Source organism: Bradysia coprophila, unplaced genomic scaffold (genome assembly GCF_014529535.1).
Source record: "Bradysia coprophila strain Holo2 unplaced genomic scaffold, BU_Bcop_v1 contig_732, whole genome shotgun sequence".
NCBI classification, from domain to species: Eukaryota; Metazoa; Arthropoda; class Insecta; order Diptera; family Sciaridae; genus Bradysia; species Bradysia coprophila.
In genome coordinates this window covers 3,864,772-4,122,939 of record NW_023503972.1, presented here as the reverse complement: position 1 = coordinate 4,122,939, position 258,168 = coordinate 3,864,772, and the positions used below count along the sequence as shown (strand labels likewise).

At 36.6% G+C, this 258,168-nt stretch overlaps 25 protein-coding genes and 3 long non-coding RNA genes across 40 annotated transcripts; 13 read left to right on the top strand and 15 right to left on the bottom strand.

Annotated features, from left to right (window-relative positions):
- Positions 1-984: 984 nt before the first annotated feature.
- On the bottom strand, positions 985-2,215 carry LOC119084234 (kielin/chordin-like protein). Of its 2 annotated transcripts, XM_037194131.1 has the most exons (3): positions 2,140-2,211; positions 1,676-2,078; positions 985-1,495 (listed from the first exon to the last, which is right to left on the bottom strand). In XM_037194131.1, the coding sequence occupies exons 1-3, from the start codon at positions 2,186-2,188 to the stop codon at positions 1,066-1,068; spliced, it is 882 nt and encodes a 293-aa protein (XP_037050026.1). In that variant the 5' UTR covers positions 2,189-2,211; the 3' UTR covers positions 985-1,065. The 2 variants fall into 2 exon arrangements, with proteins under 2 accessions (XP_037050026.1, XP_037050025.1); XM_037194130.1 differs by having other exon boundaries at positions 985-2,078; positions 2,140-2,215.
- Positions 2,216-2,316: 101 nt separating this feature from the next.
- On the top strand, positions 2,317-4,573 carry LOC119084232. The gene is made up of 3 exons (XM_037194128.1): positions 2,317-2,613; positions 2,674-3,248; positions 3,308-4,573. Exons 1-3 carry the CDS (start codon positions 2,552-2,554, stop codon positions 4,516-4,518), a joined length of 1,848 nt encoding a protein of 615 aa, XP_037050023.1. The 5' UTR covers positions 2,317-2,551; the 3' UTR covers positions 4,519-4,573.
- A 111-nt stretch (positions 4,574-4,684) lies between these two features.
- Positions 4,685-6,176, bottom strand: LOC119084233. Its single transcript, XM_037194129.1, has 3 exons — positions 6,082-6,176; positions 5,789-6,016; positions 4,685-5,716 (listed from the first exon to the last, which is right to left on the bottom strand). The coding sequence occupies exons 1-3, from the start codon at positions 6,122-6,124 to the stop codon at positions 4,776-4,778; spliced, it is 1,212 nt and encodes a 403-aa protein (XP_037050024.1). The 5' UTR covers positions 6,125-6,176; the 3' UTR covers positions 4,685-4,775.
- Positions 6,177-16,353: 10,177 nt separating this feature from the next.
- On the bottom strand, positions 16,354-47,308 carry LOC119084201 (rho GTPase-activating protein 26). Of its 2 annotated transcripts, XM_037194079.1 has the most exons (14): positions 47,189-47,308; positions 46,547-46,907; positions 26,786-26,943; positions 26,532-26,705; positions 21,283-21,498; positions 21,031-21,102; positions 20,362-20,422; positions 19,663-19,937; positions 19,251-19,593; positions 19,073-19,178; positions 17,987-19,009; positions 16,959-17,038; positions 16,870-16,890; positions 16,354-16,790 (listed from the first exon to the last, which is right to left on the bottom strand). In XM_037194079.1, the coding sequence occupies exons 2-14, from the start codon at positions 46,704-46,706 to the stop codon at positions 16,720-16,722; spliced, it is 2,760 nt and encodes a 919-aa protein (XP_037049974.1). In that variant the 5' UTR covers positions 46,707-46,907; positions 47,189-47,308; the 3' UTR covers positions 16,354-16,719. The 2 variants fall into 2 exon arrangements, with proteins under 2 accessions (XP_037049974.1, XP_037049975.1); XM_037194080.1 differs by lacking the exon at positions 47,189-47,308 and having other exon boundaries at positions 46,543-46,674.
- A 4,825-nt stretch (positions 47,309-52,133) lies between these two features.
- Positions 52,134-53,479, top strand: LOC119084220 (spermidine synthase). Its single transcript, XM_037194119.1, has 4 exons — positions 52,134-52,353; positions 52,460-52,623; positions 52,698-52,924; positions 52,991-53,479. The coding sequence occupies exons 1-4, from the start codon at positions 52,220-52,222 to the stop codon at positions 53,336-53,338; spliced, it is 873 nt and encodes a 290-aa protein (XP_037050014.1). The 5' UTR covers positions 52,134-52,219; the 3' UTR covers positions 53,339-53,479.
- A 2,269-nt stretch (positions 53,480-55,748) lies between these two features.
- On the top strand, positions 55,749-57,380 carry LOC119084221 (protein-S-isoprenylcysteine O-methyltransferase). Its single transcript, XM_037194120.1, has 4 exons — positions 55,749-56,106; positions 56,184-56,555; positions 56,932-57,039; positions 57,103-57,380. The coding sequence occupies exons 1-4, from the start codon at positions 55,909-55,911 to the stop codon at positions 57,295-57,297; spliced, it is 873 nt and encodes a 290-aa protein (XP_037050015.1). The 5' UTR covers positions 55,749-55,908; the 3' UTR covers positions 57,298-57,380.
- On the bottom strand, positions 57,353-61,655 carry LOC119084218 (coiled-coil domain-containing protein 63). Of its 2 annotated transcripts, XM_037194115.1 has the most exons (9): positions 61,219-61,655; positions 61,052-61,156; positions 60,802-60,992; positions 60,659-60,746; positions 60,508-60,594; positions 60,265-60,447; positions 60,021-60,171; positions 57,730-57,821; positions 57,353-57,665 (listed from the first exon to the last, which is right to left on the bottom strand). In XM_037194115.1, the coding sequence occupies exons 1-9, from the start codon at positions 61,369-61,371 to the stop codon at positions 57,384-57,386; spliced, it is 1,332 nt and encodes a 443-aa protein (XP_037050010.1). In that variant the 5' UTR covers positions 61,372-61,655; the 3' UTR covers positions 57,353-57,383. The 2 variants fall into 2 exon arrangements, with proteins under 2 accessions (XP_037050010.1, XP_037050009.1); XM_037194114.1 differs by having other exon boundaries at positions 57,373-57,821.
- An 8,125-nt stretch (positions 61,656-69,780) lies between these two features.
- Positions 69,781-73,910, top strand: LOC119084210 (BTB/POZ domain-containing protein 9-like). 5 transcript variants are annotated; one of them, XM_037194103.1, is made up of 7 exons: positions 69,783-69,953; positions 71,352-71,974; positions 72,342-72,492; positions 72,550-72,642; positions 72,706-72,973; positions 73,248-73,489; positions 73,554-73,910. In XM_037194103.1, the coding sequence occupies exons 1-7, from the start codon at positions 69,917-69,919 to the stop codon at positions 73,637-73,639; spliced, it is 1,500 nt and encodes a 499-aa protein (XP_037049998.1). In that variant the 5' UTR covers positions 69,783-69,916; the 3' UTR covers positions 73,640-73,910. The 5 variants fall into 5 exon arrangements, 3 of the variants coding, with proteins under 3 accessions (XP_037049998.1, XP_037049999.1, XP_037049997.1); XM_037194104.1 differs by having other exon boundaries at positions 73,248-73,497; positions 73,561-73,910; XM_037194102.1 differs by having other exon boundaries at positions 69,786-69,953; positions 73,561-73,910.
- Positions 73,911-77,745: 3,835 nt separating this feature from the next.
- On the bottom strand, positions 77,746-81,220 carry LOC119084202 (squamous cell carcinoma antigen recognized by T-cells 3). Its single transcript, XM_037194081.1, has 11 exons — positions 80,864-81,220; positions 80,617-80,792; positions 80,303-80,556; positions 79,989-80,238; positions 79,304-79,883; positions 79,169-79,246; positions 78,733-79,086; positions 78,542-78,659; positions 78,249-78,481; positions 77,979-78,185; positions 77,746-77,908 (listed from the first exon to the last, which is right to left on the bottom strand). Exons 1-11 carry the CDS (start codon positions 81,070-81,072, stop codon positions 77,776-77,778), a joined length of 2,592 nt encoding a protein of 863 aa, XP_037049976.1. The 5' UTR covers positions 81,073-81,220; the 3' UTR covers positions 77,746-77,775.
- Positions 81,221-81,529: 309 nt separating this feature from the next.
- LOC119084209 (zinc finger protein-like) lies at positions 81,530-88,256 on the top strand. 2 transcript variants are annotated; one of them, XM_037194100.1, is made up of 6 exons: positions 81,530-81,744; positions 86,254-86,548; positions 86,615-87,374; positions 87,515-87,694; positions 87,760-87,943; positions 88,007-88,256. In XM_037194100.1, exons 1-6 carry the CDS (start codon positions 81,619-81,621, stop codon positions 88,196-88,198), a joined length of 1,737 nt encoding a protein of 578 aa, XP_037049995.1. In that variant the 5' UTR covers positions 81,530-81,618; the 3' UTR covers positions 88,199-88,256. The 2 variants fall into 2 exon arrangements, with proteins under 2 accessions (XP_037049995.1, XP_037049994.1); XM_037194099.1 differs by lacking the exon at positions 81,530-81,744 and adding an exon at positions 85,823-86,189.
- A 2,940-nt stretch (positions 88,257-91,196) lies between these two features.
- On the bottom strand, positions 91,197-111,468 carry LOC119084213 (bicaudal D-related protein homolog). Its single transcript, XM_037194108.1, has 9 exons — positions 110,800-111,468; positions 93,170-93,292; positions 92,938-93,078; positions 92,846-92,878; positions 92,522-92,776; positions 92,066-92,461; positions 91,909-92,004; positions 91,501-91,662; positions 91,197-91,425 (listed from the first exon to the last, which is right to left on the bottom strand). Exons 1-9 carry the CDS (start codon positions 111,040-111,042, stop codon positions 91,282-91,284), a joined length of 1,593 nt encoding a protein of 530 aa, XP_037050003.1. The 5' UTR covers positions 111,043-111,468; the 3' UTR covers positions 91,197-91,281.
- Positions 111,360-111,726, top strand: LOC119084229. Its single transcript, XR_005089024.1, has 2 exons — positions 111,360-111,474; positions 111,520-111,726. It is a non-coding gene; the product is annotated as an uncharacterized LOC119084229 (long non-coding RNA).
- A 19,008-nt stretch (positions 111,727-130,734) lies between these two features.
- Positions 130,735-135,893, bottom strand: LOC119084205. 3 transcript variants are annotated; one of them, XM_037194085.1, is made up of 6 exons: positions 134,760-135,893; positions 134,642-134,698; positions 134,253-134,579; positions 134,079-134,186; positions 131,949-132,597; positions 130,735-131,559 (listed from the first exon to the last, which is right to left on the bottom strand). In XM_037194085.1, exons 1-6 carry the CDS (start codon positions 135,030-135,032, stop codon positions 130,766-130,768), a joined length of 2,208 nt encoding a protein of 735 aa, XP_037049980.1. In that variant the 5' UTR covers positions 135,033-135,893; the 3' UTR covers positions 130,735-130,765. The 3 variants fall into 3 exon arrangements, with proteins under 3 accessions (XP_037049980.1, XP_037049981.1, XP_037049979.1); XM_037194086.1 differs by having other exon boundaries at positions 134,079-134,369; positions 134,436-134,579; XM_037194084.1 differs by having other exon boundaries at positions 134,079-134,579.
- A 150-nt stretch (positions 135,894-136,043) lies between these two features.
- Positions 136,044-143,381, bottom strand: LOC119084455 (odorant receptor 94b-like). Its single transcript, XM_037194437.1, has 4 exons — positions 142,624-143,381; positions 142,462-142,561; positions 142,138-142,398; positions 136,044-136,100 (listed from the first exon to the last, which is right to left on the bottom strand). The coding sequence occupies exons 1-4, from the start codon at positions 143,358-143,360 to the stop codon at positions 136,044-136,046; spliced, it is 1,155 nt and encodes a 384-aa protein (XP_037050332.1). The 5' UTR covers positions 143,361-143,381.
- A 6,204-nt stretch (positions 143,382-149,585) lies between these two features.
- On the bottom strand, positions 149,586-155,301 carry LOC119084203 (armadillo repeat-containing protein 2). 2 transcript variants are annotated; one of them, XM_037194082.1, is made up of 14 exons: positions 155,150-155,301; positions 154,815-155,030; positions 153,002-153,107; positions 152,719-152,930; positions 152,233-152,498; positions 152,038-152,172; positions 151,875-151,977; positions 151,600-151,820; positions 151,084-151,536; positions 150,790-151,029; positions 150,660-150,725; positions 150,306-150,594; positions 150,137-150,228; positions 149,586-150,080 (listed from the first exon to the last, which is right to left on the bottom strand). In XM_037194082.1, the coding sequence occupies exons 2-14, from the start codon at positions 154,918-154,920 to the stop codon at positions 149,781-149,783; spliced, it is 2,589 nt and encodes an 862-aa protein (XP_037049977.1). In that variant the 5' UTR covers positions 154,921-155,030; positions 155,150-155,301; the 3' UTR covers positions 149,586-149,780. The 2 variants fall into 2 exon arrangements, with proteins under 2 accessions (XP_037049977.1, XP_037049978.1); XM_037194083.1 differs by having other exon boundaries at positions 154,815-155,207.
- Positions 155,302-155,581: 280 nt separating this feature from the next.
- On the top strand, positions 155,582-173,574 carry LOC119084230. Its single transcript, XR_005089025.1, has 3 exons — positions 155,582-155,591; positions 155,677-155,683; positions 173,439-173,574. It is a non-coding gene; the product is annotated as an uncharacterized LOC119084230 (long non-coding RNA).
- Positions 157,125-163,426, top strand: LOC119084216 (zinc finger protein 236). Of its 2 annotated transcripts, none has more exons than XM_037194111.1 (9): positions 157,125-157,522; positions 158,007-158,240; positions 158,300-158,681; positions 158,746-158,934; positions 159,003-159,130; positions 159,188-159,277; positions 159,433-159,525; positions 161,817-161,957; positions 162,702-163,426. In XM_037194111.1, exons 1-9 carry the CDS (start codon positions 157,385-157,387, stop codon positions 162,759-162,761), a joined length of 1,455 nt encoding a protein of 484 aa, XP_037050006.1. In that variant the 5' UTR covers positions 157,125-157,384; the 3' UTR covers positions 162,762-163,426. The 2 variants fall into 2 exon arrangements, with proteins under 2 accessions (XP_037050006.1, XP_037050005.1); XM_037194110.1 differs by having other exon boundaries at positions 157,141-157,522; positions 158,007-158,242; positions 158,305-158,681.
- On the bottom strand, positions 167,233-170,993 carry LOC119084227 (ubiquitin-conjugating enzyme E2 L3-like). The gene is made up of 4 exons (XM_037194126.1): positions 170,874-170,993; positions 170,524-170,619; positions 167,818-168,004; positions 167,233-167,761 (listed from the first exon to the last, which is right to left on the bottom strand). Exons 1-4 carry the CDS (start codon positions 170,898-170,900, stop codon positions 167,607-167,609), a joined length of 465 nt encoding a protein of 154 aa, XP_037050021.1. The 5' UTR covers positions 170,901-170,993; the 3' UTR covers positions 167,233-167,606.
- Positions 173,575-174,052: 478 nt separating the features above from the next.
- Positions 174,053-176,455, top strand: LOC119084214 (catalase-like). The gene is made up of 3 exons (XM_037194109.1): positions 174,053-174,131; positions 174,200-174,236; positions 174,955-176,455. The coding sequence occupies exons 1-3, from the start codon at positions 174,084-174,086 to the stop codon at positions 176,403-176,405; spliced, it is 1,536 nt and encodes a 511-aa protein (XP_037050004.1). The 5' UTR covers positions 174,053-174,083; the 3' UTR covers positions 176,406-176,455.
- Positions 176,456-182,815: 6,360 nt separating this feature from the next.
- Positions 182,816-195,268, bottom strand: LOC119084217 (histone-lysine N-methyltransferase PR-Set7). Its single transcript, XM_037194112.1, has 5 exons — positions 195,133-195,268; positions 194,757-194,964; positions 186,491-187,184; positions 185,901-186,374; positions 182,816-184,184 (listed from the first exon to the last, which is right to left on the bottom strand). The coding sequence occupies exons 2-5, from the start codon at positions 194,764-194,766 to the stop codon at positions 183,974-183,976; spliced, it is 1,389 nt and encodes a 462-aa protein (XP_037050007.1). The 5' UTR covers positions 194,767-194,964; positions 195,133-195,268; the 3' UTR covers positions 182,816-183,973.
- Positions 195,269-197,159: 1,891 nt separating this feature from the next.
- On the bottom strand, positions 197,160-199,745 carry LOC119084208 (probable arginine--tRNA ligase, cytoplasmic). The gene is made up of 7 exons (XM_037194098.1): positions 199,592-199,745; positions 199,390-199,527; positions 198,484-199,321; positions 198,179-198,420; positions 197,765-198,094; positions 197,535-197,699; positions 197,160-197,472 (listed from the first exon to the last, which is right to left on the bottom strand). The coding sequence occupies exons 1-7, from the start codon at positions 199,634-199,636 to the stop codon at positions 197,221-197,223; spliced, it is 2,010 nt and encodes a 669-aa protein (XP_037049993.1). The 5' UTR covers positions 199,637-199,745; the 3' UTR covers positions 197,160-197,220.
- A 2,821-nt stretch (positions 199,746-202,566) lies between these two features.
- LOC119084454 lies at positions 202,567-204,807 on the bottom strand. Its single transcript, XM_037194435.1, has 2 exons — positions 204,095-204,807; positions 202,567-203,800 (listed from the first exon to the last, which is right to left on the bottom strand). Exons 1-2 carry the CDS (start codon positions 204,805-204,807, stop codon positions 202,663-202,665), a joined length of 1,851 nt encoding a protein of 616 aa, XP_037050330.1. The 3' UTR covers positions 202,567-202,662.
- Positions 204,808-207,667: 2,860 nt separating this feature from the next.
- Positions 207,668-208,090, top strand: LOC119084228 (cytochrome b-c1 complex subunit 9). Its single transcript, XM_037194127.1, has 2 exons — positions 207,668-207,894; positions 207,964-208,090. The coding sequence occupies exons 1-2, from the start codon at positions 207,763-207,765 to the stop codon at positions 207,997-207,999; spliced, it is 168 nt and encodes a 55-aa protein (XP_037050022.1). The 5' UTR covers positions 207,668-207,762; the 3' UTR covers positions 208,000-208,090.
- LOC119084226 (39S ribosomal protein L18, mitochondrial) lies at positions 208,051-208,870 on the bottom strand. Its single transcript, XM_037194124.1, has 3 exons — positions 208,591-208,870; positions 208,377-208,527; positions 208,051-208,311 (listed from the first exon to the last, which is right to left on the bottom strand). The coding sequence occupies exons 1-3, from the start codon at positions 208,770-208,772 to the stop codon at positions 208,114-208,116; spliced, it is 531 nt and encodes a 176-aa protein (XP_037050019.1). The 5' UTR covers positions 208,773-208,870; the 3' UTR covers positions 208,051-208,113.
- A 2,502-nt stretch (positions 208,871-211,372) lies between these two features.
- On the top strand, positions 211,373-214,728 carry LOC119084224 (ribonuclease P protein subunit p29). Its single transcript, XM_037194122.1, has 3 exons — positions 211,373-211,646; positions 211,714-212,202; positions 214,565-214,728. Exons 1-3 carry the CDS (start codon positions 211,628-211,630, stop codon positions 214,699-214,701), a joined length of 645 nt encoding a protein of 214 aa, XP_037050017.1. The 5' UTR covers positions 211,373-211,627; the 3' UTR covers positions 214,702-214,728.
- Positions 214,729-235,159: 20,431 nt separating this feature from the next.
- LOC119084231 lies at positions 235,160-257,166 on the top strand. The gene is made up of 3 exons (XR_005089026.1): positions 235,160-235,172; positions 252,360-252,362; positions 257,069-257,166. It is a non-coding gene; the product is annotated as an uncharacterized LOC119084231 (long non-coding RNA).
- Positions 244,160-245,379, bottom strand: LOC119084222. The gene is made up of 6 exons (XM_037194121.1): positions 245,215-245,379; positions 244,922-245,128; positions 244,728-244,850; positions 244,531-244,665; positions 244,316-244,465; positions 244,160-244,254 (listed from the first exon to the last, which is right to left on the bottom strand). Exons 1-6 carry the CDS (start codon positions 245,266-245,268, stop codon positions 244,195-244,197), a joined length of 729 nt encoding a protein of 242 aa, XP_037050016.1. The 5' UTR covers positions 245,269-245,379; the 3' UTR covers positions 244,160-244,194.
- LOC119084225 (serine hydrolase RBBP9-like) lies at positions 247,306-248,128 on the top strand. The gene is made up of 2 exons (XM_037194123.1): positions 247,306-247,797; positions 247,868-248,128. Exons 1-2 carry the CDS (start codon positions 247,418-247,420, stop codon positions 248,067-248,069), a joined length of 582 nt encoding a protein of 193 aa, XP_037050018.1. The 5' UTR covers positions 247,306-247,417; the 3' UTR covers positions 248,070-248,128.
- Positions 257,167-258,168: the final 1,002 nt, after the last annotated feature.

Below are 258,168 nucleotides of genomic sequence, written 5' to 3'. Positions count from 1 at the left end.
TTTGGTATACGAATTTTAACGCTAAGACTAGTGCTATGGATTGACCAATGTGAAATATTGCTTGACCTTGTTAGAACAGCTCTTTCGCTGGATAATTGTTGATTTCCAATTCTCTCATAAAGTATGTAATTCCGATGTTTTGATGATCCCTGACATTAGATTTAAATATTAGGAAATTATTTTAAGCCGACCTAAAGCACTGTGTTTTGTACCACCATTGTCTACGTATGTCTCACACAAAAACTGTAGTTTTACTAACGAATATTGCTAGAAAATCAGAATTCTATATTGACCGCCTTCATAGATTACTAGCTACGACTCTGGTTCAATCATTCATGACGCTTCTAATCATGACAATTCTGCGTACTAAAAGAATATAATGATTTGGAAAGAGTCACTGACTGGACTGGAATCAAAATATGTAAATTGGTGTCAGCAGCCATCAAATTTTGGAAACTCATCTCTCCCACTGACCGTAGACCAGGACTGGACGAAAAAATTGAGCAGTTGAATTGAAATTCAAACAATAAATTTGTGTCACATAATTTTCAAAGGAATGCTTCTAATCCTACAGAGCGTCTTGGCTTTTACAGACATTTCCAAATTCGGTCCTGCCGATCAACGCGGCTAATTATCTCTTGTCCGGAGAAACAAGCGATAGCCTACAATCAATAGTCTGTCATACAAGAACTATCTTCGGGAAAATGTGAGAAAATCTACAAAAATGTGGTGAACGTCAAGAGAATATGAGAAAATGATTTCCCAAAAGTAGTCACTGCTTATATGTCAGTAAAATTCATTGTTAAACAAATGAAGTAAAAGATTTTTGTTTGTTTTGTTCAGGTGATGCTTTAAACAAAAGATGTAACAGATGAATATTGGCATCTTGATACGCTTGCCGTTCCTAAAAGAAGTAAGATAATGCTATTGCGTCATTATTGCAGTAATTTTCTACCGCTTTTCGAAAACTTCACAAATAAAATGTTCAAATAAATTTTGCTTTTTAATGTTCCAAATGCGTCTGTGCACACAAAATAATAATAAAATTATTTACTTAGGTGACACTCATTCAACGTCCGGTGCTATGATAATTTCGTCACATATCGTTTTACAGCATTCCTCCAGTGTGGATTCATATCGGCATCCCAGTTGAGGTCGTGGACAACTTGCGACCGCTAGTTCGACTTCACCATTCAAACACGTGGCATATTGACAAGGGGCTACAGTAAGTGTTTGACCTTCTGGAATGAATTCTCCAAAGTACATACATCCATCGTCACAAATCATATTACAGCATTCCTCGATAGTGGGTTCATATCGGCATCCCTCTCGTGGTCGTGCACAATCTTGGATCGCTATTCCGATTTCACCATTCATACAAGTGGCAAATTTGCAAGGAGCTATCTTAAGAGTTTCACCTTCAGGAATGATCGTTCCATTGTACTTACATCCAACGTCGCAAATCTTTTTACAGCAGTACTCCATTGTGGATTCATATCGGCATCCCCCTTCATGTGGTGGACAATCTGCGACCATTATTGCGAGTTCTCCATTGAGGCATGAGGCGAATTCGCAAGGTGCTACCGTTTTAGTTTCACCTTCTGGAATTAGTATTCCATTGTGCGTGCATCCAACGTCGCATATCTTCTTACAGCAGTGCTCCATTGTAGATTCCATTCGGCATCCCTCTTCAGGCGCTGCGCAGTCTGCGACCATTATTCCCAGTTCACCATTGATACAAGTGGCAAATTCGCAAGGTGCTATCGTTTTAGTTTCACCTTCAGCAATCAATATTCCATTGTACGTACATCCAACGTCGCAAATCAATTTACAACACTCCGTCATTGAGGATTCATATCGGCAACCCGATTGTAGTGGTGGACAGTCTGCAATAGCTATGTTGACTCTACCTCTGGTACACATACCATACTGGCACGGTGCTACAGTTTTCGTTTGACCTTCAGGAATATATATTCCATTGTGGCAGCATCCTCTTTGTCTGATAGGTCTTCGAAAACAAGCATTGCTGGACAAAGTGACTGCCGCACTTTTATCATCTCCCCAGGCCAGGGAAAACCCTTATTGAAGATTTTTTGATAAAATAAGAAAATTAAAAACTAAATCCGCAGACAAATTTACCAGCCAATAAACAGCAAAAGATTGCGAATGTTACGTTTTTAAAATTCATTGTGTTGCTAAACGACTGCCAGTCAAAATGTTTTTAACTCAATTCGTGCAAACGTTTCGTTTTTATGGCTTGGGTAGTAATAGGTGCATCCCAATTAACCAAATTCCTCCATAGTATGATTTCGGATTTCCTGAAGCTCAATAATCTGCCCTGCTCATTCGGATTATCGTTTTCCTAAACGGAATTGTAAAAAGCCATGAATCGGTTCCCAAAAGGAAAAGCTTTCGATTTTCAAAAGGATTTCCTTGGATTTCCTAAAATGGTTTTCAGGAAAGTCATTTTATTTCGCATTGTTCTTTCGTAACACAGGTTGTATTTCGATTACGAATACTGTAGATAAACTAAAAATACAATTTGATTATAATGGATTCCAATAATGATTCACAAAGACGAGGAAAACGTGTCGGCGACACCGATATCGAAAGGTAATAAAATAAAACTAAGGCAGACTTCTTTTATAAAACTTCCAAAATTGGCTTGGATAGGCATGAAAATCCGAAGAAACCAAAATGGCAATTACCTAGTGATCTGGCTTCATGGTCTTGCACGTATAAAGTAAAGGCAGATTGTGTTACAGCTCTATTGAAAACTTTGCGTCAATATGACTTTCCCGACTTAATGAGTGATTCTCGGTCGTTACTGAAGACACCTCGTGACACACGTAAAATGATTCGAAATGTTGAACCTGGAGAATATATTCACATCGGCATTGCAGAAGGTATTAAGTACACACTGAGACAAAATGAGGTGGATATAAATAAAGTAGAGTTCATCGCCATTGACTATAACACGGATGGAGTCCAAATGACCGACAGTACCGATAATGTATTTTGGCCTATTTGGTGCAGATTAGGAAGTCCTCGCATTGGAAAACCTTTTTTAACGGGAAATTACTACAGTTCCACTGGTCAGCCGAAAAGCTTCGACGCGTTCATGCTTGATTTCGTTAATGAGTTTAAGGCACTGATAGATGAAGGCTTGAAAATTGGATTCAACAAGGTCGTGGAAATTCGTATGGGAATATTTCTAGGAGATGCTCCAGCTCGATGTGACGTTCTAGGTCTGCTGTTTTCCGTTAGTTGTAACTATGACAAAACTGAGCCCTTTACTTTTCGCCAGGTCTAAAATACCCGACCGGTTATTATGGATGTGGGAGGTGCACAGTCATAGGGACTTACGCTAATAATCGAGTATGTTTCACCGATTTGGATGCTCCGCTAAGAACTGACAAAAACTTTCAAGAGAGATTGCAACCGGAACATCATCATATTAGCTCCTTGGTTGAGAAACGCTTAGAGCTGCGTTGCATAACACAATCGCCTCTCGATGGAATGCATTTGGTCTATGGTTGCGCGGTAAGACGTCTTTTGTTCTGGTACAACACTGACACAGTGAATTATAAACTTCGACTGTCCGCTACACAAATCGATTTAGTGAACGATATGTTGAACACTGCAATGTTATCGAAACCCAGGGAATTTGCAAGACCGGTGAGAGACATTAAAAAGTATAAAAAGTTTAAATGCACACAATTACGGCAATTTTTGCTGTATCTCAGTGTTGTTGCAATGAAAAAGGTGCTGCCTAAGTTTCAGTACGAACATTTGTTGCTATTCGTCATTGGAATTAGAATTTTGAGTGATGAGAAACAGTTCAAACGCAAAAATGAAATTGCAGAGAAGATGCTTTATGAGTATGTTAAAACATTAAGAGATACTTTTGGAAGATTTCGTTTAATTTATAGCACTCATAACTTATTACACTTGGCAAATGAATGTTTGAAACAAAATGCGCCATTAGACGCATTTTCGATGTGGGAATTCGAAACTGCCAATTCAGGCCTAAAAGAGTTCACAAAACGCCAAGGAGCATATTTAGAGCAATCGTACAATCGAACGATGGAAAAGTACCACAAACGCTTTGATTTTAATACACAGACGAAAACATTTCCGAGTCTGTCGATGGAAATAGACAAGGAATATGATGAAGACTACAATGTGACTGAAACTTTCTTTTATCGGGTAGAATATAAGACATTTATGTTGGACTCTTCTGATGGTAATCGATGGTTTTTAACTAAATTTGGTCACGTTGGTCGGTACGATAAAGCTATCCTAAAATCTGATAAAATAAAAATCCGCTGTCAAGTTTACAAACAAAAATTTAATTTTTTCACAAACCCACTAAACTCTACATTGGTAAACATATTTCATTGTTATGACAAAGATCTATCAACCAACTATTATGAGATCGACGCTGATTCCGTCGAAGCAAAAATGTTTATGATTAAATATGAGAGCATTTCATCCGTTTTAATCTCGTTATTGTAAATTATAGTTGAAGTTTTTCGTTTATTCATTTTTATATCACAATTCATTTAATCACTTGTACGTTTCTACCGTACTTTTTCTTTCCTTTTTTTAATTTTAGTCTTTAGTTCATAGTCTTTTAGATTAATCTTTTTATCACACATGAGTTGTTTGTAATTTGAATGAAAATAAATTGAAATGGTTTTACCTTACGTCTGTCTTTGCGCGTCAAAACGAAGGTCCCATTCTGTCGTATAGTTTCAGGCTACACCAGCAACCTAATTTATTGTTCTATCAGCAACCATACTGTCTTTCACGTGAGACGGACCGCTTGCGTTAATGCCACTATTCGGTTCTGCCGATACCAGACTGTCGTTCACGTGAGACGGACCGCTCGCATTTATGCCACTGTTCGGCTCTGCCGATACCGATGCACTCCGAAACAACACAATCGTGTTGATCTTATCAACAGAAGGCACTGCTTCAGCAGAAGTTGCTGCTTCAGCAGCCACTAGACCTAGATACGCTTCCTTGGCACTTTTTGTTCTCTGCTTCACTACTTTCATGATCACGTCAATCGCAACGCAGTTCGGATACTTTTCGCCCAGCACCTTCGATATCATTGCGATGATGAGATGAAGATCTTGGAAACTTTTCATTTTTTTTGTGCCAAGCCACGTGAAATCCTTCAGACAGCGAACGTCGACAAGTTCTTTAAGGATTTTCCGAACTGTTTTGGTTTCATCATCTCCTTTGATTTGTAGAAGTTTTTTGAACAGGTTTTCGGCGAATTTTTTATCGTCCTTTAACGATGCGTTAAAGTCCACAATGAATTCGCTGCTTTTGATCGGAAAAGTCTTTTTGTACAACGCATTAAACTCGGACAATTCAGCCATATCGAGTATGGGTTCAGCATCCACAGCACAACCCGATTCGTCAATCTGCCCGTTCACTGTTTTGTCAGTCTGTCCTTCAGTTGGACGTAGTAAGCTTATCACCTGTAACAAAAGTTGTCGGTTCGAACTGCTTTCCTGGCGCAACACACTCATTTCCTTGCACCACTTTTTTTGAAGATAATCAATTTTGTTCAACACCTTTTGATGGGACTTGCAGCAACTGCCTGACGAAGAGCAACGAGCTTGTTGCTGATCAATTGTGTCGATTTGTTGATCATTGTAGCGGTCATCATCGAGAGCATCCTCAGACTCATTGATAGCAGCTGTCGGCAATTCAATTGGCGCAAATTTCTCGTTCGAAAGATTTAACAGATTTCCTCCAGCAAAAACCGTACTTCCAATGATTTGAAGATCATCAGACACACGTGGCGCATTTCCCTCGCCGAACACCGTACCCTGGCTTATTTGAGCCGCTTGTACAGGACTCCGTAATTCCAATGAGCCGTCATCCATCACTTGACTGAATTCACCCAATATATCACTATCACCGTCCAATGTGATAAACTGATTCAAAAACTGATCGTCCGCTTGGAAGCAAATATTGTAATTTGAAATCGGTTGTGCTAAAATAAGATGAATCACAACATTGAGATTGAGGAAACTGAGAGCCTAAGACAAAGCGACAAACCATTTTGTTCATGTTCTCCTTCGTCGCTTTCTGAATCGTCCATCGGCTTGTCTTTTTCCACCTTTTTCTTTTTAGAAAATGTTTTTTTGGCTGACGGTGCATTTGACGGTGCAGCTGATGGTTCTTGGATTTCATCCTCAGCGGTACTGAAATAGTCGCTGTAAAACTTCTCAGCGTCAAGTGCTTCTTCGAGACTATCTGTAATACAGACAGAAAATATTTTGAGTAACATAACCTCAATTTATGCCATTCACCAACATACTAACCTATACCCATTTTGAGAATCCGTCCATCTCTTAATTCCCATTTTTCGTTACGCTCCGTTGGTGTGCAGTTAAACTTCGCCTGCTTCACGTATCGTGTGTAAGCATCCTTGCTTTGGTTCGGCAATCGGCGAGGAAACAAAAATTTCACAACACTGCGCTCCTCGTGCGCAAGTTTTTTGTTTCGGGGAGGAATTACCCATATTTGCGGCATAAATTCAACAAATGTACCGCTTACGAATTTGGTTTCCATCACAACATATTTCAAATGATGATGATCAGCCTGCTTTCGCTTCATTTTTGTAGGTAAACAATAACCGGGTTCCTCTATCATCTACCATCTATCGCCAACACACTGACTGTTTTGATTATTGTTATTTTGATTGACTGATTGACAGCTTAATCGGAAATCGTTATCGTTAAAAAGTTCGTCCTGACGAAATCCGATCGCTTTACCTTTTCGTCAAATAATATTTCCTAAATTTGAATTTAAAAACCGACTTATACGGACGACATCCTATTGCATTTCCGAACAGAGAATTATTTTTCCTTTTATTATAGGAAATTCCGATTTTGAAATGGAAGAATTTGGTTAATTGGGATGCAGGTACGTGGTGGCATACGAAGTAAAACATGAACAATTGTGTCAATATTATAAGAGCTGGACATGCAGAAAATAGTAAACTGAACTCTGGTCGTATGGAGATTTGAAAATATATCATTTGCTGACTGATGAAGGTGCTACTGTTTTTTTTTGTGAACTTACCTATTTACTTGTATTTACTTCACATAATTGAGGAAAACTGGGTTTTCGTTCCTTTTTGAACTATTGCAAATGACATCGGAAATCGAGAATAAAAGACAAGTATTCGACAATCGATGTCTCAGACGCATACTGAGAATATGTTGGCCAGAAACTATTTCAAACACGAGTTGTGGAAGCAGACCGAATGCGAGGAAATGAAACCAATGATCAAACAAAGGAAGTGGAACTGGATCGGTCACACCATTCGGCGACCTGCTGGAAGCATTGTGAAAACCGCATTGGACTGGAACCCGCAGGGCACGCGAAAGAGGGGTAGACCAAAGCAAGAGAAGCCGAGAAAGAATGGACGGAAGTCAAGGCACTCGCAATGAACCTAATACGATGGCGAAGTTTTGTGGACAACCTATGCTCCCTCGCTGAGTAAGGAGTAAGGCAGATGATGATGATGGGAAATAGTACATTATGCATCAGCTTGGAGAGGGAATTCGGGTTTATTTTTGCATCGACACATAATATATAATATGTACCTCGGTCCAAATGTTCATTCTGACGAGTGGGAACCTCCGCGCTTTCGGCTTACGATCACAATCTTCCATATTTGGACTGCATATAACTATTACGATCACCATGTACTTGTGTAATCACTTAACAATTCAGTTAGCATGTGATATCGTATATGAAACTATCAATGCGGTCGAATGCAATTCGTGCTTGTGTTTGTGTTTTAAACTGTACGGAACAATAAATACAACCTTGGTCAAATATATGTGTCTCATTCACTTGTTTGGATGCGTGCGCTAGTCTATGACCATGTGTAAAAATTATTTTACTCGTTCCGACGTCACCTCCATCCTTTACACAAACATTCACACTCGGATCTACTCAAGTTGTGCAATGATAACTCACTTACTGGACCGAGCGTGCCGATAACAATGTGGAATACGAAATATGGCTTCCGATAGGCGGGACCAAGGTAAATATATGGGTGGAGGGAATGCCATTCAGACGCGCGGCTTAGCACAATAGCTCGATGCTAATGACACCTTTTTACAGATGGCCCAGGTTTCTAAGCAATTTTGTGATTTTAAAGTAAGACGGAGATGGCGTTTATAGCAAACTTTGGTGCCACTACACATCTGATTCGGTTATATATGGCATTACCTCCGCCCCACATATTTACCTTGGGCGGGACTGAGTATGTAAAACTAATTTCATGATGCTAGCCTGACTAACAAACTGCGTACTTGCCTCAAATAAAATTTTGCTGAAGAAATCAGCGGAAAACCAGTTTTCTTTGGTTCGGAGGTAATTTTTCCATGGTACCGAATAAAGCACACAATTTACTCACCAGGACTCCAGCAATATATTTCCAACAAAAATTTTCTCGTAGTAAATTTTTCAATTTCCGTAATAATTTTTTGAATGGATTTTTGATAAACAGACCCTGCTCTGTATATGTGACTGCTGTACGCAATCAAAAACACGTACACGTCTAAGTAAATATTGCAACCATGATGCTAAGCTAACATTAAAACGTTTAACTTATTCATCGCGGTCTGGATGAAAGCAGTTTCCGTTGCTTAAGTTCAAAAATATTTGTTTTTCGGTCGGTAGGTTTTTTGTTCAAAAATAGAAGCGAATTTCTGTTATTATCACCTGCAATAATATTAGCTGTGATGAAAATTTAGATCTCTTGACGATAAACTTTTCTTCAATTCAATATAATTAGCATTTTACCAATGGCAGAAAAGGAACGTCGTACGGGGCTTCGTAATTGCGCAATAATTTCTAAGATGTACACATTTCATAATAATTTTACTTTAACTACATTAATGGGCGCAATAGGCTTACAAAGTAGGGTGACAGACGCACTAGGGTCACGTACGCAATAGATATACGGGTTCGTACGTGGTCAGTCGCAGCAAATGCTCCGACTGTTCTGATGGCTCCGTTTGACATATATACTATTTATCATTCAGGCTTACCAAAAAGTCACATTCCGAACCAAATACAACAACTTGAATATTTTTATTGCTCGTGGTGTCCGTATACACTGCCCATATTTACGTGAGTATAATACGTTTTTCCCAAAAAAGCCACCAAAGTCACTGAGTTGAGAGAACTACAGCCTTTAACATCTAAAATGCTTTACTGTCATTTTTTGACAGTGAGATATTTTAGTTTTTGAAAAACTGTAGAACAAGAATATTGGACGAAGGATCATTCTTAATCTAATCTTAAATGATTATAGCTCGAGAAATACTAACTCTGTGCCACTTAGGGAGTAAAACATAGTCCTAACTTCTCAAAGCGTGTATTTGTCGAAAGTTTATTTTAATGACAACACTGAAAAAACGTCATGTAATTTATGAATGGTCACCCCGTGGGGAAAAGATCATGAACGTCAAAAACTTAGATGCTTGCTTAGAGAAATCACATTTAGGGTACACTCACGAAATTTTGAAAACCGACACATTTTCTGTTTTGTGGTTTACTGGTTTTTTTGCGAATTTTGCATGTATTTTTATATGGAGAAATCAGAAACTCAAGTAAAACACAGAAACATAAAATGTGTCGGTTTTCAAAACTCCGTGAGTGTAGGTGCTGACAATTTTGATCATTCTCAGAGGCACTTCAAATTTTTCTTCTTCCTATAAATCACTTAAAAAATGGTGTTTTTCATGAAATGGTGGATACTTTGTTAGGCATGTTTAGAAGGCTCAGAATCATATTTTTCATACCTAGGATCCGTCCAATATGAAAAATACTATTCGTACCACGGACTATAAAAGTCTTTTTTAGCGAATTCGATTCCAGACCTCGCCTTCGGTTCTGTCTGGAAACTTCTCACACGCTAAAAAAGACTTTTAGTCCTAGGTACGTAAAAGTACTATTATGTTGGGACCAAAAATTTTACTTAATTCTGTTCGTAATTTCCTTTTTCTGTCTAGATATGGATGCTAAGGATGCTTGCATACTGTACGTACGCCTGTTGCGGCACAATTCATCGTGTAGGTCCAGAGTGTAAAACAGATAAAAACTCATGTCAGGTCATAATACATTTTTGTTATAAATAATTTATTTGAACCATATTAATTAACGAATAATAATAATAATAATTAATAACAACAAAAAAGACAAAACATTAAAAATTATAATAACGATATGTGTTGCCTGTGTGCGGTCTGCATGCAGTTATACTCTATCTATTTTTATATATTCTGCTGTTCATTTTTTCATAAAATAATTAAAAATTAAAATTAAAAAAGAAAAAAAAAAATCTTTCGAAATCTGATTTCGTAATTTTTTTTGTTTTTGTTTTATTGGTTACAATGTTGCTATCGTTGTTTTTACTTAAACTTTTTTTTTATATATTTTTCACTTTTGTTTTTAAATTGGCTAAATTTTTATAATAATCGCATTATAGTGTGTAGGACTTTTATAAGTTTCACTCCAATCGTGAAGCATTTTCTTTTAAAAGATTTCTTTAAATTTTCTTCTTTTTTTAAATACTCAGTGCTGATTAACATGTTTTATTCATACAAGTTATTATGGTCCCTGGACTTTGAAGGAAATGTTTGCAAATGGTTGAATATTTATCTAGATAAAATTCATCGAGTCAAACGCTAAATTTTGTTTTCATTTTAAGAGGGCAGACTAGGTGTGAAGTAGGCTGTAATTGAAAAATTGGTTTTAAAATTAATGTAGACCATTTAATGAAAATCTGTTCCAGCAATTAGATGAGCAATATGTTTATCTATCTCTAAAAAACGAAAAACGATTTACAATAAGCAACAGTTGGAAGAAAACCGATTTCCAAAATATGAACGTCGCTTAAAGTTAGGCTATGCAATATTTTTTTGGAAATCGGTTTTCTTCCAACTGTTGCTTATTGTAAATCGTTTTTCATTTTTTAGAGATAGATAAACATATTGCTCATCTAATTGCTGGAACAGATTTTCATTAAATGGTCTACATTAATTTTAAAACCAATTTTTCAATATATAGCCTACTTCACACCTAGTCTGCCCTCTTAATTGAAGAACAAAAGAAATGTAAAAAAAAATCTTTTACGATGGACGGACACCATAAATTCGAACCGAATAAAGACAAAAATAAAATGCATGAAGCCAGTGTGGTGCACAATGTTTGATTGCTTTTGGTGGAGTGAATTTTTAATTTTACTTCATTTATCGGACAAACATTTTCTTTATTAAACAAAAACTAACAAAAATCAACAAAATTTACCGACAAATCGTGTTAACAATAAGATTTTTTATGGAAAACAAATAAATATTTTTCTTTCACTTAGAAATCCACTAGAATTTATGAAACGAGACGAATTCGAAAGCAAATTCGGATAAGTCACTGTGAATCTTATGAAGGTCTTTTTGTGTGTGTGTTGAATGCACCCCCGATACAATTGAGTTTGTTAAGGAGCGTCGTTCCTCATCTGTTATCGAAATCGACGAGAAGAAAAGCCGATTGGGTCTGGATAATAATGTTCTCTTTTATAGAAAAATGAGTGTTCAAACTAATGAAGTAACAGATTTTCTATTAAATCCGAGACGATTAGTCAGAGCCTGCGATACAGGCTGACCGACAAATCCAGTGATCACAAACTAGAGCATAGTGTACATCTCGGTCTCCTTACATTAAGTATGAGAAATTAAAAGAGCGTCAAAATGACCGCATTCAAGTTAATGAGCCAAATGAATAAATTAAATTTTAATTCAAATACTTGTCGTCAAGACCTACGAGTTTTCAACGTAGGTATTATCAGGCACAATAGACCATTTGAATGAACATTTTCTTTCAAATTTAATTTTTCATGTGTGATAATACCGTCATTTTGACGTCAATTTTGTCATACGTAAGTTTTCGTCTTAGGTGTTGGCAACAATGAGCACTGGTTTCGAACCGAGACCTTCCTGGAGACTGACATGCAACGATGCAACTGTCTATTTTCTGATATTTTTTCTCTCTCCATGAATTAGACAATTGAATTCCAGTGTTTTTCTCATCCGAATTTGCATTTGAATCCTTCACACGACATTTAGTTTTTCATTTTATCTACTTCAAAGTAACATCATTCATATGGAGAAACAAAATTTATTTCGTTTTTTTTAAGGAAACAAAAATGTATTTTAGTTCTCTCATGGTTAATGCCCCCGAAAAATTATTTTATATTTACAAGCAAAACAAATCTTAGTTTTTAAAATTACAATTTTCTCTCACAACAAAAATTAATTTATGGCAAAGAATTTTGGGTAAAATGTTTCCTTTTTGTTTCAATTCTTTTCTTATATCTTTTGTAAAAAACAAGCAAATTCTCTCTCTCTCTCTCTCTCTCTCTCTCTCATTACAATAATTTAGGGTTTTTAAATTTAGTTTTACATAAATTTACACAAATTACAATCTTAACTTAGATTTTTTAGCATTTTTTTTTCTTCCTTTAAATCACTTAAAAAATGGTGTTTTTCATGAATAAGTGGTGGATACTTTGTTAGGCATGTTTAGAAGGCTCAGAATTGGTTTGAATTCAGGTCAAGAATGCTGTAAGTCTCTCTGTATAAATCGGACTATTAAAAAAAAACATTTCCCAATGTTTTCCTGAGTTTTCCCACATTTTAATAGATTTTCCATTATTTTCCAAAAAAAGCAATTTTGAGGAAAACTTGTAAAAATGTAAGAAAATTCGGGAAAATGTGGAAATTTCTTGAAAAACATAGGAAAACGTTTTCCCAAAAATAGTCTCTGTCATAAATTTATTAACAATTGCCTTTTAAAACCAAATTCCAGTTACTGGCGGAGCCAGGCCAGAGACTGGTGCTATGGGCATTCGGGCAATTGCCGAAGGACTTTTTATTTTTTGCATGAATGAAGTGCAATATGTTACAAATTTTGCTTATACAACGTCTAAATGGCTTTTCTGAGTCAGTCCGGCTAAGGGCGGAGCGTCCACTCAACTATCCTAGACTTGAACCAATCTAATCAGAGTTGTTTGCTTCAAAAATCTGAAAATTGGTTCTAGTCTGTCTGCGGATGAATTTTGAACACTCGGCACACTGACAACTATGGGTGTGCGATGGTTCGGAGATCAGGACGAAAGAGATCTACAAATTTTTTTTGGCAAAATGGGGCAAAATCGGAAAATGAAAATTTTCCAGTTTTGGTGCGCTCACATATTCCGACCGAACTACATTTATCAACAGCATTAGGTTTTTCTGTTATCTACAATAACAAGAATTTTCAACTTTTTCTTTGTAATTAGGCCTCAATTTTAGGTCAAACACCCACTCACACCGCAGAGACGATGTTCAAAAACATTTCTTTTTTGGATTGTCTGCAAAATCCCAAAGAATTTAAGCCAACTCGTGGTAAAACGAATAATTTTCTTAATGGATTTAAGAACTTTTTAGTCTAAAATTCACTCAATTTTTCATGTGCGAACTTTGACGACTCACCAGAAGCACATTTTCAGAAAACTTTTTGCAGATCTAATCTTTTCTGATTTATTTGAGTCCCATTAATAGGAAAGCAATAAAGTGGGTGACAAATATTTCAAAACTGTTTTTCGGTACTTTCCCGATTTTGCGCCAGTTTAAATTTTAAAATTGATTTTTTACATATAAGGAAGGCAAGAATGTTTTGTTCTGATCCATCGCATACTGACAACACAATCGAGTACTGCATGGAAAGCACACAATTTATACACAACATTCTTGAGTTGAGTCTCTGTAAGCTGAACGTAAAATTTCCAGATAAATGGTGCAGTCTTTACGGGGCTCAGTAGCTGTAGCTTCAATATTTTAAATGCTGTAAATCCTCTAACCGAGTCTGTGACATGATAAGAGTTTCGCTCATGACTACCACTTATGGCGATATAAATTTTGAAATGATGAGTAGCTACTGAGCCCAGTGAAAAATGTACGACGCTACTGTATGAACCATCAGTAATCAAAGAAACCCGAAACCTTTGGTTCTTGACCTGAAAAGAACCTGATGCCAAGCTAAAATTGAGAGCAAAACCGCAAACAAAACATGGTTTTTGTTCACAAAATTTCACTTTTTTCGTCCATTTTCCATTTTGGCATTAAAATGCATGATAAAGTTTATTAAAGTTCTGTCTGGTGTTTTTGTTTCTCCGTTTACGTTTTCTTCGCAATTAGGTCTATCTCACCGTAATATTTTTTACTTTTTTTAAGCTTTTTCATTCAAAATTATAAAAAAATATTTTTTTTTTCATTTTTCTCCTTTACAGTGTTGTTGCTCTAGATTTTTCTTTTAAAATTTCTTAGTTCAACTTGTTGTTTTCTTCTTCCTCTCTTTTCTACTAATAATTTTTTTATATGTACACATTGTGCCAAGAAAATTGGTAACAGCCTTTGTATAATAATAATAACAATTTTCCTCTCCTTTTTATATATTTCCATAAGAAGTTTCCTCTTCCTCCAACTTATCCCCTACAGTTCATAATTTTTGTTTCTAATTTTATTTTTAGTCGCTCATTTATCTGAATATTGCATAAATACGAAAACGAAATGCTGATTCATCTAAAATCAATGAAAAAGAAAACGAAACCTTGGTATGTATGAGAGGAATAATTTACGAATCCGAGACAACTAAATGGTCAGTTGTTCGGATGTTATCGGAAACAATTTTCGAATCAAAATGTCAAGCTCCTTATCTCATCGACTTAATTGCGTGGTATGATCAGTATTCAAATCTAGAACCGTTCCGATCATGGTGAATACACTAAATAGCCTCAATACGAACAACACACACTCTACGGATAATAGCGGCAGAGTCGAAATTTTGCTTGATTTTTGCAAGTGGTTCCAGGTGGTTCCGGGTGGTACCTGTGGTCCAATCGAAAAGTGATGTATGGCAGGTGCCCCTTATTTTTGATAATGTACAAGTCGTCCATACATCATTTTGTCCAAAAACTTCAAATTTAGCCGATATAATTTTGGGTCATTTTGACTCTGCCGCTATTGTCTGTATTGAGGCTATTTAGAATACACAACACACGGAGTACCATCTACGCGAGAGGTAACTCCACATTCGTTGTGCTCGTGCTGCGAGACAGTTAATGAATTTGCTTCGTTGCACTAATTGCAAATTATTTTTGCGGAACGACGAGGCAATCATTTCTGGGATTCGTAAGCTCAGGCATTCATCTATTCAGCCTATGGTTTCTGCCTCATTTATGATTTCATCTGGAAGTTGAAGTTAGGTCAAGGCTCGGACCAGATAAAACGCAAACCTGTTTCGAACTAAACACGCTGCAAAAAGGCGAATCTTGCTCGTAGAACGGATACGCACTACAAAGAAGCGCCAATGCAGTTATTTGTAGAAAAATTCGAAAGGCACAATTAGCCTCGCCCAGTGTGGCCAGCTTAGGCCTGGACCAAAAGCTAATGTAATCTCTTCCGATCTGATTGACATGGAATCCCAATTTAGTGATCAGGTCCAACTTGACCTAGAACCCGACAGACTACCCGATAAATTGGAATAAACGTCTCAGGGTAACTGAAACATATCTGAATAAATATCATTGACGATCAAACTTAGGTCAGAATTTTTACCCAAAAATTACCTGACCGGACCGCAACTTCCATGCAATTTCTTTTTACCCAGGGTCGAACGACATGTTCCAAACTTTATCCAATTCTCATTTTGACGTTCGACAAGATTCTAGCCCAAGCCCAGTGCAATCTTACGAATTGGAAATTATATTCCGGAAGCACTTACAAACCAAATGGTGTATGCTTACCGGAAAGTCTCCGGAACCGGAAAGCCGAAGGCGATTGCGATTCCGAATTGGAATTGGAAATTATATTCCGGAAGCACTTTCGAGCCAAATCGTGCATGCTTACCGGAAAGTCACGATATTCACATTGCGGTAGGTAAAGTACATGTTAATCAAGCGTAAGAACTTCTACCGTGCATACATAACGGCTTTTCTCGAAAGCTGCGAAAGTTTAAGCAATTCCGCCTCATTAACACCTGGTAAAAATTTGTCTAACTCCAGGCAAGGCCTTATTACAATCTGGCCATGCATATTATGAAGAGCATGAGTTTAACGAATCGGGCAGTTCTTCTTTTTATCGACCACCGGAGAGCACAGAGCAACATTTTCCTTCGACATTTCAATTGAACGAAAATTAACCGATAAATCCGAACACTTTTAGCATGGTGCAGGTGCACTTCAAATGCTCCAGATTATAAACAAAAATGTTGAAAATTGAATGGCTAAATTTATACAATAACGTAGACAACTAAAATTAATATCACTTTAGTGGTACTCTTACGAAAAAAAAACAAAGCAATTTAAAAGTCCCCCTTCGTTGAAGTGAATCATTTATCGTTCACACAAAACCATCACTGAATTTTAGGTCTTTTCACGGTTTTCCTTTTAAAAGAACGATTTCAATCGAATCTCTCTTTATATACACTTAACACTTTGATCACTTCTTCCGGTTCTGGTAACCCATCCGATTCGACAAAATTATCGGAGATCATAAATTTCCAATTGAAATTATTCTCAATTTCGATGCACTACTTGGGGTTGCGTTATTATTGAACGAGGCGGTGTGGTCTTAGCTATGGTAAAACTTCGACATAGTTTTCCGGAATTAGCCCTGATTTCCCATTGAGCGTTCCATCTAACCAACCTGAAGAGAGTTAAAAAAAAAGAGAGAGGGACAAAGTTAGTCATTTATTCGGGACCGATGTATTCACAGAAAGACTTACCTGGTTCACTGGATGGCCGAACTGTTAAGTGGAAACAAAAAAGAATCGTGAGAATTGAACGAATTTGAAATTTTGTGCACTTCGCTTACCATTTGTTATAATTTGGTTGGGCTCGAACGATAATTCTCCATCATTTTCGGCTAGGCAGGCATACAGTGTTCTTACTCGTCTGCAATTTCAAATGGATACAAGTGAGTCAATTGAGAGTAGGAAGTGTTTGTAAATAAAAGCTCAATGTTTCAGAAGCTTATTTACAACGTCGGATCAGCAAAATAAAAGTCGCTAGATCTTTGAAGGTCATGCTGTGCGAGATAGGTAGCAATTGATTCAAACAGTGGGGTGTCTTTGTTTGTCTACGCTTGGCAACCGTTTCTATGATAATAAGATCTAAAAAATTTCGCGTGTTACCACCGCTAGAGAGTCCCGACATGAAAAAATCACTCAGAACTATGAATCCGTGGCAGGTTTCTAGTTCTTCGCAGCAACAAAAAAAAAGAGAAACAAATGATCAAGGGAGACAAACGGTGAAGAGAGAAACAAATGAGAGACAAATGCTCGGGAAAAAGACAAATTCTCGAGAGAGTAGCAAATGCTCGAGAGAGTAGCAAATGCTCGAGAGAGAAGCAAATGCTCGAGAGAGAAGCAAATGCTCGAGAGAGAAACAAATGCTCGAGAGAGAACAAATTGACGAGACAGAAACAAATGCTCGGTAGAGAAACAAATGCTCGAGAGAGAAGCAAATGTTCGAGAGAAACAAATTCACGAGAGCGAAACAAATGATCGATGTCGACAAATGTACGAGAGAGAAACAAATGATCGATAGAGAGGCACAAATGCTCGGTAGAAATACAAATGCTCGAGATAGAAACAAAAGCTGGAGAGAGAAACAAAAGCTCGAGAGAGAAGCAAATGCTCGAGACAGAAGCAAATGCTCGGGAGAAAGACAAATCTTCGCCACAGAAACAAATGCTCAATAGATACATATGCAACTTTCCTCGATTTTTGAGCTATTTCTATGCATGGCATCTAGCTAGATGAAATACTGGAACTTGTGAACTGAACATTTCTTGAGACAGTGACAATCGCATCAACCGTAAACTACACATTTCACACTTACACATTGTCCCGTGGCGAATTGAACCTGTGCACACTGATGTCTTTCGATCGTTGCGTTTTCTTCGGCATATACGATTGATTCGGTTCATCTCTCATCGCAAAACTATTGCCACCACCACCACTGCCATAGTCTCCAAATTTAATAGCCGTCGGAGGTGGTACATGCCTCGAATACGAATGGTTCAACGACGATGACGAGCACACCGATTCGTTCGAACTGCTGGTCGAATTGATACGGTCAATCACCGAACTGGGATGAACCAGATTACTTTCGCTGTAATTCATCGGATTGATGCGCTGCGTTTGTACGTAGATTCCGTCACCGCTGCTTCTCGTCATTGTGGTCATGTTGGCGTCTCGACCCAAATTCGTGTCGGCCACCCGGCTATGCAACAGTTTATCGCGACTGTTGCCATGATTCGCATGGGTCTTATTCAGTTCAGCCACTCGATGGTTCGGCGATATGTTGTGACCTTTCGTTGGCGATGTTGCATACGTTGTGTCTCGCGTCAGTGTTACATCGCGCGGCGACAAATTGATATCTCGATTGAGGGACGGTGTTGACTGGTTCATCGTATTTTGTTTGATGTCGTAGATGGGATGATAGCTCTTCGAACTTTTCCCGCTACTATTTTGGTAGATTGGATTGTGCATACCGTTCGGAATGTTCTGTAAGCTGGACGACATCACCGTGTCGCCATCTAATCTAATTGATCTGGTTACAACGCGTACGACTGGCTGCGTTGTTAACGAATTTCGATTTGTTCGATAGCCACTGCTGCCGTACGTTCTTGGCACTGGGTCTGGCGGATTGGAATGTAGCATATTGTTGTCGGATGGTTTACCGGGTGGATTTTTGAAAATTAGATCGAAATTTTCGATCAAAATCTCGATCACGACATTGTTGAATTTGATGTCCAGAATGGCAGCAAGGGTTTCCTCAACGGCACGAAGTAGTGTTGGACCAAATACCACGCCCAAATTGAAGATCGACATTTTATTTCTATGACTTTTCATTGAAACTCTGCAAAGCGAAAAGGGAAAAAAAATAATTTTCTGTCGGTTCTCCTACACCTCGTTGACTTACGCTTTCAAATGGCGAATCACGATTTCCAGCATCTCGAAATTTACTTTTGGCAATCTATAAATTAAGGTATGTACATCGCTGATGCGTTGAATGCGTGTTTCTTGCTCTACAAAAAACGGACAGAAAATTTCGTTATTGCAAGACCATCCGCATCAAACCCGATCGTCGATTCACTTACTTGCAGCTGCAATGAATCCATGATGCAGACGATATGTCATAATTGGTTCGCTTAGATTCCGTAAATAATGTTTTAATGCACTAGCTATGGTTTTGGTTTCTAGCAGGTCCGACGAATGCTCGTCATGAAAAAATTGCAATCGTTCCTTTTCAGTCTTCTGCCGGTCCATGCCCAAATTGATTAGTTTAGTGATTTTCGTATTTACACCGCCTATCCGATACAGGCCCTCCTCCTCCAATCCACGATGTTCGACGATTTCGATACATTTTCGCGCGAACGCAAAGCCCACATCATCCAGTAAATATTCTTCATTACTTTTTGACACACCAGGCGCCAGATATGTCTGCAATTCAACGAAAAACAAAAACTTTAGATTAACAAAACTCGTCTTCCCACAAGAAGATGCAATTACAGGTTCTTTGCCATCCATCGCATTCAGCCAAGCCTTACGATCCTCTTCGCTCAGCGCTTGAAATGTCAAGGTTATTCCCGGCTTTTGTTCGAACGTTAGATCGAAACAGTATCGCTTCTCGAAATCGGATGCCCGTCGCGTACACTGTACCAATGTCAAATACTCTGGCGGTGATTCGGAACGGCCAGCCATTTGATTGTAAAGCAACATTGTGAATTGCTTTTCCTGCTTCTTGTAGGTGCAATAGTATTTTGACCATGTGGCGGTGAAGGCTTCTGTTAGCAAAAAAAAAACGGAAGAGAATCAGTGAGTGATTTTTGTGGAAACGTTTTCTTGTCGGCCGAAGAGAACCCCACAGATACACTTAGTTTGTAGGCTTAAATGCCTGAGAAACTCAAGGAGTCATTTTTCTCGAGGGATCACAAGCAAATTCTTGCTACATGAAAAGCTTGCATAGAAATTCCATAGAATTGGTCAGTTGCAGGAATTTCAATCGACTGACAGTAAAAACAACTGTTTCCACGGAGGCTTATATTCTTATATATAAAGTCCTTCTTCCAGCAAGCAAAAATTTTCTGAAAATTTCCTGCTTTGCAAAAAAAAATATTTTCGACCAGCGCCGAGAGGCATTCTTTGTAAAGGAAATGTCAAGGGAAATGTAATAATAAAGAAATGGTTTATGCCCGTACAGATACTTACTTAACTTACTCTTCTCCATCAAGAATAGGTAGCCTTGCTTGGTGAACTTGGTATCTGGTTTCTGTAAATTTATCGGTTAATGGTCTTGCTTCAAAAATTCTTTCTTTTCACTCGGCTTTCTTATGCTTCGATCTGAATCATTTCGATCAGTTAGTACTTACGGTAAAATTCTAACATTCAGAAAGGATTGTTTGACATTAAACCTGTCTCGGAACAGGTAAATGTTTAGTTCTAAAACAATAAATCAAATCCAATTGTCGTGTGAAAGGGTTCAACAATGAAGGTAAATGACATGGTTGTTCTCATTATCAGTGACTTGTCGTTACATGTGTCTCTGCTACAGTGAAATGCTATCGGTAAAGCTAAAACTGTAAACCAGTCAAATTTAGGTTGACAATCAGGTTGAACCTGGTGACAGCCTGTACGGTAGCAGAGTCATATGTAACAGTGGGTAACTGTACCAATTTAATGTCACTTGCTCTGTTGTGTCCTTTGAAACGACAATTTAGAATTTATTAGCCAAGATCTGAAAATTGACCAGTGAGCTTTTTGTAAAGACAATTAGCATTGATCGAATTGGTGCACGTGACCTTGATGACCGAAGCATAAAACAAAGGCCGAAGGCTTCAAACAAAAAACGAAAGAGAAACAGAAACAAAGCTAAATTACCATTTTCGAATCCATGTATTTGGCCTTAAGTTCTTCTGCTTTCGTTCTAGTTTCGTCGAAATTCTCTCTTGTCTAAAATGGTTGGGTTAATTAGCAAAACAAAACACTAAAACCCAAAACGCTTTCAACTCTTTGTTTAAAATGGAACTCATCGGAAAAATCAAACTTTTAAAATCAATCAAAAAATCGTAACTCAAAAATCATGAAAACAAAAATTCTATGGACTGAAAGCAACCGATCAGAATGTCTCACCTTTTGAACTTTATGTTGTAAATCAGTCATGTATTCTTTGGAATCTTCACCAGCTTCATGTCCGAGATGATAAAATAGCAGCCATCCGGACATAAAACCCAATAATGTTTCAACAAATTCAAATTTTATCCGTTCCTGTACATCTTGAATTCCTAACACATAACTGAGTGATTCTCGCAGATATTCACGTTCTAACATTCCAAGACTAGCATCGGCCTGAAAACGAAAGCAAAAAGACAAAAGTTTAGACATTCAGTTTATTTGGAATGCACTGCAGGCTGTGTTCCAACCACATGAATATGAATTACATGATTTATGGATAGGACAACAAATTTTCATTCATAATAATTGTTGCTACACCCCTTCTTGTACACACACCAAGATAAAATCAATAGCAAAACACTTTATGGCAAGAAATTCATTCAGAATTTTGTCGATGCCACTGAATTGAAACAACGAATTGTATACCTTCGATTTGTATTAGATTTCATGCAGCCTGTACCAATGCATGTGTCCAAGGTCGAAGCTGGTACGCTGGGTAATTTGATTTTTGGATAGGAAATTTTGTTTTTTTTTTGTTGGAGAGAAAATGAAGTGAATGTCATTAGATCACACTCAAAAAAAATGGCACACGTAATGGAGGGGAATGTGTGGAACTCGTCGATTTAGTTTTGGGACGAACAGGAAATAAAAATGGAAATTACACCACCGTTAGACCTGTTTGGTAGAATGGAAAGGGATTTGACTTTGCAATCTTTTCCGGAAATAGTGTCGGACCGAGGACAGGGGCCGTTCATAAATTACGTAACGCAAAAATCAACATTTTTCAGACCCCCCCCCCGGGTCTGTAACGCTAAAAGGGTCAAGTTTGACCCAATTTTGTTAGAACCGTAACGCTTGCCTCATACCCCCCCCTCCCCCCTCTAGCGTTACGTAATTTATGAACGGCCCCACAGGTGCGTCTTGTTGACATCGACTTAGCTGTATTTAGTTTATTTATTTATTTACGAATATCCAATCCATCGTTCTTCATGAGAGTTAGCCTTGATTTCCACTTACTCCGTTTACGCTCCGTTCGCTCTCCGTTTACTATTTAAACAATTAAAAAGAGGCGTCGTTTAGCTAAACGGAGGATAAGCGGCGTAAGTGGAAATCAAGCATTACTCAATGATATTGTTGTCACTAAAGTACTCGTAAGATGGCCGGGCTGTTGAATCTTAGTTCTAGTTTCCCAAATGTGACTTACATGACCAAATGTGTCCTTAATATCTTACAGTGAAATTGCTTAGACGTTAGAATTAATTGAATTTGTTAGTGATGGAAGAGAAGAAATGGCAGGCCAGGCCATTTTTGAGCTGTATGTGTCCCCTAAATGGCTTTTTCGAACCGGTGCCAGTGAGAAATTTTGGCAAATTTAATAGAGCCAGTGACTTTCGTAGCATAAAGGTCCACCGAATAGCAATGAAACCACCCAAATTACTCACATTACCAACGGGTCCATTCTATAATTGTAGCGGCTCTAACTTACACAGACCAAATCAAACGCACCAGATTCGACCTGTCTCACCAATATCATTCGACGAAATCATGTTATCCCCTCATGTCTAAATTATTCCACAATCCACAAGTCAAAAACACCTACGCAAAAAGTTTTCCCAGTGGAAGTTGGGGTAAAACGGAACGAAGTCATGCGCACATCCGGAAAAAGTGTGACATAACGCGCGCGAGGGTTCATAGGCACAAATATAACCACAACAACAACAACAACGAAAAAATCGATGAACAGTTGACAGTGAATTTCGAGAAGGTGTTTTACTATTTCTGTCATTGGGTATTATATGGTTATGGTTAATGGCTTACATCGTATGCATCCCACTCAATTTTTGTTTGTAGATTACAACAAATGAACGAAGGAAAAAAAATGCAAAAAATATGTGTCACACACATAACGTATTGGTCGTATTGGCATTAATGATTAATTTTTTGTTTCAATTAAAATATGGAATGTGTGTGCCAAGGTACCCAAACAGAAAAATAATTTATTTTTTTTCGTTTCATTTAACTGTCTTCTCTTGATGTACATAGCATAATCTATATCAATTTTGACTTATATTCTGTACTAACTGTTAAACAAATATTTGAATTGTAATTTAAGTATCAGTTCCATTCATAGCGACTCATTTCCGTGAGAATGAATATAAACGAAAAACAAGATAAGAAAATATTGAGGTAGGAATCGGTTCATTTTATCTACAACCCACGAAATATCGATAATAATTGTTTATGTGGAATAAAAAGGCTGATCTGACTTTCGTACATTAAAATCTTTCAAACAATAATCAATTTTGAAGTTTGTTTTGACAGTTTAACCTTAACAGTAGATTATTGCATCCATGAAGTTTATCAGAGATATATACGAACACGAGTAGTTGACTTAGTACAAAACAAATTTGGTCACAATTTGGTCCTTGAAACCGAGGGAAAACGAGCCGTCAGAACAGTCGGAGCGTTTGCTGCGACTGAGCCCCGTACAAACCCGTACATCTATTGCGCACGTGACCCTACTTCGTCCGTCGCCCTACTCTTACCGTAAGCCTATTGCACCCGTAAACGTCGTAAAATTCTTATGCAATGTGTACGTCTTAAAAATTGCGCATAGCGCAATTACGAAGCCCCGTACGACGTTCCTTTCAAAAGTAACACAAACTACACTTCCCACTGATCAGTGATTTTGGAATTATCATTTTCACCTATTTATATTGATTTTACAAAAATCCAAAATAGCGGCCAAAATCCAAAATAGCGACCAAAATCTTATTTTGAAAAAGTAAAACCATTAAAGCATGCAAAAATGTGTTACTTTTAAGGGGAAAATTGGTTTGTGTTCGATAACTTAAACCACCTTTACAAAACACATAAATTTACACATTTCCAAGTGGAATAAGTTATCATCCACAAACCAATTTATCTCTTAAAAGTAACACATTTTTGCATGCTTTAATGGTTTTACTTTTTCAAAATAAGATTTTGGTTCAGAGAAATCATCAAAAACGAATATTTTTGCGCACAAATGTAGGCTAGAAAATTGCATAGGGGTGAGCGCTCTTAAACTTAAATCTCTTTGAAAAAAAGCGCGGCTTCGAAAGATTCGTTTGGTTTACGTACAACGCACAGAAGGACGAAAACCTATGAGCATTTTTTCGTTGCTGAGATCTACAATTATGTTGGGTTGGGTCGTCAAATATTCAACGTTTGTTGCCAATCGGATTACAAAGAACAACGCAGCATAATTGTCGATCCAAGCGATGCGAATTGCTCTATTGTTTCTCACCAAATTGGTGATCAATTTTGCGATAATTTTTTATAGACTTTTAGCGAATTTTTCTAAGTTTTTGTGAACAAATTGCAAATATCTAGACACTGTTGCCGTATGATGAGCTGTGTATGATGGAAGTAATTACAAGATCCAATAATTTCGATCCAAATAAAATGGTTGCTAGCTTTGATATCACATGTGGAATTAGAAGCATGAATAGGATTGAAATTGTTGACTATTACAATACCATGGGTATAGACAGATTGACGACTGGGGCTGGGCTATACGAAGAAACATTAAATGTATTATAACCAAAGTTTCATTTTTGTAATTCTTTTTATTTCCAATTTCCATTACATAAATCTGGCATCATTAAACGGACCTAAAGTACTTCGAAATTAAGTGGAACGAAAGAACTACGAGAGTAAGAGAAATTAGCATTAAGAAGCATGATTCAATGGATGATGGATTGACTATTTATGAAAAATAATAATCCTAACACTGTGATCATAAGAAATTGATTGATTTCTATTAAATGACTGATGAAGGTTAATCGATTGAAAATATTCAAATTGGTGCAATGTAAGCGTAGTAATTCAAAAGAGTCCGCATAGCGTAATACCTCCTAGAATTTGTTTTGTTTAAGGAACAAAAGAAATTCTAAATAGTATTTGGCATTCGGTGCTTCTCTGCATATGAAAGAAATACAAACCCAAAAAATGTAAAGAAAGATACTAGAACGTAATTGTTGATGTAATTTCTAAAAGATTTATTCCGATGGAAACCTTTTAGAATAGGCAAACGTATCCTCAACATCTGCTACTTCATTTGTTTAAAGTATTTCCTAGTGTTCGATTAAAAAATATTTTACTTCATTTATTTTCGGTATATAGCCAGAGCTAATCGTCTAATCATGTCATCGTTGTTGATAGCAGATTTTTTTTTCTAAAGGCAGATTACTAGCCGTTTCTTCAAGGTTAACCTTTCAATAATTGCAGATTATTTTACGATTTAATGAGTCAAGCGAGGGCACAAAATTTGTTTTCGTCCGACAAAGCAGCAAACTTTTTTTATTGGCATGGATTGGGCGCAAGTTATTTTTGAGTTTATCGCGATGTTGTTATCACTGTGTACACCTAAGTTATGCCTATAGATAAGCGTGCACATCGTTTATATTTACAATCGAAACAACACCTAAATTGAAGTTGAAAGTCATTTTAGCAAACAGACCCCAATCTAGGTTAGACAGAACGAACCATTTGTCCGAGTTCGTTAGAACAAATCATTTTTTTTCTTGTCGTATTGATTGACGAAAATATACTTAAAATGTCCAGGTCCAGGTCCACCTATGTTGCTGAAATAAATGTTCAGTTCACCTTTATGTGAACATGCTACACCTTCACATAAAGCTTTGATAAAGCCTTTAACAAAACCCGAGAAATGAATCTCAAATTGACAAAGTCAATTAGATGGAACAGCAGCAGAAGATTCCATAGCTCTACTGACACCGAGGGATGATGTAACTGTTTATTTGGTTAATTTTGGTCTTTTAATCTTTAAAGTGAAAGGTTGACAGACTCTGCTGAGCCGAGTATGTTCGTTCGATGTTCTTTTTCAATAAAAATTGCTACCTTTGTCACAGAAAGTTTGACGATGTGTATTTATACTTAGACACCATAATGACTAATCGTCGATGTGTAGATGTTAATTAACAAAACTTGTGTTCGATATAATTAAAACGTCGAAAGAGAATAACTTAAAAATTGAAAGTTTGGAAGTCAATTTGTCATGCAATTTAGTCAGTCGACTATCATAAATGTTCTACAGTTTGATGATGTACAGAGTTGTGAGAAAATTACACGAAAAAATAAATAAAAATCGACAGCGATGACGAAACGAAATGAACAAAATAAAATGGCAAACAATTACTCACCTCCAAAACTGTGTTATCCGGTTTCTTCGACGACATATTTAGAAATCGCTCTTGTGCCTGACAAAACTTTGCCGTCTTCTTATCGAATTTTTTCTTATTTTCCTTAACTCCACCGATTCGTTCCTTGCGAAAGTTTTCCAGTGCAACAACAATTTGGTCATGAGTGTTTGCCAGCTGGTTGTATAATTCAAAAACTTTAGCATTTTTTCCGTCTTGAAAGGAAGGGAAAAAAGTTTTCATTTCAGAAACGTTACCATATTATCACGTTCATCTTCGATGCTCGCTATTAATCGGCTGAATTGTTTCAAGCTGTTGACAATAACTTGTTCGTCATCTGTTTGTGTTGTACCGATACACTCGAAATTGAATTCATCCAGACTTTTCGATAGGGTTCGTTGAGCTCGGGATAAATCTGGAAATTTAATTGGAAAATTTTTGTTATTAAAAATGACACGGAAAGTCGATTATGAATTTAGTCTAATCAACGGTGATGACAATAGATGATTTTTTTGTCCAGGCCCGGACTGACTGGGCTATATCTGTTGTTAGCAGATCGGATTGGTGGCAACAAGGGGCAGATATCCAAAGAACATCCTTTGAATGGAAGATCCTCAAAAGGCAATGGAAAATGATTGAAAACCAATGGTAACCCCTTACAGTTCCTTTGAGTGATAAAGTAAGAAAAATCAGAAATTTTGTAAGAGACATTCAAATAACGTGTTTCACATAAGTCCACCGCAGTCTAGGACAATTCTGTAAAAAGTTACTTATCCATTTGGAAACGGCAGACACAGAGCTTCATAATCTTTTACTTCTTTTGTTTAGACATCACTATAAAAAGTTCACTTTTCGTAACTTTGAGTCTTTACTGTCTTTGCTACATTTTACTATAATTTTCGTAAGCACTAGAAGGGAGAGGTTCAACTCAAAGTTACCACTTCTCATTTAAAGTTATCGATAGGCACAACCCGTCGAAAGTTACAAATCTTCAAGAATACTTCCAGACTTATAAACAACCAATCAACAAATTTGGACCTCGCCAGCCGTAGCAGCAGCAGTGGACACTTTCACAAATCTGAAAATCCAAGCGGAGAGAATGGGTTTGATTACAAACGAATCAAAAACTAAGTACATGAAGGCCGAGCCCGATTCGGTAGCCAATCAACAGGGAGACGTGATAAGCATTGATGAGTTGAACCTCGAGGTAGTCGACGAATTTGTCTATCTTGGAGCGCTGATTCGATCGGATGGCGACAACACGCCGGAAATACAAAGGCGAATCATGACGGCAAGCAGATGCTATTACGGTCTAATTAAACATTTACGATCAAAGTTGGTATCTAAGAAAACGAAGTGCCAAGTTTACAAAAGGCTCATTCACCCGGTTCTAGTCTACGGATGCGAATCTTGGACGGTGAAGAAGAGTGATGAACAGTTGCTGCTAACGTTCGAGCGAAAAGTCCTCCGTACCATTTTCGGAGCAATGCGCGAAGGCAAAAGTTGGCGGCGGCGGTACAACTTTGAACTGAAACGTGATTTTGGCGAACCGGATATTGTGGCAGTGGTGAAAGTCCAACGGTTGAGGTGGGCAGGGCATCTAGCACGCATGGATATTAACAGAGCCCCCTCGACGTTATTCCGAAACGATCCAGAAGGGCGACGAGGAAAAGGTCGTCCAAAAATGAGATGGATAGATGGCGTCGAATCAGATCTTCGGACGCTGGGAATAAGGAGTTGGCGAAGTGTAGCAGGAGACAGGGTTCGCTGGAACCGGATTCTCGATCAGGCCAAGGCCCATAAGTGGCTGTAGCGCCGGAGAAGTAAGAAGTAAGTAATCAACAAATTTACGGTGATGCTACCTGATCGTCAGTGACTTGTAAAACTGACGTAAATGTTCAGGACTACCTATAATAATGATCAGCACTATTTTGATTCACTTGGACGGTACTGTACACACAATATCTTCAATATTCAATTGGTAGTTTTGATGGTCATAGACTGTGATAATGTCGACTATTTTTACAGTCAGAGGCACTAAAATTTCAGCATGAATTTGCTTCAACTGTTCCACACACCCAATCAAAACTATTTACGGTTGTTTATACGGTTGAAGCTGCTACAGGCACGGTGGTAGTGGTAAAATCGTATAAACATGTTAACAGTTTTGATTGTTAGTGTGCATCAGCTGAAAAACAGCTGAAGTAGATTCATGTTGAAGTTCAACTGCCTCTGACTGTACGATAACATTTTCCCCGTTTTCTCAAAATTTTCCCAGTTTTTCCTAATTTTCCCAAAAATGGTTTTTGAAGAAGTTTAGGAAAATGTGGGAAAACGTATTTCTAAAAACAAGTCCCTGAATAATCTGACAAGGAAAAATCGTTTTTGTGTTGCCGTTTCCGTTCCACCAATCTGACGTTTCCTAATCATTTCTTAACTTGACCGTTTGTCATTTAGAAAGTTTATTCGCAAAAGTTTCGTTTTCGCTCGACAAAATCACGAAGATCATACCACAAGTGTGCACCAGCCAAAATAGAAACCGTCACCACAATATCTACTATGCCATGTGCGTTCAAATCAATGTTTGGCAAATATGAATTTGGTCATTTCCTATCTATATCACACAGACCGGACTTGAGTTCATCGAAACAATTTCAAAAAAAAAAAAACGTTTGTATCGCTTTGATTGGCTGAAATAGGGATAAAGCACTCAAAAAAACAGCAAATAAATTTAAAATCATCAAATGACCCAATTACATCCAATTATAATTCAAATTTAACTCCTCGTTGTCATTTGGAAAAATAAATTTTAAAAATTTAACGACAAAAAAAAGCAGTTCAGTAAACTGCTATTATAATCTAGGAAGCTGCGGGAATTTGCTCATAGATAGGCCTCACAGATAAATGGAATTTTTGGCTAATACTTAAAACATATAATTCCAGTCATTGAAAGTGTATTTAAAATTCCACGAATCAATGCTAACTTTTTGCATTATTGTTCTTTGAAGAACGAATTAAGTACAATGACGCTCTTAACGATAACTCGAAAAATTAGAACGAAGTTCTTTGAGATATGAAATCTCAATATTCCCATCTGCGTAACAAGCGCCTTTTGCAATTAAACCAAAAAATTCATTTTATTATACGAGCCTATCACGCAATTTTTTTCGTTTTAATAATTTAAAATTAAACCTACCAGCTACCAGTCTAAATAAAAAAGACAAAATTTCGATTCTGTGAACAATAATCATTCAAAATCAAAATTATACACAAAAATGTGCGCCAACAATGCGAATTGAATGATTAAAGTGTGCGCACTCCAAACGTTTCAGATGTATGCATTGCACAGTGCTTTCTACGGCAATAAGATAGCCGTGCCTTTTTGCCCACAAATGTTCTGAGTGATATTTTGACCAAAATGTCCGATCAATCTTCACCAAACTTTAGAGAATGAAAGTTCCCCACGACTTTTAACGATATTCCCAAAAAACAAATCAAAAAGTTAATATTTACTATGAAAACGAACTCTCTCAAAAGGGCATTTGGGGTGCTATATAGCACCCCAAATGCCCTTTTGAGAGAGTCCGTACGGGAACAAAAACAAAACTTTTTGAACTTTTTTTGGGGAGTACCGCTAAAAGTCGTGTGGAACTTTCATTCTCTAAAGTTTGGTGAAGGTTAATCGGATATTTTGGTCAAAATATCACTGAGAACATTTGTGGGCAAAAAGGCACGGCTATATTATTGCCGTAGAAAGCACTGTGCAATGCATACATCTGAAACGTTTGGAGTGCGCACACTTTAATCATTCAATTCGCATTGTTGGCGCACATTTTTGTGTATAATTTTGATTTTGAATGATTATTGTTCACAGAATCGAAATTTTGTCTTTTTTATTTAGACTGGTAGCTGGTAGGTTTAATTTTAAATTATTAAAACGAAAAAAATTGCGTGATAGGCTCGTATAATAAAATGAATTTTTTGGTTTAATTGCAAAAGGCGCTTGTTACGCAGATGGGAATATTGAGATTTCATATCTCACAGAACTTCGTTCTAATTTTTCGAGTTATCGTTAAGAGCGTCATTGTACTTAATTCGTTCTTCAAAGAACAATAATGCAAAAAGTTAGCATTGATTCGTTTAATTTTAAATACACTTTCAATGACTGGAATTATATGTTTTAAGTATTAGCCAAAAATTCCATTTATCTGTGAGGCCTATCTATGAGCAAATTCCCGCAGCTTCTAGCGTTACCAGTGGAAAAATATTCACAAAATCACGAGAGAAAAAAATCCGCAAACGCATTACACACAACTCATATCCATCTATTTCCAATTCATTCACCACGTTCACACAAACAATTTTTTATGGTCGCAGCGCTTTTTATTATTATTATTTTATTGTGTTACATCTATATATCATATCATTACGAACTCTATAAAGTGTTCATAATATTCAATGGCATCAAATAAACAGTCGGAGGCATATCACTACAGTGTAGTATAGTAGTATAGTCAAGAAGAAAAAAAAAACTATTTACATCAAATTAATGGAGAAAGTGAAAGAAATTATTATGACAAAATGCTGCCGCTGCTGCTGCTGAATCCAGTTGGTATAAATAAATTTTCATTATTACATTTTGATTGCATTTCTTCATACAATTATTTATCTTCTATTTGGAATAAAAAAGAGTATTCGTACAATGGCAAAAAATTGTTGTGAAACCGCCAGCAAACAAAAGTTGCATTTTACTGCAAAATGTCGTCATTATGTGCGGAGACGTTTATTAACTTTTTTTTTTCTTCTTCATTATTTATCATTTCAATTTTATTTTCTTTATCATCTTTGAACGGAGATAGTGGCGATGATGAAGATATTATAAATGAGAAAACTGTCTACTCATGTGTGTTACTGATCCATCGTTAATATTCCAGATATTTCATGGTAAAATGACAGGCGTATGATTGAGAAGTTTATTGAATTGTAAAATATAATTTCAAATTGTGCAAAAAAGTGAATTGCAATTAACATCAATTTATGAGTTTTCTCTCTATGCTGTGGTTATATACATCTGTATCTCGGGTGTAAATTGAATATTGCAATAAAACTTTTAATTTCATTGCACAGCATTGCTGACAGCAACGATGCATTTAATTATTTTCGGAAGGCTCAAGTGGTTATTTTGCATGAATTTGGATTAGGAAACACAATTTAAGATCGCGTAATTTTAGCAACAACAAATTTTCATTTTGTTATTAGATTTCGTACGCGAAATTCGACATTAAAAATGAGTCGAGTAAAAATTACATAACCAGGCAGCTACGTATCAATAGAATAGAGAGAACTTCATTTGTTTAAACCATATAGAGAAAAGAATCTGACTCCTTAGTCTGTTAAAACTTCAAGGACTGCACAAGTTGTACGTTTGAATTTTGCAAACTTGCACGACTAAAACGCCGAGAATATTCAAAAGTTGGAGCCTATTTGTTTCCACCTTCGTTTTGGAAATGTTTATTTTGCCGACAGAGAGGTTTAACCCAAACCCTTCGTGGCAAAATAACAATCTCCAAACAATAACGTGTGGTATTTTACCTACGAAAATGAACTTGAAATTTTATTTTCGCAGGCTGTTGCAAGTAAAATGATTTTGGAAAGATGAAACACATGAACCACTGTTCAGAAACGGTTAACCAGCCTACTTATCATCTGTTACCGACAGTAATGACAGAAAAAAGCAATGGCATACGGTTAACATGTCATATAAAGCACAATAATTGTTTAAACCAATGAAGTAAAAGATTTTGTCTTAAACAACACCACTTTAAACAAGATTAGATTAGATTAGATTAGATGGGAGGGTGTAAGCCCAGCACCTAAGCCTCAGATGGGCCTGTTGTGCTATTGTACAAGTCTCTTGATCATATGGACTGTGATTTTACATCATATCTCTCCCGACTTAGATTGTTCACAAATCGACCGTGTGTTAACGTCCCATACGTTGTGAATTCTCCAAGCCGTGGGTGGTATGCGAATACCACAACCATCACTAATTGACCTGTACATTTTCCCAAAGATGGCGCTATCAACATTGTCATGTTGTAGCTCTTTCTACTATTGACATTATGTCGATATGGTTTCTTTTATGGAGAAAGCGAATGTTGGGTTTTTTGATATTTCCGACTTTGTTACGGTTACGGCTATTAGTTTTAGGTAATAGCAAGTGTCTAATCACCATAGGCCATGAGTTGCCTCTTCGTATAAATCGCCATGCCACCATGTGACTGAACTCGTTCTGGCGTTGCAGGTTGTAGCGTTTGAATGATTCGTATTTCGTCATATCCCTTGACATCCATACAACGTATCAATCAATAGATCTGTTAAACCTCGCGGTCATTTTGGAGTACAAGATAGTTTCTGTATCTTGGGATTGTACCACAGCAAATTTGTAAAAATTTGCTATGTGGTTTTGGGGTGTCAAATGAGAACCCGAAGCGTTTGTACCTTACCTGCACTAAAATTGACTGCCAGATGCCATACGGCAATGTGTCATTTTCGTACATTAATCGAGCACGTAATTTAGCATTAGCTTCTGGTAGAGTCGATTGTTAATCCGTAAACCGACGCCACGAAGCACATGTTAAATAACAAAGGAAATAACACAATTGTTGATATCGCACAATGAGGCGAGAACGACTTTATTGATCAAAGAGAAAATGACCTACGAGAACAACACTTTGACTTCGTTAATAAAACCTTTAAAATAATTTCACCATTTAAACATTACAGCAAAATAAAAACACCAAAGCCGTAAAAGTTGGCACAGAAATTAGACAAAATCGAAAATGAATTCACACACAGCCACACAAAAGAAACACTTTTAGAGAGCAACGCATAAACACGTCCGTTCTCTGTGACTGCCGTTGTCCAACATCTCTTTAAACAAACGAAGTAATAGATTCAATTTATACATATATGTCGTGACGACAAGAATTATCATTTCCAATAGATCAAAATTTTGACCACTGGCAGTGCGATCACATACCACAATTTTTTGTGATAATTAAATGCAGCAAACTTCGCGAAACGGGGTAATTTTTGAATTCTTTGTTAAGAAAACGAATAAACTGAAAATTCGGACTAAAAAGTTTATTGAACAATTTGAAGTAACCAGGAAACGTATTTGAAGTTAAACAAAGTAAAATCACTAAATTGTTCCAAAAGATGCTAAAATTTGATGTTGATTTCTCAGGAATTTAAAAAAATATTCCGCCTCTGTGAGGTTAGCTGCAATTAGTTAGCACACAAAACAGTCAAAGAGAACTGGGTACTGTCATTAGTTTCGCCAACTGAAGAGATCTATGGTAAGTGATGCATCATTATTACCATTCGTAAGGCCCTCCAACTTTCCTTCGGAATCGCAATATGTCACTGGCAAAAATTGACGGCTGAACATCATTTTTTAATGTCGAGGAAGTACAATCTGGTAAAGATTATACAAACGGGCTTTTTTTTTGTAGATGTAAAGGTTAATGGGCAGGTTAAAAACTTTTTTCTTTCCAAATACCTGGATGTTTTTTCCCCGACATCATCCCTTATTCTCATCGACGAGCTAAAAAATGTTATTTGAAATGGGATTTTAGGACGCCTTTTTTGAAAAGCCCCAGTCTCACTTGGTTTGCCAAGATTGCAACTCGTGTTCCATTAACACAATGCAACCGATGAGCGGTGATAGTTCGTTTGTGTGTGTGATAAATACTCTTACAATGTAGGGGTACATAACGCTGAAGCTATCAAACAGAATCAATCGAAATCTAGTAAAATTGTTCAAAATCCACTATACTCTAGGACCTAGGGCGCCGTTCACACTCTCTTCAACCGTCGAACTCAAAAATTTACAGAGACATTTTTGAAAATGTATGAAGACAACATGCGTACTTTGTGAATGAACCAATAGTATACTGGCCTGACCATACTGTGAATTTGGGCGATTCCCGAATCGCTTTTTGGACTTTATGGTTTTTTTCTAATTACCCATTGGGGATTTTCTGAGCCAGTTCAGCCTTGAGTTCAGCACTGATAGAATAAAAACTCAATTCTTTGCTTAGGGACTTTAATAACTTGTTCCCATTATTCAGTAAATACTGGGACTAGTTATGGTGCATTATCCTACTATTAGTTTCGTATTTTCTATCGAAGAAAAACCGTGGATGGAGCATGCTCAATAGCAATTTTATATTGCACCAGATCGTAATAATTTCTGATGTCTCACCTTTAAAAAAAATCAAATCGATTTTTGTGTCGATATTTTTTTCTGTTATTTGCCTTGTGTGTGTGTGTACCCAGGTACAAATGCGATTTATCTATTTTCACATTGATTTGACAAAATGGTGGTTATTATGGTTTTACATTCATTAAAAATATTACACGGAATGTATTATAACTATGGTTTACATAACCTTCAAACGCGATATATATAAATAGTTAGCCATAGCCTATACATACTATATCTATCCATATTTCATGCCCAATCTACATTGTAGGAATGTGTATATTCAATAAAGAGATGTGGAACATATGGACATATATATACAACACCGAGAGTACATACATGCCTATTATTATTGAAATATACATCTATTTATGATAAACAAACATAGAGTCGACAAACAGGTAGATTAATGTATGGATATAAGCTTTAAAAGTGTGCGGATGGAAAAGACGTAATATTTTAGGTAATCATTTTAGTAAACAGCGAGGAGACGACTTCGACGAAAAAAACACACTCAGCTTATCGGGGTTTTTGTTGTTGTTGTTTTTTTCTGTGGCTTTTCTGTTCGAAGCACACAACAATAAAAATGTCTTTTGTGTCTGCTATAGTCTGTTATCAATAATTGAAGAATTAACATTTTTCTTCAATCCACCAAAGTCACATGAAAATTATTATTAATTACCAACGGTGTCGATAATTGAGATGGCCTGTGTTGTTTTTGTATAATTACAACATTGCATTGTGTATCGTATTCGAAAACACTAATGGCAACAATGGCAAAAATAAAAATGATTGCAAAATTATACGAGAAAAATTCAGCTGCATGGGCTAATATAACAATTCCCGCCCGAATACATTTAACCATACCAGACGATATCGACGATATATCGTAGAGTTATATGAATTTATTAAATTAATTGAAACAACTATGTCACCGAGTATGATTACAGTATAGGTTGGAAATTGAACGGAAGCTACATATAGTAATGAATACAACTAAATTCCGACATTCAAATGTTCAATTGTTTAGGACTTGAATGATTATTTGTTTCCACTTCACCTTGATCGTTTTCAATTTCAATGTTTAAATGCGACTGCAGGTAATTCGTACAATATTGGAAAATTATGTTTCGTGTAGATGTAGCACAGGTTGTACGTGACTGTTTATAATACGACATCAATGACAACTAGGTTACACAATTATTCCACAAAATGGATGGAATTTTAGAATTGTTCCTTTTCGGCTAGGAACTATTGGGTCAACTATTAAAAATGGATAAATACTGGGGAAATCCGCAGATGAATTCGGTGACCAGAGTCATCATGATTTCATTATTCGCAGGTGTCAGAGATAATTGCTGGTTTTCTATTTACTGAATTCGAATTAAGTTTCGCCTTAACATAAATTTGTAAAATATTCTCTAAAAGGTTTGCATGACAGAATAGCGTGTTCCGTGCATGTATCTGATATATCTTCAACTTAGGGTGGTCACTGCTTTGTCTCACAAGATTTAACATAAAAAATGTGTTTGACATACAGTGGACGTCAGTATAATGAAGACATCAATTTGCGTCAGCTGGTCCACGCATATAAACAAAAGTTCTTGCTTATACTGATATAATTATGCACCTGCGTGTGGTAGTGGTAAAACTGTATAAAGAAGTATAAACAGTCTTTCTCGCATGAATGGACCAGCTATATAAGACGTACTAGCTTAAAAGTACCAACTTACTATATGACCATTCACCGTACATGGTTCAGGTACATTGTAAGCAGCCAATGTAAATTATACTATGCTAAAATAGTCAATGTACTGTGCACATGTTACAGGGCATTGCTTACATGTCTTTGTAGGACTGAAAACAGCTGAAGCAAATTTATGTCTAAATTTCGCTGACATTCCCTAGTAAAATGTTACAGTTAGTTATTTAGTTGAAAGTATCGCCATTTGTCACAAAATCTTTAACTTCACTGCCTTTAACTCATTTAATTGAAATTAAGGTACGTTTGACCAATGATTCGACATGTTGCATTAATATGAAGTTCAAAAAAACCATTTCTCATCAGGCCATGGCGACAGTGGTACTTGAATTGAAAACTCTTTTGTAGCTGATAAGCAACGCACCATCGCCCAATACATTGTTCTATATACAGTTTTAACGTAGGCTCGAAGGCAACGTCAAATATTTAACAAACGAAAATGCGTCCTCAAACCCGAATAAAAGAAATGTTTTTCAAACTTCTCTCTGTTAACACTGTATATGATCACGTTAACCGAAGTTCATCGTTTGTTTTTGTCGATGCTGTTATGTCGACAACAGATGATCAGCAGTTTCTGAAAGGCTAAGAACATTATAGAATATTCCGCAGTCCTCAAATTTTATCTTATCTTATCGCAAAGTTTCAAATGTTGTCTCCAACCTTCAAGTCACCACAACAACTGTAGATCTTGATTAAACGATTCGATAGCCGTAATTATGCGGTCTGTAAACTTTGAACCTTGAACTCAAACGTAACGAAAAAGACGACTCCATTCACACCTAAAATTTGGTTAAATAAAACCATTTTGTTGAAGTTGTTTTTTTCTTCTACCATACAATAAAAGTCAAGAGTTATAAAATGTCTCATCTGTAGTAGAACTGCATAGCCAGCTTCAGCATTTAACAATTTTCTTGTTTATTTCAGATTTATACATTCATTCGTTTTATGGTTTATAAATATTTCGATTTCGTCATTCTTTTGAATATATTTATTTTGGTTGTGTTTGCCTTCTGAAAGCATCAAGTGGTTTATATTGATGTAACGATAAAGAGCCTGGTGCTTTGTTTTTTTTTTTCGGTAATTTATGGGAACCACAATTCGCAATATTTTATTTAGAAAGATTATTTCTGGTCATTACATACAGAACAAGACAGATATTGGAACGGATTGATTTGCGTTCCAACAAAGACCAGCCGTGAGTTTGATAGATTTCAACACAAAAATTTTCCTAGTCCATAGATGACCGAGATCAATGGAGTTTATATTTGAATTCAGGAGGTCCAAATACCTTATCACACCAGCCGCCGACTGGATCGGTGTACTAGTACTTTCATATTATTTAATTTGAGTGAGGTGCCTCGACTTACAGACGTGACTACGACGAACGGAGGTGTGTTCTATACTCAGGGCACCGAAACCTATCCAACGCGCCTAGTCACCATCCGTGTACATTCCGTGTGTTGCAAAGTGAATTAGCGCAATCTTACGACGAACTGAGTGCTTGGTCATTTATGCATACCTTAATACCTTATATGTTCGAAATCTTCTAAGCAAAGACGTTTCTATAAAGTCTAGCCTCAGTCGCAATTTTTAAAAGTCTTTGCTATGATAACGAACTTAAAATGTTTCTTTCGGTTCCATTCCACAAAAACTATGACAAGTGGAATTAGTCAAATGCTGTGGAAGTTGTGGTAAGAATTTACCGCGAAAATAAGACTTTTCTATGAGCAGAACACGGCCGTGTTAAGCCCCGTTTGTATACTTTGTAGAAAGCTTAAAATAATGTTCCACACGTGTCAAACACTCGGAATGATAATAAAGTTATTATTTTAAAAAAAGAGCTTTCGAAAGCTTTAACTTCTTTTGGATCTCATTGGAAAAGTCGATTATTTGGATGGAATACAAAAAGAGCTATCGAAAGCTGTTTGAAAGCAAAGACACAAATGCGATTTGGTGCTTTAGGTCAACACGGCAGAACAGACGGTTTAAACTTTGTATTAAGGCCAAAGGTCTGTAATCCAGTCCCTTATCTGTCTTTGAAGAAAGTAGATTCCACAATGTAAGTTGCGTCAATACATTTTGAATATTTGAGGATGGGATGCCTTCGATAAATAAGGATGTAAACAGTGTCCACTCTACTTTATCCATGATTTTGGTGATATTTTAACCAATTTGTCATTTTCTGTAGGCATTTTAAGTTCCGGGAATCACTCTACTTGGTCCAATCTACGAATTAACACCACAAAATCGTCTGTAACGTAAATATTGTGATAATAAATTGGGGAGATGAGGCCAGGCTACACTAATGATTTTTACGCTAATGACAATAATTTGCTGTAATGATGTGAATACCTACTCACAACGTGTAGTTATAGAAGGAGTGTGCGCCCTATATTAATTTTTTCGTAATTATCTGGATATTAGTAAATAATTCAATAATTTGAAAATAAATACAAAAACGATAAGGAGTACGCGAACAGAACAACGAAAAACAGATTAGAATGCATTTTCGTTTGACGATTTTTCGTTATCGCCCAGCGAAAAATAACAAAAACACTCTAATCAATAGTGATGTGTATAGCATTGAAATTTAATACTGTGCCTGGTACTTAACCGTTCACTTACGTAATTGTTTCGAGACCGCATGAAACAATTAAGCCGTGAAAACATTACACTTGTGTGGCTTCCACAAACCGTAGATGCTACTCGGTTTTCGGTTACAGAAAATTCACACCTCAACTGACTCTTGTCAACAAATTTTCTCGTCACTTTATTGTATACTTTTGCTATCGATCGTAGGTAAACTCAACCGAATGTGGAATGTATAGAGCTGCAACTGTAATGGTTCATTCTACGTGAACCTAAAGTTTATTTTGCAAAGGACGTGTACACGCCTGAATTGAATTTCCCATTTTTTATCGCTAAGGGACAAACAGACAACTCAGGAAGATAGAAACATTTTTTTTTCCATTTTCCAAAACACGACTTCGAAAGTACCAGAAAAAGTTTCTAAAGATTTACGATCAAAATGAAAATTAAAACGAAAATTTACTATTCCAATTGACTGTCCAATTTAAAGTTCTAAAGTTCGTAAAGAACCATAAAGACGTTACTTTTCGTAATGTGAATTCATGAGTGGTGACCCCCATGTGAACATCAACACTGGTACACATTATAATGCACGTAGCCATTAATTAAACATTTTTCTGAGTCAAAGTTTAATTTATTTATCACCAAAGCCACCATTCTGCTGCAGTCTGCATTGAATATTTCAAAATCATGATAAAATTGCAATGTTTGTGTGCTAGTGGAGTACATAGATAATTGAGAAATCAATATTTGTTGTCTAGACGCTGTGTTGGAGATGTTACATTAACGAATCGAAAAACTTTGTTTTATAACTTCTGTGCACTGGTAGGAAGTAGGGAAGTCTTATTGTTTTGTCGAGGTAACGTAAAATGTAACCGAAGGTCCTTATTGAGGATTGTAGCAGAAAATTTTACTAAAAATGTGGTATGGACGTTGACAGAGAGTGAAAACTAGGAAGTTAGAATCCTAAGTGTGAAATTAAGGACACAGCACTCAACACAGTGTTAGATTTCGTAAAAAATTAGACATTTCGTATTACGTATTACTAATTTCGTATTACGTATTACTAATTTCGTATTACGTATTACGCATTTCGTATTACGTGTTTCTCGTGGACGGTAAAATCAATAAAAACGAAAAATGTTAATTTTTGAATGGAAGTCCACAAATCTGGTTACTTGTACCCAAAGTACCGTCCAACACGTGTATAACAAAATTACGTAAATACGAAATGTCCATTTTCTTACGAAGGCTTACACTGCGGCAAGTCGGTCATAAACGTGCTCGAGCGAATTTTTATTGTTGACTTCCGACTAGATCCTTGTAGATCAATGCATTACACTAGGTCACACGAAATAATGTTATCGTGCGGGTCTCGCCTGCCGTCCCCCAAAACATTTGGCTTTCATGTGTCCATCTCTATTCGAATCGAATATGAACAGTCAGACATTCAGAACAGAATTAGAAATGAATTTTTCAATTGAATAGATCAGCGGAGATCTTTGAATGTTGTATGTTTTCACACTCGGTCCTACATCGAATTTAAAGCCAACCGTTTTTTTTTGTGTCAGTGCTATCAAACAACAGCATTAATATGTATGTATGACAATCTCACATAAAGTACGTGCATCAAACAAACAAACGCAACCTTAATAACAAAAAAAAAATATAAATTGTATTTGAGCAACAAGAAAGTCGTTTTAAAAGTCATATATGCCACACTACTTGATTAACAATTTATTTGTGAAGAATATTTATATTTTGTAAGTTCAATTTACGTGACGGATAATACATTAATTTGCTTTTTATATTAGTGTTTGATGCATATACTTACAGTACACAGTACGATTTAATCAATTAACATGTTATCGACTGTGTATGTAACATTTGAGTTCATTCAACCATTCATAATGTGCGAGAGTGATTAAGTAATTTACATTTTATCGAGATGACTGTGAAAGGTGAGACGAAAGGGGGATCTGAGTTCCAATGAGGACGAATATTCTGTGTACTCCTTACAGAAACTGGATTTTAGTATCAGAGCGATGGATCTTAAAGAACTGACTTTCAAACTCGTGGTGATATTTAAGAGGATTTGCGATTTAAGATTGTTGGGGATTAACCACGTCAGATCTCTTCATTTGTTAAACAAAAACAACGGCTTAGGCGCGAATTAATATGCTAAATGATAACAGGGGATACTGTGCACCGAAAATACAATTTATTCAAATAATAGAGGCTTAGTGATAAAGACCGGGATTATTACTCGAAACTCGAAATTTTTCACTCGGAAAAGGATTGTCCACTATGCTTGCCATTTTCGGATGCCTTTTTCACATGTTATCAGTAGCGACGATGAAAATGAACCATTAGAGTAGAGTAGAGTGGTTTGCTGGTCTTATTGCAAAAAACTAGACGAAACTAATGAAGTAAAAGATTTTGTACCAACTATTAGTCGATATTTTCAACAAAAGAATTAGTAGATTTGATAGATACACTGGAGAAATGCCTGCGATCAATACTCTCCTCTATATCTGTTAAAAATGATCGGTATGTTTTCATCTGCTTCAAATTTGTTCATCTAAGTTAACGTCTATTGCGAACGTTGTATCGAATTAATCTAGAAAACGTTGACTTTTCAGTTTAACGTCTTAGTGTAAAAAATTGATAGATAGAGGACAGACGTGTCTTAAAACGTTTCCTATCATCAATGAAGTCGTTGTAAACGAGCTAATTCAAACTAGATATTTTTAAGCTCTGATTACTCTCCTAAAGTGTAAATAAACGACTTTGTAATAAAATATGGTTGGATTTTTCGCTTGGAAAGAAATTGCTAAAGGAACTAGTTGGTAGTTCTCAGTTCGTTTTCAACAATATCTGATGAGCAGTCGATTATACCCTAGCACACGCGACACGAAATAGGAGCTGAGTAGAATGCTTTTCAAAATCACAACATCTAATCAGCCAGTTGTGACTGACGTATGTCAAAAATATTCGTTATTTGAACAGACAACCATTTGACATGCCAAGGGCTTTTAGTTTAGTAGCGAAATCACGTCGGAAATTTATTACTTTTCGATATTAACTCTATTGTACATAGCGTGTGTGTTCATTTGCATTGTCTGTTTAAATTAGATGAAACGGTAATTCGACGTTTCAATAACAAGAGATGGACATGTACAGGTGTTGCTTTTATGTTACTGATCTCGACACTTAACGTCTCATCGTAATTTGCAAAAAACTACAAAAACTTGTACGTTGTTGTTACACTAAATTTATCTTTAGTCGGGTCAGTGATTCTGAGTTAGTATGGTCTCATCATTTCTCTAGGCCAAGGAAGTGTGAATGGTCAGTCTAAAGAAAAAGTCTCCGCTTGAAACAGGCTTCAGCTCTGTTCGGGGCTCTTCTTAACAAAGTATTTTTGGTAACCAAAGCGTCCGAGGAGTAAAGCTGGATTCACAGTCGTATGTCTTGCATGTTTGAGTGGAGTGACTAGAACAGAGACATGATAACCTTTAGAATGCCTACGTCATGACAGTGTGAGAGAGACAGTCCTATCAAAAATCCGTGTAAACTGAGCTGGGATCCTGAAATCATTCTACCTCCTCACAGAGTCGTCAGCTCTCGTTATCACAGCCCGCTAGGTAAAACCTAGCTCATGTAACTAGACAGGCATGTGTGCCCTATCCGGATGACATGAATACATTCATTTCTTTAAATTTATTTTTATTAATATGTCCGTACGTTGTAACACATCCTACACGCTCATCACACTTCCCCGTATACACAAATTGAATCATTTTTATTTACTTCTACTAAAAAAAAACATTAACAAACAACAAGTTGAATACATTTACCTACTTTAATATTTCGCAAATTGAATTAAACATTAAAAAAAAATCACGAAACGAAACGGGCCAGTAGCACGGAGGCAACCGTTTAATGTGTAAGTCAACCAAATTTATAATTTATGAAGAAGAATGAAGAAAGAAAAACGTTAGATCTGTTAAAGGTATTGTCACAGAGATCCGTAATTTTGTTTTGAAAAATTGTTATTTCGAAATGGGCAGAGAGGTACAATGGGTATAATGTAATGTGTTTAGAGTATATATCTAACAACTTTGTTTTTTTATTCTACGTCAACCAATGTACTTCGGGTTGACATAGATATAATGATTGCTGACAACCTCTCTACGCGATGGTAGTGGTTTGTAAATAAAACATGATGAACCTGAGAAATTATAATTGAAGAAGGAACGGGACATATAACTTTGAAAACTTCCTTCCGTATAGAACTGTCTGAAAATGAATTGAGTAAAAAGAAAGAGCGAAATTTGACCTAAATGATGTTATACCTGCAGCCTACACACTCTTACAGAATGGAAATTAGCTGAAAAGTAACACACTTCCTAATCGTCTTCTAATTTCACAAACAAACTCAAAGACAACAATCTGCAATCGATAAATGAATATCTTTTATCTTGTGCAGAATTAGCAACAACCGTCTATCCGCCGACTGGTACCGCGACCACGTTGGTACTTTGGTTACGTATAAAACAGGGCCTATTTTTGGTAATTTTTTTTGGTAAAATTTACCAAAATTTCCAAAATTTACCAAAAATTTATTTGGTAAATTTTGGCAAATTTGGTAAATTTAGAAAAGCTTTGGTAAACTTTTCCAAAAAATTGGTAAATTTTGGTAAAGTTTTCCAAAAAAATTTACCAAAAATAGGCCCTGGTATAAAAATAAAAAATAAAATTTAAGTACCACAAGAAGCTAGTGGATGAACAGTTGTTGCTAATTCTGATCAAGAAATTCATTTACTAATTGCATTTGAATCCTACTAAAAAGATCATTAGATGGATGGATTGATGGGTGCGGAATCACTTTAAATTACATTTCACGGTCAGTGATAAGCACAGTTGATTTGACTTCCTTTTCATGTGAATAAGCAACTAACTGCGAGCAACAAATGTATTGAACTACGTTGTATATTGATCAGTTGATGACATTACACGACCTGTACGATGTTAAGGGTTTGCATTAAATTTTCTAGTATTTACGAAGGTACTTTGGGTCTCATTTCCAACAGTTCATGAAAAAAGCTTGACACATGTATATAGATTGTCAGTTTCCTTCCAGCTTTCGGATCCAATACATCCATCCTTCCAGCTTAAATCATTCCACAAGCTGGATAATTATTGATAAAAATATGAAGAAATTTTATAAATGCGCTCCACTACCTTGCCTGTAGTTCAAATTTCAGAATTTTTCAAAAACTCCCTTTCCGATCGGATTGAGTAGAATACATGTTCAATACATACAATTCAGATGACTAACCTAATCGTTATCGGAAGTTTTATTTTTATTTTTATCAAATTGGTACCTGCCGATTTTCCTATCTATTCCAACCAATGAAAGTCTAGAACAGGTATGGTCGATCGGCGAATTCGTCTTAAACGCACTCACATTTTATGTCAAAATAATATGAAAATGAGTGCGTTTAAGTACGCCCTCCGGGCGGACAATAGACCATACCTGTTTTATACTTTCATTGAATCCAGCCAGATCATATTTAGTTAACTGCAGGACTTGAATTTGGAGAATTTATGTAATTTCTATTCCATCATAGACGCTTCCAAACCCCCATAAGACCCTATTTGCCTCGGAAAAACATGAAATTCGTAATGACCCTGAACGTCTCGTGTACATGATTTTACAGAAACCAAAAATCGAGAATTTTCGTGAATTTCAATCAAATTCGGGAATTTAATTCCCAAAAATAGGCACTCATTCCAACAGTAAGGGTTGATTATTTCACATATCCATCTCACTCCATCAAGTCGAAACATATTTGTAATTACTGCTGTTCGTTCTACCTTTCGTATAAAATAGCATACGAACTCCGATTAGATTAGGAGTTTCTAATCTGAAAAATTTTACTGGTCGACCGAACTTTAGGCATAAATATTCTGTGCACATATACTCTACGGCATTCCAATTTGTTATACCGGATTATTTATGAATGGTTTTTATGGTTTTATAGCGGCGATTATTTAGGTGGAACTATCTCGTCCGATTTTTTTTCGTTTTATAGTTTTTGATACGAACGAGGGTATCTGTCATTATGGTCTGCATTATGATTTTCTTTATCTAAACTGCAGTCGAACTACTTCTATTCCTTGTACATTGGGTGGATTGTGAATTATTGACGGGCAAATACACTGGACAGCTTTTCTGATAAAATTAATGGAATGTGAATTTACGACAGCTCGAACATTGGAAATCGATGATGGAATTCTATGGAAATCCGGAATGGTAAATTGCATTAATGTGGGTGCTTCACCCAAATTCAATCCAAAGTAGTCATCACAATTACGACAACCTATCAATCCCGAGCTACCGTACTCATTTTGAATCACCTGCTCAACGAAAATAATTTGTCGATGAGTCTACATAATCTGCCGGACTAATTACATTTGTGGATTTATGTTTACTATCCAATAAAGTGTCTGGGCTTATCCAAATTGTGGATCTAAATTCTTTGTGTCTATAATTAGACACCCTTCAAAAATCCATTTTATTTTTTGAGACAGCCGACGATTGCGTATATATTTTGTGCTGAAACGTTAACCAGAGATTCGATCAGTTAAATATTTTCTTGCAAATTTCAAGACCACATTTCGCTGTCCGATTACTGTTTATCGCTCGGGTACACATTTTATCGATCCGAGCAAAAGAAAGAAAGAAAATACAAATCCGAAAATGCGCTCTCATTTATCGCATTATAGGTGCTTAAGTGATAACAACCGACTTGTATACGGTAGAAGAACGAAAAAAATAAAATAAAAAACCAAAAATGTTCGCTCACAGAATGAAAAAAAAAAATATGAAAAATTGCGAACACACGCAAAATTGTATTGTATTCGTTTAGTAATGACGTCATGTTCTACAAATCATAAGTAAAAATGGTTATGAACGGATTTGTGAGGTGTCACGTTCCAGTTCCAGCATTTAAATGTATAATGTTTTCGAGATGAAAAGAATTTTATAGGAGAACGACGCGCGAGATATTTTTTTTTTCATTCAGATGATGAATATACATATGTGTAGTCCAGGTTGTGTATAACCAAGGTACCTATACACACTGTGTTTTTATCATTTTAATGAAATAACAAAATATCATTCAACAAAATAATACAGGAAATTGTGGTGGTCGGTTTCAAATCACAATAAAAACGTTTGCTACACATTCGACTCATCCATTCAGTTTTTCTGTTTGGTCGGTTGGAATGTTTATTCAAGAGAATTGATGATAATAATATGGCAAATTGGAGCCAAGCGTCCAATCGAAAACAAAAACAAAACAAAAAATGTTCCGACAAGGAAAAACTTACTTTTTGCAGCTGTCAACAGATCCTTCACCTCTTTGATAATCCGTTTGATCTGTTGGCTAGTTTTCTCCAATTCCTTTTCGTGTTTATTGAGATTTTCACGGAATTCCGGACTATCCAACAGACAGTCGGTAAATTCCAAGGGCTGCAAACCGGTCACCATAATTTTAATGGTTTCACTTGGCGCACCCAAAAAAATTCGTTCAAAATATTAACCACCGTCTTATCCACTGAATTTGATGGGGAACAATTAACTTTTCATATGGTTACATACGAAATTGCACTGGTGCGCTCTGTACGAATTTATTTTGTTTTCCTACGTTTTACATTATAGGTTTAATCTCGAACGGATTTATCTTACGAACTGAAAAGAATCCAATCATCATATTCACTGCACGTTGTCATAATAGAAATACGATAAACTTGGTGTTGCTTCGATACGAGAAAAATGCACCGCGTAAAAAAAATCTTCTCCCCACAAAATTCCTTCACATCAATTTTTTTTTTACTTCTCTTCTCTTGCACAATGATTGGATTTTAAAAAGTGAATCTAAATGCAGTTCCCTCTGTTCAACACGATTAAACACTGAATTCTTTCCTTTACATTTTGCACTTTTACAATATTTTGTTACAATTGAATCGCACCTGGAATAGGATTCAATTTAATCGGATAACATTTACTTAACTTTCGATAATATTTTTATGCACAGACAGACAGCTTTTGCTGTATAAACACGTAAACGAATCTCGAGAATATGAAAATGAATGGCTTTCGGATACTTGACAGATGTTGAAATGACATTTTGTTAGTTCGATCGAATGAAATGCAGATGGCATCCTAGTAATTTTTGTGGAATATTTTCAGTGATTTTTCCCGCCCGTAAATATTAACTTTTTCAGAATTAATATAATGAATTGTATACGACACCATGGAATGGTGACTCATGTTAATTATGCGAATCGCGTAGCGAATTTGTTTCTGTTTTAAGTTTTCATTTTCTATTTTAGAGCTTATCCTGACTTCATAATTTCAAACATATTCGACTTGTTTGATCGACAGATGTCGCATGAAACGTATAAGTTATTTATGCGACGTAAATGCGTTTAAAATAAAATAGAAATGTTTGTGACACACACTTGGTGTTCAATTTGAAGGCATATTAACCTGTTATAGATCACCTCCCAGTAAATATACAGGGATGACACATAAAAAACAGCTTCACAGTAGGTGATTTTTTTGTAAATAACGATAGGTTGACGATCTACGCAAAGTCTCCCAAAGTTCATAGCCTTGACAAGAAAAGTTACGTTTGAAACGCTGTTTTAGAACTTTGGCACGACCCGATTTATTTTCAAAAATTCATACCGACATTGATCTACTAATTACCTGAAAGGCAATTCTGAATGCAAATCAACGAACTTGAAAGAGATTCGTTGAAATCTTTGATATACCAGCCGCGTTCGAAGTGTACTAATCTGTTCTTTTTCAGAACCTCTGTAGAACTGTAGAACCGCGGTCTGCATAACCTGCTGATGGCTTAAAGACTTTAGGGTGGGTCGATTTTAACAACTTGAAAATCCACACCTAGTGGCATGTGTAGCTTGCCAAAACTAGTCAAACTGCATCATTACTTTTTTTCGGAATACTTTTGAGCACCGCACAATAGATTGAATGGGTCTGTCAGGCTTCTTTAAAATTTTCATAGAAATTTTTTTGGAAAAAGCTTTGCAGAGCCTTGTAGAGGCTGAAATAGACTGAAACAAACAAAATCAACTTAATTTGAAAAAATCGGTGCAGTCGAGGTGAAAAATGTACATTTTCTATATAATATTGGGGGTCTGTCAACTTTGAACCACCATAATGTACAATAAACTTCCTCAAATTTGATTAAGTCCTTCTGTTAGAGATAGAATTGGTAAAAACGACAATGGTGTATGTATATTGTCGGAATGTCCCATATTGATTATTACCGAAGTAATAGTTCCAGAGGTCTATTTGAAAAAAAAAATCATGTTAAAAACGTCATTTTTCGAAGTAGTAGATTCTGATGTTCTACTATACTGTGGATATATATTATACATTTCACTATGGCATTTACTCATCAACTTTTTATAATTTGTGTAATTTTGTTACCGAATGTTCAATCCTTAAGTTTTGAGGATGTGAATTTTCTTGATCGGGAAGAGTATTATAAGAATTTTGTTCGCGATCTTTTCACAAACCGGCTGAATGGTAAGACAAAATCGAAAGTGTTGTGCTGTTCAAATCCTATTTTACATTCTTATGGGTTGAGTTTCTCTTTATTACTCTTTCAATGAATTTGTCCATAGCACGGTGCGTTGCTTTGTCCTTTATTTCCTACTCATCATAAATATCTTGAGGTCTCAAGTACACTTAACTTTAGTCTACAATAGTAATTGGTGTTCGCCACTATTTCAATCTGATAGAGAAATGCAGTGCCAACTCACCAGGTCATGGTGGCCAATGGTAACATGTAATCGTACTTTTTGCGTGTACGCATTTAGCGAATCAATAACGTAAATGCAACTCTTTTTATTCATTCATCACCAAACGTGCTAATATCGAATGTGTGGTGAAGTTACCCCAAAGATCATAAAGCTGGTAAACCGAACATTATAAGTGTTTTGCAAGAACAAGTAAACTAAGGTGACGTGTTTGATTATCGATCATCGAAATGTGTCTACGTGGTTTTTCGGTTAAACAAGATGTTTTAAACTCATTTTGGCTTTACTTTAAGACTTTGAAGAAAAAAGAGAGTTGCAAATCGAGCGGTTTGCCCCTCGCTATTGATGCCGTTAGTGCACCTGAGAATTTGAATTTTAGATTAACGATTTACCGCACTTGCGCCGTGAATGGAGCATTCAACTTCAGTTATACTAACAAACAAATGAATTTATAGATTGTGGAATTGTAGAATGTTTTTCAGATTTAACATCAGTCAAAAACACTCAAAGAGTAAAAGTGACGCAAGTCCCTGGGCATACTTCCAAAACAACTGATATCGCTGTAGGTGACGCATTCTGCGCTTGTACGCAAAAATTGTCGAAGCAAAAATTAGGCCAAAAAAATTCTAGAAGAAAAATTTTACCAAAGAAATTTTGCGTCACAAGTAGCAGATGTTGAGGAAAGTCGAAGAAAGTACTGTTAAGAAAATTGTTAATAGAGGGAGAAATACGTCCTGAAAGAATGTACAACTGAAAAATAGCCGAATTTTTTTTTAAATTTTTTTCTAGTAATACTTTATGCAAGCAAGGGGTTCAAATTTCGATGATGGCAATAACACAAATCTGAACCATTTCGACGAAGATAATATAGACCAAATAATTTGCAAGCACAAGCCATCGCGGGAAACCGGTTACATAATTTTGAAGATAAAATTTTATTGATAATTGCTTCAGTCCTTTCACAAAAAATATAACGTGTCTTCTTCACCAGTAACTATCGCCTCTAGAGACCTCAAACGTTCTTTTAATCAAGAAAAAACTGATGGAAGTACTGGTCATTCTAGAGTCCTAGCTTTGGGAAGAAGATAGATCTTCCGCAGTGATGGAATTCTAGGAACTGACCTCCAGACATCTCAGACGTCCCTCAAGTCCAGAAGAAAGTTCGAAAAATCCGATGGAAGTACTTACCATTCCAGAGTTCTAGCACTGGGAAGAAGGGTGACCATTCGGAGTGACGGAAGTCTAGGAACTGACATCCAAACACATTAAAATCAGAGGAGAAAACAAAAAAAAACTGCTGGGTATGCTGAGTCATCTAGTTGCATCAGAGTTGGATCGGTTATCCGAAAAACCGAAAATTTCGGTTCGGATAGAACCGAACCGAGAATTTCGGTTCGGATTGAACCGAACCGAAATTTTCGGTTCGGTTTGAACCGAACCGAATACTTTGGTTTTGTCGTAAAACAATATGAGGCAGACTCGTCAAAATTGATTGATTTCATTATGAACTAAACAAAAAGAAGTAAATGGAGCAATTGCATGCGATTTTTGTGAGAAAACGAATTTGACAAGAACTTATGAGATTTTCAATTCTCAATAAAAGTATCATGCAATTGCTCCATTTACTTCTTTTTGGTTAGTTCATAATGAAATCAATCAATTTTGACGAGTCTGCCTTCATTTCATATTGTTTTTCGACAAAACCAAAGTTTTCGGTTCGGTTCAATCCGAACCGAAATTCTCGGTTCGGTTTAATCCGAACCGAAATTTTCGGTTTTTCGGATAACCGATCCAACTCTGAGTTGCATATCATTCATAGGTATCAAAGTCTTGTAATTCCTTGAGTGAAAATCGTTGAAATCGTTCAAAACGCTTATCAATTCCCACAATTTTCTGTGATTTTTTTTTTTTGATAAAAGTGTACTGGTGCACCTGGTGCCGGTTCTTTGATATACAGAGATATCATTGGTTACGTATGCAATTAATTTTCCAAAAAGCCCGAACATGTCAAAATTGAATGGGACATGGCCAGTGAAATGAGTCTAGCGGCCCATTTTCCGGGAATCATCCATAGACCGGGCAGTTCTGGTCCCTTGTCAAAAAAGTTGTTCTATGAGTAAGGTATTTAAGGTATTTCGATTTGACTGAGATATTTGAGTTTTATACCGTTTTAACCGGTTATTACCAAGAAGACCAAGAGAAAATATTCAGTTCAGAAACTTTGATCTAACAATCACATACTGCAGTCAAAATACTTTAAAACTCGCCAGGGAGCAAGATGACATAGCAGCCCGGACTATCACCAGATAGAGTCTCCGGATATGAGCCAGTAGTCGGACACATTTGTATATGTACTTTCGACTTTTTATTAATAAAGACCAATCGGTGTTCGACTCCTACGGTACATGTTGGGAGACTGGTGTTCCCACCCTACCAGGGCTTACTTTAGAGAATTTTAATTCTGAAAATTCCGAAAATTCTGAAAAAATTCCGAAAAATTCTGAAATAATTTTTCGGAATTTTTAAGAACTTTTTCGGATTTTTTTCAGAATTTTCTGAATTTTCAGAATTAAAATTCTCTAAAGTAAGCCCTGCACCCTACTGCATCACGTATTATATTTTAATTCATGCTGCAAATTCAGAAATTCAGAATTTTTACAAAATATTGTTTGCCACATTAAAACCGAATAACTAAATATTTGAATAATTTGCTTTCAATCAGTCAAAAATTATCGCTCATTTTGGATGTCGATAACAGATGGCTAGAAATTTCATTTACCTGGACTAAAAAAACATGAAATACGATTACCTGCTTAGGTATTAAAGTTGTTGAATGAAACGTATTCAGTGGTCTCTGTCTCACTAACTAAACAAATCCCATTCAAAATTTGCTTATGTGTTTACTTCTCCAATTTCGACATTCTTTATTGCCATGTGTCTGTGTATGTGGGACTGCTATCAATTGCTTGTTTAGCATTCAACGAATGAAACGTAAACGTTGTACGCACATTTGTATCCCAGTGTGCAGTGATGGTAGTATGTAGAACTCTACGAAAACATTGCAATGTTCTAACGATATGTTGCTGGTATCAAATGATTGGCACAGTAACCCAACTTGCATTGCGTTATCAACCATTAGTTTTGACAGTAACAACACACGTGTAAATTTCTTGAAGTGCCTCCACAACAAACCCGAAATCCATTTCTAAAATGGACAAAATACGGAACGGTTGGTTCAGCGAAATTTCCGATGATTTGTGGCCGGGCCAGTGTTTTTCGTTGAAAGTGAAGAAAGTCTTGCATGAAGAAGTGTCGGCATTTCAAGATATCAGCATATTAGAAACGTAACTATGCCAACGAGTTGAAAACTGTTTCATTGATAACTCGTCATGTCAAAGGTCACGGACAATTAAATTTTCCATTTTTTTTTTTCTTCTTTCTATCTTCAAGTGAAACTCATGGACGGGCTCTAATTCTGGATGGTATCATCCAATGTACGGAACGGGATGAATTCGCTTATCAGGAGATGATTTCGTTCATTCCGTTGTGTTGCCATCCGAATCCGAAAAAGGTTCTCATTATTGGTGGCGGTGATGGTGGTGTGGCTCGTGAAGGTATGTAATTACTCATTGTGAGTCATCCGAAGGCGGACATTTTTACCCAAACAAAATTTCATGAATCATTGCAGTCGTCAAACACCCAATGGTTGAGGAAATTCATCAAGTGGAAATTGACGATCGGGTTATTGAAGTGGCCAAGAAATATCTACCCTTCATGGCATGCGGATTCGATTCGAAGAAGGTGCATTTGACGTGTGGCGATGGTTTCGAATATATGAAGCAACGAAAGGGTGAATTTGATGTCATCATTACGGACAGTAGCGATCCAGTGGGCCCAGCAAAGTCTCTGTTCCAGGTAATATGCGTAAAGCACTGGCCTCAAAAGTTTAATTTTAAAGTTAATTCAACTGCTCCCATCCAGGAATCGTATTTTTCGCTAATGAAGGCTGCACTGAAACCGAACGGTATTGTGTGCTCACAAGGCGGAACATTTTGGACAAATTTAGAGCATGTGAAAGAGACGTTAGACCACTGTCGTGGACAATTTCCCGTTGCCAGTTATGCTTACGCATCGGTGCCATCGTATCCTTCCGGTCAGATTGGTTTCGTAATCGGAAGTTTGCAGGAAGGTGTGGACTTAGCGGAACCAGCTCACAAGTTTTCGAATAAGGAAATCGATAGCATGGGCATGAAATATTATACGACTGCTGCTCATAGAGCTGCATTTACACTTCCTCGGTACGCCGAAAAGTTTTTATACGAAAACTGAATTTTGAGTTTTGTTTTCTGTTTTACATTGCCTAGGAGATAAATTTTATATTTTTTTTAAATTGTCACTGGAAATATTCATTTTTACAATGTTAAATATACGATATGTATTCCCGAATAAATAAAAGAACATTTTTATGTAAAAAACGCGCCATCCTCATCTCTTAACTACCTTTCGTTTCTATTCTCTATCCTCCATGTCTCTCTTTTCAGCTTCATCCTTGAGTTGTAGTTGTACAGTCAGTGTTGTCATACTTTCCGGCCTTAAGTCAAAATGGTAAATTCACATTATAAATGGAAAGGACGAAAGTAGGTACTCCAGGTACTCCTGGTACGTGACAAACAATGTAATCTATTGTATGAAATGTTAACTGTCATGCACACGGAGGCAAAAACGGATGACTATGAATTCAGACTAAGCGTTTCATTGTCAATTCAATGTTGTCTTTGCTGCAGTAAATGACATGAAAGACCAAAAATTCAATGATGGATCTGTTCATGTGATAGCTTGTAGGAGTGGGTGAGCGAGCATCTGGCTATATTTAACATTTTCATGAGTCGGGACTGAGAACAGTGATTTTTCTGAAATAAATTCTTGGCTCCCTAAGAGTAAGTAGCGTAAGTGCACTACAAATAGATTAAGATTGGCTCTCCTAGTTCATGTTTACTACGTAGATGGAAACACGATGAGCACACTTCATGAGGTTTTGAAATTTTTATTTTTTTTTCATGTCAAGGACTTAATTTTATGTAAGGTGAAGCCCTTTTTCACCAAAGAATCAGCCTTCCTATAGGAGAATGATGTTTAGAAACTAAGAAGAAATGTAATAGGGTGGAAAAATATTTTAGTACATTTTGTCATAAAATTACTGCTGTCATTGCGCTTATTTTAATGTGAAGCAACTTCATATGGTGACATTTGTTCTGTAATAACAAATGCGAAGTTGGTTCACAAAAAAATGTGGCGCCTCTACAGGCCAACCCGCTTGTCCCATAAATATATTGAATTTGAATTCGTAAGAAAAATGTACGTTTTTGTCATACGATCAATAATAATAATTGAATTTGACCACAGCGCGTGTGGCAACCAAAGTATATAAACATACTGAAGGTAATGCAAATCCAAAAAAACTCACGGAACCCTACTTTCGGGTGAATATAATTTTTACCATGTTGGCCACTAGTTAGATTCACTTTGTTAGGTTGCATCCTTATACTCAACACTCAAAACTTGTCAAACCACATCAACAAATTTCTATTCCTGAATCTATTCAGAAGGGAAACACATACATCTAACGCAGCGTTAAATCGCCCTATTCTCATATTGAAATGTTTTTTGGTTCATTTTTTATTCATTCGTTCACTTAAAATTCAAATTTCGAGCTGCACTTACTGAACGTAATGCAAACCTTCAGAGGATCATAAAAAATCCGGAGCCCAAGTTAGTTTTTTGGGCATCGGGGAATCTGGCACACGGTGCCAAAAGAACGCACTTTTAAACTACGTAAAAGGTGAACTCGCACATGCAAGTTCATTGCTTCAAATGCTTTTTAGCCATGTCATCGACTTAATGACTCTTTTTACAAAATTTTGGTATCGAAAAATCGTGTGCGAGTTCACCTTTTACGTAGTTGAAAAAAGCGTTGTTTTAGCACCGTGTGCCAAATTACCCCACGCCGTTTTTTGCTGCATGACGATTGGTGTAAAAATGTTGTTGGAACTGCATTGTTTAGTATTGAGTATTGGCATGTGTTGCAACCAAACAAATCGAATTTGAATTGAGTGCAACATAGGAGAATGGAGTTTAGAAACTGAGGGTAAAATCTATTACAATTTAGTACTTTTCTTCATCAAAATTCTGCTGTCACTGAATTATTTTTTCATGAACAAACTTCACTGCAGTGACATTTTTTGGGAATGAATCAATGTGAAGTTGTTACACGAAAAAATAGTCCAGTGAGAATGAAGTACTATAAAAAAATGTGGCGCCTCTACAGGCCAACCGACTAGGCGAATTAAAAGAAGTGCAAGAAAATCAGTGTTCAGTTGGTCTATATTTCATTCCAACATCAAGGAAACAAGACCTATAATTCTAATCTCGAAAGAGAGACATTCCTCGTGAAATATACAACTGAAGAGTAGCTCTTACATCACATGTCTAACACTTTCTGTCCAGTTCATCGACTGTCCTGATATTATCAATCGAAAAATACCCTTCTTTGTAACGTAATTAGAGTTTCGCATGGACTAAAACTCAAATAAACTCACCTCGTTACTGTTTTTCATGATACTATAATGCCTAAGGTCAGACTCAATACATCCAACCCTTTGTCCTGTGTTGGAACATAATATCTGCAAGAAATATTTTCTGGCAACACTGACTTATTAAATTAAAAAATTAATTTTGTTTTGACAGTTCTTGACATTTCACAAAATGTTATGACTTGCGGCACGGCATTCTTTACTTAAATAAATAATAAATGCGATTTTAAACACAAATCAAAGAGAAATGACCGTGTAGTCAGTAAAATCGAATACTTTTCACCGACCAATGACATCATCTCTTTGAAAATGTTGTGCGATCAAGGAAAACTGAGCTTGAAATGTTTCCTGGGAACAGCTGCACTCGTATTTACCCTGACCACATCTCAAAACATATTCGGCTTTACACCGGACAACATATGGGGCGCGTCGCTCTGGGGTCCAGTATTTTATTTCGTAATAATTTGCATTTCCCTTCGACTGTTTCTCAACGATGAAAAGTATCAGGTACGTCATCAAGCAGCTAATTGTCAATAAAATCGATCGACCTTCTTTTTACGGTTACATCGTCTTTCTGTCGCTAGTATGCCATACGAGCGACCTTTTTAGGATTCACCTTCTCATCCAGCATATTACTGGCAGTTCTATCACCGCTAAAATGGAAACCATTTGGTGTTTACGGGACAATCATGTCGATATTCCATTATTCGGAATTTTTGGCCATTGCCTGGTCGAATCCGAGTTCGTTGTCAACCAGTTCGTTCATACTGAACCATTCACTTCACTATGCCTTAGCTGCGGTTGCCAGTTGGATTGAATTTCTTGTCGAAGTGAATTTCTGGCCGGAAATTAAGGAATACTGGTCGATCACAGTCATCGGTGCTTTGCTCTGTCTGGGTGGCGAATTGCTGCGGAAATTAGCCATCGTAACAGCGAACACCAATTTCAATCATATTGTAAGTATCAAGTGGGTCATGCTAGTCTTACCGTTTTACGTGATGTGATTTGGAGAAAATCGTCGTTGGTTTTCGGTTCATCATTTTTGTAAACGGCGAAGAGACTCTCAAAATTAGGCTTTCGGGTGTTCGTCGAATTTTCGTTGATAATAACTAGACTAATTCGTACAGCCGTAGACTTTAACCTTTCGAATCGAAGGATGACATTAGAGCTCTCGTGGAGATCGGATCTCAAGGATTCGTAACACTTTATTCAACAGTCTTAAATGTTCGTCATTGTTCAGGATAGACGACAGTGTCTGACCCTCTAGCATTTTTTTCCGAATTATTTTTACCTAAACCTAGACTCCAATCACTCCTTTGATGTTATTGGCAGGTTCAATTTGAAAAGAGCAACGATCACAAACTAGTCAAACATGGTGTATACGGTCTGGTTCGACACCCGTCATATGTCGGATGGTTCTGGTGGTCCATCGGAACTCAGGTAAGTGCAACAACAGATTTCCCTAAAAATCCCTAGTCTGAAATATCCTCAAACTTTACATAGATTGTGCTGGCGAATCCGATATGTATCGTCTTGTACGCCCTTGCCAGTTGGAAGTTCTTTAACGACAGGGTTTATGTGGAAGAGATAACTTTGTTGAATTTTTTCGGTGAGGAGTACTACAATTATCAAAAAGATGTGCCAACAGGACTGCCATTCATCAATGGCTATTTATTGGATAAGATCCCGTTCACATAACTAATCGTAGCGACCTAGATTTATAGAAAAATGAAATTTTATTGATTAAACGCACCCGTGTACGTACGTAGCCAACATCAATCCAATCATTTGTCTTTTATATTAAACTTCGGGATGCGATCTTTTTTCGCCAGTATTTTCACCGGCGGCTCGGTGACATGCACTCGGTTTATTATTTGATTCGTTTGCCGTTTGATGATGCCTAAAAACAGTTTCACGTTGTACGGTGTGATGACCTTTTGCGTTTTTAACAATTCCAAAATTGGTGCATCGCCGCAACGAATAAGTCCAAATATTTGCTCGACACCGTGCAGCAATTGATCCAGTTCGATTTCGATTTTGAGTTGCATTTGTGTAGCTTCGTCCGCCTGATGTATGACGGTTGAAAGTCAGAGAGAATTTTTGGTGTCGACTTAATGTGGAAAGCTTCACCTTTTCTTTACTCAATACACATTCCTGTTCGAGTGTTTCGATTGTCTCCAGTTGGGATTTTTCCTTAGATTCCATTTCGCCTTTCTGTTTGTCTGTCAACAAAATATATTTTTAGGAATGGACTAAGAAACTACTTATCGGTCGTATTTTCCAGGGCAGTGAGCTCTGTGTGCCTAGAAAGGTATGGATCCCACCCTAGAACCACTTTGTCGACGTAGCGGAAGTCTTGGAAGGAATGTACTCAAAGTTTTCTTTTTTTTTAAACTACTCATTGGTCAGGTTTTACTTGTCCCGCAGCTCGCATGCTGTATCGTCGCTAAGAAAAACTTTTTCGGTCTTCGATGACGACCCACTGGCTACAAATGAACCGAAACATTTTTGAAAGTGGTTGTGGATTCCAGGCAGAAACAGGTGACTCCTTAGGATTATAGGGACAAACAGATGACCTTTGGCAACTGGATCCGATTCTTCAAAAGAAATGTTGCATTCGATTTTTTCTTCGTCACTTTCGATGTGCATAGTACGCTCAAACAGTCTTTGCTTTGAACTGACGCAGGCGGAGTAAACTACAGGCCTCCCACGCTTTAAAAATTCTGCTTGTTTAGGAGTTTTAGGAGGTTTTTAGACTTAGGTTTTCTTTGTACAAATAGCTTGATATGGAAGAAGGCAGAGCCTATTTTAAGGAATTTAATTTCCAAAAATTTCACAAATTTCATAAAAATTCTTAAGATTTTTAAATTTTGTTTTCTGTTAGATCTCATTCCGAAGTAATCAGTTAAGCTCAAAGACATAAAAAACAACTAAAAAGGCAGTAAGAACATTTACGATGCAATTTGTTGTGTTTTTAGATAAAATGACGAAAAGTGATGGAAAAATTTGAGAATTTTTGGAAATTTAATTTCCTTAAAATAGGCCCTGGAAGAAGGCCACTATTTTTGTGATAAAATCACCATTGTACAAATTCTGATAAGCCCTATTTCGTGTACAGAACTCAAATTTTTCCTTTTACAATGGCTATTGCTTTGAAATATCTATTTCTTATAACATCCTTTCATGCAAAGTATTGTCTTGTTCGTTCCAGTATGTAGCAAAATTAAACTCACGTTGTGTTGTAGCATACTCTTAGACCAGGTATTTAGGCCGATTTTACAGAAAAATTGTAGTCATCAAAAGTTACCAGAAAACTCAAATTTTAAGCATTTGCCAAATCAATTATTAGTAACACAGTCAGAGGCAGTGAAATTTCAGCATGGACTTGTTAGCTGTTTTTCAACTGATCAAAACTGTCCATACTCGATTATACGATTGAGGCTGGTACACGCTCGTGCGTGAGCTTGATAAAACCGTTTAAAAGTTTATTTTACTCTACCGTGCTCTATACAAAAAAAAATTATCACTCGGATCAAAAAGGTGTGTTTTCGACCACGGTGGTGAAAACATCCAAGGATGGAGCGACGCCAAGTGATGAATCCTAGTAATCCTAGCAGGGCCTATTTTAAGGAATTTAATTTCCAAAAATTTCTGACAGATGTCATTCCAAAGTAATGAGTTAAGCTCAAAGAGATGAAAAACAACTAAAAAGGCAGTAAAAACAACATTTACAATGCAATCTGTTGTGTTTTTAGATAAAATGAAAAAAATTGATGGAAAAATATAAGAATTTTTGGAAATTTAATTACCTTAAAATAGGCCCTGGAAATATACTATATTGCGATCCAAGAAATGGGAAGTGAAATTTTCTATGTTATTTTACTCAGTGGATTGATCTTGATCCTAATTTATAGGAGGTTATTGATAATGAGACGTTCGAAGTCCCATTCATTTTAGAAGTTTTAGTAGATTTTAGGAACCTTTTTGAATTTTTAGGAGATTTTTGGGAGGCCTGTAACTATCTCCCTCTCTGCTGTTTTTGTTGTTTGTGTCTTTTGTACTAAAAATTCTGAAAAATTCGGATATTCTTTTTTGGATTTTTTTTGGAATTGTATGGAAATTTTCAGAATTTTTTAGAATAAAAATCCTTTAAGGAGGCCCGGCTTTGTTAACATAAAGTTTCAACCGGCCTTATCCAAGGGCTGATTTTTGTAAATTTCATTCTGAAAAGGTTCCGAAGAAATTTGGATTTTTTTTCGGAATTTTCAGAACTTTTTTCCGAATTTTTCAGAATAAACTCTAAAAAAAAACTCTTGACTTTTACCGCCCCTCTTTTAGATTCAAATCTCTATTTTGCCGAGGGATGTTTTTGGTTTAAATTTGTTGACTGAAAAAAAAACAGTACAGGGCCAGTTACATACCAATGTCATCCTGTATCAATTGCACCGACTCGTTTAACGTTTCCACCTCGTAGCTCAGCTCATTGACGTAGTTAAACAACGCAAAATTTTCCTCTTCCTGCTTCGAGAAATACGACGTAAGGTTCGCTATTTGCGTTTCACCTGACAGAGTCTAGAAAATATATCATAAAACGGCAGTAAATGAAAAATATGTAGGTGATATGTCAGTCGAACGTAAGGCAGGATGCTGCTTGGGTATACTCACTTTAATGTTATCGAGTATATTCTGATAATTGTTTATTTGATGTTCGAGCTGCTCTTGAACTTGAACCTTTTTATTCGCTTCACGAATTTCCAAGTCGACATTCGTGCGTCGCTGCCCTTTGATTCCGAAAAATTGTTGTAACTTTGCGTCGTGATCCAATTTCCGCTGAAGTTCTCTCATTTCCTAAAAATCAATTTAGTTTTTCAATTGTGCCCGCATATTAACATTACTATGTCCTCAGACCTGCAGATGAACGGTACCTTCGGTCTGTCCCTTTTCTTTCAAATTTTGGATTTTGTTGCAGATTTCCTCGCGCTGATCGTATGCTGTCTGAAAGGAAACCGCTTTAGTGCGATATCTACTCCTACCGCAATGTAGATGGAATAATACTCACTGTTGATTGGTCAATCAGTTCAACGATATACTTTTTCCCCTGCTCCAACTTTAGTACTATCTTCTGCCACATTTCATTAAAATTTGCCCTGATAAAAGGACAAATTAAAGTAGCGAGAGACAAAATCTCATCAATCGTCTCACCTTTCCAGTAAAATATGGTCGATAACTTCTCTCAGACTAGCATTTTTTGCCATTACCTCGCCACACTTTTTGTTGACAACGTCCAGTTGATTTTCCAATTTGTATATGTCGGCTTGCGCCTTAAATATTTCTTCTTTGTACTTTTTTTCAGTCATTTGATTTTCTTGCACCTTTTGTAACTCCTTTTCCAACTGAAAAACAGATATTTTCATAGTTCCCTCAACCTTCGGATAATTTCAGATTGCTGAACCTTCTTGATGTGCCCTTCGAGTTCCCATAAATTAACCTTTTGTTCATCGAATTTCTTTTGAACGTCGTCTTTTTGTTCCATTAACACTTTTAGTTTCTTTTCGTTCTGAAACAAATTTAATTTTTCAAACAGATCACACCAATGCAAGGGAACATAAAATCGAATACTTCTGTAGTCTTCTTAGCAAACGGACCCTGCTCGTATGAATTCAATTGATCTCTCAAATTTATCCGTTCCATTTTTAGCATTTCAATAATTTTACTCTTTTTCACTTGTTTGCATTTCTTGTCTTCGATGTATGTGACACGGTCCTTTTCCATTTTTCTCAACTAAAAAATGATTTGGCGGAAATAGAACCGAATTTTCACAAGAAAACACTCGGCTTTCAAATTTAATTTTACTTGTTTCTGTAGCCGTTGTAGCTCGGTCTCGGCTATTTGATCCATTTCGAGGACATTTGGATCCACAGCGGCTTTCGCTGCAGATTTGGCCATTGCGAAGAAGAAATAGATTGATTACGCAGTTATCCCACTAAAGACCGTCTTGGCTTTGACGACAGAACAAACACTAATAAGCTTTGGTAAATGGTGTCTTTTTCTAGCAAAATGTTAGCTAAAACTAATGTGAAGGAAATATCCGACGGTATGTTGCTCTACGAAATTGATCAAACAACAGCTGAAAATGTTACTATGGAAATTATGTGTTCTAAGAGTAAGAGTGTTTGCATGGCGTGTATGGTTAAAAAAAACTATTCGCCGATTTAACGAAACCGAGAAGGTCATCGCTGGATATTTTGCTTTTCTGTGGTATTCACAACCATGATTTGTGTACCTTTTGATGTCCTTCACCTCACGTTAGAGGGAGTCAATAGTCGAAATGAGTCATTAGTCGTAAGGAGTCATTAGTCGAAGGGAGTCAAGACATTTTTGTACACGATTTTAGTGGTATATTTTGTCTTCTCAACTAACGGCACCTGACTGCAAGGTTTATTTTATCGACTGACAATTCGACAACGAATGCTCTCTTCGTTCGAGCTTCAACTCGCTAAATTGCCTAAAATATACCGTCCACATCAGATACCTAAGTAAATAACTAATACGCCTACAGGTGTATATAATACAAATTTCCCCGCTCGAATACTGTTCCAACTGTCCGAACTGAAACACTATAATAATACCCTCAAAAATGCATTTAACGTTGGTTTATATTTAAATCGCGTCCACAATAAAATAATTTTCAATCGAACAGCAAATTATTCGCATAACTCTACGTGTACCAATATTATTTCGTGTCTGGGAATAATGTAGGACAGTGATACATTTTTCACATTTGAATAATAAATGTCACATAAATGCCATGCCCTCAAAGTCGGTCAAGAATTGTTTCAGAATTTGAATCAACCGGGATTGTACTATAGACTTCCTATAGTCTGCATATCATCGGTAGGTTCGACGCATACATAAATGCACAGTGCAAACCACACACTATTTTATACCGATTTTGTAAGCTTAAATATAAGGGAGACCCGTAAGGACACGAATCGTCTATTTGTCCATAGTCATATACCTTGACACTACACTGCAACACTGTATACCACCATCCCCAAAGTAAACAAACATTGAAGATAGTGCAAACGAGCAGGTTACGAACGGCAAAGTATATAAACACTGAAGGTAATGCAAATCCGCAGTTACACACGGATCCAAAGTTTCGGGTGAATATAATCTTTATAACGTTGGACACAAGTCAAATTCACTTTGTTAGGTTGCAACACATGCCGACACTCAATACTAAACAACGCAGTTCCAAAAACATGATCATGCCAAATGTCACGGATGCAACATAACAAATCTTATATTCACCCGAAACTTTGGATCCGTATTTCTTGCTATTCCCTGAGGGTCTGCGTTACCTTCAGTATGTATATTTACCTTGACGAACGGTTCCCTACTTTCAGGTGAATTTTGTTTCGTTATGTTGCACACACATTGAATTCGGTTGCGTTTTGCAAGGTGAATTCGATTCCATATACAAACTTAGCAGGTGCACAAACTTTGGACACAGGAAGCTATGATGATGACAACATTACAAAAATGAAAGACCCCAGCACTTTGTACGGGTCCAAAAATTATATGTTGTCATAGCTGCCTTTTCGACTTCGTTAAAATGATAAATACATTATATGTAATTTCTGCCAGTGCACCCCGGTACAGAAGGAAATAAAACATACACCTTAGGGCTTTACTTCATGCATAATTTATTAACAAGTTTTCGTGAGATACTTAAAACTGCTTCGTTATATTTATGTCAATGCAATCAGTTGTATGATATAAAACCCTAGTTGCGTACAACCATCCAATAAAAACGGACATAGAATTCAACGGATCAAAATGTACAAAGTAGAAATGCATCCCACATTCTGTCGAATTTTGGCGACATTTTATGAGTGCGGTTATTGGAGAACCGATGAAAAAGTGTCCGTTGCTCGTACAGTTGGAAGAAAATTGCTTTACTCATCAACGATGATCCTCTTTCAAAGTGCCTTAGTTCTGTGTGCGTGGATTAGTGAAGATACAAGTGAGTCATTATTTCTAGCACAAGTGGAGATTTTCGCGATAGTTATGACAGTGAAATGGATTTACCTCATACGGCATAAAGAAACGATTCTGTTCTTTGTCAGTGATGCGATCGTGACTCACAATATCTCCGATTACGAAGTATTTTTGCAAGTGAAGGAGAGAATAAAAAAGTTTATGAAATTTGTGCATGTGTACCTGACGACGTTGGCATTCGTTGTGTTTATGCTAGTCGTATTACCATTGCCTATGTTTTCTGGCAACAAACAGTTGCCGATGTTCATGAATTACTCGATGAATTGGGAGTATGGTGAAATGATTTATTGGATGATCTATACACCATTAGCGCTACAGATCTTTCTGATTTTCGTCATCAATCTACTGACCGTAGTAATTTGGTATGTGATGCTCAATTGTTCGATCAAGTATCAAGTGTTTGGAAATCAGATTGCGAATTTGGGTGTACCGCAAACAACAGTACGCGAAGAGAATCTGTTGCCAGAATACGATACTTACGATCGGGATTTTATTGATTTGGTCGAAACTCATCAGAAAATATTCGGGTACAACAGCAATTACGGATGATGTTGTGGATGTTTTATTCAAGTTGTGTTCTCTTTTCGGATCGCAGGTTAATAGAACAGTTCAGACGCAGCTTTTCATGTATATTTATTGCACAGATTGTTACCAGTTGCATTTCGATTTGCTCATCAAACTTCATTTTGGCATATGTGAGTATAAAATCGTTGTAAATCAGTACGAAAACTTAACGACCATTTCACATCCTTTCTACCGAACACTTGCAAATTAGATCCCATAGTCAGTTGTTAGTGTATGGCTGAAATGTTTGGTAGTATGTGTTCGCCCTCTTAATATCAAAGGCGTCAACGCCTACATGTATTGATGTAACATTCTACGTAAATCTTACGAAAGTTGCATCTTCTACAAACTGGTGTTATATCGTACGAAATACCAGTCTAGGTATAAGTTCAGAAACTGTTATTTTGAAAGAGTAAGATGAAATGTGGAGGAGACACCAATTGGAGGTCGTCGTCTTATCTGCGAATCGACGAACTATCATGACAATTGATTTAAGTTCCTTTTCATGAGTGTTTGCCGCTACAAGAAAAATAGAGTTTAAAGGCAGTCATTGGTCATTGCAAAATACAATGGATGCTGCGAAAGTAATTCTTCATGAAGTAATGCGCGTACAATGGATCGAATAAAATGATAAAAACAGCCGTGTAATAGTCAACTTTCGCATGGTGCAAGCAATAAAATCGTTTTTGTACTGGAAGTTATAACTTCGATTTTCGACTGATTCAAGACATTGATCACAAATGTGACCAAACATATAGTTCTAGCGTAAGTCTTGATTTCCACTTACTTAAAAAGCACTCCGTTTACTCTTTAACAAAGAAAAGAGGTGGTTTAGCTTAACGGAGGAGTGTTTTTTTTTGTAAATCTAAATCAAGCCTAATCAAAGCTAGACAGGAGATCTCGAACAAAATTACGTAAAATATGTGGTCCCAACATGAAATACGAAATAGATAATTGGTCTAAGATTCTGACCAATTTTTTTTATTAAATCACGCCGCACGCAACTCTTTAATATCATCAAAACACGAACATAAATTTCAACAGACTTTTCATATTACAGAGTTCCCAATATTTCTTAATTCAACTCGCCGCCTTCAGCCTAACGTTTCTGTACGGCATTATCAATATATTTGTTGTGATGTATCTGGGAAATTCGATAAAAATCGAAAGCAGTCAGCTGCTATATTGTCTATTCCGAAGCAATTGGATTGAACAGTCTAAATCAGCTAAAAAAAGCATTCTCATCATGGGCGAAGCGTTGAAACGACCTCATGAATTGGTTATCTTCAAATTGTTTCCGATGAACTTATTAACATTTGCTACGGTAGGTGGATACTGCTAGGACAGTCGTTTCCTTTTATCGATTTTCGGAATGATCATTTTGTTGCAGATTGTGAACTTTGCTATTGCCTTGTTCAATCTTTTGAGAAACTTGTGTTTATAGAACGGTTAGTCATGTGGTATCGACAGCCAAAAGACTCTGTTGCCTAGGAAAGTATATTTTAGAACTATGTAAGGCAAGATTTTGATGTTATCAAACACTAATCGCTACTTTAAATGAAAAACCCTCAATACAAACACCACTGGTAACAGTGACTGAATCAATATTTTGTTCGATTTTCGCACGTGCTTCAATAGAAGAGGTTCCGTTGGTCCATTGACCGCTATGATTTGGTGTTGTTCTTATTGAGGTTTATTTACTTTAACAGCATAGTAATTACAGATTTAATGATGAAGCTGGACAAAGTACTTCGGCCGAAAGTTGTTTTGAGTTTGACCGCGAAATTAATTTTAGACATATGAGTACATCCTATGACAATCTTCACATCAGATGCGGTGAGGACTTGCAGCCCTCGGTAAATACTCGGGTTCCCAGGTTTCCTCAGTAAACACGGTGAGCTTCAAAAAAAAATTATTCGACCTCTCGTGAACATGAAATGTTTTTAGTTTTTTTTTGTAGAGGGCGGCATCACGAGTAAGAACAACATAACATGAAAATATTTCGATGGGAAAATTTTTAATTAGATCGATTTTTCGTTTTTTTCGAATCTGCGGGAAGCTTCGAAGACTGTTTGGACCTTAATGGTGACTTGTTTGATCACAAAAATATAGTTACTGTTTAGCCTGAGGTCTAAGCTTTACAGCGATACCAATCATGACATTCATGACTACAAACAAACATCTTTTATGAAGGAAAGTCATTCACCTAGGTCGATGTGAATTTTAAAGGCTGTACTTGGATTACTTTAACTATATTTTTAGCCCCGTACGAAGTACTGGGGGCTTATAAGATTAATATGCCGTTTGTAACACGTCGAATTGGAAGCAGACAGTAAGGGCAAAGCATTTGGTTATGTTCATAGATGACGAATCCGCAATAAAAAAAATGTCCGTCCGTCCGTCCGTCCGTCCGTCCGTCCGTCCATCCGTCCGTCCGTCCGTCCGTCCGTCCGTCCGTCCGTCCGTCCGTCCGTCCGTCCGTCCGTCCGTCCGTGACCCCTCTAGCTTGAGTAAATCACAACCTTTTTTCAAAATTCTTTTTTTCCCCGATTGGTATCGACAAAAGTAAGGTCAAGTTCGAAAATGGGCATGGTAGGGTCGGCCCCTCCAGAGCTAGGGCCCTATAGGTGTTTTTCAGTCTTTCGACAATATCTACCGAAATACGCACGCAATAGTTGCTTGTGATATATCAAATGAAAGGTATTGACGAGTAGAACAAAGTTGCTGAACATTGCTTTTGGGTAAGATGCAACATGGGCTTGTTGGGAGGGCTCAAAGGTCGTTACTCGGCCCTAAGTGTTTTTTGCACATAAATCGAGTAAATCTCATCCGATTTTGCTAGTTTTAGTTTTTTATGGAAGGTAATTGAATACCGAAAAGAACGTGACGAAAAAAGTTTCAAATTAGGGCCCTTGGACTAAGGCCGCTACTCGGCCCTAAGTGTTTTTTGCACATAAATCGAGTAAATCTCATCCGATTTTGCTAGATTTAGTTTTTTATGGAAGGTAATTGAATACCGAAAACAACGTGGCGAAAAAAGTTTCAAATTTGGGCCCTTGGACTAGGGCCGCTACTCGGCCCTAAGTGTTTTTTGCACATAAATCGAGTAAATCTCATCCGATTTTGCTAGATTTAGTTTTTTATGGAAGGTAATTGAATGCCGAAAACAACGTGGCGAAAAAAGTTTCAAATTTGGGCCCTTGGACTAAGGCCGCTACTCGGCCCTAAGTGGTTTTTGCACATAAATCGAGTAAATCTCATCCGATTTTGCTAGATTTAGTTTTTTATGGAAGGTAATTGAATACCGAAAACAACGTGGCGAAAAAAGTTTCAAATTTGGGCCCTTGGACTAAGGCCGCTACTCGGCCCTAAGTGTTTTTTGCACATAAATCGAGTAAATCTCATTCGATTTTGCTAGTTTTTGTTTTATTTGAGAGATAATTGAATGCCGAATAGAATGATGGCAAAAAAAGTTTCAAATTTGGGCCCTTGGACTAAGGCCGCTACTCAATGGAAAGTTGGCAAAAAATTTTGGGTTTCTAAAATAATGTCGTAAATTGTTGGTTTTATTTGAAAGGTACTTCGTACGGGCTTTCGTAATTGTGCTATGCGCAATTTAAAAAATGAACAGTTTCAGTAAATTTGACAATGCCCAACCTGACTTGCATTTTGGTAACAGACGCATTAGAGGGTTGTAGACGTATTAGGGTTCCGGGCTTATTAGAGCTGCGGACGTATTATGGTTGCGGACGAAATAGGATTACGGGTTGTACGGGGCTAAGTCGCAGCAAACGCTCCGACTGTTCTGATGCCTTGTTTATGATCAAACAAGTCACAAGTAAGGTCGAAACAGTCTTCGAAGCTTCCCGCAGGTTCGAAAAAAACGAAAAATCGATCTAATTAAAAAATTTCCCGACGAAATTTTTTCTTATTATGTTATTCTTACTTCTACAAAAACCACTAAAAAAATTTCATGTCCACGAGAGGTCGAATAAATTTTTTTTGAAACTCACCGTGTAAAATGTCGTATGTTTGAGCCAGTATTGGGGACTGGAGCGAGCTCAAATTGTGATGGTTAGACCGCCACCTTAATGGACCGTGAAGTGAACGTGTTTTGTGAAATATTACTTTGGTTATCCTACCATCTAAAAGGGAAATACGTGAAAGACAAATAGTTTAGACTATTGTTTTACAAAATGGCGGTGACGCCATTTTAAATTTTGTGAACATTTGTACGCGTGTACGATATCTTAGACTTTTTTTATAAATTGACCTGGCTGATAACGGATCAGTAGATCCACGCCACAAGGAAGGGGCTTCGCCCAACGAGACAACAACAACAACAAATATTTTGAAAAGGCAAGTTATATTAAACTAGTCCTTAGTCCTCTCGCTTGCATCGTGAAATGTTAAAAGAGAAGCACATACTTTGACAAGTACCCCAAGACAAGTTATAATTAACTGGTATTTGGTGGTCTCGCTCCGATCGGTTTACAGCCTTGATCATAACACTCTATACAAGGAAATTTGTAGACGTTTAGGTTATGTTCATCTCTGTGGATGTAATCGGCTGTGTTCGGCATGTCAACTTTCGTGTTTACAGCAAGGTTTACAGTTACTTGGAACAAACCTATAGGTTTCTTCCAAGTCCGTTCCAAATGTCAATCGTCATCCACAGAGAAGCCAACACAACCTCACTTTGAAGTTTTAACGAACAAATTTGTTTAAGTTGCGGTTATGTTTGCTTCTGTGGATGACGGTTGGTTGTTTTCGGCCAGTCAAAATTCGTTTTTACTGTACGATGGAAGAAACCTATTATATAACGACATCTATTCAAAAATGTCGATACCGATACCGATAGCTTGCTCGAAAAAGTAAACATTTTTTTATGCCAAATACTGCGAAAGTTTGTATTTTCGGTCCTCAAATGGTGACCGAAAGTAAAAAAATTCAGGCCTTGGGCCGAAAGTAAATGTCACTGTCATCATTTTACTTTCGCCCCGTGGGCTTGCGTATTTGCGGGCCGAAAGTAAATGTCACTGTCATCAATTTACTTTCGGTCCTCATATGTCTCGAAAACACATGTTCACTTGATTGAAAGTACGCATTGAGTGTAGTGTTGTGTTGACGATAGCCAAATGTTTTGTGAGCAAGTGAATGTATGTTTACAGTAATTTCATTTGTTAAATTGTTTTTATTTTTATACCAGGGGGCTGCCGCCCCCTGGACCCCCGCGCTTTTCGGCATTTTGGTGTTTCTACAGCAAATTTTGTTGATAACTCAACAGTTTAATTAAAATTATGTTTTGTTTCGGACCCAAAATACAAATTTTCCGCAGTATTTGGCATAAAAAATAGTATGCATCACTCGGGGCAAAAGTAAAAATATTCAAATCGTGTGATTGCCTCCCTTGCCTGCGGCGCGGTCTGCAAACTTCACACGTTTGAATTTTTTTACTTTCGCCCCTTGTTATACAAAATACTAAAATGTTGGCAAAATTTCACATAAAATATATCACTGCATATATGCACCGGACGACTTTCACAACGTTCGTATTGCGAAAAAAAGGAAAAATAATTTTTTGTCAGTGCTGTGTGTGAGGTTATAACATTTCATTGAATTCCGTCCATAGGAATTCCTCTTATTATCTTTTGATTCATTCAAAAGTTCTGAGAAATTAGTTAACATTATGTCAATCCAGAATAATGGTGAATTAGATTGCACATGTGAGTAATGTTTGGATGTTTACTTAAGGTTGAATTTCAACCTCGATATCAACTGATTGTATTAAAACCAAAAGCACAACTCTTTGTTTGTTTATGTTGGGTAATATTACCATTATTGTATAAAGCTTTCCGTTCGTGAGACTTTCAACGGTCCGATTCAACATTCAACAAACGACATTCGTTAAACAAGCTTGTGAAAGGTCAAGGATATTTCGGTCTGTTTACGATTTTTCAACGACCCATATGCACTCACACTGGAACTGTTTATATCAAACAATATATTATTAAGCAAACAGTAGTGTCGTATTCGTTAATCTATGTTTTTTTATCTGCCTAGAACGATGTTATCCTTCTAGGGCAATTTTGTTTATCTCGACACATCTGTTTTCGGTAGATAAAGAAGCGTATGCACCTCTACCCTAAATGTTTATTTTGACAATTTTGATTATGGACAAAGCACCTAGCAGGGTAATAGAGGTTTTACCACGTCAAATAGAGTAGTATTTTCATACCAATAATACCATTAGCAGCCCTAATGGTAATTTTGTAATGACATTATGAAAAGAAAGGTATGGAAATTGTCGCATACTTCGATTAAAGTACTACTTTATTTTTTTCTATTACCCTGCTAGGTGCTTTGTTATGGACCACACCTTCGGCTGGTACATCACGTCCAAATCGTCAAAATAAACATTTTAGACAGAGGTTCATAATCTACTATTGTTTGTCTAACAGAAGAAAAGTCCTAGAAACCTAACTTGGCATCGTGACTACAGAGGAAAATTTAGTAAGATTGAGCGTTTTTTTTACCTTCGTACGTTATTCGACTTGCGAGACTTTTTCACCTGTTGATGTCGTGGGGTACAACACTAGTATATGTAAAGTATAAGGATTGATGTTTGATTAAATATTTGTCTCACCGCTATACTTCATATTTGGCATACTGAGGTCACGCAGATACAGATACGCGGGTGACACACCACAGTTGATGATAAAATGGCGGATTTCATACAAAAATTCACCTACTCTGATGATTCTAGTTAAATTGGCGATCTGCGTGACCTCTCCAAAGTTTACAGCCTTGCAATGGACCCTTTGCAAATTTGTAGCCTACATTTAGGCGGAAAAATATTTTTTTTGATGATTTCTCTGAACTAAAATCTTTCTTTGAAAGAGTAAAACTATTAAAGCACTCAAAATGTTTTACTTTAAAAGGAAAAATTGTTTTTGTGAGTCATAACTTAACACACTTAAAATTTTGTGATAAGTACTGTTTGAGAAAGGTTGAAGGTACTGACTAGTACATATTACTCTATTACTAATCAATCCCTAGTCTAATGCTCAGTATATTATACGCATGGGTAACTTTTACTTCTTTCTCTGTTCTTTGTTTCGCAGCAAATTTTTCTGATCAAATTGGTGAGCTGTACCTCAATCAACAGGCTTCAGATGTTACATTCATCATCAACAATGACAGAATACCTGCGCATAAATGTATTCTCACCGCACGGAACGCATACTTTCAGTCATTATTTTTTGGTGCATTTTCGGATCCAATCAGAAATGTATTTAATCTGAATGAGTCATTAGAAACATACCAGATCATCGACAATCCTATGGCAACATTCAAGAATCTGTTGAAGTTCCTTTACACTGGCCGTTTGTCCCTGGATAAATTATGGTATACGGGTGTTTTAGAGCTGTTTAGACTGGCTGATGCATTTTGCGTAGATGACCTGAAATCATTTATTCCGACCTACTTAGCAAACAAATTATCACTAGACAATTGGTGTACTACATTGAGAACAGCATCGTTTTTTGATCTAACTTTACTGAAGACTGCAGTACTCATTTTCATATTCCAAAATGTAGTCGAGGTGTTACATCAAGCCGATTTCAAAGTAATATCTCAAACCGATTTGTGCTTTTTGTTAGAACATGGTGCATTCTGGGCACCCGAAGTTGAAATGTTTGAATCAATTTTGGGATGGTACGAATACAACCAAGATGCAGACATAGAGGTGAAAGGAATGAAATTACGGGCCTCCCACATGAAGTTAGGGGAAATTAGGAGGTTTTTGAGGAAAAACAAGAAGAAAATAAGTGATTTGGTTTGGAAGCTGAAATTCTTGAAAAACTGTTGGGTGAAAATCCACTGGAAGATTTTGTGGTAAAAATGGGAAAATTTTGAAAAATAAGGAGATGTGGGAGGTCTGAAATTATTTGAAATGGATTCAATCATAGAGAAAATACTCCGGAGATGGCATGGTGGCGCTGATGCTAATCGGCACTCAACAATTACATGTTCCAAAATGACTGCGACATCATGTCATCTATCCGAGTGTAAATCTATGGTTTCAGTAATTTAGAAAAAAAAAACATTTTCAGACGATCATTTCACACATTCGATTTCCAACGATTGGAGATAGAAATATACAAGCAACCATCAACCAATTTTCGATAGAAAATGTAGACCATCTTCTTGATGTAATTCGGAAGCAAGCTACTAACAAGTACCTCCGACGTTGTGTTCCGATGAGTAAAAATATATTTTTTTTTTAAATATATTTTTTGTGATGATTTTCCATTATTGTAGAACCAGATATAAACATTGCGTCACATGAATTTAACGCCAAGACAATCAGCGGTGACAATCCAACTAGACTTTTGGACGAACGTTCTGAAAATGGTAATTTCAATTTGTTCGTATGCGGAAATCGAAATGTAAAGTATTTTGTGTGTCAATTTTTAGAATATACGTCGCACCTAATCACTGGATCCGACGACCATTGCATTGTTGTTGAATTAGGAACCCTTTGCATAATAAATCAATTGAAAATCCGACTGTCGGATCATTCATACTCTTACTACGTCGCAGTTTCACTGAGCCAGAATGATTGGGTACGCGTAGTCGATTTCACAGAGTTTGTTTGTCGGTCTTATCAGGAATTATATTTCGAACCACGAAGTGTTCGTTACATTAAATTAGTCGGCACCAGCAACAGATCTGAAGTAGACAGGTAATCACATACGATCACATACTCGAGACGTGACATGGTGAGAGGGCGTGAAAAGCTCGAAAAAGCTCCTCGAAGGCTATTGTGTAACTTATTTGTAGAAAGCCCAAAAGTTGAAAATTTTCATACAAAAAACGCTCTTTGGGAATCGCCCGAATTCACAGTATGGACAATGAAACTATGTCACATCTAGTGTAACTAAGCGTAACTGTCCGAAACTGTCTACTAGTTTTCGTTGCAAATAGTATTATTGAAAGTAAATTCATTTGATTCATAGAAAATTCGCCGAGTTCCGGGTGTTGAATCTGAAAGCATATTACACACCAAATCAACCAGCACTAGTAAATGGATTTATTTCACCAACGCGCAATGTAGCAAAAGTTGAGCGAGGTGCCTGGGTTATCGAAGGTTTTTGTGACTCTACCCTAGATAGCCCGAATGTAATACTCAACGGCACGCCTAATCGGATACTAAATCGTCATTACACGGATCATTCTGGTTACACATGCCATAAAATAGGTAAAATTGTATTGTTCGGATACATTAAAATAATTCAAGATTTTCAACTTTGAATGTCTTTCGGTTCACAGGAGAGGGAAGTATTGTTGTTCAGTTAGCTCAGCCTTTCTTCATTGGATCTCTGCGTTTGCTTCTGTGGGTCGGAGATAGGAGAACAAATAGTTTTTACATTGAGACTTCGACTAATCGAATCAATTGGCAAATGGCTGTTGATAAACGTAACGCACTTCTCAAATCATTGGTCCATCTTACGTTCGAACCGAGACTCGTTGTTTTTATCCGAATTGTTGGCACATACAACAGCTCTAATAGCTTTTTTCATGTGGTACATTTCGAAACGCCTTCTGAGGCTTCTATCAGCGAGCAATAATTGCGATACTCACACCCGCCCTGAACAAAAATAAAGTTTTACCGAAAATGCACCCAAAAATTGATTGCTGTTCTCAATAGAGGGACCCTAGAGGAGTTCTAAACGATGGTCCGTTAAGCTGGACCAGATGCTTCCCCAGCCCATACAATTTTTTCGTTAGTTGTATGGGTGTGGTAGACGATCTTTTTAACGTTGCAGTTTAGCAACAGACCATTATAGAGGATATTTTGAGTAAGTGTAAAAGTGATGTAGTGTGCTTGTAGACATGAAATGAAACATTGGTGCCAGGGTGGGAGACGAATCCATAATCTTCACCTTACTGGCAATGCTCTTTGATAAATTACCGATCGGCAACCTAGGAATTTACACTTTCAACTGTCTTGAATCAGCACTCGTGAAAGAATACTTATCATATCGGCCTAAAGTGTCTATGGCCGAACTGCATTTTTGTATTATCCTGCAGAGCCATGACTTTATATCAACCCTATGATTACTAACGGTAGACCAAAAGTGTTGCATTGTTGCATTTTTGTTGTATTTCAGTACAAAATTTTTTGAAATTGTTGTATTAAAACAACACGTCTCCTAAGGGATGGAGTCATTTCAGCACTTCCAGTTGAGACACTCTCCTAACCCAAAAAACATGCTAAGTTATAAGCGTGCTGTTTGAGGAGTCGTACAAGAATATGATTGAAATTGGATTCACATCCAACCTATGGTCACGGAATTCCAATTGAGACGAGTACTTATCTAATTGTATAGTATAGCTTTCCGACAGTCACCATAAGATATATTCAATCTTCGATAGTTAATATCCAGACTATTAATGAATCGGCGTATCGTCCATGGGGGTATGGACTATTTGCGCATAAAATCTGTAGTTTGAACAGTTAATCCGTACTGAACCGGGGCTTTGACCAATTAAGGAGGACAGCATCATTGTATGTGTGGATCATTTTAGAGCTTCTCGTCTAACTCATCTAACTCAAAAGTTTCATCGATACCCATGTAAACCTCTTTTTCGAAGCTTTTAGCTTTTACCGAAGGTCTGCACTTGGAGCCGATAAAATTTGTGTCGAAAATCTTTTGTGCCGAAGTGGCAGCAATACCCAATGCATTAATTTCAAGTACTATTTACCAAACCAGTCTTCAACTGGTAAAAGGACGGCTGCGTCATTTCTTGTGCATAGGGTCTGCTTTAGTCAGTTTCTTTCTTGTTGAAACGAATTTCTGAAGTTTGACTCCTAGGAACCTCAAAATGCAAACCGATAGGTATTCTCGGAACAAGGATCTTGTGAAATCTGGATCTGCCAAATAGCAATACTTTTCGCAACGAGTGACGAAAAGTAGGACCTTCCGTTGCCCTTATTGCGAAAAACGTTGTATACAACCGAGTGATAAATGCTTTTTTAGGCACACGATGTGTATTGTCACACTCGACCTGCGGTCTCGAGTGGCAATTTACACATCTAGTGCCTAAAAAAGCCTTTATCACTCGGTTGTATAAATAACTATTTCAATACTTACATAAAATTACATAAAGAAAGTTTTTTATTCGGATTTTGTATGAAAATCTACCAAGAAGTATAAAAATTCGTGGAATTGGTCTACATTTAATACCTACTTTCCACAAAAATCTTTAAAAACTATTGTTTACTAGTTATCAAACAATTATAATTCATTTGCAACACTCATTTTAACACACGGTTGGTTTGAAACGAGATTAAATAGGGACCGCCGACCACCAATAATTTTTTTTCATATTTATAATGAGTGATGGACAAGAACATCACACAGGAAAAAATTAGCCCAAACCCCTGAGCCGTTTCTGAGAACCAGTGGAAACGCTACCACAAGCAGACAGACACAGCCTGATCACAAATTTTAATGGGGATCGGTAGAGGGAAAAATTCTAAGATATACTGTGTAAAAAATATTTCCTTCGATCATCTGCTCTCGGAGCAATAACTGTTGAAAGTCAAAATTTCACCATTTTCGAAGAGTGATATATCTTTGACGAAGTTTCCGCGCCAGCCAGTGCAAATTGATTCTAGACGCGGTTAATAAGCTTTTTCAAATGGCGAAAAAAAAAATTGAAAATGTTCTTTTAAGTTACATTTTCAGAGAAGTTAATTTTTCCGCTACCCTCGGTGAAATTTGGCCACTTCTGTACCTTTCTGGTAGCCTTATTTCAAACTTATTTGCCCTTAATATTGTAGCTTGAGGAATAAGCTTTTCAACGATACCAAACATGCCATACTTGATCCACAACAAGTACTGATGATGATTCAGTTTTCAATCGAAGTCAGTCTACTCGAAAATCCGGAGCCCTCGAAAACGAAATTATTAAATTTCAAGGTAATATTACAATTGAATGTCTTTTACTCAATTATATGTATGGTACAGACTCAGAGAGTCATTAAAGTCCACTACTTTTCAAAAAAATCTTGAAATTTAATAATTTCGTTTTCGAGGACTCCAGATTTTCGAGTAGACTGACTTCGATTGAAAACTGAATCATCAACAGTACTTGTTGTGGATCAAGTATGGCATGTTTGGTATCGTTGAAAAGCTTATTCCTCAGGCTACAATATAAGCGACAAATAAGTTTGAAATAAGGCTACCAGAAAGGTACAGAAGTGGCCAAATTTCACCGAGGGTAGCGGAAAAATTAACTTCTCTGAAAATGTAACTTAAAAGAACATTTTCAAATTTTTTTTTTCGCCATTTGAAAGAGCTTGTTAACCGCGTCTAGAATCAATTTGCACTGGCTGGCGCGGAAACTTTGTCAAAGATATATCACTCTTCGAAAATGGCGAAATTTTGACTTTCAACAGTTATTGCTCCGAGAGCAGATGATCGAAGGAAATATTTTTTACACAGTATATCTTAGAATTTTTCCCTCTACCGATCCCTATTAAAATTTGTGATCAGGCTGTGTCTGTCTGCTTGTGGCAGCGCATCCACTGGGTCTCAGAAACGGCTCAGGGGTTCGGGCTAATTTTTTCCTGTGTGATGTTCTTGTCCATCACTCATTATAAATATGAAAAAAATTATTGGTGGTCGGCGGTCCCTATTTAATCTCGTTTCAAACCAACCGTGAACAATAATCGTCGAACAAAATTATCGAAAAACTTGCATGGAATTAGAATATTCTTTGAGGGGGCCATTTTTCAGCATGTAAGCAAATTTTCGACATGCGAGAAAAATTTTTGTTTCTGAAAAAACGTTATGACATGCTGCTTATAAAGTTTTCAGGATAGTTCAACGATGTTTTTAAGCCACTTTCCACAAAAATTTGGAGATACGGACTTTCGATATGGCGGTATAAAGTCAAAGTTTTGTTTCGCGGAATTCGATTTTTTCATGAAATTTTGACTTCAAAAATTCATTTCTCGCGAGTAAAAATTTGTTTTTTCTGGTTTTAACTTGTTTTGGATACTTTGGGGTATTTGGAATGAGGTGAAAATAGATTTCCAAGAAAAATTTTGGAAAATCGGGTTTTGGTGGAACATCGAAAAAATGCTTAATTTTTTCGGTTTTTCTCGATTTTTTCAATTCCCTGACATTTTTTCGAAAGGGACTTTTGGGAGGTTATAGAGGACCCCAAAGCCTATCGGAAACCGTCGAGTTCGCTTTTGTTCCAAGTTTTGCGATGTCTTGAAGACATTGTCTTCCATAAAAAATTTTTTAATTGCCCCATACTATATAACAAGATTTTCAATTGCACGTAAACGTATCATTACAACAATATAATTTTCTTCTAAAATAAATCTTTGACTGATACTTACCAACTCAAAAATTCTCAGTGCGACTGAATTAATCTCGGAATCCGCCGAATTTTCAGCAATTTCTTTGCCAACATAAAAAACATTTTCCCGTCTAATTGATGTTCAAGCAGAAAACAAAATTCACTTTATTGCTTGCTCAACAATTTTCGAAAATCTTCATTTGATTTTGGCTTGTCAGCCACTGCATGATTTGTGCTTAAATCTAAAACGTTCTTCTGCACCGACCTCGGAATAAATGACAGTCTCGGCTTGGCATCACTGAAAAAAAAAACAGAAAAATTTATTGAAATCGACTATGTGTCATAGTTGTGGTGGCATAACAATGTACCTTCTTGGCAGAACGTTTCGCCTTCCTTGACCCAGAGAAACCGCTTCAATTTTAACACTTTTGACATTGGCTTTGGGCGGTGGATTGGAAATTGACACGGACATCTTGTGACCCTTGAATTCATAATTATCCATTTTGAGCACGGCATCGCTTGCTGATGACTCCTTTTCGTATTCAATGTACGCCAGTCCTTTGGGTGCTCCGCTTCTGTAAAAGACAGATTTTTGTTAAATCAATTGGTCGAATGAACATGTGTCAACACAATATTACTTCTGATACACCAGTCGGACATCTTTCAGGGTACCAAATTGTCCGAACAAAGTTTCCAGATCACTTTTTGTCGCCTCGAAAGCCAAGCCTTTAAGAAAGAGTTTCGTTTTTTCCACACATTCAGCGTATTTGAATACACTTCGCTTCTCTTTGTCGCGGAGAACGCTTGATATGAATGCGGGTCGACCTTTGATTGGACGTCTATCGAATAGCAGAGATTTCTCCACATCAGCCTGTGAAGTCGACGATATTTTGCTTAAAATGTAAATTTTGAAGGAACAGATGGTACTCACAGCACTTTCCAGCTGGACATAACCGAAACCGCGAGAATTTCCATTGGCTGTTTTCTTAATGTTCACATGAACGATTTTAAATTCGGGGAATGCTTCAATTATATCCTCACCGGTCACACTGGAAATTCAAATCGAAATGTGAAATGTCGTCAAGGTTTCGACACACACGAGTGTGTTCATCCTCTCCTCACCTGTAGTCCAGATTGCTTACAAAAATTGTAACATCATCTCTGCTGGTGTCCACTTCATCCACCTTATTTTCCGGCAATTTTTCTCCCGATTTTACCACCGTTTTTTCCGCTTTCCGGCGCTTAATTTCCGTCGAATTCGAGTCATTTGAGTTCGAATTTTGAAGAGAGTTTTTGTTCGTCTTTGCCTTAGCCTTCGATACGGTTGATTCACTAACGCTTGGTGGATCTGTTCGGGTGGCTTTGCGCTTCAGATTTTTACCCTTCGCTGCGGCTCTAGCTTTATACAGCGTCGATGCTAAGCGTTCTTGACACGATTCCTCGCACAATTTCAATTGAGCCAACGTTCCATTGCATCTGTGAAATGATCATTTCATTTTTCAGTTATGTCATACCTTTCAGAGACATCAACGACTGCGTCTGCTATGTGTATTCATACCTTTCGAATCGTATCCATGCGGACGCTATGACATTTATGTTGTCGATTTCTTGGGTGGACAGAGCCTTCCGAAAAACTCTGAAACGATAAAATTGCGTGAAAACGAAATCCGCGTCGAACCACAATAGCAATTACTTTCTAGCTCCGTCCGGTCCTTTCTTCATTTCCAAGTGAGCGAATTCAATCCACAGAGCAGATTTCGCTGCATTATCCGCACTTTCCATAACCGTCGTCCACAATTGCTTCCCTTTAGCCAGATCATTCAACGGTCCGTATTCCAATCTTCCCCAAAACTGCAAAATCTCACACTCACAGTCAGCGAGTTCGCCGAACTGGCGACCGAGTAAATCCCATGCCATCGTGAATGTGGCTCGGATAATTTCGCATTCTTTCTCGCACGCAAACACCGTATTTCGCCTCAAGTACGACAAATATTCCAACCAAATCGAGACATATTGCTCTGCGGTGGGAAATCCGGCGGCCAGAGCATGTTCCAGCACACCCTTCACTTCGTCTCTGTTCAGTTCCATTCGCTCGGCTATGCGCATCTTTTCAATGTATACGGACGCTGTCCAGGTGCAGTTGCGAATAGCCCGATTGATTATGTCCCATTCGGTTTGACTGTATAACAGCGGTCTTTCGACACCGTTCGTCTGTGGCGCCTGATGACCGTCACGACTTTGGATGTATTTGATGTAGCTTAACCAGCAGGATACTGGGAAAGAATAGGATGTGATTGAAACAATGCAGAGCAAATGTTGGCAAGGACAACATAGGAGCATAACTCTACATTCAGATAGATGTACCAAACTGGACTCACCATTTAAACAGCATTCGGTTACCATCCGTTCGTACAGTACTTGAACAATTCGATCGTTTAAGAACTGCCGTCCGCATTCAATGTATTCGAGATAGACAGCGGCCCGATTTTGATGGCTCTTAGGATCCAATTCAGCCAGTCTCGTCTCGAAAGGCAGAATTTTCTGCAATTGCTCTTTAGCTGTGTTGTAAGCTAAATCGATACGAGTCCAGTTCACTAATTCACTTTTTTGCTGCTTTTCGCACAGCACCTGCAACCAAATTGTTGATATTAAAACTCTTAGGAGGGAGTCAATGGAAGAGAAGTAACTTCACCTTAAATTCAATGTACGTCTCTTCCATATCTTTCAGTGGCAAAGACAGTTCCCTTTCGTATGCTTCGATCAACTTCTTGTAATACTCCTCAGATTTACCACTGTCCTCTTTGTCCAAGTACAGTCGATACGCCTCAAAAATTGATCTGCCTTGGAGGCAATGCAACGTATACGTTGACAACAGTTGCTCCCATACATCATCGCACTTGGGAGATCTTAGTGCCAGATTAGCCAGCTCAAGAGCCACTTCTGACGCTACATGAACAACGGTAGGATTAGATCAAATCTTAGGCTATTGATCGACGTTGCACTTACAATAATAGTCCGACAACGCTCGTTGAAACAGCAGAAAGACCCTCTTAACTTCCGCCGGTGATATGGAAATATTCAATTCTAACCGAATCCATTTCAACCAATGTTCAGGAGCTAAGGGAAACACCGATGCAAATAATTCGTAACTTTGACGGATTTTCTCCAAATCGCCGGTGCCACTAAATCAAAAATGGTCCCATCATTAGATCACACTACGAATTCGTTAAAGGAAATTCCCATAACAACTCACTGGGCCAAGTCCAGCAATTCCACATAGCTGTCATAGTTGTACTTGTTTTTCTCAATGCGGCTGAGACAGACCACATACGATTGTATGTTCTTAGCGTCCTCGTCTTCCGACGATTCCGAATCTGAATCGTCAGTGTCCGCCTCATGAATGTTTATCTCTGTTTCCATATCATTGTCCGATTCGGAGTCGGTGCGTTCAAGATCGGACATTTTTTTACGCAATTATTACTGGCGTTGTATCAAAATGTTTGTTTTTATTGATAAACGTTTCCACAAAAAATATGCTTTGACAACTTCAAACACAGCCGGACACAGGGGTTATGTTGATACGTATTCCATGGTGTGCCATCTTATGTTGATTGTGGGAAGTATTGTAACATGAATCTTTCTCTTTCAGAAACTTGGGATCTTTTTTGTTTAGAATGCGTCCAGATCATCCAGCTCTAGCGAATCTACTACCTCTCCTATACACGCAGAATCGATTTGACTTTTGACGTTTCTGCCTGTCAAAATTGTTTTGTTTTGGTTGATTTTGTTGATGTTTCGGTTTTAGAAAACATTGAAAAATCGAGAGTGAATTTTGAGGGTGCAACGGGCCGAAGTGCACAAAAATTCAACGAATTCGTACAATTTCTCTATTAATCTACTATCGCTCCACCAACGGGCAACTTCATTAAAATTTATGGTAGTCATAACCTCCCCATCAAGGAGAATACGTATTTAGTTGGTGGGGAATTGACTTATTTACCCTTACCGATGGATTTAAGTCCAATACAACGTTGCCGCTTGTGTCTAAAGATCAACGACGATGTTGTAAATATTTGGGACACTTTCCAAGATTCATCAATTGCCTCGATTGTGGCCAAACATTTCTGGTTCCAGGTGAGACACGGCACGTCATGAGATTATGTTAGGACGACCATAGAACACTTTTCCATTTCCGTAGGTCAATAATGGTGACGGATTGTCGGAGTTCATCTGTGACGTTTGTTAGATCCAAACAAAAGCGTTCCATCAGTTCTACAAGCAAATCGAACAGTTCCAGAAATGGTTTTACGACTCCGTTGCGAAAGATAAACGTACCGAAGAGAATGCGATTACATATGTCGATTGTGACGATAGGGTGGTAGAGACTACTGGTGTGAATAGTGGCAAGGGCGAGGAAACAGAATTAAGATCAGAAGCGATTGCCTCTCAGCCGAGCGCGCACAATGGCTCCGAGCTTAATGAAGTGAACGTTTCCGATGAAAGTAATTTTCATTATTTGAAGAAATTAGGATGTTGTGATGGAACAGAGGGTCGTTACCGTTTTCAGTCGAACTTCAACTAAGTGGGGACGAGGACGATCAATGCTCCGATAGCGGACAGAAAGTTGCTGATATGAAAGCCTCATTACGTCTGAGTGTATCTGAAAAAGCAGAGCTGGAAGGACAAATCCGTGACCTATTCAAAATGAACTGTGAAATTTGTAGCGATGTTACATTCAGCACTCTCTTGGACGCGCACAAACATTATGGCAGCGTTCACCAGAAAAGTGGCTACATAATGTGCTGTGGCAGGACGTTCCATAACACTGGTAGAGTATTGGAGCACATTCGCTATCACATCGATCTGGATGCCACCGGTGAGCCCGAAGTGGAACCGGAAATTCGTGAATGGTTCGCTATGAAATGTGATATTTGCGACACAGTCGAATTCCGAACGTTATTGGAAATGCGACGACATTTTCGCATAGTGCACAATATGAAAGGCTATCTTCGCGGTACTTGTTGCGGTAAAAAACTCCAGACTCGGGCAGTTATGTTGAATCACATCCGTTGGCACACCAATTCGGAGTCATTGCGGTGCGGACAATGCGACAAAATTTTCACAAATAAATTCAGTCTAAAGAGTCACATTGCTAATCATACGCCACACGATTCGCGCACATTCAACTGTACCTTATGTACGAGTAGATTTGCATTGGCAGCTTCGTTACGATCTCATGTAAAACATAAACACACGGAAAAAACTGGCGAAAAGTTCGACTGCGATAGGTGTACGAAGAGGTGGGAATTTGTTCGTGAGCAAGGACCAGTAATTAAAGCAAAATGCATACAGAACCGACTGCAAGAAATGGTTCGGATCAGATTTATTGTAGATCAGTGTAGTTTGCGTCTCGATAAGAATCTGGAACGGCAGAGTAAAACCAGGCAGGAGCGGTTCATATTTGACCTAATTTAAGGGACCTAATAAACTATGAAAATGATCTAAGGCTACCTAATCGAATCAAGCGCTCCTGCCTGGTTTCTTTCAATCTTCCGTGAATCTGGTCTTTGCTCATAACTTTTACGGTCACGCTAGCAGAACCTTTCCTAGAATTGAATGGAATTTCAGTTTCCAGTCGAACTACCTGCTCTCTCACCACATTCGAAACATTCATGAGTCAACGACCGAATACGTGTGCGAAATATGTGCTCAGACATTACGATCAAAGACTACACTTCAAAATCACTTCGACAGTTTCCATTCATCAAAACCACCACCGACATTTCAATGCGATGTGTGCGGCATTTGGTAAGGCATCGAATTCGAAACAATGGTCGGATTTGATCTCTAAAACGCTCCAATTTCTTCGATTAGGTTAAGAAGCCTTCGATATCATCGCCTGTTACACGAGGACGAGAGTTCCGATCCAGTGAATTGTTCGATTTGCAACAAAGAGGTGGCGAGTAAAAGAGCACTCCGTAGTCACATTAAATATGTTCATGGTGAAAAGAAACATCGGTGTCAACTGTGCCACAAAGCGTTTGTGTACCAAAAAAATTTGAAGGTAACAGGAATGGTTTAGTGTCTCGGTTCTAAGGGTTTAACAATTTATATGATTGTTCCTATAGGAGCACCTAGCTACACACACCGGCCAAGATCTGTACGATTGTCCGTACTGCGAAAAGAAATTCAAGTCGAATGCAAACATGCACAAACATCGGAAAAGTTCCCATTTTGAACAATGGACTCGAGATTTGAAAGGCAGAACAATGAGGAAGACAACGAAAAAAGAGCAACCTGCTGGTAAATGAATTTGTTCTTTTGAGCGAATCTAGGCGATCACAACGGCGATAATTTTGTACCAAGTTATTGAACAATAAAGTACTACAATTGATCGTCGAAGTAAAGATTCTTTCTGTAACTTCATACTTACTGGCCAAGGTGTCCTCGACTCACCATTACCGGTTGCAGTGTCTGCACTGGCTTCATGGGCGACACGGATTCGCTTAAATAACCCATTCAAAGAGGTAAAAAGAGGTTTCGACCGCAATTCTGGTTCTAGATTCTGATGAGACCTACAGAAATTGTTGGAATTCGAAGGGAAATCTGTAATTTTAAAGTTCAGACACATCATACCTTCGAATGTCTCATTTAAACCGAACCTAACCCGATCCGCATCTGTTTCATTTCGACGAATTGCATTAATAGTAGATTACATTGGATGCTGCGGAGGTAGTTCATTACATGAGGGATCAATTTTGTGATGCGAGCCGAACTCACAAGTGTGGTTTTAAGCAACAAGCTTTGGAAACGGTTATTTTGACAAGTGTAGACCGAGCCGAAGGCGAGGTATGCAACTACACGAGTCAAAATAACCGTTTCCAAAGCGAGTTGCTTAAAACCACACGAGTGAGTTCGCGAGTTCACAAACTTGATTCCGAGTGTAATGAACTACCAAGCAGCATCCAATGTATGCTGTTTTATTGGACCTGACTGTTCAAAACCAAAAGTGTTCAAGAAGACACTAGCAGATTCTTGAATACCATAAGATTATTCTAAATTAATATATAATTTCACAACATTTATGTCGCGCTATTTCATTCACTGCCAGACTAATAATAAACACAGAAAATACCGATAGCACAAAACCAACAAAAAAAATCTGTTGTTGCATTGAAACGTTTATAAACGAATCTAGTCTGCTCATGAAATCGGCTCACACTTCTTCACAACATTAATCCCGAAAGCATCACTGGCAACACTACTGTTTTGATGACATGTTGACAAACTACTTCGACTGTTTTGTTTTTGTGAAGTGCTAGATTCATATTTTGCGTAATATTTGTCGATTTTGGTGGTGTAACAATAAATTTTGCTGTGAAGTGAAGGGAATACATGATAATAAAAGTAAAAGTGTTGAGCGTTTTTGAAAATAAGTGAAAAATGCAAAAATTAAAATTGTTTGGCCATAGGTGTTCGTCGAAGTTGAAAAAATTGAAATTATGGATATAGACAAAATGGCCGTCACTTATTTTTGTGTTTTTTTTTTAAGTTTTTAATGAATTTGCTTAGATTGGTGTGCACTGATGTGCACTTTATTCAAGTGACAAAGTTTGTGATATTGAAACTAAAATAACATCGCGAGTATTGTTTCGATTTCAGTGCTAATGAATATTTCATGTGATAAATTTTTTGTGAAATTCTGAGTAATGAAATTCTGCTGGTATGTAATGAAAATCTCCTGATATGTAATGAATTTTCATATGAATATTCCTTCACTTGTGATGTAATGAAAAAGTTCCCACATGTAACGATCGCTTTCCGCGGGTGGGAAATGTACGTGTAACAACAATATTCCGGGTGGATAGGCAATAAAATATTTCACTTCACTTTCACTTCATTTGTTTTGTCACATAAGACAACGTTAACATAACAGACGACATAGCGATCCGTTAAAAGTTAACAAATGATTCAGCAGAGAGGAACTATGGAACATAAAAAATGTTAAATACAATTCAAACACAGCCGGGCATGGATCGCATGGATTAAGTTGATAGGTGGAGTGGAACGTGCGCCATCTTTGGTTGATTGTGGGTAGTAGTTGTTGATGAAAGAGAATCTTGTTTGCAAATTGTTTGAATTTGAAATGCGGCGAATCTACTACACAACACGCAATTTGACGTTTCTACCTGTCAAAATTTGAAATCGTTTTGTTTTGGTTGAAGTTTAGAATTTTAGAATCGTAATATTGAGAAATCGAGAGTGAACTTAGTGAGCATTAAAAACACTTCGCCGTGCGTAGTGAACAGACAATTCATCGAATCTGGAGGAACTCTCCATCAGAATCAGTAACCGACTACATAGTGTTAATCGTAGCACTTTGCTTCTGATGCCGAAGCAAGCGTAGATCCTCTCTCAGGGAGAATATTTATTTTGTTGGTTCACTCTGAACGATGGATTTTAGTCCAATACAACTTTGCCGCTTGTGTCTACAGACCAACGACGATGTTGTAAATATTTGGGATACATACCTAGATTCGTCAATTGCCTCCATACTGACCAAACATTTCTGGTTCCAGGTGAGACACGGCATGAAATGAGATTGTGTTAGGACGACCATTGAACACTTTTCCATTTCCGTAGGTCAATAAAGGCGACGGATTGACGGAGTTCATCTGTGACGTCTGTTGGATCCAAACTAAAACGTTCCATCAGTTCTACAAGCAAATCGAACAGTTCCAGAAATGCTTTTACGACTCCGTTGCGAGAGATAAACGTGCCGATGATGATGCGATTACATATGCCGATTGCGAAGATAAGGTAGAAGAGACTGATGTGAATATTGTCAAGTGTGAGGAAACAGAATTACGAGCAGAAGCTGTTGACCCTCAGCCAAGCGCATGTAATTACTCCGAGTACGATGAAATCGAAATTGAAAGTAATTTTCCTTAGCCTGTGAAGGCCTGTAATGTTGTGATGGACAAGAAATCGTTTTCCTTTCCAGGCGAACCTGAACAAAGCGACGACGAAGAGGAACGACGTTCCAATAAGGGACAGAAAGTTGCTGATAAGAAAGCCTCACCACGTGCGGGTAAATATAAACCACGACTGAGTCCATCTGAAAAAGCCAAGCTGCAAGAGCAGATCCGTGACCAATTCAAAATGAACTGCGAAATTTGCAGCGACGTCAAATTTATGACTCTTGTCGACGTGCACCAACATTATCGCAACGTTCACCAGCAAAATGGCTACCTAATGTGCTGTGGGAAAAAGTTCAGCACCAATGCCACAGTAGCGGAACACATTCGCCATCACAACGATCTGAAGACAAACGGAGAGCCGGAAGAGGAAGCTCAAATTCGTGAATGGTTTGCCATGAAATGTGATATTTGTAGCGAAACAGTCGAATTCCGAACGTTATTGGAAATGCGGCGACATTTTCGCAAAGTGCACGATATGCGAGGCTATCTACGCGGTACTTGCTGCAGTAAAAAGCTGTACACTCGGGCACATATGCTGAATCACATCCGTTGGCACACAAATTCTGACTCGTTGCGGTGTCGACAGTGTGACAAAATTTTCACCCGCATTTCTACACTGAGAATTCACATGGCTAATTATCATACGCCACGCGATTCACGTGCTTTCAAATGTACCTTATGTCCGAGTAAGTTTGCGTTGGCAGCGTTGTTGAGAGCTCACGTTAGCACTAATCACACAGCGAAAACCGGTGAAAGCTTCGACTGCGACAAATGTACTAAGAGGTGAGAATTGTTTCCTGAGCAAAGACCAGTAATCGCAGCCTTACTGTAGATGTATGTTGATGTGTCTCGCTACAAATCTGGTCGTTGCTCTATAATGGTCACTCTGGCAGAACCTTTCCTATAATTCAATCGATTTTTAGTTTTCGGTCAAGCTTACTACTGTCACTTCACATTCGAAACATTCATGAATCGACAACCGAATACGTGTGCGAAATATGCGCTCGGACATTCAAAACAAAGACTACACTTCAGAGTCACTTCGACTATTTCCATTCTTCAAAACCACCACCAAAGGTTCAATGTGACGTGTGCGGCGTTCGGTAAGCAATCGAATTCGAAACGATTGCCGGACTTGATCCCTAACACACTAAGATTTCTTTGGTAGGTTAAGAAGCCTTAGATATCATCGCCAGTTACACGAGCATCCTGATCCAGTGAATTGTTCGATATGCAACAGAAAATTAGCGAATCAGAATGCACTGAGGAGTCACATTAGCCATGTTCATGGTGAAAAGAAACATCAGTGTCAATTGTGCAACAAAGCGTTCAAGTTGCGATTAAATTTGCAGGTAACAGATGGTGGTTGAGATAGTTTTTACAGGATTAATTGGTTTAAACGCCCTTTCCTGTAGGAACACCTAGCAACTCACACCGGCGAAGATCTGTACAATTGTCCGTACTGCGAAAAGAAATTCAAATCGAGTGGAAACTTTCACAATCATAAGAAAGTCGCACATTTTGCCCAATGGAGTCGAGACTCGAAACCCCAAACAAAGAGAAATTCTGCGATGAAGAAGAAGCCCGTTCCGGATGTTACGGAGTGAATCTGTTCCGTTTCTTTTGCGGAATTTGTTGGAAAATAAAACCTAATTCATCGTCAAAATAAAGATTTTTTTCTCGAGACTTTTGTAAATCTCAAGAGGCTGAGTTGGTACAGAACATGAATATTGATGCGAATTGGTTGAAAACGTAAATTTAATTGAATTATTTCTGGTTTTGAAAATTTTACTTCAGGTGAGTTGGATTTGAATGGGTCTGGGATTTTTTGTCAAGAGAAAGTCTACGAAAATGAGTCGTTCGTCACAGCTCGTATTCCACCGTGGGGCCCTTACTAATACCTATTTCCAACAGAGAATTTACGTTCTCGAAAGTAAGCCTTGGCTGTGGTCAGAAATAGTTCAGAATAGGATGAAATGAATGTGATGAATATGGGGAAATAGAACACGTGGACATAGGTCTCACCTTCTCACATTTTCATTCCGATTTCTTACTTTTATCTTCCAATTATTTTTCGCTCTTTCCTACACTTGTCTATCTTGAAAGATACTCACTCATCAGATGCAGACCACAACAGGACTTAAATTAGATAACACAGAACAGTGCAACGATCCCCTTTTACCAGTGGTTGAGTACTTAAATACTCGTTTTTTTTTAAACAACTCCTCAGAATCGCAAGTATTACACAGGATGATGTTGGGTGACCCTGCCTTCTGTTGAGTTCTTTGTCTATTTTTGGTAAATTGACAGACAAGTTCAGAAAATCGATTGACCACAATAGACTACGCCAAAATGATTTTTTTTCTCAATTTTTTTACATAAAGCAGCTAAAAATTGAAAATAAAGATACCCGTGTCTCGTCTTTTGACGAAAAAACTTGAAACCGGAAAGATTTTTCACTTTATAAATTCCTGAAATATGTGATTTGCGCCACTTTCCACCCAAATTCCACATAAGGTCTTAAGTTTGCCACTTTGCAATTACAGTAGTATGAGTAGTATTGTTCACTCAGTTCATCCAGTTTTGACTGATTCACTGAATTTTGTTTTGATGAAATGTCAAATCGGGACAGTAAATTTTAAGTCTCAAACAAGTTTGTGTCGAAAATTTGTAGTATTTCGCGTAAAACAAAGTGATTCAGTTTAAATTTCGCACAGAAAATAGTTCCGAGTGTGCTCATGCTAGTGCCTTAAACAGAATTTAGGACAAATTCTCCGAAATACTTTTAAAGACAAATTAATTTGGTCAAACATTGTGGGTGTGGTGAAAATCTCATTTTTAAAAGTAATTTGGTGTGAATTGTGCCATTCAGTGTTCAATTTCTTAATTTTATGTGCCTAGAAATTGCCTGCAATACGTTTCGTGCTAATTCAGTCGGTAAAATGTGAAGAAAACATGCAAAAATATGTTGCCATTCAGGTAAACAAAATTCTTGACATGTCTGTTGTGAAGATAGTCGTAAGTGACACCACAAAACTGAAATTTTTTTGTCCGTTAATTTAAAAAATGATTTTTTTGGCGGAAATGCTTTTATTTGAATGTGTGCATGATTCCTGTAAAATAAAATAGTGATAAAGTCACCACTATTGATGACCTTTAAAAAAGCATCATTGGTTAAATATGATTGGCATAGTCTATTTAGATCCAAATTAGGCTTCAAAGGGAATGAACGAAAAAACGTGACATTCTGTACGATCACGTTTAAAGGTCGTGCAAGTCAATTTTCATTTCCATAGAATTCACTAAATATACACAACTGATTTAAACGTGATTATTTTGGCCTATTTCCTTCTGAAAACTTTATTGAAATTGTCAGGTCTATCGCAAAAAAAAAACGATCCAGGCTCATAGGCGCCTTGCCTGCAAAATATGAGTTCAATTATTCAAGTAAAATGGGCTAGCTACAAACCAATCATTATTTTTGCAATGTATTGCCATAACTATTTCCGAGAAGCAGATATTCGTAAACTACGTTGACAAAGGATTTTCCTTTTTCCTACAGTTTTCCAAGGATTTCCAGTGGATGGTTTACTGATTCTGGATGGATTTTCCAAGAATTCTTAGTCGTTTAAAGGATTTTCTATGATTTTGCGAATTTTCCATGAATTTGAAGATTTTCTTTCTTAAAAAATTGAAGGATTTTCAAAGGATTTTCTATGAATATTTGCCACCGTCTATCTCGTACTGATTTCTCGTTTTTCCTTTTTTTTGTAATTTTCCTCAAAAAGCCATTGACTTTATTTCATTCTGTAGAATATATGCGACAGTGAGGAACACTCTTGCTTGCTTTACCTAGCATCCTCCCTGAGCGACTCTACACCTAATATATCGTATAGCAAAGCTGTCGTTAAAACCAATGAAAGTAGATAAGTAGGTATGGCCAGTCCATACAAGTCGGAGCACATACGGATTTGCATGGCGCCACCTCAAACGAACTCATTTCTAGTGGAAGTTTGCACTAGAAATGAGTTCGTTTGAGGTGGCGCCATGCAAATCCGTATGTGCTCCGGCTAGAACAAATTTGAACGTTTGGCCATACCTATCTATTTACTTTCATTGGTTCTAAACTAACGAAGTATGAAAGACTTTCACTAGGCAAAACCTGTTTTGTACACAAATGGTGGCATTGTGCGTTCGATAGGTTTCAGTGCCCTGAGTACGAAACATGCATCCGTTGGTCCCGATGATGTTTGTGGTTCCATTGCAGAGTTGTCCAATTTTTTTTTTTTAATAATGGGAACAAGACAGTGCAACAGGTATCTAGGGTGCGGTGAGTTCAAATAACCACTCCAAAGGTTTGTACAAAATCGAAGGAAGACAAAAATTACTCATTCGTGTCTACTTTGGGAGGGCTTGCCGAAATATATTGAAGACAGTCGTTGGGCTATTAAAACACTCGGGCATACAAAAAAAATTAAAATTTATTTTGTTAAAATTAATGAACAAAAATTTACGCTAAATTTTCACATTTTTTTAATAAATTTTTTCTTCTTCTTTAAAATGCATCTTCTTTTAAACGGAAACAATTTTTTTTCCATTCAAATGTAGATATCATATTCCATGGTATTATCATTTATCTAATGTAAACGGTTAATCTAAATCACAAAACAATTTTTTATTTCTTTTTTACCTATCGTTGAAATTGAAATTGCTGAAATAAACCCATAAATCGGTTGGGTTTCTTCGTAACTGAGGTAACTGGCGATTCTTTCATAGCTAGGCTATCGTGCAATTGTTTCTTCATATGCTCTTCTATCAACTCATGCATGTCCATCTGTATGGGCGAAGCAATAAATTACAATTTCAATGTGAACCAGTAATTCCACAGTGGGATAGTCGATTTTCTTACCTGCCATTGCTCGAGCTGTTCGGATAGTTCTACCTTCTGTTGGATCGCCTCCAGCAATTCACTATTCGCTTGCATCAGTTCCACTCGGTTTTTGGCCAATTCAACTTCGGCCTTCGTCCGTCTGGCTGTGGCAGCATCACGATCGTTACGAGCTTGAACAACCTGAAGGAACAATGGATAGAATCGAGTTAGAAAACTGTTAGTATTTTCGTTAGGAATTCAGAGGTGAATGGGTTGAGTCTCGTTCAAAATCAATCGGGCCGGGATTTTTTTAAATTTTTTAATATTGGGGCATTACAGTATAAGCGACATCAGAGCTCCAAGAAGTGAGACTTCTTCCTTATGTCTCTTATCTCTATTAGGGCATGCCTGAATGATCATAAGTTTAAAGTATAAAGGGGCACTTACCACTTCATCTTGGGCCAAATTACTTTCGGAAGCATCTTGTCTGGCTCGATTCCGCTCTTCGATTGCACTTTGTAATTCAATTTCGATCACAGAAAGCTATTGCAAAACAGAAGGAGTTTAGTGAAATGAGCTCAAATCATTTATTGAACGTCCTTACTTTGCCCTCCAACTCTGCAATAAGATCTTGACGCCTTCGAAGCTCCTCGTCTTGATCCATACCGTTCGTTCGACTTTCGTCCAACATAGTTTTGATATGTACAACATCTAGACCCATAATCGCATTGATAACATCATCAGCAACACTAGCTAGCATTCCTTGTCTCAGATCGTCTCCGACCGATTGACAAGTCGATCCCAGAAACAGATCGGAATGTAGACCAGAATCACCATCCTGATTATTTTGCAGAGTGAGCAGCAATTGTTTCAGTTGATTGTAAACGGAACGGGCTTCTTTGAACAGCGGATGGGAATGGTCGAATTGACTTTCGGAGAATTCATCGTCACAGTCCATTTCGTTTTGTAGAGATGAGAGTCCACGTTCACCATTCGTACCCTTGAGATGACATCAGATAAGACAGTTGTCCGACCAAACATTGTCATAATTTAAGCTTACCGATTCCAATCGTTCCGATAGAGTATCGTTCTCGCGTTGCACTCGTTCCAGATTTTTAATCGTCGTCTGCATTTTCATTTCTTGGTCGCGCAGCTGCTTTTGAAGGGAATGTATACGGTCTCGAGACTCGTCCAGTGAAGCGATTAAAGTATCCTTCTCCACCAACGATGTCTGCAGCCGCTTCTCCAAGTCTTCTTTACTCTTCACCAACATGTCCAATTCATCTCTCAAACTTTCGACACCATTTACATGATTCTGTTGGTTGGTTTAAAGGTTTTCATAGTGAATAAGGCCGAGGTTAAAAATAGTCTCGTTTGAACATACCTGTAAGCTACTGTGCTGTATTGAATATTGGTCCTGAAAACAGAATTTAACATTGAATGACCGTCTGAACACGTAACGAAAATGGTTCATACCTTTATGTCCTGTAGCTTGGTCTGCAATTGCGTTTCATTTTGAGTGGCAGCTTGAAGTTGTTGTGTGAGTCGTGCATTTTGAGCCGTCAATTCTTCAATCAAAAGATTTTTCTCTCTTTCATTTTGTCGAATCGATGTTTCCTGTTTGCGGAATAGACATGTGTCATCAATTTGTCTGACGAATTTATCATCCCACTCAATTTAACAGTAAAATTGGTAGGTACCCACTAACCTGAGCTAACATTTTCGATTTAATTTCATTGTAATCAGACTCTAATTCTTGAGCTCGTATGTCGCCTTCACTTTCGGCTTCGGACAGTTTTCTTCGGAGGATGTGTTTCTCTTGCTCAAGTCGCTGCAAAATGGCAAATGCGAAATGGGTTTGTTAAATAATCAAAAATTAGCATTTTAAAAGATCAAAGTTTTCTCAGTTTGTAATTCATCGACTTATTTCGGTGACTAATTTATTTGAGCAAAAAAACATCTCATGGCTTTTACATAAAAACGAGTTTTTTGTTGTTGTGCGAATTAACAAGTCGATAGCTGTGTTGAATTTAACAGAAATATTGTTGTTCGATACACCTACATATGGCAAGAATTATACGGTTTTAAGTTATGCCGCAAAGTTCCATTTTTTTTTAACTTCTGACAATTTTGTATTTTAATATAGTTTGCCTAGTTCCTCAAATATGGTGTCTGTCGATGCTCCACATCGAATTTGTGTGAAACGTGGCAATTTTTCAAAACGAAACGTTCAATTAAAATTGTCTTACTCAACGAAAATGATTACACTCAGCGAGTGTTGACTTGTAATTGAAAATTGAATTAATAATGAGTGTGTCGACTAATGACAACTCATTCAATAGGTCTCGTGTTCAACACAAAACTTTTGATATTTGTGGCAGAAAAATTGTTTTTTCATCGTACACGATTTGCGTCATAATCAGTCGATCAATATAGGTATTATTGGATTCCATTACAAAGTTAAATTAAGCTGATTATTCACAGAAAACAGAGAACCATGTATATACGTTGCAGGCACCCGTATGTATATACTATATCCAGTGAGATATACACACTGATATCTAAATTAATAATTTTTAATTGCAATACTCCCGCATGACTCATACACGTACAATCGTCATATCTTATCGTAGAGAAATTGTCCAACGGGACCTTGAAAGCCCGACCAAAGTACACAGGCTTGGATTTATAAAAAATGTTTTCGGGGTCATAAATAGTGTCAATAACATTTTTCGTCAAATTTAGCGTTTCCATATCCGCGTTTGGGGCGAGAAAAGTGTGTTTCCACAGGTGTAAAATACCTAATTTTGTTTAGTTCAGTTCAGTTCAAATCTGATCTCAGTGCTCAGTCCTCAAAAGTTATTCCAACAATTTGCATGAATGTCAAGTCCACTTTTACCTAAAACTATCCGGCCTGCTGGACATGTTCCGTCGTTTTTATTTTATTTTTAATTTTTTATTAAGGCTAGTTGTTACTAGTCCTAGCAGGACAGGTAACGCGCACTGAGGCCTCCAATGGGCCTATTGTGCTAACTAGGTGTAGATTAGACATTTGCTGTTTGGATGAATCTACCTGTGCTAGCAATGTAGCTCAGGATGTCATGTGATTGCAATGTTCTAATTTGGTTATACCCAATGGTGTAACCGCCCAGATGCTTTCTTCTTTGGGTTATGAAAGCAGGACACTTACAGAAGTAATGTTCCGCCGTATCTATGTGTTCCCCACATAAATCACAGCTAGGGTCTCTGCGTTTGCCGATAGTTGTGAGATGCTTGTTAAATTCGTAATGTCCCGTCATCACTCCGGTGTAGTTTTTGAGTCTCGTTCTGCTTATGTTAATGAGATACTTACTGTTTTTCATACTAATTTGGATGCAATTTTTAGCTTGACGACAACCAGGTACATTTTTCCAGTATTCTGTGAACGTACGCTTTTTCAATTTGTTTATTCTTTGTTTTACATAAGACCTGGGGACACCCATTGCTGGTTCCGGGCCCGTCAGGGTGCTAAGAGCTCCAATTTTTGCTAGTTGATCCGCTCTCTCGTTCCCCTCTATGTTGGAGTGTCCCGGTATCCAAATGAGGTTCACAATGTTGTGTCTGCTCACTTGGTTCAGTATGTCATAGCATTCCAGAGCAAGAGCTGAGGTAAATGCGAATGATGATACTGCTTTGATAGCGCCCTGGCTGTCGGAGCATATTGAAATATTTTCATTATTGATGCTTTCCTCTATAATTACCTTACAGGCTTCTATAATTGCTCTGATTTCAGCCAAGTATATAGACGAATAGTAACCTAGTGGTAAACTTAGCTCAATATTCAGTTCTTTACAGTATAATCCAGCGCCAACTGACTCGCATATAAGGGAGCCGTCCGAGTAAAATACATAACCTTGTTTTGGTGGTAATGTTCCATCAATCCATTCTTCCCTGTTAGGGAATTGCGTACTAAACTTTTTGTTAAATCTAAACGTTCTAACTATGTTATCTGATGGCATACTTAATGCAGGTTCCCTGTATATCGTACTAAACCAGACTTTCGTATGGTCTGTCGACCTGATTGGTGCTTTACCAATTCTATTTAGCGTTGCAATAGCTTCGTTAGCAATATGGATATGCAGCGGAGGTAAATTTAGCATTGCCTCCAGTGCGGCTGTTGGAGTTGATCTCCAGGCCCCAGTTATGGCTAAGCATGCAGTTCTTTGAAATTTATTTAATTTCTTTTGAATATGTTTGAGGTTACATCTGTGATTCCACAGAAATGAAGCGTATGTTACGATGGGTCTGATGACGGTTGTGTAGATCCAATGCATTACTTTAGGTGTAAGGCCCCAAGATGCTCCATACGCTTTGCGGCATTGCCATAGTGATATCAGTGCTTTTTCTAGGCGCGAGTTCAGGTTCGCTAACCAGTACATGCCACTGTCTAAGATAATACCCAGATAATACTCCGTCGTTTAAGGAGTGCTACACTTAAAGTAGAGACCCGTATTAACGAGGTCTGATAGGTTTTTCGTTTTTTAGTGGCTTTATGGCGGCAGAGGAGCCCTTAGAAGTTCTCCGATGTAGTCAAATTTTCTCAAATTCCTGTCATAACCTTGGACAGCGACTGCCAACGGCATCCGTAGTATCGTCGGACTCCTGGTGGACTACTCTCTACTATCCATTGTCAAACTTGTTTGGTCGCTGCTGTCCAGGAGATTCCGAAACCGAAAACCATATACTGATTTTCAATGTCTAGCGCTTCCACACACGAACCTTTCGACCTTTTTGGGTATGTATCGCAGCGTCCTTCTAAGCACTACAAACCTGCACACTTCCAAATAAATCGTCTGTTTATTGGCGAAATAAATGAACTTATAGTTCACAAATAAATATTATTCAACATGTGACACAGCTCACTTTTACAACTCTACTGCCAAAAATAAAAAGACATCCAGAAAAAAGTTGTTCCACAAAATTGTCAGGGGAGACTAACGATTCTATAGAGCCATCGATCATTCGGATCAGATGTGGCTTGAATCTCAGTTATTCGATACCTTGGCAAATTCATTCTTAAAATTCAAAAAATCATGAAAGCAAAACGGGGGATTGACGCTACCCAACCCACCAATACCTTGAACCGAACTCATAAACTGATAATTATGAAAAAAATCTGATTTATCAAGCAAATTAAAGAATCTTAGTGTGTTGTGAATGCCCAAAGAGTAAACGCTTCGTACCGGCTCGAAACCTCAACCATAATTGAGTTAGTTTTTTCTCTCGAAATTATCATCTTTCTTATTAAATTTCTTTGTAAATGCGGATGTTTGTCTATAGGTTTGTCTACAGGTTTGTTCGTTGTTCATTCGAGTTCTAAAAAAACGTTGAACATAATTTCATTGTTTTCTATTATTGTGTCGCTACGTGCTTTTGCCTATTATTGTGGTTTCGTCGCGGTTTTCAACTAAATAGAGTAATAAAGTGGACCAAATGGTAGAAAAACCCAGACCAATTTTGTATTCAACGTGCTCATGAAAGCTCATGTTGATTTTGGATTACTGGAAGTGAAACGAAAATGTTCCAAGAAGCTAGAGATGAACAATGAAATGGCAAGAGTAAATATAATTTCCTGTTAAAATTAACTTTTAATTTAAGTCACTTTGCCATATTGTGCATAAATACCCGAAACACAGTCACACTTTTAAAACCTTTAATGTGAAATACAAGCTGAACAAAAACGACCAATGCAATTCTAATCAATCGATAACATGGAATTGTTAATTGGATTAAGAGATCGAGAATTTCCATTCCGAAACCGCTGAAAGTATCAATATTACATGGTTTCCATGAATTGCAATTACGAGTGTTATTTTTACGGCAACCTTGGTCGTTTCAACAGTCTTTTAATAGCTTGTGTATGCTATGTATACAAAAGTCGCTAAGAAAACCATTCGTCATTACAATCGTTTCTGGAAAGTTTTATCGATTCCAATCAGTAAAAATGGCCGTGGTAGCTCCCTAAATTCTTGCGACAAAATTGCATCTCCAAAAAAAATTCAAAATATATTTTTGTCGGCCAGAGATTATGAAGAATATTTTCGTGTCATAATATTCAGGAGTTAATTACTCCAGTGTTCGGCCTCGCCTCGGATTGGTAAATTTAACTCAAGATCATTTGTCCCATTGTTAAGTAATAACTCATATAAGGGTGGACAATGAACGTAGAAGTGGTGGTAGCCCCTTAATAGTTACCTTACGCACTCGGCTTCGCTTTTTGGATCGGTAAATTTCACACAAGAACCGTCATTTTCATCATTTGTCCTATGTAAGATATTTTACGTGTTACGGCATGTTTCATTTTCATTTACATTGCCTAATCATGTAAAGCATTGTACTTACGAGGTTCCAAGTTGTGTTTTGAGAATAACTAATTTCAATTTTCTATTTCTAACGCATGGTTAGAAAAAGGCTCTAAGCTTGAATGAAATTTAGCTTGAAATTTGAATTTGTTTGTTGTTCCACATCACAGCGTAAATTCAATTTCAAAATTAACTTCTGATCATCTTTGATTATTCAATCAAAATTCTAAAATCATTTCTTGCTGCCCAATTGTCCGTGATTTGATCTTGGAGCAGATCGTTAACGAAATAATATTCCTTTTAAGCAAATTTATCATTCAACCTACTGAATAACATTGATATTCAAATGGCGCATCAATGTATATCGCATCACCAAATGTAAGGCAAACGAAAAATGAATAATTCTAAGCGCTACGACATTTTTAACATTGACAAAACATGTGATTTCCATGGATATTGTATTGATTAAATTCGTGTCGTTATACGATTGCTTGTATTCCTACACTATACCACCATATAATTTACCGTGTGAAAAGAGGAAATATTTTAATTGGAAAAAGTTCTGTTCGGATTCCAAACAACAACAATGTCGATACACCATCTTTCTTACGGAAAATCAAACAAAAAGAAAGGCATCGCTTCGAGAGTAGAATCTGAATCTCACACTACAAGGCCTTTAACAAACAAACGAAAAAGTTGTTGTTAATTCAAACACCATTTCGTGAAAAGTATATACCATACTGCCGGGCACATCACGACCATATACCACATGCATACAATACAAATGGTTGTAGAAATTTACAAACAATAAAAAACTTATTTTTCATAATTAATTCGTTTTCGATATTAATATGGGTTACAGTAGCTTATTTGGATTATATATGAAGAGTTTCGAAAATGAGTAACAGACTTGGCTTGGCATTGCCGTCATTTATACATATAAAGCAAACGGATGTGGAAATACGGGCTAAATTGGAATTTAATCTTGACAGGGCTTACTTTTGGAAGTTTGTGGTCCGAAAAATTTTGAAAACTCGGAAAATTTCTGAAATACTTCGAAACATTTTGAAAATTTCGAAATAACTACGATTCAGAGAAGTTCTGATTTTTTTCAGGAATTTCGGGAATTCTGAAGAGGTTCTCTCAACAATCTCGACTTAAAATCGGCTCGAATTAAAATGAATTCTTGAGACTTTAAAAACTATGTGAAACAAAGTCAAATTTTATGACTAAATTAATTAGGCAAACCTAACTGTAATAATTTTAAATTTTACCTTGTTGTTAATAGCACACAATTAACTGCTATGAATTGACGACCTCTTATTTTTACATGCTTTGGATCAAAATACAAATATATAGTTTCATAAAACATGTGGCAGTGCCGTACTTTTTATAGGTCTAATAAAACCTTGATGAATTTACGGTGCATATACGGTTTTTCGTTGAAATTTATGGAGTGTGGTGATAGCTACGTTAGACACTTATTAAATGCCTGGACAAAATTTAAAAACGCAAAACCCACAAACAGTGTTACAGAAGGGTTACAGAAGTGGTATCTGAATCCACCGAGAAACTATTTCAGTATTTTTAATCTACAAGTTAAAACTTGCTCAATAGAATTAAAACTTTAGTCAACTCGTCCCTCGTCCGGTTAAAATTGAAAATTTTAGGTCAACCCCTCAATTATTATTCTAAATCATTTAGAGAGAAAGTGTTTGAGCATTTTAGAAATCCAGTTTCTGCTACAAAATCTATTACTTCGCTCATTTTAACATATCCGAAAGTCTAGCTTAGTTCCGTCATTGCTGAAGATAACATATGACTAGCTGTTTAAAACTAATTGGCTAGAACGAGGGTGCGGTCGAATTGACCGCAATTTCCAGGATTTTTTTTTACAGAATTCAGGAAAGATAAGACCTCTGATGTTACAACTAGTTCCACCATTTTGTAAAAACCAAGTTTCTACCAATTAAAAAAATGACTTTAAACATGATTGTTGCAAAATGCTGCTGATATAACACCTATATGAAAGAACAACTCGACATGGTAGATTGAGATGTAACATCCAGCACCATTATTAGTCATAGGTTAGAGATAAAATCAAATATTTCAATCATGAATTCAGTCCATTAGGACAGTCCGTGACTTTGAAATAAGTTACGCATTTTGTTTCAGCTGTTTTTCAGCTGATCCACTCATACAAACAAAATTACTTATACCTGAATCTACGGGTGAAATAGCTATAAACACTTGGAAGTGCTGAAAGCCTTTAACGACGTAAAAATACTTTTATTTGAATGTGTGGATCTCAGCTGAAAAACAGCTGAATCGAAATGAGTCATTTATTTCAAAGTCGCCGACTGTAAACAAACCTAACTGAGTTAGTAACTCTGTAGTCCTTCGATTCAAAGCAAAAGTATGTATATCATGTATATAGTCAGTGAAGGTTCACAGCACACTCGTAAGGCATACAACGACAAAGTAACTACTAAATAGAGAGCAAAATGATTCTGTAACAAAATGAAAGTCTCGGCTGCTTTGCGAACAATATCAACCAACTTATGAATGAAATGCTATCAGAAACTATCAGAAAATGTGTATATAGGTACGTCACGAGAATTTCAACATACACACAAGAACATTTTGTGGTTAACTGAATCCGGTTGAAAGCGAACGAGTATAAGAACTTGTATATTGGATCATCGGTCGCATAATACAACCAACAAGTTTTGTTAAACTCTTCCAGGTAAAGTCGGTAGTAGAAAAAAAAAGTTTGAATCTTCAACGAACTGTACAAACTGTACACACTGGGAAAATTAATACAAAAATTTATTCGAATCACGCTCATGTCTTATTTTGATTCAATTGATTTTTTTTCGCGAAGACGAGGTAAAATGCTTAATGAGATCATCAATCAATGGAATGTTTGCAGAAAATTAAAATTCGCTTTGCAAACACGCCAGAAAGTAAATGGTTTCGATAGTGTGGATGTGTAAATGTCTCTACACTTTGTCCAACCGAAAAAATCCTTGGTTTTGGATGACTAATTCATAAATATAGAAATTTTGAAACGAGTTTCGTGTACAAAAAAAAATAATTTTGCGAACAATCAATAAAATGCGTCATTCCGCTTACAATCCAAACATCGCATCGCCTACAATCCATTGCCAATATATGTATGTATTAAATTGTGGTAATAATCTCTGGTGTATTACAAAGAAAATCGGTAAAAAATGCTTAATTAAGAGAAAAAACATTAAATTGCTGTAAACTATAAAAATTGAAATTACACGTATGTGTATGCAGCCAGCGTGCATAAGAGCGCACCGAAAACCGTTTTTCTTTGAATCATAAGCCCGTGACGATAATTGCGTCATTATACCGAACGAAATAGGTTGTGTTGTTGTTAGACTTTTTTTTTTATCTCGTGAATGCTATCTGAAAGTAAAGTTTATGATGACAGGCGCGACTCGAGCAAGGGAGATTTATTGTTATAAAATAGTTTCCATTCGGCAAAAGAAAATTGATTCATGCGAAACCATACGTTGTTGTGAACGTTTCGGTATGAGTTCTTGTTATTTATAGAAAGAAAATGCAAAGTTTAACGGTTTTTGTGTAAGTTTCTTGGAATAAAGCTAACCAATTGATGGTATTAGGGATTCTTTTCGAAAACAATCTACCGAAATCGGACGCATTTCCGAAAGGAAATTTTTATTAGTGCTTAGAAAGGTATTCGCCCCTAGAAGCCACTTTCAAAAAAAATCCTCGAAGCTTGCGTGGCTAGTGGGAGTTGATCGAAAACCGAAAACAAGCACTTTTCTTATGGAAATTTCTTCAGGTATATGTAACGTACATGGTCGTGAGGGGTTTCATTAGAAAGGTAATTACAAGTACTTTAGGGAAAATAGGTTTGGCAGTGCCTATTTTAAGGTAGCTAAGTTCTAAAAAATTCCGTAATTTTTCCATCACGTTTTGTCATTTTATCTAAGAAGATCTCGAAAAAGACCATGCATTTTACCTGCCGGTTATTTCAATTTTTTACAAGTTTTATTTATTATCAAAGCGTAAAAAGAGTGCTCGCATGCGGCACAGTCAGTAAAAAAATACGATCTTTTCAATCAAATACTTATTACAATAAATAAAAATCATCTTCTTAGGTTCCAAGAATACATGCCGCGTTGCCTCTTTGTGTAGAAATTTTCTGCAATTGTTTTTCATATCTTTGAGGTAAAGTGATTACTTTGGAATGAGATCTAGCAGAAAATGTTACTAACTTTTGTTATATTTAAAAAATTAAATTCCTTAAAATAGGCCCTTGTTTGGACGTATCTATGCGATGATTTATGAGATGAAAAAGTCTGAAAACATGCCCTTTTCTTATGACAATTTCTCGAGGTACAAAAAAGGTACATTTTTGTGTTGAACATCATTAGAACTGTAATTTCATGTACTTTCAGTGCCGATATAGTCTTTTGGAGATTTGAGAGCATTTACGATGAAATATAAGAAGATGAAGTGTTCAATTTGCTTTCAAATCCCCATAAGACCCTATTTTCTCTGAAACCATATGATATTACCTTCCGTAAGAAAAGTGCATGTTTTCTGTTCTTGATCAACTCTCGCTAACCGCACAAGCTTCAAAGAATTTTTTTGAAAGTAGTTTTTGATTCTAAGGACTACCTTTCTAGGCATTTCTAAAAAAGTCCACTGGAAAATGCGTCCGATTTCGGTAGGCCGTTTTTGAAAAGAATCCCTCTATAATATAAGAGTCTATATAATCCGAAAAGCACGAGTTCTTTAACTGTTAGTCAGCGTTAAAAGCACAGCCATGAAAATATATTCCATTCCATTACTAATTTGCTATTACATTTTCGTACACGTTTTGTTCTTTTAATGCTGACCTTTACCTTTCATTTCAGCCGTACAATTTATATATTTTCTCATAAAAATACCGGATTTTTTCTAGTTTAAATCACACAAAAAAAATTGAAGTTTTTGCGCGTATCTAACATCACGCAGTGATCTAAGGATCACTCTGCGAATAATAACCAGTAGTTTGAACAGCAAAAATATGTTTTAATTATCCGAAAACATTGTGGCTTCTTTTGTGTCTATTCGACGGATCATTTTTTTTTTCTTCGGCTCGAAGTTCATAAATTACGAAATGGTCAATTTAAACCGAAATGATTTTTTTCGAGTTAAAACCTGCTGTGTAATATGGACGGTATAATATTTGTATATTACGCTATTCGGACGCTATATTTAACTAAAATTGTGCTCGGTTAAACAACACAAGGTTTGTGTTATGTTTTTTTTTTTTTTTTGATATAAAAATATTAGCGAACTACCGCTCCCGAGGTCGACGTTCTATTTGAAGTAAATGTTACAGTGCTGCAATACAGTTCGGTGTACATAGGTAATTTGCATTCTTGTATAGATGGAAAAGCTTAAATTATCATTCCGTGATATACATTCGCATAAACAATCATTTATGATCGAGATGGAAACAAAATGCTCAACAACTGGAAAGATCGAACTGAAGATGAGTTTTGAGTATATTCAATATTTGTTTTGATGTAACTTATGAATTAAAGTTCTCGGAAAATTAAAAAAAAAAATTTACATCTGTGGTGCACCAGGTGATTCAGGCTGATTCAGTTACCGATGCTCCAGTTACCTTCTAGGTCTAGTTGAATTACTCTAGGTAACAGAGGCTTTGGGCACAGTGGCATAGTGCGTTGGATATAGGACGCGGTTCACAGAAAAATTTAAAAATTAATGGGAATGAGATAGAGTCATTGGTGCAGCAAATATCTAGGGTTTCCTTGAGTGCAAATATACACTACATAGGTCTCCACTACATTTCTCTAGTACAATATCGAAAGTAGACAATAATGAATAATTTTTGTCTTCCTCGAACCCACCAAAAAACTCTACCAAAAACTGTCCCGTTCCCATCACTTTGTGAAAATTGTAAAAATTTGTTATTGAAAATGTAAAGATAACTCATTTCCCGCTAATCGGTTGGATGTTCTGGTTATATTTATTATTTCTGGCATATCGCATTATTTCCATGTTCACGACAGGTTAAGAAGAAAATGTGCACGAAGTTCAGGCCTGCTCGACTCCGGAAATGTGGGATATTGGGCTAATGAGATGCTTTTCTGGTCCGGAAGGCTTGAGTATTGAACCCGTATCTTTTTTTTAGAATTTTAAAAAATAGTTTAGGCATGGGGAGCGAAGCATTTGTACAAATGTACGAAAGCGTTGGTTAGAGCAGTAAAGAAGGTATACACCATTATTATCCTCACTTCTAACCAATGCGTTCGTACATTTGTACAAATGCTTCGCACCCCATGCATAAACTATCTCATTAGCCAAATATCCCACATTCCCCGGAGTCAGAGCAGGCCTAACGAAGTATATAAACACTGAAGGTAATGCAAATCTTTAGCGAATCACAAAAAATACGGAACCCACCAAGTTTCGAATAATTTTAAGTGCTGCGTCATATTTTGTGTGGTTGTTAGCACTTATGATTTATATAGAATTGATGGAGTGTGGTGACTGTGATAACATCAAAATTCTATTCAAGTCGTAAGTGTGCTTCAAGAAGAATGAACGAACTTGGGTTCCGTGTGTTTTTGATGATTTAAATAACATTCAGTTAGTTAAGACATATCTGATTTAATCACCAAGATCACCATTGACAGCAAAATATTTTAGTCCCCCATCGACTTAGAAGAGTTCCTCTCGTACACTAACAAATTTTTATGGAGAAAATCCACTCTGTTTAGTGAAAAGTCAGCTTTAATTACTCTAAAGTGGTCCTTTATTTAACGTACTTCACAGTCAGATTCGGTGCTGGAGCATTAACTGAACCGTTTAAATTTTGCTACCAGCTGACTTGGTGAGTGACTTAATCTATTTCAGAACCTGGGAACAAGTAAAAGTTTCGAGAAATAATACTAGGTGTAGTCCACACAAAATATTGGCACACATAAAGTGTTAGTAACTGATATTCCGCGAGTATTCATCCGAAGAAAGTTTAAACAAACGACCAGCCAATGTTGTCCCAATAAATTAAACTGAAAGCGAAAGTGTCGATTGAAAATTATTGTTTTTAATCGTCGCAACTGTATTTAACCAGTGAGCATTAAATTTGCATCACCCATCCGCTGTCTGTGTGGAACGGGTTTAGTTAATGCGGAATTGGTAGAAGAAAATTGTTCGAACGGAAATTATTTTGCTAAAATATTCAAATTACTTAGGTTGAATGAAATCAGCGAAAGATGTTAATGATGGGAAAGGTAAAATAAATTGACTCTCCGTTTCCTCATTAAATGTATCCTTGATCATGTGGACTATAAAATTAATCGGTCAAATTACCAACCAATGTCAGCAGGAGGGATTTTTTTCTAGATTTTAAATTTTAAACGACGACGCCTCTATTACCTTCATCTATTATAACAAATTGTTCAGGTAATAAGAAGTGTAAGTGTAGCTAATTGTCATAATATTTCTTCATCTTCATTCATAATGTGCGCCAATTTATAACATTCGCTAACGTAACAATGTAACGAACGAATTAGAAGCATAAAGCAAAAACAGAGTAGTGTGTTTGTGTGTTGGGAAAAATTAGTCTAATTTAATTATTTAATTATGTTTCGCAAAATGGATTTCCTATTTTTACAAAATAAGCATCAGCTTACAGTACAATATACATTACATAATACGATGGCTGGCTGGAATTTTCAACAAAAAATCATTTTTTTTGTCAGTTCCTTCTTCTCTCAAATTGGTATAATTGCTGGCATTGGTTATATTGTAATTAAGTGTTCTCGCTATGTATGACAACGGAATTAAAAAAGCGTTTGATGAGTCGCAGACGTCCCACACGTAACTATGTGAAACTATGGTTTTTGTCCGTCGCCAAAAAAAAAACCTTTTAAATTTAATCGTCTGATAGTCCGATCAAATAAAAGATTTTGTGCTTTTAATACAGTTTAATATCACAGCGTGGCAATGAACAACAAATAATGATGATTGTTGTCAAGCCACTAATAAAATGTCCATAAGGCTGGAACAATTTAGCAATTTAAAAAAAAAGCGTTAGGCGATCGTCAGGGGACCCGTAGTTGTGGCTAGAAATACATGCATTTGATAGTTAATTTTCGTAGCAATTATTTTGCATGAATTGGAAAAAGTGTGATGATTCAACACGTTAAACGATTGTAAATGTTTCGTATGATGTCCCTAGAGTAACTACCATTTGGCAGTGGACTGAGGTGTAGAAATCCCAAACGACGATCGAGTCTTAAGATGATTTTAGTTTTATCGTGATATGGGTGTGACAGTGCACTAACGCAATGGATCCCAGCTGAAGAATTGACGCCGTAAGTGCGGTCGAAATTCTAAATGGAAAGCGGGTAATACTTTCTAACGCAGCGTCATTTTCCCATAAGGAATCGTTGAAACTTACTTTTCTGTTCACCTTTTCATCGAATCGTTCACTTGAAATTCAAATTTTAGGCACACTTACGGCGTGAATTCACAATCAGCAATTTAGGTGACCTGGATTCAAAAACATAACCTTGTTCCATATACGTCCAAAACAGCCATAGTTAGGGCGCTGACATGACTTTCATTAACCCTTTAAAAACGAACTAGGGTGAAATAGGATAGAACGGGTAAGGCGACCAATCTATGCCACCAATAGGTCTGCTGAAAATGAGGTTTCTCTGTAGATGACGATTGACATTTTCAACGACCTTGGAACAGACCTATGGTCCTATTGTCCATTCCCACGGTTTTTTTAGAGAAATTTTTCTTTTCTTTTTTTGAATAGGAAGTTGCTTTGGCTATTTTGTGAAACTTTATTGGAGCCATTAGTGCTAAACTAGCAAATCTTCCATGATCATGAAAACCAGAATAGCTTGATCACCCTGGGCATCGAACAGTGGAGATATATCGCTCTACCGATTGAGCTGCCTGGACTCAGCACCCAGCATGAGTCGGTAATGCCGACTCGGTATAAAAGACAAATTTAAGATCATTGATGTGCCTAACAGGCGATTGTAGTAAGTTAACTTTTATTGTCATTTGCCGTAGATACACTCGAAGAAGAAAAAACGTAAAATAGCCATGTATGCATAGGACCTGTACGAATTACGTGTAAGGAGTGAATACTACATCTCGTACGTACAATGTTCACATAAGTAAAGAACGGATTTCAATGACCTTTACGGCCATAGTTCCTTTATTCCATATTAGGTATCCAATTTGGAGATATTAAAAGAGTAAATTAATGATGTTTCAGCCCCCTATAGATTTGTACGCGTCCAAATACAATTAGCGCCCACTAATCACAATAGTTCATTCTGAGGATATAAATCAAAATGCTACAGTACAGGATGTTGATGGCTTTCTCAAATTGTTCCACAATGAGTGGGAAGCCAAATGATCACAAAAATCCATAGTTTCCAAAAACCGCGGATCATAATGTAAAAAAGATGTAAATTTACTGATTCACCAATAAAATTGATGGTTCATTCGCTTGCAAGTCGTCCAATTGAATCAATTGAATTATGATTCCACAAAAAACAGACCACACACAATTCGATATGTGCGTCTTCCCATCCAAACGTTTTTTTTAGCAATTATACGAAAATGTAATTTAAAATTTATCGCAGCATTTCCCAATGAGAACTTTAAAAATTGCCTGACTTTATTGCGTAAATATTAGACGATCGAATACAAAAACAACGCGTCAATTCGATAAACACTGAGCCACACACCTGATCATACACACACAATGTTTTACGATAAATAAATTACTTATGGACTTTATAGTTTACTCATTATTTAAGCAAGCACCTTGATAGAAATCTATTAAAGAAAAACCGCAATAAATTCTGTCTTACGTAATTTGTTTGTGGAAACAAAGAGACCGAGAAGTATGTATGGAAGTGGTGGTGTTTTTCAATGTCTAGGCAAAATATAGAAAAAACCTTTTTGTTTTTATGATATTTTTTCAAAATCAATACACGTCACGTATAATATGCTACATTGAACATTATACCTGAACACATGAGTATATATACCATTCATACAACGAACGGAAGACAATGAGTACACGTCTCGTAAAGTAATAATAAACAAAATGAAACCAAACAACCGAGAGTTACCTAATTTTCTCTTTATTTAATTAGGAAAAGGTTTTTTTTTTGTTTATTGTTGATTGTAAATAATTTACACAAACCATCCATAATAGACGCTAAGTTTTCCAAACAATTAGTACATTTTGAATCAGAAATTTTTTTAATTTTTAATAAAAAAAAAAATTAAAAAAATTGAATTCGACCCCCTGGTACTTTGTTATACTTCACACACTGTGTGATACAATGATGTGTAACTGAACACAGAGTAAATACCATCCATAGATGAGATAAGATTTTGTCTTATTCGCTGCTAGCTTACTGTGTGCCTTACTTTCATTTAATAATGAAAAGCTAATAAATAACCCGAGAGAAAAAAATGTTACTTTTTCCGCTTGATATTCATGTCAAATAATGAGAAATTTTTCATTTTTAAATCAAAAACAATTATTTCGAAGAAGATAAGCTGACTCAGAGGCAATTACAGTCCGTATAATACAACGAAATCATATTAGCGTGTAGAGATTCTTCACATATGGCTGGGTGGATTGAGTGAAATATGGTTTTAATTCAACAATAAGTACACTGCATCGTAATTAATTGATTTGTTCATACCTTTAACATATGTTCTGTGGTGTGGTAAATATATCTTACAAGCAATTAATGACTGATTGCAAGGCAAATGACCGAACGTTTTGTAGACATTAATTGGTAAGAACGAAAGTAGCCAGAAATAATTATCAAATGTGGGATAGAATTGTTAATGGAAATGTGCATTAGGCAAACATAATGTCGATATAATTCAGGCAGGGCATATTATTGGAAAATTTATTAATTGAATTTACAGAAATTTACTACATTTTACCGAAAACTAAAAGCTGAATTAAATGAAGCATAAATTCGGTAAAATTTAGTAAATTTCGGTAAAATTCGGTACATTTCGGTAAAATTTGGTAAATTTCGGTAAAAGTTGGTAAATTTCGGTAACTTTCCATAAATTTTGAGACATTTTGGTAGATTTCGTAGTTTCAGTAAATTTCGTAACTTTCAATAAATTTTGAGACATTTTGGTATATTTCGTTAAGTTTCAGTAAATTTTGATAGATTTTGGTAGATTTCGTAAAGTTTCAGTAAATTTCGTTAGGTTTCAGTAAATTTTGGTAGATTTCGTTAAGTTTCAGTAAATTTTGAGACATTTCGGTAAAATTTGGTAAATTTCATTAGGTTTCAGTAAATTTTGGGACATTTCGGTAAAATTTTTTTTACTGAACTTACGGAAATTTACCGACATTTACTGAATTCACTGGAAGTAAAACTATGTAAATTGTCAGTAATTTCGGTAAATTTCAGCCACTCATGATTACGAACCAACGAACATCTTCTTTCAGTGTAGTTCAAGAGTTGCGATATTCTTGCAATGAGGGTAAGGTGTTCATTTCTAATAAAGACTTCCTTTTTGTAACAAGTGATGATAAGGAAAACCGTTCACTAACTAAATTGGTCGTTGTTCTAGTTGCAGAACTAAGTAATCAACGTCATGTATATATGAATTATGGTCTCCCAGGTCTGAATTCTAAACGATATCGATTTCCCAACGAAACGCATCGAATCAGACTCAATGTTTCTGATGTTTCTGATCTAGTTTGATCGGGTGTATGATTATCGGAAACAATGCATCTTCAAACGGCCCCGAACTAATCCATTCATTCAAAATGGTTTATGGTTTCCGCTAGTGTGCTAGCGAAAGCTCAAAATTTTTCATATAAAACATCAAAATGATAATTTTTCGTCAATCTAGTGACTTTGATCTTACTGTGATCTCTCCGAGGAACGTCTAGGTTGTTTGCTTTTTCAGAGTCGTTAACCCATACAATAATTATTGCCGAAACATTTGAGAGATGAATGCATAACTAACACCTATTGAAGGCATATTATTCACTCGCACGTAACTATATTCAATTAAACTCACGTCGGTTATGTTCTATTACACTAAACAATAAAAAAAATATTTTTCGTTTTTTCTTTCCTTTGTTCAGTATGTGTTTCTGTGGTATTAGCAACCAAAAAAAAATATCGCCTGACTAATTACGTTTCTGAGTTGAAATCATGGACTGGACAAGGACATGTGACGAAATTATTGTGAAAAATGATGGTTTCTTGAAGGAGTGTCTTTGAACTTATAGAGTGTTAACGACATAACGACTGACTGGACTGTAAAGAGCTTTACAATTTGTCATTCTAATATCGGACTTTGTACGCTGTGCTTGTAAAAGCTTTGATGACTAGCAACAGGAATACATTGGACTGAACAGAATTGCCTAGGTTGACTAGAAGATAATGTTTAAATTTTGTCTACTTCCCCACGAATTGCCTGAATGTTGCGGTAAGTTTGGAGAAATTTTAATGACTCTTAGGGAATTCGGGGAAGTTGCTCCTAAGTTGAAAGCTCTGATGTTCAGTACATTTAGCTTTTTTGATCAATTATTCTTTAATAAGTTAACAAAGCCATTGATTGATCGGTTACTTGGGTGAATAAAAGTGGAAATAACAAAAGCAATTCGAAAGAATCTATTCCGAATTCCAATTCATAAAACTGGGTCAATTATCCGCACCGCAAGTTTAGGTAATGGATATTAGGTACACATCACTTTTTTCTGTTGTGTTACCAGCCAAATGCAAAGATCAATTACGTAAAATGACGTAATTGGATTTAAAATAAAAAATTATTAATAAAAATACAGACGGATGACCTAACGCAGCCGTGGTGTATGAGTAATGGAAAAATTATTACCTTTTCACAATGTAGCAAAATAACCGACATGAACAACAAGAACTCTTACCTCCAGTTTCGTTGAATATTCTTCTATCAATTTCTCCTGTTGTTTGGTCAGCTCCTCGTTCTTCTCCAGCAGTGCTTTGCCCAATTCAGCGGCCAGCACCAAATCGGCCTCCTTTTTCTGCAATTTTTGCCAAACATCCTGTTCGGTCATCATATGTTCGTCGGCGTCGTCGACAGACCGTTCCGGTGGCCTAGTTTCCATATCGAAAATGTAATCCTCTAGTGTCGGTTTTGTTTTGGCCATGTAAATATTTCAGTTTTGGTTGTAAATATTTACATAAGCACGCACAACAATGTATCAACCGAATGTTGAATTGCTTTTCTCTTTTTCCACAATAAGGCACTCATAATTATTGTTTAGCCACTTAAGTGTTTACACAGAACGACGCGAATAATTACAACTCGAAATAATTTTTTTTATATAAAAAACACACAAAAATAAAAAACTTTCAAACTGCAAACTCTTAAAATGAATTTATTCTCTTGTGTAATGAATTTAGGTACTCAGTTTGGCATTACAAAAGAATACAGTCATCAATATGTTACCATTAATTTGTTTCTCTCTCTTTTTTGTAATTTTTATTTTATTTGATTACGAATTAAGTTCACGGGTAATTTTATAAAAATTGAATAATCGATGTAAGAATCATATTGCACTTTGTTATGGTAACTTTTTGTATTTCGTTCTGGATAGTTTGAATTTCGTTACCACAACAAGCAGTATATGGGAAAAAAACTAAACCAAACAACTAAATATATCGATCAATATAATCGACTGTTATATCTATATGGACAATATCATTCATAAATTATTATATTCGTTGACGAGAACAAATGTTTTACCATCGAAAAAAAAATAACAGGAAAAATTGTCACAGCAACACACCACACATATGCAATTTATTAAGCCACTGACTTGACTGGTATACATAAAAAAAGGTAAAAGATAAAAGCACACGATATTCTCAGATAACGATAAAGTCGCTTAATGACTAATTCTTCTAGCGACACGTAGAATTTTGTGTTTTCTTTTTCGGCATCTACTGATCACACACAAACGAGCTCTCAGTTACACACGTTTCATACCTTTCGTGCACGAACGAACACAACAGACTGACTGAATAAAAAAAACTGAATTTTGTTTTGTTGTTCAACAGTATACACCGAGAGCTTACCCACCTGCGAAACGAAAAGTCGATGGTCGACCGAAGTCAGTTTTGTTTTGGTGCATGAAACGATACAGAAATAGTACATTGAATGACAAGGGGCGAAAGTAAAAAAATTCAACCGTGTGCGAGAGTTGGAGCCCGCGCCGAAGGCAAGGGCTCTAATCGCACAGGTTGAATTTTTTTACTTTTGCCCCGAGTCGTTCATACTATTTTTTTTGATACCAACATTGAAAATTGATACGTATCGCAAACATCGCAACAAAATGTTGAAAAAAAAGGCATTTAGCCAGAAAATGCGGGGGTCCAGGGGGCGGCAGCCCCCTGGTATATGAAAAATTTAATAATTTAGCCATCACAACAATAACACACACAAAAATTAAGATATAACTAACAAATCATTCAGTAACAAAAAGTATCAACTTTGTATGCTAATTTCAATAAGAACACTGGCGCACAGTGTTTTACAATTTTGATCAAAGTATTCTGCATAATATGAGCGGATTTTGTTGACAACTCGACTCATTTCTCTCATTTTCTGTGACGTCAGTCACTTTCGCTGTTCGTTCAGTTGCGTTCGCTCTTCGTTAAGTACTTTCTCCCCGTGGGATGCATTTTTTTACTTTCGCCCCTCATATGCGGGGCGAAAGTATCATTTTTCAATGTTGGTATCAAAAAAATAACTATTTTTTGATACCAACATTGAAAAATGATACTTTCGCCCCGCATATGAGGGGCGAAAGTAAAAAAATGCATCCCACGGGGAGAAAGTACTTAACGAAGAGCGAACGCAACTGAACGAACAGCGAAAGTGACTGACGTCACAGAAAATGAGAGAAATGAGTCGAGTTGTCAACAAAATCCGCTCATATTATGCAGAATACTTTGATCAAAATTGTAAAACACTGTGCGCCAGTGTTCTTATTGAAATTAGCATACAAAGTTAATACTTTTTGTTACTGAATGATTTGTTAGTTATATCTTAATTTTTGTGTGTGTTATTGTTGTGATGGCTAAATTATTAAATTTTTCATATACCAGGGGGCTGCCGCCCCCTGGACCCCCGCATTTTCTGGCTAAATGCCTTTTTATTTCAACATTTTGTTGCGATGTTTGCGATACGTATCAATTTTCAATGTTGGTATCAAAAAAAATAGTATGAACGACTCGGGGCAAAAGTAAAAAAATTCAACCTGTGCGATTAGAGCCCTTGCCTTCGGCGCGGGCTCCAACTCTCGCACACGGTTGAATTTTTTTACTTTCGCCCCTTGTCATTCAATGTACTATTATCACACACGAGCGGTGTTCGGATGTCAAAATTACTTAACTAGATGAATAATTCAAAAATTACACTTCAGGTCTATGTTGTTGTCTCGTTTTCGCTTATGTAATAAAATAGAGTACACACTTGTCACTATCAGTCTCAGCAAGCCTCGACTTCTTCGTCGGATACATTCTCGCCTGGATACGAGATAACTCGTTTTTTCCCAGACTAACATACTAAAAAAGGCAGAAGAGGTCTTTGAGCTAAAAAATACGAAATGGCGAAATTATTATGATCTGTATCAATACTCTCTCTAGCAACCAAACTACAATTATTAAGGTGGTAAATACGTTTATGAATCACTGCTACTTTGTTCGATCGTGTTGTTGTTGTTTTTAAGCCATATTAAAAATCAGCGTTTGTCAAACTTATTTTCCCCCCTAAATCGATTTTTTGAGTGAGTTTGGATGCTAGAGATAGTATTGTCTGTATGGAATGCTGCCGGGAGCGGCCGTTATGTCACTTTGTCTTCACTGAATTTTCATGCCAATTTCCAAACAGATATCGATGTGGAATAAGCTGTAAAATATTCTGAAATGTTCAACGTTTTTTTTAGAATAATTTTTTTGTTGACCGTGACCGTGACCGTGACCGTGACCGTGACATATCAAGAGCTGGTGCCTGTGCACATAACCAGTAGAGTTTGAACGTTGAACCGCTGATAGTGGGACTTACCCACTTGGATCCCCCTTTTTACTCTCCGGTTCATAGTAAGCGTGCATTGTATATTAAACAAATCACGTTTACCGTGAACAGCGCTGGATCGCTACTCGAGGTATGTTGAAACTTAATCTAACAACAATCACCGTCGCTCGACAAAGTGATCGGACTAACTACACGGCAGTGGGGAGATGAACCGACTACCTGAGCTCTTTCATTGCTCGAAAAATATTGAGGTATAATACAATACAATGTGACACAATATAATGCCACAAGGAGAAATCAATTACCTGATAACGAATTAGTTGTTCGAATCTCACCTGTTATAACTTTACAATTACCTGTCTTATGGAGACTCTCACTAATCTCACCATTGTCCATTCCGTTTGTTCCGTTCAGTCTTTAGATAATATTGTTTCATTAAGTGGCCTAATTCCACATTTCATAATCACTCTTTTGTTCTTCGCGCCCATCGAAACAGAGTCCACCAGGAAGTCATTAGGTCAAGGTACATACGATGGAGATAATATTAAATTAGATGCATATACCTTCATATCTTCCACTGAGTGAACGAAGGTTTAGAAAGCGGTTGACGAGTCAAGAGTTGAAGGATGAAAGCGAAGACTAAGACAACTAACGTAATCCTGTATAGAAAAGCGGACGAAAGTCGGTTACTGTCAACCGGCGTTCTTTTCGGTCCCAGAGAATTTCTCCTTCTACGAAAGGTAACGCAAAGACGCTTTCGGTCCTAGAGAAATCGGCTCTAGAGATTTCCTTCTTTTAAGAAACATAACGCAAAGGCCCGACCCTAGAGAATCTCTACTTAGTCCTAGCGAACTAGATACCTCAGGAAAGGCAACCCAAAGCAAAAATCTCACACAAGAAACGACACAGGGATTTCAACCAAGTGGTCGACTAAGGCCCGCTAAAACAATCATTAAAAATTTCGAAGCAAAATTCTTCGCTATTTGCCACTTCCAAGGCACACGTGGACTCAACAGAAGATTCACCCTTTTACGTAACACTTCCACTCTTTTGCGTAACTTTCAGTGCATCAGTCTGCACATTCCACTGATCAGGGTCACACAACGAGTCAGCGGTTAGCAAGTTTTTTCAACTTTCGTTGACTTGACAGACGTCGACAACAACTAAAACAAAACAGACTGAAACTCGAAGCGCGCAACATTACGGAAAGAAAAAACTCTAGACAAATCACAAATAATTGCAAACTGTTTGCACTTGCTCACGAATGCACAGCATAAAAAAGACTAAGGCTCCTAATCGTACCGGATTATCCGTGAAGGATCTGATTGACAAAGCTGGCAAAACAGCACATCCAAACTAAAAGCGTAAATGCTTATAAGAAATGACAAAGAAAAATTGTGAGAAACGATGCATTCAAAGAATGGCAATTGGAAAGCATCAACAACTCACACATCAAGTTACATCGCATACGTACCGAAACCGATACCATATACAAACCGTATCTGCTTCAACTGGAGTCAGAGTTTTCTCCGAACCGTGCTGCACTGGGTCCCGATCGTATCAGTTCAGTATCATATATGCGGTACAAACCGTATTTGCAACATATTGATACCAGAATCAGAGCCTGCGTTCATCATTGAGTTTTACTGTTTCACCTGGATACAGTTCATTTCGATATCCCTCGTGTTAGTTTCCGCATTGGTATTCGGCCCCTATTTCTTGCCATTTCCCTCAAATTCATGAATTCCATTGAACAGCTTGTTGAGCAGAAAATGCTGGTAACCGTCCCGTTTCACCGCCCATGAGCCTACGTCTCCGTCCGTCGTAAATTTCGTCCGTCGTAAAGTATGCGTTGCGTGCGGTGAGAATACATTTATGCGCAGGTATTCTGTCATTGTTGATGATGAATGTAACATCTGAAGCCTGTTGATTGAGGTACAGCTCACCAATTTGATCAGAAAAATTTGCTGCGAAACAAAGAACAGAGAAAGAAGTAAAAGTTACCCATGCGTATAATATACTGAGCATTAGACTAGGGATTGATTAGTAATAGAGTAATATGTACTAGTCAGTACCTTCAACCTTTCTCAAACAGTACTTATCACAAAATTTTAAGTGTGTTAAGTTATGACTCACAAAAACAATTTTTCCTTTTAAAGTAAAACATTTTGAGTGCTTTAATAGTTTTACTCTTTCAAAGAAAGATTTTAGTTCAGAGAAATCATCAAAAAAAATATTTTTCCGCCTAAATGTAGGCTACAAATTTGCAAAGGGTCCATTGCAAGGCTGTAAACTTTGGAGAGGTCACGCAGATCGCCAATTTAACTAGAATCATCAGAGTAGGTGAATTTTTGTATGAAATCCGCCATTTTATCATCAACTGTGGTGTGTCACCCGCGTATCTGTATCTGCGTGACCTCAGTATGCCAAATATGAAGTATAGCGGTGAGACAAATATTTAATCAAACATCAATCCTTATACTTTACATATACTAGTGTTGTACCCCACGACATCAACAGGTGAAAAAGTCTCGCAAGTCGAATAACGTACGAAGGTAAAAAAAACGCTCAATCTTACTAAATTTTCCTCTGTAGTCACGATGCCAAGTTAGGTTTCTAGGACTTTTCTTCTGTTAGACAAACAATAGTAGATTATGAACCTCTGTCTAAAATGTTTATTTTGACGATTTGGACGTGATGTACCAGCCGAAGGTGTGGTCCATAACAAAGCACCTAGCAGGGTAATAGAAAAAAATAAAGTAGTACTTTAATCGAAGTATGCGACAATTTCCATACCTTTCTTTTCATAATGTCATTACAAAATTACCATTAGGGCTGCTAATGGTATTATTGGTATGAAAATACTACTCTATTTGACGTGGTAAAACCTCTATTACCCTGCTAGGTGCTTTGTCCATAATCAAAATTGTCAAAATAAACATTTAGGGTAGAGGTGCATACGCTTCTTTATCTACCGAAAACAGATGTGTCGAGATAAACAAAATTGCCCTAGAAGGATAACATCGTTCTAGGCAGATAAAAAAACATAGATTAACGAATACGACACTACTGTTTGCTTAATAATATATTGTTTGATATAAACAGTTCCAGTGTGAGTGCATATGGGTCGTTGAAAAATCGTAAACAGACCGAAATATCCTTGACCTTTCACAAGCTTGTTTAACGAATGTCGTTTGTTGAATGTTGAATCGGACCGTTGAAAGTCTCACGAACGGAAAGCTTTATACAATAATGGTAATATTACCCAACATAAACAAACAAAGAGTTGTGCTTTTGGTTTTAATACAATCAGTTGATATCGTGGTTGAAATTCAACCTTAAGTAAACATCCAAACATTACTCACATGTGCAATCTAATTCACCATTATTCTGGATTGACATAATGTTAACTAATTTCTCAGAACTTTTGAATGAATCAAAAGATAATAAGAGGAATTCCTATGGACGGAATTCAATGAAATGTTATAACCTCACACACAGCACTGACAAAAAATTATTTTTCCTTTTTTTCGCAATACGAACGTTGTGAAAGTCGTCCGGTGCATATATGCAGTGATATATTTTATGTGAAATTTTGCCAACATTTTAGTATTTTGTATAACAAGGGCGAAAGTAAAAAAATTCAAACGTGTGAAGTTTGCAGACCGCGCCGCAGGCAAGGGAGGCAATCACACGATTTGAATATTTTTACTTTTGCCCCGAGTGATGCATACTATTTTTTATGCCAAATACTGCGGAAAATTTGTATTTTGGGTCCGAAACAAAACATAATTTTAATTAAACTGTTGAGTTATCAACAAAATTTGCTGTAGAAACACCAAAATGCCGAAAAGCGCGGGGGTCCAGGGGGCGGCAGCCCCCTGGTATAAAAATAAAAACAATTTAACAAATGAAATTACTGTAAACATACATTCACTTGCTCACAAAACATTTGGCTATCGTCAACACAACACTACACTCAATGCGTACTTTCAATCAAGTGAACATGTGTTTTCGAGACATATGAGGACCGAAAGTAAATTGATGACAGTGACATTTACTTTCGGCCCGCAAATACGCAAGCCCACGGGGCGAAAGTAAAATGATGACAGTGACATTTACTTTCGGCCCAAGGCCTGAATTTTTTTACTTTCGGTCACCATTTGAGGACCGAAAATACAAACTTTCGCAGTATTTGGCATAAAAATAACTATTTTTTGATACCAACATTGAAAAATGATACTTTCGCCCCGCATATGAGGGGCGAAAGTAAAAAAATGCATCCCACGGGGAGAAAGTACTTAACGAAGAGCGAACGCAACTGAACGAACAGCGAAAGTGACTGACGTCACAGAAAATGAGAGAAATGAGTCGAGTTGTCAACAAAATCCGCTCATATTATGCAGAATACTTTGATCAAAATTGTAAAACACTGTGCGCCAGTGTTCTTATTGAAATTAGCATACAAAGTTAATACTTTTTGTTACTGAATGATTTGTTAGTTATATCTTAATTTTTGTGTGTGTTATTGTTGTGATGGCTAAATTATTAAATTTTTCATATACCAGGGGGCTGCCGCCCCCTGGACCCCCGCATTTTCTGGCTAAATGCCTTTTTATTTCAACATTTTGTTGCGATGTTTGCGATACGTATCAATTTTCAATGTTGGTATCAAAAAAAATAGTATGAACGACTCGGGGCAAAAGTAAAAAAATTCAACCTGTGCGATTAGAGCCCTTGCCTTCGGCGCGGGCTCCAACTCTCGCACACGGTTGAATTTTTTTACTTTCGCCCCTTGTCATTCAATGTACTATTTCATGTGTCGGGGCCGAAAATGAGGGAGTTTCGAGATTTTTCTCGCGTTTTCGACCCCTTACATGAAAAATTTTTTGAGTATCTGTTTTGGACGATTGATTTTAGGCACTTTCGCATGTAGCCCTCACTTCGTTCGTACAACTCGCGAAATTGCCTAAAAACAATCGTCCAAAACAGATACACAAATAACTATTATCACACACGAGCGGTGTTCGGATGTCAAAATTACTTAACTAGATGAATAATTCAAAAATTACACTTCAGGTCTATGTTGTTGTCTCGTTTTCGCTTATGTAATAAAATAGAGTACACACTTGTCACTATCAGTCTCAGCAAGCCTCGACTTCTTCGTCGGATACATTATCGCCTGGATACGAGATAACTCGTTTTTTCCCAGACTAACATACTAAAAAAGGCAGAAGAGGTCTTTGAGCTAAAAAATACGAAATGGCGAAATTATTATGATCTGTATCAATACTCTCTCTAGCAACCAAACTACAATTATTAAGGTGGTAAATACGTTTATGAATCACTGCTACTTTGTTCGATCGTGTTGTTGTTGTTTTTAAGCCATATTAAAAATCAGCGTTTGTCAAACTTATTTTCCCCCCTAAATCGATTTTTTGAGTGAGTTTGGATGCTAGAGATAGTATTGTCTGTATGGAATGCTGCCGGGAGCGGCCGTTATGTCACTTTGTCTTCACTGAATTTTCATGCCAATTTCCAAACAGATATCGATGTGGAATAAGCTGTAAAATATTCTGAAATGTTCAACGTTTTTTTTAGAATAATTTTTTTGTTGACCGTGACCGTGACCGTGACCGTGACCGTGACATATCAAGAGCTGGTGCCTGTGCACATAACCAGTAGAGTTTGAACGTTGAACCGCTGATAGTGGGACTTACCCACTTGGATCCCCCTTTTTACTCTCCGGTTCATAGTAAATATTATTTCATCGTTGCGAGATGTTACTAATACAGTCCGTATCACTTGATAAGATGTAAACAAACATTCGTGATGTTCTACTTATCCAAGCGTTTATCTCCATAAGATGTTAGTACGCATCAGGATATCTCTTTTTTATCGCAGTGGGATGTTTGCTTTGCATGGAAGATAAATATTATTTCATCGTTGCGAGATGTTACTAATACAGTCCGTATCACTTGATAAGATGTAAACAAACATTGGTGATGTTCTACTTATCCAAGCGTTTATCTCCATAAGATGTTAGTGCGCATCAGGATATCTCTTTTTTATCGCAGTGGGATGTTTGCTTTGCATGGAAGATAAATATTATTTCATCGTTGCGAGATGTTACTAATACAGTCCGTATCACTTGATAAGATGTAAACAAACATTCGTGATGTTCTACTTATCCAAGCGTTTATCTCCATAAGATGTTAGCACGCATCGGGATAATATCTCTTTTTTATCGCAGTGGGATGTTTGCTTTGTATGGAAGATAAATATTATTTCATCGTTGCGAGACGTTACGAATACAGTCCGTATCACTTGATAAGATGTAAACAAACATTCGTGATGTTCTACTTATCCAAGCGTTTATCTCCATAAGATGTTAGCACGCATCGGGATAATATCTCTTTTTTATCGCAGTGGGATGTTTGCTTTGCATGGAAGATAAATATTATTTCATCGTTGCGAGATGTTACTAATACAGTCCGTATCACTTGATAAGATGTAAACAAACATTCGTGATGTTCTACTTATCCAAGCGTTTATCTCCATAAGATGTTAGCACGCATCGGGATATTATCTCTTTTTTATCGCAGTGGGATGTTTGCTTTGTATGGAAGATAAATATTATTTCATCGTTGCGAGACGTTACGAATACAGTCCGTATCACTTGATAAGATGTAAACAAACATTCGTGATGTTCTACTTATCCAAGCGTTTATCTCCATAAGATGTTAGCACGCATCGGGATAATATCTCTTTTTTATCGCAGTGGGATGTTTGCTTTGCATGGAAGATAAATATTATTTCATCGTTGCGAGATGTTACTAATACAGTCCGTATCACTTGATAAGATGTAAACAAACATTCGTGATGTTCTACTTATCCAAGCGTTTATCTCCATAAGATGTTAGTACGCATCAGGATATCTCTTTTTTATCGCAGTGGGATGTTTGCTTTGCATGGAAGATAAATATTATTTCATCGTTGCGAGATGTTACTAATACAGTCCGTATCACTTGATAAGATGTAAACAAACATTCGTGATGTTCTACTTATCCAAGCGTTTATCTCCATAAGATGTTAGTGCGCATCAGGATATCTCTTTTTTATCGCAGTGGGATGTTTGCTTTGCATGGAAGATAAATATTATTTCATCGTTGCGAGATGTTACTAATACAGTCCGTATCACTTGATAAGATGTAAACAAACATTCGTGATGTTCTACTTATCCAAGCGTTTATCTCCATAAGATGTTAGCACGCATCGGGATAATATCTCTTTTTTATCGCAGTGGGATGTTTGCTTTGTATGGAAGATAAATATTATTTCATCGTTGCGAGACGTTACGAATACAGTCCGTATCACTTGATAAGATGTAAACAAACATTCGTGATGTTCTACTTATCCAAGCGTTTATCTCCATAAGATGTTAGCACGCATCGGGATAATATCTCTTTTTTATCGCAGTGGGATGTTTGCTTTGCATGGAAGATAAATATTATTTCATCGTTGCGAGATGTTACTAATACAGTCCGTATCACTTGATAAGATGTAAACAAACATTCGTGATGTTCTACTTATCCAAGCGTTTATCTCCATAAGATGTTAGCACGCATCGGGATAATATCTCTTTTTTATCGCAGTGGGATGTTTGCTTTGTATGGAAGATAAATATTATTTCATCGTTGCGAGACGTTACGAATACAGTCCGTATCACTTGATAAGATGTAAACAAACATTCGTGATGTTCTACTTATCCAAGCGTTTATCTCCATAAGATGTTAGCACGCATCGGGATAATATCTCTTTTTTATCGCAGTGGGATGTTTGCTTTGCATGGAAGATAAATATTATTTCATCGTTGCGAGATGTTACTAATACAGTCCGTATCACTTGATAAGATGTAAACAAACATTCGTGATGTTCTACTTATCCAAGCGTTTATCTCCATAAGATGTTAGTACGCATCAGGATATCTCTTTTTTATCGCAGTGGGATGTTTGCTTTGCATGGAAGATAAATATTATTTCATCGTTGCGAGATGTTACTAATACAGTCCGTATCACTTGATAAGATGTAAACAAACATTGGTGATGTTCTACTTATCCAAGCGTTTATCTCTGTAAGTCGTTAGCACGCATCGGGATAATATCTCTTTTTTATCGCAGTGAGATGTTTGCTTTGCATGGAAGATAAATATTATTTCATCGTTGCGAGATGTTACGAATACAGACCGTATCACTTGATAGGATGTAAACAAAATTCGTGTAAGATGTTGTATCATTTATTTTTACCAATTCAGCTCAAGTAAAGGTTTATTTGTTTTTTTTACATCTTCAGTGATAATATATTATATCTAACATTCAGTGTATCATACATTCCCGATCTACTTGATAATGATCTGAAGACGGTTTTATCAGATAAAGAGCAGATAAATTTAGAGTGAGAACCCCCTCGATCCGTCCTTTACTTCTATATACTCAGTGAAGAGTATAGGAGAATGGAGTTTAGAAACTAAGTGTAAAATCTATTACAATTTAGTACTTTTCTTCATCAAAATTCTGCTGTCACTGAATTATTTTTTCATGAACAAACTTCACTGCAGTGACATTTCGTGGGAATGAATCAATGTGAAGTTGTTACACGAAAAAATAGTACAGTGAGAATGTAGTACTATAAAAACATGTGGCGCCTCTACAGGCCAACCGACTAGGCGAATAACCTGAAGTGAATCACAGCGAGCTGGCGTTCCTCATCTTCATTCCACAGTTAAAATGCCTATCAAAATGAAGCTAACAACAAAATAAAATTGGAGCAAACAGAGTTTAAACACTCTTCCCTTACCTAGGACTCACGTTAAGTGAAATGAGAAAAAGAAGGCTGTTTCGACCTCGAGAACTAGCGGCGGTCCAAAAGCCAGAGTGGAGTGACTATCTTCAGTTGTTTCCGCTAGCCTCTTACACAAGACAACAGTAAATCTTTCAATTGAACTATAGCGTTAGAAAGTTTACATCAGTAATTGCCATCTGCTGATGGAAAATCGGGCGTCAAAGAAAGCTACTGTGAAACATTCCCAAAAACGAAGCACCAAAATAAGAGTAAAAATTCACGCAAGAACACCACTCAAACAACAACAAAACAAAACACATACCTCCGAACAAACCCAGACTCATTCTCGTTGAAAAACTCCGTCAAGCTTCGTTCGTCACGTCCGAAAAAGAAAAAAGTGAAAACCTGAAAGGTGTCGGCTTTGCCTCGTTAGTACAAGCTTCCGACTAGTACCGAAACATTCAACTTTTCATAACTCGTGCAAAATGTACTATATTGTCCGCAGAAATGTGATCCGCCGACGTCATGTATAATGACGCAATACCCGTAATATTTCCAAAATAACTGGTATCTGTCAAAAAACCGTTGAAAGGTGGATGTGACGCAAGTCATTCAGTATTAACTTACCAAATAGCATATGTAAAACCAAAACCCAAAAAACATTTTACTCAAAAAAATGTGACAAAAAAAATTTATTCAAATGAATTTAAGTGTTACTTTATATAAACAAAAGCAAAAGTTTACAAAACGTGTTAGACAGGTTGAACTGATCATTGAAGGAAATTATTTAACAAAATATGTGCCGTGACAATACTCTCCCCAGCAAACAAACTACTTTTATCAAGGTGGTAAAGACGTTTAAGGAACTCTGCTAGGTGTTCTCAATTTGTGAGTCTGTTCACTTTAAGCCTTATGAAGAAGCAGAGTTTCTCAAACTTATTTTACACGCTAAGTCGATTCTTTAAGAGAGTTTGGTTGCTAGATAGGACATTGTAATCGACCAATGGTACAAAACTTTATTTTACCTGAAAAACATACTAATTCCAGTGGTGTTTCTTATTTATTGTGTTTATATCATTTTGTCAGAAATATAAAAATGTCAAACTGAGAAAGAGACTTCCTTTTTAGCGTGAAATTCCGCATATACTATGTTCAAATTATATTTTCGCAATTCCGGGCCATAATCATCACATTTCTATTTAATGTCGTTTTGACGGTTTTTATTTCAGTAAAAAAATCTTTTTTTTAGCACGGAAAAATAATATTTTTTTCCGCACGCTAATGTAACGATACTATTCAACGAATACTATTTTTTATTCAGTCAGGGTCTTACAACCGAAAATACCGAAAAATGTGGGTAACACTGTGATTGAAAATGTATGAAATGCTATGAAAAACGTTAAATGTCAGTTTGGATGATTCTTTTTTTTTAATTCGTGGAATTAAAATCCCGAGGCTAAGTTCGAAGATGGGCTATGTAGGACTAAGGATCTGAAAGCTATCCGAGAAAAACAGGATTTTACACTGTTGATCACAGCCTCAATTATAAAAGATTACTTTGATGAGATTTGATTTTGTTTGGTAGTGTGGGTAAATCATATAAGTTTGTTTTCGATGTGCATGAAACTAGTAGGAAGAATAATTTCATAATTCTATGCCCAGCTTTTAACGTGTAAACATCTCTTGATAGTTGACAATCAAATTTGATAGTTGACTAACAACTTGATAGTTGACTATCAAATCAAGTTGTTTGTCAACTATCAACTTGTTAGTCATTTATGAAGTAGATAGTTTTTTACTCCCTTTACAACCACATCTAACGCCGGCAAAGTGCCTGTTAGCTCACTTTGCTTAAATAGTGTAAGAAATTTTAATAAAAAAGTTAAATTTTGCAGGCAATATTTTATTCACGATTGAAGGTTTTGTGAATGGGACATTATATTCGAGGGATTATTTTTTCTCGGTCTACCAATAAATTTCTCCTTTTTCGAATATTTTAAATCCCTTTACCATTATAGAGTCGAAATTGGTACCAATTTCCCAAAAATTTTGGTAAACTGAGTTATTTAACCAAAAACTAATACAGTTCATTTACTACCATGTGAACATCTACTCTGATGTAACAAAAAGGCAATCAAACAGAATAATAGACAGCTCAAACGAGTGGAAAGTTTACGTAATCTACACGAGTCATATTTTATTTATGATTTACGGTTGATTGAAAATTACGCTCGATGGTTTCCGAAGAATTTTTTTTTTGTTAAATTTTACTGTCATTTACATGGAGTCATTAATATAGTAAATATATATGTATTAAATTTGACAAGTTTTTATGAATACAGCTGAAAAAAATAAAGTGGAATCAGTGATGTTTCTGAAGCTTAACAATAAAAAATGAAAATGCGATGAAATTGATCAAAAATACATTTAGAAAAGTGGCAGTCATTGGTCAAGGGCTAAACTTACGTGCATTTGCGTTCACACTTTGGCCAAAAGATTGTTAGTAGCATCTTCGGCACTGTAGAAAAGTGATGGTAACGAGTAATTTCGCGCCGCGCGAGATTACACATATTATAGTGTAATTTCGCGCCCATACATTTTTCAATGGCTAACTTGATTTAGAGAATTTTTACGAGTACCTGCCGATAAATTGGCGGTAGATTCAGTTGAGTATCAGGCACATAAATTTTGGAGATGCGAATTTTATTCTAACACCCTAGAGCTTTGTATCAGGGATACCGGTATCCTTAGAAAGTGTGGATTTTCCTTTTACAAAACGTTAGGATACCGGTATCCCAACTGAGATACACATATTTTGCATCAAGGATACCGGTATCCTTACTCAGAAAAAGTGGATTTTCCTTTTACAAAATGTTAGGATGCCTGCATCGCAACTGAGACGTTGCGAGATTCCTACCAGCAAGAAATTCCTTATGGGCGCGAAATTACACTAATAAAGTAGGAATTTCGCGTGGCGACTACTAGCCAAAGTGATTTTTCCATGAAAAATTACGTATAAAACCAAGCCAAGCTAAGCTGTATAAGTAATAACGATTTAAAACAAAAATGTAACCCTCATAACAGAAACAGAGTCGACAAAATTTACTTTAAATGAAGCAATCCATGACCTGTCCCCTGACTAACGAAACTTTTTTTACTTCTTCACTTCTTTATTTAACAAAAAATCTAAACTGAACATAAAAACCGCATAGCTCCAGTATGCTAATTAACAATTCAAAGGAGCTATTTTAGGTGTAAAACAAATCGTACAAAGTATGAAAGTCATAGAAAGAATATAAATAAAAAAAAAACAGCCAGCTGAACAAAAATTAATTAACGAAAATCCACAAGCAAAATAGGATAGAAAAAAGGGCAGCAAACAAGAAAAGTTAGAATAAATGATGCGTTCATAATCTTCAAAAAAAAAATCAAAATAAGTTTAAAAGAACAAATCGTGATCTAGTGCTAAGTCAATCGTTCGCTCATAGATCAGTTACCTTGACTAGTCCCCTGACTAACGAAACTTTAAACTCAAATAATTCGATATCAATCAGACTTTTTTCAGGCCATCGTGGATTCCCTTGAATTCGGTGGAGTAATGCTCCATAAAAGTTGTTCTAAAAATATTGCTGTAATTTTCGAGCAATTCAGATGATTCCAAGATGCTCTTATGAAAATTCTATGGATTTCGAGATATTTTCGTACAAAGTTTGTTAGTCACACAAGGGCATGGATTACTATAGTAATTAGTTGCTCAGTATGAGTTGTATAACGGGATTTTTTTTTCGAAAAATTACCAAAAAGTTTGTAGAGAACTACAGATTTTGCAGCGATTTTATTTCAAATGCGCTTATTCGACCATTAATTGCGATTATCATGTTTAAAAAATTTATGAAATCTCAGTGGATTTCAAAAGATTTCTAACAAATTTAAATTAGCTTAAGAATCAATCCATGACCTTCGCCGTGACTAACAAAACTCTAAGGAAAGTCCTGTAGTTTGCGAGCAATTCCATAACGAAAAATGTCCGACACAGGACAAGGTCACAGAATTCGCCATATTCGACTGACTATTTACTATTCATCATGGCCCTACGTTAGTGAAGGGCCGTGACGCAAGTCCGTTCATACTGAAAAATTTGACAAATTTTTTTTTCGCAGGACTGAGGAATCATGGCCCTACGTTAGTGAAGGGCCGTGACGCAAGTCCGTTCACACTGAAAAATTTGACAAAATTTTTTTCCGCAGGACTGAGGAACATATATACACAACTTTTTTGACTCCGCTCCTACTATCCCCCACTTATTTTATTCGTAATCTGGGCGTCCATACGAGTTCAACGAGCTATCACACGCCTCATAAGGTTAAGATTTGGCCGAGATATTAAATTTCAAAACTTGGAAATTTGCAGAAATTTGTATGAAGAAATGGAATTTCATACATTTTGAAATTGATGAATTTTACCAACCTTTGTCACTTTGTTACGGCGAAACTTTTTAATTTAACGGTGGATTTGGCTGAAATTTTCAGGGTATGTTAAGGACGTAATTCTAAGAAACTAATTTGAAGGAATTTTTATAAAAGCTTATAATTTCGGAGCTACGAGCGTTTTGAGCCATTGAGCTATAGGACCCATAACTCAGAAAATATGGCAGATAGAAAGTTCGTTTAAAAGACAAATTTATAGAGTTTCAGATTTCAGTCGACACGTGTTTCATGGTTTTAATAAAAAGGCGTCTAAAAGGCGTTTTAAGTGCGAGCTATGTCAGCCATAACTAGGAAAATACGGCAGATGGAAACCTCGTGTAAAAGACAAAGTTATAGAGTTTTAGATTCTAGTCGACACGCGTTTCATGGTTTTCCTAAAAAGTCGTCTATTTGGGACCTATGAGTATTTTAAGTGCGAGCTATGTCAGCCATAACTCGGAAAATACGGCAGATGGAAACCTCGTGTAAAACTAAAAAGTCGTCTATTTGGGAGCTATGAGCGTTTTAAGTGCGAGCTATGTCAGCCATAACTCGGAAAATACGGCAGATGGAAACCTCGTGTAAAAGACAAAGTTATAGAGTTTTAGATTCTAGTCGATACGTGTTTCCTAAAAAGTCGTCTGTTTGGGAGCGATGAGCGTTTTAAGTGCCTCAAATTTTCAATTTTTCTCAAAATTTTCGATTTTCGTCAAATTTTTGAATTTAGTAATATTTTCGATTTTCGTCAAATGAAAGCTGGAAGGTAAAGATGAAAGAGAAAGTTATACATTTTTGTTAGAAGAATATTTTCGTTCAAACTGCACAATATAATTGTCTATTATCTGCGACCAAATTCTAAAAAATCTAAACTTACAAAAGAGCTGATATCGCCCAAAACCACTTACAGTGGAGGTGTGACGCAAGTCCTGTTATCCACTTACAAAAGAACTGATATCGGTGTAGGTGACGCTTACAGATTCGACACGCAAAAAGATATGCGTCACAAATGGCAGCTGATGAGGAAAGCATGCGAAAGTTTTATCAACAAAAATTTTACCCGAAAAATTTTAGGAAGAAAATTATAACAAAAAAAATCTGTGATTTTTTCGTAAAGATAGATGACTTGTTTTCGTTGTATGAGTTAAAACACACAATACAATCAATCTTAAGCGGTAGCTCTCATCACAAAAGCCTCCAAATTGGACATTTGTCAAAGTCGGGACTGTGACAGCTCTTTGTTAAAATGTCGAACACAATTTTCGAAGTAATACTTCACGTGAAGTTAGCTGATGTTCGGAATATCAAAATGTCAAGTTGTCAATTAAATCAAAAATTTATTTTGTTGTGCTATCGGCCGAAATTAGATACTGACCATGAAACTTTGAAAGAACGAGATAATTTGTGGACAGTAATTAAAATCTTTGCCAAATTTTGAGAAAACTGTGTGATAAAAATAAAACAACCGTCAGTCGTCAAAAAACAAAATGAAAAAATGTAATCAGAAATAGTGAAACCACTTGGAAACTAAAGCCTACAAACTATTGCTAATAATAAAGGAATCGGACAAAAGACATCCAAATTTGATTCAGTTGTATTCAACATCAACTCTCTAACGAATTGCTTTGAGATGGCTTCTAATTCGAATGAAAAGAAAACTGTGTGAAACATGTTGTGGTTTCTGCACTTTAAGGATGGACTCGATGATCATACTTAACTCACCTGAATCAGCGACATCAGCGATTACTAAACAGATGTCATGTCGCAGGTTTGACATCTTATTATACCTCTTTACGGGCACGTGTAATTTATATATTCAAATTTCTGTGACCTTCATGTATTGATGACCGAGCCAGTGTAAAAGTAAAAGTCTCAAAACTCGAAATACGTGGTCTCATGGTCTAAAAATACATGGAGCTTGATACCGTGTGACTACGTATTTCGATCTTTTGAGACTTTCATCTTCACCAAGACGAGAGAGAATTGCCAGATAATATTATCAGTGGAATATTCTTGCTTCAATTACAGACTTCGAAGTTGTATTACTGCCTAATCGTCAATACATTGTTGATACACCAAATCATGAAACTAATTCGACCACATCAGCTCAAATGACACCGATGATACCGAATGGCCAGACGTGGTGGTCAATGTCAACGCCACACATTTTCAGAATAAGTTCGTCGATTATCAGGATTTATCTTTTGAATCGAATCGAACCTTCTTGCATCATATAATTTGCTATAAAAGGGCTCGTACGCCAGTGCTCATCATTTAATTTTGCAGTAGCTACCGTCCGGAAAGGTTCTGTAGTCTTTCAAACAGCGGATTAAGTTCTTCAATTCAATTTTTATTTCCAATTAACCGAATAATAATCGAATCATTTCTACAATTTTGGTTTAATTGTTTTTTATCCGGTTCGATTAGTTCTAAGTTTAGTTTAGTGCAATGTAATTAACATGTTAAAGTTGTATTGGCTGATCACGAATTAAATTTATCGGTGTACTTCCCGATACCACGTTTCTTAATTCGGTGCTCAAAAGCAAGCTTTTGAATGGCATTGGGCATTGCGGGCAAGGTGTCAATCTTTCCTGATAATATTTGGTTAATGTTGTTGCAGAATGAAAGTAGAGCTTGATCAACTGCAAAGTTCTTAACTTTTCGGACAATCACATCGACATGATCAAAACACCCAATGACATGAACATCCAATCCTTCCACACTACTGAGAAGTTTCTTCTTAATTGAATCTTGCGAGCAAATGTCGACAATAGTTTTGCTTAAATGCTTAAGCAACTTTTCTACACTCATCAGTGCAGCATCTTGGTCCATTAAGTCAATATTCTCCTTACAATCGTTGCATGTCAGTGTTTTCAATACTTTCTGGCAGATCCTGCTGCCGTCATTTGAAATACGTGTCAGTTGGTTCAGATCAACATTAGTGTTCAGAAACTGAGAATTTAAACTGTCGTCAGCTTCGTTCATAACATCTGAAGAACCGATTTCATTTTCGCCTTCCGGATCGAAGTATATAAGTGAATCAACATCAACATCAACATCAACATCAACATCATATGTTGATGCCATCGAGTCATGACAGCCTGATAGCACAGGCTCGGGGTACGACAAGTAAATGGCATCGCTTGGCTGTTCCCGGCACACAGAAATAAATTCGTGAATATTTGTTAGAATTGCTGTGGAATCGTCGGGCTGACAATTTGTTTTCAGTGAGTTAGTTCCTGTTATATTGTTGATTATCATCGTTGTATAGCCAGTGCGGTACTGGTTCGCCGTCGTTTTATTACTTGAGTTGCAGGACTTAACACAACCAAAGAAGTTTTCGAGTCCGTCTTGAGTCGTATTTCTAAAAACGTAGGAAAGAACATGTTTTCAGGAAAATTGATCAACTGTAGATGCCACCAACAAGTCAATGATATTCACAATGTCGATTGTGTTAGTCTTTCACATTTCTGTTTTTTTTTTTCGGAGTGAATCAACTTGTTGCTCAAGCCGAGGCTCAAGCAAATATCAGAGCATATCAATTCGTTTAATTAAGTTGACGTGATACCTTATTTCGAGTTTCGGAATGCCAGCCTGAAAACATGTCCTCGCGACGTCCTGATAGCCTCTAATAGTAGACTCGAACTTCTTCAGTACGGAAGAACGATTGTTCCTTTCGCCGGTGCCTTTGTCGACAAAAAACATATTCTCCAGCATGACCAGCGCATATTCCCAGAACTCTGAGTGTATCGACATTGGCGTTACGGCACTCTTGAGGGAATCAACAGGGTACTTATCACAACCATTAATGCTGTCAAATAAGTCATTCACGAACAAAATGAAACGTGCAGTAGTGGCGAAATCTTCCGGCACCTTTCCATTATCCACACATTCTAGCATCACGGTTCCGCACGTGTTGCTGAACACTTGAGTCGCAACAGACACCTTCATTTTCAATTTGTTGGGCTTCAAGTGTTCATCTGTTAGCTTAGGTAACACGCTCCGTACAGCACGTATATCCATACGGTACAATTGGTTTATATCATCCCACGCCGCGATTTGAATTGAACCAGCATAATCTGCGCAGCCAGGTTGCCATCGTTCAGAAATAAAATGTGCGACATTTTTCACTTCGAAATTATTTCGAATCACCTTTATGAGGTGTGATGGATCGTATGTGTGTATTATCCTATGTCCGTTTACTTTGTACTGCAGTAATTGGCCAGTTTGTTGCGTTTGGTTCGCACGAGGATAAACCAATTCATTCACTGTGTTCGCGTTTACATTGCATGTGTCACACACAGAGAGAATCGGCTTCAGTCCTTTAAAATAAGATAAAGAAATGCTCAGAAACAAACAAACTTATTGCAACAGATCAAGTTCATCTGACTTGATTTTCATTTGACCTAACCTGACCTGATATATTCTAAACTTAACCTGACCTGACCTGTTTCAGATTTAACCTGAAACGTGAATTGACCTATTCATTCGGATATTTTTTGTTAGTTTTCGTTACCGCTGAGTTTTAAAATAATGTCTTTCGTCCCGTGGCTCCATGCGTAACACATTTTTCAGGTTCAGGTCAAATCAGGTCAGGTGAAAATATATAAGATAGGTCCAGGTCTGATCAGGTTTCAGGTTATTCAGTTCAGGTTGACCTGACCTGTTCCGAGCCTTAAAATGACGAAAACGTCTTTACTTTTATAGTTACCTGTTGTGGATACTCGTTCTATCATTAACTTAACCAATTCGACCAATTCAAAGGACTTCACACCATTCGTATAAAAGTATCCGACGGACTGTTTGTAGGGTACCGCAATTCCACGCACCATAAAGGTCAATGCATGTGTCGCAAAAATGGGCACTTTTGGCTTGCACATTTCTACGAAACCCTCGATTTTGTCCATCGACTGACAGTAATCTAAGTGTTCGTTCAGAGACACTTCGTCCCAACCGAATGTGCAGTACTTGTCGCTTGCAGGCCAGTTTGTGACGATGTTTTTCACTGCAGCAAGAATTTTCTCGTCGACTCCGGATTTGAAAATCAATTGTGCGCTGTAGCGGCCCAATGTTCGTCTGGTCGGCAGACAGGACCATTTTTCATTGAAGCGATATGCTTTTGGCCCCTGCTTATACATCGCTAAGCACAGACTTTTCTGCTTGGGTGTGTAACGTCGACCGTGTTTCGAGCGTCCACAGTTCTTCAATTGCATGTCAACGAACTCCAGCAGTTGTTCATTGAACTTCGTCTTTAAATAGTTCAAAACTGTGGAGTCGTTGATCTTGTTTTCTTTTACTCTCTGCTGCAGTTCCTTAGCACGACGTTTGTAATAACTTAACTTACTCGACCGTGATACGTTCTGGAATCGAAATAAAAAAATCTACGTAATACAGGAGAAGACGATAAACATAGGTGTTCTGAACTAAAAATTTCAGGTTGCAGAAATGGTCTACTACATTCCTTCGATCGGGCGGCTGTGGTGTTTGTTGTTATGCACTAGCATCTACAATATACTTCCTACTTTCTGTATCATTTTGTAGAAGTCAGTGCACTTCACTCCACCTCGGCCTACGTCCGTGCACCACACTGTGCCGCGGCACACCACGCCACATCTCGGTGCACCCGAGGTCGGTATACCAAGGAACACCTTACCTTAAGGAATCCCAAGTGTTTAGAAAACACACGTGATTAAAAATCGGAGATGAACAAGAATTCCCGGGATTAAGAATTCTATAAGATTATGATTTCCCAGTGACTTAAAATGACTAGGTGATTAAGATTCACGGCTGATTAAGAATGCAGCACACTGTGCGGCTGAAAGTAATTTTATTGAAAATTTGTTGCATAGAGTCCAGGTATCAGTTAAACGCAAAAAAAAATTGTAATAGCGCCTCGCAAATGAGAACCCAGATATAGCCCTATTTCATTTCTCAAGTATCATACGTTAAAGAGGGACCATTTCGAAGATAGATTACAGGTAATTCGAATGTTAAAACTAACACATTGCAACTGCCGTATGCTTGCAGTAACTTCAAAATTAACAAATATTTTGATGTAGTAGATTTGTCAAGAATTCAATTTTTTGCTTTAAAGTAAAATTTGGACTCTAAAAAATTGGTGGAATTGATGGTACGTTTCTGTCATTATTTATTTCCGATCATATTCGGTATAGCAGTACTGATAGCAGTGCCGGACTGGCTATCTAGACTACCACTAGAGGCACTTCGGGTAAAAGGTCATTCGGGAATCGCCCGAATTCCCAGTGTGGGAGTTTGTTCGATTGTGAAAATTCTTATTTTCTCAACTCAGTGAGTCGATGTTAAATTTTATTTCCACTGTTTTTTTCTTGACCTTTGATGGTTTCGATTTTTACGATAATTAGGTCCATCGGTTAAGAACTCGACTTGATCAGATATTTTCAAAATAAAAAGTTTAAATAATCTCAAGATAAAACGGTTAAATTATATCATCTATCAATGAATCGATTTATAGAATTTCGTTTTAAAGCTAATGTACAACAAAGCTGATGTTTTCAACACCAGTAGCTTGAAAAGTCCATCTAACATCACCTTGGTGCTGATTCAAATAACATGGATTACTTGACGGGGAGCTATATCTCAAGTATTTATTATATGAATGTGAAGCTGAATGACAAACATATTTTCGATTTAAACCAATTACAATTCTTCTATAGTTTCAAGACACCTACTGGTTTGATTACCTATGGTATTCTGTCTAATTAAAAAAAAATCGTAGACACACAAGACGATCACATTTATTGAATAAAGTACAAGACGACACATAACAAGACTGCACATGACACCAAACATATACACAAACCATTGTTATCGAGGCTTTAGGGCTTGATTTGGAGCGATTGGCAGTTTGACGAGCACTTTTCTGTTGATTTACTGGGTGCTTTACGGATATCACCTCAATCTCATTCACCTGTTGATCGTTGGAAACAAAACGAAACATAACAAGACTGCACCGACACCAAACGGACACACAAACCGTGACTTCTGTAACTTTGGAGCAGTTGTCGGTCTGTCGAGCACTGTTCTCTTGATTTACGGGGTGATTTCCGGATATCCCATCAACCACATGTACGTCGCTGTCGATCTCATTCACCTGTTGATCGTTGGAAACGAAACGAAACATAGTATGACCGCACCGACACCAAACGTACACACAAACCGTGACTTCTGTAACTTTGGAGCAGTTGGCGGTCTGACGAGCAGTCTTCTGATGATTTCTTAGCTCCTCCTCGGATATCAATTTGACCACATTTACGGCTTTGTCGGTATCATCAACCTGTTCGTCCGGTTTCGTCAATTTGTTCTAAGGTTTTTCAAGCGTTATTAGTTGATCATTGTATTTCTAATGACCTCGCAAAAACATACCGTTGCCAGTGAACGCTGATGTTGTGAACCATATGCTATCGCTGAAGCTGGTGGAACCTAGATTCAACTTGGAGTCATACAGGATCACACAAAATCAAATCAAATGCTGGTAACTTACGACAGTTTCATTGGGCAGGAACAGACTCGGCAAGCAATCTGGTTTCACCACAATCTGTCCTTTTCCGTTCTTGGTCAAGTCTGACCCGTCGAAATGCTTTCTGCAAACTTTGTAATACGAATTCGCCAATTTGTTGGCATTCAACCGTTCAACCAAATGGAAAGCTTTCGTTGCAGCAATCCATTTTTCGGCCCTCAACTTATTTGTTGGAAAACTATGAAAATTATTGTTTCCAACAGTTTCGCAACCTTTTACGCAGCACTGTAGCACCATTTCGATAATTTTTTCAGAAGTTTTCACAAATAATTATGAAAAAACGTTTTCGCGTCGTTAGCCGTGGTGCTGTTTAAAAATTTTCAATTAAAAACAAATGAAACCGTCAGTTGTACGCGATGAAGTTAGCTCCGCGTTTTATATATGCGTGTGTGTGTGTCGAAGTAGCACAAAATAAAACAATGGACTGACAAATCCTCGGTCAAAGTAGTGTTCATGCTAGGAGCAGTGCGTTGGTATAAACAGTGGATTCCATTGAATGTGTGAAAATATGGAATAGGTTCTTTAAGGAAAAACTAAATATTGCCGTTGTAACCAAGATTACCATTATCTGTCGAATAGAGGTCAGGACATTGAAATATTTTAAAAGGCTAGAAATTACGATTGGAAAGACAAAAGTCAACAAGTGATAATCTAGAATCGAAAACGGAAAATTCAGAGACGGTTGTGGTCCCAGATGAATTTTCCTCATCAGAATAGTAGGAACACTAAATATGCTGAAAGTAGTAGCGCCGCGGGCAGATTTTTTACGTAGAAGTTCTATATCGTTTTAATAGGAAACGGCGAAAAAGTGAGAAAAGTCGGAAAATGGCTGAAAAAGTACCCCACTATCGTCGCCTTCAAAATTAGTTGCTAAAAGTTACAATAGTGAGGCACATGCATCCCTGCGTATTGTTTTTGAATTCTGGTCTCTGCAAGATTTTTATATATAAAAAATTGAATCTTTACACAAGATAAGTGGTGCGATAGCGTGCAGGAAAAGTTTTGTAGTGTGAGAAGAATAATTCTCGCGCGCTATCAAACTTATCGAAGGTATTCGTGAATCTTCGTTCATACGACATCAAACACATGCATGGAAAGGTGAGGATTATGGCACGGGATTGCAAAAATAACTATTTCTCAACTCAGTGACGAAAAGTAATACATTTGTTGCCTTAAAAAACATTGCACGCAACTTGGTGATAAATAACTATTGTGAAAATATTTCCAGGATAAAATTTAACATGGATCTTATTCTTCTTGAACACTTTTTAAGAGGTTAAACATGCTGTAGGCAGTATTAATTATCTGTAATGAGAAACATTTTGTTTAAGTAAAAATTCAAATTTGCAGACAATTCACAATGTCGGAAATTAGTATTTCAGCATCTTATGCAATGTAATACCAACACTGATTTTTCATGTAATCCGTGGAGACGTTTAAAATCTGTGTGTTATAGAGAGTTTGCGCAAATGACATATAATTATAAGTCGACTTATAAATGGAAATTTATAAGTTATAAGTCGGTTCGTTATCAGTTATAAGTTAAGTGGTTACAAGTCATAAGTTATAAGTCGACTACTTATATAATCGAAGCTATAAGTTCATAAGTTTATAAGTCAAAAATGTTCAAGTAATAAGTTTATAAGTCTCACGTTAATAATTGACAAGTCCTCAAGTAGCAACTTTAAAGGTCGTGAATGTATAAGTAAATGTCAGTGTAATCAGTATACATTCATTAGGAACAAATAAATCAAGAATGCTTGAAAAAACACTGTGATAATTAGCACGTAATTTGAAAAATGGTGAAATAGTATGTTACATACCAAGGATCAAAAAGGTGTGTTTTAGACCCAGGTCGCTTCGCGTCGCTCCATCCCTGGACGTTTTCACCACCGTGGTCTAAAACACACCTTTTTGATCCGTGGTATGTATACTATTTTTCTTCCTGGAGTACCAAAGTCACATTCCGAACAAAACAACATACAAAAATTTAATGTCGTTGTTTACATTTGTTGACCGTACAGCATTTTTCGTTCAGCGCGTAGCAATACCAATTAATGCATACGCGCGTAGCATTATCATTTAGTGCATTCTTTATAACAAGAAAATCATATTTAATACTCTTCGAAATTCGAAATGTAGTGAAGCAACGCTTAATATTAATACAGAATGAATATTGAACATAAATTAGTGTATGTTATTGCAGTTCACACAATAAATTGCTGGATTTGAGTTTAAATTGACTTCATTATATCACATGACACATTTGGGAAAGAATAAAGATAGGATCGAAAATGACATAAGCGGGAATGAAAATTGAGAGAAAAAAGTGTCGGAGAATGTAGCTCTTTCGGTACTAAATTTGGTGAGTGAATGTGACGGTTTTGGTACTTCAGGAAGAAAAATTATTTTTTTAAACTGGAAAAACTTTGACAAATCACTGATGAATAAATCACTAGTATTTCGATCAATTTTTCGAAGAATTACTAACCTTTCTAATTTCGACGACTTTTCAACGTTTTTCTAAATACATGTACATTTTCACAGTTTTTTGTAATTTCAAAAAAATAGTCTATGAAATAAAATGAAACTCCTTCTGCTGCGTTTCAATCTTACATCTACTGGATGCTATAACAGAATGAATCTAAAAACTAAGAGAAACTCCGTTCTAACATATGCATAACACACATACACAATAATCATTCGAGCTTATATGTTCAAAGTTCACCTATCGCTTTACAATCTCAGTGCCAGAGGGCTCTCCTATCAGTTAGTTTACCAGTATAACACTTTTCTCATTCAAACATTCCCGAACGGCTTCGTAGACTGGTTGTCTACGTAACGATACTGCGAATATATCTCCTTATTTTTTTAGCGAATAATAACGAAAAATGAAACTTATCGTTCTCTCTACAGTTAAAGCCAAAATTGTTCTGTTTTTTTTTGTTAAAATAATTGTAAAATGAAGATAAAAAAACTAAAAAACTGAAATTAACTTTCACTATAATTCACTTTTCGAGCTACACACGTGGTATTCGAAATAACTGATAAACTACAGACTTGTAAAGTTACCACTTAAGTATAGTTTCCACTTAAAAAGAGCACTCCGTTTAGCCTCCGTTTACATGACAGTTGTAAAATAGAACAAAGGAACTGTCACGTAAACGGAGTAAAAAATTGAAATAAATTCAATTTCCACTCCGTTTGCGCGACAGTTCTTTTGTTCTAATTTGCAACTGTCATGTAGACGGAGGCTAAACGGAGTGCTCTTTTTAAGTGGAAACTATACTTTAAAGTATAGTTTCCACTTAAAAAGAGCACTCCGTTTAGCCTCCGTTTACATGACAGTTGTAAAATAGAACAAAGGAACTGTCACGTAAACGGAGTAAAAAATTGAAATAAATTCAATTTCCACTCCGTTTGCGTGACAGTTCTTTTGTTCTAATTTGCAACTGTCATGTAGACGGAGGCTAAACGGAGTGCTCTTTTTAAGTGGAAACTATACTTAAGGATTTGTCACTTTTATCAACGTATGACTTACAGTCGGAGAAATTTAGTTTTCGGGTTTTCCAAAGGTATTAATCTTATTTAACCCACACTTTATCCCACAACAATGGAATCCACAAATTTAAATTTAGTTAACTCAGCGGTCGCAATGACGGCGCTGCAGTCACGATTTCAAAATGTGATATAGGGTGGATAAACTAAATTTTGGTTTTGGTTACATTTTCTCTTGGTTTTTAATTATTACATCAGGCTTCTAAATTAAGAGTACCTTTTTGCAATATAAACCGTTTGAGTTTGAAAAAAGATGTTTTGTATCAGTGAACGATATAGGAAAGCGTTCAGTACGTCTCAACATACAAAATAACGTAAAATAAAATTGTACATTTAGCCACCCTACGTCCGTCATCGCTTCTATTGTCTTCAAAAACATATTGTGTGCTTGTCATGATATGTATCAGACGTTTGTTTATTTATGTGTCTCATCTAAAATGCTGGCCAGCAAAATTTTGATCATTAAATTCAACGGCAAAATTGATCTAAATGTTAAAATAATTGTGAATAATAGTGAAGTTAATGTGGTTTTGTTTTCTCTTCATAAAGGAATTTGCATCAGTTCGATGTAAAGTGCGGAGCACCATTAGAAAAAAAAACTTGTCGCTGAAGAATGATCAAAAAGTTGCTGGACGCAATAGCTTCAACTAATGCTTTGCAGGATATAGAATCGAAATTAGAGAAACACCAAGAGCCGTCCATTTGAAATCTTCACAATCATCATTTCAACTAAAGGCTTTTTTTTAAACGAAACGCAGATTCGGAACATTCTTTTTCGCCAAATTACAATTTGGCATAGGAAATCAATTCAACTCTTTGTATAAGTGAAGCTCATGATTGAGCTCAATCATGAAAACAGAATCTGGTCAGGAATAAGATAAGAATATGAATATATGACGAACTTCAAAGTTCCTGATTTATAATCCTGAGATGCCTGCTCATGCAATTATGCGATTTACGATTTCCAAAGAATTTTAATATCAACTTTTAGACAAAATAACAATTTCCAAGTCTGTTTTCTATTTGATTTATTTGATGTATTTCCGACCTCGTTCTAGGATAATAAAATTTTCTGTGGATTATTTGTAACTTCATGAAAATATTAAGATTGAAAACCTCAGAAACATTCACATAAAAATTATGCTTTCCTAACTAATGTTGAAATAGCCTTTTTGCACTCATTAGGAACTTAGGAAAATAACGAGACGGTTTACTTGTAGTCCGAAATTATATTTTGGCTTCGTAGAACACAGATAAACACAAGAGAGAGGAATTATATGATATGCAGTACATACTGTCCCGCAATGAAAGTAGATAAGTAGGTATGGCCAGTCCATACAAGTCGGAGCACATACGGATTTGCATGGCGCCACCTCAAACTAACTCATTTCTAGTGGAAATTTGCACTAGAAATGAGTTTGTTTGAGGTGGCGCCATGCAAGTCCGTATGTGCTCCAGCTAGAACAAATTTGAACGTTTGGCCATACCTATCTATTTACTTTCATTGCTGTCCCGTACAATCTTTTTCTAAATAAAAGTTATAGTCAAATCGACAATATTGTATTATTTGGCGATTTGTCATATTTTGGAGTTTCTTCACACTTTGGCGATTTTTCTTGACAATTCATCATATTTAGTTGATTTGTTAAATCATCAAGAAAAGTCTCAGAAGTGTGAAGAAACGCCATAAAGACAAATTTTTAATTCTCTATGATCCTTGGAGTTTCTTTACTCTTTGGCGATATTTCTTGGTTTTTCTTCACATTATGGCGATTTTTCTTGTTGATTTAACAAATCAACCATAAGAGGTTCCGAGCCTACGCTGAAATTGTAGCCTACATTTCTGCGTTTCGAAATTTTTGATCGCTGATATCTTTTTACGAGAGCCCTTTTTGAAAAATGTACGACCACATTTTCGAGTAAAAATATGTCAGCTTTGAATAAAAAATAAAATTGTCTGTGAAAGTTCCATGTGCTTTGAGAAAAGTGTACCTTTGATGCAAATTTGGGGCATCGATACAGTTTTCTCAAAGCACATGGAACTTTCACAGACAATTTTATTTTTTATTCAAAGCTGACATATTTTTACTCGAAAATGTGGTCGTACATTTTTCAAAAAGGGCTCTCGTAAAAAGATATCAGCGATCAAAAATTTCGAAACGCAGAAATATAGGCTACAATTTCAGCGTAGGCTCGGAACCTCATAATGATGAATTGCCAAGAAAAATCGATAGAGTGTGAAGAGAAGAAGAGAAAAATCGCCAGAGTGTGAGGAAACGCCAAAGTGTAAAAATACGTTTTTGAAATGTCTCTACATTATCTTTCGTAAAATGATAGTGTCCACGGGATCTTTCGTTAAAGTATGAATTCCCTAGGATCGAACAAGATGCCGTTACCTGACGTAAAATAAGAGTTTCCTTAGGATCGAACCAGGCAGAATTTCGTAACTTTTATAAAAGGATATCACTAGCTTCGAACAAATAACGCCTTTTAGATAAATTTCTTAAAGGATAAATTTCCAAGGATTTGTTTAATCACCACGAAGAATCGCCAAAGTGTGAAGAAACGCAACAAAGACAAATTTATCATTCTTTGTTTTTGCCGGCGTTTCTTCATCCCTTGCCAATTTTGTATTTTTGGCGATTCTTCATGGGAATCATGATTAATGACGGCTACGAGCTTTAGCGAAAACGAATGAGATGTTCCGATCCGAATCTGCGAGCGAACTTCCGTTTCGTTAAAAAAAAACCTTTAGTTGAAATGATGATGATGAAGATTTCAAATGGACGGCTCTTGGTGTTTCTCTAATTTCGATTCTATATCCTGCAAAGCATTAGTTGAAGCTATTGCGTCCAGCAACTTTTTGATCATTCTTCAGCGACAAGTTTTTTTTCCAATGGTGCTCCGCACTTTACATCGAACTGATGCAAATTCCTTTATGAAGAGAAAACAAAACCACATTAACTTCACTATTATTCACAATTATTTTAACATTTAGATCAATTTTGCCGTTGAATTTAATGATCAAAATTTTGCTGGCCAACATTTTAGATGAGACACATAAATAAACAAACGTCTGATACATATCATGACAAGCACACAATATGTTTTTGAAGACAATAGAAGCGATGACGGACGTAGGGTGGCTAAATGTACAATTATATTTTACGTTCTTTTGTATGTTGAGACGTACAGAACGCTTTCCTATATCGTTCACTGATACAAAACATCTTTTTTCAAACTCAAACGGTTTATATTGCATAAAGGTACTCTTAATTTAGAAGCCTGATGTAATAATTAAAAACCAAGAGAAAATGTAACCAAAACCAAAATTTAGTTTATCCACCCTATATCACATTTTGAAATCGTGACTGCAGCGCCGTCATTGTGACGGTTGTGTTAACTAAATTTAAATTTGTGGATTCCATTGTTGTGGGATAAAGTGTGGGTTAAATAAGATTAATACCTTTGGAAAACCCGAAAACTAAATTTCCTCGACTGTATAAACTTATGACTTAAACATTTTTGACTTATAAACTTATGAACTTTTAAAACTTTGATTTTATAAGTGTCAACTACTTATATTATGACTTATAACCACTAAACTTATAACTTATACCCACTGAACTTAAATAACTTATAACCGACTGACTTATAACTTATAAATTGTCATATACATTGCGCAAACTTTCTAATGTATCTTTCACGTCTGTGTTTATGTATGTAAAGGTTGTAGGATAAGTATAAGAAATGCTGAAATACTAGTGTTCGACACTGTACTCACCGAAGTAAAAGTTTCCAAGTTCAATTGATATATAACAACGGACAGCGTATACGGCTGCTTCAACAATTCGGCCATAATGATTACGTATTTTTTAGCTGACTCTGATTGATCCATCCAATTTGACTGAAACAAGCAGTAGGGTAACGGTTCACTGGTCAAGATAATCTCATTTCCCAGGTACATAACCAAAAAGATATCGAAAATTCCATAGAACAATATACTGAGATAGATTTCTGCTAGGAAAACATTTTCGCTCGAAGCCTACATTGGCATGAAATAATTTAGTTGAACATTATGACTTTTACACTTCCGGTAAATACTCACAAAGGCCAAGTTGTAAACTGACGCACAAATAATGGGACCACTGGTTATGATTTGACTTGCAAAAAATGTTTGGAAACATTCTTTAAATCGCTCTAACGTACTGTTTGGTGAAAAAAAAAATTTTATATTTGAAATCCATTACCAATTGTCTAGAAGTCGTACTTGAAAAGGTCGACATGATTTTTTATCTGAACAGTTATTTCTTCGATGAACTGATTATTTTTCTTCTTGCTGTATACTGTGTTGACCATTTTTACTCCCCCTCTTCCTAATCTTTTTAAACTGTTTCCCAACATGTCGTACTTGATAGAGAAATTCAGCAACAAGTACCAACAGAAGGGTGTAAAGGTAGCAGATATGCTAAACACACAAATTTCCAATGTCATGAACAAAAATGCCAACCAATAGATAATTTCTGAGTCGTTCCAAGAGAAACTGATAAAATATGGTAAACCTCTATCGGAGGAGAACAGTGGCAGCCTAGATATAATGAGCACAAAAGCAGTTAGCCAGAGCATGGCAACATATGAACGCACGAATGTGATAAATTTATTTGTCTTTTGGTTTATTTGCTCATATTCTTTACGGCTTTCAATGTAGTGATCCAGTTGGGCTAAAAATTCGAGAATCGATGATTTCGTAAACAGAGCGTACAAAAATCTCAAATAAAAAATAGACACAATAATTGCCATCTGGACTGAAAATAGAGATTCATCTGGATCTTCACAAAAAATAGAATTTAATACGAAAATAATTGGGAAAAAAACACCGAAAGAAGCGTAGAATAGTCTCTTTGCAGATTGACGCAACAAAGATTCATCTTTACGTGGCCATATTCCAGTTGTGTAGTATATTTTCATAAAGAACTCAAACGTCTTGTCAATAGTAATCGTATACATTTTTGAATAGAATTATTATTATCGTTCGATACAATCGTCTGCTAAACTGACACTGTTCTTTCATGCATTTGAATCCCTTATAAAAGGAAATGTGTGACGTATTAGCAACTAGTTTTCGAACCAGGGACTATTTATAGGAATACGTTAGCCCAAATTTTCTCAATTAAAAAAAAAATCGGGAGACTTTAGGAAAATTGAGAAAATCTGCGAAAGAATTACGAATCTGTAAAAAAGTTTTCTGAAAAATAGTCCCTGTTTTGACCACCATTGAGGTAACAATATATTTTTGAACAGAAACTTTCCAGCGTTGCCATGCAAGAATCAAGTGGTACACTAAGACCAATTTTTTAAATAATAATTCTTTAAGAGGGATCGATGCTTTCACATAGCACAAAATCTAAAAAAGACGTCTGAAAACGATGTCGAGTTATCTCGAGACTTACTTTATACTGCAGAAATTTGGACCTTTGCGGTTAATATTTTGGTTTACTTTTTTCAAAAATTACCGAGGCAGAATCTTTTTTGAAAAATGTACGACAGCAATAATGACCACGAATGTGTTGACTTTCAATAAAAATAGATTTGGTTGCAGCGGTTTAACAAGCTCTGAGAATAGTCAGCAGTTTACCGAAATTTTCATAAACTGCTCAGTTTTCACAAAGCTGGTCAAACTACCACAAACAAATGTATTTTTTATTGAAAGCTAACTCATTCCTGGTCGTTATTGCGGTCGTACATTTTTCAAAAAGGATTCTGGTGAAAATATATCGTCAAAAATTGTAAAAAAACCAAGCATCGGTGCCTTTTAACAGGGCATACAACTTCTAAATGGGAAATATAATATTAATAATATTAAACAAATTAATGTTCCAGCAATTAGTTAACTGATCCATTACTAACGGGAAAACTATGTTGTTTTTAGCCCCGTACGAAGTACTGGGGGCTTATAAGATTAATATGCCGTTTGTAACACGTCGAATTGGAAGCAGACAGTAAGGGCAAAGCATTTGGTTATGTTCATAGATGACGAATCCGCAATAAAAAAATGTCCGTCCGTCCGTCCGTGACCCCTCTAGCTTGAGTAAATCACAACCTTTTTTCAAAATTCTTTTTTTCCCCGATTGGTATCGACAAAAGTAAGGTCAAGTTCGAAAATGGGCATGGTAGGGTCGGCCCCTCAAGAGCTAGGGCCCTATAGGTGTTTTTCAGTCTTTCGACGATATCTACCGAAATACGCAATCAATAGCTGCTTGTGATATATCAAATGAAAGGTATTGACGAGTAGAACAAAGTTGCTGAACATTGTTTTTGGGTAAGATGCAACGTGGGCTTGTTGGGAGGGCTCAAAGGTCGTTACTCGGCCCTATGTGTTTTTTGCAAATAAATCGAGTAAATCTCATCCGATTTTGCTAGTTTTAGTTTTTTATGGAAGGTAATTGAATATCGAAAAGAACGTGACGAAAAAAGTTTCAAATTAGGGCCCTTGGACTAAGGCCGCTACTCGGCCCTAAGTGTTTTTTGCACATAAATCGAGTAAATCTCATCCGATTTTGCTATTTTTTGTTTCATTTGAGAGATAATTGAATGCCGAATAGAATGATGGCAAAAAACGTTTCAAATTTTAGCCCTTGCACTAAGGCCGCTACTCGGCCCTAAGTGCTCTTTGCACATAAATCGAGTAAATCTCAACCGATTTTGCTAGTTTTTGTTTCATTTGAGAGGTAATTGAATACCCAATGGAAATTTGGCAAAAAATTTTGGGTTTCTAAAATAATGTCGTAAATTGTTGGTTTCATTTGAGAGGTACTTCGTACGGGCTTTCGTAATTGCGCTATGCGCAATTTTAAAAATGAACAGTTTCAGTAAATTTGACAATGCCCAACTTGACTTGCATTTTGGTAACAGACGCATTAGAGGGTTGTAGACGTATTAGGGTTCCGGGCTTATTAGGGCTACGGACGTATTATGGTTGCGGACGAAATAGGATTACGGGTTGTACGGGGCTAAGTCGCAGCAAACGCTCCGACTGTTCTGATGCCTTGTTTAATAGTAGACGTTTTTATAAAATTGTTGTTTTTTTTAAACGTCATCTTGTGATTCAGTTAATCAGTTTATTCATACGAATAGCCTTTTCAATTACATATTACATTCGAGGTCAAAAAAACGCAGTAAATTAAGTTACATAAAATTCTTTGTATTGTATAGTCTAACTTTAGGCAACGTAATAAATTTTTATGTCGCAGTTTTCTCCCAAAAAGCGTTCGTTGGAAATTGTTTTTTTTTATTTTTCATAGATAAATGTATTACTCAACTAATTGCGGAAACAGATTTTAATTAATTACAAATTGCATCCAACGCTTTTCCATCGGGGATAGTTCCCATAACAGATGCTGCATTGCGATGTTGAACTGCGATACTTATTCTTTGTAGTAAGAATTCTTTCGCGCGACTCTCAACAGTTACGTCTTCAATTTGCTTTGCAATTTCATTGATAAACTTAAGTCCATCCTTAGAAATTGGTCACAGCGTTTCGACAGCGAATGGACGAAAATGCGATTTTGTCTCTCAATAATTTCTTTATAAAGCCAACGTTTACGAAATGCTGCTTTCTCTGCAACTTTACCAGAATTTTGACAAGAGAGGTCGATGTAAGATGGGACCAAAGTGTCGGAACAAGTTGCATCCCATGACAAGATTTGACCATTCGCCCAAGGTATCAATGTCATACCATCTGGATGCTTGTTGTTCTTGTTATCCAAACCAGGTGGTTCCAATCTTGAAGGAACGTGTGCAGATGCTCACGAGCGTTTTATGATATCGTTCAGCATGTCCTGGTAATCGACCACAGCTATATTTACAAGCAAGACCATGAATGTCATTCGAATTGACCAGTGCATTGTTACACTTGCATTGATGAGGCACACAAATGTCAAATCCAAATCGTAACGCAATGGAAATTCTGAAATTGTTGTTATCTAGAATTGTTCCGAGTGTTTTAGAAGGCAGCACTTTCAATCAGCCATTCGATTCTTTACATTTCGAAGCAAAATATCGTGCTACGTCCTCTTCGTCAACAAAATCGAACGATGACGTTATTTTGTTGATGTTAATTCTGTCCCATTGTTTTTGAATGCAAGGTAATTCGGGATAAGTATCATGAAACTAAGACCACTCATCAACAGCGTCTTGATGAAAGCGAACGTTTGTTTATATTTATTTTAAAACTAAATTTTGTATTAAAGCATATTTACACGTAGTCTTCCCTCTTAAAAGATATCAAAAATAAAATTTCGAAACGCCCAAACGTAGGCTATAATTTCAGCCTCTTGAGACTTTGATTTCACGTTTAATTAATAAAAAGAAATAATCAATCGGTACATAATGTGACATTCACAATTTTGATGTTTAATGCAATGCCTGCTTTGAGAAATGGACTTCTACAATATTCCTTATGAATAATTTAAATCAACAATGCGTACGCACAAGTGTACTTTCTCACATTGTCATCATATTTATTTTATGGCATCATCTGCTAAGGTAAGTGAGGTAGTAGCTGACCGTGCAGGAGTACCTGACCAGCTACATTATTTATCAGTTTTGGAAAATACATGATTACAATCGAAAATACGCAAATTAACGTTCTAATTAATCTTTAGAGCCCAAAGATTAATTTTGTCACGAAAATAATGCGATTATTATGTTTAGCTTATTTTATGTAACTATAAAATGAAACCAGTGCAATCTCAGTACAAAATTGTATATTTCTTAAGAAAAGCGTAAGATCGGTGTGGCATAAATTAAGTTTTTGTTAATAAAAGAAATATTTATGGACCAAGTTTTAGTGTTTTGAGGTAGAAAATAGTTCAATAATTAATAATATTAACATCAAAAGTGTTTAAAAGTTAATATTTGATTAATTACATCGTGGCCAAAACACTGCATCCAAAATATACCATGTTTGTGTAGTTGACCGCACGAAACTCCATACATTTTTCTTCATGTGACAAATTTCATATTCCATGTGCATTGTTGGGTACAAAATGATGTGATTAAAATTTGTTGATATTTTGTGTTTTTATCATTGAAATTGGTTAATATCAGTAAATTAAGAGAGAAAATGTGTCGAATAATGCGAAAAATGTCTTAATTTTGAAGCGGTTAACTACTGCAACAAGACTGGTCAGGTATAAAAACACTCGTTTTTTTGTGGTCAGCTACTGCATCAAAAACAGTGCTTCCGTAAAATCAGTTTTTTACAATTAAAATTAATTAATTGTCAACATTTCTGATATTCTCCGGAATGGCGAATGGGAACAGATCAAATTAAATTCTGACGAAGGAAAAACTTAAGTTCATCGAAATCTTCCTGAGATATTGATGACCAAAGTTGAAAAATTGCTTATAGCCGGTCAGCTACTACCTCACTTACCTTACTATGGGAAAAGTTCCCAAACAAACTGAAGCTCATTTAATTACTGCGACATTTGTTAAAATGCATTTCAATCTATTTGAATAATTGAATAGGCTTGGTACCGAAGTTTGATAAATACTATCATTTTCATGTAACTAAAATTGATTTTGACTAAAAATTTGATTTAGCCAAATGATTACGATTAGTGATATCGCCAAAACTTGAACCAATTATGGGGAAAATAAATACAATGGTTCGGCCATCCGGGCAAGTTATAGCGTGTTGGATTCGTCTTTCAATTCTAAGAAATAGGTATCTTTTGTTTTTTCTGTTAGTTTCCCATTTTTGGATTGAACACGTGAAAATTGATAGCATGTCAAAGGGAAGGGAAAACACTTTTATAGGATTAACTCGAGATAGACGAATTCTTAAAAGTACACTTTCGATAGGTAAATCTAAAAATTTATTGGTTTCGCTGTTGGAAGGCTCAAAAACGGGGCATTTTTACGAGTATGGAGACAATTAACATTTTAAATGCAGAGAGTAAATAAAAATTTTTGACAGAAATTCGATTATTAATCATCAATAACACATTTAAAAGCTGAAAATAGTAAAACTTAGTTTTTTAAGAGAAGTCAATTTGTTATATTTTCGAAAACACTCGTAAAAATGCCCCGTTTTTGAGCCTTCCAACAGGTAACGAGTAATTTCGCGCTGCGCGAGATTACACATATTATAGCGGAATTTCGCGCCCATACATTTTTCAATGGCTAACTTGATTTAGAGAATTTTTACGAGTACCTGGCAATAAATTGGCGGTAGATTCAGTTGAGTATCAGGCACATAAATTTTGGAGATGCGAATTTTATTTTAACACCCTAGAGCATTGTATCAAGGATACCGGTATCCCGACATAGAAAGTGTGGATTTTCCTTTTACAAAACGTTAGGATACCGGTATCCCAACTGGGATACACGTATTTTGTATCAAGGATACCGGTATCCTTACTCAGAAAAAGTGGATTTTCCTTTTACAAAATGTTAGGATGCCTGCATCGCAACTGAGACGTTGCGAGATTCCTACCAGCAAGAAATTCCTTATGGGCACGTGGCGCGAGATTCCTACTTTAATAGTGTAATTTCGCGCCCATACGGCGCGAAATTACTACTAGCCTTAACCAATAAATTTTTAGATTTACCTATCGAAAGTGTACGCTTGCTAGATTCGCTATTGAAAACCCTACAAAATGAGCTATCACAACAATAGCTTGAATAAAATTTACCCAGAAGAGATGATTTTTTCACATACAAAATTCTTGAAAATTCCACCTCGGTGAAACTTGGTTGGTAAAATGACGGTAAAACATTTTTGTAACTTTTTTTAATTTTTGTATGTTCTAGTAGACCCTCTAGATGCCGTACAGAGTGAAAACTCTGCAAAAGCATCTGTAGATTTTTTTTGGTTCGGATACATAATCCAAGTATCTCGGATAGCTCGAAAATTTTTGAAAAAGTGACGATGCAAGCTTATATTGACTTATAAAAAAAAAAATTGCTGATTATTATTGCTAGTGCGAGGGTGAATCGTGGTAGGGCGGAACCAGGAATGACTAAAAAAAATTGAAATCGACACACCCTAGCGTTCATCGCTTTTTGCTAACTTGTTTAAACCGAAATTAACTATTTATTGTTCAAACCACAAACCATGTACTGATAATAATCTATTTATTGAAAAACTAACATTAGTCCTGGTAAATACAATGAGTTTGAAATTTATTTATTTCCACCAAAGCACCCTGCTGGTGCTTTGTTTCCACGAATTACATTGATAATCTTTCCAACGGCTGCACACACTACTCAACTAACCTTTCGACAACTGTTACACGTTTGTTTTCTGTTTAAAGGACACACACATCTTTTACTTCATTGGTCTTAACATAAGTTTTTCTCTAATTAGAATGCGCTTATTTTCATCATCGCTATCAACACCACAAGCGACTAACGCTAAGGCTAATGTTCATTATCTAGCCACGTTCGAAATTGTCCACCCCAATAGTCGCCATTCTTAGTAACTTGCATGTCATCCTCATCAGACGATGCATACGATGAATACGGCATCGCCGTCTGTATGCGTTCCAACAAATCCGTTGCAACAATGGCAAATTGTTCCCACAACTGATCGGGTTGTTCACCGTTGAACAGTGTATCCTCGTCCAAATACTCCGACAGCATTCCGGCAATGAATTCAGTTTCATTTTCGCCTAGCAGTTCGACTATGGACGGTGAATCGATTAGATAGTTCCACATTGCCTGAAAGTAATCAATGTGGCAGATAATGTCTTCTACTGATAAAATAGCAACATTACTTGGCAAATGATACCAGCTAGAACCCAATTTTGCATAGAACCGTGCTGTAAAGCATCGATGAGTAAAGATGGCCCATTGAGCTCTCTAAATACTAGTGACAGGAAAGGGACAATTGTGAGTTTTAAGCAGTTTAAGTCATCATGACCATTCTAAGCATTTTTAACTCACCCGATCTACGTTCCCAATCTCCAAGTAAATTGACCAAAATGCCGCATGATGCAGCTACCAATTCTAAATCATCTGATCGCAATTGCTGAACTATCACTTTCAAACCACCAGCCTCACAGAAATGATTACGAACTTTTGAACATCGCGTCATATTCCCAAGTACTCTGGCGGCCTCAGCTTTAGCAGAATTAGGTCCAGATACAATGGTTGAGCAAAGAACAACGCTTAGGTCTGACAGTCTTGCTGCCATCGAACTGACTGGGTAATTGTTATCATCTTCCGCTAAATCCTGAAAGGAATGAATGAATTGATAAGTGGGACATTTTCATCAGTTTTTCGTCTTCTGTTTTTGACCTGATAGAAAGATAGGTTGTGTAATGCTCCCAGTGTAGCTAACAATAGTTCTTCTAGTTCGGCTGACTGAAATAATTTTAACTTCGAGGTCATCAAAAGACAGGACACCGATGTAAATCAAACAACTTACAGATTTCAGTTTAGAATTGTTGACTGCCAGAAGAAGCGTTAACAAAGTGCTTCCCAAAGATTTCCTGACCCCGAGCCCATAACCAACTTCATTATTGACGCTCATATTAGCCACAACTCTCACCAATTTGATTGTAACGTCAAGGATCTCTCCCTCTTGTTTTTGGTCAACGAACTTTTTGTTGGAACAACTTTCTAAGGTGCCGAGTAGATAGTCCATTGCGACGTCATTGTTAAAAAACTAAAATCAACATTTGGGTGATTCACTTTCGATGATCGTTCTTCCGAAGCATACCTGACACCTTGCCGAATCGTATGAGGCCATTACATTTCCCAGAACATACCCTAAGCGAACCAACATACCCATCGACTTTTCCGGATAGTCTTTTCCAATTGGTCCCAATAAAATGCCTAATCTGCTGGCGTGCTCCGAGAGAACGCGACAGCATTCACCATTCTCTGACATTATGCTTAATGTTCGCACTAGATTCGTCTGCACTACCATTTCACCCATGGATATTTCAGCAGCACGTACCAAATGCGGAATCGCTAGATGCAATCGGAACGATTCTTCTTCGAATGTTTCTTTTATCTGAGGAAATTGCTTTGCAGTTGCTGAGAAAAGGGAAGGCACAGCATAGTCCTTATCATTTTCAGCGGGTGACTTAGCCAATACTAATGCACGGAATGCCCCAGAAAGTTGAAATAGCGCATGAGTGAGTTGATGGCTTAGTTTCGTCGTGGCTCCCTGATCGAAAAATTGAATTTTGAGCTCTATCTATAGTTCAATTCGAGGTGACACAAGACTCACAAATTCATTTAAAATTTGGAGATGAAGGATCATCAATTGCATAGCACCTTGTCGTACTAGTCTCTGGGAAACTGTCTTTGTCCGAACTTTACCCGATGATGAAGCATCTTCTGAGTCCTTAATGCTCATTGAAGCCAGAAACCTGACCGCACCGTATCCATAAATGCAGGCCTCTGGCTCTTCAATTGGACTGGCTCGTCCTAAACCCTCTACTAGCAGTTCTATTAAGAGTAAGGTTGTTTTAAGTTACAGAAACAAGAATTTAATCTATGAACCTGGGATATCACATTCAAAAAATAAGTAGTCGTTGGCTGCATTCCTCGCCACTTTAAATACCAATTTACAAGCCCCTGTTAAATTACTCCCAGTGACGCAAAGCTGGAGATTGAAGACGGATTTGCAGTTTAGGAAATTTGACTAGTTCAAATGTAAACTTACCACGAGAACGACTCTAGCAACAGACAGTAAAATTTTCGGTGATTCACATTCTACCAATCCATACAACGACCCGAGTACAGCTCCACGCCATTCTCCACGAGCTCCTTTCACTCGTAAATATAATTCAGTGAGAATCTTGGAACACGAAAAATTAATTGAATTTTGCAATGTTTCAAGTTATCGTTCGAACTATACCCCGTTGATGTGCGCAGTAGTCTCGTCACTGCACTCTTTGATACCAGCATTAGCCTTTAACATATCCAGCAACGTTTCCGTTGACGACTGTGCTAATAGATCATTGGTCCGTAACAGTCGCCCTTTCTTCACTTTATCGTCCACTGCGTTCGATTTGGAATATTTTGGAGCTTCAACGACTGGGTCTTTCTTCTGTTTGACCAGGACGTTTCTTGTATTTGAGGTTGTTGTTTGATCATCGTTCCGCGGAGGCATTTCCTCATATACTTAAAATACAAATAAAATGTTTAATGGAAACCTACAACCATTAACCTTTCACAGACGGCAAGCATATCATTGAGATCGAAGCTATCACTTCATTTGTTTAATGTTTAAACAACTGCCTGCTCCATAAGATAAGATGTTAGTTGGAACTCTTTCTACTTGTCGATCTTGTCGATAACAAATGATATTAGCCGTCAATGAATGTATGCGAACTTGACTTACAATTGTCCATCGACACCGTAACTTTTGCCGGATGCAACAACAGTGACGGTAGCTTATTTTGATTATTATTGGAATCATCGTCCCTTCCTTGCAACGAGCCAGTTGACTGAGTTCTCAACAGTGATGCATTGTCTGGTAGCCGGCCATTCGAAATCGTTGGCAACGGATCAATCGATGGCAACGCTCGACTTTCAAATTGAAGGTAACGTAAACTGGTAGGCGTTTGTGGAAGGGTAACGTTAGCCATTGTTTGAAAGTCATTAGCACGAACAGAAAAATTTACCTGAAAGCACTAGGAGGTCGTTGACCACTCGGAGCCAATTTTCCATATAATCGACGTGGCTCACGAGGTGTTATCGGCCTTTTTGTTGATATTAAGCGAACAACACCTAAAATCGATAACTGTGATTAAAATGAGATCCTTCACAACTGACGGGAAGAGGTTATTTCAGTCAGATCCATCGTTTACCCTCGTCACTTAATAATCTCTAAACATCAGGCCGTTCAGTTGTTTACAAATTGAACCTGAAACGATTCAGGCTATGTTCAGGGTCAAACTAAAAATCCCGAAACTTGAAAATCATTGACTAGATTGAGAGCGATTCCTTGATAAACAGCCTACCGAAATCGGACGCATTTTTCTTCAGTGCACTTAAACTTTTCGACTTCTCATATTTCATCGTAGATGCTTCCAAACCCCCATAAGATCCTATTTGCTCTGAAACAACATAAAATTACCTTTCTAATGACAATCCACACGAGGGATCCGAGAATTTGGCACACGTGAAGGGGGTGCCAAATTCCGTACATGAAGTGGAATCTAGCACATGTGCCAGATTACCTTTTTTCCTAGGTTTTTGAGAATTTGGCACACGCAACGAAGCTTGTGTGCCAGTTTTGTGCTAACTCATTTTAATCTGGAAGTTATGATTGAGTCTGTGAGTCAATAAATTTGTCATTTTACTAGTTTTCGTAGTCAAAACTAATAAATTTGTCTTTTTACAAAATGACGCAAAAAAGCTATGGCTTTGAAGGCATCGAGATAAATTCAATAATTTGTCTCCAAACTAGAAAATTCGTCCTTTTACGAAATCTTGCATAAAAGTTGCGATGTCTTGGAGGAATTGAGTTACAAACAATTTTTTTTTTTTTTTTTTTATCGATGGAGAACCTAATTATAAGACACTTTGTCTCGTATCATATGCCAAAAAAAGTTAAAACTTTTTTTATAAATCATTTTGAAAGTCACTAAAAACACGAAAATTCGAATCGAAATACAAAAATTTTTGATGACATACTGTATTTCTATTCGAATTTTCGTGTTTTTAGTGACTTTCAAAATGATTTATAAAAAAAAGTTTTAACTTTTTTTGGCATATGATACGAGACAAAGTGTCTTATAATTAGGTTCTTCATCGATAAAAAAAAAAAAATTGTTTGTAACTCAATTGTCGTTTTCCGACCCTATTGAGCAATCTTCGTCGAGCAGCTAAACGTTGTTCCTCGAATCGAAACATCACAATTCCCTAATTTTTGCCGAGCCTTCCCTTCATAGGTAAATAATGTTGACTAATAGTGACAGACGGCTAACTATGATCTGTTGATTTAAAATCTTGTACTTCAATTTTTTTAAACACGCATTTGACTGTATATATAAAGGACCGTACTACCCAGACCTTTATTTTTGTCGTCGCTATCGATAACAAAGACAGATGTGGCGTCATTCGTAGACGATCGCAACAGAATTCGTACAGCGTTCGTGCCTTAAGCAAAACGTATACTTTGCGATAGAATGTTACATTGCAAAAGACCTATAGTTGACCAGCTTATAAGGAAGGCATACACGAAGGCATTGCTAATTCAAAGAAGACATATACAATTCTGTAGATACAAACAATTTGTGTTTGCACTGTGTTCGACAAGCAAAAATGGACTCGTTATTGTTCAGTTTCCGACACGCACAGTTTATCAAAAAATCGATATAGCACTATATACCGACCGACACGGCTAGCAAAACATTTTAAAGCATAATTTTGCCATTTTGCGCCTAAAAATTATTTATTCGTCGCATCTTTTACACAGGTCAATGTACGTACCTCCAGCCAGCATATTTTTTGCTTCATTAACAATTTCTGCACTGGTTTTTCGCTGAACAACTGCTTGCTTTCGTTGAAGCTTTTGTTGTTGTTGTTGTTGGTTCATGATTGATGGCAGTCGTCCTTTAGTTGAATAACAATATTTCCGAGGAATATATTTTCTGTTCGCGATTAGCCCAAATGCGACGCAATTTAATTAATCATTTCTTGGTATGTCTAAAAAATAAATGGAAACTAGTTCGGTTTACTGTGTCATCATTTTAGATGTACTATCCAATGCAAACAGATACGTTTCTATATCGATGATAATCAATATAATCGACCTTGTCACTTACCATATATATCAAATTGCTTCATTCGAACCATTTGTTTTTCCGTTCCAACGAAAATAGATACAAATTTGAAACGAAGACTTGGTAACTGCCTTTTGAGAAAATCTGGTATCCGATTAGTGTGGGCTGCTGAAGAAATTACATTTGCACCGATTAAACGATTTCCAAAATAATATTTTCTAGCTCAACCAAACGGTGGGGTATCTAAGTCAGCCAACCGAATTCGTAATACTGAATGTTGGTTCCGAAATTCTAGAGCTGCATGGTATGGGTTCTATAGTAACCATAGCGATAGTTTTGCGGCAACAAAATTTGTAGGAAAAATGTAATTCAGGTTGAAAGTGTTAAGGTGGAATGAACACACGTGTATTGTTGCCAACGTCCCATGTTATTCACGATAAACAAAATTGAATTAGATATCATCGGAAGGGGCCACTTCATGATAGTATGACTCGCAGAGAATCAATAGTAGGACTTTTAAACACTGTTTCGATCTGGTGATCAGAGAATCAAGTGAAATAAGGGATGAGTCAGTAAGTCACATGCCAGTAAACGGACGGGTCAACTAATGAAGTCAAAGATTTTGTTTGAAACCCAACCCTAGGTGAAACCCAACAATCGAAGTAACAGATTAAAATGATTGCATGGCTACAGGCTTGCCGTTTTCAAAAAAGTTTTTCCAGCATTTTGTAAATTTAACAGAATTGTAGATTCAAATCTTTGTAGGTTTCATAACTGTTGAATGAAGAATCCTTTTTTTTTGAAGTGGTCGCACTCAAAAAATTGTGACTCTCGAAGAAAATGCTACTATAGTAGCAGTTGTTATGGAATCGGATATCAGATAAGGAAACACTTGGTCAAATTTCTTGGCTCGGTCACAGAATGCATCACTTCTAGCGATATCAGTAAAATATTAAGTAGCAACGCGACAGATGGCATATATGTCTGCGAACTTTTTCAGTCTCAGGTGAATAGCCGATGAAGCTCCGGTGAATATTCGGTTAATCGCCGAAGAATCTTCGGTTAATCGCTGATGAATCTTCGGTTAATCACCGATGAATTATTGGTTAATCGCCAATGAATTTTCGGTTAATCACCGATGAGTCTTCTGTGAATAGCAGGTGAATCTTCGCTTAATCGGTGAATTGGTGAATAGCAGATGAATTGGTGAACAGCAGATGAATTGGTGAATAGCCAAAGAATCTTCGGTGAATCGCCGACGAATCTTCGGTGAATAGCAGATAAATCTTCGGTGAATAGCAGATGAATCTTCAGTGAATAACCGATAAATCTTCGGTAAATAGCAGATGAATCTTCGGTGAATAGCAGATGAATCTTCGATGAATAGCCGATGAATCTTCGGTGAATAGCCGATGAATCTTCGGTGAATAGCCGATGAATCTTCGGTGAATAGCCGATGAATCTTCGGTGAATAGCCGATGAATCTTCGGTGAATAGCCGATGAATCTTCGGTGAATAGCCGATGAATCTTCGGTGAATAGCAGATAAATCCTCGGTGAATAGCCGATGAATCTTCGGTGAATAACAGATGAATCTTCGGTGAATAACAGATGAATCTTCGGTGAATAGCAGATGAATCTTCGGTGAATAGCAGATGAATCTTCGGTGAATAGCAGATGAATCTTCGGTGAGTAGTCGATGGGTCTTCAGTAAATAGTCGATGAATTTTCGCTGAATAGTCGATGAATCTTCGGAGAACATCATTGGAAATGTCTTCACAACAGACTCAGTTTGTTTTCAGAAATATTCTTGACGCAGCCCAAAACGATTATCGTTATTTCGGATGATGGAAGAATGTCGGGTGAGTTTGTATTCATATTCATTTCATCACTTTACTTCGTTATATATTGTATACGAATAGCTCTCACACTCCGTAGCTAATTCAAAAACTGAATTTGCGCTGAAATCAAAAATGAAAAAACGAAACGTTTACTCAACACACCACAGATGTCACTGTAGCCCCATCTTTCATCCATTCTCTTTTTTCTCCCCCATAAATTTTGCTGAAGTTTATTCCTAACTTATCACAATAAAATCGAAAAATATTGTTTTGAGTGACTCAAGTGACGGAAACTGATCCAATTTTATTCCGTGAAACGGGCAAACTAGTGACCAAACACGGTGCCATTGAAGTGAAACGTCGAAAAGGCCGATTCGTACAAAAAAAAATTCATAAATTTTATGTGACGTGTTTGTATACAATTATTTTGCTATACAATGGTCGATCAGCTTCCCCCCATAAAAACATTGGAACTTGATAAAATTTGCAGGGTCTGTTTGACGGTGAAAAAGGATATGAGACCACTATTCGGTGAAATGATTGCTGAACTGTTAATGGAATGTGCGAGGATCCAGGTAAAGTTCGATGACAAAACACTTCAGTAATGAATGGCTCTCTCACAAAAACATCCAATATCATTCTGCAATGAAGCATTCGGTTGACCACCTAGCAAAGATTTTAGTGTTTTGATGTGTTTGTTTGTAATACTGCGGGTGGAATAGGGGGATGTCTGTGAACATTTGACATTTCAATTACAACACCCAATGTTAGACCAAACAAAATCAAATGCTAAAATTGTGCTGGATGGAAGCTACTGACGAATGAAATTCTTTTTCTCGACTGGTAAACCCTAGCATGATTCGATTGTTCATTTTTACACCGGTGGTTGCATACCTACCACATTGACTCAACAAATAAACTCTGGTCCTCCAGTCAGATTAGTTATTGGCCGTTGTTTTTGTCTCTTGCATGTAAAAATTGTGCCAGGGACTCGGAAACACTATATCCAGTGATGTAGCGGTTCAGACGAGTTCTTTAGGTTGATTTGTAAAATTTCAGGTCGATGAAACTGATGGATGGCCCGATAAAATTTGCATCCAATGTGTACATCAAGTCAGTCGATGTCATGCATTCAAGTCACGTGTGGAAAAATCGGATCAACAACTGCGCCAATATATCAAGGGAATCACTGTCATTGTGGAAGAACCCATCACCCAGATCGAGCTGCCTCAACAGATCCACAGAAACGAAATTCAGTTAAATCGGAACGACAATGCACATCACCACGTTCAGGTAGATCTCGTTGATTTTGGCCAAATTGACCAGCGTGACCACAATTTCAATAAATTTAGGTACAAAGCCAACCACAACAACAACAACAACAGCAGCACCATCAACGCCAGGAAATTCAAATCACACGTCAGGACATTGTACCCGCCCCACAAATGATCATAACAAATGGTCAACTGCACAACGCTCAAATTATAAATGCTGGACAAATAGTGAGCACGCCGCAGGGTCAACAGATGATCCAAACCAATACACAAAATGTGCAGTCGGGTCAAAATGTGCAATTGCATCTGGTGCAAACGGGTAACGGGACTGTTCAAATGATACAACAAAATGGACAGCCGGCACAACTATTGCAAATCCAACGAACCAGTGACGATCGATGTGAAATTATCGTGCAGCAGCCGGACGTGCACGGAGAGACACAATATTATACGGAAGATGGTAAGTAGTGTGAATGGTTCATTTCGTTGAAAAGGCGAAATCAGAGAGCGTTTGTCGTTCTCAGATCTAAAGAATTTGGTTACTGTGACCGCGCAACTGCATCAGGAAGAGGTGGAGAGCAGTGACGATGTGCAAATGATTGAACAAATCGAACAAATTGAGACTGAAATCGAGGAAGAAGAAACAGAGGAAGAAACGGTATTCACACTGGACCTGACCGATGAATCCGAGTGTGAAGACAAGGAATATTTAGGTAGGAACACATTACCGACAACTGTGTGGGGCAGATTGTTTTGAAAATTCTTTCTGTTCGTTCGACAGCCGAATTCATTAGTATGCAAACGTCGTGCCCATATCCAGGCAGATTCATCTGTAATCTGTGCCGGAAGGAATTCAAACACGTTCGATGGCTGAACACGCACATGAAATCGCATTCGAATTGGATCAAGGTACGGACCCGATGATGATCGAAAGTATTATTTTTTGTCAAAAATGTTTTTGTTCAGGCAAACTGTAAAAAGCAGCCCCAGTGCAACATATGCGGTCGAAGTTTCAAGGGACCGGGAATGCTAAAAATGCATATGAAAACGCACGAAGTGAGTTGGGTGTGGTTCAGTGGATGGTTTTCTATAACGAAACGTTGTCATCAAAAATAAATCCGCTTCGTTATAGAGCCACAGTCCACTGTGGTGTATTCAAAGATAGAACTTTCGGAATTTTTGTTATTCAATTCGTCTATTCCCATTAACAGAAGCCACCGGAGCAAATACCAACGTGTAAAGTGTGCAACAAGGAATTTAAATCGAAAACCATTCTATATCGACATCGACAAACTCACTTAGAGGTAAGATTTCAAAAATTTATTCCTTTCGGATTCGATCGAAAAACAATTTCGGTCATAGGTACTTACCGTGACGTGTTACGACTCTTTGATAAGGGATAACATTTATAAGATTCAATGTGACTTTGACCAATAACTGGTTGAAGGACATGCATTATTCTTTGAAAGATCTTTTAACGCAAAGACACAAGTGCGATACGTTGTTTTGGGTTAACATGCAGGACGGTTGAAAGGTTGAAATGACAATGGAAGGCATTGTTTTATTGAACGTTTTTGTAGCAATACTTTACATTTATCGTCGGATTGGTGGACGTCCCGTTATCTGACGCAAGTCTTTGTAATATTGTGCAGAGACCATACCCCGATCTGGATAACTAGCTGGATGTATCGGTGGTCGACCTTTTACCTCCTTCAGTGATTCTCCGTAGGTTTTGCCGGTTTTGTCCTTAAATGAATGGTTTTTGCTTTTACAGTTTTCTGATACAAAGAAAGTTTTGTCTCGTTTCTTGTAATTTCTACTTTATACAATCCACACTGTCACAATCAAAAACGTTTGGAAAAAGTAAAAAGTCGACTTTGGTATGTGGCCAAAAATACCGATGGTCGATTCGGAAACGTGCACAATTCAAAATTATAGTCGAACCACGAGCACGGTCGAATTTTTTAAGATTTACAAAATCGTCCTTTATTAGCATTCTTTATCGATACTTACCATTTTGCACAAACTGTTGTCGATTGTAACTGCAAGAACTGAATGACCAACAATTATTGTTCGATCGGTTTAATTGTGAAAGACAATTTCAGTATTTTACCATCAGTCAGCATTTCGTACTGACCTAAATGGTTTTTCCGATACGAAAAACAAAATTTTACGTTGCAATTGGATCGAGTATGCAAAATCATCAAGAAATTATGGACGAGGTGAATGAAGCGAATCAAAAATGATCGATTCTTTCGAAAATCCACCTATCAATATCGGACCCATTTCGTCTGGGATGGATATATACATGGTTTGAAAGGTCTTTGCCAGTAGACCTCAAAACAGGCCTCACACAGTCTCGAGCCACACCTGGTTGCTGGTGGAAGATCTCCGAAGTTGGAAAAATAGTGTTTTTTATCCGAAATTTTAGGCCGTTATAAATGATCGTTCCGGGTGAGAGTGGGCTCGTTGGAAAGCTGAGCTCAAGTACTTTCGGGTCATGCCTAGTTTGATTAGATTCATTGATAAATGTTTGCAAAAAATGCAAGAAATTTTGTTCAAAATCTGTGTGAACTTTAGACAGGTCTGGGCTGGTACTGATGACGCTTAATGTGAACCTAAGATGCTAGTCGTAACATACATTTTCTAAGCTTTTCATTGATACCTCATTTGCAGTGCTGGTGATTGCTGGCGAGTTTTACGAGTAGCGGTTGTACTAACATAAAGTTCTGTTATCTCAGCGTCAGCAATCACCAGCACTACAAATGAGGTATCAACGGAAAGCTTAGACAATATATGATACAACTAGCATGTTAGGTTCACATTAAACGTCATCAGTACCAGCCCAGACCTGTCTAAAGTTCACACAGATTTTGAAACTTTTTCTTGCACATTTTTGCAAACATATATCATGGAATCTAATCAAACTAGGCATGACCCGAAAGTAATTAAGCTCAGCTTTCCAACGAGCCCAATCTCACCCGGAACGATCATTTACAACGGCCAAAAAAATTCGGATAAAAAACACTATTTTTCCAACTTCGGAGATCTTCCACCAGCAACCAGGTGTGGCTCGAGACTGTGTGAGGCCTATTTTAAGGTCTACTAGCAAAGACCATTCAAACCATAATCCCAAACGAAATGGGTCCGATTTTGATAGGTGGATTTTCGAAAGAATCCCTCAAATACATTTTCGAAAAGTGCCTATGACGTGCCACACATTTTGTCTTTCCCATTCTTTCCTCCTACATCTGCACGGACGTCATTTTCTCTTCAGAAATACCAAGGGTCAGGAAAAGTTCGTCCTTACACAATGTCTCTGAATATATCAGTGCTCAATGGTTTAAATAACCTGAATCTCAAGTGTCAGGTCAACCTAGCCTGTTCCGAGCCTTAATCTGGAGTCGATTTCTCGAATAGCCAAACCAAATTAAATTACGGATGGAGCATAGTCTCAGTGTTTCGAAGTAATCTTTCGAAGTAATCCTTACAACACAGAAAGACTTTCAGTGAACTATTGTTGTTGTTCAAATCATTTTGAATTTAAAATTTAAAAATTAAAACTTTATTGACCAATACGATCGTTCTCTTCCAGAAAAACATTCGATGCGGTGTGTGTCAGAAAAGCTTCACTACAATCAGTCAACTGCAGTCGCATCAACAGAAATTGAACCACGACAAAATTTACATTTGTTCACATTGCAACAAGCAGTTCACAAACACAAATGAATTCAAAGTAAGTTTGTTGCGGGTGATTTTACCCGTTTTATTAAATTCTTCCGGTACGCCAGTGAAATTATTCATATTATTACGGTACAGTACGAGGGGCAAACGTACATTTATCAGTTTAGTCATACGGTCGGTATTTGTGAAGCCTGTGCCGTATTGTTAGAATTTACTTTAGACGAAAAGTGGTCGGTGTGGCAAGTTTTTCTTAGAGCATTGGAGACCGTCACTAGGGTATGCTCAGCAAATCCAAGCCAGACTACATAGTGTCGATAACCGAATTGGTGTCAAAATGTCAGAATGGTGTCATATACAGTACGGCATTTGACAATACCATTTTTATTGGATGTCACGTCGTGCCTGACATATTAAAAATTCGGATATTTGACTTGTTATGCTAGACCTAGACGCCAGGCCCCTGATGCCAGAACATATTTCGTCTTGGGTGCTATAACAATATGTAGGTTTCATGCTGCAGCCTTATGAGAAACTGATGTGTACGATTGCACTGTCGGTACAGTAGCATAGTTTAGTAGTCGTATCTTTAGATGTTCGGTAAATAAAAATCAAACACTACGTGTGCCACATGAATTGTGAACTGGTATCGCGATTGTGGTGTGGAAAACTTTGTCCTTGACCTTGTACTCCACCTATCGATCCGAGATGCCATTTTTTACAGTTCTTTAAACCGAAACATCAATGTGAACGAAATTGTAACTTTCATTTCTCCATCGCCAAATCATTTCCGTTTCAGGTACATTTACAGCAGCACAACAACAAACAAAAGAAGACCGAATTGTCCGCTGTGGATTAGAAATCGATTTCGTATAATGAGCACCTGAATATTGCGTAGAGATTTGTACATAAGAGAAAAATTGTAATTTGGTTAAGAAATGTGGACAGAAATTGTTAGATTTTGATGTCGTTTCACATTTTGTCGTTCAAAATGAATTATGAAATTGTTTGTACATTTTGCTGGGGTACCGATTATTTTGATAGTGTTTTTTTTCGGTGGTACATGGGGGAGGAGTGCATGGAATAGAGGCGGTTAATGGAACTCTCTTCGTTTCGCTTCGTTTGATGTGAATTCGGTTGAACTTAATTTGAATAAAAAAAAAAGGAAAAGAAAGAAACTGAAAATTTGAATTTGAAAAATTTGTTATTTCTGTCCGAGACTCATGAAAATTTTCGTAGAATAATTCCACATTATGGAATCCACAACCTCCGGATGAATTTTTTTGTGGTTTAAAAGAATCTGCCATTTTTACATATTTACAAAGAAAAAGAATTGAAAATGGTGTCTAATGGAAATGCTTTATCATAATCTTTACTTTGCACAGCAAACACTGTATCATTTTACTCCATAACTATTGTAATCCGTATAGCTTTTAGCACCCTATATAAATTAGACGAGTAAGTTGTACGAATAGAAAACAAAATTAATAAAACAAAGCCACTCAGCGTAGTGTTTAATTCATATAAAAAGGTTTTTATTAACATTTCACATCCCATTCACAGACCGTCAACATATGACCAACATATTCAAAACTACTTTAAAAATAAGAAAAGAAACAAGAAAATAGGCACTTATCCGCCTAAAAGTCTAGGCTTAAAAGTCGCTGTGGCGAAGTCGTCTTTTGAAGAAAAAAATTGTTGCAGACCTTCGGAATAGGATAGCCTAGTTCGTCGGTTTTTTGGCAGCTGGAGTCCCTGTATCCCATCGTTTGTAGACAACGTATCTAAATCAACGGCATGTGTGGAATCATCCATTGTGGTGCTACTTCACCGTTTCCTGACGGGTTTTTCGTTCTCAGATCGATCGGACTCCGTGCCATTTTTCTCGGTTGTCGCCCATTGAGGCTGCGAGGTAGATTTTCCGGTTAACGACCGATGAGGCCCGATACACGTGCATCTTCGATCAGATGACCTTCAAGTAACGGTGACGATTGATCAGATTCCGTTTCACTTTTGTCGGTTAGCGATGCTCGTCTTTCAGATTGACTCGATGATGCATTAGGATCTTGTCGACTTTCAGATTGACCGGATTATGCATTCTGATCTGAAGAATTTCTGACGTCTACGCCCCAGCCCGATACATGTGCGTCCATTTCCGATGAACTATCGTCGGACTAAATTCGCAGAGTTCCCACGACTTCGAACGCCTCTTAATTTTAGGATTTTAGGAGGTTTTTTAGAAAATTCTAGGAGAATTTTAGGAGGTTTTTCAACTAATTTTTTGATAATTTTAGGATGACTTACGGTATTTTAGAAAATTTTAATGCATAAAAGAATTTAACTGAGAACGTCGACCTTCGAAAATTACCAAAATTACCACAATTTTTAACTTTGCAATTCAGCAACTAACTAACTCGAAAGACCAAAATTGTTTCTAAAAGAGTATACTCATAAATGAGCCTAGCACGAGATTCCGTAAAAGAAATGTTGAGTTAATACTCGAACAAAGACACTGTTTCGTCATATACGGGTCCTTTGGTTCGCAAATAGTCAGCCAATGGTAAGCAAACTCAGAGATTTCCCATGTATATACGTAGCATCGAGGTAGCAATATCTTGCAGGTCAAAAGAACGGTTTGCAACGATGGAAAAAGCTTTATGGACATCTGTCCGAAATGACCTATAAGTTCAGTAACACTTCAAAAAAAAAACTCTGAAAAAATCAAATGAAATCAACGGTCTTTTATAGAGACGCATTAAGAAAAACTCCACAGATATGCATTAAAAAACTTCTTCGGATATAATTTCAATACTTCAACGACACACAACTCTAACGAAACCAATAAAACAGTCATAAAACCAATTTCAACTTCTTTCGGTCTTTGAAAAAATCCCAAAAATTGGTCCTTAGCGATGCTGCAAGTCTGAATTGATACCATCACGATACCACACGTAAAACCAACTAACGAGTATACTGAAAATCAAGTTCTCGGTACTTTTTTGTTGGACCGTTTTAGACTGAGTAAGTAGTCTCTACTATTTTTCACATCGCTGCTACCATATAGCTTGTATCTTTACTTCCCTGACCATCCCCATCTTTATCTGAATCTTCATCAAAGTCTAAGCATCCCTGCTCTTGTTTGTTTAATAAAATGATAAATGGATAATTGGTTTATTTTCTAGAGCTTAGTTGTGCTTTTTATTGTCTGTCTGTTAGGTCCTGTCGTAACCCGCATGAGTTTATAGTTTTATTTATTCTTAATTTTGTAAATTATGTATGTATCAACAACCCATTGCCAAATCGTAACGTAAAAAAAGCTCGGATTCATTTCCGTACAATGTTGGAAATTGAATGTAGAACTTGCCAGAATCAAAATTTTTTTAAATCAAAATCGAAAGAGATAATTGAATACTAAAAATTGTCATCAAAGAGTATTTGCAACGCACTCTGTAGTAAAAAATTGGTGGTGTCCGTCGATATCACAGCGTTGTTCAGGTTTTTTTTTCTAGTTTTTCAGATTTATTGAAGCTTGAACCCATTTTAGGAGTTTTAGGAGTTTTATGAGGATTTTAGGAGGATTTGGTCCATTTTATGAATTTTAGGAGCTTTAGGAGGAGTGGGAATTCTGAAATTGTCTGTCTTCCAAGTGATGGTGAACCTGACCGCGAAGGTGACCTCATGAATAGATCCTCCAATTGGTCGTCGGACGAATTTCCACGAATTGACGTTTCTGTAGTTGAATTCGTTTTTTTTAAATCGTGCAGGACACGGTTCTGTTCCAATAATCGGTGGATCATCTGCAACAACTTTGTTTATTTATTTTTAGACCCAAATCCGGTGTCGTTTGTCGTACCAAGTTTACCTCCTCCTGAACGTTTCATTTTGAAACATACGTTACACTAACAATTATCTTATTGGATTTGGATTCGGTGGATTCGGCGGTTTTGCAAACAATAACTGAATTAATTGACATTGACACATCCCATTATAATAGAGAAATCTGATTTTAACAAATTCACAAATTTCCTCGCTAAACGTTTTATTCATGATCCGAAGTTTACGGACTTGAAATCAGTTAATTTTACCGTGCAGGACACGGTTTGGTTCCAGTTGTCATTTTGTTCGGAATTTTCGGCGGAATGAACAACGTTGAACTTAGATCATCTCGAGGGGTGAACCACTCTTTTTTTTTCGAAGGATTATTTGGTGATTATTTGGATCATTTGGTGATTATTTCAGAGTGGTTCACCCCTCGGATCATCTGCTACCAAAAAAAATATTCATTTAGAGCCGGTGTCGTACCAATTTTTTTTTAGAAGCGTGTTGATACGTCAGATATATCAAGAGTGTGATTGGTTATTGTGATTTTGTTGTTACCATCAAGTAACCTTTGGCAGCATTTTCTCAAAATATCGCAACCTTGCAGCTTCCGCACTTCACCCTTTTTTCATAAATTAAAATTCGTCTCACTTATTGTTTCGATTGTTGGATACATACAACAACACTTACTCATATGATCCTCTGATGGTCCGTTGCCAAAGCGTTCGGCGGATAATTTTCAATTTAATCTGAATTTATAAACCTGAAAACTTGAATTCCTTCCTCAGGTTATGACCAGGTTCAGGTAAATCTCAACTAAATTTTGTCGATTTCAATCTGAGCAGTAGTGCCTGTTATTGAAAACTTCATGTCATGTGACGGCGAACGTGACGACGAAGGTGAGCTCAACAATAGAACGACCAATATTGGTCGTCAGATGTACAGTCAGAGGCAGTGAAATTTCAGCATGAATTTGCTTCAGCCGTTTTTCAGCTGATGCACACATACAATCAAGACTGTTTATACGGTTCAAGCTGCCACAAGCACTCGCGTGGTAATGGTAAAACCGTATAAAGACGTATCAACAAGTCAGCTGCAAAACAGCTGAAGCAAATTCAAGCTGAAATTTCACTGCCTCTAACTATATTCAAACGCAACACATTTTCTTGACGATCTGGAGTCTTCGTAGTTGAATTCCTACTTTTTATATCGTGCCCATTCCATTCTACATTTTCGATAAATTCGGTAAATGAATTTACCAGCAAGTGGTTCGGATCTCCGCTGATTCGCAAAAACAAAACTCTGATGATCTTCCATATTTAACTAAATTTATAATTTATTTGTTAAAGTAAAAATTACAAAAAAAAGAAGAAAAAAGTTTCAAATTTCAAATTTTACAAAAAGCTCCACAATTTCAAAGATTTTTTTTCTCTTTTTATTTTCCAAAAATGAATTTCATTCACAAACCGAACAAAATAGAATCGATAAAATGTCATTTGTCCAATTTTTTCAAAAGTACAATTATTAAACATGCGCGCTGTGGCCAAGGCCAAATCTACCGACTGCACAGACACACGCATACATTTTCCCGGAAAAAAGTTTTAAAAAAAAATTCGAACGAAAATGCATTATAGAAATCGGTTGACTTTATACAGACCGATTTTAATACTAGAGATCAATAGTGTGACACGAAAAATCAATAAGTAGCACAAAGTGTAATTGAGAGGAGTAAGAATAACGAAAAAAAAAAATTAAGGAAAATCAATTTCTCACTGCACAGTTATGACAAATCATTGGGAAAAGGCTCTGCCGAGCAAAAATTTCTTTCTCTCATTTCTGTTCCGTTGTTGTTCTGTTTTTTTTAAATAACTAACTAGCTAACATCTTATTCATTTGGTCGCTTCTCGCTGTGTTTTCTGGTAAATTCTTCAGCAGTTTTAAAAAATTTCTTGCGATCCTTTTGAAATTCTTCGGCTAAATCAGCCCGTAGCGGATGTTCCGGCTCAGGATCGTTGACCAGAGCTATCAGTGCCTGGATGACTAAATGGTGGTTCATAGTAATGTACCGTGAGAGAAAAATTATTTTTTCCTCTTACCTTGATCCGTTTTCGTTGCGGGTTTCCAATTTTCGGCGCTAATTATCGGTAGGCACACCTGACCCTTTTCATCGATATTTGGATGGTAAATTTTCGTTTTGAAGCAGATTTTTGGCGGTTTGAACGGGTACTCGGCGGGAAAATTTATCTCGATGCGGAATGCACCTTTGTTGTACGGTGCATTTTCCTGAAAAGCAAAACAAAACACAAAATTCGTTAGAAAACAGGCATGACGGTAGAGTGAATAGGGTAGAGGAAAATGTAATGTAGCGACAAAACATAAAATCAACCTGAACGTTGATCTTCGAGGAAGTTTGTTAAGCTTTCAGAAACAGCAAGCTTATCGCCCTATAATTCAAAGTATTGTCTAGAGTTTCCATATGCACCTAACGACTTTTAACAGGCAATGGACATAACAGAGGTGATCGGATTCACCTGATTTATACAATAAAAATGCCCGACATTTCCAAACATTTTTAACGCCAGCGGCCAGCCAGAAGAATAATCCGTCCCCGATGTCTGGTAACTCTTCCAATCAATGTCGTTTTCCGGAAAAATTGCAAATTGTCAAGCCAACAGAAGGATGACAAACTTTCCATCACTGGAACCGTTTAGCAACACCCATTTTAAGCGGATTGCTAGCTCAGAGTTTAGTTCACATTTCCAAATTCCTAACATGGCCTTAAGACAATGTGTGAATATCTTGAGAATTTTCGTTTCGTGTGAGTGGTTTGTGAGTGATATGAATGTCATCGTTCACAAAATTGAGATGCATTACTAAGACGACAATGAAAAACCGATCCAACCATACCGTAGCTCTTTCAAATTAACTTCGTCACACTAAAGCTACGCAGATGTTTTTCGTTGTATTGTAAATATACCTCACGTATGGCTGCCAACTTCAATCCTCCTCAACACTATCAATGCAAAAGCAGAATTACGCTTGCCACTGGTGAGTTCCAATCTAATTTTTTGAATTTTATACCAAAGTCTGATCAAGTAGAAAAATGATCAAGTTCGGTTAACGCTGATTCCACAAAGGAAAATGTTTGCTTCAGTGCGTTATTAAATATTTGATTGATTTACAGTTCCCTCGACAGTTCCATTAAATACAGTCCGACGAATTACAGTCAAAGGCAGTCAATTTTCAGCATAAACTAGCTTCAGCTGTTTTTCAGCTGATCCATACAAACAATCACAACAGTTTATACGTCTTTATACGGTTTTACCACTATCATGCGCGTGCGTGTAGCAGCTTCAACCGTATGAACAAGGAAAACCAGTTTTGATTGTATGTGTGGATCAGCTGAAGAACAGCTGAAGCAAATTTATGTTGAAAAATGAATGTCTTTGACTGTAAGTCAATAAAATTCAGTTTGTTCTTCTTACGTTGAGTCAAATAACTAGTTATGATAAAAACAGGCCATGTTCGAAATATCAATGGTTTTTGCCGGATGCATAGCTGCACGCATAAACTTTGTCGTCGATTGGAATGAATCAGTTTACGATCATACAACGAAAAATCTGTCTTTGCATTTCCCACCCAGACTGGCAGTATGGAAAACAATGTACCATGAACGTAAAGCTCTGAATGGTATGACCTCAGTTTATTTTAATTAATTTAACCCCAGGCGTATTTTCATTATCGATTTATCGACACTGTCGATTCGACAGAGATGATCGTATTTCTACTTATTGAACGTTTCATATTTTCGAATTGACATTAGCGGTTTTTAACCTTTGACGGATGGAAAGCATATCAGCCGGATCATGAGATTTAAGTATTTTTAACAAATCGACTTCAGATCTGGTACTTCATTTCTTTTCGACATGGTTGTTGCTAAGCAAGACCGCATATTAGTCAGGGCTTGACGTTTATTTCGGTGATAGAGTTTCATACTTGTTATGATTAGACCTCGGATGAGACACACTCTATTACGGTGACTATACACAGTCTTTTACAGTGAAGTCAGACTGTTTAAAAATGTGTAAGGCTATGGGTAGTTTGTCAACAGAAGGCAGTATACGCGACCCACAACGGTCAAAATGATAATAAGGAAATAATCGCTCTCCAGCAACGACAAAACGGACAATAAATTAATGAAACAGAGATTTCGTATCAAACCAAAGGCGATACTGTTAACGTAAACGGTAGAAGTAACAGATTCAATCTCTACAAATGGCGATACATTTGCCACTTGTGAAACGTTACAACGTCACATTAATCTGAACGTTCCGTTTATGAGGTCAATTTTGTTTCAACATTTTTGAACGGATAGGCATACGGAAAATCCGGCACTCCATAGGAATTGGGAGGCCTATCAAATCTCAAATTAATTCAATATTTCTGATCAAACGAACTGACAATGCCCATTCAAAAAGCCACAAACGAAATGTCTATTAACCACACATCATAATCGCCTTTTGTTTTGTAGACTTCACATAAAACAAAAAGTTTTTCCATTTCGAATACAATGAGTTAGTTTGTTAAAGCGTCAAACGTTTTTTTTTTTTTTTTAATATTTATCGCCCATATGATAACAACTAAGGCGTTACGTCGGATTAACTACATTGCATGTATGTATCGAATCTACATTCTACGATGAAATGACTCACAAAATGTAGTTCTCGGATAAATTTTTCAGAAATTTTCACTTCACTGCGAAAAAATGCTAACAAATTCGCTTCGGCACAAACAAAACTCACCGGAACAATTAATCCATTCCAAATTAGAATATTTGCGTCATCCACTTGAATATCCTTAAATGACTTCAGGTCCGATGCACGAAGATCGGCCAGTTCCTGGGGGAAAAAATTTACATTTTTTGCGTTAATTATTTCAGCACACACAATACACAATCGCTGATTCTAAAGTCGATGATTGCGAATACAATGGGTGATAACCTCAATTTCGATTTTGGATAAAAAGTTCGAGCCGAAGAATAGTGGCTCGGAGGAAAATGTTTTCGGAACAATTCCGTTATCACATTGCACTATAACGGTTCAGCAAAGTGGTCGAAATTGGAACCCATTCGAAAAAATGTAATAAAATTTACCTTTTGCAATCTCCTTGTTGAAGTCATCGTGAGTTTCTTCTTCTTATTCGTTCCACTTATTTCAATGTTATGAACGTTTTGTCCCGACTGAACAGACTGGAACAATTTTCTTTTTGCGATGTTGCCAAAACTGATTTGTCATATACAAATTTGAATTTTAAAGCAAGAATTTGGCGCGAATCGTTTTGGAAATCCGACGATTATTTTCTCGATTTTCATGTCATTGTGCGGCTACATTCTTATTGCATGATATTACACCATATCACCGACCGGTGCCCATCACTAATTTTTCGGGCTACAACTTGCGAAAACGCCTAAAAACCGCAGAAATTTAATCGTTTTCTAATTTTCTGTCCTTACAGTCAGAGGCAGTGTCATTTCAGCATTAATTTGCTTCAGGTTTTTCAGCTGATCCACACATACAATCAAAACTGGTCTTTATACGGTGTTTCCACTACCACGCGCGTGCGTGTAGCCGCTTCAACAGTATAGACAAGTACAAAAAGTTTTGATTGCATGGGTCGATCAGCTGAAAAACAGCTGAAGCAAATTAATGCTGAAATTTCACTGCCTCTGACTGTAGTCATTCCATTTTGCAGCAAATAAGAACGGTCAAGTCTTATACGCAACTCGCGATTGATCAACCTGCTGCGCTTTGTCTGATAGGGTAGAAATACGATGAAGAATTTAATGTGCAAGACAGCGACCCTAGTTTATGCAGCGCTGCAGCACAATCAAAATGGTCAACGCGTGTCGCATTTTATCAGTTTGGGACGATCATTTAAGATCTCGAAACACAGATCTGTTGATCCTTTGGGTTCATTCCCGGTCATCATGTAAATCATGGCAGCCTTCCTGTTGCCGATAGGAAACTGTCTAAGATGTCAGGTCCTACTGCAGCAATTTCCGAAGGAACCATCTCGTAGTCTCCGAGCATCCTGCGTCTTAGTTGAAGAAATTTTGGGCAATCACATATCAAGTGTGCACCCGTTTCTTCTTCTAGATCGCAGGAACATCTCGGAGTGTCCGAAAGACTCAACTTATTCATGTGCCGATTCAGCCCGTAATGTCCTTCACACCTACACTTCCTACACCTAACTTACATTCCTCATATCTCTGGAACGAGTTGTCCAAGTGGCAAAAAATTCCATCCTATGATTATAGAGTAATTAGCAGTTGAAATTATATAGGTCCATACAGTCAAAAAACATTGTAACGTAGGATCGTGAATAATAAACATAGAAAAATTATTTGATCACCTGTGCTCTACCTCTCTATTGACGCAAGTTTTAAAATGCTTGATACAAAATGGAACGGTACCACCTCATTTCGATACCCTTGAAGTTGTTTTGAAGCGAACAGTTACTGTTTGAACACCTTTTTATAATAGGATCAGATACTATTTGCGCTTTTCGAGTTATTCACAATTTTATTTACGAAGTGACTGTTCGCGGTCATCTGCAAATAGTCAATATTGTTTCTATTCGCAGTCAACTGAGTCAATATAGCCAATATTAAAGTCAATTCGAAGGAACTTCGAACAGTCGGGATTCAAGGCGACGGCGATCCAAACGAACGATGGCTCAAATGAATCGTCGTTCCATTCTGAGAATTTCGTGGAACAACTTTTTTCGCTAAACATTTTTGTTGGGCTGTGATGGCCCTTATCAAAATGGTCTCCGAAGTGGTCGCGAAATAGTAATTTATGCAACTAGTTGCGAAAAGTGGTAGTTTTTGTCACTAGATATGACCACATCGTGTCACAAAAACTACCACTTTCGCAACGTGTTGCATTCAACGGTTTCTGCAACAGAATGCGAAAAATGAACTTTTGAAATGCAAAACATAACTCTACCTTTAACACACATTCTACTGTATGAACGAAATATGGCATGAACGATCAAGTAGACTGCATTTATGTACGCTTGGTACGCAAAAATTGGTTCACTGCGATTATATATATCAATAGGTTTGTTCCAAGGCCATAGATCATTTTCCTGACCTTGTAAACGTCAGACACGATCCCAACTGTCAGACATGTCGAAAATATCGAATGAATTGAACGAACGATTTTCATATAAAAATCAGTAAATTGAACGCAGTTAATGTCAATTGATTGAGGTTAAGGACTACTTGACGAAAATTTAAATGGGGTTACGTTGACAAGTACCGTATGATGAAAATGATCTATATGAATTGTCAAATTTCATCCACAGAACCATAACCTCAAAAATATTTCTGTGTAAATCGCGTAGGCGACGTTGCTCGATTTGTATGAAATATCACGTAAGCGACGTTGCTGTGGATGAAATTGTCGTTGTTAGGGTTGTCAAAGTTCGTGTTTACAGTTACGTGGAACAAATCTATGGCCGAATGGTTAAGTGTTGCTCGATAAGCGTTGGGTTGTGGTGTCGGTGGTTCGAAATTTGGTCAGGGCAAACAATGGTTCAGATGTTCAGGAGTGGTAAAAACTAAATCCATTTCACCACTAGTGACGAAAAGCATATTATATATGAAAATCCATTTCACCACTAGTGGTGAAAAGTAAAACATAGAAAACCAGAGAAAAAAGACCATTCGATCGCCACCCAAATCACGCATGAAAAAGTTCAGTTTTCGCAGCGCAGTTGCAGAAATCGTCTTTTTTTTAATCACTATAACAGACGATATCTCACGCACTATCCATTTTCCAAAATTTGATGGGTTGAGGTTGAGATACATTGTGAAAAATCAACTCAATCTCTTTTTGTGATATGATCGTTTGGGGTCTCAATGGATAGTGCCAACGCACTCCAAGAACAGGCACGAGAACAGAAGGCATGAGAACATAGTTAAATAAGAGGTCTCCACGACGCAGTAGTCTAAAATTCTCATATAAATTCATTTTTTTATGTTGGTTTATGTCGGACGTTTCATACAAAATAAGTGGGGCCAAATGACCGTTAAAAAAAATCTCTTCTTGTGTCTGTTATTGGAGTGCGTTGATAGTGCGTGATGTCAGTTACAAAACTAAGCAAAGGAAGTTACTTGTGTTACGCTCGCTTACTATCTATCGTACGAGCATTAAATTAGCAAAGCTGTCGTCACAATTGTATAATCAGCTGAAATTTACAAAAGAAATACGTATATTTACTACGCGTACACTAAATAGAATAAAATGGAAAAACAACAAATTTATTCAGTTAATGGATTTTCATACACCAAAGCCAGATGAGGTCGGCAAATTTTTTTGTTATTGTGGTGTTAGCGCTATTGAAGGTACTGTGCAACCAGTACACTTATATCTTAAAAGTTAACCCTGTTATTTTTAAACTAAATTCTTTCAGATTTCTGAAGCTGGCGGTAGTACATTTAATGTAAAAGGTAAAATTAAGTTGTGGGCTTTGCTCGATTTATCGTAAAGTAAAGTAAGGTAAAGTAAATTGAATTGAAGCTAAAACGCCTTTTCAGTATCCAGTGTGTGATTCACGCCGTAAGTACGGTCGAAATTCAAAATCTTTTTCACGCACTCTTTCTAACGCAGCGTCATTTTACAATGAAGCGTTGAAATGTATTTTTCGGTTCACTTTTTCATCGATTCGTTCACTTGAAATTCAAATTTTTGGCACACTTACAGCGTGAATTGGCGTTAGAACTGAATGTTGTCTTGAATAGATTTTTGAATTTTTAACCTTTTGCGCGACTATAACGAGTGACACTCGTGCCAGACATGCCGAAACTTTATGGGTTCTATTGTTCTCAATAGAAGCGCAACACGATTGATTTTGGTTTTAAAAAGATGTGAATACTTGAATTTTGTGTGTTCCATTCACTCTATCCGTCCCACATACTTAACATGAGCACTTTACTTAAAATATCAAAAGGCTTTCATTGATATAGTGAGGTGGATCAATGAAATGTCATCATTAAATCTAGTACTTCTTAACCTTAAACAGCAGACATACTTGCGTTACTATATTCTGAAACGGATTCCGATACCCTCCAAGAAAATATTCACAACCCGTCGGGATATTGAGTTGTGACAATAATTGAAAAACACAAATAACACTGTAGATGAATTAGATAATGACCTGTTTTGTAGGCTTCACCACCGCATTCAATCAGACATTCAATTATGGTGGCAACGGGGCAAGCATACTTAAACGAATCTCCGATACAATCACAAATCGTTCTGCCCCAGTTACACCAACCGTCGGCAGTAGAAGTTCATCCTTTGCCGAAGATTTTTCTTTGTTCGAAAAGTTGCAATCACATAATCGTGAACGGATTCTCGATCGAATTGTACACGCTAAAGGTGCTGGGGCGTTGGGATATTTTATTGTCACCAATGACGTGACAAAGTACACTAAAGCCGGCTTCTTACAGTCTGTGGGACAAAGAACGAATGTTGCTGTACGATTTTCAACGGTACATGGGGAAAGTGGTAGTGCAGACACGGCTATCGACCCGAAGGGATTTGCCACCAAATTTTATACCGATGATGGAATATATGATTTTGTAGGGATGAATGGAGAAGTGTTTCCGATTAGAGACGTTATGCTATTCGCTGACTTGAATCGATCGCGCAAACGAAATCCGTACACTCATCTTACCGATTATACGGCTTGGTGGGACTTTACCAGTTTATGTCCGGAGACAACACTGCATACGTTACAGATGTTTTCGGACGAAGCAATGCCGAAATCACTAACTTACATCGATGGTCATTCGGTTCACACTTACAAATTGATTAATGCCAAAGGTTCGGCCGTTTACGTCAAATTGCACTGGACATCGAATCAACAGAATAAGGAGTATTTTACATTGAACGAATCAATACAAATGGCGGGTACAAATCCAGATTTTCTGATTGAGGACCTTAGGACTAGAATTGAACGAAAAGAGTATCCAAGTTGGACGTTATCATATCAAGTGATGACACTGGATCAAGCCACAAAGCATTATCAGAACCCATTCGATATAACGAAGTTCTGGAAAAGGGAAGACTATCCTCTGATTCCCGTCGGGTTAATGGTTCTCGATAAAAATCCAACAGATTACTTGACTCAAATCGAGCAACTAGCTTTCAATCCGTCCAATTTGGTGCCGGGCATTGCTTCAAGTCCTGACCGCATCCTTCAGGCTAGAATTTTCTCCTATTCTGATGCTCAGCTACACCGACTCGGAACTAATTTTGCACACACTTCAGTCAATAAATGTCCATTCGAAACAAATACGAACAGCAATCCATCCGGACCCATTTATTTTCCGAATAGTTTCAGTAGTCCTGGTAGCAATTTCAAACAATTCGTCCTTGAAGCAAATGATACAGCGATCGAACGCATTGACGACTACGATGATGATTACTTTTCGTTGGCAACATTTTATTTGGAAGAGCAGGTAGATAGCGCACAAAGGAAGCGAATTTGTAGCAACATTGCCACGTTTCTTGGCAAAGCCCACATCTTGGTTCAGAGAAATTTCCTGAAAAATATTGCTTACAATGTCAGCAAAGAGTTCGGAGATTGTATCAAATCCACGTTATGTATTTAGGTGAAGGAATTTGTTATTTGAACAAAAGAAACAATAAATGATTCACGCGGAAATTGTATTTTCTCCTTTCATTACCACATTTGCTTCTGACTTTCGATGGACGAAACACTAACTAGCTTAGAGCCCCAATTAAACTGTAACATTATCTTCTAGTAACGCTGCAAATGACGAATATTTCGAGAACATACTTCGGTGAATTTTTGGACGCTGTGAGCGGAATTTCTTTGCGAGGAGACATTAGGAAGGCTTGGCGAGATTGGTACTCTTCTCAGTGGTGTGTCACTGCCAGGACTCTTAGTTGCTTTGCCTCACTCGGCAGCCTTAGCTCTCGGTTGGTTCATGGTCTAAAAGTTTACTCACTGATGACTGGGTCCTATTTTGCTTCTATATGAGTAAAATGATCCGGACTATTCATTGAGCTTATGCTTTCGGGCTATAGAGTGGACAAGGTCGACGGATGGATTGGTGGTGTTATGCCGCTGAAAGATGCTAGTTTTTCCCGGCTTTTATTTTGATTCCTCGCAAAGACAACGTACACTTGATCAGGGTACATCTCTCTGAATTTATATTCGAGGAATGTATTCCATGTCGTGCAAAACTCTTTGCAAAGGGACGATATGGTCGCTGTGTCGGGTCGTTGTGCTATTCAGTGGTGTGCCATCGTCTGGAAACGCTGTCATTTCGCTTTTTGCCCCGAAGGTCCTCGTCTCAAAGGTGGCTCGTCCGTCAGTCTAATTTGGAAGTAAGGGCTTTTGGGGTAAATAGTGGTAAAGTTTGGCGGTTGACCTTTTGGTGGTGCGTTGCTGAGTGACGCTTCTGCCTGGCTCGGCTTTCATATTGGCCCACTGCAGAGAAAGCTTACGTTCGAACGGGCTGGTCTTATAAAATATGAGACTGGACCAGGCCAATATCGAGCGAAATGTAAATCACAGGCTTTATCAATCCCAATGACAAGGACTGTGATTCGGGCGACAATGTTGCCTTACTCGCTGTCATTAGTGTAAGGCCTAAGGGGTGAGACACAGCTGTCCTCCCAGTGGCTTTCTAGAATTTACAGTCTAATGAAACGAGGTTGACGCCAGTCACTCTTTGCTTTCTGCCCTAAGGATTAGCTATCATTTTGGTACCTAATCATAGGGATCAGTTTGCTCGCCTGGAGTGATTCGTGTAGAGCGTAAGGCAATAGGTTGAGAAGGAGATGAGGTCCTGAAAAGGGCTTCAAGATTTTCATGATGACAGGGTAGCACAAAGGATCCCATGATCTGTGTGCATTGATCAGAAATGATCACCCTAACTGATTAAATCTATAACGCTGCTAATGAGTCGGCCAAACCGAAGCTTTTTCAAGTCGAATCATGACTCCCTACACTTATTAAGAGCAATGGACTCTTTGCAAATTTGTAGCCTACATTTGTGTGAAAAAGGTGAAACCATTAAAGCACGCCTAAATGTGTTACTTTTAAAGGAAAAATTGATTTGTGAGTCTTGGAGACTTGGAGAAACCTAAGCAGATTCCATAAATTTACACTATCTGCAAAGGTTTCTCCACAAACCAATTTTTTCTTTAAAAGCGCTCACGCAAAAATGTGTTACTTTTAAAGGAAAAATTGGTTTGTGGTTAATAACTTAACTCCACTTGGAGAAACCGTTGCAAATGTGTAAATTACACGTTTTGCATTGATTTATCCAAGAGGGTAGAGTTTTGACTTACAAACCAATTTTTCCTTTAAAAGTAACACATTTTTGCGTGAGCGCTCTTAAAGAAAAAAATTGCAGATTGTGTAAATTTATGAAATTTGCTTAGGTTTCTCCAAGTATCTAAGACTCACAAACCAATTTTTCCTTTAAAAGTTTAATGGTTTCACTATTTCAAAAAAGATTTTGATTCAGAGAAATCATCAAAAAACGAATATTTTTCCGCCTAAATGCAGGCTACAAATTTGCAAAGGGTCCACTGCTCTTAAGGGGAATCTACACAAGGCTAAATTGTTGCCGACATTTGTAGGCAAAATTATTATTATTTTAATAATAATTTTGGAAAAAGTATGACCATCGCTTGGTGTTAAAATGTGTTAGCTTTAAGTAAAAATTTAAATGTTTGTGGTGATGTAACCTCAGTCCGAGAAAACTCAATATTTCACGAAAATTGACACATATTTTAAGTTTTTTCGAACTTAGGCTACATCACCACAAACATTTCAATATTTTACTTGAAGCTAACACATTTTACCACCAAACGATGGTCGTCTTTTTCCAAAAAGGATGAGAATTCAAAATTATCATCAAAATAATAATAATTTCGCCCGGAAATGTAGGCAACAATTTAGCCATGTGTAGATTCCTCTTAAAGAAGTCATCGGATCTTCAGTATTGTGGCAACCTTACAAACCTAATTTATATGAGAATTTTGATTAAAAGGTCCCTTTTGAAAATTTGGTTTGCTTGGTTCAGTGCTTGTATGTAGGTCTGATTATAGATATAGATACATAGATTTGAAGCTGCTAGGAGAATTTGTTCTGTAAAAGCTAGTGAGTTTTAGTTGGAACTTCAGGTGTTCTTCGATAATTATTCCGATAAATGTTGGCTGGCACCCCAATTTAATGCGATTAATGATAAAATTCCGGAATAAAAACTCATTTTCGTTATAATTTTATGAAAATTTAATTAATTTCTGTGACACGCATAATAATTTATTGATGGTTTGTATAACAACTAGGTATTTAAATCTGTGTGTATGTGTTTTATTTTAGTAATTTTTGTATGCCTAAAATCTATAAGAAAGCAAGGCGATTCGCGTCTAACCAACTACGTTTTATATTACAACAATTTCTGATATTGGTCAACAGAATATTTTTTATTTCATTTTGTTTTTTATTCTTTCATATAATTTTGATGAATAAAAAGATTGCAAATCCATCATTAATCCCCGATTAATACAGAGAGTTTTTGTTTGTTTTCTGTATTTATCATTTAATTTAATTTAAATTTAAATTAAAAATTACAATTAATAAGTCGACGATGCGGAGTTGCTTTTAGTTGCAAATAATTGTCTTGGTAATCAATCAAAAAAAAAACTTCACTGCGCCCTTATACACATTGAATTCATTTTGATTTATTAAAAAAAATCGAATATTCTGTCACCGAATTGTCATTTTCTCGTTTTTCTTTCTTTCTTCTTTTCTCTTACATAAAATACGGGTGGGTCTTAGGCCAAAAATTTCAATTACAGTTAAGTTAAACATTGAGTTGAACACATTTCGCTTAACATTGTAATGTTAGACACTGATCGCTAAATGAATTCGATCGCGTAATTTAACAGTGTTTTCTCCGCCATTTCACCCTCACTCAAATTAGCTTTCCAGGCCAGGAGCTATTTTTGGAAATTTTTCTAAAAACTGCGAACCGAAACCGAATTTTTCCATAATTTCGAACTGTTTTGGCAACTCCGGAGCTCATACTTATGTTTTAGCCGGCTCTCAATGATTTTTGTTTGATTATTGACGCTCTCATCTTTCAAATTAATCATGCTCGTCTTCATTTGAAACCTGATAGTGTCAAGAAATAATCGAGAGTCAGTTAAAACGCAAGGCTGATTAAGCAGTTGCCAAAACCGTTCGAAATGGTGGGAAAATTTGGTTTTTGGACGTTCGCAGTTTTTGGAAATTTTTGGCAATTTTTTGGAAATTTTGGAAAAAAAATTCCAAACAAATTTCTAAAAATAGTCCTGTTCCAGACAACCATTTTACGGGTATCCTCTCCTTTTGGAGATTTTTTTCTTAAATTAATTTATTTTTAGCAAAATATATCGATAAGTGACATTTTCCGGCACTCGATAGAAGCCTCGAGGCAATATTTTCCATGTTATTGAAGAGTTGACTTTATTAGCTTTCGAACACTTTGACGGGAATCTAATTCATATAGTCTGGAAAATCGTTCGATCTATCAAAGATTTATGAAAGGAACTTCTATACTTTCACTTTTATAAAGACATCACCCCCAGCAAATACAGTCATTGAACACCTTTTCGATACTAATAATAATGGTGATGAATTCAAGAAAACATTTTGGATTGCTCTGTGGATGTGGTCCATTGCAAATGTTCCCTTTAGACATTGCCAAAGCAACCGATTCATTCTAGAAAAAATTCTTAACAAAGTTTTTCTGAGCAAACGTGCCTTATGGGAAAATTCAGTAGCCAACAATTTTCCTTCATTATGATGATAGATGAATCATCGTTGGAGCTCTTTGAGAGCTACGACTCCTCCACAGGTATGGCATACAACTAACATTAAATAATTAAGGAACCGCGAAATGTGCTGTTCGAATTGCTTGATGTTAACTTAACTGCAATTTGATTTCAATTTATACTTTCCAATTGGCAGTGCTCGATGGAAATAAATTTTTTAAGCAAAACAAATCATTTCCAGATTGACATTTGAAACGGCACCACAACATTTTTGTGGTGTTTCATTTAATTTTGTTTCCATTTCCAAATAATTAAATTAAATTTTTGTTAGTAAGTCTGTTATATCGATTCATATGCATAGACTTTAAAAGCTTAAGTAACTGACACAAAGTTTTAACGTAAAAATCTTATATCTCAAAATAATAAAATATAGTAACAGAGGAACGCTTCAGTTGAATCATAAGTTTCTAATTTGAAGAAAACCGACTAAATATCGCAGAAGGCAAGTGAACTGTTGGTGCATAGATATTTAAAGGGACAAAATGTTCGTTTATGTGAGTTAATAAAGTATTTCACCCAGGAATCTATTTAAATGCAAGTACTCTTTAAGGGCCTCTCATCGCCAAATTAAAACAAAAAGATTTTCATTTAGTAACCCTTCCTTCCCATGTACATGTACATGTACATGTTCAATTCGAAACGGTGAAAAATGTTCGACCCCTCTATCCTCAATATCTTGGGGAACTAATCGTGGAAATCGTGATGATTGTTGAATCGGTAATCTGATTGTTGTACCACTTCCCACACTGATCCAATAAGTCATGTGAAAAATATCCAAATTTACGTTTGTCAACAAATTCAACACAAAAAATGTTATGGAACAAGAAAATACGATTCCATGCTACTAAATTCGTTTACTGCAAATAAGTTGGGTTATTTACAAAAAGCAATGCAGCAACTTTTTACCGTAACAAAGACTAAAGTGAAACATGAAACCTGACAGATTACCTGAAACTCGGCAGATTATCTGAAACTGACAGATTATCTAAAACCTGGCAGATTACCTGCAACGTGGCAGATTTATCTGAAACTCTATAGATTATCTGAAACTTGGCAGATCATCTGAAACATGACAGATCATCTGAGAACTGACAGATTGCATGAAACCTGGCAGATTACATGAAACCTGGCAGATTACCTGAAACCTGGCAGATTATCTGAAACTTGGCAAATTATATGAAACCTGGCAGATTACCTGAAAACTGGCAGATCTTCTGAAACTTGGCAGATCATCTGAAACTTGGCAGATCATCTGAAACTTGGCAGATCATCTGAAACTTGGCAGATTACTTGAAAACTTTTACGAAAATTTTCAGATTCAAGTGAAAATTCTACTAACATTACCTAATCTGATCCGAACTTTCTAGCTAAACTGTTTATTAAAACAGTGTTTAACGTCTGCCGCCTTCAGCTGCGTACTTTACCAAAAGCCATAATTATTCACGAATTAAGCTATACGAACACTGGTGGTTAGATCATCTAACAAAGCGAAGGTATAACTACGGCAGACTCAGAAAGATCTTTATTACAAATAATAGAGTCGAAATATTTGACATGGGAGTACAGTCAGTCAGTGGAAAATGAACGAGTTTTCAGTTCACTGCATTATTTGCGAAAAATAATCCGGAACCAGCCAGCAGATGATATCAGATTTCGGATTGCGGTCGTTTCCAAATTCAATGTAGTTAAGTGTCGGATTGGATTTGAGCATACATCTTTAGTGTAAATAATCTTTCGGCTACCGCGGGCATTGCAATTACGCGATATCCTGGTAGCCTCGATACCAAACGGGTGTGTTAGTGCCCTTATTGAAATTAACATACGAAGTTGATACTTTTTGTTGCTGAATGATTTGTTAATTTTTGTGTGTGTTATTGTTGTGATGACATTATTTCCATCCCGGGCCGGGTGTTAAGTATTTATGAAAAGATTTCAAGTGAATATCGATTGATGTCGATGCCTTAACACTAGTAGTAAGTAAGTCATCCTTACTGGAACACTTTTATTTTGACGAGTGCGGAGTCTACAGCCCGAAGGCCAAGCGCTGCAATTTCACTAGTCAAAATAACAATTTTCAAATAAGAGACGAGTGCGGAGTCTACAGCCCGCTCCGAAGACCAAGCGCTGCAATTTCACTAGTCAAAATAATAATTTTCAAATAAGAGACGAGTGCGGAGTCTACAGCCCGCTCCGAAGACCAAGCGCTGCAATTTCACTAGTCAAAATAATAATTTTCAAATAAGAACGATTTTGCTTATGGCAGCCCTGGAAAATGAGTCATTACTTCACTGACATGAGCGTTGAAACACATCAAAAATTACCGCAAATATCATCACGTAATGAATCATTTCCGTGAGGTGTTGCGAGTAATTTAGTGGAATACATACTTGCTTAGAGATTTTGACGTGTGGTGTTTGTAGTTCAAGGCAAAGGTTGCTGTGAGTAGAAAAAAATGAATAATTTAAAAGAAAAAGGGTTAAAGAGGAAACGTCTCCCGACAATTTTGTCCTTCTGTTGTATTTAGTCCGATTCGAGAAAAGTTTTCTATTTTCAAAAACATCATAAGCTGGCGAGAGAATCATTTCACAATTCTAAAAGTATATTATAGCAACGGATACTCTAAACCTATTACAAAAATGTCAAGTTAAAATAAACGAAAGAAGAGAAGAGAAAACTAACAAAATTTTGTAGTAAACATATTATCATTCTTTCGCATGCATTTGTATGGTTTCGTCCAACGTATTACAACCAATTGGTAATGAATATAATGTATGCATCGCAGTCACAACAACATTATGGTAAATAAATTTTTTCAAAATTTAAAATTTTCAATTAAAATGAACTTTTTTTCTTATTCCTCCTCTTCTTCTTCTTCTAATTTTTCTTGTTATATAAATAGAATTCCGTGAAATCGAAATTATTTTTCATTGTTATCGCTTAGTAGGTTGTGTGGTGTGATTACATAGAAGTAACTTAACTGTGCACTTGTAGCATCATCATAATATAATATAAAAGTCTCTCTCAAATAGAAACAGCAAGAAAAAAAAATCTCTAAAAAAATACTCTCGAAAGAAATAAAAATAATCTCTTTCCATTCACTCCAATTCACAAAACATTGGTGGTGTTATTACCTTAAGTAATTTTCTAATTTTTCTTCTTTTTTTTTAATTAAAAAAAAAAACGACCAAGTAAATCCATCACCGTAATTGTGACAGACAATACGACCAACATACACGCTCTTCCACAATTTCCATAATTAAAAATTCAACTTCTGCTTGAGGAACGTAATTCGTAATTAATTTTCTTCTCTCTCCCATTATTATTAAAGTGCCAGCCAGGGATGATGTAGCAGTGACTCCTTGGATCGGTCACCATAGTCATAAGTAAGTTCCTCGCCCATTTCGATGTTTTCCTTAGCTATCAGCACCAAATGTGGCTTGTTACGGTAGAAAATGGTTTTTGTTATGAGATTGCCATTGCGTGAGTGATTCACCAAACGTCCCAATTTACCGGACTCGGCAGTGGCATCGATGCTGGAAATGACAAACGGTGCAATCAGTAAACGAATCGATGAAAATTAACGGTGATTTGAAGCAGCATTGAAGGAATGAACACTTCAGAATTGTGTGGATGAATGACGTTGCTCGACAATGATTTCTGCTTTCGAAAATGTTCAGACTTTCTGTGGAAACTCGTTAGGCATTTTTCCGGAATAGTATTCTAAATGCAGTGCCTATTATTGGTAATTTGAATTACCTTATTCACCGTTGAAATTACCCAAATTCGGTAATTTTGTCAGTAAATTAGGTATTTTCATCGGTAAATTCGTTAATTCAAATTACCAATAATAGGCACTGCCATTGGGAATACAATTCCGGAAAAACGTTGAACGGAAATCGTTTCCTTTACAACTTTTTAGAAATGTTTTGCGGCAGTAGCTATTCATGTCGTGTCGTTCCTGTCTTAGTATCGTATTAGTTAGCTTGAAATCATTTTTTTCTGGAAGCCAAGTGGAAATGTAAGTGGGATTCCAAGAAACAAGCGTCGAAGAAGAATTTCGCATATGGCTGAATGAAGTATAAAGTGGGGTAGGGTAGTCTCGCGCACCACACACAAATTCATGACTTTTTGTTACTTGTCGTAAAAGGGCGCATACTATGATTCGCGTGTGCGAGATTCCCCGACATCACTAGGTTGACACAACACTGCTTCTAGCATGACCATGAGAAATATTCGGAGCAGTGCTATGCCCCAGATCGTTCACCCGTTACATACAGATTTTCTCTGAATAAAAAAAACTGGTCTAGTCGTTAGCGGTCGACGTTCTTTTCCAATCCGTAGTTCAAGCAGCTTGAAAAGTAGCTCAAAACTACTTTGGAACCCACAAATAAAATTATTTTCCGTGTCGTTCCCGAACATGTTTTTGTAAATACAATCTTAATTGTAGTGAGAGCGGATGTTTTGTTAAAAAAGAAACGCCCTAGTGGTCCATTAATATAGCCTATTACGGACGGCTATCATCTGTTATCGATAACAACGTCAGGAATAAACGACAAGCTCTGGACTGATGTGGTTTTATATATCTAAAAGCATGTTCAAAGGAATGAAGTAAAAGATTTGAAATCAATCTCTTCTCTTATCAATCTCGATTATGTAGATCGAATGAAGTACTAGATCCGAGAGTAAAACAGCCAAATACGTTTATTCAAGTTTTGATTTAACATTTGAGACGCAAGCCAGCACATCGAAATCATTTTAAATCTGTTACTTCTATCGCCTAGAGTTTGATACAAAATCTTTTACTCCATTTGTTAACCATTGGGCTAAATGAGAGAACACTGCATAGAGCTCATCGTTTATCGTATCAATAGTTGACTTAGAGTTATTACAGTCAATAGAGTTATTACCGAAGGATATTTCTAGTGGTACAGGCACACAACAGAATTTTTTCGCCTGTAGTGTTGACGAGGTTTGCATAAAAGGTTAATGAGGCTTCAAGACCCCAATTAAATAGATTTTAATACAATCGTAGAAGCTGTACAATGACACGTCATTTGGTCAGTGTCAGCGAAAGGAGTATTTTATGCCTGACGCAGACGATCGTCCGGGCAAAATAATGAGCTTCCGCAAAAGACTTAAGAATACTTCGAATACTTAAGATCCCTCGACAAACCTTCCTTCATTCAATCATCGACTCGACAGTGTTCTACTGAAAACTGAAACTTTTCATTGTGTCAACTAATACTCACCAGTACTGTTGATTTCGATACTTGAAGTAGTACATGTAGCAGCCGGTATTCTCGTCTTTCGCATAAATTTTCTCCCGTTCATTCGCTTCGGTCATATTGATCAGATCGCCAATATACTCGACGACAAATTCACCTTTCGCGAACGGTTTCGATGCGACGATGCCTCGTCCCTTCATTGGAAATTCCTTGGTCATCAGTCCCGTTTCTTGGCCACTGCTGATGGCCGCTTCGATGCTGCGAATGTGCTCCTGTTCGACGGTCTTTTTCGTTTTTCTTACACTCCGGCGCACCGGAAAGAAATCGGTCAATTTGGTATTTTTGTTGTTGTTGCAATTCTGCTGGGCACTAGGATCGGTGAGTGAATTCAGAATGGTCGATTTAATCGATGGATTCGAGACTTGGATGGTTGGTTTCTTTGCGGTGTCTGAATCGTTGGAAGTTTTTGTTAGATTTTCCGTTTGATGGACATTCAGTCTGTAAAATGAACGAAAATAAAAAAGCGGTGAGTTCATTGACAGGAATTCGAAAATGGATGGATAGACCATCAAACAAGTCAGATTGTCCAGAGCTAAAAAATCGTCAATATTTACCTTCGTTTAGATTTTGCTTGAGTCTTTGTTCCAATATTCAAATTCGACAGTTCGGACGATGGGCTTTTCTCGCTCACTGCATGCTTAACTGGTGATGGACAAACGATGCGATGAGGAGTTGCTGGTTTTTGTCGTTTGCTCGGAGTTAATTCCAATACTTTGTCGGCGACGAAACCGCTGTCACATGAATTACTATCCGAATACACCGACGAATCGGATTCAACGATTTCCTTTGCCGGTTGACTTTTGATTACATTACTTATGGTATCGCCAATGACGATCGATGTAAAATTAGCCAGACCAGAACCAGTCAGAGCGCCAAAATTTGTCTTCATCGGAATACTTTTGTTGATGACGATCGATGACGGTTGATTCGGTGATTTGTCAATATTTAAATGTAATACCGGTGCCTGCAGGAAAATGTTCGATTCGTTGTGGCCAGTCGTATTATCGAATGAATCGCATGCATTGTCGTCCATGTCGCTGACATAATTCGATTCGGCTGCATTCTGTTTCACTTGAAAGTAGTTGGTAATTGGAACGGCTCGCGAACGTGTTCGAGTTACGCCGATTGTACTGTCTGGTTTAACGTTTTTGTATTTAACTGCGTCCAACTTGCAATCCTTTCGTTTGGGGCTGTCGAATTGTTCGTCACATTTTTTTCCGGCTGCAAGAGCTGCTCTTGTTCGGCGACCTGAAACAAGGACGATGAAAAATTGCACATTAGAATCTCGGCCTGTATAAAACACAAGCTTTTGAGTTTATCTTGGAAGTAGGCAAATCATGGGCAGTCGCAGATTAAAGACCTCCGCAAACTGACGCTGTTTAGGTATCAGTTTGTGTGACTTTTTGTTAAAACAGTAGAAAAGAGGCTCAGATTTTATTATTTAACAAACTGTCACCTAAACGAAGAGCTACACGCTGCTTCGCGGAGGCCTATTTTCATATTTTTGAATTAACATTAGAACTATTGACCAGTCAATGGGATCTGGGATCCAATAAATTCAAATTTGAAGAGTCGAGAATAGGCTCGGTTTCTTTTGTATCACGAATTGGTGGATCTTCCTCAGTCGAAAATCAAATTAGTTAGGTAAATTGTGAGAAACCTGCCCCTTGAACTATGTCTTTAAGATTACGATAAATTGCACGCACACCTTAACGAGCTCGAGATGACAGCGAATTATTTACTCGGAACGTCTTCATTCATTTAATAAGAGTCCATTTTGCTTCTTATGGTTTTGATGTTCAACAATCGAGCTTGAGAACAACAAACGATTTATTGACTTTGAGTGTGCAAAATTTCGATTTGTTACATTTGGCGATGTCCCTTACTCTAGCTACATAGCAACGCGAAGGACACCTAATTCAAATGCTTTTTTTTCTGCTGTCAAGTTTGACAGTACAACAAAAGAAAAATTTGAATTCTCTTTCGCGTTGCTATGTGTAGCAACAGTTACACATAACATATTTCGACCGATTTAACTGTTGGAGGAATCGAACAACCATTATGTATGCGGCGTTTTCATGCTGTGAATTCTTTTTAGCTAAATAAAACCTTCGGCTGACAACATTCTGATAGTCTTCACTTCACGGCGAAAACATTCAAAATTCAGTTTGGTAATAACTTCATCGTGAAAACTGTCGAAGACATTTCCAATTGGCTCAATTGGTTCATCAGAACTTCAGAATTTTCTGGCTACGTCTCTACTACTACTCAGGTCTTCGAAGACCTGCATAGTGTACGTGTGACAACTGGCCACACGTAATTTAACTCTGAAACGTTTGACCTCTAAATTCGATTGTACGTCATCCAAGTGATGGCTTTATCAGATACTTCTGTATCAGTGTAACAACGTGCATTGGAAAATATGATTGTTTGTTTTAAGAAATTGCATTCGCACCTAGGTGAATCAGTTAAGCCCTATTTGTAAATAGAACCGTTTCGTTTACTATGATTCGTTTGGATTTTGTTTTAAATTTCCTTAATTTATGCTGTTTTCTTTAATTGGTTGCCATTGAATAGGCGCGTCTATCAAAATATAGAAAAATAGAAGTCTATCAAGTCAATTAACAAATTGTGGGATTCGTTTGAAAACCAGCCTACCGAAATCGGGCGCATTTTTCATTTGACTTTTTTATGTGTGCCTGGAGTTCGACTTTAGAAGCTAAAATCTCTTTTTAAAAAATCCTCTTAACGCTTCTGTGACTAATGTCCTGTGGGACAGTTTACTGATTGACAGTTCTCTTAAAGAAAATTATCACCAGCTGTGTTTTTCACCGCCATAAATACACAGAGACCTTGGTAAAGCGTTCGTCTAATGTCTGACCCCATTTTAAATACTTCATTGCACATCCAGAAATAACTTATTCGAAAGAAATTAAATGAAATATTTTTCCGAGTGATGTGAGGTGGATAGACGCATCACTGATATACCTACATTTACCCACTTTTCTATCGCTTCAATTTTGTATTCCACACGTTATTTGCGAATGAATCTAATGAATGATGATAAAACGAAGTTCGAAAAGAGAGTGCAACAAAATAAATCAATTAAAACTAACGACATTAGTGCGTTAGGTGCTGCTGCACCATATTTTTTTCCATTCCTAATTTGAATATTTTAATTATGTATAAAGTAGGATAAAGAAATGCATTTATGCTAATGACCCTCCGAACGCTATCACTAAAATTGTGTTTTCAGTTTGAATAAAACGTAGCACAATTTGAGTGGTCAGTGATCGCTATCACTTACACACTTAACAGATACAAAACAATAAAGAGATACAAGTAGAAATAGGTGTATGTATAAGTATAATCCAGGCAGTAATGACTGTGTCGAATAAGGAGAAGTGATAATGTGAGCCTTTACACTGTTATTTAATATAACATTACTGTTGATAGGATATTTTTTGTGGTAAGGTTGTATTTCGAGCCGAAGATGATATGGTACTTTCATGCCTTGCGACCAGAAAATGCGAAAATCGCTTTTGAGCGAGACCGTAATAACGCACATTCTGGCTATAAGACAAAGTCATAAAACCCACTAATGAGTAGTTAGTGGTGTAGGAAGAAGGTAATATTTGTAATGAAGTAAACCCAAATGTTTCGCAACTAAAACAGAATTTCTTAACAGTAGAAAGGACCTGAGATATTTCCGTATCACTCAAAATACCGTGCCCACTGGATACCTTGAACTGCCATACTTTGTTTCTCACAGCGATAGGCAAAATCAACTTCATGTTGGATACTTCGTAGGGTGAACGATGAGACTAGTTCACAATTCGTAGAGCAGAATCTAGATGTAGAAACTGTTGTTGCATTTGAGGCGAAAAACTACAAGAATATCTCGAAACTAAACTGTGAACTATGAAACTACTAGGCTCCACTACTCCACTACTCATTCCAACATTTTATTCACTTCCGAGCCCTAATACTTTGTTGGGATATCTAAATTGCCAACACAGACGAGCATGATCGAATAGTCTAATCTAGCCTAGTTTATACCCAACACGATTTATGCCGTTTCCCTCTACTTCACAATTTCACTAAATTATTGGCTATGGCTGCAAAAGACTCTTGCGATTACATCGTATCATGCTAGTCTAATAACAAATGTAAAACGTGAGCATCGTAGGCATGTAATAATATCTATACGATGTATACAATCGCTTACTTAAGATGCAAGATTTATAAGCCACTCGTTACAGCACCAGCACCATTTATATTCTGAAAATTCTTTGTTTTCAATCTTCGGTTTCCATTGTACATAATACATAGAAAAACCTAATTCGAACATTCATCGCAGTAATAAATAAGAGTTGTACATATGATTTGAGGTTGCTTGAGTTCACTTCACGTAAGTGCTACTATATAAGAGAATAATAATGAACACGAAAAAAAAAACAACAACAACAGCGCGAAACTAATACCCATGCAGAAGAATATCAGCGTAGAAATGTGATTTTCGCAAAACAACAATGCCAGTCTCGTGTTTGACAATAAAATATTTCATTCGATGTTTAGTCATAGTACGGTCCGAAATTGCAATTAGCGCGCATACAAAATGTTCAGACCACATACGGTGAGAGCGGTTCTTTTCAAATTGGAATAGTAATTAGAAACGGATCAATGCGATAAGTTAATGCAAGAAGATCATCATGCGGTCGAAGAAAAGGCATTAAGGAAGAGCAACTCAACACATTGTCATGTGTTTCATCTTTATATTCTGTCATCTAGTTCCACATACAATCTCAGAGTGTTGTGGGGGTTTTTTCGGCATATTTATCAGTTATGTCGTTTGCATATTACTGTTGTACTGCACTATCCTCTGAGCAAAAACGGTCTACCAAATGGTATTACACCATTTGTATATCTAATTGCAGACTTGGGACATGTTCATCAATAGCGAACTATAAGAAAAACTTCGTTGAGCTTTCTTTGGTCTGACGATGTCAATAGGGAATTTTATGCTTCAGAAGAAGAAAAACATCGTCAGCCTATTGGGACTGAAGCTAAATCAATGAAATTTCTTTTTTCTTGTAATTCGCTATTATTAGACATGTTCCCTTTCTGTATTTAAAGAAAACATTTTCTTTTATTCCACCGCAGCACACGCAAAACAAAATCCCACCGACAACTCAGGAACCGCACTATTGTTTATTTACTCGTTTTGTACGAGCCCTCGCACACAATCTAAGATGTGAAAAAATTGACCTTAGTGTGGAAACGTTAAACGCTTTCGTTAGATGCTCTGAAATGGATGGTTTTTTTTCATCATCCATCTCTAATCCATTCTATTGTGTATGTATAAATGAAATTGTAAAATTCGCGTTGTAGGTTGAATGATGTGTATCTACACAAATAGCGGAAGGAACTCATTAAATTTGGTAGGTGCAATAAAAGATTGAATTCATAAATGTCGACAACACTATTTTTTGTTGTGTTAAATGGCATGGCTAAATCGTATTTGTATGTTAACTGAGAATGAGGTTTATTAAGACCAATAATGCTTACGCTTCGACACAAACCTAAATTTTGATAAATATACAGTGTGACTATGACAGGTCTGTGTAGAGACTAGAGACACAATTATTAATTACTAAAAAAAACAAACGAAACCACAGAAATTACTCATAGAAAAACTATTGGATTGTCGCGGAAATTTACTGATCTATTGAGATTGTTGTTGACAATATACTAGAATTGTGTCTGCAGTGCAGCTTAGCTGAATAGAAATACGTTTTCGGTGATCAAAGCGCTAGTTTCGATGTAAGACAGTGGTTGGAAAGAAAAGAGATGACGTAATCCATGGTATCTGAGCGTCATCGGCTGATATATAGGGTATATCAGGGCGTTGGTTGAATAGACAACTGTTGACGATTCTCTTCACATTATATTCTGATACGAAAATTGCATTTTGTTAGAAAATTGGGGTTTTAAAAAGTGTCTTCAACCACTCTAGTTCTACAAAAATTCTATTTCCACAGTCAAATATCAAATAATTCCAATCAGATTCAATTAATTAAATTCTACACAAAGACGTGAATATCTGTAAAATCTGTACAAAAATCACGCGACATGGCTAACATCGGTGATCTTTAGGTTCATTGATCGACAATCTGCTCATTATTCATTGCCCTTGAACGAGTAGTTTGTCGTTCATCGTTTCGATTGATCCGACGATAATCTTTCTTGCCTCTTCTAAAATAAATATTTTTCTGTGACAAAAAATATTCTGAATTTGTAGTTAACCACAACGACATGAACAATTCAGGAAATCGCTTTGTAATGAAGTACAATGGGATAGATAGATAGAAGCCGAATATAATGCTTTTAAATGTAAGGCTTGTTCACATTATTTGGAGTCTTCGCTACACTCACAGCCAGAATCAATGCGAGGAATATATGGAGGACATTGAAACAGTTGAATACTTGTTGTGTAAATGTCCAAGTTACATCTCAGATAAAGCAAAATGTCTAGCTCAGACGTCCTCAAAGAATATTTTGGATTGCTCCTCAATATAATCAACAGGATTCAGTCCAGGTTAGATTAAATTTAAATTTTAAGTTTCCCGCACGGCCATGAGTGCCGGTTCTCCGAAACGGCTGGAAGGATCCGCGAACTGTGGTTCCCGATAGTACTCGAGTCCCTCAATGAGAACTTGAGGAAGAAACAGAGCTTGTCTCGCGACTTTTTTCGTTATCTCCTCTTTGCATACCTCTTTAATTGGATGATATTTTCGGCAGAAGAGAAAATTGATTAAAGTTTTGTTCGACCCCACCACTACAGGCGCAAAATCTTTGGTTGGTGTAAAAAGAACAATCCACAAGAACAGACAAAGGTGATAGGCCGATCTACTCTGTTCAGATCATCGTTAAGTCAGCACTACTAACTTAGCAGTGTTTCGTAATTGCACCAACTACTAGCTTCAATTTCGATATCCTCAAATTTTAAGAGTTCATTCTAGTGCTCGGAACAGATCAGATCACTCTGAATTTTTTTCAGATTGATCTGAAATTCACCGGATCTGAATCTGATCTGAAAATTTTGATCTGATTCTGATCTGAAATCTGAAGACTTGTATCTGATCTGATCCAATCTGAATGATCTGAAGCAATTTGAAGTCCCAAGAATAAAATTTGAAATTCCAAAACTTGCTACTATTATAGAAATATTTTTGATTTTATTAGTTCCCCTGCACTCGCGGAGCCCAGCAGTTCAAGAATGTCTAATAAATTAGCATTTGTTTAGTCATACTGATTTTCAGATTTCAGATTGATCCGAAAATTTCCAGATTGAAATTTTCAGTTCTGTGATCAGTTCAGATCTGCTTCCAATTTTCAGATTTCAGCTCAGATCAGATCAAGCCGCCAGAGATCTGGATCTAAATCTGAAATTTTCAGATCGCCTTTTTTCAGATTCAAATCAGGTCAGAACGATCTGTTTCGAGCCCTAGTTCATTCCACCCCAAGATTTCGATACAATCGGAAAAGGTCTGTGCGTGGGCGTCCATAGTTGATGTTCTTGGTGAAGGCTATCCGCAACCAGAATTTTCCAAACCACCTTCGACGAGCTAATCTATTGGAGATCTTTAGGATGTTTAGTGGCTTAAATGTGAAAAAATCGGATCTGTGTTTCATGGTCTCGCAACAGACCATCGCGAAACACAATCCCAACCAATTTTGATGAAAAAATCTTTAGGTTTCCATGCTACGACTACTCCATTTTAATCTAAACGTGAGTAAGCTATAGGTCTCTAAATTCACGAAAATTAGGTGAACAGATGAGAAAAGAGGTAAAAATTTGCGACGATATTTTCGCGAATCTAGGCACTGGAGCCCGCGAGTAAGTGACAAGGACAACATCGGTGTCTAAACTCAAACAACCATTGTTCGTAAAATCGAACACATAATCGAACTGCAAATTCTCATCATATTCTGTTGTATAGTATACACAACAACCGTCATTAAAATTGCGTTAGATTAATATTCATAAAATGAACAAAAATGGAATATAAATTAATTTTTCAACAATAGAGTGCCTGGCTAATGTAACAACAAAATGTAAACAAAAAAGGTGGTCGCTTTATAAGGTATTTTGTTTGTACATAAAGGTATACATAACACACAATTTGCAATTTGTGCATTTTCCATTTTATAATTTGCAAATACATTCGTGACTGTAAAATGTTTATAAAAATAATGAAGAAGAAAAAAAAAATCGACTCGAAATAAGTAATAATAATTGCAGACGACATAATAATGTTCATGGAAAATGATTATAATTTATTATATTGACGAGCATAATCTTTTTATTTAGATAGCTGGGTATATTAAAATGTGAGTATGAGTGCTATGGGACGTTGTTATACTAAAAATTATATTTATGTGAGTATATAGCGCGCGCGTAGGTATATTTTTATGATTTTTTTTTATATGAAACAAAAATTAGGTAGACTTTTAGAATAAAAAAAAGTTTTTATTGATAAGCTCGGAACAAGTGTAGGCATGATGACATATAATGTGTGGTTAGAGTTAATTTTTCAATTGAAAATTTAAAAATTCTGAAAAAAATCCAAATTTCGGTCTAATAAGATTCGACCATTTCGCGGCATCAATCGAAATTTAATTCCCAATTCAGCCGAACGATTCCGACACAATTCCCATTAAAGACTGATCAATATTTTGTTGGTTAGAAATGTCCGTGTACACACAAAATGTATAACCAATATATAAGCCACACGAATAATTATTAATTACACTTACCTCGAACCATGGTTATAGGTTAGTTGGAACGAAAAAATTGCGACGTTGGAAAAATATTTATAGTTGAATGAAGTGGAGCGAAATTTAATTAAAAACTTAAATGGATCCTCACAGTAATCACAACATTTTTTTTTGTTTCGTTCGTTCAAAACACACACGAAATTGAAAAGGAAAAAAAAAAATTACAAATTTTTCGCGCTACACCACTCTGAAATTAAAAATGCACGACAAAGATAAATACCCGAGCGGAGTGTTCTTTTTTTTTCTTCTCTTTTTCGTTCCAATACGCGATGCGACAATCGATTGAATATTTTGAACTAAACTATCGTAAACGCAGCAAAATAATTGAATAACAGAAATGGTATCATTTATAGACCGTTTTGACGCAAATATTTCATTTGATTAATTTTCTGTCTATTGTTTCCTTTTCAGTGCATTTTCTTTTTTGTTCGGAATTGAATTCACTGTTTGACACTGTTTGCCATTTTTAATTCTTTTTTGTGTGTGTGGTGTGTGTGTAGAGGCAAAAGAGTGTCAAATGCTCGTTGAATGCAGTGACCTCTAGCGACATCAACAACGGATTACACTAAAATACTGTTGCATCAGTTGACATTTATTACGATCCATGAGATGGCGCACATGATCTATCCGTTTTCGGCTCGTTTATTTAAAATTATTTTCCTTTAAATATCTAGATGTCTTTCTCTAGCAACCAAACTTCGTTTTGACGCAGTCAAAATACCACCTTATTTTGACGAATGTGACACTGACTTTTTTTGTAATAGAGTTGCTGTGTCGCGCTATTTTTTAAAGCAATATCGATGTCACACGAAAAAGACAAATTTTGAACTTCATTTCATTTTGGCACAACAAAATGACGGAGCACACAAAAAAGACGTCAAAATCACAAATTATTAATTTTCTGACAACAAAATGGTAACAGTAGACGTAATATTTTCAACACAAAAAAGGACACGCTGCTCATACTTCATTTAATTTATTTTTAAAAGTGTAAAACTTTCTATGACAGGATACACTGTACAGTTTTAGCGCCTTAATTTTCCCAAGGCTGTATACTTTGGGGAGGTCATACAGATACGCGGGTTACACAACACAGTTGATGATAAAATGGCCGATTTCATACAAAAATTCACCTACTCTGATGATTCTCGTCGTCTTGATGATGTGGTGAATTTTTTTACATGTAAAATCATCAGAAGTGGTGTGTTCCCGCGTATCTAATAAAATGGCGGTCTGTGTGACCTCCTCAAAGTTAACAGCCTTGAATTTTCCTAGTTTGGTTGCTAGAGAGGGTATTGCTTGATCTATATGTCTTGACTCGTCAGTCCAATACCCTTTCTAGCAAACAAACTTCGTTTTGACGCAGTCAAAATACCAATTTATTCATACACTGTTGAATAATTTCTAATTTCTAATTTCTAATTTTACAAATCAAAAGCCTTGTGTACAGTACATGATGTGCCAAATTTATGGAATTTATGGAATCCATAGATTCTATAGAAGAAGCGAAACGAATCATGTGGAATCTGTGGAAGCAGAGGTTTTGTATTTCAGCGAGACAAGATTACCGCGATAGATTTAACTTTTGAAAGATATAATTGCTGCTGTAGTTTTTTGTGATATTTTAAAAAATCTCACAGAGAAACTAGTAAACAAATGAAGACTCTCCGAATTATTGATCAGGGAATTTCCAAGGCTGTATACTTTGGGGAGGTCACGCAGATGCAGATACGCGGGCTACACACCACGTTTCATACAAAAAATTCACCACGCCATACAAATTCAATTTTGGTGAATTTGTTTGTATGGAAAAGGTTTGTTCCCGCGTATCAAATAAAATGGCGATCTGCGTGACCTCCCCAAAGTATACAGCCTTGGGAATTTCCGCTTCATCGGACCGTTTCATCTCTACCTTTGACCCATTGCATAAGAAGGGACTTGTTGATACGTCTTACTTTGTAGAAAGTGTCGTCTAACGTTCTTAAAAAATCTCTTACTTCATTTGTTACAACACTAATTTTGGTATGTAAGGCAGCACTAGCCAGAATTCATTTGCGTTTGCCGTTGTGTGATCGATAAAGGTTGTTGACTCGCTGTTTTAAAGGACCTAGCTTTAATTAAGCTTCAGATCATGGATGACAGATTAGTCAATTGTTTCGATCTAAAGAGGAAAGCGATTTTCTATTTAGGTGGTTGCTAATAATTCGCTAAGAATTCTACGAATCGTCTGGATAATCTTCCATCCGCTTTGGCTGAAAAGGTTGGCGGTTAATTCAACAAACTTGGCATTTACACCAATTTTCCAACAAACTCTCACCAGAATATCTGCACACGAGAACGCTGAACCATTTTACTTGCAACAGACAGAACAAACGCAACAGATTACATCAAAAGTTTCATCGGGCGTTTTTATTCATCAAATTCAATCGAACCGCAGAGTCAACTAAATCTTTTCGAGTGGATTCAATCCCAAAATATTGAAGCAAACTCCCAACACCTGTGCCGTTGCTTCGGCCAACAGAACACGGCCACCGTTTATGGTGACAATTTCGCCCTGCTTGTTCTTTTCAATGCAATAGCAACTGTCGTAGAATTCGGTAAATGTGGTGCTGACCTCGTAAACGAACTCGCACAAGTGATGCATGCACATATCCTTTGTGATCTTGGCAATAATATCCGGAAATTTGAGCAGCACCTGCAACAATGAGAAATTCTCGTTATTGCCGAGATCCAAAAAATTAATTGTCTTTGACTTACCTTAGCCAATTTCCATTCCTTGTCGTGATCAACTGAAACCGTGGTCGTCTCCAACACTTTTTTAATGTCGTTAGCAAAGTCACTGCCACAATTTCGTGCAATCGATTTGATTCTGGTGTACGCATACAACAGGTAAATGGCTGTGTTACCCTTGTCCTCCAACATCTGTAACAATGGGAATCAATACGACTGAGGTGATACTGGTCCAACCGCTACAGGCTACAACTTACCCGATCAAACGAGAACACGTACTCGTTTTGTCGATTGTGCGACAAATCGGCATATTTGATGCAACCGTACGCAACCGATTCTTGAGCAGTCTTCAGTTCCGCCGGTGTCAACACCTTATCGCGTTCCTTTTCCAATAACTTTTCCATCGACCGGTTTAATCCCTCGTCCAACAATTCAGTTAATTTGACGGTATCGCCCGATCGAGTCTTGAACTTTTTGCCGTCTTCGCCCAACACGACACCAAAGCCGACGTGGTCGATACGATGTCGGGAATAGTCGATGATTTTGGCTCGTGATGCACAAGAGAATATCGATTTGAAGTGAGTCCACTGAAATGGTCAATTTTTAGGTGAGAATTATGGGAACGAGTTCGATGCCCAACGGTACGCGGGAATTGACTGTGGGATAGTTACCTGTCCCAAATCGGTCACATAGATTATCCAATCGGCTTTGTCCTCCTCTAATCGCTGTTTGATTGCTGCCATGTCTGAAGAGTCGTAGGTGAAACCACCATCCGATTTAATAATGGTTAAGGGAATGCCTTCACCATGCTGTTCGCCCCACATAATTTTTCGGCCATTGTCTTCCTCCAGGTAACCTGTCGCTTCTAATTCCTTTACAAGAGCTTCCATTCGTGACTGGTAGAACGATTCGCCTGCAAATTAAATTTTATCTTTTGAACTACTGAACCCATGCATGAAATTCAGTTCAGACAGACCTCGTTCAATAAGCTTCACACCGAGACGATCGTAAATCTTTTGGAACTCCTTCCGGGACACATCACAAATCAGTTGCCAACCTTTGACCGAATCTTGATGACCGCTCTGAAGCAGCACAACCTTTGTGTAGGCCCGCTTCTTGAACCCCTCGTCCGAGTCAAATCGAGCTTTCGATTCCTTGTAGAATGTTTGCAAATCGGAAATGGGCGGGGACACGGTCGCATAATCTGGAAAACGATCTTCCAAGTGAGCGATCAACATGCCAAACTGAGTACCCCAATCGCCAATGTGATTGATACGCAGAACGTCATGTCCCAAATATTCCATCAGCCGGCATATCGAGTCTCCAATGATGGTGGAGCGTAAATGGCCTACGTGCATTTCTTTTGCTACATTCGGCGATGAGAAATCCACGACGACCCGTTGCTTCTTAACGGCAATTGGACGGACACCATTTCGGAGGATGGTAGTGAGGGCATTGATACCGTACGCTCGGTTAAGGAAAACGTTGATGAAACCAGCACCGGCAACTTCGCATCGTTCGACCAACGGTGATGGCGAAAGGTTTTGTGTAATTTTTGCTGCTATATCCCGCGGAGACATCTTCTCACCCTGAGTGCTAAGCATCTTTGAAATTGCCATTGCACTGTTGCACTGATAGTCACCGAATTTTGGATTCGGATTCGTGCCCACAGCGATAACTGTGGGAACATCTTGCAACGTCGGAAAGGATGATGCAATCGCAGCACTAAAAATGTCTGTCAAATGGTCCAGAATGGATACCAGATCCACTACACTGGAGGTGCCCGATGAGTTTGATCGTTCAGCGGAAATTGCCTGCAAAAATGATGAAATGTTGAAGAATTGTTGGTGCAAAGTGGGGATGTCCGATGACTGTCTCTTACCTTATTTAAAATGGACAGGCGATGTTTCAGCTTAGAATTCTCCAACACCAACTTGGCCAATTCCGGATCTTCTGATTCCAAGTCATCGCCGCTGATGACTTTTTCAATTTCACTGCGTACCCGGACAATATCAGCTTCCTGAAAAATACACAACGGTCTCTTTACTACATTCTATGCACAAATTTTTGAAGCAGTTTCTCACCAGCTGAGCTATGCGTTTCTGTTCGTGGGCCTTATTGAATGCCATAATTTTTGCCGATTCTTATTACCAAAGCACTGGACTGAACTTCAACTTGTATTATTTTTAAAACGTGTGAAGACGGAGACTTCTGGTAATGCAGGTTTGAAATGTCATTCTCAAAATATCCCCTCTTCGCGCTTTTCTCGCTGGTACAAACACATTAGTCCGAACGAAAAGGGACATATAGTCAATGAAAGAAGAGGACAATTAAAATTTACATTCTGAAGATTAGGCCACCTGTACCATTGTATACCAAGGTTCGGAACCTTCACCTTTGAACGAAGGCATACGGCTTCCGAATTTAATAGGCTCAATGCATATTTTCAAGGCTCTTTAACAACCTTGCATATTTTCTCGTCTGAGTCGTCTGAGTTCGTGTATACTATAACATTTGGGTACCACAGTTTTCCTGATCGACTCCTAAGAGACTCTTAGTAAGAGCGATGGACCCTTTGCAAATTTATAGCCTACATTTAGGCGGAAAATATTTATTTTTTGATGATTTCATTGAATGTGAACCAAGATCGTTTTTTGAAAAAGTAAAACCATTAAAACACGTAAAAATGTAAAAGAAAAATTTGTGAATTAAGTTAAATATGACCCACTTGCAGATAACATAAATTTACACAATTTCCACATGTTTCTCCAAGTGTGTTAAGGGGAATCTACACATGGCTAAATTGTTGCCTTCATTTCGGGGCAAAATTATTATTATCAAGAAAACTCGAAATATCTGTCAATTTTCGTGAAATATTAAGTTTTCTCGGAGTTAGGTTACATCACCACAATAATTTAAATTTTTACGGAAAGCTAACACATTTTAACACCAAACAATGGTCGTACTTTTTCCAAAAAGAATTCGAGTCCAAAATTATCATCAAAATATTAATGATTTTGCCCCGAAATGTAGGCAAAAATGTAGCCATGTGTAGATTCGTCTTAAATTAAGACATACAAACCGATTTTTCCTTTAAAACTAACACATTTTTGCGTGCTTCAATAGTTTTATTTAAAAAAAAATTGGTTCAGAGAAATCATCAAAAACGAATATTTTCCGCCTAAATGTTGACTATAAATTTGCAAAGGGTACATTGCTCTTAACAAAGAACTTTAATGATGAAAACAGACGAAACATTGAGAATCTGTTTCAATCTAATGTAATTTTTCATTTTCTAGTTTATTTAACGGTTTTTAGTTTACAATTTTGATTATTATTTTGATTATAGATAAAATATTCTTCAATGGCGGTATCGTCCCCAATATAGACTCAACATTTCCTTTTTGTATCGCCACACTAATGCGTTGAATCAAGTAAGATGTAGACCGTTTCTCGTTTGTCACATCTGCGATTTTACTGCATATTTTCTTGATCAAATTTAACCCATGTGTACCAATAACTCGTGAAGTTTCCGAGCCGATGGACACAAATCAGAATAGTGGCGAATTTTCTTATCTTCTGCCTGTTTTGCAGCATATCCTACATGTTTTGAGGTGAAATTCAGATATGAAGGGGCGAAAGTGTCCCGACATGTTTAATCCCAGAGAAGGGATTTTCCACGTGCCCATGGTATAAATTTTTCATTGTTTTTATTTCGTTAAGTGTCAATAGCGACATTAGAACAATGAAAAATTCGATGGAAACAGATTCTCAATGCTTCGTCCGTTTTCAGCATTAAATAACTGATAAATTAGTAATATATTAATATATTGATGAGTATATAAACAAAATTTAACGAAATTTCTGACATTTACCGAAATATTGATAAATTTAACGAATAGTCTTAAAAGACCTCAATGCAAGTAGTACTGGACTCTGCACTTACAATCAATTTTTTAGAAGCAAAGCACAATAACTTTAGGGATGGGCGACATTGATATTGATAATCGATAATTATCGATTATCGATCGATAAATTTTTTATCGAAAATTTATCAAAAAAATATCGATAATTATTGGTACATCGATAATTATCAACTTATCGATATTTCGATTACTATCGGCGGCAGCGCAATAAATAACAATTGAACAATTCGTTTCAGTAGTAAGATCGGCAAGCACAAAATTTCAATGCAAATATGTATCTACAATGTTGTAACCACAGTTGATATTTAAAATGACGTTACAGAGTGCGCTGATATCAGTTTTGCTGATTTTGATATCTGGATAGTTATTAAATTTCGATGATTATCGATATTTTGATAATTATCGATAATTATCAAAATATCGATAACGATATGATATATCAATTATTGATAAATTGTTTCGATTGATATTATCGATAATATGAAAGGTTTCCCATCCCTAAATAACTTATTGTTGAAGGTAACTATTTTCAAAAAAATCTTTTACTTCACTAGTTTTAACACATGCAGTCTATCTCGTGACAAGCCGGCGTAGACTTTTAAACACGATATAGACGAGATTCGCCTGGTCGGTTGGCCTGTAGAGGCGCCACATTTTTTTATAGTATTTCATTCTTACTGGACTATTTTTTTGTGAAGCAACTTCACATTGATTCATTCCTATGAAATGTCACAGCAGTGAAGTTGGTTCACATGAAAATAAGCGCAGTGACAGCAGTAATTTTATGACAGAATGTACTAAAATATGGGAAAGTTCTATTACATTTCTTTTTAGTTTCTAAACATCATTCTCCTATAGTTAGAGCAAATCGAGAAACGAGACGTTTAGGATAATTACTGGGGCTATGTAAATTTCACAGATAAACTTATTGAAGATCATTTATTGAGTGCACAACATTTGCAAGTGTATGATCTAGGCTGTTGCTTGTTCCAAGGCTAGACTATAGTGACTGTAAATTATGTTAACCTCTGACCTCTTGTAGTCGTCGTGCATAATGACAGCAAGTTATTAATGATTGTTATTAATTCCAAGTTTTTTTTTACTTTTCTTCTCTGTGTAAGACAACTGTAAGACTTTGAGGAAGTGATAGTGACCCATCAATTTCCATTTGTGATTTTCTAGTCCATTGAATTTTCTGTACTCATCACAATTTAATCCATTCCTCTCATTCACTCATTTCGATTCCAATTGAAATACACTTTTTCACCAACAAACACCAACGATGCTGCAATCAAACCGAACACCAACAAAATGAACGAAGTTTGCAGATGTTCAGGTGTTATAACGACCTTGATGTCTGCTTCATCGACGTCTTCCTCTTCGATATCGTCGACGGGAATGTTTCCGTGCAACGCACTGATGAATTCAGAATGTTTCGTCCATTTCACAATGAAACCCGTTTCATGGAAACGGCGTAACATTTCGCTTACGTGGTCAACATACATGGAGCCCAGTTTTAAGAAGTACACTCGCGGGAAGGTGAGGAAACACTGGTCCATGGTCTTGTAGAATGGTCTTCCGGTAATCTTATCGAAATTTCGTTTCTCCATCAAATCTGCATGGAAACGCATCATGATGTAAGCGGTTGTTGAACTTTTATTGTTGATAAATGCATCGAATTCGCTCCAACTCGCAACTTCTACTAACTGATCTCGTAATATATTCATTGTGCCATTGTCGGTGTATTCTTGGATTAGCTGACCCAATGCTCTTGGGTACATTATTTCCAGATTTGAGTGTCCGAGCTCTTCGACCGTATGTATGTCCTCCAATCCTTTCGGAAGAACCAAAGAGCTGATCAACTTTGCTTGAAACGCATTCGTTATAAGGAAACTGTAGATACACCAGCCAATTATCAGAATTCTCAACGGCATTGACTGTGGAATTCGTCGGATTGCATCACCAAAAAACGATTGAAAAATAATCGTCGAAATATCTTTCCACGAATATTCGTAGAACGGATACTTCCGAGAGTGAATTAATTTCTGAACGGACTGAGTCCACCGATAAATCAACATCATGACGACGATAGACAGTAAAGTTATCACCCAAGTCATCTTCGACATAGTGCGTAAAAGATTCCAAATGATTGGCTCATTTCCTGCCTTCGGCACCAAAACGCACATGTCATTTCGTTCGAATGGGTCTGTTGCAGCCACTGATGCATCGTTTACTAGCAGAAGTGCCAAGGAGTCAGCGTTGAAACTCATTTCTGCATGACCGACAGTCAGATCACCGATAACGCCTGAATTTCGGTAGCCATTGTACATTTCGTGTGGTGTGATGTATTGAAACGTTAAGTTCATTCTGTAATTATAGAGAGACGGATTGGGGTCAGTGGAGGCAAGGGTCATGTTGAGTTCATTGAGTTTTATGAACAGATCAGTCATTTGAAAGGGAACTGGTTGGCAGCACTGAGGTGTGTTTTGATAAATTTATCTCAGGGCTGTCAGCCAGATCCCTTTCAAATGAGTCTAGCAACATATTTGACCATGTAAGTATCGTAGTAAGGACAAAAAGAAGTCGAGTGGTTTCGCCATCTTGACTTGTAAATAAAAGTAAAATTATAACAAATGCGGCATGTGCCTTTGAAACACATACCTTTCTTCCAATAAATCTGCAATCAGACCATCCACCCCAGTATAACCAGGCATTCCATTTTTCTTCAAAACCGCCCTATCGCATTGTTCGTGCATTGATATAACCAATTTACGACCATGCAAGTCACCTCGACTGTGCGTAAATAAATCCGTTCTCTCCAATATTGATACGTCTTCGACAATACCAGCCACTTCATCGAATGGATTATAAAGCAAGACGATTTCTTCCGAGTCGTCAGCATGCACTATCACAACGATATTAGAAATTGTTTGTCGCGCCAAGTCTTTGAAAATGTTCACAAGGATCCGCCATTTGTATTGAAATCGAAAAACTACCACAAATCGATTGTGACTATTCGACCGATTGGATTTTGTAACTGCCCAACGAAAATTCTGAATTGAATCGTTGGAATAAACCAGGTAAACAATCAATTCCGAGTGATGTTGAATACTTTCACTCAGTATCGTATTGATGCCGAAGAGTTGAATGGTCTTAAATGGACATTCCTCATTCAATCGAGCAACGTATTCATCCACTTCGACAGGTTTGTCATCATCAATGACTAGGAAACGAACTGTATTTGAATCTGTCGAGCATATTACGTTCATCAAACGTGCCGATAATTTATAGTTTGATTGGTGAATGGTGGACAGTTGAAAAGTTTCTGCGTGGTACAGGTAGATGTACAAAGTAATTAGCTTCAGAATTAACATTGTTCAGAGCGACGATGTTTTATCATTGAATAAATGACGAAAACTGAAATCCTCAATCTAAAACCGTATTTTTTAAAGAAATGTAGTCGAGTCACTAAACGGAAAGCTTAATAGTTTCCACCCAAGTAAAGCTGTAGTGGTTATTGTCGAGACACATGAAATTAACATCTGGCGATTGTTTTTCTAACGATGTTTGTGCTAACAAAACAGTGGGATCGTATTCGAAAGGATATCTCTGCTATCCACTCGAACGAACTAAAAATCGATATGGAGAGTATATAAAGACGTGTATGAGCAGACATGTTGAAATAAGGTACTTCTGCGATTAGTGTATAATAGCCTATTCGCACGCGCGTGCGATTAGTGTATAATAGACTATTCGCACGCGCGTGCAATTTGTGTTTAATAGACTATTCGCACGCGCGTGCGATTAGTGTACAATGGACAAATCGCACGCGCTCACAAAACAAAACGAAGTCAACTAGTGATTCCTTTTACAAAATGACCGAGGATTAACTACTGATCCCTTCTACAAAATAAAACGAAGTCATCTAGTGACTCGTTTTACAAAATGACCGAGTTACAACTAATGATTCCCCCACAAAAAACAATGAAGTCACCTAACGCCCTCACTTGGAAGGGCTGACATTTAGGGTTTAGCAAAATGTCAGGATTCGGCACATTTCAAGTAAATGCGCTAATGATTCCTTTTACAAAACGAAACGAAGTCAACAGTGACTTCGTTTACAATATGTCTAAGACACAACTACTGATCCCTTTTACAAAATAAAACGAAGTCATCTAGTGACTCCTTTTACAAAATGACCGAGACACAGCCACTGATTCCTCCTACAAAAGAGAACGAAGCCACGTAGTGATTCCCTTTACAATAAACCGAAGTCAAAAGTAACTACTTTCACAATATGACTGAGACACAATTACTGATCCGTTTTACATAATGAAGCTAAGTCATCTAGTGACTCCTTTTACAAAATGACCGTGATAGAACTACTGATTCCTTCTACAAAAGAAAACAAAGTCCCCTAGTAACTACTTTTACAAAAACATAAGCTACGTCGACCCGTATGAAACACCCTTGGAAACACCTAAGGGCTTCAAGGGCGTCAAAGCTTCAATCATATTACAATATTACACTGTAAAACTGCATCTCTAAATAATTAATGAAAATCGCTTGAAAATGACTCAAAGAAGTGGACAAAACCACTAAAATGCAATATGGCGGCAGCTATTTTATTAGTGCTCTAAAAACAATACCCTTGCTTTACAGTCATACATACCTTTTAAACTAAAATAAAAAATTCACGAAAATCAGATGAAATTTACACAAGATAGAAGCAAAAAAAAGTAACCCTAACTTTGCACTATCTGTGACTGCATCATAGGGACAATTATTCGAAAAAAGAAGTTTTAACGTGCGACTACAACCACAACTCTGCTACTAGAATGAAAATAAGAAATATTTGGAGTGTAAATAAAAACACACAACACATCAACGCACTTCAAGCATGAGTCGTACTCTGAATAGGGTACTAAAACTTCACAATATGTCACACAACTAAAAAACACTGGTTGTGTTAAAACACTTTAGCTTGGAGTCAGTTGAACACAAGCAATAGATATCTTTGAAAATTTGAAGGCTTTTTGTCGTTGGAAGAATGAGTGTTTAATGAACACTGTTCATGCTAGTAGCAGTGCTGTGCACATTGTATGTGCAAAATAAACTAGAATTATAATACTTTCTGACTAGCCAAAGATTAGGGCGCGTGCGAATAGTATATTAAACACTAATCGCACGCGCGTGCGAATAGTCTCTTAAACACTAATCGCACGCGCGTGCGAATAGTCTATGATACACTAATCGCACGCGCGTGCCATTAGCATCGGCCAATTTTTTTTAGTGCGACTAAGAACTCCATTTCGTTATCGAAATGAAATATGGAAAGTTAACGTTTCAATATCACCGTGCAAAAATTAAAATGGTAGTGCTCTTAGTGACATACATAACGGCAATCACTAATATCCTAATAGCAGCTAGTCATTCGAGCGACTAGTTCATTCTTTTGTGGAAAAGAATACCAAGGTTCTGAAAGAACATGTTAAGACACTTTTGAGTTGATCACGAAGGCGGTGAAACCAAGGTAAATATAATGAGGAGGTAATGCCATTCAGACACGCGGCCTCGCACATAAGTTCCCGATGCCTGACTTTCTATTCCATTTTTTGCTTTCAACGAAAGGATGAGATGGCGTTTGTATCGAACTTTCGTGCCACCGCACATCTGATTCGGTTATATATGTCATTACCTCCTCACTATATTTACCTTGGGTGAAACACAGATTTTGACAATATAGACATATTTTGTTGAAGACACTCATCGCAGATTGTGTGAAATGTAAACTTGATAAAAATAATTTTTTTTCTTCAAGATTTCTTTTCATACAATCTTTAATTAGTGTGTTTTACAAATCATGAAAACATGTCTCAATTGCCAACATTTGTGTTTCATCCGCCTTCGTAAGTGTCTTAACCTGTTCTTTCAGAACCTTGAAGAATACATCAAACGAATGCTGAGCAGTGAGCACTCTATTTTTAGGGTGATTCGCGGTCATGGTGGTTGTTGCATTTACATAAATTTTACAAACATTTGTTGCTAATAGTCGTCAGGTCTAAAAATCCAGTTTCGGAAGTAGCTACTGGTGCAATGACGATTTGTTGTTCTTTTAAAAGGAGGAGCAATTTTCAAAAATTTACGCAGAAAATCCCACACTCCCGTCACGCTGCGGATTATTTTGGAAACACTCGTTATGTCATAAAATCCCGTTTTTATTTTCCTTTTGACAATTGAGAATCTTCATTATCGACAATTTGGCGTAAAGAGAACTTTCGATCAATAATTTCTTTCGTGCTACTGAATTGCGAAAAAAGAACGGAAACATGTCGTTCCTGTATAATTTGGTGTTCAAGCGAACCTCCACATTCGCTGTGGGTATCTTAGCATCTGTGTTCTTCTTCGAAAGAGGATTCGATGTGGCAGCGGATGCCTTATTTGAAAGCCATAACAAGGGGGTAAGGAATACCTAACCTATCATCAGCTGTCTTACATAACAAACAATTTGGACGATATTTCCCTTACAGAAACTGTGGAACGACATCAAACACAAACATGAATAGATGAGTACCGGGGCGAGGAACGGACACTAGTGAAAAATGAAAAGATGATTGTAATCGATCGTTGAAATAAATTTAATTGAAACTAATCGGATACGGCCACAAATCGATATTATCTCATTCAGTTACTTCCCATGGTTTCTCCGGTCTGTGTATATTCCACGGTCTATCTGGTTTGTATTGTTCAGCCTCTTCCAATCGAACGCCTTCTTTCTCCAAAGTTTTCAAGAATTTGTCTACCTTTCCGTCCGGTGTGCCACTGATGGTGGACGACATTTCTGTTAGACCTGACTCTAAGCACCGTTGAGCAAATACCTGGAAACAAATAGCAATAATTAATAGGCGAACATTCGGCTTCGACGGCTGCATTGCCAATTTACTCTTGCTAAGTTCACGTAAGCGGATGTGTCCGTTGTTTTATAAAGATTCCTTCTTATGGCCCATTCAGTAGTGCTCGCCTGTAGTACTGGTCCATTTTTGAAGTGAACAATTTGCGCTGTTACACCCTGAGAGTTAGCAGTCAATTCCAATCTGAAGAGAATATTGAGATCAGACGTAAAACGAGCGTTAGTTCGTCAAGTGATTTTCACTTACTTGTGCCAAAAACTTCGTCCTGGATTCTCCAAATGATATCCGGCTGGTTTGTATGCAATGCGAAGTCGTTCCAAATTTCTCGGATTTCGATTGATCATGTATTTCACGCCATCTTCGGCTTTCGACAGCTCTTTCACCTTGGCCAATATACGATACGGTTTTGGAGCGACCGGGAATGGCATGATTATCTGCCGAAACCTAGTTGATTTGATGGAACAAAACAATGCACCAAACAGTGAACCGAATTTCGGGAAATTAATTTTAAGGTTAGGAAAAACACTACAGACGGAAATAACATTTGTTTCATTTGCCAACTAAAAGTACCCAAAATGTGCGGTTATACGTACTTGCTTGGTATTTGTCAAGGTACAAAGTTATAGTAGATTACAGCAGAGCCTATGTAAATGAGTAATACATGTGTAACACATGTATTACTCATTCACATAGGCTCTTCTGTACTGTTCTTTAATGTGTAGGCATCCTGTGCGTTGTATTTACATTGTCTAAGATGAAAACTACGAAACAATTTTGCATAAAACAGCATTTCGGAACCTTTCCACTTCTAACCATTTTGAACTAAAATTTCATTTTGATTTAGTAGGCATCGGTCGTGCCTGCCATTTCGGCAATTCTTCTTTGACTTCTTTATTGTTGTCATTCTCAGTTTCAGTGAAATTTTTTTGATTTTGTTGTTTCAAATTGTAAATTCAGTGGTGATTTTAGTGTTTTCTTAATGTTATCGATGGCAGGTGTACCAAAAAATAGTTCTGCCTGTGTAGATTCCAATTTATAGCGTGGTTTGTGTGAAGTGAAAACATAAACAAAATCATCGAAAAATGACCGACCAGCGCATGTAAATGATCGCGCATAGCATGTAAATCATCGAAAAACCTAACATGTAAGTTTCATTTACATTCTCATCGCAGACAATGTAAATACAACGTACAGGATGCCTACACATTAAAGTAATTTTGTCAAGGTAAGATACCTTTGTATAGACTGTTATGATCAGAGCGAGAAAACCGAAGACTAGTTGTTTGTTATAAGTTCCCTTAGGTACTTGTAAAAGTATTTGCTTCTCTTTCAACGTGGTATACGTTGAGAGCGAGAGGACAGAAGACCAGTTTATTTTAACTTGCCTTGGGGTACTTGTCAAAATATTTTCTTCTCTTTCATCATAATACTCTATTTGTTTACATACTGTGCCTACTGACAACGACGCGAAAGTGACAGATACGAAATTTTTCTTTTGTTCTTTGACACTTTCGCATCTCTATGTGAAAGCGGTGAAAGCACAGTTGTATTACGCACGTCAAAACACTTGACTTGTTAGCTTTCTTTTCCGCTATGATTCATAGAAAAATTGAAAAATCAGGCGGTTAAAATGAAAACTTTTAACTTCCGGTTTAAAGGAAGTAAAGTAAAAGTTTGAGTTATGTGCTATTAGTTATATGGATAACTAGGGCTCAAACTCATCAAAAACCTTAAAATACTGTTTAAAAACAACACTAGCTCAGGAATTTGCCCTAACATTCCCAACTTCGAACACATCTCCTACTTTTTATTATCGGTTGCGTTTTACTCAAGTTAGCACGAGGACAACATTCTTTTTGCTGATTCGTGAGCTGTAAGCTTAGACAAACAACGTTGCCCGTGGAAACATAGGTCAATTATCACAATGAGGTATCGGATAATCTGGCACACGGTGCCAAAAGAACGCACTTTTAAACTACGTAAAGCCATGTCATCGACTTAATGACTCCTTTTACAAAATTTTGGTATCGAAAAATCGTGTGTGAGTTCACCTTTTACGCAGTTGAAAAATGCGGTATTTTAGCACCGTGTGCCAAATTACCCCACGCCCACAATGAATGTCAACACAAGGTATGTTTGAATGTCAAACTTTGTATGGAGCGGAGGTCATAGCGATCAAAGTATATAAACACTGAAGGTAATGCAGACCCTCAGCGGATCAGAGAAATTACGCATCCAAACTTTCAGGTGAATTCATTTTCGTATGTTGTCTAACTTAGACTTGTGCAACATGACGGCCCTAAATCCTTCCAATTCACCACTAAATACAACTTGACGCAAACGAATTTTATATGTGTGCAACATAACGTCGCTAAATCGTTCCAAATTCACCACTAGATGCAACTTGACGCAAACTAATACAATACGTGTACAACATGACGGAGCTAAAATTCACCTGAAAGTTTGGATCCGTGTGTAACTGTGGATTTGCATTACCTTCAGTGTTTATATAGCGATTTCATATAAACAAACTCACCTCTCATGGGAGTTTGTTTATATGAAATCGCTAAGTCCTGGTATACCTGGTTTATACTTTCATTGAATTATCAATGTTACAAAGTCGAACGAAAATCTATGGAGCCTCGTACTTCGTGTCGGGACATGAGGTGGAAAGACTTGGGAAAACGAAATTGATGGACGTTTTTTTATGAAAAATACATTGAGTCAAATTTCTCAGACTCGGATTTTTATGTTGAAAACATAAAGGATGAAAACGATTAGGTCCAACATAAATTCTCTTACTTAATAATTGGAAAATTAAATTCTCGAATTTTTTGAGTAAATTCTTGAAAATGGGCCTTGATAGCTGTTATAGTCTGTAGTCGTGCAATTATTCGGGTGTGAAGAAGGATTTTCATATGTGAATGTGAACCTAAAATACGCAGTTGATTAGGGTATTAAAAACTTCAGCTACACACGTAGAGTCATCTATCAGATTATTCGGTAAATGCTTTGACAGATACGAAATCGTTTTGTTTTGATTTTGTTGTCGAGGTTAGGTTGTGATTAGTGAGAAGTTGAGTTTAATTTTTAATCTTTGGCATTCAACTTACTATTACTGGAATTGGCAAGGAATAGGAATTATACCACTTTGAAAGTATAAGACAGATTTGGTGTTTTGGAAAGTCATACAGGCGTTTTCTCGGACTGTTATCGAAAATTTGACCGGTGAGACATCACCAAAGGACTACCATTGACTGGTTTATAAACTAACACCTTCTCAATGAATACTCCGTCGGATAGTGAGTACCGACGACCTAAATGCACCAAAATGTACAGAAAAATTGTAATCAAAATCTCAATCCTTAGATCAAGGCTTCGGATCTGATGTCAAGGAGGCCGTTGCGTCTCTCATCACAGAAAATGTAGACCCCAGCAAACGGAGCCAATTAGAAATCAATCTCCAACATCGAACGCAACTACTGAATTCCAAGCCGAAAAAATTGACAAAACGAAAAACAGTCAAAAAGAAGACGCTAACGCGAAAGCAGCACGCTGACATGGGACTGTTTCATCTGCCAACGAAAACTCTGAAATACGCCGATCTGTTGCCGTTACACGAATTGTGGAAAGGTTATATGAGGAAGCATTTGCCATTGAACAGTGGAGGCATTCCACCGACGGTGGAGGAACCTAATTACGACAGTTTTAGTAAAATTTTGGTTAAATCCGATTTTCACGGGGCTATTGTGACTGTTACGAGATCTCGATGTCCTAGTTTAGTTGGCGTCAATGGAATCGTGGCAATGGACACAAAGAATACGTTCAAAGTGCTTGGGAAGGACAATAAACTGAGAAGTGAGTAGGAATTTCATTTCGAATTCGCAGGCACAAATTGAGTTAGCCTCTTCAGTTTATTTTCAATGGTCGCAGCACGGCTAGTCCACAGTCACATAAAAAATGCTTTGTCTTCGTCTATGCTTCCTAATCGTCGGTAAAAGTTTTTGTGAAACTGTAGTCGATACCTTTGAACAGCAACTGTACAGATGAGCGGATTTGTTTTGTGAATCTCAGGTGTGATGGCCTCGAGCCCTTCAATCGTACGCCAAACCAATTCTGAACCCTTTTCCCTTGAGACTATAAACTTGCATTGCTTCAATTTTCGGTATCGGGGAAATCTGGCACACGAAGCAAAAATATTCTTAGTGGCCATTCTTCACAATCTCGCACCCACAAATTTAATGCTACAAATGGTTGTTAGGTCTGTCATCAATTAATCCCTTTTACGAAATTTTAGTGCGAGTTCACCTTTCACGCAAATTACACCACGTCCAAATTTCCTCCCTGTGTCACAGCCTTCATTCAGACGAAGGAGTAAAAAATATCTGGAAGTCTAACAGGGAAGCGGTTGCTTCTTATGAACGGAAATCACCACATATAATCGTTGCATCCAAAATATATAAACAATGAAGGTAACCCCCCAAATCCACAAAAACTCAAGGGACTCCAGTTTCCGGTGAATAAAATTTTTCTAACGTTGGCCACAAGTCAAGTTAAATTTGTTAGATTGCAACACATGCTAAAACTCAATACTAACCAACAGTTCCAACAACCATATTAACGTCCGGATGCAACATAACAAATCTTATGTTAACCAGAAACTTGGATTCCGTAAAGTTTGTGTGCCACTGAGCGTTTGCGTTGACTTTAGTGTTTATACTTTGGTGGAATCTGCGACTACTTCTGTTCTGTCGTAAAATAAGTCAAAATCGTACGATTCAACAAAAAAAGTGGTTTTTTCACAACACTGGCGAGAAAATAGTTATTTTCTCCCCTACGCTGAAACTTCGGAAGCGTTTGTTGTCACTGTGTCAACCAATGGAAAAAAATAGGAATTCCACCAAGAGCTTCGCTATGACCGCAATTCGCTCAAGGTGGAATTTCCTATTTCTCCCCGAGGGGAACACATCGTTTTTAATAATAGCGTTTTGCGAAAATCCGCATGTTTGTCAACTTTGAAGAAAATAAAATAAATAGAGTGTTTTGGTATTCGGCCATAAAAAAGCATCATTTTCTCATCCAATGTGGCTGTACTCGCCATTTAAGGGGAAAAAATTATTATGTCGCCTCTCAGAATGACAACAAAACTTCATTAACACAACGTTTCATAGTGGGCAAAATAAGGATTTTGGCATCGCTAGCATGAAAAAACGTTTTTATCCCGAGTTATGGAATGCAATCTACATGCTTTTGAAATCTAAACCAATTTTCTTGTTTACCCAGGTGCGTAACAAGCCACTTTCGACCCTAGGGAAAACAAAAGCATGAGAACTGATGTGTTCTAGCCGAAGGCGTGGGCCATAATGCCTACACGTCAAAATAACAGTCTGGCAATAGGTGCATATCATATTTTATCTGTTGAGAACAGATATATCGAGATAAACAAAAACTCCCTAGACGGATAAGCTCGAGATTATCGTTCTTGACAGATAAAAACGGTTACTTATGCCACGCACGCACGGATGAAAAAATAAGTGTTCACCTCGGGGAGAAATTCCACCAAACGGCAAACTTTCGCGCTTGTTTGAATTTCCTATTTGCTCCAAATAACAAACAGCACCATCGAAATGGAATTTCCAACTTTTTTCCCCTTGTTGAACAAATAACTATTCCACATGTTTTTCTCGATATTTTTTGAAACTTGAGTCAAGAATTTGTGATTTTTGTAGATCCTGCAGGCAGATTTCGTTTTTGCAGCAATTTATTTTTGCGCTTGCATTCAAAGTAAAATTAAAAAAAAAAAAATCTGCTCACCCACTCACTGATCTCAGAGGCAGAGGCAGCTAGAAATTATCGCCCACTGATAAAAATAGTGAACAATTGCCAATGAAATGCTAATCCACATGCGAAAGTCTCAGTTAGTATTATTGCTGTCATTTTAGGAAATGTGAGGAATTTCGAGAACTTTCAAGAATTTGAGAATTTTAAAGATTTTTCAAGAATTTAATTCTTAAAATCAGCCGTACTGTAGATACTCTTCGCACCCGGAATTTTAATCTCTATAATGAGTCTACCATGTACCACATGCAGCGGTAGTGTTGTAGTGTAGCAATAATGTAATATGCCATAACTTTTTAAGCCTCGATCTTATAAGACTTTAAATTTTCATATCCATCTACTGCTCCCTTTACTTTATACCAAAACCTTGATTATATTTCAGCCATACCAAAATCGGATTCAATTTTCACAATCTTCATAAACAATTTGGAATTAACAATATTCGGCAAGCATTTGACTATACGACCAGCTGAACGATCCGTTAAAAAGATAAAAAACTTTATGGAGCCAGATTTATAATTTACAAATAAACTGATAAACCGTTAATAACTTAAATGCTTTTGGATAAATACACTCCATCCCCAAGCCATTTAACCGTTTAAACTTTTGCTGGGAAAGTTTTTTTTTCGCTGACGTCATTCCGGGGAAAGTATGGGTTTGTATATCGGAGAGTTTGTAAAATGCTGTGCACGTTTATTTAATGAAAAACTTATCATTTTATATCGCAATCATATTGTAAACCAGAAAAGGTTTACAACAGGAAGAAATGTTTTTGTGCATAAAGCAAAAGAAAATTAGAAAACCACTCCATTAAAGGGCCATTTAATCCGATTGAAAAGACCTCAATTAGAGTTGTAAATGGAGTATAGCTTTGTGCTCTTGTTAATCGACCAGTTTTCTGTACAATGCGGTTTTATTATGAAGAAATTAATTGGCCAGACAAGACTCTATTATACAGTATAACCAGTGACCAATCAGACTTTCTCGACGCAATTAAATTTATATTTCTATCTATTACGAATAACACGGCTGGTATTAAATTAAACTGATTTAACGGCAGTGTCCCGGCTTTAGCTGAAAAGGTATTATGATCTTACATTTATTTTATTGGATTTTACACACGAAAAAAACTGCGTCTATGATTCTGCCGCAGACTTTCTCAGCTCAGCTGGCCACGCACTTACACCAGAGAAATGCATGAGAAATGTATGCGAGAGAATATCACAAAGAATTTGGTCCATTCTCTCCCATTGGACCCAACTGACAATCATATGTGCATTCCGCTCGGCCACAACTGCAAAACTATTATCTCTCTGGCGTAAGTGCGTGTCCACCTTAAGTCGAGTAACTCTGCGGTAAAATCGTATACACACTTTGTAGGGGGGGGGGAAGTTCGCGAATTATAGTTTGAAGCCTAGGTTCAAGAACAAATTCTTCTGGTGAAATCTAAGTTTCCTACTATTAAAATGCTATTTGCAAAAAATGTAAGAAACTTAACATGCAAAAATCTGTAGCTGTGGAAAAAACCATTCAAATTTCAAATCTGTTAATGCGCCGGTTAATTAAACGCATCCTTTACTATCTGACAGATTGAAATTTTCAACTGTCTCGAAATACTAAAAACTGTGCATTTCATTTTTGAACAAACTGTAACATGTAAAACTCGATGGAAAAGGGTCATTTGCCAAATGAAGAAGGACATTTTGTTTACATCTTTGCTAAATATCCCGATTGTTTTATATGTAAATTTTCGCAATTTCGACTGAATAAAAAGATGGCGCGCTGCATGCATGTTGACGAAGGTTTCTGACTTTGCTTATTTTCTTAATTTTTCACGATACTTTACTACAAATTAAAAATTAATTATGCAAAATTTCAATGCATGATATAATGCAAAAATACTTTAAATAACGTTCGGCATCGAAATAAAATATAAAAATGTTTTGTTTGGAACTGAATTGTCATAGTGGTGAAATAACTTTACTTTAGTAAATATCCATGTATTGTTATAGAAAAGGATAAAAGAAAAATAGAGCGCTAATATTGATGATTAAATGACGGAATTATGCAAAAATCTATAATTAGTTTAGCAATTTTTTATGTCTAAATATTTCGGTAAAACTTTTTTTTTGATTAAATGGAGCGTCACCCCTCGTTTACAACACCTTGCATGGAATTTTCAAATACATCATTTTCATGACCTTGTAAGCGTCATATACTATCCCAGCTGTCAGACATGTCGAAAAATATCGAATGAATTGAACGAACGATTTTCATGTAAAAACCAGTAAATTGAACGCAGTTAACGTCAATTAATTGAGGTTAAGGACGACTTGACGAAAAATTAAGTGGGGTAACGTTGACAAGTACCGTATAATGAAAATAATTTTCTGTGATTTAAGTATGGTTTCTACTCAACAAAAAGTACTCCGTGAAAAAAGGAGCTGTCAAGTAAAGAAAACAAACATTGAAAAAATTGAATTCTGTCTCGCTGCGGACTTTTCTGGTAAGTGGAAATCAAGCCTTACTTGCATATAAATCTACATGCACAATTCACTAAAAAACCAGTAAACCATAAAACAGAAAATGTGTATAGATCATTGCCAAGTGCATTTAATATTATGCATTTAAGTGCCATTTTCACAAAGCTTACCTCGAACATTTTTTTCGAATGTTGAGGTTAGCTTTGTGAAAATGACAATTAATTTGACATATCAAATGCACTTGACAATGATCTATTGGACTACCAATTATTTATGGGGTCAGATCAGAAAGCTATATTTGATTTTGTTACTTTAGCGAGTGTTAATTCAAGATCATCAGGGCCGGGCTGGCTGTCAAAAGACGCTTCTATTAAAAGTAGGAAAAAGGTGCTTAAAGTGAAGAAAAGATGTCCGAAATCCGAAAATATAGCAAATTCAATAAAATTACTAGTGGCGCGTGATATTCGGGGCACGTGAGTTTCCAAGTCGCCAGATATGGCCAATTCGGGTCTGTATTTGCTCGATTTCGTATTTACTATGTATGGACGTAGCATATTATACATAAGTGCACAGTGTGCACATTATTTAATGGGACGGGTGGTCTAGTTCCACGGAGAAGGCCCGGGTTCGATCCCCGGTGCTGACATTACGAGGAATTTTTCTCTAAGTAACTTGTACGTCCCTAAGCGTGATGTTCTTGTACGTGATATTCGGGGCGCGTGAGTTTCCAAGTTTATGGCCAATTCGGGTCTGCATTTTGCTCGATTTCGTATTTACTATGTATGGACGTAGCATATTATACATAATTGCACAGTGTGCACATTGAATCATGCTAACGAAAGTTCGACAGGGAAAAACTGGATATAGGTTAAATAAAAAATAACAACAACGGCATCAACAACATCAACGGCAAAATACGAAAATGTTATACAAATAAATAAGTAAACATTTCAACAATGCACATTCAATGCGAACAAAAACTTCGAAAATTCAATTGTACCAAATTGCCTAGAAACATTTAAAAACTGCAATATTTTGCTCGAAATTCAATCATTTCGAAAATATTGAAAATGTTACTTTTTACGTAAAAAAAACCAAACGAACAAACAACGAACCAAAAAAAATGGAATATTTTCTTCTTTGTTAGTTTTATTTAGTTAATTTTATTATTGTTTTTCCATTTCCAATTGGAGCAAAATGTTTTTGTTTTTTCGGGACTGCGTTTTTTTTAGATGGAACGAGAGTTTTTCTTTCTTTTACAAATTGAAAACCGTTTTTCTATTTAAGGTAGCGAAATAGTTATTTATTTGTGCAATCAAGGTGCAAAGTACTTTATTAGGCTCTAGGACTGTGACATGAGGTCGCAAGCCGTGTAATACACATCGTGAGCCTAATAAAGTACTTTGCATCGAGTGCATACAACGTTTTATGCCACAGAGGCATCTAAAGTTTGCAAATTTTTGCATGTTATGATGCTGAGTGGCATAAAAGTACCATACAATGACATAGTAAAACTTGCAAGAACGGGATAAGGAAAACTTTATGAACACAGACGAATCAACCGTTTTGTGTATTTTTCGATTGGATTTTCAATTGATGCGAAATCACATTGTCTACAAAATTTGTATTCAATTAACATGCCTCGAATAGTTAATTAATTATTTGTTGATTTTGCACCATTATTCGAAAAGTGCCGTTTGTTCTACGTTTGTACGTAATGCTACAGTTCGCTAATTTGAAATAGTCGATAAAAAGAAATAATCCATCATGCAGCGGACTAATTATACAATCAATACGTGAAACTGTGAAGTACTAGCGGTAATACGCGGAATAGCATTACTAGATCGTTTTTTTATAGTATGTACATAACTAAGTATAATAATGGGAATAATGGTAAAAATGGTGTTTCATTCGTGAAATGTAAGATCCTAGGTCGGTGAACAAACGTTAGGTCAATACCATTTACCTCAACAGAACCCAATGATATAGCAGATGTCATGTTGACATTGTTACGTCAAGTGTTCGCTACTGCCATAAATTTTTTTCGAAACCAGTTCAACCAGCTGTAATCTTGGTTAATTACCACACCTGATTTGGTACTTCTTTTGAACCAATACTAGGAAAATTAGTGTGGTAAATTCGTACAGTGGTGGATCAGTTTAGTGTGCAAAAAGGAAATAAAGTTTTCTTAAAATTTGTGTTTTTTTTGGGATAATGATGTTGATGTTGCTTTAAAAGAATGAACAATAAAAATGAGAGTCGATCTCTGTTTACTAACAAAATGGCGTTTTCTCTCATTTTGATGTGTGATTCCGAGGCCATTTCGAAAGAAATATCTCTCGCTAAACACTCCACTCTAATAGGTGGTATTTTGACTGCATCAAAAAGAAGTTTGTTTGCAAGAAAGAGTATTTATTTCGCTGTAGACTGGTAACGGAAGGCGAAGATCAGTTAAATTTAACTGGCCTTCAGGGCAATGTCAAAAAAAATGAAAATACAGTGTTTAAGGAGAGCGAAAACCAGTTAAATTTAATTGGTCTCGGGGTCAGCTGTCAAATATTCATCAATGAAAAAAAGAAATTGAGAGTTGAGCCCAGTTTAAATATGTATGTGATTTCTCTCATTTTGACGTGTGACCCCGAGACCAGTTTAAACAAAGTGGTCAAAAATCGCTCTCCTTAAACACTGTATAGATCGAAATTCAAAGTTCGAATTTTCGAAGTATGAATTTTGAATGGGTATCTTCTCTCATTTTGACATTCAAGACCATTTACGTTTAACTTAACCTACATTTCTCTTCGTTAACACTCTCTATATGAGACTGTGGTAAAAATCTGGAAAACATTTTTATACAAAATAATACTCTATTTGGCAGCTGTTACTCGAAGCACTTTTGCTTGAAGTGCGTTGCTGGAATACAAAAGAAAAAATTGGATTAGGTCTCTTTTAGAGTAGATGATTTTTATGTTTTGTAACCTTTGATTTTTGAAAAGATTGTTTTTTTACGGGCTGCATCATTGTGAGCAGCCTTTTTTTTCGCATATTGAAATAAAGAGATCAGGTCTCTTTCGTCACTATGTCGTTTTTGACGTAGTTCTCGTTAACATTATGACGTAGTCGCCTGTAAAAATGTTACTTACAATGTCGGATAAATAATCTGCATGTGAGTGATTCTTTTGAAAAACAACCGACCGAAATCGGGCGCATTTTCCAGTGGAAAACTAATTTCAAAACAATTCTTCGAAGCATTTTTTGGGTCTAGTGGGAGTAGGCCAAATCTCTCTTGAGAATATATGAAGGGATAAGTCGATGTTATCCAGATCAAGTTAAGTCCGATTCTTATTTTAACATTCAATCAAATGTGAATCTATCCATGATAATCAATCACAACAAAATTACTCTACAAATGAGATTAATCATGGCACAAAATAGGGCAGCATATTTAGTTTTAAAGTAAATCCAAAAATTGTGTTGACATTCATTTGCATACTTGCAATGCAATATATACTTAACATGCTTACGTATAATTATTTGCAAAGAGCCGATGTATGTACTCTCAGTACATTGTACATCTATATAATGTATGGATATATGTCATTAAATCCCCCTATATTAAATATGAACGTGGTTTAATGTGATGCCTTAGGGTGACATATCGTAACTGGATGGTGATAGTTCCATGTATATATTACATAATCTACTCATATATGCAGAATGTGTGTACGTATCCCACTGCTATTTGCTAAAATGTAAATCACAACGCGCTGTGATGGCTTTTATTATATATATATATGTATGCCATAAACGGAACACTCCACTAAAGTAAATGGATGGGTAAATGGAAATGAGAATTTGGTGAATATAACAGACATTCAAGGCAAGGACAAGATACATAAGGGACATATATAGATATATAACAGAATACAAAAAGTGGTACACACGAGAAAACCCTATTTATATTTTTAGTAAGGATGAGTAAATCGGATGTTGTCATAGTAACGGATTTTATGTGAGACATTGAGATGTATATTGTAATGGATTGTTTTTTTTTTTCGGGGGGCGAACGGGTGTCCGCTTTCGAAGAAGTATTAGCTCAGCAAAATAAATATACTAGAAAATAAATTCGATTGGAACAGACTGTAACACAAACACACGACATTTCCCTACAAAAGAACTATGATTCGCAAACATTTGCACGAAAAAACTGATTTCATGAACACCCTGTTCACAACTGGGTACAGAAGGGTGGCTCGAGCAAATATGGCAGCCAACACCATATTCGTCACGTAGAGTGGCGTTGCCATGGTTAACGGAGGACCCTCTCAACGCTCTATTCAATTACCTATGCCATGGGATGAAATGGGATTTTGGCGGTTTGAGGTTGTATTTCGTACACCAAGATATTCACTTTCATCATCATGATGTTTATAAGCGTAGAGCTATTCGCATATTTCGTTTTTGTATTATACTCTTATTATATGGATTTGAACACATTGTACCAACGCCGGATGTGATAAACAATTTGCTTAATAGGTGTATTTTAACACAAGTTTTCCCTATTATTATCTTGAATTAATCGTCGTCCATAATAAGAATTTCAACTTTTTGATTTAGAAGGTCCGATTTATTGTTTATTTTCCTTCCTGGTATCTATGCATAATATTGCGATTGTTAACTAAGTAATAATGTACATACAGCCATGTAGATAGGAAGTAATTATAATTTGAGTAAAACAATTTCGAGGAACTTTATTTTATACCAAGATAGATTCGTTGATTCTTTGAATTTGTAATACATAATTATCAGCGACTTATAAAGAAATCGCTGGGTGCTTCATGGGAATGATGAATGATTGGAGAGGTATGAGGAAAACCCAAAGAAAATAAAGAGAAATAAGAAATAGTGTCTTACGAAGAACTCATTTCCGCTATTTCTTTGAACAATTTTTGAAGGGACATTTTGTATGAAGCTGACTCACATCACATATCTTTCACTTCATTAGTTTTAGCAAATGCACATTTTATCGTCTACACTAAACCATTTCCAAAATGTTAAACGTTTACAAGTAATTCACGAAAATTGTACCGGAAAATCAGTTTCGTAAAAATATAGCAGGGCCTATCTACGAGGAACAGGGACGCCGTCTTGTGTTTGGGAGTAGTGGTGCTCATACAACAAGCGAATCTGGGAGTAGCGGTGCTCTTTCAAGTAAAACTGGAAAGATGTAGTGGTGCTCATCATTCGAATAGTGGTGCCCGAGCCTCGCTTGTCCTTAGAAGTCGGCGCCCCTGACGAGGAAATAATTTCATTTATTTTTCCGTCACTTTTTATCTGTTTCTCTAAAATAACAGTAGATCGACGTGCTTCCTGTGTTTTTATTGACTTTTTATGTTTTTGAGCTTAATCGATAAACCAGGATTCAGGAAAGTTCGAAAATTTAATTTTCTAAAATAGGTCCTGGTTCAATATACATTTTGGGTTCTCATATTACCACATAATGATACTCATACCCGTCCAGCCGTCCATTTATCTTCAAATAACTATCGTAAGTATCCGGTTCAAAGAATGGGAGATGAGTGGGTCTCACTAACTCAAAAAAAAAAACTGAGACCAATCTGATTAATTTTTTCGGGTCGTATCAGTTATTTATCTAAACTTACGTATAACTTTATAATTCGATTCGGGTTTCAATTCTTTCGGGTTTAGGGTTCGACGCCGACGATAAATCTTAGTGACTTTCACAGACTTTCTTATGACACAAAACCTCCATTACAGCATTCTAGGATTATTCCACGTTGATCTCTATTACTTTCGACTCAGCATAATTCCGAAACCAATCAAAAACTCATTTCATCTTCCTTAAAATCAAGCCTCATTCATTCCTTAAAAAAAGAGTAATTTTAAAACTTGGCGATCCATGTGGATGCTTAAATGTTCGTGCATGAAAAGTCCTTATTTACATCTGCCGATTGTAATTCTGTTTCTAATTTAAGCGATCTTTACATCATCTGTTGACGGCAACGACGACAAAAAAGCTAACATCTTCTTATATATAAAAGTCGACAAATAAAGTAATAGATTTTGGACTGATACATAGAAATAGAAAGTACTTATCAAATCAAGTAATAGATTCAATGACTATCAACGATTTGTTCGCCGTCCGTGAAGTGAAGGGTTAATGATAATTACGTGTCTCAAAAATCTATCAAAAAATTATTTCAAAAAAGCTGTTTCTATCTAATACACCTATAGATCAGCTATATAATGTGTCATTCAAATTGTTCCCATTCTTTTATCACTTTGCATCGTATTTTTTTCGTTTAAAACCCATTCAAGCATATATCGGTTCGATTAGCATCAATTAGGGATATTATAACTTGACATGGGACAATGCTGAAGGCGTGTTTCCCAGTTTTGTTTGAATGCAATCTAAAGTGCTATTTTTGTGCTGAATTTTATTGTGCGTTCGTAGAATTGTTTGAATGATGTAAACAATGAATTCAACTGCTTAAGGTAAGGTAGGTTACAACTGTAGGGACAATAGACAAGGGAACACACAAATAATAACCGCTTTTAACATTGAATAAAAGAAATGAATTTAATGGTTCACCTAGACTGAATACACACATATCGGTTCAATTGTCTGAGAATGCATATTTCATGACATTTATTAATTGGTCATAGCTATTACTAGTTTTTCTGTATTACGGTTTTTCTTGCTGGGAAATTGTTTGTTCAGGCGTGTAGGATGATTTCCTCGCCTTCGGCTCGAAATACAACCTCCCCACACTCCTCAACACAAAATGTCACAGCAAGCAGGAATATGCTATTATACACTGCAATATGCGTCTAGAGTAAGGTCTAGAGAGATAAATAGTAATTTACATAACAAGGGATAACAAGAAGTGCTTGAAATATTAAAAGTACGGTTTTTGACGGATATAGCATGTAAACATACATTACGTCGTCCCTCCAAATTTTGTTTTGTTGATTTTTTGCTTCGTTGCATAAAATATCTACCATTTTTGCGGGGAAATTCGTTTATCTTACTCGCAGCAGACACGTTATGTATATTACATGTTGACGGCGTCGAATGATGTACGTTATCTATGAAAAGTACGGTTTTCCACGCATGTAGAAGAAGATTACGTTGGAAGCTGCGAAAGTGATTCATTACATGCAATTGTTTTGGGGTTATCTTTGCCGGTGATTTCAAATTTTATGTTTGTTTTTTGCTGGTTGGATGCGGCAATAACGAATTACTTGTGAAAATTATTATCTAGATGAAGAATATCATTGCTATCGTTAGTTCTTTTCGGTATGTCTGACAGATGGTCGTTTACGGAATAGGTATTCCGTAAAAGCGATATTTCAGATTTTAACCTTTAGTTAGTCTGTGGTATTTGTGTAAATATTTGTTGGGAGCGGAAATGATTTTCTGGTCCAACGTGTAAGCCTGTCAGAAGTAAAGTGGTACGCGAATGCAGATGGCTCACTAACTTTCTCGAACTGCAACTTTTATTAGGACAAACTATCATTTTAAATAAGGAATAACAGAATTACTAAAGAATTTTCATTAAAATTATTATTATTAAGATATAGGGTATATAATAAGATATATAAACAGGTCAGATGCTGGAAAGAGATGAAACTACGGGCTCGTTCAGTTTCATTAGTAGGGAAACCTAAAGATTGTAATACGAAGATTGTAAATTGAAAATTGAAAATTCATACATTCGGCCTCGTATACAATGTTTCAATGTTAGAGTTGAGTATTCCATAATTTACTCTAACACGATTACGATGTACAAGATGCTCATCTGCTAATTAATTTTCGTCCTTCATAATTTCAACGAGTTAATCTGGATACAATTGAGCGAGTTGTTACACATGTAAGTTTTCATGCAATGTGCATAAATTTCGGAATTTTTCTCGTAAGTCAGGCCCTCGGCATGAAGAGTTGTGCACATATCAGTTCATTTCAGGCACTTTCACTTGTCGCCTAATATATACCGTCCACAACAGATACGTAATATATATTACACACTTGTTACGAAGAAGCCGAAGAAGTGTGACAACATAGACAACCTGTCACAAAAAGCTATTCATCTGTTATCGATAACGACGACAAATAATGACAAGCTCAGCTTAATATGGGCCTCTATATAGTAAAATTCATGTAAAAAAATTGAAGTACAAGATTTGAAATCAATCGATTAAATATACTTTGATCGATGGAAGTAATAGACCCGATAATAATACTGATCATATGCTTGCCGACTGTAACAGGTTTTAAGAATCCAGACGGACGCCAATCTTTCTACTTTTCATTATCATACATTTTGATTTTGCGACAAAAGATCTCACTAGACACATCTCATTGGCTGTTCTTGTCATCGCTGCAGATTACTGATGAGGGATTCTTTTGAAAAACATCCTACCGAAATCGGACGCATTTTTTACTGGAATTTTTTATATATACCTAGAAAGGACTTCGACCCTAGAAGCCAAAACCACTTTCAAAAAATTTCTTCGAAGCTTGTGTGGCTGGTGAAAGGTACCTAATCAAAAACCGAAAACTTGAACTTTTCTTACAAAAATTTCTTCAGTTACACGAGCCGTATAGAGCCGTGTGGGGTGTCATTATAAAGGTAATCATATTGAGCCGAATAGAGACTTATTGGTTTTAAAATTCATCCACACTGAAATACGTACAGGTTAAGCTTTCAACCGAAGACTTACACTGTTCTTACAGAAATTTCTCGAGGTACGCAAAACGTACATGGTTGTGTGGGGTATCATTTGAAAGGTAATTTTATGTGCTTTTACGCCAAATAGAGACATATGGGATTTGGATGCATATGCAAAGAAATATGGGCACTTAAACATTTCAACTTCTATTTCATCGCATATGCATCCAAACCACATAAGTCTCTATTTGGCCTAAAAGCACATAAAATTACCTTTCAAATGATACCCCACACGACCATGTACGTTTTGCGTACTATTTGGCTCAATAGTACATGTGATTACCTTTCTAATGACACCCCACACGACCCTGTACGGCTAGTGTAACTGGAGAAATTTTTGTAAGAAAATTGCATTTTTTCGGTTTTTGCTCACCTATCACCAGCCACACAAGCTTCGAAGAATTTTTTTGAAAGTGGTTTTGGCGTCTAGGATTGAAGTCCCTTCTAGGTATATATAAAAAATTCCAATAGCAAATGAGTCCGATTTCGGTAGGCTGTTTTTCAAAAGAATCCCTCTGATGACATTGCTGAAGGGGTTAGTCTCGCTAAATTTTTGATATTATTTCTATTCAATTTTCATACTTGAATCGGTAATAATGTGTGCATGTAGCAACACATTAATTTAAAAAAAAAAACTTTAGAGACTATCATCGGAACAAAGAACTTCCAAACCACCCTACTTGTATTGTATATGTATCCCCTTCAATTAAAAAAAAAACTGCCACTCATTTCGTACAAAATATTTTTCTGTTTCTTTACCGTGGCGTCGTCGCCATCATCATTCTTACTTTTTCCACAAAATTCATCTATGTGTTGCTTGCGCTATAAGTCAGATTTTTTTTCCTGTATATATCTTTTATGTGTAAATATAAGTCCCACCCATTTTAGTTGACATCTAAGGGTGGCTAAACAGCAACCCCTTGTGTGTTGGTTCGCTGTGTAAATATGAGGCAAAAAAAAAATACCAACAACGTAAGGCGTGCTATTTTTCAGAGATATATGTCCGTTTGTATGAGCGACGAAAAAAAAAATGTCGCAAACGTTAGGTATGTGAATGGCAACGACATACAATACACTTGGATGAATATAATTATTTTATGTATTCAAGTTGTTGTTTGTGTCGACAACAGATTGATCTTATGTCCAAATTAATATAAACGCAGATTAAAATAGCGTCTAATGTTGTTTTCTCTGCGAAAAGAATGAAGGGACATTTAAATGCTATATGGAATGGCTATTCTATACAATAGGAAAATATTCATTTAATGAAAAAGAAATCTAAATTCCTCGTTTATTAACTATACCGTGTACCGGCTACGTTTTTAATTCATAATTCGGATACGTCAATCAAATTTTATTATTGAGATTTTCTATTTATTTATTTTTTCTGGCGTATAATAGAAGTAGAGGTAGGTAGAGCTATGGTGATGTAAAAAATACGTTCAATTTTGATATTTATATCACTCGGGCCTTTCATATTCAACTTATTAATGAACCATACTACTCGTCGAAGTGCAAGGTAATAAGCGAACTAAAGTTCAGTGTCCATTATTATTAACTGACGACCGCAGATGGAAAACGAATATTTTTTTTGCTTATTCTTTAATATTTGACATGGATATGGAATGGATATGGATATGCCTAACTATAATCTTTGTGAAATTTAATATTACCGACAGTGCGGATTTTTTGTTTGTTTGTTTGTCCTTTTCGATGCATCAAATGATCAGAAATGTTATGCCCTTTAAGTGATGTGTATCACGAAAAATATGTAAGATTTTAGACTTGTAAGAATCTTGAAAAAACTAATATGGTGAAATCGTCCATCCGTTGACGGTCGTTTAATATTACCCTATAAAAAATTATCTAGTCAATGTGATGCCTGACAGCGGTACCGACCAAACTCAGTGTGTCAAATAAAAATTTGCATTTTTGTCCACTGTGATCATCATTATGGAATATTAAATAAAAGAAATTTTCGTATTTTTATGCTTATTTCAACCAGATTTTCGTTTATCTGGTTTTGTAATGTTTCGGAAATTGAAACCAACTTTTCTGCAACGGCGCTGCGAAAAGTGGGCTTTTGCATGAGTGATTTGGGTGACGTTCGAGAGGCCTTTCTTCTCTATTGTTCTAGATTTTGCTTTCTGTCACTAGTGACGAAATGGATTTTATCTACTGTAATGTCAAAATATGCATAATTGGGTACCCCTGCTTCAGTATCTAAATGGAGTAAATGTACACACTGGCAGATCCGCAGATCCGTTGTAGTAGCTTTTACATATTTTAGTGGATGTTGCAGATATCAGTGCGTAAATTGACAGGTCCGTGCGCAAATCTTATATTCTCGCACGGATTCAATTGGTATTGTAGTAGGTGCTTCATAATGTGCTAGTTATGGCTGACGATGTTATGGCTGATTACTCCCCTTCGGGTCGGGCTGTAACATTCCACTTATCAAATACACAACTTGGAACCTCGTCAGTACAATGCTTTACGTGATTAGGCAATGTAAATGAAAGTGAAACATGCCGTAACACGTAAAAATATTTAATGTTTTGCCTAGAATTGTGTATTATATTTGTGGTGATGGGGATTTTGCGGCTGGTCATGTGTACTTATGACGAAACGGATTTTCATATGTACTTTTTGTCATTCTTTTCGAACCTTTATCCGTAAATAGAAGTCCTGTCCTGACCAAATTTCGAACCCCCGACACCGAAACCCAATGTTTATTGAGTAATTCAGTTGAATTCAGTTGCATTTTAAAAGTTCAATTTTCGCAGCTGGTTGCAGAAAACGTTATATGCAACAAGTTGAGAAATTGGGTTGCTTTTGTCACACGATGTGGTAATCAAACTCGATTCGCTCGTTTGATAACACCACATCTAGTAATAAAAGCAACCCAATTTCACAACTTATTACATAAATTACAATTTCGCACTCAGTAGTTCCACTCTTTTTTCCGTGTAATAAACTTTCTCAATACGATATTGAATCTGTTTTCGCTAGTACTACGGACGATTTAAGAAAGCGTCCGCACTAGACATACAAAGCGTTCATTTAAAATACTAATCTTTTCAATCTCTGTTGATGATTTCGTCACAACATTAAAATAAAAAAAAGTCTTATCCAAGTTTCGTCTGTAACTTGTAACTATTAAAACTAAAGAAATAAAAGTTCTTTATGAAGTTCCTTCTTGGAAGTTTGTTGTTTTGAGGAGTAGGAGCTGAAGAAAGGGGCCTCACTCTCATTCCTCCAAACAACAAATTTTAATGAATGAAGTACACAATGACAAATGAAAGTTCCATTGTACAATGACTCGACATACCCTTTAACATGTTGCTGCATCATAATAATTTTGCATTGAATGGGTTGAAAGTGCTCTTGTCAACAAACCTACACCTGTAATTGAATCACAATGACAAGCCTCAAAACACTTTCACAAAACTATGCTCTTAAAATACCTCAACGCTACGGCCTTTATACAATTATCACAACGTAATTCAATAATACAGGCAGACAATCTAACTATAAATTAATTATGTAACAAATTATTAGATTTTTAAGGCAACGCAACTTCATCATCACATCGAAATGACTTCATCGTCACTCTCATCGAAAGGAGACTTATGTTGAATGTGTTGGACAGGAAGGTGTACTCTTGTTGTTTATTGATCATTTTATTTTCGTTTTACGTAAAATTAGACGCACAAAATAGAATAATGATGTGCGTCGAAATGGTTGATACATCAACACGGAAAACTCATATATGCACCCCAGACGAAGAAATCGGGAACAGCTTCACGATTATAGAACATTAGTTGTGTGCTGCATATTGATCTGAGGATCATACAATGCCCGCCTAATGAAATTGTTGTTGTGTGCTGGATATTATTTTTCAGCGTGCAGGTCTTAGCTGTATGCCTGTTTTATAATATGAAATGACGCCATTTTTTTCAATTCAATAAACAACCTAATTTATCGTTTAATAGAAGAAATTGATTTAATTAACTTTATCAATTTTATTTGCGTTAGCAAAAAAAAAAACAAAAAAACTGTTTCAAAAAATTTTTTTTTTTTATTTTCAATTTTATTATTATTATTTGTTATTAGCCGTAGATTTATATTTAAATTCATCATATTAAATTGCTAACAGAATTTTTTTTTTGCTTACGTTTTTTCCGGTCACCCACCCAAGTACGGACCGCGACCATCGATGCTTAACCTCAGTTTCTGACTGCCAACGACTTTACCACTGCTGCTATACTGCTTGCATATAGTGGCAGTCTTATTTCGAACCGTTGTTACTTTGCTTTTTGCAGCACACAGGCATATTTATACCTGCATGCTGAATATTGACTAAATGAATAAAGTCGTCCGTATTTAGAATGGGTTATGCAACAACATTTAATTGAATTTATTTTCTATGAAATGTAGTACTTCTCCCCACTAAGCAATGTCATCGGATATTATTATTTTAATTCTGAGCCTGGTTCTGAATTAGAGGTTTTTTCAATCGTTCTACAAAAAAACTGTTCACATTAATAGTGAGCATGTATTACGCGAATTAATAAATTAAGATTGGCTCACCTAGTTTGTGTATATTACGTAGGTGGAAGCACGGGGTTTCAGAGGGTTTCGAACATTTAGTTTTTTCATGTTGCAGATATTGCAGTGTCAAATTCTGTCCAAGATGTGACATATTTGCAAGGTATTGGCCTTTTTCACAAAGTATAATCAGCGTTACCTTCGTAAAATGAATCTTGAATCTGACAAGAGCACGTGTGCCAACGTGTAAAAAACAAATGTTCAAAACCCCCTGCTGAACCGTGGCGATCCTCTTGTCAAACGGACAGTACATAAACAAATTCCATCATTTATTGCTGAATACCACCAACTATTTCTGTTAACATTTCAAAAGCCTTTAACACCGAAAATGGATTTAAAAGTTCGTTCGTCAAAATTTCTATTGAAATACATAAATGTAACATTATCATTGCATATTAATTCGGTAAAAATAGAAATAACTTTAAATGAAGGAATAAAATTAGATTTGATAATCATCTTTATGCGTATGTTCTTGAGATCTTCCTTTTATTTCATTAAAACAAAAAATTTATTGTTGCATAGTCCATTCTAAATACAGACGACTTTATTCATTTAGTCAATATTCAGCATGCAGGTATAGTTCGATAGTACCATTTAGTCAATATTCGGCATGCAGGTAAAGTTAAGTAATACATCCCACAACTAATTTGAAGATATAATTCAGCACACAGCAAATATATACCTGGGAACCTCACAATATTCCTACGAGCTGAATAATATTGTTGCCGGAACTATATTTTGAAAATATTCATATTACATGTTTATTGTAATACAACACACGGGAACATTATTCAGTCTGCAGCAAATATATGCAGCACACAACAAATGTCGAATTTGCCGAATTTTCCGTGAAGGGTCAAATAGGCCAGTGTCTCACAGTCTATCCTAAGGACATGGTTCAAAATCTATTCCTAATTGTTAAGCAATCCGAAGTCCAAAAATTGTTCTGACGATTAGCGAATTTAAAGAAAAATGAAATTTAATTGATTTAACTTCATTTCGAATAATGTCGATGATGTCAATAGAAGTTTTCTGATACTTCCGTAGAAATAATACCGTTTGTCTGTTGGAAATGAAGATAAATTCAAAAAATTTCATAATTCTTATAATTCGCTAAGACATATGTTTAGTCTTGTTTCTGCATTTAGTCAATCATCATAATACAATATAGAAAGTGAGCAAGGTCAAAAAGTTAGGAATCGTAAAGGACGTCATATTGAATGGCACCTAATGGAATACATTATTGTCGTCGCTGATTTCCCCCAACGATTTTGGTTGTCGACTACAACAAGGATTTTTTTCTTCCTATTTTTCGCTTATTTATTGCCGTTTTGCTTTTCGGCAATTACGTTGCGTATAACATGAAAAAAATAATATAATAACTAAATACAGCACACAGATAATAATACCCTACTTTAACATCAACGTCCCATCAATATAAAGGATCGCATATATATTTTATTCGTCTGTAATATCCCATGGATCTCATTCCTCGCATATATTTTTTTGTACAAATTAAATGCAGATTTTTATTTTAGCCAATAATACATTATAGAGACCCCTACATAAATATCTGCCTTTCATCGTAATAACTTCGGCATTTCATCATAATAATCCCCACGGTTCGTATATTATAAATCTATATATAAAACGTGTATATTTCCTATGTATATACGTACACCCTATTATTAAAAATGTTATTCTGTTTAGAGCTCGGAAAATAATATCCCCGATCCACACACTGCTTTCTTTATCCCTTATATAAATAAAGGGAAATTCATTTTGGTATGTGTGAGATTTTATCATAAATAAATGGTTGGTAAGGGTGTTTTTAATTGTAAACAATATTCGTATTAATGTATGAAATGTGAGCACATGTTTAATTTCGAGGAAAAAAATGATGTTGCCGTGTAATTGATATTTCGCTTTATCGCGCCATTTTAAGTGTTGGCTGTTTTCAATATAAAATAATTTTTAACGAACGTGTGCTGCTGGTTGATATTGGTTTTTTTACAAAGGTTAATTAACGCATTATTGATTAGCAAATTGAAAAGTCGATTTTATATTATATTGACTATTTATAGTGATTTATATTAATTTAAAAAAAATTGAGACTCGAATCATGATCGAAGATATCATGCATAATATTGAACAGCGTGACATCTTGATGGCACTGCCTTCGAGTCGGTCTTTTCGGTCACATTGTCCATGAAAATATTGTTCGATGAAGTGACCGACTTGCCGAAAGCGTCAATCATTGAGATTCCTGTGAAATAGTGCTCAAATCCACAAAATATTATAGTGCAGCTCCCTCTCAGTGTGCAAATAGTCTCTTTATAAAAGTTTGGAGAATAGCCCAAATATATGAAAGAGACTATTTGCACACAATGTATTATAAAGAGCTGCACTACGTTTCATAATATTTTACCACAAAAACCTCAAAAGAGGAAAAGGTGAAAAAGTCTAGTAAAAATTAATTTTCCAAAACATTTGATATCAGTTTTGGTGATGCATTCTGCGCATAAACGTTATCAATTTTAAACAAGAAAATTTTAACAAAAATGTGTCGACGAGAATTTTACCGATGAGATTTTACAACGAAAATTTTACATTTTGATCGAGGGGTAATCACTAATTTACTAGCTCAGTAAATCACGGTAAATCACAGTAAATCAAGTAAATCAAAAATGAAGTTTCTACTAAATTTGAATCTATTTACTTCAATTTGTATTAGTTCATGAAATTTATCCTATATGTTTACGGCCACGATACTTCGAAATGTAATCCAGTGACAATTAAAAAAATTTCAAATTTTTTTGTGATTTACCGTGATTTACTTGATTTACTGATTTACTAGTGATTACCCCCTTGATTTTGATTCGGTTCAGTATGGAAAATTTAAAACGTTCGCCTATATAGCAGCCTATTTTAAGGAATTTAATTTCCAAAAATTTCACAAATTTCACAAAAATTCTTAAAATTTCCAAATTTTGTATTCTGTTAGATCTCATTCCGAAGTAATCAGTAAAAACAACATTTACGATGCAATCTGTTGTGTTTTTAGATGAAACGACGAAAAGTGATGGAAAAATTTGAGAATTTTTGGAAATTTAATTTCCTTAAAATAGGCCCTGCATAGGTTCCTTAGTCTCCCGTTGGTTGTTCCTTTTTTTTAGGGAAGTCGACTAGCGTCACAAACCTCCGCTATCGCTTCGGTTTATGATAGAAGGAATCATCGCTCTATAGCTCTTCGTTGTAAAGATCTACAAAATGAATCACAAATTTCTCATGGCAGTTTGCAGAAGGAAATATCAACCCATTTTTATAGCATATTTGTAGTAGGATATCTGACACATTTTTGCACCCTTCCAGTTTCTAACTGGAAAAATAGTTTACAATTACAGAGTAACATCTACTGTTTATTTTAAAGTTGTTTAAAAATTCACGGTAGCTCTATTCGTATTCCCGTCAACGTAATTGAACGTATTTTTTTTACAAATTTCATTTTTTCTGGACAACCTCAAGTACGAACGCAATCGGTGTTAATAATATAGCTATTTCCATAACAAGGCCGTAAATGGGGTTGTTTTTCGCACTACATGTGAAATTGGCGATACGAGCGAAGCGAGTTCGGCAACCCATTGTGTGCGCAAAACACTCAATACCGTGGTAAGAAAATCATTTTATCTACTCTAATGTCAAAATCGTCATAAAAGCAAATTAAAAAAAATCAAACTGAAACATCGAGACACCATGACACCGCCCAACGCACTTCAAGCAAAAGTGCTTTGAGTGACAGCTGTTAAATAGAGTACTATTTTGTATGAAAAATTTTGTTTCTGGCAGTTACACGCATGTCAAATTGGCTCAAAAATATTGAGGCGATGTATAAAATAAAGTTGATGGTTGTTAGCGAAAGTTATCCTCGAAGTTATCTAAAAACCAGCAAATATTCCACAGAATTTCTATGAAACTTTTATTTTGAAATTTATTTTAAAAGAAAAATGATGACTGATAAAGTTAGTTGAATTACTGTGGGCTATGATGGTGCATTTCAATTGATAAAGTTAGTTAAATTACTATTGCTATGTAATCTTTGACAAACTTTGTTCAAAGTATCAGTAAGCAGTAAAAAAATCTTTAACTTCATTCGTTTTATTTAACAAACATTAAATTAAAAAACAGCATCCCTTAATCAGAGTTTATTTCTATCATCTGTCGATATCTCGATAAGATGATTATGAAAAGAAGTCTTCTTGGAATCGTTATCGTTAGTATTTGATAAATTTGTAAAATTTACGCGAAAAGTGATCTCGTTTCGAGCTGTTAGATTATTATTGTTATGATGTTATGATGTTGCACTGAAAACTTACTTGTTAACATGTACCGATTTATTAGTTCATTTTGGAACAATAATATTGTACATATTATGTACGTTTTATGTACCATCGTTGGTTACATGCACTACAAAGTAATTGATACAGACCAAATGTTTTGGCGTGTTTTGGTTGATTGTAGGGTGGTCTTACGTAGTCTTCCCGTGTTCGATGGATCGTAGATTTAAAAAAAAATGAGAGGAATGAAATTCTTGAGGTTAAGTTCGTAAATGTAACAGTCAGCCTAACAACCAAAAAAATAATTTTTGTCTGGTTTGTTTGATAAATCCCCAAGAGAATATTTATCTCTTCGTTTTGATAACAAGACCACTTGAGTATATTTCAACAGATTTTCAAAAACTTTTTTATTCTATGAGGAAGGAAATTACTTAAGTTAAGTTCGTTAACAGAAATCTTCGTAGTAAAAAAATCTAGGTGTTCATTTGTATAAAAGAAAAAAATCTGATAATAGTAGATTACATTGGGTGCGGTGGAAGTAATTCATTACATGATGGATCAATTTGTGATACGAGCCGAAGTCGTAGTTCGAATACGAGTGTGTAGAGCCCCAAGGTTTGAAAACTGTTTTTTTTTAACCAGGGTAGAGTTTCCGACAGGTGTAGTTACATACCTCACATTCGGCTCGGATTTGTATACTCGACATTTGTCTCAACTAAACAGTTACCGAACCTTGTTGCTCAACAACACACTTGTGCGGTTGTTCTTATCTCAAAATTGTTCGCTCATGTAATGAATCATTTTTGCAGCATGTACTGTAACCTTCTATTTTTAGTGGCTCAGTCTCATGAAAGCAACTTTAGGACAAAGGTATGCAAAGAAATCCGAATTTTCGAATCGTTCTCAAACTTTGTTACAAAACGAAAATGAATCCTTCCTTTCGACGAGTTATCTACGTTAAATCGGAGTCACTTCACAAACACAAGTTGAAAATAAATTCTATCGAGGATAATCCTCCATTGAATCAATCAAAAAAAAATGTTTCTCGTATTTTGTAAGAAATTATAATTGAGCTGCACTCATTCCGTATGTAGGTCAAAGTATTAACAAGAAAAGGAACTAACAAAACGCAATCCCGATATTTTTTCGTGCGATGAAACCCATTCCCATTTGAATTCAGCTATTGCATAATGTTATTTTGCAAAGAAAATCTTTTTTTTTTTTTTGAACTATGAATATAAGACGATGGAAGAGTGAAATGTAAGTATTGTACGATGTTGAGATGTTGAGTTGAGATGTATAATATACTTTCATAGATAAGCAGATGTACAATGCTGAACCGTTTCTGTTATTGTTATATTTCAATAAATAAAAACACACAAAATGTAATGGATATTTTTTTGTACGTTGCGAAAATCCTGTATTTTGATTCCGATAATCATCTTTACCAATCATTACCTTTCGGTAATAGACAACATTGTTAATATTTTGTTTTGCAATTGCTTTGAGCGATTTCCTTTTTCTTTTTGATTTTGAGTTCGAGTTCAACATTTCGTGTAGGATCTTGGCTTATTTATTCTTTGAAGAAAAAAAAAAGAAAAGAAAAAACCTGGAACAATATAATGCTGCGTGATTCAGATTTATGTCCCGTCAGGCCTGGACTGGTTATAAAAGGGATCATCTGTACGAACATGCCGATTGTCGACGATATTATTTATTGGTAGTTCGGGAGTGCTGAAATAGTTATTTATACAACCGAGTTATAAGCCGAGTGTGACAATACACATTCTGTGTTAAAAAAAACCATTTGTCATCGAGTTATGTACAACATTTTTCGTAATAAAGGCAATGGAAAATCCTACCTTTCGTCACTTGTTGCGAAAATGATAATTGTGCTTATCGCGGCTTACAGCAGTACAAACAACTTAGACGGGGGATCGGACTTGGTGTAATCGCCTAGTATGGTGAGTGCGGTTCACTGTCTATTTTAACTTTTTGCATTTCGTGTGCTGTCAACTTCTGGTAAGTTTACTATTTTTTCTAGCTTGACAAAAATACATAATTCACTCCGTAAGTGTGCTTCACATTCAAAATGGAACGTGCGAAGATCTATAAAAAGTTTTTGATACAAATAGAATTCGAACAACTGACCAAATTTTTGTACTTTGATTCAACCATGAATATATTTTAATGCTACCAACTCCCAGTGTGTTATAGACGACAAAAATATCACCGCCACAATTATTGCGTCTGTTACTTCTTTTGATCAATGCAAAATCTGTTACTTCATATGTCCGCTCTAGCTGTTTTCCATAAAGGGCTCATTGAATTCAATTCATTGCCGAGTGAAGTGAGGAACGAAGCGAATAGAGTAAATTGAGAAGTTTTTTAAAGGACGTCAGCATAAATTTGTGATTTTTATTTATTCGGAGACGAAAGTTGGTTATGAATTGATTTGAAGTATGACTTGTGCTGTATTGTAGTCCTTTTTCTGTGAATTTGTAAATTGTATTCATAATAGCTAGTTGCTAAATAAATGATTATCTTATCTTATCTTAGCTGCAAAACTTTGATCTCGTTGAAATTGCCTATTCTATTCCAGAGGTGAACGTTTTTAATATGTGCGAGTAGTGATTAACCGTTTTTCTCCATACACTCGCGGAATTTTGAAAACCAACACAGTTTCTGTTTTCGTGGTGTACTGGTTTTTTGTGAATTTTGCATCAGAAACTCAAATAAAACACAGAAAAAGATATCACTTTGTTATTCTATTTTTCAAAATAAATAATAGAGTTGAGAGTTCGTGTGAAAAAACCCCCACGAAAAGTGTGAAATGACAACAGATCTACGAGTCTAATCTAGTCTTCTTTTCAAGCCAGGCGTATTGGAGTCCTTAAGCGTCTCCGTTTTTTTGCCTAAAAAGATCCTCCGCCTGATATACTTTTCCACTGTTCATTGTCATTTGACGTAATGTGTTGGCGTGTGGGGTTCTGCCAAAAAGTCGTTGATTGAGCGGCTTCACGCCTTGCAAAAGAGGGCACTGAAAGCCACCCACCGATTGCCATTGCCCGACCGAGCGTCTTATTAGCGAGCAATTCCCGAATGTATTAACGGTACAACGAAGGTACGAATACGCACTCTGCAAATTCGTTTTTTGTTGTATCAATGATCTGAAGCATCACTCATTGCAATTCTTGGACAACCTCAATTGCTACGAAACAAGGTATTCTTACTTGCTGAAGAAGCCTAAGGTTTCGTCGAGCTATGGCAAACGTTGCCCGCTTTATTCTGGTCCGACATTGTTTAATGGCTTTCCGCCAGCGATCAGAAATTCTCTCACCCTTAATCATTTTTGTCGTTCATTAATAGTTATTTATCTACAAAGGTAGGTATGAAGGTATTTTTTCGCACTAGATGTCGATAGTCGATCCGAGGCGAGGCCGAGGTCGACAAGACGTCGTGTCCGAAAAAATACCGGCATACCTACCGTGGTGGATACAACGTTTTTCGCAATTTCGGGCCATAATCACCTTTCCAATGCAAAACATGTCCTACATTTTGTTCCAAAATTCTTGTGTATACAGAAATTCATTTTAGTGTAGTCGATAACGCAAATTCTGTTAAGGAACGTTTACCGAGCGAGTTCCGGCAAACGAGTGATTGGAGGTTGTTGGGTACATCGAAGAAATAATTTTCTGAAGAAGAGACAAAAAATTCCCCCTCGTCCTTCCCCTCCCCACCTCTTCAAAGTTTAAATGCAGAGGTTTCTTTGTCGTGTGCAGTATAAATAATTTATTTTTAATTGATGTAGATTATTATTCTGTAGAACAAAAGTCTAAACAGAATATCTGAAAAATGTCTGCTTGATTTTATATCTCACTTTAAAAGCTGTAATTTGAATGAAAATAAAAGGATATCCGAACCATTCTAATTCATTCTAATTGGATTCTTACTAAGATTCTAATAAGTGGGATGGCATCGGGATGGCAACAATATTTTTTAATAATTTCTATAAAAAAAATTAAATATTTTTTTCAATGGTTTTCATGGTAAATCTTCTTTTTATTAAAATATGAAACTTTTATCTCAAAATCGCACACGCTCTATTATTGACAGGGCTGTGTGAAACGGAGTGATACGTGTGGTAGCTCATTTTAAAGGTAAAGATTCAAAGTTTTTTATGCCGCATTTAGTTTTTCCGAATTTTCCAAATCGTTTAAGACTTTTCCGACTTTTCTTCAAATTTTAAATTTAAGGTTAAAGTTAAATAATTTCTTAAATATGTTCCGAAGACAAAATTTTTTTTAGTAATATTAGGTAACGTCAGATTTTTCGTCCATAAATGCCGAACCATAACGCTAACCCTAAATCCTGACCATAAAGGCAAATGTCAAACAATAAAGGCAAATGCAAAAATAATTAAATTTCGACTCGATGGATTCTGATCAAACAAAATGCCACTGTGTAGTGCATGATCTCAGGATTCCGACAAAGCCATTAGTTTTCCAATAGGACCAACATCTCCTGAGAGATAAGACTTTGAAAAAGTTAAAATTTGACACATTGATCACGACATGATTTTAAAGTCTTATCGCTCGGCATATAGAAGTCCGATTCAAAAACTAATTAGTTTTCCGGAGTCGTGAGATCACGCGCTACACACTGGCATTTTGTTTGATCAAAATCCGTCTAGTCGAAATTTAATTATTTTTGCATTTGCCTTTATTGTTTGACATTTGTCTTTATGGTCAGGATTTAGGGTTAGCGTTATGGTTCGGCATTTATGGACGAAAAATCTGATGTTACCTATTGTTCTGTATATCATTTGCTACAATTTTGCCGAAGAAAGTAAAATTGTATTTTGCAAACTGTGGGCGCCACATTAATTTTTCTTGAACGATCAAGAAGGCTGCATTATAATACAAATTGCAATGTGATGTAAAGAGACGCGTTGAATGAAATCGAGTAGTCAATGCTTAGTATATACGCTTCAATGCTCAGTATATACGCTTCAATGCTTAGTATATACGGTATAATTGTGTGACTCTACAGCCGAATGGCTATAGTCGCTGTTTTGTGTTCAAAAACCTTTTCGTGTCGGGGGTTCGATTTCAGTCATTGCAAGATTTTTATCTGCGTGCGAAAAAAAAGTTGATATCACACTGTGTCCAGGAATACAGTGAAATAAATAGCTTCAAAACGACATTAAATGGATGCATGGAAAGGTGATGATTATGGACCGGAATTGCGAAAAAGCGTATTTACTAACGCGACTTGATATAAATTAAATTATTTAACTATGTTTTGTTCACGATCGAATAAAGAGCATAAGTCTCATTACTGTCTATTTATTGAATTTAATATGAAGATTTAAGCTTGCTACCATCACCTCCTGATACATTTTGCCTTGCTTTTGTCCTTGTTGATCACTTATACTGTTTTTATCTATTTAACTGTTTTTACGTTTAACGGTTGTAGCTCCTTAGAATTGTAACTAATACTGGAGCTACGCGGTGTACTTAGTTTAAGAAACTATGTTTAAAAATAAATGAAATTGAAATTGAACTGTCAACAAAACGTCATTTTCTCATGGTCTTTTGAGTGGAGAAAATATGGTTAATCACTACGAACATATGAAAAATTACTATCTTGCCGTGATACTCGTCTACGTTTCCTTTCCTAGATGACAATAAATAATTTTTGTTGCCAGGCACATTTCTTATTTCAACTTTGATGTTTCCAGAATTGAAATAAATCCAATGAATTTTCAAGACTTAATCCCATTAAGAAGCCGTAGAAGATAATTCCAAGCGCATAATTATACTTTCAGGCCATCAACTTTATCGCATGTACGCTTTTTATCATGCTTTGGTGGTTTCAAATGTTAAGCGGATCATTTATGATTTAAGAAAATTAGAGCTTTATTGTATATTGTAGACAATGAACGTCATTACACATCCCATTCACGCATTCCTTACTAAATTCACAAACAATCAAAATGGGCTTTACGTTCATTCCATACATTTTTGGAAAAGTCTTGCCTAATCAAATTTCAGAAAATATTTTTTTTCCGCTTTATCCTATTTTGAAGTTGTCAATGTTTCTGAAATGAAAAGTTGAAATGAATGACAATGGAAGGCGAATTAAAAATAAAAATGAAAAAAGAAGCGGAACGAAGAGAAATATTTACAAAAATGCATACTGTTTCACTTGAAAATTCTTATTTGTCGTATTTATTTTTCCACATCCCGCATTTTATTCTAATAAACAAAAGGAAACTTTTTTTTAATTTACATATCCTCTACGAATATCTATCATGCATACGACAAGTAAGAAAATGAAAAAAATTCTCATCCCTTATTTGCTCTGCATATATACAAAAGCTCTTGTTGGTAGAAAAAAAATGTCGTCAGCATCCCATACAATATTGCTTTTCATTCTTTTTTTTTTGCGAAAAAAAAATCCATTTTGTGTTTTGTCGTACTTTATGCCAAAGGGAGAAATGAAACGTTGCTGTTGACATCCTGAAGGGTTGTTAACTTGAAAATATACTTCATAGGTATACCTAATGACGTACATATATGGATATACATTCAGCCATACTTATACCACATACTATGTACAAATCCGAAGCCTTCAAGTACATATTGTTTCTATGTATTTTAATATATATTCATTTAGGACATGGGTTGATGACAATCTCTCAGCGTACCACCACTCGACATTATGGCTATGAGAGTGAAAATTAAAAGCAGCCATTACGTAATTACAACTTCACTCTCGAGACAACAACAAAAAAATGTCATTAATTCATTCGTTAGATTTTTTCCGAGTCACAAAGGGTGATGGTAATTACCCAGTGAAAAAGAGTCAAGAGACCAATTGTTTTTATTCTATTTTGCATTATAAAATGGATGTAATGGAGATGAATTGTTTAGTCGACAATTTTTCGTTATTTAAAAATGGCGAACAGAAATTAAAATATTCAACCGAAATTGTTGAAATTAATAGCAATGGGAAACGGTATTAAGTGGCAATTAGGTAAATGTCTTTGCAGACGTTAAACTTTTGCTATCACCACATACTTATGTAAGTTTTCGATCGTTTCTGGAGTGTTTGTTTATGTAATGGGTGTAATTAGGGATGCTTGCAATTTTATCTAAACAAACCAACATATAAAACGACGAAATTATTTTATTTTGAAAGATTCCTAGATTGTTTCCGATTTTTGGTCCACTCATAAAATCGTACTGTTTACCACTGCTTGTGGTTTTACCACTGCCGTTTCACCACTGCTTGTTCTTTTACCACTGCGGCTTTACTACCGCTTACGGTTTCACCACTGTCTTCGGTTCTACTACTGCTTGCGGTTCTACCACTACTTGCCGTTTTACCACTGCTTGTTGTTTTACCACTGTTTGTTCTTTTACCACCGCTTACGGTTTCACGGGGATTGTATTAAGAGAAATAATAACTTCACTGTCTTCGGTTCTACTACTACTTGCGGTTCTACCACTCCTTACGGCTTTACAACTGCTTGTCGTTTTACCACTACTTGTTGTTTTACCACTGCTTGGCATTTTACCACTGCTTGGCATTTTACCACTGCTTGGCATTTACCACTGCTTGGCGTTTTACCACTGCTTGGCGTTTTACCACTGCTTGGCGTTTTACCACTGCTTGGCGTTTTACCACTGCTTGGCGTTTTACCACTCCTTACGGCTTTACCACTGCTTGGCGTTGTACCACTACTTACGGCTTTACCACTGCTTGCAGTTTTACCACTGCTTACGATTCTACCATTGCTTACTATTACACTGCTTGTGGTTTTACCACTGATTTTCGAACGACAGTAATCAATCATGTTTTGTATGTGACTATCTCACCCGTACAAACAAGTATTAGCGATGTTTTTATGTGAGAGGACTCGTTGGTAAAATAGGTGAAGCAAACTTGGACACCCACCTTGGACAACGAATTGGAAGACTTAGAGACTGTGGCTGCATGTTAGCTACATAACGAAAGACGCTTGCCGTTGCTGACAATCACAATGGTAGAGATATTGTGATAACCTCATTTTGAGTAATTCATCAACTTAAACAGGAAAAATGAAGTGTTTCAGTTCTACGATGTCGAAAAAGGGTTCTGGGTTTATGATTCAGGTCTATTGTGAGAAAAACATTTAGAAAAACGTCGAGTTCAGAGCAATAGCGACGTTTTTTTGGTTAGGAATACTTAGAGACGATGATATGCATAGCTATACTAATTTGACGAATTTCTGTTCATTTTGATAAACTTTTTAACAAGCAGCACATCCGTTTACCACAATGTTTCTCCGAAATAATTTTTGTTCTTTTTACGATTTCAATTCGTTTTGGGATGGTGAAAATGTGCCACAAAAAATCGGTCGAAATAAAACTACTCGATTGCATCTTCTACAAAAGTACAAGCTCATACCTGCCTATATATGGTGTTATACCTTTCCACATAAGGAAAAGCTTCTCCTAGTCCTGTTTCATACCATTTATATTTATGGCTCTATGTCGAATACCTACAGCAGTGTATATTTACATTTCCACAACAAATGCTTAAAAAGAAAAATAAATAAAATGGAAAATCCCCCCAATGGTACACGTACACAATTATTTGAAAATGCAATATCGAGGAAAAATGCTGTGCAACGTTTGAATGGATGAGAGATATGTTCTTGTAAATATATTTCAGCCACAACCGAACGTCGAGTGTATCATTATCTAGGAGTTATATAGAATTACTACGGAACGACCCTTTCTGTCAATATTCTGCAACGTATTTACAATCGTCGTAAATTGGTAATTGAATATTTTGAGAGAACGAAATGTTTTTCAGGAAGAGAAAAAAAATGGCTAAAGTGATGCTGCGGTGCTTTTTTGGAATGAGAAGTCTGGATGACTTTTGAATGATTATCATTCCATCTGTTATCGACAGAAACGACAAAAAGTGTATGTTAAAAATGTTGAAGTTAAAGATTTTGTATTAATTTGTTAAAAGCACCTCGACCAAAACAGGTATCGAGCCCAAGAACGCGCTAATTTCAAATTACGTAAAATACGTGGTCCCAACAAGAAATACGAAATATTTATTGGTATGTGTGTTGCCCTCTTTATTAAGAGGGCAAATTGAAATATCAAAAGCGAAATAGCGTCAGCGTATACATGTTGTCGTGTAAAAGTATACGAAATGTGTATCTTAGACAAACTGATGTAGGGACCACATTTCGTCGTACAAATTAGTTATAATTACTCTGAGGGTTTTTCGACATAATTTATCGACCAAATAACATAAGTGACATAAACTATCGTATCTTCATCAGCTCAGCTTTGTTTGTCGGTCAAAAACCTTTACAGGAAGTGATTTATCTTCAGAGATAGAGTGAAAATGTGCAAAATGAGTGCTCTACGTACGCACATTTCGAGTCCTACGTCTGAAAGAAAATACGTCTTCGTGTAAGGGTTTCTGAGAAACAAACTAAGCTGAAGTCATGGGCTGTACGATAGAATATTCACTTAGAAGTGCAACCAACGCACTTCAAGCATGAGTAGTACTCTAAATATGGTACTGAAACTGGACACTGGATTTCGCAGTTGGAAGTCCCAAAACGACGGTAAAACATTTTTGTAACTTTTTTTAATTTTTGTATGTTTTACTGGACTCTCTAGATGCCGTACAGAGTGAGAACAACTTATATATAATATAGACTGTAAAAAAATTTGGATACTCTTTTCACACAAAATAGTGCTTGATGTGGCAGCTGTCACTACGATCACTCATGCTTGCAGTGCGTTGATGAATAGGTTAAATGTGGCATTCGTAGTCGCTTCGATGTTTCACTTCAACGAAATCGCAAACGTCTTGCTACAAAGGACAAAAATTTAATAAAATAAACGCAGTTGAAAACGCTGCATAAAATATTTACAAATGAATTCGATCCAGCGTACTTCCTCCAAGTCTCATCGAATTCCATCATTTCATTGTCAGTCAAATCTCTGGATTCATTGTCAGTTAAATCGCTGATTGCTGTACGAAGTACAAGGTCTCCTCCTTTTCTCACGCAGCACATCCGCTTCTAATGGATGAAAGATGAAATCGGTGGCAAAAAAGCCTAATTGATTTGCAATGGTGTCAACTTACCGCAAAATGAACACGGTTCATGCCTGTGGAACTATTAGCCTTCTCGTTTAAGAGACGCAATTTTTCATACGTGAAACCCTCCGAGCTTAATATATTCGATTGTGGTTCACTTAGGTAAACACAAACATTCGATCGCTGAAATTAACATGGTTTGAAGGTCTTTGCCTTAACTGATCAAAATTCACTCAGTTAGTTACCAGAAAAACAAGAACTTCGAACTCTTCCATTAATTTTAACAAATCCAATAACTTCTCTAAGTGATCGTTTGTACTATTGGATGATGTTTTGTGTGTATGATCCATAATTTCGCATATTTCAGTCTTTTAAAGGAAACGATATTGTGAAATGATTACAAACTTCGATGGGTAACTTCTGTTAACTACAAACAAACCATAACGTTCATCTTGGGTTCGTTCCTTCGACTATGATCGCCCAACAAATTGTGTAATCTGCTAATTCTTTCAATGTTGAGACCCATATTCCCTAGAACGAATAAGAATATATGGGATATTCCCATACCTTTGGCGCGACGTAATTCATCTGCTGTAAACGACACCCTTGAACCAATTTGTCCTTCTTCTGGGTTGGCTGTACACATCTCAAATGTTCATGAAAAAAATCGAATTAATAATCGATCGCCATCGTCATAAAATTATCTCTTTCTTTTATTAAAACCATATCTACCTGATGCACACCAATAACAATTAGCAGTAGAATCGTTAGGCTGGAATAATTCATGATTATTTTGAGATTTCTTATGAAATGATTTTGCACAAAGCCAATGGAAGGTCTCACCAAATTAATTAAATGCAAAGCTGAATTTCAATTTGAAACCGCAGCAACCGAATATTTCGAAAAAGGTCAAAAAGTGTGCAAATTTTATCAGTAAATTTAGTTGCGACGCTTCACACGTACATTGGGAGCCCCGTACGAAACTTATACCTAATGCAAAGTACAGACCTTCTTTCTGTACCTGATGGCTAGTCTGTTTGATTGCACAACTTGCTCTTTGCACATAACAATATCGTAGATTCGTATTCCTGTTAAAAAACGTTGGTTGTAAGGCAAGACCGGGAAGACAAGAATAGTGAATGTCTGCAGACCAACTGAATGAAATGTTAAACCAATGTTGGGTTAAACGAATATGAAGAACATCACGGAAACAATAGATCGAAAAAAATGTAAAGAGCTAGGGCAGACCAACGTCTAGCACTGAATACAAGGGCTATGAAATAGAAAGGAGTGAAGTTCCACAGTTGTCACTAATCTTCATTTCAAAGTTTTAATTTGAATTTTGATAATGAAGCGCATCGCATGAACAAATAAACCGAAATAGTAGACAAAAAAGGGAAGAGTCGAGTTTACGTCTTAATGTTATTGATGTGAGACGAAGCCGAGGTCCATAAACTCCGGAACTGGGATGTTTATTCCGTTTTGAGATATGTAATGGATGGCTTGTCAGAAAAAAGTTCATGAAAAGAACTCGTTTCGAAACATACAGCACGTAAAAATGTTTACTTTACTAGTGAGGTAATGTGGCCTTTCCCTCACTAGTGAAGACCCTTTCCCTCGCTCGTAAAGTAAAACGCCATACTTTACACGTGAAATAATTTGATATCTCGTTGAAGCCCTCGGATACTTTTACTCATCTGGATACGAGATATCAAATTACTTCACTGGTATAGTAATGTACTATTGTTTACTCACTGCATTCACGGAAAATGGGTCATCACTTTATTGAGATGATTTACATAACAATTGATAAAAAGTGCAGTTTTTATGTGAATTTTGTTGAGCTGAGGCGAAGCAGGAGTCAACAATCACACGAAAACGTAGCTTTTCATTTTTATATCGAGTTTTGCAATGGCTGCCGTGATTATTTCCCAAAACAATACTCTTGCTTTCCCTAGTAATGCAATAAGCCATTTTCGACCCTAAGCATGTAAATGCATGTAAGATATTAGCGAAACGCCTTTACATTGCCGTATCAACGCTTCGTTTGTTCATCGTTTGTATCTCCCACTCACTTTGTACTTTCGACGTACTTAAATTGGCAAAAATCAGTACACACAAATGTTCTCGCAATGTTAGAATTCCCTTATTAATCTAATACCCCACTATAAGGAACTAAAACTTCGTTTCTTGTCGATTACGGAGATCATAAGATCAGCTATTTTTTACCGATAAATCTCATCGTATCAGTGCAGAATTTAGCGAACCATTACAAATCTAGCATCAAGCGTGACTTTAAGGCATTTTTAAATTTGGCATTAAAATGAGAGCACGAAGTGCCATGTGACCTTAAAATTCTTGATAGAAGTTTGAATATTTAAAATATTTTTTTAGAATTTGAATTTCACACCAGGAAGCAAACTCCACTGTTAATTTCCGTTTGAAGGTTTTCAAAGAGATTCGTTTGGCCAACATAATGCATAATGCAGCGGAGTTTTGTAAACCGACTCACTTTCGGTTTCTATGTTTTACCTGAGGTATCGATTTCTCCATGTAAAACTCACAAAAAACCAGTAAATCACAAAACAGAAAATGTGTCGGTTTTTAAAATTCCGTGCGTGTTGGAACTTAGAAGAAACAGTTGCCCAAAGTTGCCAAGTGAATTATAACAACGGTGAGAATATCAAAAACAAAGCAGTAGCAGGAGTAGCAGTAATAGACTTATTTATTGTCAGGGGAACTCAAGAAGAATATTTGAATCTGATTGCGCTTAAAAGAGAATTCAAATTTGACATTTTAAACGTCTCGTAGTGACAATGTGTCTGACATTCGGTTATCAGTCCTCTTCAAATCAAAACAGAACAAGACGAACAAGAGAAGATACGAAAAATAGTTTCGACTCAGACAACGACATTCTACACTTTAATTCAATAAGATGGCAGAAACTATTAATCCACCAAGTGAAAATCAACGTATTGTAATTATACCCGGTATGGGATGTGTACCCGTACGTGAAAGCAATTGGTATTCGTGGCTTCAAGATAAACTCGAAAGTGATGAAACCGGTCGGTTTACTGTTGTGCTTGAAGACATGCCTGATCCTCATGCAGCTCGTGAGTCGCAGTGGCTACCGTTTATACGCGACACACTCAAATTTGATGAAAAAACCATTTTGATTGGTCACAGTTCTGGATGTGAGGCTATTATGCGACTTCTTGAAAAGGATAAAGTGCGTGGAATAATACTGGTGGCGGCTTGTCACACGGATCTGGGTGATGAGAATGAAAGAGCAAGTGAATACTACAATCGACCATGGTGAGTTCTGTCGTTGTTTTCTTTTAAAATAAATTTTCGAATGAATCGAATGTTCTATTTGATTTTGAAGGGATTGGGACACTATACGATCGAATGCCGAATGGATTGTTCAATTACATTCACCCAGTGACAAGTGCATTCCGGAGGAAGAGGGTCGTTTCGTTGCCGATAAATTGAAATCGGAATATATGAAACTGGAACGGCGAGGACATTTCATGGGTCCAACATTGCCGGAAGTGCTAAAGGTGATTCGAGAAAAGTGCAATTTATAGCGGCTTCCTGTCTGTCTACGCTAAGAATTTAATTTTGAAATAAATTTTCATGGAAATTTAAACGACGTTTGTTCATTATGGACTTCATACAGGGCTCAAAATCGTTGACTGCTTCTAGAATTTAAAAAAAAATCAAAATCAGACAAATAGTTATAAAGAAACGGTCGCTTAAAAAATAGTACGACGCCATTTAGTCGTACCCACGATATATTCGGCACATACCGATAGTCTATTGCCGAATCTATGGGACCGATGGCAGACTCTTCAAGGAACAATTTGAAACACTTCGATTGAACGTATACTCCACCATATCCACGAGGTAAAAATGGAAATTGAAATTGTAGGAAATTTCAAGGCAAAGTGTATCAGTCAAATTATAGGAATTAACCTGTTACAGACGGTAAGCATATAACCAATATTACTATCGGGTCTATTACTTCCATCGAACAAAGTATTTTTAATCGGTTGATTTCAAATCTTGTACTTCCATTTTTTAACATGCATTTTACTATATAAAGGACCATATTACACAGACCTTGTCATTAGTTTTGTCGTCGTTATCGATAACAGATAAATAGCCGTTTGTGATAGGTCAAATATCAAATACCGCACCAAGTAAAGGAACTCATAACGTCAAAAGAAGCAAAGTTGACGTTTTCGTGTTAGTTGTGTGTGTGACATAATTTTTCAATGAATTTCGGGTCATAATTCCTCTAGGTAGTCTACCTCTATGTACCGCACTCAGAAATTTGTCGAACATGTTATACGTATACGTATGCTAGACAGCTAGGTTTCGGCCCGGTGAAATATTTTGTTTGTTTTGAATCCCTGAATCTCTTCGAAATGTCCAATAATCAATGTCATTTGCTATTCAGAAATCCGGTCTACGCATGCCATAACAAAATGTTGGTCCAACTTCAGTCTTGAAAATGCTGGTTACAAAATAAATAGAAATTTCATTCGTACATTCATGTTCAATCACCATTTTTCGATAGGGCATTATCGTAGGATTTAGCGTTGGTAGCTGTGGAAATTAGGGGTCGATTCTATGGAGCGATTTCCCGACGCAATAGTTTTTTCACAATACAGGCGAGAAAACATTCATTTTCACCACTTCGCTGAAACTTCGGAAACATTTGTCGTGAAAAGCGTTGTGTTTAACTCGGGAAAAAAGTTGGAAATTGTGTTTTCTCGGGTGAATTGTGGCCAAGGCGTAGCGACAACACTCTAGAAATGCAATTTCCAAAATGAACAAACAACTATTAAAGTTCCCGAATATTTTCTTTAACTGTATAACAGTATAACAGTTGAAACGTTGCGGACGACGATAAAAACGACAATCTATGACTAATGCGATCTTATACTCAAGGCTGTATACTTTGGGGAGGTCACGCAGTACAGATACGCTCATCAACTGTGGTGTGTAACCCGCGTATCTGTATCTGCGTGACCTCCCCAAGTATACAGCCTTGATTCGAAGAGCTTTCGAATATAGTTTCTTCAATGTCGAACAAGGTTTTAGCTGTGGACCCGATATAGGATGATATGGAAACTACCATTACGAACAAAACCTGGCAAATCCAAGTTAAAGTTGAAAACAGGGCCTATTTTAGGAGAATTAAGTTCCCGAAAGGAAAATTCCATAATTTTTCCGTCACGTTTTATCTCTTTCACTAATACCCTCTCTAGCAACCTAACTACATTCTTTAAGGCCAGGTTAAAGCGCCTTGCATCGCATGTAAACAATATTGTGATAGTAAACTGCTTTAACATGGTCTTTAGGTGGCAAGAACGCCGTCGTTATGGCCTTTTTAGTTATTTTTTATAGCTAAATCGATTGCATTCGGTCGGATTTTTACGAATTTTTTTTGTCCGATTTGAGTAATTTTTGGATCATCCGGGAATTCAATTCCATAAAATAGTTCCTGGTTTAAAAAGTAATTTTTTTGCTTTCTTACAACGTACTTCAAGCAAAAGTGCTATTAACGACAGCTGTCAAATAGAGTACTATTTTGTATGAAATTTTATCCCCACCCTTTTTACAGTGTAATTTTGTACTGTCAAGTTTCAGTATCCTATATAGAGTACCATTTTTGCATGAACTGCGTTGTTTCTTATCAAACAGTTCTATTTCTCGTTTGTGAAAGCCATTTCTTCCGCTTTATATCTCGAATGTTGGTTTCCAAAGAATTTTGACTCGTGAAATATAAACAGTCTCTGATATTGAAAAATTACAGATTTGAAATTTATTTTTCCATATCGAAGAATTGTTGAATATTCACCATGAAGAAAACAATGAAACTCTACGGTTTTTTGAATAAATTTTACGCCAAGCCAAAACCATCATCCGCTTTTCAATTCAGTTTTATAATACTTTTGAGATTGAAAATAAACGTGGATCGGCTCAAATCCATCGACTCACATTTTGTTGATTTTATTACACACAAAAAATGCTGCTCTTCAATCCAAAAACTCACCAGAGATAAAAAATAATAATAGAAATATCGAAAGTGGTGCACATACTTTGTGAGAGCATTTAAAATATTTACTTCTTTTATATGATGATGATACCAAAATCCATCCCTTCATACGAACGCAAAATATACAACGCGAGCATCGTTTTTTTTTACGTTCTCGCAATTATATCTCGTTCAGTTTCCCTTTCATTATTTTCGAACGTAGTGTTTCACATCACACAAAATACAGCGCCTGGTATATACTAAATACATTATTTGGTTCCGAAACGTACATAACATCCATTTAATAATAAATAATGTAATGTACGCAAAGATATTACATAGATAAACCATCCGTGTTTTGAAATGAATTCAAGGTATTATTGAAGCCCTAGGGGATGCATCGATAGCCGCCTTTATAAGCTTTTGTAATGTTATCCCCGTAGCGTTCAAGTGTTTTATACCGGGGTGAATATATTCCTTTTTTTTGCTGTTTGGTGGCGTCTCTGAAAAGAAGTTTTATATAACGAAGCCGAATATTACGGGTGAAGAGTGGATGTGTATGCCATCGAGGAGGGTTGATGTTTCGGTTCAGTTCTTGCAATCGGTCGGGATAAAGTGATGTTTTCATTACATTTGGTAAAAATTAACGAATTGACGAGTGAAATTAGACACTAGAGGAGATATTCCAAAACGAACGCATGCAAGGCTCAGAATGAGTTTTAATTAGATCGTTCTAAAGTACCTGGGGAAAGTATTCGACTATCACTAGATTCACACGATAGGTATATCAACTGACCCATATTGCGACATGTGCGGCGATATTGAAACTACAGAACACTTCCTTTGCCATTGTCCAGCGTATATCAAGTCAAGAGCAACACATCTAGGCTCCTATACAATCAATTACAACTCAATATGGAATATTGCTCCAGCAGACATCCTTAAATTCATAAACAAAACCAAAAGAATTTAAGTAACTGTGGGGAAGCACAACAGGCCCATCTGAGGCTTAGGTGCAGGTTATATTCCACCCACTTATTCTATCTATCTATCTATCTATCACTAGATTCATATAAGAATCGTAGTTTTGTTAACCAAATTAGAGACAACTGAGTGCAATCATGAACGTAGCGATAGCGGAGTTCTTGACGCAGTTTGTACTTCTTAAAAAGAAGGAAGCAACCAGCGCTACGAACAAGGTAACTATATATAGGCGGACATTTCTACTTTTCCAAATTGTCCAAAATCTAAAAAATTCTTTTTGATAATGAAAAAAAGCTTCAATACGAGTTCAACGTGCTATATATCACTAAAAACGGTGCATTCGAACCGGAGAAAACTCACTTCCAATTATGCTGATCTCACATACGTCATGTGGCAGATAAAGTTTCTGAGAAGTGTGTTCCTCAACAGCTGTCACGCGACGCAAATCTTTTTGGTAAAATTTTTGTTGAAAAGTTTTACAGTCAAAATTTTCTTGATCACAATTTTTTTGCGTGCTCTCGCAGAAAGCGTCAACGACAGCGATATCAGATTTTTTGGAAGTTGGAAAGGTTTTTGTGGGATGTTAAAATTGTGCAGATGAGTGAAATCCAAGATTTTACATGACAAGTCATAAGTCAAGTTTGTTGATCCAAGGCTAGGCCGACGTCAACGATTCCACGAAAACATGATTATTCCTTTGACGAATTATTCCGTAGTGTTTTTGGGATAGTCCTAACATGCCCATTTTACTTCTATATACCCAATGAAGGGTACAATCTGAAGTGAATCATAACTCGCCGATCCATGAAGCAATCGTCTCCTTCTCATCGGTGTGTTTGGGACTAAGCCTGTGTTGCCCTCGATGTGTTTGGTACTAAGCCTGTCTTGCCTGTTTCTCTTCTATATACTCATTGTAATCGACCAATGATACAAAACTTTATTTTACCTGGAACACATACTAACATATTCGCTTTCTATGTAACACCTGCTCGTAGATATTCTAATAGTCCGTTGCCAATTCGCAACGTTAGAAATATCGAATGTCCTATTATATAATTCGTCTAAGGATTATTCATCTTCTTATCGAGCTTTGTAATGGAACCTACAAATTCTTTTGTTTTCCCTTGGTACGTAATAAGCCACTTTAACTCAAGGGAACTCAAAAGAATTTTCGTGTGAACTTTGTTGATTCGAGGGCGTAGCCGAGGTCAATAAACACACAAAAAACGAGACTTTTCATCTTTTTATCCCAAGTTATATAATGGATTTTATGTGTGCAAAGATAAACCCACACCCCCTCTCCGAGCTGATGCATAATGTTAGTCTTACCACTCAGAGACATATAATAGTACTTGCCAAAAACGTTTTTCAATTCCTTGCAAGTAATTTTTTAGATTTAAATTATTTGAAACAAAAAATCGGATTTAAAAAAAACTTCAACCAAACCCATCCAACGAATTTCCATGTTAAACTATAACCGACTATAACAACAAGAAAACTTATGTGGAAAAATGAACATTGCCATCTATCAACAAGAAAAAAATAATGTTTTGTTCGCAAGAATTTCTAACGAATTTCAATAAAAATCCTACTGTCGAATTTGACTGTGGAAGATAGACCTAATAAAATCCTTAACCTGATCCAACTATACAAAACCTTCAAATTGTAGATGATGGAAAATTTAGGTCGCATGTCCTAGTTCCATTCTTTTTGAATACCTTCACCAAACGCATTGTATTGACTATGAATTAGGTCAAGGTGTTGTGGCTGTATTGTTACGAATTCTATTAGCATTTGCTATTTTAAAATTTTAACATTTTCCGTCTTAAAAAGGAATAATCAAACGATTCAAACCAAAATAAGAAAATACAAATCCATAGTAACTATATGTCGCTTAGCATTATACTGACTTGGTGTGTGCAAGATGTGTATATCAATTCCCTTTTACAATTCAAAAGTTTTAGGTATATATCCAAAGCACATATTTAGTTTCGACATTTGATAATAGATGTCGTGTCATATACCGTTTTACCCTCATCTGATATTATACTAAAAATTTACCACACACCGTCAAAATAACAAATTTACAAACTGAATCACGATCGAATGAATGGAAAACACATTGAAGCGAATTATATAAAATGAGAGTGAGTATAGTGTATCAAAATGGGTTAACATACTTTGACGAAGTAGTAGATTTTGTCTCAATAATATTAGTGATTCTAATTAGCCTGTGGTGCGAAGAGTTAAAATTCATTATTTCAATTCATAAGCCCAATCTTTTGTAAAAGCTAAGCGGTAAGAGCATACTTCGTTTTTAACAAACATGTTAACTGTTTATGATACAGCTAGAAATGTTCATTCATTATTGGCGTCATTATTGTTGTCGCTAACACATGGACGACCGTTTCAGTTTATTCCTTTAACACCTGTCCTCTCTCTCACACACACTCCAATGCAAGACAATGGTTATAATCGATTCTAAAGGCGATTTATGATACAATTTCATATAAAGCAAACTAATTGTGTCGTTTATATGGCTCTTAAGTACAACTCTATTTCCATTACACACAATAAATATGTTGAAGTAATGTACTTTTTGCACTCGATAATACTTCTTGAGATTAAAAGGCAATTTTTTTTTTTGAATTGATGTATTGTTTGTGTCGATTTTGTTTGCTCAACAATTTACTTAAGGCGGCACTTTTTCATTCCATACAGCATCGGAAGACCAGGAGTTTATATATACAGACACTGAATCCCATATATGTGCGAAACACAGAAATATTTTGTCGGCACATTACTTGGTGTGTAACAAAAATATATAAAAATTTAAAATGCTCAAATTGTAGGATTATAATACGTATGAAGCAATTGGGTGCGAGGCGAGACTTGATTGTTTTCGGAAATTTCAAGTATTTTTATCTGTGTTGTATCTGAATTCTTCGTTTTTCACACGCATATTTTTCCGATTATTTTGCCAAAAACATGAAGTCTTTCACTGATCGATTACAAGCAAGAAATTGTTTAGCAAATGAACTAGTTTTGGTGTGGTGCATTGCTCTGTTGTATGCTATACCGCATTATGAAACACAGATGATTTCGATCGGTGTTTCGGATGCAAAAAGGAATTTAAATTAGAGAAATAAAAACGGTTGAATGATGTGGAAAATTCGAAGCCATTGGCATACATCGGTTCGTATTAAAGCGACGATGTTAGCGAAATGTTAGAAGTATTAAGCCAACATAACATATCGCCTTTATTGTGGGCTGTGGGACAAGTGTATTATTTCGTGGAATACAAAAGAAGCTTACAGCTCTCGAAAGCTCTTTAAAAGCATATAAAAATCTGATACTGTGTTTTAGCGTACTACGGAAGGTTTTGTAGTGAGATCGACTATCAAATAACCACAAAGAGACTGGGAAATTACACTAAACGAAGAGAAATATTTTAAAGGAAAGGCAAAGAAATAAGAACTTTGATAAGTTCGTATAGAGTGTAAGCAGCTCGAACATACATGTTTCTTAAGATAGACAAAGTCGAAATAAAAACACAAGCGAAAACGAAACTCAGTCATTTTAGGTATCGTTGTTGATATGTTTATGCTAAATAAGCCGTTTCTGTTTTAAAGAATACTTTCACGTCTATTGAAGAGCCTTTTTTGGATGATTATAGTTATGGAATATGTAATACGGCAACATTAACTTGCCACTTTTTCATCCTTTACCAGAAACATGAAATCATCGTAACATCAGCCATCCGTTACCTCATTACCCAATCTCATAGCGTATGAACAAGTATACGCTCGTAGCATGGCATTTAAATATATACGACTGTTCAACCACTTTTTTTGTGAACATTTTCCGCTGTTACTCCTTGTTGCTGGCTGTTTTTGTTTTCGGTATTTTGAATTTGAGATGAATTTTCGTCGCTGGGTCGAATATAATTGTGTTTATATTTTCACCCCGCTGTGAAAACAACGTTTGTCAAATGTTTCGGAAGTGTTTGGCGGTTTTGCAATGCATAGAAATGAACATTTATTGCTTGCTTGTCGTATTTTCTTTTTTTTTTCGTTTTATGACACTCGGTCTGTGTATTCGAAATTTTTCCTCATCCTTCTGATGATGGAACATTATATCATCAATGATCAGTGAACCTGTAGTTAAGAATAGTCGGTTTGCCTGCTGTTGTGTTTTATAGATGTTTAGAATTATGAATAGTTATTTGTATCACAAGGGACGAATCGTGTGCAAGGGAATTGCTGCCCGCACCTTAATGCAACAATAAGTTATTAATTTAAGCACATTTTTGACTAGAGTCGACTTCCGCATTAATTAGTTCGAGTGATTAAAAGTACAAAAAATTTATTGCCTGACCCATGCGAAAGCTGACAAGTAGGTTGCCCCTTGCAAAAACGATCCATTACATGAAGAATATTTTCGGTAAATTTTGTGATAATCAACTTTTGCATGGCACAGGGAATTAAAAACGAATATGCTATTGGCACCGGGTGCCAATAGTCTCTTTATTTTACTGTGGCTAATGGCACCGGGTGCCAATAGTCTCTTTATTATACGAAAGAGACTGTTAGCACCTGGTGCCATTAGCCACAGTATAATAAAGAGACTATTGGCACCCGGTGTCAATAGCCACAGTATTATAAGGAAATAAACATATGCTTCGCCTTTTAATCAAGTATAAATGCATTGGTCGACTTCGGGTAGTGTGTGCAAAATTTACACTCGTCGAAAATACAGTTTCGTATCCAAAAACGCACTTATGAATTTGCTTTTATCACAAAGTTGATACCTCATTTAATGAATAACCATCGAAGCATCCAGTGCAATCTACTATCAAATGTGTACGATACGAGATAATGCTTGTCATTCCACTTGTAGTTTCTCTACAATTCCTGTTTCTGTATTTCTCTTAAGTTCCCAAAAGGTAGTCATGATGCCACGTGATCCACTGGATCAGATCCAGTCGCGCACTTTTTGGGTTGGGAAAATGCCACCCAAAGTGGAATAACACATTTTCACTCAACTACTCATTTACATAACTAGATCTAATCTGCCAGTTCAGATTGTTACGAAATGGAACTGACGTCACCAAACACACTTTTCATTCGTAAATATGCTATGTGTGTACGCGTGCTACTAAAGATGTTTTTAGCATTCAAAATTTATGCAACTTATAGAAATAATGTCAAAAATTACACTTCAGATCTATATTGTTGTCTCGTTTTCGCTTATGTAATAAAATAGAGTACACACTTGCCACTATCAGTCTCGGCAAGCCTCGACTTCTTCGTGACAAGTGTGTAATATATATTATCACATACGCGCTGTGTCAAAATTACTTAACTAGAAAAATTACACTTCAGGTCTATGTTGTTGTCTCGTTTTCTCTTATGTAATGTAATAAAATAGAGAACACACTTCTCACCATCAGTCTCGGCAAGCCTCGACTTCTTCGTGACAAGTGTGTAATATATATTTTGGACCAAGTCGGTCTTTTCAGCATCAGTTCTACGTTTTTCTTACGAGCGGAACGAGTAAGGAAATTTAGGACGTGACCTGAAAAAATCACTTACCTGTCGAGGTACAAACAACGTTTTGAGCACAGGACAACTGAAATAGACAAACTCCCAAACAAATCATAAATCACTTCGACGAACAATCAAATTTTCAATGTAGTATAACGCAACTCGTGCATGTAAAATCGATTACATAACCGGGATAAAATGGAAAGTCTCGTTTTGGTGTATTTATTGACCTCGGCTACGTCTCGGATCAACAAAAATTCACACGAAAACTCTACTTTTCATCTTTTTATCGGAAGTCATGTAAAATGCTATTTGATGCCTGAAAGATTAAGCCTCACATTTGCACATTAATTGAGCATCATAATTGAATTGATTTTTCATTTGGCACACAAGACGATAATTAAAGGGTACAGAGAAAATTAAAACGGAATTTCCACTTGGATAAATCATAAAACCGAAATTTGATTATATTTTGTGCGTTATATTTCACACCCTCCGAAAAATGGCCTGGATATACGCAAAATTAGAGATGTCAGAGAGGGTGGTGGTCTCGTCGTGATGGATATATCATAATCGGTGCTTTTGTTCGGGAGAATTTAATTTTTCTATTTCTACTTTCTGCTTTTTTTTAGTTTTTCACTTAATTTACTCTAATGTTCACACCACACCATTCCACAAAAAAGTCCTCTTGAAATGAAATATTTAATTTTAATGAATCCTCGAATGCTCTGACTCTCTGTTATGCTGCAATCGAATAGAAATGTTTATAGCAGCGTCATCAAAATGTTTTATGATCATATAGCCAATTCGTTGAATAGAAAACCTTTTTCATACACAAAAATGAGCAAACATTTGAAATGGTCATAAAAAAGAGGAAATTCAAAATGCAAAATCTGTGTACAACCAAAGTGATAATAAAATGTTGCATTCATCGCAGTTAAATACATTTTTATCGATTGGTTATACGAGTGCTGCACTTTGAAAGTGTTTTCATCGAATCCAAAATTGCAACAAAAAATAGCAAAAATTAGTGAGGCCTATTCAAAATTCTAAACGTTTTTTTAAATGTGTGAACACTGGTGATCATGAACAATTTCTTAGTTCATTGAG

Bases quoted from the DNA above. Each gene is read 5' to 3' on its own strand.
- LOC119084234 (XM_037194130.1), bottom strand. From the start codon at position 2,188: ATGAATTTTAAAAACGTAACATTCGCAATCTTTTGCTGTTTATTGGCT. The intron at 2,079-2,139 runs GTAAATTTGTCT...ATCTTCAATAAG, and splicing joins CTTTTGCTGTTTATTGGCTG to GGTTTTCCCTGGCCTGGGGA.
- LOC119084232 (XM_037194128.1), top strand. From the start codon at position 2,552: ATGGATTCCAATAATGATTCACAAAGACGAGGAAAACGTGTCGGCGAC. The intron at 2,614-2,673 runs GTAATAAAATAA...TGGCTTGGATAG, and splicing joins GGCGACACCGATATCGAAAG to GCATGAAAATCCGAAGAAAC. The intron at 3,249-3,307 runs GTCTGCTGTTTT...ACTTTTCGCCAG, and splicing joins AGCTCGATGTGACGTTCTAG to GTCTAAAATACCCGACCGGT.
- LOC119084233 (XM_037194129.1), bottom strand. From the start codon at position 6,124: ATGGACGATTCAGAAAGCGACGAAGGAGAACATGAACAAAATG. The intron at 6,017-6,081 runs GTTTGTCGCTTT...ATCTTATTTTAG, and splicing joins AGGAGAACATGAACAAAATG to CACAACCGATTTCAAATTAC. The intron at 5,717-5,788 runs GTACGGTTTTTG...AATTGCCGACAG, and splicing joins TGATCTTCAAATCATTGGAA to CTGCTATCAATGAGTCTGAG.
- LOC119084201 (XM_037194079.1), bottom strand. From the start codon at position 46,706: ATGGTGACCGGTTTGCAGCCCTTGGAATTTACCGACTGTCTGTTGGAT. The intron at 26,706-26,785 runs GTAACGTTTCTG...TTATACAACCAG, and splicing joins AAGATGAACGTGATAATATG to CTGGCAAACACTCATGACCA. The intron at 16,891-16,958 runs GTAAGCGAAGTG...TCCACTTAACAG, and splicing joins CAACCAAATTATAACAAATG to TTCGGCCATCCAGTGAACCA.
- LOC119084220 (XM_037194119.1), top strand. From the start codon at position 52,220: ATGGACAAAATACGGAACGGTTGGTTCAGCGAAATTTCCGATGATTTG. The intron at 52,354-52,459 runs GTAACTATGCCA...TCTATCTTCAAG, and splicing joins GATATCAGCATATTAGAAAC to TGAAACTCATGGACGGGCTC. The intron at 52,624-52,697 runs GTATGTAATTAC...GAATCATTGCAG, and splicing joins TGGTGGTGTGGCTCGTGAAG to TCGTCAAACACCCAATGGTT.
- LOC119084221 (XM_037194120.1), top strand. From the start codon at position 55,909: ATGTTGTGCGATCAAGGAAAACTGAGCTTGAAATGTTTCCTGGGAACA. The intron at 56,107-56,183 runs GTACGTCATCAA...TTCTGTCGCTAG, and splicing joins TCAACGATGAAAAGTATCAG to TATGCCATACGAGCGACCTT. The intron at 56,556-56,931 runs GTAAGTATCAAG...TGTTATTGGCAG, and splicing joins ACACCAATTTCAATCATATT to GTTCAATTTGAAAAGAGCAA.
- LOC119084218 (XM_037194114.1), bottom strand. From the start codon at position 61,371: ATGGAAAAGGACCGTGTCACATACATCGAAGACAAGAAATGCAAACAA. The intron at 60,993-61,051 runs GTTCAGCAATCT...TCTGTTTTTCAG, and splicing joins TCGAAGGGCACATCAAGAAG to TTGGAAAAGGAGTTACAAAA. The intron at 60,595-60,658 runs GTGAGTATTATT...GTTTCCTTTCAG, and splicing joins AACTGATTGACCAATCAACA to ACAGCATACGATCAGCGCGA.
- LOC119084210 (XM_037194102.1), top strand. From the start codon at position 69,917: ATGTCAATCCAGAATAATGGTGAATTAGATTGCACAT. The intron at 72,493-72,549 runs GTAAAAATATAT...CCATTATTGTAG, and splicing joins CCGACGTTGTGTTCCGATGA to AACCAGATATAAACATTGCG. The intron at 72,974-73,247 runs GTAATCACATAC...TTTGATTCATAG, and splicing joins AACAGATCTGAAGTAGACAG to AAAATTCGCCGAGTTCCGGG.
- LOC119084202 (XM_037194081.1), bottom strand. From the start codon at position 81,072: ATGTCCGATCTTGAACGCACCGACTCCGAATCGGACAATGATATGGAA. The intron at 80,239-80,302 runs GTGAAGTTACTT...ATTTGGTTGCAG, and splicing joins AGACGTACATTGAATTTAAG to GTGCTGTGCGAAAAGCAGCA. The intron at 79,087-79,168 runs GTATGAATACAC...ATCATTTCACAG, and splicing joins GCATGGATACGATTCGAAAG to ATGCAATGGAACGTTGGCTC.
- LOC119084209 (XM_037194100.1), top strand. From the start codon at position 81,619: ATGGATTTAAGTCCAATACAACGTTGCCGCTTGTGTCTAAAGATCAAC. The intron at 86,549-86,614 runs GTAATTTTCCTT...TTTCCTTTCCAG, and splicing joins CGATGAAATCGAAATTGAAA to GCGAACCTGAACAAAGCGAC. The intron at 87,944-88,006 runs GTAACAGATGGT...CCTTTCCTGTAG, and splicing joins AGTTGCGATTAAATTTGCAG to GAACACCTAGCAACTCACAC.
- LOC119084213 (XM_037194108.1), bottom strand. From the start codon at position 111,042: ATGGCCAAAACAAAACCGACACTAGAGGATTACATTTTCGATATGGAA. The intron at 93,293-110,799 runs GTAAGAGTTCTT...GCCATTTTGCAG, and splicing joins AATATTCAACGAAACTGGAG to CGACTTGAGCAAGAGAAACA. The intron at 91,663-91,908 runs GTAAGTGCCCCT...TTGTTCCTTCAG, and splicing joins ATTTGGCCCAAGATGAAGTG to GTTGTTCAAGCTCGTAACGA.
- LOC119084205 (XM_037194084.1), bottom strand. From the start codon at position 135,032: ATGGTGCTACAGTGCTGCGTAAAAGGTTGCGAAACTGTTGGAAACAAT. The intron at 134,699-134,759 runs GTAAGTTACCAG...AGTTGAATCTAG, and splicing joins TCCTGCCCAATGAAACTGTC to GTTCCACCAGCTTCAGCGAT. The intron at 131,560-131,948 runs GTAACTATAAAA...CTTATTTTAAAG, and splicing joins AGAACGAGTATCCACAACAG to GACTGAAGCCGATTCTCTCT.
- LOC119084455 (XM_037194437.1), bottom strand. From the start codon at position 143,360: ATGTATACGATTACTATTGACAAGACGTTTGAGTTCTTTATGAAAATA. The intron at 142,562-142,623 runs GTACGACTTCTA...TTCACCAAACAG, and splicing joins AATCATGTCGACCTTTTCAA to TACGTTAGAGCGATTTAAAG. The intron at 136,101-142,137 runs GTGAGTACAGTG...TTCTCATTACAG, and splicing joins ACTTGGAAACTTTTACTTCG to ATAATTAATACTGCCTACAG.
- LOC119084203 (XM_037194082.1), bottom strand. From the start codon at position 154,920: ATGAACCAACAACAACAACAACAAAAGCTTCAACGAAAGCAAGCAGTT. The intron at 152,931-153,001 runs GTAAATTTTTCT...AACGCCTACCAG, and splicing joins CGACCTCCTAGTGCTTTCAG to TTTACGTTACCTTCAATTTG. The intron at 152,173-152,232 runs GTATAGTTCGAA...TCGTGTTCCAAG, and splicing joins CTACTGCGCACATCAACGGG to ATTCTCACTGAATTATATTT.
- LOC119084216 (XM_037194111.1), top strand. From the start codon at position 157,385: ATGGTCGATCAGCTTCCCCCCATAAAAACATTGGAACTTGATAAAATT. The intron at 157,523-158,006 runs GTAAAGTTCGAT...GTAAAATTTCAG, and splicing joins TGGAATGTGCGAGGATCCAG to GTCGATGAAACTGATGGATG. The intron at 159,131-159,187 runs GTACGGACCCGA...GTTTTTGTTCAG, and splicing joins CGCATTCGAATTGGATCAAG to GCAAACTGTAAAAAGCAGCC.
- LOC119084227 (XM_037194126.1), bottom strand. From the start codon at position 170,900: ATGACTTCAACAAGGAGATTGCAAAAG. The intron at 170,620-170,873 runs GTAAATTTTATT...TTTTTCCCCCAG, and splicing joins CAACAAGGAGATTGCAAAAG to GAACTGGCCGATCTTCGTGC. The intron at 167,762-167,817 runs GTAAGAGGAAAA...ACCACCATTTAG, and splicing joins CGCAACGAAAACGGATCAAG to TCATCCAGGCACTGATAGCT.
- LOC119084214 (XM_037194109.1), top strand. From the start codon at position 174,084: ATGAGGTCGGCAAATTTTTTTGTTATTGTGGTGTTAGCGCTATTGAAG. The intron at 174,132-174,199 runs GTACTGTGCAAC...AAATTCTTTCAG, and splicing joins TGGTGTTAGCGCTATTGAAG to ATTTCTGAAGCTGGCGGTAG. The intron at 174,237-174,954 runs GTAAAATTAAGT...CCTGTTTTGTAG, and splicing joins TAGTACATTTAATGTAAAAG to GCTTCACCACCGCATTCAAT.
- LOC119084217 (XM_037194112.1), bottom strand. The intron at 186,375-186,490 runs GTAAATATTGAC...TTCATTTTACAG, and splicing joins CAAGCAAAATCTAAACGAAG to ACTGAATGTCCATCAAACGG. The intron at 184,185-185,900 runs GTGAGTATTAGT...TGTCATTTCCAG, and splicing joins TATCGAAATCAACAGTACTG to CATCGATGCCACTGCCGAGT.
- LOC119084208 (XM_037194098.1), bottom strand. From the start codon at position 199,636: ATGGCATTCAATAAGGCCCACGAACAGAAACGCATAGCTCAGCTG. The intron at 198,421-198,483 runs GTCTGTCTGAAC...TTTAATTTGCAG, and splicing joins TGTGAAGCTTATTGAACGAG to GCGAATCGTTCTACCAGTCA. The intron at 197,700-197,764 runs GTAAGTTGTAGC...CCATTGTTACAG, and splicing joins ACGTGTTCTCGTTTGATCGG to ATGTTGGAGGACAAGGGTAA.
- LOC119084454 (XM_037194435.1), bottom strand. From the start codon at position 204,807: ATGTTAATTCTGAAGCTAATTACTTTGTACATCTACCTGTACCACGCA. The intron at 203,801-204,094 runs GTATGTGTTTCA...CTATAATTACAG, and splicing joins GCAGATTTATTGGAAGAAAG to AATGAACTTAACGTTTCAAT.
- LOC119084228 (XM_037194127.1), top strand. From the start codon at position 207,763: ATGTCGTTCCTGTATAATTTGGTGTTCAAGCGAACCTCCACATTCGCT. The intron at 207,895-207,963 runs GTAAGGAATACC...TTTCCCTTACAG, and splicing joins TTGAAAGCCATAACAAGGGG to AAACTGTGGAACGACATCAA.
- LOC119084226 (XM_037194124.1), bottom strand. From the start codon at position 208,772: ATGCCATTCCCGGTCGCTCCAAAACCGTATCGTATATTGGCCAAGGTG. The intron at 208,528-208,590 runs GTAAGTGAAAAT...TATTCTCTTCAG, and splicing joins GGACGAAGTTTTTGGCACAA to ATTGGAATTGACTGCTAACT. The intron at 208,312-208,376 runs GTAAATTGGCAA...ATTTGTTTCCAG, and splicing joins CTTACGTGAACTTAGCAAGA to GTATTTGCTCAACGGTGCTT.
- LOC119084224 (XM_037194122.1), top strand. The intron at 212,203-214,564 runs GTGAGTAGGAAT...ATTATATTTCAG, and splicing joins GAAGGACAATAAACTGAGAA to CCATACCAAAATCGGATTCA.
- LOC119084222 (XM_037194121.1), bottom strand. From the start codon at position 245,268: ATGAATTATTCCAGCCTAACGATTCTACTGCTAATTGTTATTGGTGTG. The intron at 244,666-244,727 runs GTAACTAACTGA...TGTTAATTTCAG, and splicing joins TCGAAGTTCTTGTTTTTCTG to CGATCGAATGTTTGTGTTTA. The intron at 244,466-244,530 runs GTAAGTTGACAC...TTCATCCATTAG, and splicing joins TGAACCGTGTTCATTTTGCG to AAGCGGATGTGCTGCGTGAG.
- LOC119084225 (XM_037194123.1), top strand. From the start codon at position 247,418: ATGGCAGAAACTATTAATCCACCAAGTGAAAATCAACGTATTGTAATT. The intron at 247,798-247,867 runs GTGAGTTCTGTC...TTGATTTTGAAG, and splicing joins GAATACTACAATCGACCATG to GGATTGGGACACTATACGAT.